General features: G+C 43.1%; 11 protein-coding genes, 2 non-coding genes and 2 pseudogenes across 30 annotated transcripts; 8 read left to right on the forward strand and 7 right to left on the reverse strand.

Moving 5' to 3' along the window:
• Positions 1–18,069: 18,069 nt before the first annotated feature.
• On the forward strand, positions 18,070–37,537 carry LOC139387795 (uncharacterized). Its single transcript, XM_071134028.1, has 6 exons — positions 18,070–18,278; positions 35,026–35,411; positions 35,507–35,567; positions 35,848–36,165; positions 36,416–37,383; positions 37,481–37,537. The coding sequence occupies exons 2-6, from the start codon at positions 35,034–35,036 to the stop codon at positions 37,535–37,537; spliced, it is 1,782 nt and encodes a 593-aa protein (XP_070990129.1). The 5' UTR covers positions 18,070–18,278; positions 35,026–35,033.
• LOC139388704 (protein PRR14L-like) lies at positions 37,378–44,486 on the forward strand. The gene is made up of 5 exons (XM_071135555.1): positions 37,378–38,375; positions 41,294–41,501; positions 41,959–42,092; positions 42,305–42,376; positions 42,922–44,486. Exons 1-5 carry the CDS (start codon positions 37,546–37,548, stop codon positions 43,190–43,192), a joined length of 1,515 nt encoding a protein of 504 aa, XP_070991656.1. The 5' UTR covers positions 37,378–37,545; the 3' UTR covers positions 43,193–44,486.
• A 7,320-nt stretch (positions 44,487–51,806) lies between these two features.
• LOC139388052 (phosphatidylserine decarboxylase proenzyme, mitochondrial-like) lies at positions 51,807–96,704 on the forward strand. 10 transcript variants are annotated; one of them, XM_071134560.1, is made up of 9 exons: positions 51,818–51,892; positions 54,166–54,236; positions 56,661–56,836; positions 78,482–78,647; positions 82,098–82,334; positions 90,560–90,707; positions 90,964–91,113; positions 92,909–93,069; positions 94,389–96,704. In XM_071134560.1, exons 3-9 carry the CDS (start codon positions 56,826–56,828, stop codon positions 94,611–94,613), a joined length of 1,098 nt encoding a protein of 365 aa, XP_070990661.1. In that variant the 5' UTR covers positions 51,818–51,892; positions 54,166–54,236; positions 56,661–56,825; the 3' UTR covers positions 94,614–96,704. The 10 variants fall into 10 exon arrangements, with proteins under 10 accessions (XP_070990655.1, XP_070990661.1, XP_070990653.1 ...); XM_071134559.1 differs by lacking the exon at positions 51,818–51,892 and adding an exon at positions 52,191–52,344; XM_071134558.1 differs by lacking the exon at positions 51,818–51,892 and adding an exon at positions 53,318–53,398.
• Positions 96,705–106,156: 9,452 nt separating this feature from the next.
• LOC139388398 (uncharacterized) lies at positions 106,157–108,615 on the forward strand. The gene is made up of 2 exons (XM_071135036.1): positions 106,157–106,380; positions 106,761–108,615. Exon 2 carries the CDS (start codon positions 106,932–106,934, stop codon positions 107,250–107,252), a length of 321 nt encoding a protein of 106 aa, XP_070991137.1. The 5' UTR covers positions 106,157–106,380; positions 106,761–106,931; the 3' UTR covers positions 107,253–108,615.
• An 8,777-nt stretch (positions 108,616–117,392) lies between these two features.
• LOC139387940 (ring finger protein 224) lies at positions 117,393–121,815 on the forward strand. 2 transcript variants are annotated; one of them, XM_071134338.1, is made up of 3 exons: positions 117,393–117,906; positions 118,644–118,920; positions 120,978–121,815. In XM_071134338.1, the coding sequence occupies exons 2-3, from the start codon at positions 118,645–118,647 to the stop codon at positions 121,275–121,277; spliced, it is 576 nt and encodes a 191-aa protein (XP_070990439.1). In that variant the 5' UTR covers positions 117,393–117,906; position 118,644; the 3' UTR covers positions 121,278–121,815. The 2 variants fall into 2 exon arrangements, with proteins under 2 accessions (XP_070990439.1, XP_070990438.1); XM_071134337.1 differs by having other exon boundaries at positions 117,602–117,906; positions 120,975–121,815.
• Positions 121,816–127,637, reverse strand: LOC139387939 (pre-mRNA splicing tri-snRNP complex factor PRPF4). 3 transcript variants are annotated; one of them, XM_071134336.1, is made up of 14 exons: positions 127,578–127,637; positions 126,969–127,175; positions 126,696–126,882; positions 126,340–126,427; positions 126,152–126,231; positions 125,946–126,039; positions 125,766–125,860; positions 125,297–125,355; positions 125,040–125,163; positions 124,686–124,775; positions 124,363–124,485; positions 123,359–123,466; positions 123,052–123,170; positions 121,816–122,400 (listed from the first exon to the last, which is right to left on the reverse strand). In XM_071134336.1, the coding sequence occupies exons 2-14, from the start codon at positions 127,126–127,128 to the stop codon at positions 122,207–122,209; spliced, it is 1,521 nt and encodes a 506-aa protein (XP_070990437.1). In that variant the 5' UTR covers positions 127,129–127,175; positions 127,578–127,637; the 3' UTR covers positions 121,816–122,206. The 3 variants fall into 3 exon arrangements, with proteins under 3 accessions (XP_070990437.1, XP_070990436.1, XP_070990435.1); XM_071134335.1 differs by having other exon boundaries at positions 127,502–127,637; XM_071134334.1 differs by having other exon boundaries at positions 127,275–127,637.
• Positions 122,527–122,660, reverse strand: LOC139388824 (small nucleolar RNA SNORA47). The gene has a single exon (XR_011629349.1). It is a non-coding gene; the product is annotated as a small nucleolar RNA SNORA47 (small nucleolar RNA).
• On the reverse strand, positions 123,627–123,762 carry LOC139388825 (small nucleolar RNA SNORA47). The gene has a single exon (XR_011629350.1). It is a non-coding gene; the product is annotated as a small nucleolar RNA SNORA47 (small nucleolar RNA).
• Positions 127,638–133,535: 5,898 nt separating the features above from the next.
• Positions 133,536–135,020, forward strand: LOC139388645 (cell division cycle 26 homolog). The gene is made up of 3 exons (XM_071135432.1): positions 133,536–133,632; positions 134,112–134,212; positions 134,380–135,020. Exons 2-3 carry the CDS (start codon positions 134,132–134,134, stop codon positions 134,563–134,565), a joined length of 267 nt encoding a protein of 88 aa, XP_070991533.1. The 5' UTR covers positions 133,536–133,632; positions 134,112–134,131; the 3' UTR covers positions 134,566–135,020.
• On the reverse strand, positions 134,920–148,373 carry LOC139388644 (solute carrier family 31 member 1). 5 transcript variants are annotated; one of them, XM_071135428.1, is made up of 6 exons: positions 148,110–148,373; positions 146,784–146,876; positions 138,161–138,287; positions 137,821–137,893; positions 137,498–137,666; positions 134,927–137,040 (listed from the first exon to the last, which is right to left on the reverse strand). In XM_071135428.1, the coding sequence occupies exons 3-6, from the start codon at positions 138,272–138,274 to the stop codon at positions 136,839–136,841; spliced, it is 558 nt and encodes a 185-aa protein (XP_070991529.1). In that variant the 5' UTR covers positions 138,275–138,287; positions 146,784–146,876; positions 148,110–148,373; the 3' UTR covers positions 134,927–136,838. The 5 variants fall into 5 exon arrangements, with proteins under 5 accessions (XP_070991531.1, XP_070991532.1, XP_070991528.1 ...); XM_071135430.1 differs by lacking the exons at positions 146,784–146,876; positions 148,110–148,373 and adding an exon at positions 145,219–145,355 and having other exon boundaries at positions 134,920–137,040; XM_071135431.1 differs by lacking the exons at positions 146,784–146,876; positions 148,110–148,373 and adding an exon at positions 143,998–144,180 and having other exon boundaries at positions 134,920–137,040.
• Positions 148,374–152,179: 3,806 nt separating this feature from the next.
• LOC139388095 (ATPase H+ transporting V1 subunit G1) lies at positions 152,180–162,585 on the reverse strand. Its single transcript, XM_071134658.1, has 3 exons — positions 162,421–162,585; positions 154,931–155,031; positions 152,180–154,067 (listed from the first exon to the last, which is right to left on the reverse strand). Exons 1-3 carry the CDS (start codon positions 162,500–162,502, stop codon positions 153,894–153,896), a joined length of 357 nt encoding a protein of 118 aa, XP_070990759.1. The 5' UTR covers positions 162,503–162,585; the 3' UTR covers positions 152,180–153,893.
• A 3,207-nt stretch (positions 162,586–165,792) lies between these two features.
• On the reverse strand, positions 165,793–203,204 carry LOC139388096 (ceramide transfer protein-like). Of its 2 annotated transcripts, XM_071134659.1 has the most exons (16): positions 202,540–203,204; positions 199,581–199,715; positions 180,182–180,298; positions 177,502–177,579; positions 173,026–173,133; positions 172,815–172,950; positions 171,830–171,913; positions 171,348–171,598; positions 171,124–171,210; positions 170,909–171,001; positions 170,330–170,425; positions 170,030–170,162; positions 169,842–169,912; positions 169,582–169,710; positions 169,216–169,345; positions 165,793–168,766 (listed from the first exon to the last, which is right to left on the reverse strand). In XM_071134659.1, the coding sequence occupies exons 1-16, from the start codon at positions 202,654–202,656 to the stop codon at positions 168,639–168,641; spliced, it is 1,893 nt and encodes a 630-aa protein (XP_070990760.1). In that variant the 5' UTR covers positions 202,657–203,204; the 3' UTR covers positions 165,793–168,638. The 2 variants fall into 2 exon arrangements, with proteins under 2 accessions (XP_070990760.1, XP_070990761.1); XM_071134660.1 differs by lacking the exon at positions 177,502–177,579 and having other exon boundaries at positions 166,620–168,766; positions 202,540–202,917.
• Positions 203,205–222,614: 19,410 nt separating this feature from the next.
• LOC139388592 (complement C1q-like protein 3) lies at positions 222,615–223,976 on the reverse strand. Its single transcript, XM_071135345.1, has 4 exons — positions 223,771–223,976; positions 223,403–223,447; positions 223,171–223,305; positions 222,615–222,964 (listed from the first exon to the last, which is right to left on the reverse strand). The coding sequence occupies exons 1-4, from the start codon at positions 223,913–223,915 to the stop codon at positions 222,675–222,677; spliced, it is 615 nt and encodes a 204-aa protein (XP_070991446.1). The 5' UTR covers positions 223,916–223,976; the 3' UTR covers positions 222,615–222,674.
• Positions 223,977–228,068: 4,092 nt separating this feature from the next.
• Positions 228,069–232,187, forward strand: LOC139387938 (E3 ubiquitin-protein ligase TRIM39-like; annotated as a pseudogene).
• A 10,392-nt stretch (positions 232,188–242,579) lies between these two features.
• LOC139387896 (zinc-binding protein A33-like) lies at positions 242,580–243,116 on the forward strand (annotated as a pseudogene).
• The last annotated feature ends 45,242 nt before the right edge of the window (positions 243,117–288,358 follow it).

Here is a 288,358-nt window from a genome sequence, read left to right on the forward strand (position 1 = left end):
GCGTTCCAAAAACAAATCTCCGTAAAATGTAGTACTTGATTATCTGAGGTGGAAGTTGGCTACAGTAGCTACCTAATAACAGGGCTATATGGAGAAACTGTTTTGCAATTTGCTTGCTAATGTTGCTTGCTAACGTTAGTTGCTGGGGAGTGTTGCATGAGACACTTCCGACGCAATTAGCTAGTTACCTTCAACTAGAGTTGCAACAAAGTTGTCCAGTGTCTAACGCTAGCCTAGTCAACAAGAGTCATGACTCAGATAACAGCGCGATCTGCGTCACAAATGGAACTGACTTCTATTTAACACGGAACCCAAACCGGCTGCGCCATCGTACATAAATTAATTTTGTCCCCGCACACCAAACGCAACAACACGCAGGGTAAAATATCAAAACAAACTCTGAACCAATTACATTAATTTGGGGACAGGTCGAAAAGCATTAAACCTTTAAGGCAATTTAGATAGCTAGCTTGCACTTGCTAGCTAATTCGTCCTATTTCGCTAGCTTGCTGTTGCTAGCTAATTTGTCCTGGGTTATAAACATTGAGTTGTTATTTTACCTGAAATGCACAAGGTCCTCTAGTCCGCCAATTAATCCACATATAAAACGGTCAACCGAATCGTTTCTATTCATCTCTCCTCCCATGCTTTTTCTTCTCTTTATATTGCGATTGGCAACTTTCATAAATTAGGTGCATTACCGCCACCGACCTCATTCGTCTTTCAGTCACCCAGGTGGGTATAACCAATGAGGAGATGGGAGAGGCAGGACTTGCAGCGCGATCTGCATCAGAAAAAGAACTGACTTCTATTTTAGCCCTTGGCAAAGCAGACGCTCGTTGGCATGCGCGAGCAGTGTGGGTGCAATAATTGAATAATACAGATTTCTAAATTTATTTTGCAATGCTCGCATGTAGTCAGCCTGTCAGCCTCCTCCGTTCAATTCGGCTTTGGCTTGACTCCGAAGTCAGTGATGTTGATGATGGTCGGTCAGTAACCCTTACACCCTAACCCTCGACATTGAAAATGGAGGGGCAAGCAGAGGGCTTTAAGGTAGTGTTGCCACATCGAAAGTGCCCTTCATCGCAAAGTCTTCCTCCGCAAAGTGCTGGCTGCAGATCCTGCTAGCTTTTACTTTTTTTTAGCTTTTTATTAAGGGATTTTTTTGGAGACAATTCGTACAGTCTGGCACTATACAGTTCGTTTGAATAACTACTTGTTGTTGTTCGCACCTAACTCCACCCTCTTCGATTCACTCTCAGTGCGAAACTCAATACCACAGAATCTGCTGATTCCTGCCAGTGAAACACAGGGTTCACATCAGTGGTTACTATGGCAATTTAAAAAGGCGCTGACCATAGCTCAAATACACCTTGTCAACGATCAAAATACTAAATATAGAGATGTTATGTTAAATGCACATGTTTGGTATTAGTGAATTGAATATATCTATTTTCTAAGATTTACTTCCTAAAGTGTTTCTATTCTCCTTTAAAGCATAAACTTTGTTAGTAACTTTCTCACACTGGCTTTAGCCATGGAGGGATCAGGCCTGCCAAGACAGTTGCCTAGCAACAACTGTCACCATTCACTGGCTTCATATTTCACCTGTTCACTTCTCATTGCACTTCTTTCAGTTTTCACAAGCAGCAACTGTAGTTTAGACAATAACCACAACCCCACAACTACAGACCACAACCACACAACTAGTAACCACAAAACTGACCAAAACAACACAACTACATACCACAACTACTGACCACAACTACTAAACACAACTCCTGACCACAAGTATTATTTTCTGTTGTCACTATGACAATGAACACACCCTGAAGCACTGAATGGTCTGTATTACCACCTTATTAATAGGCATGCAGTAGGATGCTTTGATCAGTTGACTGACAGGTATAGGCTACTGTAGAAGGGGGAACTTTCCTTTAGTGTGGATGCCTTCCAACGTGTTACAGTTATGTATAATGTATTGTTATAGTTATCGTCCTTGGTGTGGACAGCCCTCAGCGCTTAAATTGATAAATGTCACCCTCTAACATGAATGTGGTATGAATAAAGCTGTGGTTTTCAACCACTGTTTGATTTGACAGAAATAAGGACTGCAACATTGACACCCTACTAAAAAGGATTTAATATTACCTACTATTTAGTTAAAATTAACATTTTGTAGGGGGGTGGTTGCATGTTTTTTTTGTCACTCAGGTTGGCGCAGTGAACGTCTGTGCCTCGAATACTCCCTATACAGTACCACTATTTTGGGAGTTTTTCTCACGAGTTCCCGAATGCCCAGGGAGGCTGTGTTGCCCTTTTTGACAGCAGTTACAGGCCTTATGAAACATTTAGTTTTAGTTTTGTGTGTTATAGCCGTCAGGCCTTACGACATTGAGTAATGTAATGGTTATCATACGCGTTCTATTCGCCTTACCAAAATAACTGTGTTTTGCTGTGAATTTATGGTTGCAGTAGTAGGATGGTTATTCAGTCCTTCCTCTCTGGTGACAACTTAATTTTGGCATAGTCGGCAGGATCCCCGATACACACAGCCAACATGGATGATCCACAGCCCCAGGCTGAGGTCAATGAAGATGGGCATAATGATAATGTAGTGGCACAGCATCCTCATGCTAGGGCAAATTCTGTGAATTCAGCAGTGATGCCTTGGTCCATGGGGGCACATGGGTCCCTATGTTTGACAGTAAGGAAGGAGAAGTACATTTTTTACATTTGTTTATTTAACCTTTATTTAACTAGGCATAATGATGATGTGGTGCTGAATGCTTTAGATGGAGAAGCCAATAGAGAGGTCATGCTGCTCCCAACATGTGAACGAGACACAAGACGTGTCTGAATACCCATACTAGCATACTACATACTATACTTATACTTCATATGACTACTAATCGTCGCATACTATTTAGCATGTAATGTTTAGTAAAAGGTATGCTGTATGCCATGGCTGCAATGCAGTCGCAGCTCCTGATTGTCTGAGTAGGTGGGGCGGGGCCGAGTGTGGGTGAATTTGTCCAAATTCAACAGACATGCATCTCATTAGCCAGCTTGATAATAGCTCATTTCTAATTGTATTAATTTCTCTAAACTCTGAATGTGAGTGGAGTTATAGGCCTACCTACACCACAGTAGACCTATACAGTAGTAGACCATATAGACAATCTACCCTATTTAAAAACAGACTGAAGACAGAAACAGATCATTTGGTTCCATTTCAACATATTTATTAGTTAAATGAAAGTGCTGTAGCATATCGATTAAATCAAATAGCTTAGTTCACGGACAAAACGTTTTTTCAAGTGTTCAAATCAAAAGGCTATTGCACAGAAAAACTTGGGCAGTCGGCTGCATCGCAAATTCAGAACAGCTGGACAGCAACATAAAAAAACGAAAGCGCTGATCATTGGGAACGAGATCAGAATGACTGCAAAGGCCTGATCCATAAATTAAATAATTCAATAGGTAGCCTAGCCTACAAAACTAAAACAAAAGGCCTGATTCACATGACATCAATACCACAGCAACATCCCCAGTCCCCGGTGTCGACACATTCAGAAATCAAAAGATAATTTAAAAACTCTGACGAAGACCAAGAGATCAAGAAACACTTTTCAGAGAGGAAACAAAAATCCACTTTGGGTAAGAATAAAATAAAAAATACTTCTGTTTTCAAAGATGCAACCTACAATGCAATACTCGTGATCATTCTAAGAAGAACAAAAACTACTTAGCCTACATTTGAACACCACTGCAGAAGCTTTGGGCATCTTCCCAATTAAGTAGCCTAGTTTTGTTGTTGAAGACTCGCAGTCCACCTCTTCCAATGCATTGTGGAAAAGTGTGCAACGGAATCTACTAGATGAAGAGACAAAATTAGTATAACATCCTGGTATTTAAACCATGCTGGATTTTCAAAATGTTGCATACTATTAAACATACTATTTTCGCATACTGAGAATGTGTCATGCATGATTGCATTTTTTCCTGCTATTCATTGATTTCGGTTGTGCTTCTTCCCCAGGCAATTAGGAGTCACAGCCGCCTCTCCCCCTCCATGGATGAGGCAGCCAGCTGACAAGGCTGCTGTGGTTCCCGCCAATGGCGGAAGTTGGACTATGGCTGGCAAAAGAAGCATCCAGATTCAGTCTTACGGGGTTCCATGGCCAAGTTAGAAGGCTGATCTTGTCGGGGTACCATGCCGGAGCAGACAGCTGCAGCTGCAGACACGATTTTTAATTGCATGTAGAGTGCCCAGTGGGTGGATGCTGTGTTTCCCTTTTAACATTGAGTAACTTTGTGTGTTATAGCCGTCAGGCCTTACTATACATTGAATAATCTAATGGTGTGTTATCATAGTTGCTCTGGCAGTTTTGTGTGTACTATTCATCTTACCAAAATAACTTTATTTGTTATTGTACACCCTTTTTCTCCCCAATTTCGTGATATCCAATTGCAGTCCAACTATGATCTTGTGTCATCGCTGCAACTCCCCAACGGGCTCAGGAGAGGCAAATGTCAAGTCATGCATCCTCTGAAAAATGACACACCAAACCGCACTTCTTAACACCTGCCTGCTTAACCCGGAAGCAAGCTGCACCAACGTGTCAGAGGTTCAACTGACGGCCCGAAGTTAGCCTGCAGGCGCCTGGCTCACCACAAGGAGCCGCTAGAGCGCAATGAGCCAAGTGAACCCCCCTGGCCAAACCCTCCCCTAACCTGGACGATGCTGGGCCAATTGTTTGCCGTCCCATGGGACTCCCGGTCATGGCTGGTTGTGACACAGCCTGGGATAGAACCCGGGTCTGTAGTGATGCCTCAAGCACTGTGATACAGTGCATTAGACCGTTGCACCACTCGGAAGGCCCCCAAAATAACTGTGTTTTCCTGTGAATTATGGTTGCATGCTAGCCAGTAATGAGGAGGGAGGTGATAGCAGGCTCTGTGTACCACAGTCTTTCATATGTGAAGCAGTTTGTTACGTGATATTGCTTAGTTTATCATTTGTGTCAAGCCACAGATGGTTAACTCCTTAATTTTGTACTCGGCCTTTATAGACAAAGACCCGAAGACATTCAAGCAGCACTTTGAGAGTAAGCATCCCAGTACTGGTTGATGTGCTGGCCTAAGTGGACCAAATGGACCTACTGCTGGGGTAAGATTATTCCATCATTCACACACAGTAGACAGTGTAAACCACCATGCAGTAAACAAAATGCTGTCCTCAATGCTTAAGTTGTATTGAGTTTGGCTCAATCTGTGGAAATGCTGTGATAAATCATCGTCTTAAATGTTGTGATTTTAAGACAGACGATGACCACGATTTGAAATCTGCAACTGAGATGGAATAACATTGAGGGACACACGCTGACACCGAGTATGACTGGACATGGGCCGGATATTTGGGACAACAACCTGAAAGGGGTGCATAAGCACACCAGCACCCCAATTTATGTTATTCCATGGCCAACCATCCCACTAGCTACCCCTTATTCCACACTATGCCGTGTATGCCCCCTCAACTCCAGACACTTTGGAACTATCCACCTTCCCAACCTACCTTCACTGATTTTTGCTATGCTGCTTCCTTCACTTGTTCTTCTAATAGCATCTAGAATCAGTAACACCTTTAAATGTGGTCCTGCTTTAAATGACGTTCTGCTTATAAAGCCTTCATAATGCTGTCATAAGCACAACACAAGTGTTGCAAAGCATCTATAACCGTATGTCATGCTTTATAAAGGGTTCATAAATGTGGCATAACTGTGTTACATAATCACCAATGTAAAATGCAACATAACAACACTTATGTTGAGCTAATAGCTAACCAAGATAACAACAGAGAGGGAGCCTACCGTGTGGAAGGCATAATGAGAGGAACAGTAACCAAAGTTACCGAATCAATGGGGTCCGAAACACTCCGTCGGTCCTCCAGAATTGCTGATAGAAGAGAGCGAGAGCAGGAGATGGCAGGACAGTACCCCCTGCGACCGACACCAGGTGATGCACACACTGTGGAGTACCAGCCCTGGAAAATGACTGATTTAACAACACTGATGGGACAGATGCCTAGCCTACATGGAGGAGCTTCAGCGTGGCTACTTCAACTGCAGACACTTACGTCAGGCCTGCAACTCTGCCTAGGAGACATGAAAGCACTTCTAGCAAGAGCCACCGACCACGGAACCATGGAGGCCCTCATGACAGCAGCTGACCTTGGATGGCGGGCCCCAACACTGCCCATAGACCACTTCCGTACCAGATTATGGGAAGTTCTACGGAGAGCATACCCTACAGAAAGAAACCATGCCACCTTATCCTCCTTTACAATCAACCCAGGTGAGCAACCTGCAGCATACCTGGACAGGGCTAAGACCACATGGAGATCGGTCCACGAAGAACCATTAGATCACACTGATACCACACTCAGCATGTGGAAGGAAATGGTGGTCAACGGGTGTCCCGGAGATGTTAAAACCAAACTCAGAGGAACGGTAGGGTTGATTGCACTTCCTCTGACCCAATTCAACACTCATGTGCACCACCATGTGACCCAGCACAACAAGGAAAGAGGGGGTGCTGAGAGCCAGGTGCAGTCCCTCCAGGTACAACTCCTGAAACTCCAATTGAAGCAAGCACAACAAGGAGAAAAACCTAAGAAACAGATGGTGGCGGAAGAAACGAAGGAGACAGGCACCAAAACAGACATCTCTCAAATAGTGGCCCAGACTATCTCCCAGATGATTCAACAGCAGGCCGGTCCTCAACCAGCCAACCCGGGGCCTTGGTATCCCCCGCAACCACAATTTGCATACCAGCCGCAATGGATACCAGGCCATCCAAAAAGAGGGGTTTGTTTCAACTGTAGAACTCCAGGGCACTACTCACGAGTGTCCATACCCACTCACACCACAACAACGCCAGTGGAACTCTACGAGAGGTCCATATGGGAAGGAAAGGGGTGGAAATAGACCTCAACAGTACGAACATCAGCAACCAGGACCCACACCCATGCATCAGCAACCCGCATACAACCAACCGCAGTTCCAGGGAATGACTGGGAAAACCATCCCCTGGCCATAAAAATGCCCACCACCCACGGCAGAAGAAGGAAACAGCAACTCCCAGACGGTTCACATGTCACCCTTCAATCAGCCATCAACCCTCAACCAGCATCGGCCAAATTAGCTGAAATCATCGGATTGACGCAGGTCCTCATCAGAGGAAAAGGAAAGACTGAATATCTATACAGACTCAGCCCATGCCCATGAAGCAGGCCACACTGATGGACCCAGAACTTTTATGAGAAACACATGGCCCCACACACGAAGGCAAACTAAAGACCCTCCAAAAAGGCCTCGCACATCTGGTGGCACCCTCACCTAAAAAATATGACTGACTTATTTTATGACGATGATTTATTTTGTGACGAATGCAATGGTTGTGACAGACACAACCCAAAGACACCATATCAAACACCAATGGGCTCATACGTAATACCTAATGCATGTTTTCAGGATATTAGTATAGACTACACCGACATGGGCCCCGAAAATTTATCTAAAGGCAAACTCTATCTCCTAGTCATAGTAGATAGGTTCTCCAAATGGGTAGATGCAATAATAACAAAAGGGGAGGATGCTAGGTCAGTCTTTAAGTGGCTACAAACCAAACTAATACCCAGGTATGGCATCCCAAGACAAATCAAATTTGACAAATGGCTCACATTTAACAAACACCTGAGACAGGTGGAAGAAAGATTTGGCATAACCCACAGATTTGGATCTAAGTACAGGCCCCAATCCCAAAATCTGGTGGAACGTCAAACCAAAAGCAAAAGCTAAGATAGCTAAAGTATGTGCCTCATGGGATAATGACTGGTAGAGTCATGCATGGTCCACCAAGGGAGGGAGGTCATATGCCCGCCCTTGATGTACAACAAATTGTAATGTCTAATTATGTGAAAAAACTGACGGTTCTCTCTGCAGCACTCTCTACCCAGGTTCACAAGGTCCAGGAGGGGGAGCTGCCGGGGGACACGCCACTACTGAAGGTAAAGGTTGGTGACGGGGTGTGGGTTACAGTCCACAAGAGAAAGTGGCTGGAACCCAGGTGGACTGGACCGTACGAAGTGAAGGAGGTTACTTCACACTCAGTCCAGGTCAAAGGTAAATCAGGCACACCTTGGCACCGCCTTACACATTGCACCCCAGCCCCAATTCCTTCTAGAACACTGACTGAAGTCAGAGCTGATTTGAGCGGCCTAAATTCGATTCCAAATGAAGACACTCCTTCCTCAGGTGATGCGGCATCAAACTCCGCCTCCCCTGAGAAGGGAACCTCGCCCAGTTAGAGGGAAATTTCTCCCTCTCTGGGTGAGGCTGGGGATATCTGGTCCCTTATTTGTGATATTCCTACTGATATTTGGAGTAACCCTAGGACTTTCACATGGTTAATTGAACAACTATTTCACCCTGCCACATCACATACACCAACCCCTACACATGTCCCTAACTCCTTTCCTGATATCACTCCCTCCAATCACTCCCGTCCCAAACGTAGCACTACACCTACAGACCCACCATGCAAACCAGACAAGGTTAGGAGCACCACCTTATGTATACCCACGATTGCAACCGCCACTTTTCTGCTATAGTTTTCACGTCTAATAGATGTGAAGAGGGGGATTTGTTATATAAATATTCATACACATAGCTCATATAAACAAAGACATTCCGTCATAAGAACACATACACCCAGCCATAAGACTGACCCCCTCTTCCTTATATAAACACACATCTCATCTCCCTCTAAAATATGATACAATCAAGTGCTTTATAATGGGTGACATGTTGTGCTGAAGGATGGCACATGCGCTAAAGTGAAGTCATGTTAGTCACATTACACCTAATCTCGATCCCAGACACTTCTGCCCCAAATGCGCAGAAGGTCTAGTGGACCAATGCATGAAACTTGGCCTTCATTAGTTAGGGTTAGGTTTCAAATTAAATTTGAATCAGATAGATTGAGGAAATGGGCAGTGATTAGCCATAATTATGACTCTGTGGCTGTACTTCATAAATCATCAGAACCTTAATGACCTATTTAAGGACACTTTATCTGGTGTCCTGTAATACTTTGTTTGAAGTGATACAACTTCGGTCATTCATAACACATCCATAAAGACTCTATATCCCATGGAGCTGTACTTTAAAGTCAGACCCCTTTGGTCATTTCTAAACACACATAAATGCCTTGTATCATATGACACTGTACTTGCTATAAAGTTAGACACCTTTGGTCATAATCATAACTCATACATGAAAGATTAATGATGTAAACACAAATGTATTAATGCTTAGGGAATTATCACTAACAGCTAAAACAAAAACATTTAAGACAAGTTTAAACCATATAGTTCCTTTTATTTGTATAGATTTTTATAAACAATACAAATATATTAAGTTTCAAAAAGCCCAGCAATGCAATAACATTGACCATTATACAGGGCAGCGATTCGTATGATCATTCATTTACAAATCTCATGACGTGACTATTAGACGTGGCTGTTTCTAGGGGGACTTTTATTTAGCCGAGCCTGCTAAAGTAGCTAGCTAAATTTAGTTAGCTAGCTAGCAATTGTTTTGATGTCATTGAAATTATTTAAAATAACGATTGAGGAAGCGATGTAATCTAACTCAACACTTAACCAGTACAAACTAATTTCAATTACAATAAAAGGTTAGGCTACTTGTTTTTGCTACTCACAATTGACACCAGCAACATGGACCTGTTAAATTGATAAGAAGGGTGTTGATGTAGATGCGTTTAGGCACGGCTTCCTTGTTTTGAGCCTGTTAAGTGTTTCTTATTCTGCTGGAGGTTACCTAATGTTTTATATTAAACATGCCTTAAGCATCCAGTTCTTTCTCCATTAAGAACTCACCCACAACAAATCACAAAATGCTGGTTTTACATTTTGTGTTATTTGAGCTGGCCTAATTTCTAAAAATGGAAAAGCTAAAGAATCTGTGTTCTCTCTGATAAATAATCGTTAATATGGTGCATGCCTCTTTAATGTCCAAGATTTGTGGCATTGATGAATAAATAATGTAATCTTTACTTCAAGTCAGATGTTTATATGTATAAAAGGCAGTGATTGACATGGACTGTAATAGGTGCCTGTACTGTTTATACAGTATTTAGGTGCAGGAGCTCCAGAATACTATTGAGCAAATATTCTAAGAGGAACAGCAGCTCAAACAATAGAAAATATGAGGTGCGGGTAATCAGCTCCGTTGAGCTCCTACCCAATCATGCACTGATAAAAGGCATTGTTACCTACTATGATTTGTTTAAAATAATAATTGTTGGATTGCAGGTGTTTTACATGATTGATGGGTGACTAGGTACATTCTTGTCAAATAAATGCTTATTCATTCATGATTATGGATACATTCTGCAATGAGTTAATCTGGCTTTGAATCTGCAACAGAACTATACGCGTATGTTGCTAATATCATCTAGATAGCTAGTTAGCTTGTTTGCAAAAAAATAGCCTAGTTGTCACGCCCTGGCCTTAGTTATGTTTGTTTTCTTTATTATTTTGGTTAGGCCAGGGTGTGACATGGGTGATTTATTGTGTTTCGTCTTGTCTAGGGGTTTTATTAGATTAATGGGGTTGTGTTCAGTTTAGTTGTCTAGGTAAGTCTATGGTTGCCTAGAGTGGTTCTCAATCAGAGGCAGGTGTTTATCGTTGTCTCTGATTGGGAACCATATTTAGGCAGCCATATTCTTTGGGTATTTTGTGGGTGATTGTTTCCTGCCTTTGTGTTTTATGCACCAGTTAGGACTGTTACGGTTTTCACGTTTATTGTTTTGTAGTTTGTTCATGTTTGAGTTTTCTTATTAAAGAACCATGAACTATAACCACGCTGTGTTTTGGTCCGCCTCTCCTTCCCAGGAAGAAAACCGTGACAGAATCACCCACCACAACAGGACCAAGCGGCGTGGTGACAGGCAGCGGCAGGAGGAGCAGCGATGTCAGGATTATTGGATTTGGGAGCAAAATCTGGACTATACGACTTGGGAAGAGATAGACAGGTGGGCGGTCGACCCAGGGAGAGTGCCGGAGCCCGCCTTGGATTCACTGGAGCAGTGTAAGGAAGGTTACAGGAGAATGGAGTTGGAGAAACGAGCACGGCGGCGCGGTAGGAAGCCCGAGAGTCAGCCCCTAAAATGTCTTGGGGGGTGGCACACAGGAAGTATGGCGAAGCCAGGTAGGAGACCTGCGCCAACTTCCTGTGCTTACCGGAGAGCGAGTGAGACCTGGCAGGCACCGTGTTATGCTGTGGAGCGCACGGTGTCCCCAGTGTGGGTGCATAGCCCGGTGCGGTACATACCAGCTCCTCGCATCGGCCGGGCTAGAGTGGGCATCGAGCCAAGTGCCATGAAGCCGGCTCTCCGCATATGGTCTCCAGTGCGTCTCCTTGGGCCGGCGTACATGGCACCAGCCTTACGCATGGTGTCCCCGGTTCACCTGCACAGCCCAGTGCGGGCTATTCCACCTCGCCGCAATGGCAGGGCGACCGGGAGCATTCAATCAAGTAAGGTTGGGCAGGCTCGGTGCTCAAGAGCTACAGTGCGCCTGCACGGTCCAGTCTATCCAGTGCCACCTCCACGCACCAGCCCTCCGGTGGCAGCCCCCCGCACCAGGCTTCCTGTGCATGTCCAGAGCCCAGTACTCCCTGTTCCTCCTCCCCGCACTCGCCCTGAGGTGCGTGTCCTTAGCCCAGTACCACCAGCGCCGGCACCACGCACCAGGCCTACAGTGCGCCTCGTCTGTCCGGAGCCGCCAGAGTCTCCCGTCTGTCCGGAGCCGCCAGAGTCTCCCGTGATCTTCCGGAGCCGCCAGAGTCTCCCGTGATCTTCCGGAGCCGCCAGAGTCTCCCGTGATCTTCCGGAGCCGCCAGAGTCTCCCGTGATCTTCCGGAGCCGCCAGAGTCTCCCGTGATCTTCCGGAGCCGCCAGAGTCTCCCGTGATCTTCCGGAGCCGCCAGAGTCTCCCGTGATCTTCCGGAGCCGCCAGAGTCTCCCGTGATCTTCCGGAGCCGCCAGAGTCTCCCGTCATCTTCCGGAGCCGCCAGAGTCTCCCGTGATCTTCCGGAGCCGCCAGTCTGCCAGGATCTTCCGGAGCCGCCAGTCTGCCAGGATCTTCCAGAGCCGCCAGTCTGCCAGGATCTTCCAGAGCCGCCAGTCAGCCAGGATCTGCCAGAGTCGCCATTCAGCCAGGATCTGCCAGAGCCGCCATTCAACCAGAAGCTGCCAGAGCCGTCAACCAGCCTGAGCTACCTCTCAGTCCGAGCTACCCCTCAGTCCTGTGCTACCCCTCAGTCCTGTGCTGCCCCTCAGTCCTGTGCTGCCCCTCAGTCCTGAGCTGCCCCTCAGTCCAGTGGGGCCATTTAGCAGGGTTGCCAATCCTAGGTCGGCGACGAGGGTCGCCGTTCCTAGGATATTATAAAAACGGACTAAGACTATGGTGGAGTGGGGTCCACGTCCCGCGCCAGAGCCGCCTCCGTGGACAGATGCCCACCCAGACCCTCCCCTATGGGTTTCGGTGTGCGGACGGAAGTCCGCACCTTTGGGGGGGGTGGGCATCGTATGTTGCTAATATCATCTAGGTAGCTAGCTAGCTTGTTTGCAAAATAATAGCCTAGTTGTCATGCCCTGGCCTTAGTTATCTTTGTTTTCTTTATTATTTTGGTTAGGCCAGGGTGTGGCATGGGTGATTTATTGTGTTTCGTCTTGTCTAGGGGTTTTATTAGATTAATGGGGTAAGTGTTCAGTTTAGTTGTCTAGGTAAGTCTATGGTTGCCTAGAGTGGTTCTCAATCAGAGGCAGGTGTTTATCGTTGTCTCTGATTGGGAACCATATTTAGGCAGCCACATTCTTTGGGTATTTTGTGGGTGATTGTTTCCTGTCTTTGTGTTTTATGCACCAGTTAGGACTGTTACGGTTTTCACGTTTATTGTTTTGTAGTTTGTTCATGTTTGAGTTTTCTTATTAAAGAACCATGAACTATAACCATGCTGTGTTTTGGTCCGCCTCTCTTTCCCAGGAAGAAAACCGTGACACTAGTATTCATAGCACATCGTAAATATCTGACTGCAACTAGGATAGTATTCTGTACAAGCCAAGAACAAACGTATAAATAAGCCAACAAATATTAGTTAAATAAAATATGGAACCGTAAATTCAAATGTTCAATTTATCTTTAGTTTTGAATCAAGGTAGCTAGAAGCTAGCTATCTAACAGCAAATGTGTCAGCTAGAGATGATGTGCAGGAGCTTGCAGGGATTTGTAGTCTTGCATGATAATTAGCATTTTCAAATCAGAGTAAATAGAGCCGAATACAATAATGAGTCACCTAATCTGAGAGAGATTTCCATGGTTATCGAAACGTCACGCTAGGGAAAGCCTACAGGAAACACAGACCTTGTTTGACGTGGTTCTAAAAGCCCCTATGGGAAAAATGTATGGTGAAAAAAAACGATTGGAACCATTTGTTTGACCGCTAGGTTTTATGGGTATTATGATACATCCACTATTGTGCTCTATAAAGACCTTCACTTGAAAATACTGTAATATGGCAATATTACTGTGTGTCTCTCTTGATGTGCCATAGCAACAACATAGCCAGTAACACTTCCTCAAAATACTCTGAATTATTCTAAGATAAATCAACGTTTTTGCCAAGGTCTTACAATTTGACATGTTTGGAGCAGTATTTCTCAAGTGACAAAATGTGCATTAAAACTAGTCCTCTAGTTGAATGACAAACACTTAATAGAAGAAGCCCATCCATAGTTCCAACTCCTACTAGGAGTAATACTGTTGACCAATCACCAACAAAGGGGTGTAGACTTTGGGCGTGTTTGAGTGGTAAAGCTAAAGCAACTGACTGTAGACGAAAGTCGGGGGAGGTGCATCAGCGATAGTCGAAAGTCAGAGACTAACTGATGTGGTTTCCAACTGCAAGGCTCAGATCAACATGGCAGTGTTGCCATTGTTTATAAAAGGTCTCCAATTAAGATGTAGCATTGTATTTGGTCAAACATCAGCTTGCTGCCAGCTCTTAGCAAACTGTTGGAAGAAATTGTGTTTTGACCAAATACAATGCTATTTCCATGTAAACAAGGTAACAACATACTTTCAGCATGCTTATAGAGAAGGGCACTCAACATGCACTGCACTGACAAAATAACTGATGGTTGGTTGAAAGAAATTGATAAGAAGATTGTGGGAGCTGTACTGTTAGATTTCAGTGCAGCCTTTGATATTATTGACCATAACCTGTTGTTGAGAACCTGTGTTATGGCTTTTTAATCTCTGCCATATCATGGATTCAGAGCTACAGTATATCTAATTGAACTCTGAGGGTTTTCTTTAATGGAAAACCCCTTGGGAGGCCTGTCCAGAACAAATTCAAGGAAATGTACAGGATTATACAGTGCATGACAATGACAAAGCAAAAAAAAATCATAAATGAAGTATCACATTTATATAAGTATTCAAACCCTTTCCTCAGTACTTTGTTGAAGCATCTTTGGTAGCGATTACAGCCTTGAGGCTTCTTGAGTGCATGGAACTCTCTTACATCTTATATAACACAAGTGAACGGCAAACCTGGTTTCAAAATACAATAAAGCAACACCTAACGGCACTACGCCTATTCCCCTATGTGATCTACTTGTTGTGTATATGTTTATTTTATTTAGCCATTATTTAACTAGGAAGGTCGGTTAAGAACACATTTTTATTTACAATAAGAAGAAGACAGTGTCCTCCATCATTCTTAAATGGAAGAAGTTTGGAACCACCAAGACTCCGAGAGCTGGCCACCTGGCCAAACTGAGCAATCAGGGGAGAAGGGCCTGGGTCAGGGAGGTGACCAAGAACCCGATGGTCTCTCTGACAGAGCTCCAGAGTTCCTCTGTGGAGATGGTTGTCCTTCTGGAAGGTTCTTGCATCTCTGCTGTACTCCACCAATCAGGCCTTTATGGTAGAGTGACCAGACAGAAGCCACTCCTCAGTAAAAGGCACATGACATCCCGCTTGGAGTTTGCCAAAAGGCACCTAAGGGAGACTCAGACTATAAAAAACAAGATTCTCTGGTCTGATGAAACCAACATTGAACTCTTTGGCTGGAATGCCAAGCGTCACTCACGTCTGGAGTAAACCATCCCTACGGTGAAGCATGGTGGTGGCAGCATCATGCTGTGGGGATGTTTTTCAGCGGCATGGACTGGAAGACTAGTCAGGATCGAGGGAAAAAAGAACGGAGCAAAGTATAGAGATACTTGATAATAACCTGCTCCAGATTTCCCAGGACCTCAGCCTGGGGGCGAAGGTTCACCTTCCAACAGGACAACAATCCTAAGCACACAGCCAAGACAACGCAGGGGTGGCTTTGGGACCAGTATCTGAATGTCCTTGAGTGGCCTAGCCAGAGCTCGGACTTGAACCCGATCGAACATCTCTGGAGACCTGAAAATAGCTGTGCAGCGACGCTCCCCATCCAACCTGGCAGAGCTTGAGAGGATCTGCAGAAAAGAAGGTGTGTGAAGCTTGTATTGTTATACTCAAGAAGCCTCAAGGCTGTAATCGCTACCAAAGATGCTTCAACAAAGTACTGAGGAAAGGGTTTGAATACTTATATAAATGTGATACTTCATTTATGATTTTTTTTTGCTTTGTCATTATGGGGTATTGTGTGTAGATTGATTATGGGAAAAACAAACAATTGAATCCATTTTAGAATGAGGCTGTAACAAAATGTGGAAAAAGTAAAGGTGGCTGAATACTTTCCGAATGTACTGTATGTGTAACTGATGCACGCACACACACGCGCCTTAATGTTTTTAAATGTATGAAAATTGTAGTCTTTTTTTAGTCTGGCTTTTTCGTTATGTGTCAGACCCCAAAAAGACAGGCTGCGGCCATTGGCGTTGTGTAACGGGATCGTAATAAATACAATTTTTATCCAAAACATATAAAAAAAACTCACAAACTGAAATCCTATGTGTACATTATACAATCAATTAGTGAGAGAGCCTCAAAAATCACATGTATTTTTATATACAGTATTTACTGTACACATGGTTGACAGTTGAGCCTCCCACAATGCAGGTGATGGCTGCAAGATTAAGTTGGTGAAGAGCAACTGCAAAACCTTAGTCGACTAGTCAAAACTCCATGACCTTTGAACACATGATTTTTGTACAGGTAATGCAGTCGACATGTAAATCTGACCATTTTTGCCCCAGAATGCAACCCACTTTGAAAGGTGGTGACCAATGACGGTCAACAATTTGACCGAAATGTTGACTTATTTTATTCTAATAAAAGTTTTGCAATGGTTAGGTTTTTATGAATGCATTGATATAAGTGTGTAACCTGTACAAGTGTGTTGTGAAAATGGAAATGTGTTTTTTGCAAATCCCTCTCTGCCTGAGACACCCTCAGAGAGTGGGGTCATGGCCAAGGATATAGACGAGTCCTCTATCTATCTGTTGTTCTCATTCTTTTCTGCCCTCTCATTGGCTAGAATGGTCCCACCTGATCTCTCCTCCTCCGCCTGCATTCCATCTTTGAGGACATGCATTTCCATTGTGAGAGCGGTCACTTGACTACCTTGTCAATATAATAGACAATCAAGAAAAAAAGTTCCATTCCCTGCTCTGACGTTGCATGCATCAAACAATGTTTGCGTGCACGTTGTCGTCCTCAACTGACAGATTGCTATAACATAATGTGATTAGCTGATACATAAAATACATATCCAGGCATTGTAAGATCTGACAGGCGTCAGCAACACATGGTCAACGCACGGGCAAAGAAACGCGCCCAATATGCTGTGTGCAGTGAACAGCCAAACAATAAAAATGTTCCGAACACCAAATCAAACAAAAACGTCACACAATTCTGGCACAATATTTGCGTGAACAGTTTCGAAAAGGAAGCATGCGATAGGCCTACCACTGGCCAATTAGATAGCTCAGATAATCGTGTCTGCGATTTAAGTATCCCCATCAGCTGGAAGACGGTGTCCCTTTTCGTTCAGTCAGCGGAGGGAGGAAGAGCTGAGAGAGAAATTAACCCGTCGGTTCAGTAAAAATAAAAACGCAAATGATTTCAATTTATGCCTCACAAGTAATACAACAAATTATATATTAACAGCGCAATCATATACCTCACGTTTTTAAATATTATGTAATAATGGTCTCAGAACAACATTGGCAGGGCAATTCAATAATAGCCAATATGCAGTGATAATGTATTGAGCCTATAGCCTACTGAACAAACCTAGATCATTGCTACATAACTGTTTTTAATAGGTTAACGTTGCATAGGCTTATGCTTTTTAAGACGTTTAAAAAAAAATCTGAGCTGTAGATCTTGGCCTGCATTTTGACTCGCGGCTCAGAAATGGTTAGTGACCACTGGGCCACATTATATAGGCAAACTGCCTATGTCTACTGTATATTTACGTGAATATCTTGGTAACCCATAATGCAATGTCTCATCGATGCACCAATAGGAGAAGAGTACTCGAGCCCGTTGTTCTCCGCCAATGGCTGAGTCGTTCGTAAGGAAGTTAGAATCCAATCCTGTCAATTGTCTCGCCCTGAACCGAGACTAATTTAGTTATTTTTTTGTAAACAAATATGTATTTTTTGCAACAAACATTGCCAAATACCGGTATAAGGTCATCTAGATATATTAAACAGACGTCTTGAACTGGCTTATAAGGGGGTCGGTTCTGAAATGTAATAACCTGCCTTTCTCCTGTCCGACAAGAGCCGCTTTCCACCGTATGCGCAGCGGTTAGCGAACTAATGAAGTAAAGGCGGAACAGCAAACTGGACTTTTATCTATGAATTTGTAGGGAACGCTTGATAAAGCCAAATATTCACAGCGGGCGCAGAGCTCCGCCCCTGGTAGGGTAAGTTATAATTAAAATTTTCTAAACCTGCCGGCTAAAAGGCTTGGAACAGAGAGAGAGAGACGTGTAGCACGTGCCATTCGACATCGTTTTGATCGCATTGTGAACCAGAATCTGTGTTTACAGGAGACATTGAATATGGCGATTCTCCATTTTTCGGTTGCATGTAACTTTTTATCTACACCTTTTTTAGAAGCACATACTGGCCGTGGTGGCAATAATAACGATAGTTGCGCAGAAAAACTCCATTCTTTGGTAAGTACAAAATGTAATGTGACATTATTCAACTTGAAAGCTGGTGAATGCCAAGTTGAATGGCTGCTTCCTGGGTTTGAAGGATAATCGCCATATTCAACGTCTCATGTAAACCCAGATGCTGGTTAAACTAATTTGTAGCTATAATATACAAAGTGTAGCCAGTCGTACTATTGTAGAGTGTATTCAGTGTTTCCACAATTGTATATTTTCAATAGACTAGCTATTATGTGCGTAACCCACATTTAGACACCTTTTGATTCATTATTAAATGTATAAATAAACCGGGTCTATCGGTACCTCTTCACTGAACACGATAGAGGGGGGCGAGGGTACATGAACAGGGTGGGCTCATAGAGAATGATAGAGGCCCAAAGGCTGTTTTAGCAAGGGCAGTGCCATTGATGGCTTCCACCATTTTAATGTAGTCAACTGGGTGGGACTTTATGGGTTGACCCCTCCTGATCACCCTGTTGGAGTCATGTGCAACTGGATCATCAGGATGGGTCAGCCAATCGTGAAGATTATTGACTACTTAAAAGTGGATCTGCCAGTGTGCTCAGAGATGGCATAAAAGGAACTATATAGGGATGCTTTCACTATCATTCTCTATGGGTCGAACCAAAGTTGGGTAAAGCTGAACTTTATGCAAATACTCCATGACATCACAGCGCGATTGACTAATCAAAGTTATAGCTTCCAGGCCTTACTGAATTTACTGTTGATACATAGCACTACCTATTATGCTTGCTAACTTGTTAGAACCCACATGAGGGCAGTGCTAGCATGGTTATCCACATTTTTGCTAATAGTTAACATGAAATGTACCAGCCAAGATTCGTAGAGCACGTTTGGGGAGATGAAACAACATAGTCCCATTTATTTATTTCAATGAGCGAATTGGGCCGGGGGATCGTTGGGCAACACAAGCATAGCCCCTCACGGAGTGGCGGTCACGTGGGCCGTACTGGGATGCGGATTCAAAAGCCCCTCAATCGGCCATTGGTGCCCATACATTGCCCCATGGTTGCCTTGTTCATTCTCTTAAATTAAATACCATGACTGTTTTCTCATTAGCTGGGAATGTTTGAAATGTCTGATAAAACATACTTTGGTGATGTCATTATCAAACTAGGGAAAGGGGATAGCTAGTCAGTTGTACAACCTGAATGCATTCAACTGAAATGTGTCTTCTGCATTTAACCCAACCCCTCTGAATCAGAGAGGTGCGGGGGGCTGTCTTAATCAACATCCACGTCTTTGGCGCCCGGGGAACAGTGGGGTTACGGTCTTGCTCAGATGCAGAACGACAGATTTTTACCTTGTCAGCTTGGGGATTCAATCCAGCAAACCACTACATTCCCCTTCCCCTTTTTGTGTGCTATTAGGTTTACTATTAGCATGCTAACACTCATTAAGACCGACAGGTAGAATAGCTAGCCATCGCTAGTATCCACTGGTTGAAGTAACTTGTGAGTGTAATGGAGTTGGCTGGTGACTATACAGGAATATGTATCATTCACAACATTGGGTGGGTGGGGGACAATCTTTATGTGAATATACCACATTCATTGCGGCACGCTTGACCAATTGAAGCTCACTACAGCCCCTTCTGGATTGGCAGTTGATACCTAGCACTAAATAGTTTGGTTGCTAGAGGGCAGCTACGGGCTGCAGTCAACTTGTGCTTAGGGGATAAAAGAAGATTGTGTTCTTATTTCACCTGTCACATTTTACATTATGAATCTTACGTAGTTCCCCAGCACAGTTGAGCCAGTCATGTGTTTGTATAAAATAGCACGAGAAAGCGGGAGCAGGTGAGTCCAGCTGTGTATTTATATGGGTCGCATTTTATATTGAAAGTCAAGTGTTTTGCTTCAATTGAGTGATCAGGGAAGTACAACTATAGTTTTCCGTCACAGAAAATACATGAGTGCAACACATTCGGCAGAAAATAGCTTCATTTTCATCACATGACAGAAGTGCAACACAATTTTGCTGGCAGCCTCACAAGTAAATTAACTCAAAATGAAAAAGCAAGGTATTTTTTGCAAAAATGATTCATGGCCATCATTATTTCTAATGTTTAGGCCTGTCATAGAAATAATGTAGCCAGCTACATTTCCTAATGTTTTGCTTAAAGTTAATCTAGCATTTTAGCGGAGACAAATAGTTTGGCTACACAAGAAAAGTACTGCAGATAATAAACCACACCGGTCGGAGAACTGTGTGCTGATAGAATGGCCATTAGTGAATTTATCTGAGTGGGAAAGTGCAACTGAAGCACAAAATTGGTCTGACGCCCAGCAGAAATGATAAAAATAACTATTTTAGATCTGCATTTACAAAATGCAGCAAGATATTTCTTGTGTGTTATCTTTTTTCCTGTGTGAAAAAACACGGAATTATGCGTTAACACGACCCCTAGTTTAACTTGTTATCTAAGTAAGTGGCTGCATTAATAAGGTGATGGGGCATCATATTGTGTTAGCTTTCTGCCATGTTTGAGAACTCAAAGCCCTTTGGATTAGTTATTTGTACAGCTGCCACTGTTATCTTGATTTCCTTGTATTTCTCTTTACATTTTTTATTTTATTTAACTAGGCAATTCTCTCCTCCCATCTAGTTCTCAGCCCATGTGCTCCCTCCCCCCTCCTCCCCCCTCCTCTCCTAGCAGGCAGGTCCATTGCCCTAGTGACTCCAGACTCCACACAGACACAGCATGTAGACATGCTGCTGAAGAGACAGTACTGCAAAACTTTGTTCATTTGCACAATGTCTCTCATTCACATTCGCTTGTGAAAGTGTCCAAACTCACCAAAAACGACATTCGGTAACACCTACCTAAATGTATAACTTTATGAGCTGGATTGCCTGTCTTTGCAAATTGTTTATTTTCCTTTGCACTCGCATATTTAGCTAGCAGCCTCAGGAAATTAGCTATTACTTGTACTAATCTTGTTAGCATTCAGGTAATTAGCTTTTTTGCATTTTTTGGCGCATGTGTACTAAGCCAGTAATACCGTAAATCCCAGGTTGAGAGAAGGACTGTATGACTATGAAAATCTGGATACTGCCCAACCCTAAGAATGACCATCCTACTCAGTTTTTTTATATATATATATTTCTGTAGTGAAACATTACATTTAACCTTTTGAGCTAAAACTATACTAAATATATTCACGTCACCAAATAACTGATTAAAACACCCTGTTTTGCAATGAAGGTCTACAGTAGCCTCAACAGCACTCTCTGGAGTAGCACCACCATTGTCTGTCCTCCTTTGGGAACATTGACTTCAATACAAGACCTAGGAGGCTAATGGTTCTCACCCCCTTCCATAGACCGACACTGTAATTATGACGACTTCCGGAGGACGTCCTTCAACCTGTCAGAGCTCTTGCAGTAGTAACTGACATGTTGTCCACCTAATCAAAGGATCAGATAATTTATCTAGTACTGAAAGCATAAGTTACAGCTAGCTTAACACTGCAGTGCAAAACATATGTTGAGTAGTTCACTCAGGGAGAGAGTGGTGAGTAGTTCACTCAGGGAGAGAGAGACAATAGTTGAACACTTTTAAACAAATTAATTTCTTTACAATTAAGGGGAAGCAGCAGAGGGAGAGAGCTATATTTAATTGTATTTTTTTTTCACTTAGCCATCCAATGCAGCTAGCTTATTTAGCCTACTCAAACACCTGGGTCAAACAGAGAGGAATGCTATTTATGTTAGCTAGCTGGCTTAGGTTGTCCAACACGGGAACTCTTCCAAGTCTCTGTAAGCTTTCAGTTTTATCAATTTATTGCCATTGGGGCCCGGTGGTGTAACAGCTTGCTGTACATTGTACTCTGATTGCAGCGGGTTTGGGTTTATTAACGTGTTAGTTCTAGCAGCTATGTTTACTATGATGTTAGCTAATATGGTGACAACGGTGTAGGCTGTGTGTAGCGGTTAATGCTGTCCCCGACTTAAACAAATATATAATAATCTTGGCCAACCGAGAGTTGTCTGTTCTTTCGACTAGGGTTGCACATTTTGGGGAATATTCAGAGGTGGAAACTTTCCATGGGAATATATGGGAATTAACACAAATATATGCAAATTAATATTAATACCATTTAAATGTACAGTTGAAGTCGGAAGTTTACATACACTTATGTTGGAGTCATTAAAACTTGTTTTTCAACCACTCCGCACATTTCTTCTTGTTAACAAACTATAGATTTAGCAATTCGGTTAGGACATCTACTGTGTGCATGACACAAGTCATTTTTCCAACAATTGTTTACAGACAGATTATTTCACTTATAATTCACTGTATCACAATTCCAGTGGGTCAGAAGTTTGCATACACTAAGTTGACTGTGCATTTAAACAGCTTGGAAGATTCCAGAAAAGGATGACATGGCTTTAGAATTTTCTGATAGGCTAATTGACCTCATTTGAGTGAATTGGGGGTGTACCTGTGGATGTTTTTCAAGGCCTACCTTCAAACACAGTGCCTCTTTGCTTGACATCATGGGAAAATCAAAAGAAATCAGCCAATATCTCAAACAATAGTACGCAGTATAAACACCATGGGACCACGCAGCCGTAATACCGCTCAGGAAGGAGACGCTTTCTGTCTCCGAGAGATGAATGTAATTTGGTGCGAAAAGTGTAAATCAATCCCAGAACAACAGCAAAGGACTTGTGAAGATGCTGGAGAAAACAGGTACAAAAGTATCTACATCCACAGTAAAACGAGTCCTATATCGACATAACCTGAAAGACCGCTCAGCAAGGAAGAAGCCACTGCTCCAAAACCAACCATCAAAAAGCCAGACTACAGTTTGCACCTGCACATGGGGACAAAGATGGTACTTTTTGAAGAAATGTCCTCTGGTCTGATGAAACAAAAATAGAACTGGTTGTCCATAATGACCATCGTTATGTTTGGAGGAGAAAGGGGGAGGCTTGCAAACCGAAGAACACCATCCCAACCATGAAGTACGTGGGTGGCAGCATCATGTTGTGGGGGTGCTTTGCTGCAGGAGGGACTGGTGCACTTCACAAAATAGATGGCATCATGAGGTGGAAAATTGTGGATATTTTGAAGCAACATCTCAAGACATCAGTCAGGAAGTTAAAGCTTGGTCGCAAATGGGTCTTCCAAATGGACAATGACCCCAAGCATACTTCCAAACTTGTATTGGAGTGGCCATCACAAAGCCCTGAGCTCAATCCTGAAGAAAATTTGTGGGCAGAACTGAAAAAGCGTGCGTGAGTGAGGAGGCCTACAAACCTGACTCCGTTACACCAGCTCTGTCAGGAGGAATGGGCCAAAATTCACCCAATTTATTGTGGGAAGCTTGTGGAAGGCTACACACGTTTGACCCAAGTTGAACAATTTAAAGGCAATGCTACCAATTACTAAATTAGTGTATGTAACCTTCTGACCCACTGGGAATGTGATGAAAGAAATAAAAGCTGAAATAAATAATTATCTCCTAATATTCTGACATTTCACATTCTTAAAATAAAGTGGTGATCCTAACTGACCTAAAACAGGGAATATTTACTTGGATTAATGCCAGGAATTGTGAAAAACTGAGTTTAAATGTATTTGGCTAAGGTGTATGTGATCTTCTGACTTCAACTGTATGTCCACATTACCTCCAGACCATTTTATTGGTGAACTACACGGTAATGTACGTTTTTATTTTTTAGTAATCCACTGTGTGATATAGTACGCTTTTATCATTGTAATCCAGAGAGGTTAAAAACATAACTATCTATCTACATCCTCTGAGGCTTAAAAGAACCTGAATCCTCAGCGTACAATGACACCTTTTTTGTTTTTAAACCCTGGATTTCTTGCCCCTTTATTGTTGGATCTGATTTTTTTTTTTTTAAATAGCTAATATTTCAATTGCCATTCTAATAGATATGCCGATAGTGGACAACCTTGTTTTACTCCTCTTTGCAATTTTAATACTTCCTGAGAAGTAGCCATTATTTTATATTTTACACCTAGGATTACTATGTAACTTTCACCCATTGTGATTCAGGCATTTATATATAAATTCCAATTGTACTTTATCAAAAGCCTTTTTCAAAGTCAGCTATGAATACTAGGCCTGGTTTCCCAGATTTTTCATTAGTGTTCTATTGTTTCCAGTACTTGTCTTTTTTTTTATCTCCAATGTATCGTCCAAGTGAATCCAGGTGAAAGCTATGATCCCTTGATGTCACGTGTTAAATCCACTTCAATCAGTGTAGATGAATGTGAGACAGACCGGTTAAAGAAGGATTTTTAAGCCTTAAGACATGGATTGTGTGTGTGTGCAATTCAGAGGGTGACTTGGCAAGACAAAAGATTTAAGGCGGCTAATCCTTAAGAGATGACGTGCCTTTGAACTCTATGGTAGAAGGTGCCAGGCGCACCGGTTTGTGTGTCAAGAACTGCATCGCTGATATGTTTTTCACACTCAACAGTTTCCTGTGTGTATCAAGAATGGTCCACCACCCAAAGGACATCCAGCCAATTTGACACAATTGTGGGAAGTAGAGGTCAACCGAAAAATGATTTTTCAACACCGATACCGATTATTGGAGGACCAAAAAAGCCGATTTAATCAGACTTTTGTGTGTAATAATGACAATTACAACAATACTGAATGAACACTTTTGTTTAACTTAATATAAATACATAAAATCTACTTAGTCTCAAATAATAATGAAACATACTCAATTTGGTTTAAATAATGCAAAAACAGTGTTGGAGAAGAAATTAAAAGTGCAATATGTGCCAAAGCTAATGTTTAAGTTCCTTGCTCAGAACATATGAAAAAGCTGGAGGTTCAATATTCCCAGTTCTTCAATTTTCCCAGTTAAGAAGTTTTAGGTTGTAGTTATTATAGGACTATTTCTCTCTATTAAAGTCGACCGATTAATCGGAATGGCCGATTTAATTAGGGCCAATTTTAAATCGTTATTTTTGGACACCGATTTGGCCGAATTATTATTATTATTATTATTATTATTATTATTATTATTATTATTATTATTATTTTATTTTTTTAAATGTATTATTATTTATTTATTTATTAATTATTATTTTTTACCTTTATTTAACTAGGCAAGTCAGTTAAGAACACATTCTTATTTTCAATGACTGCCTAGGAACGGTGGGTTAACTGCCTCGTTCAGGGGCAGAACGACAGATTTTTACCTTGTCAGCTCGGGGGATTCAATCTTGCAACCTTACAGTTAACTAGTCCAACGCTCTAACCACCTGCCTCTCATTGCACTCCAGGAGGAGACTGCCTGTTACGCGAATGCATCAATCAATCATAATCACTACACATGGTTGATATTACTAGTTTATCTAGCGTGTCCTGCGTTGCATATAATCGATGCGGTGTGTATCGTTGCTCCAATGTGTACCTAACCATAAACATCAATGCCTTTCTTAAAATCAATGCACAGAAGTATATATTTTTAAACCTGCATATTTAGCTAAAAGAAATCCAGGTTAGCAGGCAATATTAACCCGTTGAAATTGTCACTTCTCTTGCGTTCATTGCACGCAGAGTCAGTGTATATGCAACAGTTTGGGCTGCCTAATATGCCAGAATTTTACGTAATTATGACATAACATTGAAGGTTGTGCAATGTAACATGAATATTTAGACTTATGGATGCCACCCGTTAGATAAAATACGGAACGGTTCCGTATTTCACTGAAAGAATAAACTCATTTTCGAGATGATGTTTCTGGATTCGACCATATTAATGACGTAAGGCTCTTATTTCTGTGTGTTATCATGATTTGATAGAGCAGTCTGACTGAGCAATGGTAGGCACCAGCAGGCTCGTAAGCATTCATTCAAACAGCACGTTCGTGCGTTTGCCAGCAGCTGTTTATGACTTCAAGCCTATCAACTCCCGAGATTAGGCTTGTGTAACCGTTGTGAAATGGCTAGCTAGTTAGCGGGGTGCGCGCTAATAGCGTTTCAAACGTCACTCGCTCTGAGACTTGGAGTGGTTGTTCCCCTTGCTCTGCTTTTGTGGAGCGATGGGTAACGCTGCTTCGAGGGTGGCTGTTGTCGTTGTGTTCCTGGTTCGAGCCCAGATAGGAGCGAGGAGAGGGACGGAAGCTATACTGTTACACTGGCAATACTAAAGTGCCTATAAGAACATCCAATAGTCAAAGGTTAATGAAATACAAATGGTATAGAGAGAGAGTCCCATAATAACTACAACCTAAAACTTCTTACCTGGGAATATTGAAGACTCGTGTTAAAAGGAACCACCAGCTTTCATATGTTCCCATGTTCTGAGCAAGGAACCACCAGCTTTCATATGTTCCCATGTTCTGAGCAAGGAACCACCAGCTTTCATATGTTCCCATGTTCTGAGCAAGGAACTTTAGCTTTCTTACTTTTTGTTTTTGCATTATTTAAACCAAATTGAACATGTTTATTTATTTGAGGCTAAATTTATTTTATTGATGTATTATATTAAGTTAAAATAAGTTCATTCGGTATTGTTGTAATTGTCATTATTACAAATACATTTTAAAAAAAATCGACCGATTTAATCGGTATCAGCTTTTTTTGGTCCTCCAATAGTCTGTATCGGCGTCAAAAAATCTGAATCGGTCGACCTCTACTCGCTATACCATTTGTATTTCATAGAGCTTTGACTATTGGATGTTCTAGTAGGCAGTTTAGTATCGAGGTCGGCCGATTTTCAAGTTTTCATAACAATCGGTAATCAACATTTTTGGACACTGATTGTGGCCGATTACATTGCACTCCACCAGGAGACTGCGTGGCAGGCTGACTACCTGTTACGGGAGTGCAGTAAGATAAGTTTAATGCTAGCTTGCAACTGATTGTTAAAAAAAAAATCTTCACATAATCACTAGTTAACTACACATGGTAGATGATATTACTAGTTTATCTAGCTTGTCCTGCGTTGCATATAATCGATGCAGTGTCTGTTAATTTCTCATCAAATCATAGCCTACTTCGCCAATGATTTAACAAGCGCAGTCACGAAAAAAGCACTCGTTGCACCAATGTGTACCTAACCATAAACATCAATGCCTTTCTTTAAAATCAATACACCGTCAATGCCTTTCTTTAAAATCAATACACAAGTATATATTTGTAAACCTGCATATTTAGTTAACCTGTCTAGGACTGGGCCTTAGGTCATTAATATGGTCAAATCCGGAAACTATAATTTCGAAAAACAAAACGTTTATTCTTTCAGTGAAATACAGAACCCTTCCGTATTTTATCAAACGGTGGTAACCTTAAGTCTAAATATTGCTGTTACATTGCACAACCAATGGTATGTCATAATTATGTAAAATTCTGGCAAATTAGTTTGCAACGAGCCAGGCGGCCCAAACTGTTGCATTTACCCTGACTCTGCGTGCCAGATATTAATATTGCCTGCTAACATGAAATTATTTAACTAAATATGCAGGTTTAAAAATATATACTTCTGTGTATTGACTTTAAGAAAGGCATTGATGTTTTTGGCTAGGTACATTCATGCAATTAAATAATCACCCGTTTGGTTAAGTAGGCTGTGATTCGATGATAATCAATGCGGTGCCTGCTAACTAGCTTGTCCTGCGTTGCACATAAATTAACTACACATGGTTGATGATATTACTAGGTTAACTAGTGATTATGTGAAGATTTTTTCTTTTATAAGATAAGTTTAATAGCTAGCAACTTACCTTGGCTCCTTGCTGCACAGGTGGTCAGCCTGCCATGCAATGTAATCAGCCATAATCGGCGTCCAAAAATGCCGATAACCGATTGTTATGAAAACTTGAAATCGGCCAAACTCTAGTGGGAAGCATTGGAGTTAACATGGGCCAGCATCCCTGTGGATTACTTTCGACACCTTGTAGAGTTCATTACCTGATAAATTTGAGGCTGTTCTGACGGCAAAAGGCAATGCAACTCAATATTACGAAGCTAATGTTTGTACACTCAGTGTACACGTTGTAGCCCTAAACTGGCACACCTGATTCAATTAGTCAACTATCACCAAGACCTTGACTAATTGAAACGTGCCAATTCAGGGCTACAACAAGCATGTGAAACGCCTAATGTTCCCGGAGGAGAGGGTTGGGAAGTACTGGTCTAAAGGCGACATTGTGCAAAGCGAGTGCACAGTTGGGGACTCCATCTTTGAATTAGATTGGATCCATCTTTGAATTAGGTGAGGGTAGCGTCAAACAATTGGATTTAGTACTTTCTTAGGCACCGCTCGGCGTCTGAAACTTCAAGCTTTCTCCCAGAACCTTCTAATTGACTGATTATGGATACCCTCCAATATGGGACACGTGCTACTAAAATAGGTGCAGTCATTGGCCGAGTACTAGGGATGCACCGATATGACATTTGTGGCCGATACCGATATCCGATATTTTCCTTTACAAAAAAAACGATGCCAATATATTTCATATTTTAGCAGCCTTTTAAGCGTTCTAGTACAGTTACATAGTTGACACACACACTGAATTTTTTTTTTTGCATTTACATATGTCCCCATTACCAGTAAAACATAATCAAAACCTATTTATTTCACTTGCTGTGCTGTTTTGTTCATTAGTTCAGTCTCAACCAGGATTTCATCATACATGTCAAGCAGTTAAGTTTGACATGTATGAGTTAAGTCTGTCTGTCCGTCGCGCCTCTTCCTCGGTGCGCACTGTCACTGTTTATTTCCATCTTGTCCAGCTGTGTCTAACATTTCACGTGAACCCTGTTTCTTGTCTGCATCGAAGTAGTGGCCCTTGTACTTAGTATCGGGCATGGTGGCGACACAGTGGCTCAAAGAGTGCCACCGAATCGCTTGTTCACAGCCTCTAGTCGTGTACTATTCCAAGTTAACCCGACGGTCTATGTAGGCATTTTTGTTTCAATGCCATGACGGTTGCAGACGCAGTTGCGCTTATTGCTCGAGTCAGTTGTTCAAATGGAGCTAGGAGTTAGCCGAATAGCCACGGCGATATGCAACTTTTCAGGGAAGTTATGAACCAATATACACAGGCAGTTAGGAAAGCAGGGGCTAGCTATTTCAGCACAAACTCAAAAGTTCTGGGACACTGTATAGTCCATGGAGAATAAGAGCACCTCCTCCCAGCTGCCCACTGCGCTGAGGCCAGGAAACACTGTCACCACCGATAAATCCACAATAATTGAGAATTTCAATTAACATTCTACGGCTGGCCATGCTTTCCACCTGGCTACCCCTACCCCCGGTCAACAGCTCTGCACCCCCCACAGCAACTTGCCTAAGCCTCCCCATTTCTCCACCCAAATCCAGATAGCTGATGTTCTGAAAGAGCTGCAAAATCTGGACCCCTACACATCAGCTGGGCTAGACAATCTGGACCCTCTCTTTCTTAAATTATCTGCCGCAATTTTTGCAACCCCTATTACTGGGCTGTTCAAGCTCTCTTTTGTATTGTCTGAGATCCCTCAAGACTGAAAAGCTGCCGTAGTCATCCACCTCTTCAAAGGAGGAGACACTCTAGACCCAAACTGTTAGTGACCAATATCCATCCTGCCCTGCCTTTCTAAAGTCTTAGAAAGCCAAGTTAACAAACGGATCACCGACCATTTTGAATCCCACCGTACCTTCTCCACTATTTAATCTGGTTTCCGAGCTGCTCATGGGTGCACCTCAGCCATGCTCAAGGTCCTAAACGATATCATAACTGCCATCGATTAAAGACAATACTGTGCAGCCATCTTCATCGACCTGGCCAAGGCTTTCGACTCTGTCGATCACCGCCGCCTTATCGGCAGACTCAACAGCCTTGGTTTCTCAAATGACTGCCTCGCCTGGTTCATCACCTACTTCTCAGATGGAGTTCGGTGTGTCAAATTGGAGGGCCTGTTGTACGGACCTTTGGCAGCCTCTATGGGGGTGCCACAGTGTTCAATTCTCGGGCAGACTCTCTTCTCTGTATATAGCAATGTCGTCTCTTGCTGCTGGTGATTCTCTGATCCACCTCTACGCAGATGACACCATTCTGTATACTTCTGGCCATTCTTTGGACACTGTGTTAACAAACCTCCAGACGAGCTTCAATGCCATACAACACTCCTTCCGTGGCCTCCAACGGCTCTTAAATGCAAGTAAAACTAAATGCATGCTCTTCAACCGATTGCTGCCCGCCCGTCTAGCATCACTACTCTGGACGGTTCTGACTTAGAATATGTGGACAACTACAAATATCTAGGTGTCTGGTTAGACTGTGAACTCTCCTTCCAGACTCGCATTAAGCATCTCCAATCCAAAATTAAATCTAGAATCGGCTTCCTTTTTCGTAACAAAGCATCCTTCACTCATGCTGCCAAACATACCCTCGTAAAACTGACTATCCTACCGTTCCTTGACTTCGGCGATTTACAAAATAGCTTCCAACACTCTACTCAGCAAATTGGATGTAGTCTATCTGTTTTGTCACCAAAGCCCCATATACTACCCACCACTGCGACCTGTATGCTCTCATTGGCTGGCCCTCGCTTCATATTCGTCGCCAAACCCACTGGCTCCAAGTCATCTAAGAGTCTTTGCTAGGTAAAGCCCCGCCTTATCTCAGCTCATTGGTCACCATAGCAACACCCACCCATAGCACGCGCTCCAGCAGGTATAGTTCACTGGTCATCCCCAAAGTCAACTCTTCCTTTGGCCGCCATTCCTTCCAGTTCTCTGCTGCCAATGACTGGAACGAATTGCAAAAATCACTGGGGTCTTATCTTTTTTGCTCCTTTGCACCCCAGTATCTCTACTTGCACACTCATCTTCTGCACATCTATTACTCCAGTGTTTTAATTGCTAAATTGTAATTATTTCGCCACTATGGCCTATTTCTTGCGTTACCTCCCTAGTCTTACTACATTTGCACACACTGTATAACCTTTTCTGTTGTGTAATTGACTGTACGTTTGTTTATCCCATGTGTAACTTATCTTGGCCAGGTCGCAGTTGTAAATGAGAACTTGTTCTCAACTGGCCTATCTGGTTAAATAACAGTGAAATGAACAAATTTAATAAAAAGTAGTGCTCATGTTTCAAAAATGTTCTCATATGCCATTGAAATGGCTGCAGCAGTATGAGAACTAGCAGATTCTTGAGCATGCAATAAATCTTTCCTCATTCGGGAATTCTCGTGGACCCACTGTGCTGTCAGACTCCTAATGCTCATGGGGCTGACATCGCTGGTCCAAATGTTAGTCGTGAAGCTAATAGCGGTGACGCCCATAGCAAGTAACGTTAGCTCATGGATGTGAGTTTCAACAATACTGTGTAACTCCGGTAGGAAAAATAGCACCGGTGTGTTTTGGTGTTCGACCAGTCGGCGAAAGCCAACATGATCCAGAACAGTTGATTTGTCAAGGGCAATGAATTCTGTTATCTTGGCATTAATGGTTTTGGCCTTCGCGTTGTCTCGCTGAAATGTTCTTACTCTTTCAAATCACTGCTCGACTTCACTGCTCAAGCCACGTTGTGGGCTAGGTTAGGGATGCTGTGTTGCGCGTGTACCGCTATATTTTTCGTGGTGTCTACCTACGTTATATATAGGTACGCACATCAACTTTGACATCGGTTTTGCACATCGACGTTAAACTAGACATCATGCCGATTTTGGCATTTTTAGCTAATATCGTCCGATTACGATTTTCAATATTGTGCATCCCTACTGAGTACTAATCTTGCACACTTCTTCTATGCAATACCCTAAGACGGAGCATTACTGTTAAAATAACTGTCCTTAATGTAGGGCTGACCCCATTTAGTCGATTGTTTGGCGATAGGCTGTTGGTCAACCAATATGTTTTTTTTTTCGCGCAGTGGCTAATATATATACAAATTAATTTTGGCACACAAGATACTTGTCTGATTCATGCCTGACTGAGTAGACAAATCCATTGCAGAGGCTGCGGGGATGGCACATCAGTAGTACATTTACCATTTAATTACCATAATTTCTAATCTACAATGTTTGTTTGGTTACGGTAACTTCTGTTAACGCATTCAATATATTATTTGTCTTACCGTTGTAGAAGTGGGCATGTTTTCAGATCGCACAACCTAGGCTACACTTGTGAGAAAAAATATTTGGTTCACTTCATTCCGTTTACAAGTTGTCAATTTATTAATTGTCTTTTGTTTGGAGCGATCGTGTCGATCTTGAGTATGGACACGCACCTGATTACGCAAAGAAGTATGCCTAGGCTTCCTGGCAGCATGGATATGTAGGCCTATAAAATGGGCCCATTTGGGGATCTGATACTATTTCTGATTGTCTTAACTCAACATCACTGTGGAGCTTTTTAAAGCACATGTTTTCTTTGCCTAAAACAGCAAGTAAATAAAGTATGTTTTTACATTAATTGAAAACAACAATAGTTCATCAACTTAGCCCATTTGAAAAATGTCCAGCTCTCCCCCTTTCAATAATGCTCTGACCCAGTGGAAACGTCATAAAATAGGCCTACCTGATTACTTCTTATCTCTTGCGCAAATAGCTTACAGCTGTGTCTGTCTGTCTGGAGCTCACTGGCACAGGAAACTCTTGAGGGCACAGAATATTTTATACAATGTTGCAAGTTTTCTAGCAGGCCAGACCAAGTTTATAGTTCCTTGCAGACAGGCCATGCATAACCCATGTGATTTTATAGGATATTTATTTTTATCAGGATATTTTCTGGGCTGTAATGTTTTTATTTTTTGGCTTTATGTAGGTTATTTGTGCATATTGGCAATGGTAATAGAAGTTACCTTTTAGATTTGTATCATTTTCATTCAGATAAAATTTGGTTAACCACAACATTGATTTTGAGATATGAAGACATTATGAAAACTGACAGTAGAAATGGTACAATAACTTGGCACTCCAAATGGAAAAGGTTGCCGGCCGCTGATGTTGCCTGTATCCTATTACCGGCAACTTCACGAGGCCAGCAGCAGCGGGAGGAGGGGGTGTCGGTCTGCAACATTTTTTCGTATTCTTCTGGTTAGGTTATATTAATCTCTGGCTCCCTTCTAGTCATTTGTGTCTTAATTTTGAATGGCAGTGCTTAAAGCATCAGAAAAGTATTCAGACCACTTTACTTTTTCAACATTTTGTTACGTTACAGCCTTATTCTAAAATTGATTAAATAAAAAATGTTACTCATAAATCTACACACAATACCCCATAATAACAAAGCAAAAACAGTTTTTTTTTTTTTTTTTTTTTACGGAAATATCACATTAGGGAAGTATTCAGTCTTCTTGGGTATGACACTACAAGCATGGCACACCTGGATGGGGAGCGTTTCTGCACAGCTATTTTCAGGTGTCTCCAGACAGGTGTCCAGACACAGAGCAAACTGGCACTAACCAGAATGGAAAGAGTCCTCAATTGGCAGAGTTGCAAAGAAAAAGCCATATCTCAGACTGGCCAATAAAAAGAAAAGATTAAGATGGGCAAAAGAACACAGACGCTGGACAGAGGAACTCTGCCTAGAAGGCCAGCATCCCTGAATCACCTCTTCACTGTTGACGTTGAGACGGGTGTTTTGCGGGTACTTATGAAGCTGCCAGTTGAGGACTTGTGAGGCGTCTTTTTCTTAAACTAGACACTCTAATGTACTTGTCCTCTTGCTCAGTTGTGCACCGGGGCCTCCCACTCTTTCTATTCTGGTTAGAGCCAGTTTGCGCTGTTCTGTGAAGGTATTAGTACACAGCATTGTACAAGTTCTTCAGTTTCTTGGCAATTTCTCGAATGGAATAGCCTTTATTTCTCAGAACAAGAATAGACTGACAAGTTTCAGAAGAAAGTTATTTGTTCGGGCCATTTTAAGCCTGTAATCGAACCCACATGCTGATACTCCAGATACTAAACTAGTCTAAAGAAGGCCAGTTTTATTGCTGCTTTAATTAGCACAACAATTTTCAGCTGTGCTAACATAAATGCAAAAGGGTTTTCTAATGATCAATTATCCTTTTAAAATGTTAAACTTGGATTAGCTGACGACGTGCCTTTGGAATACAGGAGTGATGGTTGCTGATAATGTGCCTCTGTACGCCTATGTAGATATTCCATAAAAAAAATCTGTCGTTTCCACAATAGTCATTTACATCTATTTTTCCACTATATATGGAAAAATACATGTTTAAAAATGTTGACCGATTGGTTGAAAGAACTGATGACTCTCGGTCGACCAAGATTCGGGGACAGCCCTAACTTAATAAGCTAATAAGTCTATACGTGACGGCGAGCTTCGTAGAGCTATTTATGTTTGGTGTCTGTTTTGGTCATGCTTGTATATTCGATCTGTCAAACCACAAAACATAGCTTGTGCGTGCAACGAGTCAGTTTACTTGCTGCAGCAATCAAGGATCATTTGTGGGGTAAGGTAACGATGGCTATATAAAGAGAATGTATCACACTGCTTTGGGCAATAATACTGAATGTATTTGGTATTGGCCACTATGTTCCCTGCAAGAATAAGATTTAAATCTGATCTTATTTTAGACATTTTAAAATGTAGATTTATGACATTTTGGATTACATGAAGTTGACTATCCAGCTATCATGTCTTAGATTCAATCACTGGGCATATCTTGGTTAATCAGCCATGCTGTGTTGGCCATACAATTGTCTGAACTGGAATTTGACCCAGGTACCACTCTTGTTCCCTTTCTGCTCCCTGTACTGGTCCCTCAGCCCATGTGATGATGTTGTCATCTGTTCCGGCTGTTCCAAGAGGTGGTCAGCAGATACCCGGCACCATATCGGTGGGTCTGGTGGATCCATTACCCCCTCTTTCCCAGTTGTACCATGAAAAACTGGCCACAGGGTGCAGAGAGACTAGCAAGGACCAGAAGACTGCTGCTGCTTGTGTAGGACCTCTGATGACCATGTCTCTCAGACCAGCAGAGAGCAAAGCTAGAGATGGTAATCTTGGGATGAGCTCTGGTGGGAGACCGCAACAGATCCCGGTGGAGCACAGGCAGAACGCTTTGGGCTCAGTCTCCAGTCTAAGAGGTCATGTCTATGGGACTGCTGGCTCTGCCGACTTCAGAAGAGCAGAGAGACCAGTGTCAGACCAGGTTTGGAATGTGTGTCTTGTTCTTAGTGTATGCTTATGTTTCTGCATGTGTGTTCCATGTGTGTCTTGTGTAAACTTGTGTGTTGTCATTTTCAGGTTCAAGGCTTTCAAAGACCTGGCAACAATGGCAATGTCTTGGTTAATCCAAAACAACTAGGTAATGTACCATTGTTGATCTCAGTCTGTTGCATAGAAACAGCAGTAATGACACTACATAGTACAGACATCAAATGAGTCAAGGAGGCGAATCAGTGAATCTAAGAATTTCATATGAGCACTGCAAAGGTTTTAGAGATGCAGTTCCCATTTGGTCATTAGCCACCATGTGAAATCTCAAACGGTGCAACCAAATCCTTCAGCTACCCAAACCAAACAGCCTACCTCCCCAGTCCCCACGCAGCCTCTCACCTATCTGTGACTGTGTGTTCTGTACACAGAGCCTACCTCCAGGGCCTCGCCTCCGCTTCAAGGCTGCCCCCCTGGCCCTGCTCCCCCGGCCAGCCCCACAGGTGAGCAGCTGGGCATCCTGGAGAGCTGCCTGGCACCCCACCAGGCAGAGATGAAGCGGCTGCTGACAGGTGCCCTGGGCACCCTGTGCCAGCGGCTAGAGGTGGTGGAGAGGAGGATGGAGGAGCTCTACGAGCAGGGAACCAAACACGGCAACAGCCTGGCCCTGCTCAACACCCAGGTGGGCCAGCTAGTGAGAAGGATGACCGCCACCACCAAACAGGACTTGTCACCTCTCCATGGTCTGGGTGAGTTGAGGTTGACGCGCTAAAGATTAGAAGGCACCACACTAAAAAGTGTATGCTTGCTCCCCTGTTATAAAGTCATTTTTAAGTGTTTTTAAGATGTGTGGATTATATCGTTCGTTAAGTCATACTGACACACATAGGGTATGAAAGGCTAGGTTGTTGTCTGTGTGCTAGATGCTGCTGTGTTTAAGTAATTGATTGAATATTATTTTGTTGGTGAGTAATGTTTTGGTTTCTTGTGTCGGTACAGGAACAGAACCAAGAGCGCTGAAAGAAGAAAAGTTGGACTTCACCAAGCTGTTACCACATGGTCCAAACCCTTCATGCCATATGGGCTGCTCTGGAACAGACAACGGGATCCTCACTGGATGTCAATGGAGGATGGCGAAAACATTTTCACCTAGCCGCAGTCCGGCCCAGCGCTGTGAACACAATGAGGGATTTGGTGGGGAAATGAAAAGGACAGAGTTGGGGCACTTCTTATCCTCTGTTGGAAAAGAGATGGTCACAGAAGGGTGCATACAGGGAAACTACTCCCCCATGTCAGACTCTGAGGATCTGGACATGGAGCTGGCTGGCGAGAAGGGGCAGGACGCTCCCACCTGGTTGGTCAATTCTGCCCTGATGGACACAGAGTCTAGTGACAGCCAGGAAGTGACCCTTCTATCTCCTTCTTTGAAGGCACAATCTGGGGACACTCAAGTGAACAGGAGAGGGAGTATGGAGACACATCCACACCCTCCTCATATACACGTCCCCACTCAATCACAAGGCCAATCCAAAAGCACTGAGATCCCAACGTGTCCAATTCCAAGTAAGGGTCGGACTATGGCTGCATTTTCTGAGGTGGTCCAGTTGAGCCCTATAGGAGCTTGCTCTCTGTTGGCACATTCCGTTAAAGCCGTAGGCTCATCTAGGTCCGAGCACACAGGTAGAATAACTCCAACTTATTTCCAGCGAAGGATCACCAGCCCACCTCGCACTGACCACACGGCCTACACGCAGTCCTCCAAAGAGGCAGAGAAAGACTGGAAGCCTGAGAGTAAGAGGCGGAACAAGTGGGAAGCGAAGGCACACCCGGTTGGCGAGTTCGTCTCCACTGCCGCCATGTCCATCAAGGGTAGCTTCTCCGCCCAGGTACAGGACCAACCGCAGGCTGGTGTGGGCAGGGAGACAGCCGATGAGAGGCAGTGGAGTCAACAACACGAGAGTATAAGGGTGTCAAACGGAGGACAAGAAAATCAGACCCTTAGATTAACAGTACCTACTAATCAGCAACACTCTCCATTGTGCCATGCCCAATTTAAATCTCCAGACCGACTATCACCATCGGGTTCAGTCTCTGTGCCGTATTCCCGGTCTCCACCATTGACTGGCTACATGGACCCTCAGAAGGACAAACAAGCCCTCCTGCCCTTCCATTCTATCAGCCCCTCTCTGGACACCTCCGTGGCCTCCAAGTTCCCCTCTCCCCGAAATGGCTCTTGTAAATCTCTCATCATTGGTGTTCAATCCACCCACCACGAGTGCCAGGCCCTCCTGCTCCAGCTGTCGGACACAGCCAACCACCTCATAGCTGCCAGCCCCTCTCCGGAGCTCCCCTCATCCCCGGATGGTGGTCAAAGCAGACGAGGGAACCTCCCGCACTTCTTCAACTCCAAGCTCAAGCGCCACTGGGATAAGGACCGGCCCTCCTGTAAGAAGCGGCAGCTAAAAGGCATTAGCAGCACTGGTGGCGCTCTAGCCATGACTCTCCTGGAGCTGCAGGAGGAGACGTTGCAGCACCACTGGCAGCCACTGGTGATTCTGGGCAGCCCAGTCTTGCTTCTTTCCCCCCTGCAGCTGGCGTCCCTAGCCCAGAACTTCTCCCGCTGCTGCAGCAAACTCCTGAACGGAGACACCTCTACCCTGCAGCGGGGTCTCTCCCGCCTACTCCGCGCACCTGGTCAGTTCCCCATGTCCCTCTTCAGCCAGATGGGCTTCTCTAAGATCTCCAAGGGGGGTTTGAGCACTGTGCTGGCCGCCTCCTCCCCAACCTCCTTCCGCCACTGGTTCAGACACAAGTGCCCTGCTACCCTCATGAGACTGTCGGCCACAGAAGTGAAGACTGTGGTGTGTCAGATCATGGAGTCACGGAAGAAGTACATGCATCTTCCCCTGCTGCCCCTCAAGGACTACACTGGCCCGTCTGGCCTGTGCAATGACCACAGGTCAGTCTATAACGTGATATTGACTTGTGAAAATGGCTTGATGCTCTGAGATAATGAGGGATTTTAGAGGTAGCGTTTGAAGAAACTCATCTGATTTCTTGTTTGTATTTGTAGTTATGCTCTGCCTTGTTGTCAGGATACTTCCTCTAGCAGGAATTATAAACTGGGTGGTTCGATCCCTGAATGCTAATTGGCTGATACCCATGGTATACAGTCTGATATACCACGGCTATGACAAAACATTTATTTTTACTGCTCTAATAACGTTGGTAACCAGTTTTATAATCGCAATAAGGCACCTTAGCCATCAGTGGAGGCTGGTGACTTGAATAATTGAATAGGATGGGAGACCCATGGTTTAGGCGCCGGAGGTGACAAAATGTGTCAAAATCGGCAGACTAATTATGTTAACCTAAATCATTTAATAAAGAAGTTTATAGTACAATATTATGGGGAATGAGAGCAGTGCTTGAATGAGGCATGAGTTGAGGTGTTCAGAGGCTTGACCAGTGCAGGACAGGATTTGACTGAGAAGACAAAAAACAATAACACAAGACACTAAACAGACAAAAGAGCTAAGAATGAGTTAGTCTAAGCAAGGTAACATCATTGATGTGTAATGTGTTTTGTCTATGTGATTGACTCAACATACAGTAATGAGAGAACATTGATAGAGGTACTCAGTGCTTGGAGAGGAAACATTCAATGTGCCAGTGGATGAGCGAGCACATGAGACGTGGCTTCTGTTAATGTCAGGAAAAGTTGACAATGGGAGTGGAGTGGTCATCACCTCTTAATCAGGGAACGGGAGGTGACATAGCTGTAAATACAAATAGCAGATACATTATTTTACAGTTGCACCGTCGACGAGTTGCTCGGAAGTTAAACTCAGGCGACTCAAAATTCATAAAGTCAAACACAGGTTGCGCATCTTGACAAATCAAAGTTTCCCTGAATAAAGCCCTGATCGTCCACATACCTGACAATAACTGACCACTGCAAGCAGACTGGTGGCACCATAGGTCCCAGAGCGGTGGGGCAATTTTTACCCCCTGGGACCTGGAGTTTTTCCCTTATGTTTTAACCGAAGTAGGAAAACTCTGGACCCTGATAAGGTATGACGGTGATTAATCAGTTGTAAAAAGGTTTTATATGGGCTATGATGGGACCAGTTTTTCCTAATCCGGTCACATGGTTTAAAAAAAACTCCTGAACAAATGTCATGGCTCTGAGGGGAATGAAAACCTAGTCCAACTGCAGCTACCTTACATTTGTTCATATACATTACATTTAGACTAGATTAGGATGGGGATTTCCTCTACCCAGACACAGACAACAACTGATAGACAATAGAACTCACAGGGCTGAGCTTTATGTGTGTTTGCATCATGCAGGCCTAAGCAACTGTCATTAATATGTTGATTGATTAATTCTAGTTAATCATTTTGGATTCAAAACGTATAGGCAGCCTAGCCAGCCCAATCACATTTTCTCCCAACACACAAATGGTCTATAAATACATAATGTTACTCTGACCAGATGGACACCATGGTGCCCAGACAGTGATGTTGAAGTTACTTTAGACCCTCGGGGCTCCCGAGTGGCGCAGCGGTCTAAGGCACTGCATCTCAATGTCCCTGGTTTGAATCCAGGCTGTATCACATACGGCCGTGATTGGGAGTCCCATAGGGCGGCACACAATTGGCCCAGCGTCGTCCGGGTTTGGCCGGGTAGGCCGTCATTGTAAATAAGAATTTGTTCTTAACTGACTTGTCTTGTTAAACAACGGTTACATTTAAAAACAAAAAATTATAATTGCAAAACAGTGTATTTTAATAAATTATTTGGGGACATATAAAATACTATACTAATATATTCATGTCTCACAATTTTTTCACAGCAAGGTGATCAGCACATGCAACAAGCCACTCAGTATGATGAATGCCTGTTTTGTCTAGATGTGGGACAGTATCGAATCTCCATAAAATGCAGATCTACCACACAATGTAATAACGGATTAACTATCAATGTGGCCAGACTACACTGTGTGCCCAGGGCACCCGAGTGTACAAAACATTAGGAATTGCCTGCTCTTTCCATGACATCGACTGACCAGGCGAAAGCTATGATCCTTTATTGATGTCACCTAAATCCACTTCAATCAGTGTAGACAAGGGGATTTTTAAGCCTTGACACAATTGTGACATGGATTGTGTATGTGTGCCATTCAGAGGGTGAATGGGCAAGACGAAAGATTTGTGTCTTTGAATGGGGTATGGTAGTAGATGCCAGGTGCACCGGTTTGTGTCAAGAACTGCAACACTGCTGAGTTTTTTTAATGCTCAACAGTTTCCCGCGTGTATCAAGAATTGTCCACCACCCAAGGGACATCCAGCCAACTTGACACAACTGCATTGGAGTCAACATGGGCCAGCATCTCTATGGAACGCTTTCAGCACCTTGTATAGTCCATGCCCTGGCGAATTGAGGCTGTTGAAAAGGGAAAAGGGGGGGTCAATATTAAGGTGTTTTTAATGTTTTGTACACTCTGTACATTGCATCCTTTACTGCTTTTGTCAGTGGCATCTCAAATATAAACATAATGTTGTAATCATAGCAGCGGGAAGATTTTTGGGTGTGGGGGTGTGGCGACTCTTTCGCTGACGGGGGGGGCAGATGTTTTATTTATTTTTTCCACCCACACTACAGGCTATATCATTATTTAAATTAAATAAATTTAATTTTTGGATTTATTTTGTGATGAAGATTTTTTTGTTAATTCCGATTTTTGAGCAGGTCCTTCAGCACACCTACTTCCCGTGACTATGATTGTAACGGTGCACAACCTATGAATTTGATCAAAAATACTTTTTTCTAACAGTTTAAATTTTTTTCTCCTTCCTGTCCTGCCCGAGCAGCACATCTCTCACCTCTCCGCCCACACAGCGATGTAGGGTCAGACTTACCCCAGAGCGGGCCCTTTCCCAATCCAGAACCAGCCATGGGCACAGCCCCAAGACCATGCATCTGGATAACCAGCCTGAGCCTGTACCCAGTCTTGCCATCGCTACAGCCAACGTCAAATACCCAGGTCTGCATGGGCATGGCTGCAGCCCATCCAGAGAGGTGAGCCTGCCATATACAGGAACTGTACACATCCTACACTATACTCTTAGCCTGGGCTTTGTTTGGTTGTACTATACAAAGCCTTCTACTCATTATAGGTGTAGCTCTGATGCTCTGTATTATCCTTACAATTTATTGGGGCCATGCTCAGCAGATTTTAGCCAAATCTGCAGTCTAGCCCTGTTCCTAAGGGGCCTGATGAATGTTGTGTGACAACGGGAACACCATTTCGGTGTTGACTAATGAGGATGCTCATTTTCTCCACGGAGAGAGATACCATGTCTTTTATTCCCTTTGAGCATCATTATTTTTCAAAGAAGCACCTCTTCCCTTGTTTTCATACAAACTCTTTTACAATCCAGCTAGTTGTACCATGTCTTCTTTGACATTATTAAAATACAAAATATTTTCTGGTTCTGTGACCTTGTTCACTTTCTTTCTTTCTGTGGCTCTGCAGGGAGGTCTGTATGAGGCGACTGTGGGGGCCCCGCCAGGCCAGCGCTCCAAGAGGGTATCCCAGATCCGCATCCGGAAGACTGTTCCCAAACCAGACAATAACCTCACGCCCATGGGCCTGCCCAAACCAAAGAGGTGAGGGGAAAAACCAGTAACTAACAAAACAATTGGATTGTTGATTTTATAGGGGCTTGTGTGATCACACAGATTGCCAATAGTAAATTCTTAAGTCAAGCTAGAAGACACGTCTGAACCGGGCCGTTGTGTTGAACTAGTAGTTTGATCAACTATCCTCCTGTGTCTCAACTGTGTTTCACATGTTTTTATTTGTGTGTACATTGCATCAGACTGAAGAAGAAGGAGTTCAGCTTGGAGGAGATTTACACCAACAAGAATTATAGATCGCCCACTCCCAACAGGTCAGTCATCATTTTTATTATTCAAACTGTACCTTAAGTTGAACATGACAACGCACAGTTTATTAAAACACTTTGTTGTCAGTCAGTAGGCTGGTTTTAAATGGGTATATCTACTGTAGTCTATACTTCTTATCGCTGCCCAGAGATCTCCTCTTGCAGCCACCTTGGCTCATGATATTAGACCTGATGCTTGGCTTACTTTATACATACTTTATATGTACACGGTGGCCACATACACTGAGTGTAAGAAACATTAGGAATACCTGTTTCAATTAGTCAAGGGCTTGGTGATTAGTTGACAAATTGAATCAGGTGTGCCATTTTAGGGCCACAACACGTACACTGAGTGTACAAAACATTAGGTGCAGCTTCTTAATATTGAGTTTCACCCCTGCCAGTGCATTCACCCCTCTCTAAGGCACTGAAGAATCTCTTTGTCTTTCTATCATTATGCTCAAAATGCAAATTTTACCCTTGATTTTCCTTTATCATATGGTTCATATTTTCTTTAGTATATGGTTTATCATATTGTTTTCCCATACCAGGAGCCTAGAGACAATCTTCGAGGAGCCCAAGGAGAAGAACGGATTGCTGGTCTGCATCGGCCACCAGAAGAGGAAGCGCGTGCTGGACTTCCCAGACTTCACACTGCCGCGCAAACGAAAAGCAAGAGCCAACCTGCTGCCCCTGCGCGTGAAGGGCCCCAGGGGCCGGGGCCGGAGGGGGAGGCCCGACGATTCCGACCTGGACATTATGCTCATCGAGAGGCTGAGCGAGCTGGAGGACTTCTTCACCTGCCAAGGCCTGGAGGACTGAGCAGTCCCTCAATACCCCCTCCTTCACATCTAAATGCACAGGCTGTGTCCCAAATGGCACCCTGTTCAGCATATAGGGCTCTACTTTTGACCGAAGCCCACTGGGTCAAAAGTAGTCTCATTTGTGACATGCTACACATGCATTGCACGCAGTTCCTCATTCTCAGTTTTTGTTTGGAGCACTTGAAATAACCAGCCAGTCACATTATTGTTTTATAACTGCAAGCATTTGAAGAGCTAGAAAAGAGCAAAGGCAAACTGTGCCACTGGCCAGCCCAGGCGCATTTGTTATTGTTTTTGTTTTGAGGAAATGAGCATTCGGCATCGTTAAAAATAAATATATTTGAACATATGTTCATGTTCTACTGCGCATGCAGTGTTCGTTGTTTGAAGTAAAGTCTTTGTTGTAATGTCGCAAACGGACGTTGCCGCTTCACCGCTATGGATTCCAACTTTAATGCATGCCTTAGTGGAAGTTTAAAGTCAATCCAGCAAAGATATGATTTTGTTGATATACAATGAATAGTGGTTGAACAATAACTGTCTTCTTAGGAACTAATAATTGAAACTGAGAATTTGGAACACTGATACCTAAATGTGTGCGTTCGTTCACACACATGCACACACATTAAGCTTTTGCGTATGAACACTGTAGACTACACAAGCACATGGGTGGCAAGTTCACCAACCCATACCCGAGCACTTTCCTTCTTACCTTATTCAGACCATGTGACCTGTACTGGGAAAAACTCTGGGTTGTAGTTAAGGCCCAGAATCTTTGTTAGGCAGGTGGTCACATGGTCAGGAAAAACTCTTGCCCCTAACCGTTTTCCATTGGATAGGGGTGTTTGAGGAGGTCATGTGCACTGAGTGGTCTGTGCTTTTAGTACAGTGAGAGTGTGGGCTATGTTCCTGTAGTTATTTTCCTAATTCCTATTGCTGCTATACCCCCTACCTAGTATATTGCTAAATTATATTATAGATGTTATCTCAAAGTTCAGAACATCAGTTTTATTTTTAAACCACGTGATCCATAGTCATATTCGGTGCATTGGGAAAGTATTCAGACCCCTTCCCTTGTTCAATATTTTGTTACGTTAAAGCCATCTACACATTATACCCCATAATGACACAGGTGAAAAAAATGGGTTTTATACATTTTTGACAAAATTATAAAATAGACTGCCTTAGATTGGAAGACCTAACCTGGTTGCCAGATCTATTTATACTTATTGCATTATCATACCAAACAGTCTGGCCTTAGTGCAATCTCACATTGCATAATGACTGTCAAGATACATTTATGCTTTAGCAATATCCTTATCTGGGAACCAGGCTATAACCATTTGTTGTAGTCTTTGCTTACCACTGCGCATTTTGTTATGACAGCATTTGTTATGAAACACTAATTTCAGGTGAATAATTCGTTTTTGAACTGTGGTCAGTCATCATTACATATCAGACAGGTCTTGGTGTGGATTGAAGTGGAAACGTTCAGCTCCGCAGCCACACACATTGACACAATCCTCTCTTGAATTGCTCAGCACAAAATGAAAGTGTCATTATCTGACAGTGATCTAATGGGGTTTGTATTTAACGCCCAAATAATACACTTCATACTTAAGTTTGTTATTTAAGTTTTTTTTATTCATTTTCTTTTGTATGGTTACTTTCTAAGAGAGACCTGATGTGGTTTGCAATCATTGTTTGTATACTTCTCTGCTGCCCTGGACCTATTTTCCAGTAGCTTTGCCAGTAGCTTTGCCAGTAGCTTTTTGTGGCAGAAGTCTTCACTTATTGACCCCCCCCCCACCCCGTGAAGTGTTCTATTGCACCTTCTCTCCCGTCCTCTGACATCTGCTCTTTAGGCCAGAGATTGAATTGTAGAAACAAGTTATTTTAATTTAGCTGTAGCAGAGGATTATTTGTGTTTACACTGGTGTGCAGTGTAAGAAGTGACACACTTTGGAATCCCATATGTCAGTGAAAATATGAATTTTATATTGTTTTTCATTAAATCCCTCCTATTCTTTATTTCATCCTCTGACAAAAGTGATGGGTGCTTACTGCATCTCAGACTGAAGGTTAGTACTGTCAATTATTGTAATATATTTTTATGAATAAAATGGTATTGAAATGTGTCGTTTCTTAATACGTTTAAGGTGCTTAGAACTGATGTATTTGGCTGAAACCATTTTGCTCCGTTTGAGAAATCTAGAAGTGAGACCATTTCATGTATTGTAAGCATTCTATGGACAAGGTATGACAGCAATCCGTGCTTTACCTGGCTGCTGTTGTGGTACAAATCCAATGAAAATCAGTGGTACCTATATTAGAATTTTCACACGTCATGTCCAAAACATTCTAAAGTATGTTAAATTGATTGTAAGATTTGGACATGTATGTATTAAATTGTTTTTTTACTCATCAATTTACACACCATACCCCATAATGACAAAGTGAAAAATAAATGTTTTTAAATGTTAGCTAATTTATGAATTTTTTTAAACAAAACATCACATTTACATAAGTATTCAGACCCAGTACTTTGTTGGAGCACCTTTGACAGCAATTATGGGTCAGGTCTTCTTGGGTATGATGCTACAAGCTTTGCACCTGTATTTGGGGAGTTTCTCCCATTCTCTGTAGATCCTCTCAAGCTCTGTCAGGTTGGATGGGGAGTGTTCCTGCACAGCTATTTTCATCTCTCCAGAGATGTTCGATCGGGTTCAAGTCCGGGCTCTGGCTGAGCCGATCAAGAACATTCAGAGACTTGTCCCAAAGCCACTCCTGCGTTGTCTTGGTTTTTTTTTAATCAAGGATCTCTGTACTTTGCTCCGTTCATCTTTGCCTCGATCCTGACTAGTCTCCCAGTTCCTGCCGCTGAAAAACACCCCCACAGCATGATGCTGCCACCACCATGCTTCACTGCAAGAATGGTGCCAGATTTAATCCAGACGTGACGCTTGGCATTGAGTTGAACCTTGGTTTCATCAGACCAGAGAATCTAGCCTTTTGACAAACTCGCTGACCAAGACCCTTCTCCCCTGATTGCACAGTTTGGCCGGGTGGCCAGTTCTAGGAAGAGGCTTTATGGTCCCCGGCTCTGTGCCTCGACACAATCCTGTCTCGGAGCTCTACGGACAATTCCTTTGACCCTGTTGGGGTTCGTCCCTTGTTCCTTGTCAATCATTGGCTCAGTTGTGAAATTATCATTATGACAATGTCTCTAAGTCATTCAAAACCTTTATTAATGCAATTGCAGACAGAAGTTGACAACAGGAACACAACGCATGTTTCCGAGTAAGTTCTGCAAAATAGAAAAGGTCCCAAGTTTCTTAAACCCGAAGTCCAGCTGTAGTGATGTCACTGTCTATGTCATTACCTTTTACTCATGAGACCAAATCCATGCCTACACAGATATATAAACAAGGCTTTTAGTGTTATCTAAAAGCTTAGCAGTAAATGTCCAAGTTGATTTATAGTGGAATGTCTGACTAGTCCTATCTCTTACGCTCCCCTGCAGAGTTCTGTCTTCACAGTCACACATTTCTCAGACAGTTTCTTCATAGTTTCTTCAAGTGCGTGATGTTCTTAGGGGCCAAGCCGAATATCTTCAGCCTTCTAAGGTTGAAGAGGCGCTATTGCGCCTTCACCACACTGTCTATGTATGGACCATTTCAGGTTGTCAGTGATGTGTACGTCGAGGAACGTGAAGATTTTCACACTCTCCATTGCGGCCCGTCAATGTGGATGGGGTCGTGCTCCATCTGCTGTCTCCTGAAGTTACCGATCAGCTCCTTCGGTTTGTTGAGGGAGAGGTTATTTTCCTGGCACCTCTCTGCCAAGTCCTTTACCTTCTCCCTGTAGGACAGGGGTTCCCATTTTGAAACATTTGAGTGACCTCGACCATGTGAAAAAATTATGTAATTAACAGACAGTTTACTTTTTTATTTGGGATTATGACAGTCAATTGGAAATGACTCTTACATACGATACATTATCTCACCACTACTAATGAGATGGGTGTGCTTGATGCGTGTCAAGTCAGAGCTTCTCAAAGTCGGGGCGTGGTAAACAGTGCACGCACACCTCATCTTTGCTGTCACATCCAGCCAGAATCAATATTTGGTTTTAATGCTGACGAGAGCACTGAAGCCAGCTTCACACAGATATGAGCTCGTACCACAAGTTTTATGGTGCTTTCAAGACAACTGGGAACTGAAAAATACAAGGTCAAATCATGACATCAGTGGTCTTCGGGTCAGAATGTTGGCGCTCAAGAAAGACCGAGTTCCAGAGTTGGAATTCCAAGTTGGATGACCGTTCAAAATGAATTTTCAGAGTTGTCTTGAATGCACTGATGTCAGAAGTCGAAGAGTTCCCAGTTGTTTTGAACGCGGCATTAATGCTCAGAGGCAGGTATTTATTCCCTTTGAGTCAGGAACAAAAAATGCATTTGGTCACATGACAGCATGATCAGCTGTTCGATTTCACTTACAGACATGTCAACTGAGCTAGGATCACAGTCAAACGGATTGGGAAGTGGGTCCCAAGTGCTCTTCCAATTCGGTCACTCATCTGTAGAATGTTTTTTTATTTCCCCTGCATGCTTGTGTTCGTCCAAATATGTCTGTTACAAAGGAGACACATTTTATTTTCATTACACAGAAAGTCAACCAAGTCCATTTTTTTGGTTTTACATCCATTGTGAACGACAACAGTTAAAAAAATCTTTCCAACACTCCCCCTCGATAACCACCAAGCCTTGGTATAAAATAGAACATTGTCATGCTCTGATCCCATGTCTCCACATAGTTTTGCGAACAGGCACAGTTGATGTGGTTTTATGTAGTTTACAATCAAAGTTACCTGCTGCAGTATATCTCAGAGTTCTGTGCTCAGCTCTTTTGCCGCCAATTGCTCTCCATGTATCATACAATGCTTCCATATGGCAGAGGGAGACACATTCATAACTAGAGTACAGAGGCTGTTTATGTATGACCTGTTAGAATAAAGAATAACGACAGACACAAATGTCAAGACCAATAGCCATGTTCAAGCATTGTACAAGTCCCTACATACGGGATCTGGGGAACAGCCCAGATAGTCGATTACCTATCAACTAGACTCCGTAACAGAGGCCTGTGCGTTGTCCCGCCATATATGGAGGCCTATCTGTGCAAAAGCCCATCATTCGATCCCATGGAATCTGTTTTTCGTTAATATAGCAATGCTATATGCCATGCTCGGGGAATCGTGAGACAGAACAATATGTCTTTGTGAATAGCATCCCCCGACATGTATAGCGAACAAAAGTCAATACATGGGCATCTCGGCCCTCACAGCTAACATCCATTTAAGAGCATAACCCGGGGAGTTTTTGAGTCGTTCAGTCAGTTTCCTCTTCATTGCTAGCAATAGCATACATTTTTTTGTTTAACAGTGTTATCTGACAAAGGTATTGATGTGAGTTTCTGTGCATCTGCCTCCCCACACCTTGTTTTCACCATATACATTTTGGACAGTAATATCAAAGTCTCTGCAATAGTGTGTTATTTCACAGCGTAGCGTGCCTGGCCATTCACTGTGGGAATTATTCAAGTGCAACGGTTAAGTGCGGCCTTTTCCCATTATCTAAGGATGCTCTCTAGTTGAATTTGAGCTTTTAGATTTGAATCATTTTCATTTCGATTTTTAAGGTTAACCACATTGCAATGATTTTGAGATACGAAGACGGTATATCTTTTTTTGTAGGTATGTTTTTTTCTTCAGGATTTTGGATATTCTCCCGTGACCCAATTTTCATATCAGGAAAACCCACATGGGGCCGCACCCCTAGTTTGGGAACTGCTGCTGTAGGCTGTCTCATAGTTGTTGGTAATCAGGCCTACGACTGTTGTGTTATCTGCAAATTGGTGATTGAGTTTGAGAAATGGGTGGCCAATCAGTCGTGGGTGAACAGGGAGTACAATACAGGGTGAGCACACACCCTTGTGGGACCCCCATGTTGATGATCAGCATAGCGGAGGTGTTGTTGCCTACCTTCACCACCTGGAAGGGACAATGGCATCAGTTTAAGGTGCTGAGTGAGCAGGTGATGGCTCGGGTGGATATGAGAGGGGATGTGGATAGTCTGAATAACTGGGTGAGAACAGCGTTAGTGGGGGCATCTACTGAGGATATACCTAACAATTCAGGGAGGAGGAAAGCAGTCCAATGATGGACGGAAGAGTGTGGGGCAATGGTGAAGAGTAGGAACAGGGCATTTAAAGTACTGAAAGGGAGGCATAACTTCCAACATCTGATTCAGTATATGCAGGCCCAGGCCCTGGTGTGGAGAACTATCCGTCAGGCAAAGAGGTCATGTTGGTGGCATCAGTTCTGTGACACCATTGGAAGGGCAACACCTGTGGAAGAAGTGTGGGGGATAATTAAGAGGATGAGTGGGTCAGAAGGGAGTGGGATTATCCAGTGTTGACGAGTGGGAAGGATGTGGCAGTGACAGATGAGAGAAGGCAGAGATGATGGCCAAAGCATTTGTCCAAGTGCATAACTTGGCAGATGGGGAGAGAGAGAACGAGAGAGGAGCATCCTGGAGTGCTGGATAGGAGGGAGGATGTAAATGATACATTGAATGCACCATTTACCATGGCAGAGGTAAAAAGGGCAATAGGTAAGGCTGGGTTAACTTCACCTGGGAAAGATGAGGTGTGCTATGTTATGTTGGCCAGTTTTAGTGATGAGGTACTGGATGGAAGGAGACAGTTGTGGTACCAATCCGGAAGCCAGGGAAGGACCCAACGGGGCCAACAAGCTATCGGCCAATAGCTTTAACATCGCACGAATGTAAGATTATGGAACGTATGATTACGGAGAGGCTAACTTACTTCTTGAAGAGCAGGGGCCTAGTATCGCCACATCAGAGTGCGTTCAGGAATGGTAGGGGAACTATGGACCCAGTGCTCTGCTTAGAAGCAGAGGTCAGGAAGGCTCAGGTGAACCAGGAAACTGTTGCAGCTGTCTTTTTTTGATGTGGAGAAGGTCTATGATATGATGTGGAATGAGGGGTTGTTATTCATGCTGATATAATGAGGGTAGGAGGAAGATCAATCATGATCAATGATGTTTACTCTCAGGTACGGCCGGATATTGGGAGGTCGTTATTTACAGAAGATGGGGCCTTATGGAAGAGGGGAAGAAATGTGCCATACATAGTCAGGAAGGTACAGGAAGCAATTGATGAGGTAGAGCGATGGGCATTAATGTGGGGATTCAGGTTCTCTGTAGAGAAAACTCAGACAGTGTTCTTTACCAGGAAGAAGGTGGGAGATGAGGTTATATGGGAGAAACTTGGAGAGGGTCCGGGGCCTTCAGGTTCCTTGGGGTGTACTTTGACACTAGGCTGACCTGAGCAGAACACATTGAGAGATGGCTGAGAAAGTGTAAGAAGGTACTAAATGTGATGCACTGTCTGACGGGGAAGGAGTGGGGAGCTGGGTGTTCCTCATTGAGGACCATGTATGTTGCATTGATCTGATCTGTAATAGACTATAGCAGTATAGAGTATGGTTCGGCAGCCCAGACCTCATCTGTAATAGACTATGGCAGTATAGCGTATGGTTCAGCAGCCCGGACATCATTGGAAAGGCTAAAAGGACTTAGAATATGTAGTGGGGCGTTTCGGACGTCCCCAGTGGCGGCACGATTGGTGGAGATGGGGGATATGCCATTACAGATTAGGAGACAGTAGCTGGAAATTAATTATTGGGTCAACCTACAGGGACATGGGTGTGTCATCCGGCAAAAGGTATTCTACAGGCATGCTGGTTAACATGAGCGAAGACAGAACACAAGCTTTTGGTGGGTGGGTAATACCCAGGCGAAGGAGATGGGACTGTATGAAAGGGAGTTTAGTCCAACAGTAGCTGTTCCTGTGAATCCACCATGGCTACTCTCACCTCCAGTAGTTGATCTAGAAGTGTTGGAGAGACTACAAAAATATAGGGATGGTGTTGATCCATCTGACTTGTTTAATAGACGTCTGGATAATGTGTATCAGGATTTTGTGGCCATTTACACAGATGGTTCAAAAGATCCAAGGACAGGATGTACTGGGTCAGCATTTGTAGTGCAAGAATGTGGAGTGGCAGTCAGGAAACGTATTACAGATCGTCTGGCTGTATATACGGTGGAGCTGATAGCCATACTATTGGCCTTGCAGTGGGTGGAGGAAGTCAAGCCAGACAGAGTAGTTATTTGCTCTGATTCATGTACAATGTTGAGTCTCCAGTCCTTTAGCTCACATAGCAGCCACAACCTGCTTTGAGGTGCAACAAATCCATGGCAGGATTAGACATGGGTATACAGAGAAGATTTACTTGGGTCCTACCCCATGTGGAGATGATAAGCAAGGCAGAGGCAAAAAGCCTGATATGGACAGTGATGGTGCAGAGATGGCAGGAGCAGTGGAATAGAGATACTAAGGGCAGGCATTTCTTTCAAGTACAGAGGAATGTCAGGGAGGGGAGGACAGCAGGAAGGGACAGAAGAGAAGAGGATATTTTTACAAGATTAGGGGTGGGACACAGCATCCAACAGCAAAGTCTGACTACTGCCAGGAAACAGAGACCATGGAGCATGTATTACTACAGTGTGGAGGGCATTATCAGAGGGAAAGAGAGAGGCTGATATTTAGTATGTGAGTATACTGAGTAGAACGCCATTAGATATAGTCTCAAATATGTTATCTTTGTTTAAGAGCAATGGGGCTGGTAGGTAGGATTTAGTTTCTCCCGGTCTCTGGCCCACACTCCAGTACAGTATGTCTCGGTAAAGCACCATACGTGGATGCCAACCGCCGATAAACCCCGAAGAAGAAGCAGCAGCGTACCTCAAAACCGAGTTGTGATTGGTTGTTAACGCTAGCCTTCTAGGCGTCGCGTTGGATATGGAGGCCTCGTGGTTTATAAGGAGCATACCAGTAGTTGAAGCACGCTGGAATTGTGAAGTGGATTTGAAGAAATTATTAAGCCCGTCGGTATTATTGATGTTTGACGAAGAGTATCCACATTCACATGTGAAGATGGGATGTGTTAGATATGCGGCGAGAGCTTTTGTGTCCAATCCGTTGTTTTGCCGGAATTGTAAAAGGTATGGACATGTATCAAGTGTGTGCCGGAGGAATGTTGAAGAATCTGAGGGTGTTCGATGGTGTAATTGTGACGGAAAACACATTCCCAATTCCCCGGAGTGCCCGTTTAGGGTTAACGCGTGTAAAGTGGCCAGGGCTACACAGCAGGGCTCCTACACTGATGCACGTGAAATAGTTGAAGGAGCGAAGGGAGCTGGAAATGTGGTGGTGGATGCGCCGTAGACCGTAGATTCAGTGTTCAACAGTTAGGACCCAAGTAAATCTTCTCTGTATACCATCTGTCTAGACCGTAGATTCAGTGTTGTTCAACAGTTGAGGGGAGCTGACATGCTGATGGCGAAGGTGTTTTTTTTAATGGTGTTTATTGCACATATGATAAATTGTACTGAACAAAAAGTCAAAGAAACTGGACATTGTAACGATACAGTATCTGCGGCTGAAAAATTGGAGATTCCAGGACTTCACTTTTTTTTTCTCCCGTTTTTTTAACAACAAATCAATACAGGAAGTACATGTGGGAACACAAGTGTGTGTGTGTATGTATATATATATATATATATATATATATATATATATATATATATATATATATATATATATATATATATATATATATATATATATTACTTAGGACAATTGGGCTAGGGGTATAGGGGGGTACATTACACAAGGACCAGGACTTCACTGTTGAAACATTGCAAAGCATGTCCGAAGATGCTCTTCCTGTAGGGATGGGCGTCCACAGTTGAATCTGAATAAAGGAGTACATTGAGTTTATTTTGTTTAGTTTTATATTCATTATTTGGGCTGATATACAACAAAAACAGTAGGTGGCAGCATGCACATATAGCGTTCGTTCGGGGAGTAATATTTAAAAAAATAATAACATTTAAAGACTCCGTACAGTAGGTGGCGGCAATACACCATAATGTCTGCCTTAACACTTTAAAGAAGAACTCTAGCGTTCTACACACTCACAAGATGGCAGCGTCCTTAGGAAAGGTGCGCTCTTATCAGCTGCCACTGAATGCAGGGAGATTTGGCAGGTAATAGGTAAATTGCTATTTCAATGTGTGCTAGCTACACACTATTGGAAGAGTCGCAAAGACACCGTAGCTGTCTTGGTGGGAGAAAATGAATTCTGGTTTGCTAATTTCATAAATTATTGCAGTTAACATTAGCTAGCCAGCTAGTGTAAGCTAACTAGCAAGCGCTTACCGTATGATGCCAATATCTTGTTACTCGTGTCAACGAATCTACTTTTCAGCAATATAGTATATTATAGACTTTTATATAAACTCGGTGGTTCGAGTCCTGAATGCTGATTGGCTAAAATGTGTCGTATACCACTGGTATGACAAACATTAAAACAAATGTTATAATTACGTTGGTAACCCGTTTTATAACACCAATGGGACACCTCAGAGGTTTGTAGAATATAGCCAGTATACCACAGCTAAGGGCTGTATCCGGGCACACCCCCTCGTGCCTTTATTGCTTAAGTATACCACACCGATCTACTTTATGATTCTGCATTGTCTGTCAAATTGTCAGTGACAGTTTCTGGAACATGCCTTAGTATTAATAGCCTTGCAGACATGTCCAACCCGAACAGGAGGGTTGTTGTTTTTGTGAGTTCCTTTTTGACTTCATCTGACTGTCAAACAGCCACTCCTCAGTTATTGGTATAGTTTGCAATGGTTTGTGTATTGTATCATAATGCCAATAAGTTTGATGCAGACAAGTAGGAAAAACTACATTTGAGTCCGTCTCATTGGGTACATTTACAATTTGTGCTGCTTCTCTGTCTGTCTGTGCAGTGACTGGCTCCTCCTCAGAGCACAAAGAGCCCGGCAGTTTCAGCAGTGGCCATGGTGTTCATTATCCAGTGGTGAGTTTCACAATGACATCCTCAGTCCCAGACCAGACCCAGGTTTTTACAACCCACATATTGATGACTGAGGCTGTTGACACACTCTTAGGCTACCTTCGCATTAGTCTCTGTGCTAATAAGATGAGCACACTCGGTGAACACACTAGCACACAAACGTTCTTTTAACCTGTTTGGGAATCAGTGTACTGCTGGCGGTACAATTTCCTGTCAAATTGGAGGGTGCGTAATTCAAAAATTCTAATAGTTATTATAGTGGTTAAACATTTAGGTACATATGTCTTATATTGGCTGAAAGCTTAAAATCTTGTTAACTTCTTATGGCTGGGGGGCAGTATTGAGTAGCTTGGATGAATAAGGTGCTCAGAGTAAACTGCCTGCTACTCAGGCCCAGAAGCTAAGATATGCATATTATAGTAGATTTGGATAGAAAACACTCTGAAGTTTCTAAAACTGTTTGAAATATATCTGTGAGTATAACAGAACTCATATGGCAAAAACCTGAGAAATAAATCCAACCAGAAAGTGGGAAATCGGAGGTTTGTAGTTTAAGTCTTTGCCTATCCAATATACAGTGTAAGATTTGGTCCGATTGCACTTCCTAAGGCTTCCATTAGATGTCAACAGTCTTTAGAACCTTGTTTCAGGCTTCTACTGTGAAGGGGGAGAGAATAAGTGCTGTTTGAGTCAGGTGTCTGGCAGAATGCCATGAGCTCAGTCTCACGCGCACCTGTGAGTTAGCTGCGTTCCTTTTCCTTTCTAAAGACAAAGGAATTGTCCGGTTGGAATATTATTGAAGATTTAGGATAAAAACATCCTAAAGATTGATTCTATACATCGTTTGACATGTTTCTACGAACTGTAATGGAACTGTCATCTGAAATAAGTGCCTGTGCCTCATGAATTTGGATTTGTGAACTAAACGTGTGAACAAAAGGAGGTATTGGGACATAAATGGTGGTCTTTATCGAACAAAACAAACATTTATTGTGGAACTGGGATTCCTGGGAGTGCATTCCGATGAAGATCATCAAAGGTAAGTTAATATTTATAATGCTATTTCTGAATTCTGTTGACTCCAACATGGCGGGTATCTGTATGGCTTGTTTTGAGTGCTGTACTCAGATTACTGCATGCTGTTCTTTTTCCGTAAAGCTTTTTTGAAATCTGACACAGCAGTTGCATTAAGGAAAAGTATGTCTTTAATTCCATGTATAGCACTTGTATTTTCATTAACATTTATGATGAGTATTTCTGTAAATTGATGTGGCTCTCTGCAAAATCACCGGATGTTTTGGAAGCAAAACACTACTGAACATAACGTGCCAATGTAAACTGAGATTTGTGGATATAAATAGGAACTTTATAGAACAAAACATACATGTATTGTGTAACATGAAGTCCTATGAGTGTCATCTGATGAAGAACATCAAAGGTTAGTGATTCATTTTTATCTCTTTCTGCATTTTGTGACTCCTCTCTTTGGCTGGAAAAATGGCTGTGTTTTTCTGTGACTAGGTGCAGAAAGTCAAAAGTTCTATTACAGTTCATAGAAACATGTCAAACGATGTATAGAATCAATCTTTAGGATGTTTTTATCTTAAATCTTCAATAATATTTCAACTGGACAATTCCTTTGTCTTTAGAAATGAAAAGGAACGGAGCTCGCGCTCATGGCCGCGTGCATGACTAAACTCGAGGCTTTCTGCTAGACCCCTGATTCAAACAGCTCTTATTTGTTCCCCCTTCACAGTAGAAGCCTGAAACAACGTTCTAAAGAATGTTAACATCTCGTGGAAGCCTTAGGAAGTGCAATCAAACCAAATGTACACTGTATATTGGATAGGCAATCACTTGAAATACTACAAACCTCAGATTTCCCACTTCCTGGTTGGATTTTTTCTCAGGTTTTTGCCTGCCATGTGAGTTCTGTTATATTCAGACATCATTCAAACAGTTTTAGAAACTTCAGAGTGTTTTCGATCCAAATCTACTAATGATAGGCATATCTTAGCTTCTGGGCCTGAGTAGCAGGCAGTTTACTTTGGGCACACTTTTCATCCGGACATGACAATAGCGCCCCCAAGCCATAAGAAGTTCATTGAAATGTATGCCACCTCATGAAGCTGGTTGAGAGAATGCCAAGAGTGTGCGAAGCTTTCATCAAGGCAAAGGGTGGCTACTTTGAAGAATCTTTAATATACAATATATTTTGTATTTGTTTACCACTTTTTTGGCTACTACATGATTCTATATGTGTTATTTCATAGTTTTGATGTCTTCTATTATTCTACAGTGTGCAAAATAGTAAAAATAATGAACCTGTAATGAGTAGGTGCACAAACTTTTGACTGGTACTTTATATGCGATACTTGTTATGGGAAATGCTTAAACTGTTCATAATATAAACCTCTGTATATTCAGGGCGAGGGCAGTTCAATGCAGCCTCTCTAGGCCTTCAGGCTCGCGTCAGGCCCTTTCCCCTCCTCATCGCCACCGGCGGAGGCTACATGGGATACGACCAGTACGGTCGCTACAAGGACCGCCAGTTAACGAAGATTGGAGTGGAGGTGCCTCCACGCATCGCCAATGACACCCAGGTAGGGTAAATTCAAGTGTCAATCTATTGTACTGTATCTTTGGACCGGCTCATGGTCCCAGGTACCAGGATGGGTATTGTGCAGAAAAATATCACTTGTCTTATGCTTGCTGTCAACACTAATTCAGCGCACTGTTTACTGGTTGGAATTGAGTAGCTCACTTGAATTACAACTCGCCAGCCAGGAAAATCCACACCCGGGATGATTGAGCACCGAGGTTTTTCAGTTTCAGTCCCTCCGTGTAAGACCAACGCTCAACCTCAAGTTGACACCTCTGGATGCTGAGAAGTGTGTACATTGCTAAGACTCAAAGGATGTGTGCGTTATGTGTGATTTGAGCTCCTACGTGTTTGTCTGTCGGATGCTGTCCATTTGTGTTCTTCCTGCTTGCTGGCATTGTCTGTGTTCTGTTTTGCGTTGTCTGTGTTTTGTGGATCCACAGGGAATATGTTTGTGTTGCCATAACGCTGTTCCTTTCCCAATAGTTGGAAAGTACCTACCCTCATGTTCAAGATGAGCAGCTGTTGCGAAATGAATTGCTTTCACATGAAGACATTTTCAGTTCTGTTGCACCTATGCTCTAGCCTATGTAGGCAAAATGTTGTTTGCTGAGATCACAACATTGCTTTGAATTATGCCAGGTATGTTGGCTTCATCAGTTTAAGTTCTGTGTTAGTTCTGTTTTTCTGGGTGCAGAACTAGGCCTATTTGTTCCTCACTTTGGGCCTCTAATGCCCTACACGTTTTTGACTTAATCAAGTTGGTTTGGAACAGCTGGATTAGCGAACCTGATCCAGAAGTGATACTGAGGCTCATTCTGTGAGATTTTACTGTTAGATTAGTGACGAGTGAGGAGGGTCACCGTTTTCTTAGTGTCCATAGTGTTGGTGTCATATAGGAGTAATCAAAACAGGCCCTTTGTCTGTGTGCCATAGGAATAATCACAACAGGCTTCACAAAGCTTATTGTTTGTTTGCTTAGGCTATTTAACATGGGAGAGCGCCAAGTGGCACCATAGGTGATGTCATTGCAGATAACTTCCGTAACATCGGATGGGCTAATCATAGGTTATAAGCCTGTTTTTTATGCCGTTTCATGGACTTTTTCCCTCTCTTTCTGTAGTGTTATCATCTTACCATGAGTGAGTTAGATATTGTACAAGTCAGACTTGAAAATCACCTATCTATTTCTATAATGGTCCATTTTAAAGCCTTCAGGGCATTTACCAACATGAATGTCAAGAGGATCACAGCGCTGTAGAGACAAGATGCAGCAATAATGTAGCCTATACATGAAGCAATATAGATCTCACTTCTTGCACAAATTATCATGGGTAAAGCCCAGGTTGCAGTATTGTATTTGCAAGTGTGTGTGTGTAGGGATAAAGCAATGTGTACAGTTGAGGTCAAGTGATAGCCTGAAAGGTAGTTTTGGGAATTGCCAGGAACCTCACGATATTATCACAATACTTGGGTGCCGATACGTATTGCGATTTGTCACGATTCCACACAATGTATTCAGACCCCTTGACTTTTTCCACGTTGTTACGTTACAGCCTTTTCTAACATGCATTACTTTTTTTTTCTCTCATCAATCTACACACATTACCCCATAATGACAAAGCATAAACAACAGGTTTTTAGACTTTAAAAAAAATATATATATAGAAAAATGTATCACATTTCCGTAAGTATTCAGACCCTTTACTCTGTACTTTGTTGAAGCACCTTTGGCAGCGATTACAGCCTCAAGTCTTCTTGGGTTTGACGCTACAAGCTTGACACACCTGTATTTGGGGAGTTTTTCCCCCCTTTTTTTTCTCTGCAGATCCTCTCAAGCTCTGTCAGATTTGGTATTTTATTAGGATCCCCATTAGCTGTTGCAAAAGCTGCAGCTACTCTTCCTGGGGTCCACACACAAATATCATACCCCCCAAGACGTGCTAAATACACCAAATAAAATGCTATTTCTTTAGTATGAGGACATTTTCTATTCTCTTTCCCACTCTGTAGATTCAGTGCCTTTGTTCACACTATTTATGGACTTAAGTCTCTTATACTTTCCTACTACTGTACTGTTAAGTGAGAGACTTGCTTTTGACAGAATTCAACCCAACAAAACATCCCGTTTTTAAAAGTGATATGTAAACTGACAGTTTGGTGGTCTTATTTGTTGTAGCCACAAAAGGGTGATTATTTATTCACCAAAACTGTAATACATTTTTGCTTATTGTGAAATGTACTCTTTGGGGGGCCTGGCCAGCAGACTTGCTCAATAGGAATTTGCAATAAATAGAGTGTGGGGTGAGGTTCCCAGTGGACATGCAAGCTCATTGACTGGTATGGGGGATTGTTTTGGGGATTTTCCTTGACTGCAAATGAAGTTCTCGCTATATTGTAAATAAACATGGAACAGCAAACATGATGGACTTTCGGTTCCACCCCCTGTGAACTGTTCAGTACAACATGCCACGAGGGAATTCCAGGGGTCTCTATTTGGCAAGCGTACCTTCCTGAAGTTGTTGACTTGTTGTGCTGGCAAGTTTGCTAGCAGGCCTTAGCTGTTGGCAGTTTCATACTGTATTTGTATTTTGAAATGTGTATTTAAATTACTTTAGTATTTTAATGCACGGCCTGAACTACAATCCAATGTATTTTGTAACAAGATATTTCTGAGAACTGTAATTTGTTTTCAAAATAGTTTTCTATATACATTTTTTTTGTTGTTGTGCGATTCACAATTTTCTGGCCCCATTTCACCCTGCATTCGTATCAGAAGTTTGATGGCACTATGGTGTGATAAGTGTCTGCTAAATGAACACTTGCAAAGCACGCTGGGTATTATTTGAATGAGCTCCACCCCTGAAACAAGGCCTAAAATAAATAATAACCAGTGTGCTTTGGAATTGGTTACGTTTTGGTCATTTTATCAGACACACTTAACCAGAGCGACTGAGTCAGTGCATTCAACTAAGGTAGATAAACAATCACCGACATAGCAAGTGAAATGTTTTTTTGTTACTGTTGATGTTGCAAATGTATTTCGAAATAACTGACTACCTCCAATATATCTGTATTTAATCGTAATACAATACTTTGAAAAAGTGTTTTGGTTTGATATGTTGGTCTTTAGTGTCTTGTGTTTTTAACAAGATACATTTTGATGTATCTTTTGCCCAGCTCTGAAATATTTAATGTGACAAATAAAACATAAAAATACTGTTTTATGTATTTCATGTAAAAATTCAAACTGGTCCGTGAATGAATACCGTTGTAGTTTTTACAGTTTATCGCTCAGCCCTAGTCAACACACACAACCCATTGGAACAAATACATAGTTTGGCCCACGCTTCTCAAAGAACCAAATGGACATGCCCTCCTAACAATGGCCTGAGTTTTTCTCCGGGTGAATTTGGGCTGGGACGTGACTGGAATGGTAATGAGCAGACTGGACAAGCCAAAGACGCATGCACAATTCAGAGCCAGCTACAGGGATAGGAGCATTCACTGTTTGTCTCACTCTCTAGTCTCTACCCAAATAGGAACTGCTAAATCTGTCTGCAAAGAGTGCCACTGAGGTATTGTGTATTGGTGCAACATATTTTACATTTGTGTGGATGGATACGTTTAAATATTTCATAACACCTTATTTTGACACTGAGTCTGTAGAGCATCTACAGATGGACTAAGATTTCAACTATATCTACTAACCGTAGCTCTAACTAGTGATGCACCAATACGACATTTTTGGTCGTTACCGATATTTATTTTACATTTTTGTTGCCTTTTAAGCGTTCTTGTACTGTTAAATAGTTACACACATGAACGCAGTGGTCTAAGGCACTGCATCTCCGTGCAAGAGGTGTCACTAAACTCCCTGGTTTGAATCCAGGCTGTATCACATCCGGCTGTGATTGCGAGTCCATCTATGTGAATCTAGCCACAATAAGGATTAGCCACAATAGTGGACTTTGCGGTTAGCCTTCAAAATAAAAGTACCTCATTGACAGTGATGCAAATGAATACAAATAGTAGAATTATGCCATAATTGAATAGATCATGCTAAACGAGGTTGGAATGTTATAAAATCAATAAGACAATAATTTGACGACAATCTGCAACCACACTATGGGGCGGCAGGGTAGCCTAGTGGTTAGAGCGTTGGACTAGAGCGTGAATCCCCGAGCTGACAAGGTACAAATCTGTGGTTCTGCCCCTGAACAGGCAGTTAACCTACTGTTCCTAGGCCGTCATTGAAAATAAGAATTTGTTCTTAACTGACTTGCCTAGTAAAATAAAGGTAAAATAAACACTGGATGTATTATACTTTTGAATTGCATTTGGGGCATACTTATTTCACTATACATCCTTACCTATGATTGTGGATCAATGACATGGGGTATCAGTCTATTCGGTGACACCCAGAGAATATTAGCATCGTAGCTCTTATTGCTGGACTCTGAAACAACTGAGTTGAGCCACATGTATTGTCAACCTTTGTGTATTGAACACTTCTAGAGGGAAAACAATACTGCATGGATGTTTTGGAGTCTGATAACTCTGAGGATGACTTTGGGAGAAAATATCTTGGGGATTGAGTAGATTGATAACCCATTGCATTGATCCCCAATCGTTAGGTAAAGCTGTACAGTGCAATATGAATGTCAATACACACAATAGGCTGACTGAGGGGACTTCACAGTCCCGCAATAGCTACAATGCTAATATTTGTGTAAACTCTTCAGTTGTGTTCTGTGCATGTTACCAAGTAGACTAATACCCCATTTCATTGCTTCACATTCCAACCTTGTTTAACATTATCTAGTCTAAATATGGCATGATTCCACCAATTCTAACCTTCATCGCTTTCAAAGAGGTACTTTTATTTTGAGGGCCAACTGCAAATTCCACTATTGTGCCTAATCCTTATTGTGACTAGCTTCACAACACAACCCGGTCCGGCCGAGCCTCACTAGCCAGCTGAAGCTAGCTGGCTGCTTATAACGATAGCTTTGGGCAACAGCGTTAAGTAGTTGGCTAGCTATTTATTTTCATGAACTGAAGTTCAATTTCAATAGGCGAACAACAAGTGGCTAACTAGCTAATACTTACAAGGATTCCTAGTTCATAGCTAAAAATAATGAAATTACTGCCGATTCTACTGGTCATTGATTTCAGGCTATTGGTGCTAGCTAGGTACCAAGCTAAAGCTGGAACAGAAGTTGCGGTCGAACAAATAATGAGTTATTTCCAAGGCCGTATTGTAAACACATTGTTCATGGCTGGTGTTTGCTTGTTTGCAGACTTTTTTTTGTACAGCTTTGATCGTGCTACTGATAGAAGTGGTGGTGCTTGGCTTGCACGTGCAAATTCAGAACACACAACATTCTATAATAGAACTCTTATTTGACATGTATCTTTTGACACGTAAAGACCCAAACGGCGTTTCATAGTATGTCGTGATGCTATTACTGTGTAACTCTGGTAGGGCAACGTGTACCGGTGCTCGACCAGTCGGCAAAAGCCAACATCACCCACAACAGAGAACGGTTTATTGTCAAGGGCATTGAATTCTGTTGTCTTGGCGTTGAGTTGGCTTGCTGAAATGTTGTTACTCTTTCAAATGACTGCTCGACTTGTTGGTTGCTCGATGCACACAGCAGACATTGTGGGCTAGGTTAGAAATGCTGTGTTGCATGCTGTGAACCGCAACATTTTACATGGCGTCATTACGTCACGTACCTACCAGATATAGGTGTGCACTAGAGGTCGACCGTATATGATTTTTCAACGCCGATACCGATTATTGGAGGACCAAAAAAGCCGATACCGATTAATCGGCCGATTTTATTTTACAAATATATTATTTTTTTAAATAAAAAATGTAATTGTCATTATTACAATTACAACAATACTGAATTAACACTTATTTTAACTTAATATAATACATCAATAAAATCAATTTAGCCTCAAGTAGATAATGAAACATGTTCAATTTGGTTTAAATAATGCATAAACCAAGTGTTGGAGAAGAACGTAAAAGTGCGATATGTGCTATGTAAGAAAGCTAACGTTTCAGTTCCTTGCTCAGAACATAAGAACATATGAAAGCTGGTGGTTCCTTTTAACATGAGTCTTCAATATTCCCAGGTAAGAAGTTTTAGGTTGTAGTTATTATAGGACTATTTCCCTCTACCATTTGTATTTCATTAACCTTTGGACTATTGGATGTTCTTATAGGCACTTTAGTATTGCCAGTGTAACAGTATAGCTTCCGTCCCTCTCCTCGCTCCTCCCTGGGCTCGAACCAGGAACACAACGACAACAGCCACCACATCGAAGCAGCGTTACCCATGCAGAGCAAGGGAAACAACCACCCCAAGGCTCAGAGCGAGTGAAGTTTGAAAAGCTATTAGCGCGCGCTAACTAGCCAGTCATTTCACTTCGGTCACACCAGCCTCATCTCGGGAGTTGATAGATTTGAAGTCATAAACAGCGCAATGCTTGATGCACAATGAAGAGCTGCTGGCAAAACGCACGAAAGTGCTGTTTGAATGAATGTTTACGCGCCTGCTTCTGCCTACCACCGCTCAGTCAGATGCTTAGATACTTGTATGCTTGTATGCTCAGTCAGATTATATGCAACACAGGACACGCTAGATAATATCTAGTAATATCATCAACCATGTGTAGTTAACTAGTGATTATGATTTATTGTTTTTTATAAGATAAGTTTAATGCTAGCTAGCAACTTACCTTGGCTTACTGCATTTGCGTAACAGGCAGTCTCCTTGTGGAGTGCAACGACAGAGAGGCAGGTCGTTATTGCGTTGGACTAGTTAACTGTAAGGTTGCAAGATTGGATCCCCCGAGCTGACAATGTGAAAATCTGTCTTTCTGCCCCTGAACGAGGCAGTTAACCCACCGTTCCTAGGTCGTCATTGAAAATAAGAATGTGTTCTTAACTGACTTGCCTAGTTAAATAAAGATTAAATTAAGGTGTGTAAAAAAATAAAAAATAAACGTTTAAATCGGTGTCCAAAAAAACTGATTTTCCGATTTGTTATGAAAACTTGAAATCGGCCCTAATTAATCGGCCATTCCGATTAATCGGTCAACCTCTAGTATGCACGTCAGCTTTGACATCGGCGTTAAACTAGACATTGGGTAGATACCGATGTTGTCATTCTAGCTAATATCGTCCGATTCCAGATATTTTCTTTGTTTATATCGTGCATCCCTAGCAACATCGGTAACCTTTACCGTAACCTTAGCAAGCAGTTGCTTATCAACAGATGGTCGTAGTTTGTTAGTACTATCTGTAAGTCATCTACCGGTGGAAAGTCCAGACTACTCCAAATAAAATGACCAAATATTTAAATAGGCTAATTGTGGCGCTTTCTATCTCTGCTCATGGATGCATGTCGGCCTAGTTGAATACAGTTCATCACCACAAAACGCTAAAGAATCCTTAGTTGCTACATTTTTTTACTTATAAACTTAACGATATACCCATTGATTCTAGAAGAATAAACTTTTATAAATGCTTCATGAGCTTAGTTCAACTGTCATACCCCATCAGAACTCAAACTATAAGCTTGTTTTAGGTCAATGTTTGGAAACAACATATGTTAACAAACATGGTTTAAACCTATACATTTGATATCATGGATGGTCTGTCCTTGTACCCATAGCAGAACACTTTATTGTATCAATTAAGGATTATAGCTTTTAAGTTAGCTCTGCTGTAAACTTGATGAATGATGAGATATTGTACAGCTACAGTAGATTTGTGTGTCTGGCCCATCGGGCTACTTTTTCTGATGACATCACCCACCAATGACAGTCTCTTGAATGTGATATCTGCCCACCCACCCTCTAGTCTCTTAAAGGGCTTGTCTAGTCAGCATGCAGCACTTTGTTGTGAGAGTAGAACCTTCACTTTTAACTAGCACGCAGAGAGTAGAACCTTCACTTTTAACTAGCACGCAGTGAGAGACCTAACTTCGCCTTTGTCAATTTTATTCACGTTTCAGACAAAACACCAAGAGAAGGTAAGGTTCTGAGTTTCTTCTTTTTTAAATAAGCTCAATACTGTTTGATGAACTTGGTATAATGCATTAGCTGAAATACGTAACTGTTTATGGAAATTGTTCAATGTAATTCTAGTTAAACCGAACAGTGTTTTAATATGGAACGGTTACTGTAAAGTGGTCAAAAACCTAAGTGGATTTAGGGATAAACAATCTGTACTGAAGTTTTTATCTGCACAGTTCCTGTGTTTACGGTAACTGTTTTAGATGAGTCATCTCACAGGGTACGTTGTCTGTAGCATCAGTGTTTCAGATAAGGAAGTGGGTCCTGTTTCCTGCTTTTTGTGGCTTTTAGGGACCGCCTTCCTGTTTGGCCGAGACAGGTTTGTTGAGAGACTAATAGAGTAGGAACTCGACCCTTAAAGTCCAACATCAGACTGCTAGATAAACGATAGTGAGAAAATAGTTGCACACTGTTGGGAGTATAATAGGCCTATAGTGTGCGACTACTAGCGTTAGCGCAATGACATGCTAGCTGCTCCCATAGACTTCCTGTCATTGAGCCAATGACTATCCATTTAAAGGCGTGTCTTGGAAGAATACATACAGTGCCTTGCGAAAGTATTCGGCCCCCTTGAACTTTGCGACCTTTCGCCACATTTCAGGCTTCAAACATAAAGATATAAAACTGTATTTTTTTGTGAAGAATCAACAACAAGTGGGACACAATCATGAAGTGGAACGACATTTATTGGATATTTCAAACTTTTTTAACAAATCAAAAACTGAAAAATTGGGCGTGCAAAATTATTCAGCCCCCTTAAGTTAATACTTTGTAGCGCCACCTTTTGCTGCGATTACAGCTGTAAGTCGCTTGGGGTATGTCTCTATCAGTTTTGCACATGGAGAGACTGACATTTTTTACCATTCCTCCTTGCAAAACAGCTCGAGCTCAGTGAGGTTGGATGGAGAGCATTTGTGAACAGCAGTTTTCAGTTCTTTCCACAGATTCTCGATTGGATTCAGGTCTGGACTTTGACTTGGCCATTCTAACACCTGGATATGTTTATTTTTGAACCATTCCATTGTAGATTTTGCTTTATGTTTTGGATCATTGTCTTGTTGGAAGACAAATCTCCGTCCCACTCTCAGGTCTTTTGCAGACTCCATCAGGTTTTCTTCCAGAATGGTCCTGTATTTGGCTCCATCCATCTTCCCATCAATTTTAACCATCTTCCCTGTCCCTGCTGAAGAAAAGCAGGCCCAAACCATGAAGCTGCCACCACCATGTTTAACAGTGGGGATGGTGTGTTCAGCTGTGTTGCTTTTACGCCAAACATAACGTTTTGCATTGTTGCCAAAAAGTTCAATTTTGGTTTCATCTGACCAGAGCACCTTCTTCCACATGTTTGGTGTGTCTCCCAGGTGGCTTGTGACAAACTTTAAACGATACTTTTTATGGATATCTTTAAGAAATGGCTTTCTTCTTGCCACTCTTCCATAAAGGCCAGATTTGTGCAATATACGACTGATTGTTGTCCTATGGACAGAGTCTCCCACCTCAGCTGTAGATCTCTGCATTTCATCCAGAGTGATCATGGGCCTCTTGGCTGCATCTCTGATCAGTCTTCTACTTGTATGAGCTGAAAGTTTAGAGGGACGGCCAGGTCTTGGTAGATTTGCAGTGGTCTGATACTCCTTCCATTTCAATATTATCGCTTGCACAGTGCTCCTTGGGATGTTTAAAGCTTGGGAAATCTTTTTGTATCCAGATCCGGCTTTAAACTTCTTCACAACAGTATCTCGGACCTGCCTGGTGTGTTCCTTGTTCTTCATGATGCTCTCTGCGCTTTTAACGGACCTCTGAGACTATCACAGTGCAGGTGCATTTATACGGCGACTTGATTACACACAGGTGGATTGTACTTATCATCATTAGTCATTTAGGTCAACATTGGATCATTCAGAGATCCTCACTGAACTTCTGGAGAGAGTTTGCTGCACTGAAAGTAAAGGGGCTGAATAATTTTGCACGCCCAATTTTTCAGTTTTTGATTTGTTAAAAAAGTTTGAAATATCCAATAAATGTCGTTCCACTTCATGATTGTGTCCCACTTGTTGTTGATTCTTCACAAAAAAATACAGTTTTATATCTTTATGTTTGAAGCCTGAAATGTGGCAAAAGGTCGCAAAGTTCAACGGGGCCGAATACTTTCGCAAGGCACTGTACATACATACATACATACATACAGTTGAAGTCAGAAGTTTACATACGTTTAAACTTTTCACAATTCCTGACATTTAATCCTAGTAAAAATTCCCTGTCTTAGGTCAGTTTGGATCACCACTTTATTTTTAGAATGTGAAATGTCAGAATAATAGTGATTTTTATTTCAGCTTTTATTTCTTTCATATTCCCAGAAGTTTACATGCACTCAATTAGTGTTTGGTAGCATTGCCTTTAAATGGTTTAACTTGGGTCAAACATTTTGGGTAGCCTTCCACAAGCTTCCCACAATAAGTTGGGTGAATTTTGGCCCATTCCTCCTGTCAGAGCTGGTGTAACTGAGTCAGGTTTGTAGGCCTCCTTGCTCGCACACGCTTTTTCTGTTCTGCCCACAAATTTTCTATAGGATTGAGGTCAGGGCTTTGTGATGGCCACTCCAATACCTTGACTTTGTTGTCCTTAAGACATTTTGCCACAACTTTGGAAGTATGCTTGGGGTCATTGACCATTTGGAAGACCCATTTGCGACCAATCTTTAACTGATGTCTTGAGATGTTGCTTCAATATATTCACAATTTTCCTACCTCATGATGCCATCTATTTTGTGAAGTACACCAGTCCCTCCTGCAGCAAAGCACCCCCACAACATGATGCTGCCACCCCGTGCTTCACGGTTGGGATGTTCTTCGGCTTGCAAGGCTCCCCCTTTTTCCTCCAAACATAAAGATGGTCATTATGGCCAAACAGTTCTATTTTTGTTTCATCAGACCAGAGGACATTTCTCCAGAAAGTATCATCTTTGTCCCCATGTGCAGTTCAAACCGTAGTTGGGCTTTTTTATGGTGGTTTTGAAGCAGTGGCTTCTTCCTTGCTGAGCGGCCTTTCAGGTTATGTCGATATAGGACTTATTTTACTGTGGATAGGGATACTTTTGTACCTGTTTTCTCCAGCATCTTCACAAGGTCCTTTGCTGCTGTTCTGGGATTGGTTTGCACTTTTCGCACAAGTACGTTCATCTCTAGGAGATAGAACACATCTCCTTCCTGAGCAGTATGATGGCTGCTTGGTCCCGTGGTGTTTATACTTGTTTGTACAGATGAATGCGGTACCCTTTGCTCCCAAGGATGAACCAGACTTGTGGAGGTCTCCAATTTTTTGGCTGATTTTGGGGAGATTTTCCCATGATGTCAAGCAAAGAGGCACTGAATTTGAAGGTAGGCCTTGAAATACATCCACAGGTACACCTCCAATTGACTCATGTCAATTAGTCTATCAGAAGCTTCTAAAGCCATGACACAATTTTCTGGATTTTTCCTAATCCTAATAGTACCGGTAAAGTTCGTTGAAACATGTCAAACAATGTTTATAATTAATCCTCAGGTTGTCAATTGTCTAAATAATCGATAATATTTCAACCGGACAATAGCGTATTCAAAAGAAAGGAAAAACAATGAAGGGCGTGCAATCGGTCATGCGTGCAAATCAGCTCTGCGTTCTTCCTCAGTCCACTGAGAGAAAGGTCTCATTCTTCTTCAGTTTTCAGAAAACAAGCCTGTAATGATGTCTAAAGTTTTACATCTAGTGGATTCCATAGGAACTGCAATCTGGGTCCTAACCCATTAGAAACTCTATAGGCATTCAATTGAAAAGTACCCACATCAAAAGAATCCCACTTCCTGGATGGATTTTCCTCATATCAGTTCTGTTATAGTCAGACATTATTTTAACAGTTTTGGAAACTTTAGTTTTCTATCCAAATCTATCAATTATATGCATATCCTAGCTTCTGGGCCTGAGTAACAGGCAGTTTACTTTGGGCAAGCTTCTCATCCAGATGTTGAAATACTGTTAACTGAAATGCATTCCAGGTGACTACCTCGTGAAGCTGGTTTAGAGAATGCCAAGAGTGTGCAAAGCTGTCATCAAGGCAAAGGGTGGCTACTTTGAAGAATGTAAAATAGATTTTGATTTAACACTTTGTTGGTTACTACATGATTCTATGTGTTATTCCATAGTTTTGATGTCTTCACTTTCATTCTACAATGTAGAAAATGGTAAATAAATTAACCCTGGAATGAGTAGCTGTCAACTTTTGACTGGTACTGAATCTTATTTAAATTACAGCAGTAATTGCAGCAGTGGCAACAATTTAGCAGCGGTGGGCTACCGCTGCTAAAGGAATATAGGGGAAACACTGTAACTGCATCTTGAGTAGTCTTTTAAAATCTTACTTGAAAAATGACCAGTCAGGCAACAATGTCTAATTATGACTCTTAACTTTCTGAAATGATTAACTGACAAAACAGCAGATAGTGAATAGATTAACCCCCCCCCACACACTGAGCTTTGCTGAGCTAATGGTAGGATAAGGTAGGAAGCAGTGGACTCCAGGCTCCCTAAATCAGGCCAAATACCATATAGATCAGCAGTATAGGGGAGCTGCCAGAAGTCTATAACGGGGTCCGTGAACACTATAGCTGATGGGGTTGTTTGTATTTATTATGGAACCCATTAGCTGCTGCCAAGGCCACAGCTTGTTGCTGTGGTCCAGCAAAATTAATTCAGTTATGAATGTATTGTAATGTTTGTTTTTTTAATTGTATAACAGATTTCACAACACACTGTGTGCCCTCAGGCCCCTAATCTACTACCACTTATTCACAACACAAAATCCATGTGTACTAGTGTGTGTGTGTGTGTATAGTACGCATGTTATTGTGTTTTTATGCATGTGTCTGTGTTGCTTCACATTCTCCGCTGTTCCATAAGGTGGAATTATTTTTTTTAAATCTAATTTTACTGCTTGTGTGATTTACTTGATGTGGAACAGAGTTCCACGTAGTCATGGCTCTATGTAGTGCTGTGTGCCTTTCATAGTCTGTTCTGGACTTGGGGACTGTGAAGAGACCTCTGGTGGCATGTCTTGTGGGGTATGCATGGGTGTCTGTGTGCCAGGAGTTCAAACAGGCAGCTCTGTGCATTCAACATGTCAATACCTCACACAAATACAAGTAGTGATGAAGTCAATCTCTCCTCCACTTTGAGCCAGGAGAGATTGACATGAATATTAATGCTCGCTATCAGTGTACATCCAAGGGCCAGCCGTGCTGCCCTGTTCTGAGCCAATGGCAAAGTCCCTCTTTGTGGCACCTGACCAAACGACTGAACAGTAGTCCAGGTGCGTTGAAACTAGAGCCTGTAGGACCTGCCCTGTTCATAATGTTGTTCAGAAGTTGGAGTAGCACTTTATGGACAGACTTCTCTCCATCCTAGCTACGGTTTTATCAATGTTTTGACCATGACAGTTTACAATCCAGGGTTACTTCAAGCAATTTAGTCTCCTCAACTTGCTCAATTTCCACCTTATTCATTACAAGATTTAGTTGTAGTTTAGCGTTTAGTGAAGGATTTGTCCCAAATACACATTTTGTGTTTTTGAAATATTTAGGACTAACTTATTCCTTGTCACCCACTCTGAAACTAACTGCAGCTCTTTGTTGGGTGTTACAGTCATTTCAGTTGCTGTGGTAGCTGACGTGTATAGTGTTGAGCCATCCGCATACATAGACACTCTGGCTTTACTCAAAGCCAGTGGCAGGTCATTAGTAAAGATTGAAAAAAGTAAAGGACCTAAACAGCTACCCTGGGAAATTCCTGATTCTACCTGGATTATGTTGGAGAGGCTTCCATTAAAGAACATCCTCTGTGTTCTGTTAGACAGGTAACTCTTTATACACAATATAGCTGGGGGTGTAAAGCCATAACTAACGTTTTTCCAGCCGCAGACTATGATCGATAATGTCAAAAGCCACACTGAAGTCTAACAAAACAGTCCCCACAATCTTTTTATCAATTTCTCTCAGCCAGTCATCAGTCATTTGTGTAAGTGCTGTGCTTGTTGAATGTCCGTCCCTATAAGCGTTCTGAAAGTCTGTCAGTTTGTTTACTGTAAAATAGCATTGTATCTGGTCAAACACTATTTTTTTCCCAAAATTTACTAAGGGTTGGTAACCGGCTGATTGGTCGGCTATTTGAGCCAGTGAAGGGGACTTTACTATCCTTTACTAGGTAAGTTAATGACTTTTGCTTCCTTCCAGGCCTGAGGACGCACACTTTCCAGTAGGCTTAAATTGAAGATATGGCAAATAGGAGTGGCAATATTGTCCGCTTATATTCTCACTAATTTTCCATCCAAGTTGTCAGACCCCGGTGGCTTGTCATTGTTGATAGACAATGTTTTTTGGGGGGTTGCTCCAAATCTTTTTACTATTGTTCTTAGGCATGCATCTGTCTTTCATAGTGTATGAACTACTTTTTTTAAATTCAGTTTAGTCACATGATTTCTCAATTTGCAGTACGTTTGCCAATCGGTTGTACAGCCAGACCTATTTGCCATCTCTTTTTCCACATTCCTCTCAACTAGAGGTCGACCGATTATGATTTTTCCATGCCGATTATTGGAGGACCAAAAAAAGCCGATACCGATTTAATTGGCCGATTTTTTTATTTATTTGTAATAATGACAATTACAACAATGCTGAATGAACACTTATTTTAACTTAATATAATACATCAATAAAATTCATTTAGCCTCAAATAAATAACGAAACATGTTCAATTTGGTTTAAATAATGCAAAAACAAAGTGTTGGAGAAGAAAGTAAAAGTGCAATATGTGCCATGTAAGAGTTCCTTGCTCAGAACATGAGAACATATGAAAGCTGGTGGTTCCTTTTAACATGAGTCTTCAATATTCCAAGGTAAAAAGTTTTAGGTTGTTGTTATTATAGGAATTATAGGACTACTTATCTCTATACCATTTGTATTTCATTAACCTTTGACTTTTGGATGTTCTTATAGGCACATTCGTATTGCCAGTGTAACAGTGTAGCTTCCGTCCCTCTCCTCGCTCCTACCTGGGCTCGAACCAGGAACACAACGACAACTGCCTGCCTCGAAGCAGCGTTACCCATCGTGCAAATGAATACAAATAGTAGAATTATGCCATAATTGAATAGATCATGCTAAACGAGGTTGGAATGTTACATAAAATCAATAAGACAATAATTTGACGACAATCTGCAATCACACTACGGGGCGGCAGGGTAGCCTAGTGGTTAAAGCTTTGGACTAGTTAACTGTAAAGTTTGCAAGATTGAATCCCCCGAGCTGACAATGTAAAAGTCTGTCGTTCTGCCCCTGAACGAGGCAGTTAACCCACCGTTCCTAGGCCGTCATTGAAAATAAGAATATGTCCTTAACTGAATTACCTAGTTAAATAAAGATTAAATAAAGGTGTAAAAAAATACATTTAAAAATACATATATTTTTTTTAAATCGGCCAAATCGGTGTCCAAAAATACCGATTTCCAATTTGTTATGAAAACTTGAAATCGGCCCTAATTAATCGGCCATTCCGATTAATCGATCGACCTTTACTCTCAACCATAGTTTTCAATTCCTTATCAATCCTTGGGGATTTAACAGTTTCTAGTCATTTTCTTAAAGGTTGCATGCCTATTTGTAACTGGGATAAGCAATGTCATGAATGTGTCAAGTGCAGAGTCTGGTTGCTCCTCATTACACACCATGGACCAGCAAATATTCTTTACATCAACAACCATAGGAATTGCAAACCAAACTTGTCGCATTTCCCTCCTATCATCAAGCTGCCCCTCCCCCAGGCAGACCAGTCCTCCTCCAGTCTCCCACCGTCACCAGTCTGCTACAGTTCCTCTCAGGTCAGCCGTGAAAGTCAGCCCACCCAGAAGATGTCCATTCTCTAGTACAAAATCACTTCTCTCAGGATCCCTGAGAGAGAAGAGGAGCGAACGGATTACCCTCCACCACGTCACATCCGTCCTACCAGAGAAGGGGGCTGGGCTTGAGAGTAGCAGAGCGAGAGAACGAGCTCCAGCAAGAGAACAGAAGTGCGCACACCAAGCTAAAGTGGCAGCCCCAGTGAGCGCGAGAGAGAAGCGTCTGTAATCCACCCCCCACGCCTTCAGTGATCATGTGTCAGAACAGGAGCCTTCAGCGGGCGGCAGCGCAAAGCTCAGGGAAATGGTGAGATGCTGCAGGTCTTTGCATAGCCCTCCATCTTGCTACAATCTCCACAGAGTTAGGGTTGATGTGCGCCGGCTCCGGACGATCAGCTCCACAGGAGCTGCCGGGGAGCAGAGGGGAAGCAACGACGGCAACGTCTCAGGCCGCGGGGCCCAAGCACTCAGCCACAGGAACCGATTCAGGTATGCTGAGAGCGGGAGAGAATGAGAGCGAGAACAAGAGATGAATGACCACAGGATGCCTTAGCATGTGTATAACATGCTTGTTAGACATGACATGACAGACAGGACTGACGGGAAGAGGGAACGAATGGTTTTCAGCCTATAAAGTGATTGTTTACAGTATGTGAGAGATGGATTAAAGGCGAGTGAGAGGGATGACCAGAGCGAGCATAGAGGGGATGATTAATGTAATGTTCTGCTGTGAGATTGAAGCTCTAGCAGTTATGGTTTGTGAGTGGGGGGTTGTGTGCACTTTGCGTGTTGAGCTGCTACATGAGGAGAGCGACGATCATGAGCCGAGGGCCTGAATATTGAGTGGCCACAGTCGGTCCGCTCTCCCAAAGCCCCGTCTTTCTCGATCTTTCTCTCGCTCTCCTTCTCTCTCGCTCTCTTTCTCTCTCTCTCTCTCGCTCTCTCTCTCTCTCTGTTCCAGGCAGCACAAAGCCTCTGTTTGGCCTAATTGCAGCGTAATGCCCTTAAGCCCCATCCAGGCAGGCCAGTCTAAGGAGGAACAATGTATCTGGTGCCAGGCCAAGGCCAGCCTTACCCAGCCAACCTCTGAAGTGGGTCTGAAAGAAGTGAGGGATAGATGGAGTTTTAGAGATCTGTGTGGCGGCTGAGAGACTCTGTTGATGTAGATAGAGCGAAGCAGGAGAGAGAGAATGCTATGCAGCCAGTGATTGGCTAATATGTGCCTGCATTGAAGAGGGGGGGTGCTGTTGGAGCCTGCGTTTTGTGTGGTGGAGGGAGACTGGATAGCCGGGAAATAAAACAATTACAGAAGAGTATTCTTTACATATTGGCCTTTTGTTGCGTTTATGTGGTTGGCTGGGATATTTAAGCTATACTTTGCGATTGCTGAAACCAAGGTGCATGACAGGCTACGGTAAATAATAATGAAATGATACTGCACTGGTTGACTTGTATGAGAATTGAGATTAAATTACATCAAATTAGGGACTTTCAGGGTAATTTCCATGTAAAAGGACCCACGAGTACCAATTTAAAGGTCATAGGGGCATGTCAGATTAGGTGTCAAATGTAAGATTTTTTGAGTTATTATTATTATTATTATTATTATTTATTATTATTATTATTATTTTTTTTTTTATTTTATTTTTTTTTTATTTTAAAACTATTTTCCATCATAAATATTAGGATTAAGTAAAGGCTTTGATTTCTGGTTAAACAGATGCAAAAGTGTCTTTAGAAACCTTAAGACTTTTTAGTAGATGTTATTAGAAATACATAATTTTGAAGTAAAGGCCCCTGCCAATTAATATCAACACATTTAGTTTAGGAGTAATCTTTCTCCCTTCAGTAAGTTTTTAAGAAACATTTCATAGTGCCTTGAAATTCCATTACCAAAAACCCACACACACTACATGACCAAAAGTATGTGGACACCTGCTTGTCGAACATCTCATTCCAAAATCATGGGCATTAATATGGAGTCGGTCCCCCCTTTGCTCCTAGAACAGCCTCCACTCTTCTGGGAAGGTTTTCCACTAGATGTTGGAGCACTGTTGCAGGGACTTGCTTCCATTCAGCCACAAGCATTAGTGGGGTCAGGCACTGATGTTGGGCGATTAGGCCTGGCTCGCAGTCGGCGTTCCAATTCATCCCAAAGGTGTTCAATGGGATTGAGGTAAGGGCTTTGTGCAGGCCAGTCTAGTTCTTCCACACCGATCTCATCAAACCATTTTATATTTTTGTCCTCACTTTGTTCACAGGGGCATTGTCATGCTGAAACAGGAAAGGCCTTCCCCAAACTGTTGCCACAAAGTTGGAAGCACAAAATTGTCCAGAATGTCATTGTATGCTGTAGCATTAAGATTTCCCTTCACTGGAACTAAGGGCCCTAACCCCAATTGTGGAAAAACAGCCCCAGACCATTATTCCTCCTCCACCAAACTTTACAGTTGGCACTGTGCATTCGGGCAGGTAGCGTTCACCTGACATTCGCCAAACCCAGATTCGTCTGTCTGACAGCCAGATGGTGAAGCGTGATTCATAACTCCAGAGAACGTGTTTCCACTGTTCGAGAGTTCAATGGTGGCGAGCTTTACACCACTGCAGCCGACACTTGGCATTGCGCATGGGGATCTTAGGCTTTTGTTCGGCTGCTCGGCCATGGAAACCCATTTCATGAAGCTCCCGACGAACAGGGCTTCCAGAGGCAGTTTGGAATTCGGTAGTGTCTTGCAACCGAGGACAGACTATTTCTACACGCTTCAGCATTCGGCAGCCCCGTTCTGTGAACTTGTGTGGCCTACCACCTTGTTGCTGAGCCGTTGTTACTCCTAGACATTTCCACTTCACAATAACAACAGTTACAGTTGTTAACAGTTACGCTTTAATGTCAGTGAGCTTTTCAGTAAGGCTGTTCTACTGACAATGTTTGTTTATGGAGATTGCATGGCGGTGTGCTCAATTTTTATACACCTGTCAGCAACGGGTGTGGCTGAAGTAGCTGAATCCACAAATTTTAAGGGGTGTCCACATACGTTTGTGTGTGTAGTGTGTCTTTTAAGATATTTTCTAATTTCTCTTCCTCATGTGGGAGGATAATGAACGTTTCCAGAAGTAACAAGTGAAGGAAGTTCTGTCAATTACTTGGTGTTTTTACTGATATCAATTTTGTTGATGAATTAAGTGAACTCTAAATTCCGTTAAAGAGTTAGAGTTAAATTCATATCCATAATTATGCATTTCTGTGTAGTACAGATCAGGGAGCCATGATGCAATTCCGTTACCGGGTGTTAATCCACTTCACTTACTGTAGTTCAAAATAAGAATTTGTTCTTAACTGACTTGCCTAGTTGAATAAAGGTAAAATAAACTGTAGTTCATTAAATTCAATGTGTCATGTCATAGCTGATAGTCTTGTCATTTTATCTTTTGAATGTTAATTTGGAAGTTATTGGAAACCATGGACATATTTTTTTAATCCAACTTTGCATCTGCAGAGTTATTCTGTTTTTATTTTTATTTATTTTTATGTTTTTGTAAAATGTTGTATAAATTGTTAAAAGTAGTCCTTGTGCATAGAGTTGTATGGTTTTGTGAAACTTTTTTAAATCAATGGTATTTGTTTGGCATACATTTTTTTTTAAAGTGAGAAATCTGAGTCTCAGTGCCATTCCGTTATCGTGGAATTGCCCTAAATCTATATTAGCGCCATTAGCTGGAATCTAATTATAGGCTGTGTACCCGGCCAGGCTCTGTAGTAAACCTTGCTTTCCTGTTTTTAGAGCTTAGAGAGGATGAGTGGCCCAGTCTAACGCTCTGCAGTCCAAACTAGGCCAGCCAGCGGTGACTATGAGGAGAGCAGTCGCTATCTCCAGTACACTAGGCACCATACAGCAGTGTGCCTCAGTGGAAGTAATCCCGTACCCAGCTACCATGGAGCCAAAGTAATCAGAGATGAGATTTTCCCTGATGAATCAGGAATTTCATTCCAGTTTTCCAGAATGGGGCGATCTTAAATCGCTGTGGATCATTCAGATGTGTTTAACGATAGCCTTTTTCTTTCATGACTGCCGTGCTGTGGTCATCAAACCCTTGAGAAATTACACAGTAAAATGTGGTGGGGTGTGCGGCTCTCTGTGCGGACCCACTGAACCTCCGGATCTATAGGCCATCCTCCGATACATGTGTATTCAGATGGTGGAACAATATGGGCAGTGTTCTGTCTGAACGGCTGTGCTGGGAGACGATCACTCAGCACTGGCAGCAGTTTCACAAAGGGGGCATCAACACCAGCCTGTGAAGCACCATTCAATTGATCCGATTCAACGCAGAGGCCAAACGGGTCTATAATAACACAGGGATTTATATAGACGCCACAGGAGATGACCCATGCAACCTACTGTATGCCAGTGATTGTGGCGTTAAGGTGCTGCTGACTGACTGACTGCTGTTCGTTAGGGTGTCAGTGGCTAAACCATGCATGGCATGGCCTCACACTTTGCCTTTATCCTGATTAGTGGAGACTGGTCCTCTTTTAGGCCTATAGATAGCCCCACAGAGGCTATACAGCTAGTCTGTGTTATACCACCTCTTCTCTCAAGTCTGGACTCTCTCTCACTCGCTCACTTTCTTTTCACAAGTCTGGATTTTGCAGCGCTAAGGCTGCAGCACCTCCATGTGTCACTTGGCTGAGAACTAGCTATACCCCCACCCAATATCCCATCTAAAAGCCTTTGGTGTTGTACATTTTGTGTGTGTTGGATGTCCCTTGTTGAGAACATTGGTCTCCCCCTTAGAGTCCAGTTCACCGCTGCATCACTGCTGCCCCAGTTGTTCCTATTGTACAGAGTCAGGACAACACGAGCACCACTGAAGCCCATTTTAATAGACGTATGCAGTGCGGCCAGGCATAGTCATGGACAGATTATGGATTTGACTGTTGGGTGGATATGCTGTTTTCTATGCATTTTTAGCTGTGTGTTTACCACCCACACACTTCGAGAGCACAGAGTTTGTCATTTAAAATCCCTCTCCGCGTTTATCGCCTAAGGCTAAGCGAATAAAGTGCTGCATATTTTTACATGGCATATTGAGAGATCTGGATGGATGGGAGTTAGAATGAGGATATTTTAAGGAGAGACAGTTGACTTGACTAAAAGCAGCCTGAAGAGTAGAGTGGATTCTGTATGAAATATACATTTTTAGGAAACTAACCACGTGCGGGTTTAGATGAGATACTGTGGAAGACTATCATCTGCGTGGTTGAGGAGATTTTGGGGTAGGTTGTGCAGTCAGAACGTGTGACGGCTCAGTAGCCTATTTCCCGATAGGAATGTGCTGTGTTTGAACAGTGTAACGTAAGAGGGCATCATCTGTCAACTATTTCTGTTTGTGCTTTGTTGTCGTGTCATTTTAGTTTCCGTTATACGTGTATTTATCCACGTCTTTGTGGGTGTGCGTGTGCATTCTGTCATTTTTCATGTGCTTTGTGGGTGTGCGTGGGTGAGAGACTTTGTGGGTGTCTGTGAATGTGAGTCTCTGCCCTGCCTGTGTTTTGTGAGTCGGAGACTCTGTTTGTGTGTACACTGCCATACCTGTGCCAACCCAGGGCTTTGTATGGTTGCGCAGGTTGCAGTTCCCTCAGTTGGCCTTGCGGCGTCGTCTTGGCCAGTTGAGCTGCATGTCCCGGCCCGTCTTGCGGCTGCGCTCATGGCCGCTCAGCTTCCTCTACTACTTCCTGACCTTCGGCGCACTCAAGCCCCTGGCCAAGGTTGGCTGGAGACCAACAAGCAGGGTGAGTCCTTCCCTACTAACGCGCTACTACAGCGTTTTTCTCGTGTGTGTGTGAGAGAGAATGAATGACTGAATGTCAATCTCAGCATCCAGAGGTACCTAGTCCTATAATACTAGCTGAGTTAGGACACCAGTTCCTCCCAAACAAAGTAAATAGCAGCTGGAACACTTGAAAAAGCACTTTAAATCCACTTTAATAAACCCCTATGTTCATTACAGTTCCTACCAAACAGTTTGTTTCCCCTGCATCGTGGCACCAGGTTTTCTTGGCTAGAAGTGCTCTGTTAGAGAGCCACTGATGTGTGAGGTGCGCCCCCCCCCCCCCCCCCCGTCACAGATGGCCGGACCCATATGGACCTGCAGAGCTCTGATCTCGGCCCAGGCTCTATCGTAACGCCTATCAAAGGCCCTTTGTGTGATCCACACAATAACGGGAGGAATGCTTTGTTTTCTTCTCCTGCTGTGCTCGCTCACACTGTCGCGGCAAAGAGGCGAGTGAGTGGCCTAAGTTTCAATGGATGCTGTTTCCCACCTTACCATCAGCCAATAAGCATTTAATGTTATTAATGAAATGTTGATCTATTCCACCTCCCTTGACCTATTAATCAAAGTGGATACTTAATCATGGGGAGAGAACTTATCTGCCACCCATATCCTCAGCTGATCTATTTCCTGCAGTTTGGACAAGATCTGTGATCATCTCTGGAGCTACAGGACCTTACTGCCTAGTGAGTTATGTGGGCGGGTCCAGACTCCGCATGCAGCACCGGTTTGGCTTAAATTCAGGAGGGTGCGCAAAGTTCCAGAGAATTTGCATTGAAATGTTGTAGACAGACATGCTTCTCTCTATTGTGCACATTGAATCGGTTTGTCAGTTTGATCCATACATTGTTTCTATTGGCAATGTTAAGCACCAAAATAAGCTCCAGTATTTCTCCACTGTATTTCTGTTTTACAGTCTGAACTCTGATCAGCTTTAAGGTTTTTAATCCTGGGGTCACATGGCTTTTTGAGACCCTCCTACCTACCTGTTAAACTCCTATTCTATTGCAGGTCTATTTTAAATCTGATTTCTATGTGTATTACCCTGACCTCACATCTGAGACCACGTAAAGAAATGGCTATTTCAATATATTTTTTTACTGTGCCGGCGGTCCATTCGTAGCCGCGTTGGATTTGAGATGGAATATCATTAAGGGCTTCAGCTGTTCGGCAGGGATAAGGGGTGGGGAAGATCCCCAGGCGGCTGATCCCTAAAGTGCACAGTTAACCAATTAGAATTCAATAATTTATTTATGAAGCCCTTTTTACATCAGCTGATGTCACAAAGCGCTGTACAGAAACCTAGCCTAAAACCCCAAACAGCAAGCAATGCAGGATGTAGAAGCACGGTGGTTAGGAAAAACTCCCTAGAAAGGCCAGAACCTAGGAAGAAACCTTAGAGGAACCAGGCTATGGGGGGTGGCCAGTCCTCTTCTGCCTGTGCCGGGTGGAGATTATAACAGAACATGGCCAAGATGTTCAAACCTTCATAGATGACCATCAGGGTCAGATAATAATGGTAATCACAGTGGTTGTAGAGGGTGCAACAGGTGTAAATGTCAGTTGGCTTTTCATAGCCGATCATTCAGAGTTAGAGACAGCAGGTGTGGTAGAGAGTCCAAAACAAGCAGGTCCAGGACAAGGTAGCACTGGACGTGAGTAGGTCAGGGTTCCATAGCCACAGGCAGAACAGTTGAAACTGGAGCAGAAGCATGACCAGGTGGACTGGGGACAGCAAGGAGTCATTAGGCCAGTTAGTCCTGAGGTGTGGTCCTAGGGCTCAGGTCCTCTGAGAAGGAGGAAAGAGAGTGATAGAGAGGAAAGAGAGTGAGAGGGAGCATACTTAAATTCACGAAGGTCACAGGATAAATCATGAGAAATACTCCAGATAGAACAGACTGACTATAGCCCCCTGACACACAAACTATTGCAGCATAAATAGGCTGAGACAGGAGGGGTCGGGAGACACTGTGTCCCTGTCCGACGATACCCCTGGACAGGGCCAAAGAGGCAGGATATAACCCCACCCACTTTGCCAAGGCACAGCCCCACACCACCAGAGGGATATCTTCAACCACCAACCTAATACCCTGAGACAAGGCTGAGTAAGCCCACAAAGACCACGGCACGAACCCGAGGGGGGCGCCAACCCGGACAGGAAGATCACATCAGTGACTCAACCCACTCAAGTGACGCACCACTCCTAGGGACGGCATGGGAGGGCACCAGTAAGCCAGTGACTCAGCCCCCTTAATAGGGTTAGAACCAGAGAATCACAGTGGAGAGGGGAACCGGCCAGGCAGACGGCATGGGCGGTTCGTCGCTCCAGTGCCTTTCCGTTCACCTTCACACCCCTGGGCCAGACAACCCTCAATCATAGGCCCTACTGAAGAGATGAGTCTTCAATAAAGACTTAAAGGTTGAGACCGAGTCTGCGTCTCTCACATGGATAGGTAAAACAATTAGCTCTATAGGAGAAAGCCCTGCCTCCAGCTGTTTGCTTAGAAATTCTAGGGACAGTAAGGAGGCCTGCGTCTTGTGACCGTAGCGTACGTGTAGGTGACTACAGGACCCAATCGGAAAGATTGGTAGGAGCAAGCCCATGTAATGCTTTGTAGGTTAGCAGTAAAACCTTAATCAGCCCTAGCCTTAACAGGAAGCCAGTGTGGAGAGACTAGCACTGGAGTAATATGATCAAATTTTGTTGGTTCTTGTCAAGATTCTAGCAACTGTGTTTAGCACAAACTGAAGTTAATTTAGTGCTTTAGCCGGAAAGTAGAGCATTGCAGTAGTCTAATCTAGAAGTGACAAAAGCATAGATGCAGAAAAATGTATCATTTTTGGACAGAAAGTTTCTGATTTTTGCAATGTTATGAAGATGGAAAAAAGCTGTCCTTTTAAAGTATTCTTCTTAAAGTTGAAGTTTTAATTTGGAAATGTACATGATCTGTGCGACTTCTGATGGTTCACGTTTGGCTTCTACAATGCACCTGTAATCGAAGACCGTACTTCAGGAGTGCAAAAGTTCAATCTATTCAGGCGTGTTAAAACACGGTCAACTCTCACTTGCTACCTATCCTGCATATGGCCTTGATGCAGTTGACTTTAAATGCTCTTTTCAGAGTTGAGATGGCGCCTTGCCTTAAGCTTAGTGATCTAGTCAACTTTATAGCCTCGTCTGCCATGGTTCTAGCTTCTCCTGCTACAGTTCACCCAGTAGAGAAGTAGTAGCCCTGTCTCATCTGTTTGTGTAGTCTTGCCAACTCCTATGGTTGTTTGGTGTAACAATGAGCATAGGGAGTTCGCCAGACAGCACAAACCAATCTGGGATAAGCCAGGATGTAGCCAATGTGAGAACATGCAGTTTAACTATGTGTAGGCTAACCCAATCTCTCCCTCCCTGGCCCAGGTTGCTCTGTACAAGACCATCCCAACACGGCTGCTGTCTCGGGCCTGGGGTCGCCTGAACCAGGTGGAACTACCGACCTGGCTGAGAAAGCCAGTCTACAGTCTGTATATCTGGACGTTTGGTGTCAACATGCAGGAGGCGGCTGTGGAAGACCTAATTCAGTACAGGAACCTGGGAGAGTTCTTTAGACGGAAACTCAAACCGGCTGTCCGGCCCGTGTGCAACTCGCACTGCGTGGTGAGTGTGTGTGTGTGTGTGTGTGTGTATGCGTGCGCGTGTGTACTGTGCCTTCAAAGTATTCATACCTCTTGACTTATTCCACATTTTGTGTTACAGCCTGAATTCAAAATGGATTAAATATATTTTCTCTCACTCATCTACACACACTACCCCATAATGACAGTGTGAAAACATGTTAGCAAATGTATTGAAAATTAAATGCAGAGATGTCTAATTTACATAAGTATTCAACCCCTGAGTAAGTACTTTGTAGAAGCACCTTTGGCAGCGACTACAGCTGCACGTCTTTCTGGGTAAGTCTGTACAGCCTATGGATTGTGGATCAATGGTACGGGGTATCAGTGTGCTCCGTGACATCCTCAGAACATTAGCATCGTAGCTCTTATTGCGTGACTCTAAAACCACTGAAATAAGCAACGTTTATTATACCAGTCAACCTGCTATTTGGTTTGAACACTATTCCAGAGGAAAAACAATACAACATGGATGTTTTGGAGTCTGATAACTCCGTGAAGGACTTGGGTACTGAGCAGACTGATACCCCATTTCATTTCCCACAGTCAAACTCCCGCAATAGATGCTAATATTTGTGTGAACTCTTCAGTTATGTTCTGTGGGTGCTCTACACTCCAACGTTGTTTAACATTATCTAGTCTAAATATGGCATGAATTCACTAATTGTAACCATTTGCATCACTTTCATAGAGGGACTTTTTTGCGGATTGTTTGAAGGCGAACCACGAATTCCACTATTGTGGCTAATCCTTATTGTGGCTAGCTCCACAATACATAACCCGGTCCGGTCAAGCCACACTAGCCAGATGAAGCTAGCTAGCTGCTTATAAGGTTAGCCTGGGGTTTGTTATCTAGCTTTATTTCTATGAACTGAAGTTAATTAGAGAACAAGTGGCTACCTAGATTCCAAGAACACAGGATGAGATGTTACTATCCTTTGTGCAAGCACTTCCAAGAGTTCATGAATGAGCCTGGTGAAATTTGGGGAGCGCATCGTCAGTAGTGTACCTTTGGTTCCTAGGGTGTTTCGGCCATTCACACTATACACCCTCCCCAAAGGCGGCCAGTGACAGGGTGATCAATCCTACGCTTGCGTCCCATTCCCAATTAGTCATAGGAGTTGCCTTGTTGTTGATAGCCAACATCCCATGGGACTATGCATGGCAGGGGCGTCCTCCTCCCTGAGTCAAGCATTGTTGACCGCATACCTCCTGGCCCTCTCACTTCGGGGCCCAGCTTGGGTCTTTCCTCTTCATCCAGAGCCACTGACTGCTGCCTTCTGCCGCCTCCGATACAGCTTTGATTGCCAGGTCTCTAAGCAGTCTGGTTGTAGATGTTGCCACAAAACCTCTGCAGCCCACCTCCACTGGTTGGACTTCTGTGTTCCAGCCATGATGCCGTGCTTCGGCAGCTAGATCGGCATAGCGCAGATGTTTTCGCTCATAAGCCTCATCTACTGACTCCTCCCAGGGTACTGAGAGCTCAATGATGAAGACTATCTTGAGCGAACGGGACCAGAGCACCATGTCAGGTCTTAGGGTGGTGGTTGCAATCTCCGGAGGAAACACAAGTTGCCGGCCAATGTCAGCTAGCATTTTCCAGTCGCGGGCCAAGCGCAGCCTGTCTCGTTCTAATGGTGTAGAGCCGCTCTTCTGTGGTTTAGCCCCTTCGCGGACAAAGGTCGTCCGTAAGGGATGTGATGCTGCTGGGGGTAGTAGGGAGTCGGTGGCAGCTCGCTTGTCCTCCAGGGCGGACGCAAGGTTTTTAAGGACTTGGTTGTGACGCCAAGTGTAGCGTCCTTGGGTGAGGCTTGTTTTACAACCTGTGAGAATGTGCCTGAGGTTGGCTGGCATGGAACAGAGGGCACAGTCCGGATCTTCACCATACCATTGGTGAAGATTAACTGGTGTTGGAAGGACGTCATATGTTGCTCTGATGGAAAAGCTCAACCGCCTCACTTCCATGGCCCACAGATCCTTCCAGCTGATCTTCCTCTTCTCCACACTGTCCCATCGAGTCCACTGTCCCTGTTTGGCAAGAGAGACTACCTTGGCTCACCTTGCAGCCTCCTCCTGATGGCGTACTTCCTGCACTTCCATCTTCCGCTGCTCTGGTGCAGTGGCCTTACTCCAAGTAGCACGGCTAGTTAGCCCAAGTCCTCCTCTCCCTTGCTGAACATGACCCACAATGTCAGCATGTCTGAGGGCTGCTGTTGCCTCCTGGACTGCTTTTCCTGGCCTCCATTTGCGCCCAGTTGCTAAGGTCGGCGCGTTGTTGCTCACCACTGGGTCTCGAGATTCATTCAGTGTAATCTGGAGCCTGGTTTTTGCACACTTGAATTCCTCTGTTAGACTGGTGAGGGACAGCTTGAGGACACCATCTCCATAGAGGCCTATGGTGGTAAGGCATCATGGAACTCTGAGCCACTTCTTTAAGTAGCCTGTGACTCCTCTTTCCATCTTCTCCACTGTTGAGATTGGAACCTCATACTGCTAGGGGCCACAACACCCGGGGTAGGAGACCAATCTGCAGACACCAGGCCTTTAACTTTCCAGGTAGCTGGGTGTTGTCGATGGACTGTAGGCTACTACTGATGTCTTTGCGCAGCTGTTGCACCTGGTCTTTGTCTTTCAGGCTTGCATCATACCACCTTCCAAGGCTTTTTACCAGCTGCTCAGACACTGTTGGAATTTGGTCATCTCCAATGAAAAATTTCAGGTCAGAGAGTACTCCCTTCACAATCGAGATGCTGCGTGACTTGGATGGTTTAATCTTCACACGGGCCCAGCTGATGTTCTCCTCAAGTTTTCTGAGCAGTCTCCTGGTGCATGGGACAGTGGTGGTCAATGTTGTAATGTCGTCCATGTAGGCTCTGACTGGAGGGAGGCGGAAACAAGAGTTGACTCGCTGTCCACCAGCAACCCATTTTGAGGATCTGATGATAACCTCCATTGCCATTATGAATGCCAACGGAGAAATGGTACATCCCGCCATTATACCTGCATTCAGGCACTGCCATGAGGTGGTGAAGCAGAACTGCAGATCCTGAAAGTACGACTTCACCAGGGTGGTGATGGTGTCCGGTATGTGGAAAAATCTGAAGGCAGACCACAGGAGTTCATGGGGCACAGAGCCAAATGCATTGGCGAAGTCGAGGAAGACTACATGGAGGTCCCTTTTCTCCACCTTGGCCATTTGGATCTGGTGCCAGATCATGCTGTAATGTTCCAAGCAGCCAGAGAACCCTGATATTCCTGCCTTCTGTACAGATGTATCGACGTACGCATTCCTTTGCAGGTACTCGGCCATCCTCTAGGCAATGACCCTAACGAAGATTTTACCCTCGACATTCAGTAAGGAGATTGGGCGGAATTGGCTGATGTTCACTGCATCCTTCTCCTTAGGGATCAGGACCCCGCCTGCCCTACGCTACACTTTGGGTATTATCTTCTTTTGCCAAGCTGTTCTCATAAGCCTCAGAGGAACCTCAGGACGTCTGGTGCGTTCTTATACACTTTGTACGGGACTGCATTTGGACCCGGGGCTGATGCTGTTCTTGCCCGTCGAACTGTGTTTTCCACCTCTTTCCATGTCGGAGGGCTGGTCTCAATATGGTGTTCCGGGGGTTCAATGGGTGGGATATCTGATGGGATGGCCAGATGTTCATGTCGCTTTGAGTCAAAGTTTGTTGTTCTCAGGTGCTCCTCTAGGTCTTTCTTTGTTGTTTTTAGAGCTCCACTTTTTTCCTTCGTGAAGAGACCTTTAAGGAACTTGAAGGGATCTTCATAGAATCGAGTTCTTTCTTCCTTCTGCGTTTCCGTAGGTTTTCTGCTCTACAGAGGGATGCCAACCGGGTTTTGATGTCAGCCTGAAGTGCCTCTATGCCCTCCTTTTCCACTTCAGAGGCCTTCTTCCTCTGTTTCTTAAGCTGTCTCCTTTCTTGAACGAGGCGCTTGATTTCTTGTTGCCTCCTGGAAACTGGTGGGGTTAGAACCTTTCTCCCGCCTTTTGTCTCTTGCACTCCAAAGCTTTCTGCCCCGCACTCATAGATGATGTCCCCCATCCTCTCCAACTTCTTCTCCACTGTGCCTCCAAGTTTCTCTAGCTAATACTTACATGGATTTCTAAATCATTGCTAAGAATATTGATAATGAATGCAGTTTCTACTGGTCATTGTTTTCAGGCTGGTTGCATTGGTGCTACTTAGGTACCAAGCTAAAGCTAGCTACCCCAGAAGTTGCTAGTAACATCTGTATCAAACATATAAAAAAAATGTTTATCCTTCTCGTTTGAGCTTGATCTTATTTCAAATGCTCCCATTCTGTGGAACAAATAATGCCTTATTAGCGACGCAGTATTGTAAACACATCGTGTAGACAGGCATTTTTCGGAAGTCTGAATCTCAGTCTTAGGGTTAAATATTAATAGCCACTTTGATAGTAAGGCATGGCTACACACAAAAACAACAATGATGAAAATATAAAAATGGTCGTACTTTAGAGGAAAATTGACCTTTATGGATGTACAAAATTAGTGTTTATATACAACCCTTAGCCGTGTCGTATTGGCCATATACCACAAACCCCGAGGTGCTTTATTGCTGTTATAAACTGGTTACCAATGTAATTAGAGCAGTAAAAATTTGTTTCGTCATACCTGTGGTATACGGTCTGATATACCACGGCTGTCAGCCAATCAGCATTCAGGGCTCAAACCACCCAGTTTATAGTTGTAAATAATGATTTGTAATTTATTTTTACGGTGAATAAAAAGTTGGCTACACACTCAACTCATTGTCAGATGTTCTGGTAATTATGAGGTGGATAGACAAATCTAGAAATGTGTTTATGCAGGTCCTAAGACGAGATGAATAAAAATTTTAGTTTCAATAGAATAGCATATTTTGAGTGTAATGTTAGGCTACTGGTCTGTTCAACCCATAGCTGTGCAAGGCAAATTAAATCAATAGTTATTTTGTTAATTAAACAGACAAGACACACTTTTCCTACTTTCCCCTGCCCTGATCAGTCAACACACAGGGCCTATAGTTTATAGTAAGATTTAATATAATGGAATATAACAGAATAAAATAGAAAATATTTAGAATGTTTGGAACCGCTGTCATAACATTTTATTTCACATTTATTTTTTACTATAGAAGCATTATCTGCTCTATCCAGGTTAGAAAATGTTCTGCCCTGGATGAACCTCTGTAGGATGATATCAGAGTTTCTTTATTGATCCACGTTGGACGTGATCACACCTTCTCGCACTTTCTTTTTCAAACTCCCAACAGGACTTTTAAATACACTACCGCAATCGTGACCAGGTCGGTTGGTGGAAGTAAAAGTACAGGCTTTGTTACCGGCAGATATATAAAGAAAATGCGGAAACATTTGGCGGTAAAGTTGACTGACAAACGTCTTGGTGTGAAAGGTGGCGTAAAGGTGGCGTAAAGGTGCCGTATTCACACCCCCTGACTTTCTCCCCAAAAAAATGGTATTACAGCCTGAATTTAAAATGGATTTAATTTTTATTTTGTGTTACTGGCCTACACACAATACCCCATAATGTGAAAGTGGAATTAGGTTTTTAGAAATGTTAACAAATTAATAAAAAATGAAACGCTGAATGGTCTTGTCAGTAATATTCAACTCCTTTTGTTATGGAAAGTCTAAGTTCAGGAGTAAAAAATGTGCTTAAGTCACAAGTTGCATGGACTCCGTATGTGCAATAAGTATATATTTTTTTTATGATAACCGATATGTGGGGTACAGAGATGAGGTAATCTGTAAGGTCCCTCAGTTGAGCAGTACATTTCACACAGATTTGTCTACATGGAGTTTTACAGGGAGTTTTTCCAATGAGGAGGACACCTATTTTGTAGATGGGTAAAAAAATCAGCAGACATTCAATATCCCTTTGAGTATGGTGAAGTTATTCATTACACTTTGGATAGTGTATCAATACAACCGGTCACTACAAAGATACAGGCGTCCTTCCTAACTCAGTTGCCGGAGAGGAAGGAAACTGTTTAGGGATTTCACCATGAGGCCAATGGTGGTTTTAAAACAGTTAGTTTAATGGCTATGATAGAAAACTGATGGCTCAACAACGTTGTGGTTACTCCACAATACTAACCTAAATGACCGAGTGTAAACATGCATCCTTTTTGCAATAAGGTACTAAAGTAAAACTGCAAACAATGTAGTAAAGAAATTAACTTCATGTCCTGAATACAAAGCTTTATGTTTGGGGCAAATCCAACACATCACTGAGTACCGCTCTTCATATTTTCAAGTATGGTGGTGGCTGCATCATGTTGGTATGCTTGTCATCGGCAAGGACAAAGCTGTTTGTATTTTTATAAAAATAAATGGAATAGAGCTAAGCTCAGGCACAATCCTAGAGGAAAACCTGGTTGTCTGTTTTCCAACAGACACTGGTAGACCCATTCACCTTTCAGCAGGATTATAACCTAAAACACAAGGCCAAATATACAGCTGACGAGCTTATCAAGATGACGTTGAATGTTCCTGAGTGGCCTAGTTACAGTTTTGACTTAAATCGGCTTGAGAATCTATGCCAAGACTTAAATGGCTGTCTCGCAATAATCAACAACCAACTTGACAGAGGTTGAAGAATTTAAAATGTGCTAATATTGTACACTCCATTTGTGCAATGTTTTTAGAGACTTACCCAGAAAGATGCACAGCTTTAATTAATTGCTGCCAAAGGTGATTCTAATATGTATTGGCACCAGGGTGTGAATACTTATGTAAATGAGATCTCTGTATTTCATTTTCAATACATTTGCGAACATTTCTCAAAACATGTTTCCACTTTGTCATTATAGGGTAGTTGTGTGTGTGTGTGTGTGTAGATGAGTGAGAAGCGATATTTAATCCATTTTGAATTCAAGCGGTTATTCAACAAAATGTGAAATAAGTCCAGGGGTATGAGTACTTTCTGAAGGTACTGTATATTCTAGACATAGAGGAAGGTACTGTATATTCTAGACATAGAGGAAGGTACTGTATATTCTAGACATAGAGGAAGGTACTGTATATTCTAGACATAGAGGAAGGTACTGTATATTCTAGACACAGAGGAAGGTACTGTATATTCTAGACACAGAGGAAGGTACTGTATATTCTAGACATAGAGGAAGGTACTGTATATTCTAGACATAGAGGAAGGTACTGTATATTCTAGACATAGAGGAAGGTACTGTATATTCTAGACATAGAGGAAGGTACTGTATATTCTAGACATAGAGGAAGGTACTGTATATTCTAGACATAGAGGAAGGTACTGTATATTCTAGACATAGAGGAAGGTACTGTATATTCTAGACATAGAGGAAGGTACTGTATATTCTAGACACAGAGGAAGGTACTGTATATTCTAGACACAGAGGAAGGTACTGTATATTCTAGACACAGAGGAAGGTACTGTATATTCTAGACACAGAGGAAGGTACTGTATATTCTAGACACAGAGGAAGGTACTGTATATTCTAGACATAGAGGAAGGTACTGTATATTCTAGACAGAGGAAGGTACTGTATATTCTAGACATAGAGGAAGGTACTGTATATTCTAGACAGAGGAAGGTACTGTATATTCTAGACAGAGGAAGGTACTGTATATTCTAGACAGAGGAAGGTACTGTATATTCTAGACAGAGGAAGGTACTGTATATTCTAGACAGAGGAAGGTACTGTATATTCTAGACAGAGGAAGGTACTGTATATTCTAGACAGAGGAAGGTACTGTATATTCTAGACATAGAGGAAGGTACTGTATATTCTAGACAGAGGAAGGTACTGTATATTCTAGACATAGAGGAAGGTACTGTATATTCTAGACATAGAGGAAGGTACTGTATATTCTAGACATAGAGGAAGGTACTGTATATTCTAGACATAGAGGAAGGTACTGTATATTCTAGACATAGAGGAAGGTACTGTATATTCTAGACATAGAGGAAGGTACTGTATATTCTAGACAGAGGAAGGTACTGTATATTCTAGACAGAGGAAGGTACTGTATATTCTAGACATAGAGGAAGGTACTGTATATTCTAGACAGAGGAAGGTACTGTATATTCTAGACAGAGGAAGGTACTGTATATTCTAGACATAGAGGAGTAGATCCCTGGCTTAAGCCATAAATGTCGGTCTTTTTTTCATTATTTTTTTCCAGATCAGCCCAGCAGACGGGAAGATCCTGCACTTTGGGCGGGTGCGGAACTGTGAGGTGGAGCAAGTCAAAGGTGTCACCTACTCTTTGGAGACCTTCCTGGGACCCCACACCTGGGCTGAGGCCATCAACTGCACCATCAAGCCATCAAGTGAGTACCTCTTCCCTTCACCCCCACCCTGGTCTAATGGGATCTAATACCTAATCCTAATTTAAACCTTCATCCCCTTGAGACTTGTTGATCTCAAAGGGTTGGGTGGGTAAATACAGTATAACTGATGTTGTGGACCTGATATACCCACTAATCATTTTTATACATCCTATCAGAATTAGATACATCTAATCCTGTTTTGTTTAGAGGCTAGGGATTTAGGATTGGTTTGTATAATTATGTGCGGGTTCCCCAGATGAAGAGGACCCCAGCTCATTCCAGGACCTGCTGGTGACTAAAGAGGGGAATGAGCTGTTCCACTGTGTGGTGTACTTGGCTCCAGGAGACTACCACTGCTTCCACTCCCCCACAGACTGGAGGGTGGCCCACAGAAGACACTTCCCTGGTCAGTGCGCTGTTAGGACTGTCCTGCTCATACAGTTGACATTGAAATTCCCCTATATAAACACCAGAATTACTCCGCTATGCTAGGACAATCCCAGGACGTTCTGAACACACACATCATAATCAGCGGCGTCATACACCCCAAAACATGTGGAGGCACAAAGTATGTGAGGATGGTTGGGGCTGGTTAATTGGATTATTATTTTTATTTTTTGAAAACCCGAAACGGCTTCCTGCAATCTAGAGCAATAATCATTATGCTTCATTCTATGTTTAAAAAATATATATATGTAGGTTTTTCTGCATATCTAATCATACCTCTTGAGCGGTCTGTATCCTCCTGATTGGTGGTTATTTTTTAAACTCTTCTCCTACAATTTCCATGGCCACGCATAAATCTAATTGACATAATAATAAAAAAACATAAAATCTGTTTATTTAAAACCTCTAAGGATCTGCCCCTTTTCTTTTTTTTTTGCCTTAAATGACACCCAAATCTAACTGCCTGTAGCTCAGGACTTGAAGCAAGGATATGCATATCCTGATACCATTTGAAAGGAAACACTTTGAAGTTTGTGGAAAAGTGAAATGAATGTTGGAGAATATAACACATTAGATCTGGTAAAAGATTTTTGTATTTTTTTTTTGTACCATCTTTGAAATGCAAGAGAGGCCATAATGTATTATTATTCCAGCCCAGGCGCAGTTAGACTTTGGCCACTAAATGACAGCTTTGTATGTGCAAAGTGTAAGACTGATCCAATGAACCATTGCGTATCCGTTCAAAATGTTCTATCAAGACTACATTTTCAAGTTCATAATTGTGCACTCTCCTCAAACAATAGCACTATTATTTCACTGTAATAGCTACTGTAAATTGGACAGTGTAGTTAGCTTAAATTCTTGTTAATCTTTCTGTCCTGGGGAATTATTTTTTGTTTCTTACAACCTCATGCATTAGCCTACGTTAGCTCAACCGTCCCGTGGGGGGGACACCGATCCTGTAGAGGTTTTAAGTAGTTTTTTGCATGGGCTGTGTCTCAATCCGCCAATATCGCCCTTCTGCAGATGCGAGCTAGAGTGGTGTTTTGTCAGATCATGAGGCATCCTGAAAATCGGTCTTCTCTAAAAACTTCTGTAGCATCCAAATGGTTTGCCTCATGTGGAAAGATGCGACTCTCATGAGTTGTTTTGTCCTAGGACGCCTCACAAGACCAGGCAATGTTTTTCCACTCCTCCAGTGTTTGTGATGGCGTGCCCACTGGTGCCGCTTCTTTTTGTTTTTAGCTGATAGGAGTGGAACCCGGTGTGGTCATCTACTGGAATAAGAGATGCCATTCTGCAAACAACTGTTGGCCTTCTCCTTCGACCTCTCATCAACGAGCCGTTTTCGCCCACAGGACTGCCGCTGACTGGATGTTTTGTTTGTCTCACCATTCTCGGTAAACCCTAAACACTGTGTTGCGTGAAAAGCCCAGGAGGCTGGCCATTTCCGAGATACTGGAACCGGTGCGCCTGACACCAACAACCATACCGCCCTGAGTCGCTTAGGTCACTAATTTTGCCCGTTTTATAATGTTCAATCGAACAGTAACTGAATGCCTCGATGCCTGACTGCCTGCTTTATATAGCAAGCCACAGCTACGTGACTCACGGCCTGTAGGCGCGAACCATTTTCGTAAACAGGGTGTACCTACTAAACTGGTGTATAGTGCTGCTTGCAGTGTTTGTATTAGGTTTTGTATCTGTCGGTGTACCTGTGTATGTACTTCCTGCTCCCTCTGTGTCCCTCCCAGGCTCTCTGATGTCAGTGAACCCTGGCGTGGCTCGCTGGATCAAAGAACTGTTCTGCCATAATGAGAGAGTTGTGCTGAGCGGAGAGTGGACGCACGGCTTCTTCTCCCTCACTGCTGTAGGAGCCACCAATGTGGGCTCCATACGCATCTACTTTGACAAGGTTGGTTGGAGAAAAAACCCACTTAAGTTGGATGTTTCACCAGTCTGAACCTGTTCTGGTGCTGTCATAGTATATAACCACTCATTCATCCATTTTGTTCTGGCTGGTGCATAGTGCAGCATCAATGTCTCTCCACGTCATAGTATTTAGGGGCCGTGGCATTGTCCATACATGGAGGAGGTTCTGAATGGGAGGATCAAAGTTAGTGTTCCCACTATTGTTCCTTAAACATGTATTTACACTGCAATTCTATACTGTTGACAAGCTGTTCAATTATAGTGTACGTACACATTTTTAAACTGGCGTTCGATGTGTTACTGATGGCGATCTCTTTCTCTGATATTGTGAGGACAGACCAGGGTCACCTGCTTAACCTATTAGGACATAACAGTACATGCAGTACAAAGTCAGCGTGACGAAGCTGAGAGTGGACCAGCCTGACTCTGGGTTTCTGACCCCTTGTCTCTCTGAGCCATGTTACACTTCTTATCACTCCATTAAGCTCCCTCTGCTTCCTGTCTCACTTACCTGTACGTCAGGCCATTTCCCTAAGCTGCTGACACACACACACACACACTGGTAGGCCTATTTAATCTCCACACTCACTGTGTTCAAACTGACTGATCTCCCATTGATTAGAGAAGAGGCTTAGGATGACGTGGACGTTTTAAAAGCCCACCATCTCTCACTTCCTTACTGTAGGTCAATAGGATCTCGGCTTCGGGGGCAGACAGGCTAATGCGTTTGGTCCTCTGGATCAACGCTCGGCACTGGGCTGCCTCCCTGGGTCAGTCAACAGAGAGCAGACCAATAAGGGGACGTTCTGCTCGCTGGCGCAGCCTGCTGTCTCCTGTTTTCATCTGAAGTAGATGGATACAGGAGTTTCTCCTCACCATGTGACATTGTGACCTGACCAGGAAATACTCCTTTGTTTTTGGGTCCCAGTCATAGGATTCCAGATTCAGTTGTCATGAGATTAGGCCCTACAGTTTTCCTTGTCAATTCAACAGGTGGGAAGGGAGGAAAAAGGAGGCGAGAAAGACGATGGGTAGATGAGTGAGGGGGCCAGCGATACAAGCTATTTCCACCTGGGCGTAGTCAACACAACGGGAGGATATGACCTCATTCAGCTGCGCTGCTTATCGTCTAATGGGAATTAGTCCAATTCAGCTATTGTCCTCCAATTCCCCATTTTTTGTTTTTTGTCCACATCACATGGATGGACACTGAGTTTATGGGGGGGTATAAAGCTATGCTCTATAACCAATATGTGATCATTATTATATATTTACTAAACTGGCCCCACTTTTCCCCCCCAGGAGCTTCGGACCAACAGCCCGCGCTACAGCAAAGGCTCATACAACGACTTCAGCTACTTGTCTAACAACAACCAGGAGGGCGTGAGCATGAGGAAAGGGGAGCACCTGGGAGAGTTCAACCTGGGCTCCACCATCGTCCTGCTCTTCGAGGCTCCGCACGACTTCACCTTCAACCTGAAGGCCGGCCAGAAGATCCGCTACGGAGAACCCCTGGGGACTATGTGAGCCAAGATGGCTGACCCGAGAGACGCTTTCTGGGGGAAACGGACTAAACTATAAGAAACTGATGGACACGCTAACGTGCTTGTACAGATCCAAGTGGACTTGCGTGCGCACACACTCATTCATACACTGACATTCAGTACATGTACTGTACATTGAAATTGAGAGATGCACTGACTGACTCACAGCAAAAACTCATAAGCCACCACTCTTGCTTTACTAACAAGGGGGTCTGTTCCATCGACTAGTTTCAAATAACTATTTACTTATTTTGACAATTGATTACGACCAGCAAAAGCAAGATAGTTTACAGCAATTAGTTACTTTTTAGTTCCATAAGAATAACATAGCTTTTAAATTTTATTAGCATATTTTATTTTGATACATTTTACCCATATTGCCTTTTGTCAGGGATCTCCTCGTCAATGGGGAGTTCCTCTGAGGTTTCAGACACGAGCAGCACTAGCCTGATTTTAAACATCTGCTTAGTGCCGTGTAGCCCAACTCCCTTTGTCTGTTGGCCATACGTCACAAACAGATCTGGGACTAGGCTAGCGAGCAGCAAGACACATCCACACACACACAGGTAACCCCTGTCACACTAAGCCACTATCATGTGGGCAGGCTTCCCTATATAGTATACACACCACGAAGAAGGAATGTACCAGAGACTATATACAGAGCTACCCTCCTTCTCTTTCCCTCCCTCCTTCACTCTGATACTGAACGCCTTCCTCCTCTCCTTCTGTCTCTCATACACTCTCCGTCCGCGCTGCTGGCTCTCCCTCTTCTGTCATCCCCAGAGAAGGTGCTTGTGTTGGGGTGATTATGTGGACTCATCCCCCTTCCTGTCATGTAGGTAAAGACTGGCACGATTCCTCCCAGTCAAATATCTGGGTTGTATTAATTAGGCACCTGCAGGAAGTAAACTGTCTGAAACCAGCCAGGAGTACCTGGACTTGGTCCAATAGGAACCTCTTATTTTCAGTGTGATGAAGAGAAAAAAATGTTTGCTATGGTGTGCCCTAATGAAAACTTCCCTGTTGTATTAAGCCCATGGTGTACGATCTCTGCCATCACAGCCATGCATTATTCATCATCATTAGAGGTAGCTAGTAGCGCTGCCTGCTGCCAATTATTTCTCCTGTAACCCTAACCGTAAATGACTGCTAAAAAGGGGTATGTCACATTTTAGAGTAGACATTAACATGTGATGGTGATGTCTGTGAAGATTTACGATGACGTGTGTTAATCTAACCCAATTCATCAATGGACTAAATCCTGATGTATTCCTCTGAATGGAGCCATTTTAACTCTATGCTGATATACAGCCTTCTGACCATCATTACAAAACAAGCCCATGCCGAAGTGCAGCACTGGTGGTAGGATCATGGGAGAGAATGTGCAAGCTGGTACTAGTAACTATTACTTTTTGTCTTCTGTTCAGTTGAATTGGAATAAGTTGTTAAACTGGAAGTTATCTGCCAGTGATTAATATTCAAATAAGTTGGGCTAAACCTTTTTTTAAGACTAAAACTTATGCTGATGTCGATACTAACGATTGTGACACCCTTCAGATACCCAGGGCTGAGCTATTTAAAGCTATCTTTTTCCTGTGTTTGTTTTAGATTTTCTAGTAGTGCCAAAAATACTAAGTTTTTTGGGGGTTGTTTTTCGATGTATTCACACACACAAAAAATTGCTTTGAACAAATTTAGACTTCGTGGTGCTTTTTGTGTTTCTGCTGCTGAACTATTACTCTGTTTTAAGGGGGGTCGCGGCCTCTTCTGACTCTGACCCTTCGGTCAAGGAATTCTGACATCTAGCGTACGCCGAGCGGTGGTCACAGACGTGATGGACCGGGGAGATGCCGGTGACAAACCCCTTGGCTACGTCGTCGTTCCACACATAGTGTTGCATACAGAAACCAAACGCCAGGGTCACTGCCTGCTGCACACTTGTTTTTATATGTACATTGTAATCTACTTGAATCATGTGACTCATTCAACACTGCATAGACTTTAATCTCACATTGTTTTTTTTAGATGCAGGAAAACATGTCTAATAAATTTTGCCGTATTCTTAAAAAAAAAATGTTTGTGTGAGAAGAAAATATGTACTTCACACATTATAGGATTGGTGTTGATCTCTGGAGCTAACCCCTGCTCAATTGTAATGTTAGAGGAGTGATTTGATTGGAGCACAAGGGAAAATGTCCCAAAGGACATATTGGTTCATGGGAGCAATGGTCTGCTATGTAAATTACCTTGAGATAGAAGTTACCCTAAACCACAGATTTAGGATCAAATTCGCCTATCCTAATGTTGATGGATATTTTTCCAATATTCACTCAATGCACTCTGGGTTTTTACAAAGTGCAAGATGAGCCATTCCGTCAGATTGCGTTATTGGACTACTTGATACTTACAGTTTGGAAGCTAATTGATTGCATTTACCTAAAATGTGAGACACATAATAATTGTAATAAGATACTGTTAACATGTAAATAATATTGGTAAAATAATAAATAGCAGAGTAACTGCAGATTAAGTGATTTAATTGAGTTGTACACCCCAGTGTAGGCTACTTCCCCGTTAAGGCTACAAAGTCAATTCTAGCGCTACGATATGATTCTTACCCAATGTTTTCTTCTCACACTATTCAAACCCCACAATTGAATAAACTGCCTAGGACACTCTTAGCCCATAGATCACATATTGCAAACAAATAATCTGAATTAAAAACACTTTAATTTCTGTGCGTCAATTTACTAATCAATATCCCAAAACGGCACACGTTTTTTTCCGAGATCCTGCATATCTTCTCTCTTGTGGCACCAATTTGAGGGTTAGTGTCAGGGGGAACGGTGTTGCAGTAGTCTAGTGTATGGTGCGGGAATAAGGACGAGAACATTGGGCGCTTTGTTCACATTGCGCTAATAAAGGGAACCAGACTCCCGATCACCTCAAGATGGTCTCAGTTCGATTCACTTCGGGTGCTCTTTTGAAGGGGTCCGAGTTCCTTTGGAGTGGTCACACACACTGCACGAAAAAGTTCACAAACGTGCCAAAAGTAACCAAGTGTAAAAACACCCGGTTCAAGTCCTTCAAATGAGTGGCTTCGTCTATTTTCAGCCACACATAATCGAGCACACAGCCATGCAATTTCCATAGACAAACATTGGCAGTAGAATGGCCTTACTGAATGGCTCCAGTGACTTTCAACATTGCACCGTCATAGGATCGCACCTTTCCAACAAGTCTGTTCTTCAAATTTCTGCCCTGCTAGAGCTGCCCCGGTCAACTGCAAGGACTGTTATTGTGAAGTGGAAACATCTAGGAGCAACAACTGCTCAGCTGTGAAGTGGTAGGCCACACAAGCTCACAGGACAGGAACGCAAAGTGCTGTAGCACGTAAATCAAATGTATTTATATAGCCCTTCGTACATCAGCTGATATCTCAAAGTGCTGTACAGAAACCCAGCCTAAAACCCCAAACAGCAAGCAATGCAGGTGTAGAAGCACGGTGGCTAGGAAAAACTCCCTAGAAAGGCCAAAACCTAGGAAGAAACCTAGAGAGGAACCAGGCTATGTGGGGTGGCCAGTCCTCTTCTGGCTGTGCCGGGTGGAGATTATAACAGAACATGGCCGAGATGTTCAAATGTTCATAAATGACCAGCTTGGTCAAATAATAATAATCACAGGCAGAACAGTTGAAACTGGAGCAGCAGCACGGCCAGGTGGACTGGGGACAGCAAGGAGTCATCATGTAAGATGGTCCTAGGGCTCAGGTCCTCCGAGAGAATTAGAGAGAGCATACTTAAATTCACACAGGACACCGGCTAGGACAGGAGAAGTACTCCAGATATACAGTGCCTTGCGAAAGTATTCGGCCCCCTTGAACTTTGCGACCTTTTGCCACATTTCAGGCTTCAAACATAAAGATATAAAACTGTATTTTTTTGTGAAGAATCAACAACAAGTGGGACACAATCATGAAGTGGAACGACATTTATTGGATATTTCAAACTTTTTTAACAAATCAAAAACTGAAAAATTGGGCGTGCAAAATTATTCAGCCCCTTTACTTTCAGTGCAGCAAACTCTCTCCAGAAGTTCAGTGAGGATCTCTGAATGATCCAATGTTGACCTAAATGACTAATGATGATAAGTACAATCCACCTGTGTGTAATCAAGTCTCCGTATAAATGCACCTGCACTGTGATAGTCTCAGAGGTCCGTTAAAAGCGCAGAGAGCATCATGAAGAACAAGGAACACACCAGGCAGGTCCGAGATACTGTTGTGAAGAAGTTTAAAGCCGGATTTGGATACAAAAAGACTTCCCAAGCTTTAAACATCCCAAGGAGCACTGTGCAAGCGATAATATTGAAATGGAAGGAGTATCAGACCACTGCAAATCTACCAAGACCTGGCCGTCCCTCTAAACTTTCAGCTCATACAAGTAGAAGACTGATCAGAGATGCAGCCAAGAGGCCCATGATCACTCTGGATGAACTGCAGAGATCTACAGCTGAGGTGGGAGACTCTGTCCATAGGACAACAATCAGTCGTATATTGCACAAATCTGGCCTTTATGGAAGACTGGCAAGAAGAAAGCCATTTCTTAAAGATATCCATAAAAAGTATCGTTTAAAGTTTGTCACAAGCCACCTGGGAGACACACCAAACATGTGGAAGAAGGTGCTCTGGTCAGATGAAACCAAAATTGAACTTTTTGGCAACAATGCAAAACGTTATGTTTGGCGTAAAAGCAACACAGCTGAACACACCATCCCCACTGTCAAACATGGTGGTGGCAGCATCATGGTTTGGGCCTGCTTTTCTTCAGCAGGGACAGGGAAGATGGTTAAAATTGATGGGAAGATGGATGGAGCCAAATACAGGACCATTCTGGAAGAAAATCTGATGGAGTCTGCAAAAGACCTGAGACTGGGACGGAGATTTGTCTTCCAACAAGACAATGATCCAAAACATAAAGAAAAATCTACAATGGAATGGTTCAAAAATAAACATATCCAGGTGTTAGAATGGCCAAGTCAAAGTCCAGACCTGAATCCAATCGAGAATCTGTGGAAAGAACTGAAAACTGCTGTTCACAAATGCTCTCCATCCAACCTCACTGAGCTCGAGCTGTTTTGCAAGGAGGAATGGGGAAAAAATGTCAGTCTCTCGATGTGCAAAACTGATAGAGACATACCCCAAGCGACTTACAGCTGTAATCGCAGCAAAAGGTGGCGCTACAAAGTATTAACTTAAGGGGGCTGAATAATTTTGCACGCCCAATTTTTCAGTTTTTGATTTGTTAAAAAAGTTTGAAATATCCAATAAATGTCGTTCCACTTCATGATTGTGTCCCACTTGTTGTTGATTCTTCACAAAAAAATACAGTTTTATATCTTTATGTTTGAAGCCTGAAATGTGGCAAAAGGTCGCAAAGTTCAAGGGGGCCGAATACTTTCGCAAGGCACTGTAACAAACTGACCCTAGCCCCCCGACATGTAAACTACTGCAGCATAAATACTGGAGGCTGAGACAGGAGGGGTCAGGAGACACTGTGGCCCCATCCGATGACACCCCCGGACAGGGCCAAAACAGGAAGGATATAACCCCACCCACTTTGCCAAAGCACAGCGCCCACACCACTAGAGGGATATCTTCAACCACCAACTAACCATCCTGAGACAAGGCCGAGTATAGCCCACAAAGATCTCCGCCACGGCACAACCCAAGGGGGGGCGCCAACCCAGACAGGAAGATCACATCAGTGATTCAACCCACTCAAGTGACGCACCCCTCCTAGGGACGGTATGAAAGAGCCCCAGTAAGCCAGTGACTCAGCTCCTGTAATAGGGTTAAAGGCAGAGAATCCCAGTGGAAAGGGGAACCGGCCAGGCAGAGACAGCAAGGGCGGTTCCTTGCTCCGGAGCCTTTCCGTTCACCTTCACACTCCTGGGCCAGACTACACTCAATCATATGACCCACTGAAGAGATGAGTCTTCAGTAAAGACTTAAAGGTTGAGACCGAGTTTGCGTCTCTCACATGGGTAGGCAGACCATTCCATAAAAATGGAGCTCTATAGGAGAAAGCCCTGCCTCCAGCTGTTTGCTTAGAAATTCTAGGGACAATTAGGAGGCCTGCGTCTTGTGACCGTAGTGTACGTGTAGGTATGTACGGCAGGACCAAATCAGAGAGAGAGGTAGGAGCAAGCCCATGTAATGCTTTGTAGGTTAGCAGTAAAACCTTGAAATCAGCCCTTGCCTTGCTTGACAGGAAGCCAGTGTAGGGAGGCTAGCACTGGAGTAATATGATACATTTTTTTGGTTCTAGTCAGGATTCTAGCAGCCGTATTTAGCACTAACTGAAGTTTATTTAGTGCTTTATCCAGGTAGCCGGAAAGTAGAGCATTGCAGTAGTCTAACCTAGAAGTGACAAAAGCATGGATTAATTTTTCTGCTTAATTTTTGGACAGAAAGTTTCTGATTTTTGCAGTGTTACGTAGATGGAAAAAAGCTGTCCTTGAAACAGTCTTGATATGTTCTTCAAAAGAGAGATCAGGGTCCAGAGTAACGCCAAGGTCCTTCAGTTTTATTTGAGACGACTGTACAACCATTAAGATTAATTGTTAGATTCAACATAAGATCTCTTTGTTTCTTGGGACCTAGAACAAGCATCTCTGTTTTGTCCGAGTTTAAAAGTAGAAAGTTTGCAGCCATCCACTTCCTTATGTCTGAAACACATGCTTCTAGCGAGGGCAATTTTGGGGCTTCACCATGTTTCATTGAAATGTACAGCTGTGTGTCATCCGCATAGCAGTGAAAGTTAACATTATGTTTTCGAATGACATCCCCAAGAGGTAAAATATATAGTGAAAACAATAGTGGTCCTAAAACGGAACCTTGAGGAACACCAAAATGTACAGTTGATTTGTCAGAGGACAAACCATTCACAGAGACAAACTGATATCTTTCCGACAGATAAGATTTAAACCAGGCCAGAACTTGTCCGTGTAGACCAATTTGGGTTTCCAATCTCTCCAAAAGAATGTGGTGATCGATGGTATCAAAAGCAGCACTAAGGTCTAGGAGCACGAGGACAGATGCAGAGCCTCGGTCTGATGCCATTAAAAGGTTGTTTACCACCTTCACAAGTGCAGTCTCAGTGCTATGATGGGGTCTAAAACCAGACTGAAGCATTTCGTATACATTGTTTGTCTTCAGGAAGGCAATGAGTTGCTGCCTTTTCTAAATTTTTTGAGAGGAATGGAAGATTCGATATAGGCCGATAGTTTTTTATATTTTCTGGGTCAAGGTTTGGCTTTTTCAAGAGAGGCTTTATTACTGCCACTTTTAGTGAGTTTGGTACACATCCGGTGGATAGAGAGCCATTTATTATGTTCAACATAGGAGGGCCAAGCACAGGAAGCAGCTCTTTCAGTAGTTTAGTTGGAATAGGGTCCAGTATGCAGCTTGAAGGTTTAGAGGCCATGATTATTTTCATCATTGTGTCAAGAGATATAGTACTAAAACACTTAAGCGTCTCTCTTGATCCTAGGTCCTGGCAGAGTTGTGCAGACTCAGGACAACTGAGCTTTGAAGGAATATCTAGATTTAAAGAGGAGTCCGTAATTTGCTTTCTAATAATCATGATCTTTTCCTCAAAGAAGTTCATGAATTTATTAAAGCCATCCTCTCTTGGGGAATGCTGCTTTTTAGTTAGCTTTGCGACAGTATCAAAAAGGAATTTCGGATTGTTCTTATTTTCCTCAATTAAGTTGGAAAAATAGGATGATCGAGCAGCAGTAAGGGCTCTTCGATACTGCACGGTACTGTCTTTCCAAGCTAGTCGGAAGACTTCCAGTTTGGTGTGGCACCATTTCCGTTCCAATTTTCAGGAATTTTCAGAGCTTGGGTATTTTCTGTATACCAGGGAGCTAGTTTCTTATGAGAAATGTTTTTAGGGGTGCAACTGCATCTAGGGTATTGTGCAAGGTTAAATTGAGTTCCTCAGTTAGGTGGTTAACTGATTTTTGTCCTCTGGCGTCCTTGGGTAGACAGAGGGAGTCTGGGAGGACATCAAGGAATCTTTGTGTTGTCTGTAGAGAAACTGTTTGTCAGGATCTTCATGAAATGGGTTTCCATGGCCGAGCATAAGCCTAAGATCAAGTGTCGCCTGGAGTGGTGTAAAGCTCGCCACCACTGGATCAGTGGAAACGCGTTCTCTGGAGTGATCAATCACGCTTCACCATCTGGCAGTCCGACAGACGAATCTGGGTTTTGGCGGATTCCAGGAGAACGCTACCTGCACAAATTCATAGGGCCAACTGTAAAGTTTGGTGGAGGAGGAATAATGGTCTGGGGCAGGTTTTTCATCTTTCGGGTTAGGCCCCTTAGTTCCAGTGAAGGGAAATCTTAATGCTACAGCATACAATTTACATTCTATACGATTCTGTGCTTCCAACTTTGTGGAAACAGTTTGGGGAAGGCCATTTCCTGTTTCAGCATGACTTTGCCCCTGTGCACAAAGCGAGGTTCTTACACAAATGGTTTGTCAAGATTGGTGTGGAAAAACTTGACTGGCCTGCACAGATCCCTGACCTCAACCCCATTGAACACCTTTTGGATGAATTGGAACGCCTACTGCGAGCCAAGCCTAATCGGCCAACATCAGTGCCCAACCTCACTAATGCTCTTGTGGCTGAATGGAAGCAAGTCCCCGCAGCCATGTTCCAACATCTACTGGAAAGCCGTCCAAGAAAATTGGAGACTGTTATAGCAGCAAAGGGGGAGACCAACTCCATATTAATGCCCATGATTTTGGAATGAGATGTTCAACGAGCAGGTGTCCACATATTTGTAGTGTAACTCCCAGAGTTGAGGCTAATTCTGAAAGTGAAAAACTGAAATATAGAGTTGAAGTCAGAAGTTTACATACACCTTAACCAAAAACATCTCAACTCAGTTTTTCAGTTAATCCTAGTAAAAATTCCCTGTCTTAGGTCAGTTAGGATCACCACTTTATTTTAAGAATGTGAAATGTCAGAATAATAGTAGAGATTTCTTTCAGCTTTTATTTCTTTCATCACATTCCCAGTGGGTCAGAAGTTTACATGCACTCAATTAGTATTTGGTAGCATTGCCTTTAAATGGTTCAACTTGGGTCAAATGGGTAGCCTTCCACAAGCTTCCCACAATAAGTTGGGTGAAATTTGGCCCGTTCCTCCTGACAGAGCTGGTGTAACTGAGTCAGGTTTGTAGACCTTGCTCACACACACTTTTTCAGTTCAGTTCTCACAAATCTTCTATAGGATTGAGATCTGGGCTTTGTGGTGGCCACTCCAATACCTTGACTGTTGTCCTTAAGCCATTTTGCCACAACTTCGGAAGTATGCAAGGGGTCATTGTGCATTTTGAAGACCCATTTGCGACCAAGCTTTAGCTTCCTGTCTGATGTCTTGAGATATTGCTGCAATATATCCACAATTTTCCTCATGATGCCATATATTTTGTGAAATGCACCAGTCCCTCTTGCAGCAAAGCACCCCCACATGATACCGCCACCCCCGTGCTTCACGGTTGGGACGATGTTCTTCGGTTTGTAAGCCTCCCCCTTTTTCCTCCAAACATAACGATGGTCGTTATGGCCAAACAGTTATATTTTTGTTTCATCAGACCAGAGGGCATTTCTCCAAAAAGTATGATATTTGTCCCCATGTGCAGTTGCAAACCATAGTCTGGCTTTTTTTTATGGTGGTTTTGGAGCAGTGGCTTCTTCCTTGCTGATCGGCCTTTCAGGTTATGACAATGTAGGACTCGTTTTACTGTGGATATAGATACTTTTGTACCTGTTTCCTCCAGCATCTTCCCAAGGTCCTTTGCTGTTCTGGGATTGATTTACACTTTTCGCACCAAAGTATGTTCATTTCTAGGAGACAGAACGCGTCTCCTTCCTGAGCGGTATGACGGCTGCGTGGTCCCATGGTGTTTATACTTGCGTACTATTGTACAGATGAACGTGCTACCTTCAAGTGTTTGGAAATAGCTCCCAAGGATGAACCAGACTTGTTGAGGTCTGCAATGTTTTTTCTGGGGTCTTGGCTGATTTCTTTAGATTTTCCCATGATGTCAAGCAAAGAGTCACTGAATTTGAAGGTAGGACTTGAAAGACATCCACAGGTACACCTCCAATTGACTCAAATGATGTCTATTAGCCTATCAGAAGCTTCTAAAGCCGTGACATCATGTTCTAGAATTTTCCAAGTTGTTTAAAAGCACAGTCAATTCAGTGTATGTAAACTTCTGACCCACTGGAACAATCTTGTCTGTAAACAATTGTTGGAAAAAATTACTTGTCATGCACAAAGTAGATGTCCTAACTGACTTGCCAAAACTATGGTTTGATAACAATACATTTGTGGAGTGGTTGAAAAACGAGTTTTAATGACTCCAACCGAAGTGTATGTAAACTTCTGACTTCAACTGTATGTAGAATAATATACTCAATAGCATAAATGTACAAAAAAAGTACCAAACCTTAGTTTCTGTAAAGTGAAACGCATTGACCAGTAAAACCACTTGAGGGAAACAAAGGGCCATAGAATTGTTATCTTACAAAATCATGACGTGTGTGTGCATGCTTGTACGTATGTGTGTGAGAGTGACTGCGGTTGTGTTTAACTATACTTGTGGGAACCATAAGTCCCCACAGAACTAGTAAATGAAAAACATTTGTTTGACCAACTGGGGACATTTTGTCAGTCCGCACAAGGTCAAATACTATTTCTAGGGGATTTATGGTTAACGTTAAAATTAGGGTCAGGAGCTAGGGTTAGGGGTAAATAGGATTTTGAATGGGACTGAATTGTGTGTCCCCACAAGGTTAGTTATACAAGACTGTGTGTGCGTGCATGTGTTTGTTTGCATTTGTGTGTCCATTTGTCTGCATGCGCTTGTTCACTTTGACTCATTTCACAAACATGCTGAGCATACAAATGTAAAGTTTCTGGGTGAAAGCAGAATAAATAGCCACTTGAATTGTGTTTCATATGGAACCAGGTAAATGTAACACTGGATTGAACCTAAATTCAACAAAACTCATACAGGTACTGTAGCTATGTCAGTAATCCTGTAGTATCATGGTTTAAACTTGAGTGGTCTCTGTACACCACTCTCTGCAACTCGAAAAGTATCAAATACAACAAACAAGACAGTCATGTCAATATGACACACTGTACCTGTGTGATTATAGCTTTGAGTGGTCACACTTCATTTACCAGTTACATTATATTTCAATGGGCGGTGTAACTTAGCAGCAGGCTACAGATACTGTGAGAGACAAAGGGAGAGGAGTGACCTGGTCACCGTGACAAATGCACCTGTGTTGAGCAGCGAGAGGAGTGACATTCCAGGACTGAGGCTTGCCAGTCGTCACCACACCCTCTCAGGGTTTCGGGCGTCTGCTCTGTTCTCATAGGGGTGGGGTCAGGTGGTTCCCAGGTACACCAACAGCACTCTACCTCACCGGAGCATGTGTGTGGGCCATCTCAGTCTTTACTCTGACACACACTGCTACAGGTGTGGCTCCCTTTTCCTGTAAAGAGACACAGAGGAAGTGCACCTAGAAGGGTCTTCAAGAGACAACCATTAAACCTTTAAGTGCTCACTGGATTGTATGACCCATCTAAAGACCTGGGGAATTGACATTGGATGTCATACAACACTTGACTGCTGCGGAACTACACAAGTTGAAGAGGTAAGCGTGAACAATCGGTGCTTGTTACTGGTGAAGTGTTTAGTGGTTTTAAAAGTTACGTATAAAAGACGTTTCAGTGTCAACGTGACATAGGATCATTAAAATGATTTGGAAAGGGAATGGGATAGAACAATTCTAGCAGTAAGATGAGTTAATGGATAAACCCTCACGTGAGAAAGATCCTACAGTGAGCTTTGTTTGGATCAGGAATATGCAGGAACATTATGAAGCAGAGGGACTGAAAATGATTTTTATTTTATTCTGTGATACTCCTTTTCCCCAAATTTCTCAAATGTCAAGCAGAACAAAACCAGAGCTTTTGTAGTTTCAGAATTCTCTTTATAACTATACAGTTGTTTTTTCAATCTGTTTTTTTACAGAACTATTCTTGGAAGGCCAGTTCGAGTCACCAGAGGAAACCAGAACAACTGGTGACAGCAAAGCTTAATGTTCAGAAAAGAGCCTCAATACCGTGTCTGAGATCTGACATTGACAGTCACAGACCCTATCTACCTGTGTTTCGTCCTCTCAGCTGCCTTTAACCAGCCATCATGAATCTGTCTCTGGGCAGCTCTTATGGAGAAGTGACCATCCCTCGGGCCAAGCTACGTTCTGCAGAGGACAGCACGATCATCATCAACCCCATGGCCCTGGAAAGTACCTACAGCAACCGCAACTCTTCCCTCAACCCGTACGGTGCCTTCAAACCCAATGGGGAGTCGCAAGCCCCCTCAGACGTTACCAAGGGTGGGGATGGTGACGCCTCAAACCCCTCGCACTACAACGGCCAGTCCTCCTACACAGTGCAGGAAGACAAGGAAGAGGAGGTGGGTCGCTCTCGGGCCTGCTGCCTGCGCTGCCGAAGGAAGTGAACTGGCAAATTCCACCCAGATCAGGAAACCGTCAAACAACACCCGGCTACAAAGGTTCAGGGTATATGAACTAAGACAATCAAGGAACACTGTCGGAAGACACTGTCGAACCTGGTGTTACCAGCTGGATTAAAAGCCAAAGCCATTACTGGTGAAACGTATAGTTTGAAGGATTCATCAGTGGTATCATAAAAATGTTATGCAATTTCCAAAGGGATTCTTTTTGAGATTGGATGCAAGATGCACTCACACACTATGGCAGAATCTGCCTTTGAAACAGAAGTGTTTTATATAAGCCTTTCACTTACGACTTTGTATGCTTGCTTTTTTTCCTTCTAGTCGACAAGACTGTGCTATATTTAGCTATGGGTTTTTTTGTTAAATATTTATACCCTAATGTCTTCATGCCTTATTAGATTTTTTTATCTGTCAGTGTTTGAATGACGTCAAAAAAGGCCACTTGGGTGGGTGATGCAACTAGCCAGTGTTCAGGGAGTGGTAGAGAGTAAGACAAATGCTACAGTACACATGTCAAGGAATTAATATGCAACAACCTTTTAATTCCTCTGTCAAACCAACCCGTCACAAAAGATGACATGCTAGGCCTTTTTTGATTTGTCATGGACAGACCTGACCGAACCAGAGAGGTGGATCTAGAGGAGGGGCAGCTAGCTCAGAGGCTGGGTTCGTTTCTATGGGCCTTACTGAGTCCAGTCTTCCCAACCCATACCACACCATAACACACCACTCCGTCCTGCTGATCCATCTGCTGGGCTGGTCGCTCTGCTGCTGCTGGTTTACAATGCTGCCTTTGTGCAACTGGGTCCCAGGAAACCAGGCCACAGGCCCCCGCAGCCCCAGCTCAAACCCCAGTAATTCTGCTCTGTGTGTGGTAAACAGTACCTCACTGTCCCCCCTGACCATAAAGAGTTGAAAGCGAGGCCTGACTGGATGAGAATTGAAATGCGATATGGCCATGCTCATGCTGTCTTGTTTGTATGAGTCACACAACCACTGTACGTCCCATAGTTTAGCCTTGTGAAACTATTACTGAAACTCTACTCTGCATTGTTCGTTTTTAGAAATTTGATAGAATTTTTTGGGGGGTGAACTTGTAAAGCTTATTAGGGTCACCTCATGAACTGGTCTCATGTATAAAAGCCCCTCTTAGTTCAAGCCCCTAATCCCCCAACAGGATTACATGACGTGTGTAGGAGTTAGAACTTCAATGCGTGAACTGTTTATTTTATTTTTATCCAGTCAGCAGTGGACTACAACTACTCAGCAAAGCTCCGCAGGTTACAAGGACCCAGAGCTAAAGGAATGTATAGCAAATGTCGACACTATGTATGATTGAGTTTGTATAACGATAACGTGGAATAAAATGTTTGAAATTATAATGATAATGATAAATAAATAAAATTATAATGATAATGATAATTGGGACTGTGGTATAAACTACACTGAACAGAAATATAAACACAACATGTAAAGTGTTGGTCCCATGTTCCATGAGCTGAAATAAAAGATCCCAGACATGTTCCATATGCACAAAAAGCTCTTCATTGCTCTAAAATGTGCACAAATATGTTTACATCCCTGTTAGTGAGCATTTCTCCTTGCCAAGATAATGCATCCACTTGACAGGTGTGGCATATCAAGAAGCTGATTTTAAACAACATGATCATTACACAGGTGCACCTTGTGCTGGGAACAGTAAACAGTCACTCTAAAATGTGCAGTTTTGTCACACAACATAGATGCCACAGATATCTCACATTTTGATAGAGCATGCAATTGGCATGCTGACTGCAGGAATATCCACCAGAGCTGTTGCCATGTTAATTTCTCTACCATAAGTAGTTTTAGAGAATTTGGCAGTACATCCACCCGGCCTCGCAACCGCAGACCACATGTAACCACTCCAGCTCAGGACCTCCACATCCGGCTTGTTCACCTGCGGGATGGTCTGAGACCAGCCAACCGGACAGCTGATGAAACTATGACGATATCCTGAGGCCCATTGTCGTGCCAATCATCTACCGCCATCACCTCATGTTTCAGCATGATAATGCACGGCCCCATGTCGCAAGGACCTGTACACAATTCCAGGAAGCTGAAAATGTCCTCATTCTTCCATGGCCTGTCACCCATTTGAAAATGTTTGGGATGCTCTGAATCGGTGTGTTCGACAGCGTGGTCCAGTTTCCGCCAATATCCAGCAGCTTCGCAGCCGTTGAGGAGTGGGACAACATTCCACAGGCCACAGTCAACAGTCTGATCAACTTTATGCGAAGGAGGTGTGTCCTGCAGCATAAGGCAAATGGTGGTCACACCAGATACGGACTGGTTTTCTGATCCAAGCCCCTATCTTTTTTTTAAAGGTATCTGTGACCAACGGATGTATGTATATCTGTATTCCCAGTCATGTGAAATCCATAGATTAGGGCCTAATTAATGAATTTAATTTGACTGATTTCCTCATATGAACTGTAACTCAGGAACATCTTTGGAATGAATGGTGTGTTTCTATATTTGTTCAGTGTACATAACTGCATTAGTGTTGTTGTTAATAGGAGTTTTTAGAGCTTTTCCTGGTCAGGTGACCCAATAGAATTATTGTTTGACCCAAATATTGGCCTTTTTCATGCCGGTGTGTGATGCAGTCAAACACCGACAGGTTAAAGGTTACCCCGGTCTTCTTTCTACCCATGACGAGGTTGAGGTGTAACAGTCACAGGATGGTGACGGCAGCGACAGAACCAGTCTAGGTTGAACTTGCTGTGCTTCTCAGAGCAGGAAGTTGAGGCTTCATGTTTTCAAAATAGTAGGTAGACATTGTGCAGGTAGACACTTGTAAATAAAGGCAGTGGGTAAACGTTGAATTTTTTTCAGCTCCTCAGACAAAATGAGCTACAGATGAATCTAGCACTTCCACTGCCATTCATTCACACTATTGGTGATTATAATTATGATCATTATGTCATGCTGCACTCATGAGGATACTGAAATACACGACTTGTTGAATTCATGAAGTTACTACCCCATTTTCGTTCACCCAGTAACTATGCCACTTGTTAGCCACAGACCATTTTACTACTGTGTCTGTGGGAGAACAAGAATGCATTCCTGTCCTTAATGGTCCTCAACTCATTTCAGTGAGCTGTCAGAGTACCAGTAACAGGTTTGAGTGCATTGCTCGGAAGCTTGTGTCATAGAACAATTAATGCACCTGATCCGGCTCACACATTCCATCAGAGGTTGTGATTCCTGAGTAATATGTAAGTGTTCTGGAGTAGGATGTACTATATATGGCTGTATCTACATCCCGGTCCCCGGCTAGTGGAACCGGATAGGCCACTGGTGTGTCTGTTTTCTATGACATGCATGCCTTACAAGTCTCTCCACCAAGATACTTACTGGAATAACTGGCCCTACCTGCTCTTTGCCCATAGGCCCCTGCCCTCAGTCTGGTCAACATTGAATGTTCTGTTCTCTATCAGTGGCGTAGCACGGTTTCGCAAGGCGAAACCTATTTTGCCATTCATCTGAGAGAAAATGTTGCTGTTTTAGAGCTCATTTCTTGCAAATCTAACTACACATTTTGCCATGAGGCTGAGAGAAAATGTTGCAGCTGCAACGAGCTAGCTACGCCAGTGTTGTGAGAGAAATTACAAGATGATGTTACAATGCTGTTATTGCATCAAATGGTTGTTTTATGCAACGGAATAAGGGGTTGTTAAAACGCTCATCTGTGTGTGTTCTACTGAGGATGGGCCTCTGGAAGATTTATGATGTCTTTGGGTGATACCGCATTCCAGAGCATGAGTTAATGTTTATTTTCTATAAGGTACCAGGGAGAGATGACCCCAGGGTCAGACCCTGGTCTCTACACAATGAGATACTTATAATTCACAGCAGACAGTATCTTTCATACTAATCTTAACCTTGTGACCCACTTCATACATCTGTTGTTTGTCATGTAGCCTGAAGGGGGTGCATCTTGGCTATAAAAGACCTTTGTACTTTTGTCTTGGGCCTCTCAATTCGTCGACCAGCCATCATTAACGTAGAGAGCTCAATCGATTCACTTTATGTGTTGTATTGACCTGCTCCCTTATTAACAAGTGAAATTTTTTTTAGTTTAAGTATAACTGACTTGTGTGATAAGTTTGTCTCTCCTCATTTGATAATAAAGAAATTAACCACCACATTTGGCGACTCGGATATCGGTACCGGTGCTCCCTGTATATAGCCTCGTTATTCTTATTGAGTTACTTTTTATTATAACTTTTTTATTTTAATTTATTTTTAAAATTAATTTTTACTTTTTATTATAACTTATTTATTTTAATCTACTTGGTAAATAGTTTCTTCTTCTTGAACTGCACTGTTGGTTAAGGGCTTGTAAGTAAGCATTTCAAGGTAAAGTCTAGACTTGTTGGCAAATAAAGGTTGATTTAATTTGATGTGAATCTTCACTTGGTGAACGCTCCTGATGACCTGGGTAAATCGTAGACGAGGGATCCTTCAAACTTGGGATCACAGGGAGACCACACTTTGGGAACGGAGCAGATGGACCCACCCATGTTCTGAGAGGCAGAGAGGCGAGTGGATGCCACATCTCAAACTTTCTTTTTCTTTTTCAAAGAAAGAGGTGAGTGAAACACGCAAAGTGGAGTTTTTAAGAAAAGCCTCTGTTACGTAGGCTCTGAGTGTGTATTCCTGTGTGAGGGAGCACCTTGGAGGCGTAAAACAGGGCCCAGTGAAGGATGATCTGAGAGTTAGTTGACTCAAAGACACCAATCATTGGTCGGTTGCGGGCCACCTAGAGCTGTCCTGACAATGTGTAAATAAGATATAGACATTTGCATAATAAGATGTAATTTCTCTCACAGTGTCCTCTATGTTTATGTGTACATGCCGTTAGATCAGGCACTGTAGCTATCAGTGGCACCAAGATTAATAGGTTCTTTAAGTGCTAGTGAAAACCATTTGTATCCATGGCAACACAGAGAGAGAGAGAGAGAGAAAAAAGGGTTAGGCAAGTGTATTTGTTCTACTTCCCACAGATGGTTGACAGTATAAACAGAGTTCGGTCATAGCTAGAAAATAATAACACACCAGAAAACATCCACCAAATGCTATGTACTTCTCATGACTTGCACAACCTCATACATTATAGATCTCTTCATTTCACAGTAATCATACAACAAGACAATCATATACAATGTTATTGTCCCTGTAAGGGAAGTCTGTTTTACTTGTACACATACAACAACCCAGAAAGATAACATTTACCAACATGTAATGCAAAAGTGCAGAGGATATGTCCGTCAATGTAACTGGGTCGTTCCTCGAAATGAGTGCCTTTTGCGTCCCTTTGATATTTAAAGTAGAAATTGTGCACCAATATTGAATTTTTGAAATCTGTTATATTAAGTGTAGTGCCCTTTAATATAGGTCACATGGAGAATTCAATAAATCTGATTTTCAATCTGAATAAAGACTGGCTAAAGTGCCAAAATTCAGCATTTAGACATGTCTCTCCGTGCTCCATCTGTGACTTCTAGGAAGATTTTAACCCACTTAACCCCCAAATGTTTTACATTTCAACATCACTGTAAAACTCGAGTTATTTTGTTGCTTTGACAAAGTCATTTCTGAAGAGTATTATTTGTGATTAGTGTTTCATTTATGTCTCCCTCATTTTAAAGTCAACCCAGTTACACAAACTGAACTCTCATTTTAATATGGTGAAACTATTCATTTTTAAATATTATTTTCAAAACAAACATTGAAAATCTAATAGTCAACTGGTGTAAAAGCAGGTGAGCTGATTCTACTCTTTTTTGGGGTGGGCTATTTTCTGTTGTTTTGTGGTAGAAAACCAACCGGGTCCAGCATAACATGTCAACCCTCTTACCCATAGATAGACAGACTAGAAATGCTGTAAAGATCCAATGGTATCTTCACAAGGTCAATATCAAATCATTTCTGGGTAACCATTAAATACTTTTCTGTGTGCGTTTTCAATTAAAATGGTTAAAAAAAAAAATGTTTAGCTTCTTAGCAAAGGACAATTTCTCAAGCAAAAATTTTGCTAGGACTGTCAGGGAAAGGTCTAGGTAAGCAAAAAAAAAATGAAGATTTGCTGTTATTGGCAGAGAGGTTTCGACATATAATTGTATTGGGTCTCTATGGGTTTGGAACTCTATTTCTTATTGGTCTATTAACTATTTTACCACATTATGATGTCACCATGGACTTAAAAGGGCATTAGCAGCATTTTACAATTTCACAGTATTATTCCAACCTCATATTGTGGAAATAAAGTTTTGACTGCACTGGACCTTTAACAATAAAATAAAAACAATTAAAGCTTGCATTCAATTGCCCCTCCTTGTTGCACACAAGACGCTTCCATTTCCTCTGTCACAAGAGGATTCATGGCTAATTTAAGATGAAATCGCAACCCTGTTATGGGCAACCTGTTACTTTATTTGGCACTTATTCAAGTCATTTTTAAAACGTAACCTCTTGAAATGGGAAAACTAGTTTTTTTATGAAGTTGACCATGTGCTCTTTATGACAGAGGGTTTAAATTAGGTGACATCAAACTTTTCATTTTTTTTATTTTTTTTATACCAAGTTACACTTCTCAAAAGGCACCAAATTGGTAGAGCAACCCACATAGGATATGTTATGAATCTCTGTGATGCAAAAGCTAATCGGCAGTGGCTTGATTGCACAGTCAAATTCTGTGGCAGGAGTAAGACTCAAGATGACGTCACGATTAACATTTGCATTCGATACAACGTAGGTCACCCTGATCAGTTAAGACTTCTGATGCTTTAAATCTGCATTTTAAATCTGCCTCGTTTCCTATTTGAAAGAAGTGGTGGTCATACTGGTCTTGGCCAGTCAGTTGCCTGTTCTTCCCACATACGGCCTCCAGTAACCTCACGTGAAAGGGGAAATGGTAGTCAGGGTTTTTATTTTTGGCAATTCACAGAAACAGAAGCTCTTGCTGCCTTATTAGCTATTGAGACCAAGAAGTCACTTACTTGCGTATGTTTTTTGTTTTGTTTTGTGGAACCCAGGAAGAGTAGCTGCTGCTTCTGCAAAAGCTAACGGGGATCCAAATAAGCAAATAAATAAATTGGGAGGTCTGTAAGGGTAAATGATTAACAAATGAGATATTTGAACATTTCCTCTTTGCTGACCCAATGTTGGTATAAATCTCTCAGTATAGGGATTTTTTTTATTTATACATGAACGTGTTTTACATTAGGGAATCAGCACTAGCTCACATTTTGACCTTTGTGTTCTCATGTAAAGCCTGTTTAAATGTTGGTATCTACACGAGTTTCAATATACAATACACCAGCTACTGAAACACTCCTCCCCATGACACTAGCACACATTCTGCACTGGAAGTACCCGTGGTCGGTTCTTTCCTAATAACGTTTGTGAGGAGTGTTTGCCGTTCATTCCCTCAGCTGTGCAGTACAGGAGATCGTGACGGGTAAGGTTTGACGTGGACCGAGGGAGAAGTTGTGCCCAACCAACCACTGATCTGGGATCAGATTAACGATGGAGCAATGGGCCAAACGATGGCGCAATGGACTACAACACTGCATCATCTGCATATAAATGAATATAGATATTTTTTTACAGCATTACCAATGTTATTTATATAGATTGCAAACAGTAGTTGGCCAAGTATCGAACCTTGGGGAAGCCCTTTATGTAACTCAATGACCTCAGATTTGACCACAGCTACCTTGACGGCCTGATTTCTGTCATTGACATAATTATGAAACCATTGGCAAGCAACAGTACCCAACCCTGTCGAGGACAGTTTATTCAGCAGAATAACATGGTGTACAGTTTCAGAAGCGTTTGACAAGTCTACAAACATGGCAGCACAATTATTTAAATCGTCTAAGGCACGTGTCAAACTCATTCCATGGAGGGCCTAGTGTCTGCTGGTTTTAGTTTTTCCTTTCAATTAAGACCTAGATGACCAGGTGAGGGTAGTTCCTTACTAATTAGTGACCTTAATTAGTAAATTAAGCGAAAACCCGCCCACTCGACCCTCAGTGGAATGAGTTTGACGCGTGATTTACAACAAGCACCGTAGCCGTACTATGTTAAGGTCTGAATCCGGATGGATTAACAGTAAATCTACAATTTACAGATAGAAAATAACGTAGCTGTTTGTTTACCAATGATTATAGTATTTGCGCAAGACAAGGGAGCCTGGAAATGCGTCAATAATTATCAAGATCACTACTATCCCCACCCTCATGGAATGGTAGCACAAAAGCTGCTTTGCACACATTTATAATATTTCCTGAAACTAAAAGAGGCTGAAACTTGGCCCAAGTGGCTCTTTCAGCAAGACAATAACCCCAAACACACATCAAAATCCACAAATAAATGGTTAATTGACCACAAACTCAACATTTTGCAACGCTATCTCACAAACAACAGTAACACGATGAAAACCAGTGGTTTGAATTGAAGAGGGCAGTCCATGAACGCAGACTGAAGGATATCAAGATTCTGTACGAACGACTTGATTAAGATCCCTCTCCAATCTAGAAAAAAAAAACAGTTTAGAAAATTGCCTTTATCCTTGAAAGGGGAGGATGCTAGAGTATTGAAAACAGGGGTGCCAATACTTTTTACACCTATCAATTGTATTAGTATAAAATAAAATTCAGCACAAAATATAGCTCAGTTTTTGTATTATTTATACAGTCTTTTTTGCTCATCTTTATCAAGGGTGCCAATCATTTTGGAGGTGACCGTCTATCAAACATTAACAGTGCTATCAGGCTATTACTTTGTAGGCTGGAACAGAGGCTTAATTGAACATATCTATTAAAAATCAAGTACAATGTATTTCCATCACATAGGAGACAGTGGTTTGTGGACATGAATCATATCTCTGTTGTATGAAGGGCTGTTCCGCTATATATAAAAAAAAATCCCAATTTAATCTACTACAATAACCTACAGTAAACGACCTACAATTTACTCTCTGGGATAACTTGGTGAGAACTAAAACTTTACAGAAGTTCAGAGGGACAGGGGAATCTTCTGAAGGTTATTAAGATAAGAATCAGCTGACTTCATCCTTTACTCATCCTTCATAGACCTGTTTTACGGTCACAAGCAAGGAACGCACTCGACAACAAACAACAGTAACTTCCCTCAATCATATGTTGCAGTGGTCAGTCTTTGTGTAGGCAGCCGACAACCCCGAACATGCTGTGGAGTTGGCTTGAAATGTATATCTCTGGCTGTCTAGCTAATCTTTGCTACCATCTAGTGTCTGAACACCAACATATCAAGCACAGTTATCTTTTCTTCATGACAGTCCGTTTAAAACGTTCCTCAAGCCTGCAATTAAACAATGCTTTGTACTAGCATACATGTCTATATTGTACATTGTTTATGAACAAACCTAGAGTTTACAACATAGACAAAAAGGGAGTTTACAGCATAGACAAGAGAGTAACCTACGGAAGGGTAACCTTGTTCCTGACACTGGTGTTTTCAGATCCCTAGGAACTGGATAGGTGTAAGTTCTATGAAGCCCATCGCCATATAATTGCTTTCGCTTATCCAGTCTCTTCAGAACTGAATGTGGCTTGCTGAGAGAATAGGCTAATGGGGGCTAGGGTCATTTTCATCCTGGACAAGGTAATGTCACATTGTAAAGGTTACTTTAGGATACCTGCAGTATTTTTTGCTTTATGGCCCTGGGTGACTGGTTCTTATGGACTCAGCTGACCAACCCACTGTGCTGGCAACTGGCTCCTGTGAGTGCTGGTGGATTGAGAGTGTAGGGTTCCTGCTGGTCTATTGTTGCCAGTGTAAGCTGATCTGCTGCCTGCTCCCTCCATACAGGAATGTGAGCCTGGCTCGCCTGTCAGCTGGTCAGAGTGTTGGGATACTCACAACAAGAAGTAGGAGGTGGAAAAGGGGGGAATGGACTTGTGACACAACCATCTCAGTGTGTGTGTGCGTGCGTGCGCACGTGTTAGCGCATGCACATTTACGCCTGTTTGCTCGCAGTGCAGTATGTGTTGTTAGCACACACGTGTTCTCATGCTCACCTGTGCCAATGTGCGCTTGATTGCATACATGCTAGGGCAGAGAAGCAGAGGGGCCATCCCATCGGAGCCGCTTTCCCCCTGGAGAACCCCATTGTTCTCTGTGGCCTCTATAATATGTAACACGCTCCATTGACAGGCCTACGAGTGGGTGTTCACATGGAAGGGCGGCCTGAAATATTAAAGGGCCTGATGACCTGCTGCAGGCTCACATTGTTTGCCCTTCATTAGAGAGGAGAGCAGTTTCTGTGGAAGAGCAGAGCAGCAGAGGGAGATGAAGGGAGAACGTACCCTCCAGCGGGCTGTGCTCGGGATCCACGGGGACTAGGTAATAAAGGTTCTCTCTCTACTATCTGATCCGATAATGTACATCCGTAGTGCAGCATTAGTTTGTCATAGTGGGAAAGAGTAAAGGAATACTACACTGGACTAGTCCTGGGAAGGTTGCTTTGAAAACAGAAGCCATGGCAGGACTCCAGAGAACTACCAAGGACCTTCAGGGGGTTTGGAGGACAAACTAGAAGGTATGTAATGTTTTGTTATGGTTTTTTCCCCCAGTTCTGTTACCCATGCTTTTGGGTTGAGGCCAGTTTTCTAGTGAAGAAGATCTGAGTGAGACTGACACATTCGATGTTCCTGACACATTTTTTCCCCTCACCGAGTCGATGTCCAAATGTATTGAATACATTTCTAACAGATTGTTAGCTAAAAAATACTTAAAATAGTATGGACCGTTTCAATGGAGTATTCAATGAGTATTCAATGAGTATTCAATGGAGTATTCAATGGAGTATTCGATGCAGACACGGCAGAAAGGGAGAACCACCGAGCACATCAGGATAACCATCTCCCCTATTCGGTGACATAGTTTCAGCCAGTGAATAGATATCTGTGTCTCTGCTTACAACCAGCCTGTTGTGTTGTATCGTCCCACAACTGACTGAACGGACAGAGAATGTCCATGTAATGGGAAGTTCACAGCTAACAGCAAACATCTGGGTCTCAAATCCTTTCCTTGAGTCGAAATTTAACAAGCAATTCAATTCCTCTATTTTTGTATTGATCAACTGTAACCGTTTACTTCAGTAATTTGGTTGTGTGTGTGTTTGATTATCTGAAATGTTAACTGTAAAGTAGTAGTAGTAGTAGTAGTAGTAATGTCACTAAAGGGCCCTGAGTTTTTCTTGAGAATCCAACCTAACCAGGAAAAACTCTGGGCCATAGCAATAAGCACCCATTCATAATCTGTTCTCCTGTACAGGATGGATGAGGAGGAAGCCCCAGTTCCTGATGCCCCAGACTTTCCTGTCCCAGAGGACCCAGCAGAGGCCCCTGACCTAGGGGCCCCAGAAGATCCCCCAGTAGAGGGTGGTGTGGAGGCCAGAGGAGTTCAGCCATCCAGAGACAGCCGTAAACTGGACTGTATCATCTGCTACTGTGCCTTCAACCTGACTGAGAGGCTGCCACGCAAGCTCTACTGCAGCCACACCTTCTGCCAGGCCTGCCTGAGACGCCTCGACACCATCCTCAATGAACAGGTGGGTCTGACTGACTGTCACGACACCGGTCCCACCATAGACTCAGACACAGAGGCAGGATCTATCTCAATGGACTAGGCTACGCTAGTTAAACTGTAAAAGATGTTTGATAGATATTCTATATTTTTGGACCAGTTCCAGACTAGTTCAAACAGACTGGGCCTTTTCCCAAAAACGTGCAGTAATTTGTCAAACTATAGCTCACCTGTTCTCTTCGTGAAAAGGAACACTAATTTGTTGAAGATCAGCCAATACGCATCATCTCAAACTAATTTGAAGATGACCAAAGCTGCAGAGCAATGGATTGCATCAAGATACAGTTGAAGTCGGAAGTTTACATACACTTAGGTTGATGTCATTAAAACTAATTTTTCAACCACTCCACAAAGTTCTTGTTAACAAACTATAGTTTTGGCAAGTCGGTTAGGACATCTACTTTGTGCATGACACAAGTAATTTTTCCAAAGCGATCGGTTTACAGACAGATTATTTCACTTATCACAATTCCAGTGGGTCTAAAGTTTACATACACTAAGTTGACTGTGCCTTAAACAGCGTGGAAAATTCCAGAAAATGATGTCACGGCTTTAGAAGCTTCTGATAGGCTAATTGACATAATTTGAGTCAATTGGAGGTGTACCTGTGGATGTATTTCAAGGCCTACCTTCAAACTCAGTGCCTCTTTGCTTGACATCATGGGAAAATCTAAAGAAATCAGCCAAGACCCCAGAAAAAACATTGCAGACCTCATCAAGTCTGGTTCATCCTTGGGAGCAATTTCCAAACACCTGAAGGTACCACGTTCATCTGTACAAACAATAGTACGCAAGTATAAACACCATGGGACCACACAGCCGTCATACATCTTAGGAAGGAGATGCGTTCTGTCTCCTTGAGATGAACGTACTTTGGTGCGAAAAGTGCAAATCAATCCCAGAGCAAAGGAGCTTGTGAAGATGCTGGAGGTAAGAGGTACAAAAGTATCTATATCCACAGTAAAACAAGTCCTATATTAACACAACCTGAAAGGCTGCTCAGCAAGGAAGAAGCCACTGCTCCAAAACCGTCATAAAAAGGCCAGACTACGGTTTGCAACTGCACATGGGGACAAAGATTGTACTTTTTGGAGAAATGTTCTCTGGTCTGATAAAACAAAAATATAACTGTTTGGCCATAATGACCATTATGTTTGGAGGAAAAAGGGGGAGGCTTGCAAACTGAAGAACACCATCCCAATCGTGAAGCACGGGGGTGCCAGTATCATGTTGTGGGGGTTCTTTGCTGCAGGAGGGACTGGCGCACTTCACAAAATAGATGGCATCATAAGGCAGGAAAATTGTGATATAGAAGCAACATCTCAAGACAGTCAGGAAGTTAAAGCTTGGTTTCAAATGGGTCTTCCAAATGGACAATGACCCCAAGCATACTTCAAAGTTGTGGCAAAATAGCTTAAGGACAACAAAGTCAAGCTATTGGAGTGGCCATCACAAAGCCCTGACCTCAATCCTATAGAAAATGTGTGGGCAGAACTGAAAAAGCGCGTGCGAGCAAGGAGGCCTACAAACCTGACTCCGTTACACCAGCTCTGTCAGGAGGAATGGGCCAAAATTCACCCAACTTATTGTGGGAAGCTTGTGGAAGGCTACCTGAAACATTTGACCCGAGTTAAACAATATAAAGGCAATGCTTCCAAATACTAATTGAGTGTATGTAAACTTCTGACCCCCTTGGAATGTGATGAAAGAAATAAAAGATGAACTCACTCTCTACTATTATTCTGATATTTCACATTCTTAAAATAAAGTGGTGATCCTAACTGACCTAAGACAGGGTTTCTTTTTTACTAGGATTAAATGTCAGGATTTGTGAAAAACTGAGTTTAAATATATTTGGCTAAGGTGTATGTAAACTTCCGACTACAACTGTACTTTTCTAAGGAGAGACTGTATTGAGCACAACAGTCAGACCACTTAGAAAACCAAAGAGTTATGTTCAGTTTGACACTGACATATCCCAAGTAACAACCCTTACCCTGCTCTCTCTTCTACTCCCAGCAGATGTGGATCCCCTGTCCACAGTGTCGGCAGAACACCCCCCTCCCACGCGGGGGCGCTACAGCCCTGGACCTGGACCTAGTAGCCTTCTTGGGGGTCAAGGCAGAGATGGAAAACCAGAGGTCTTGCTCACGGCAGGAAAGAAGAGAGCTAGGCACCCAGCTGGAGCACAAGCCCTCTTTTGGGAAGCAGTCCATCATAGAGCAGCCTCAGGCCACCTGGAACCATGGAGGATTGGCTGAACCTCGCTTCCATAGGAGCCCCTGCTGCAGGTGCTTCTTCTGCTGCTGGTGGTGCTGCTAGGCTGCTCAGGCATGTATGAATGACAGGAGTTGCTTAAAGCATCTGGCCAAGATTTCCCATTACAGTACCTCCTGCAGCTGATTATAGACACCTGGGCTTCCAAGGCTACAAAGTGGAAAATACCTAACGCCTGTCCGCCTTGACCTGACCAGGACAGGCACCAGGCCCTAGTTGTGTATGTGATTACACTACTGAGAAGAACAGTGGTCAGGAGACAAAGTTGTGCGGGGGACAACATCGAGTCTATCGTTTTACAAAGATACTTTGATTTGAAGACTCATAGAAAAATGTTTCAGCGCTCAAAAAGGGATGCTTGATAAGGACCTCAGTTTTGAGCTTGCCTACAACCCCCAAAAATCCTCTGCTGCCTCTTTTCAAATAGGCAACAGGACATATGGGCTATTGGTACCTTGTGGGACAGTCAACTGTTTAATCATTATATGCACACCTTGTTGAGTTATAGTACCATTTGTAAGTGTGTTTAATGAATATATATATAACCATTTTGTCATGTGCAAGTGTAAAATAATGAAAGATATTACGGAGTTTGTTTTTATTTAACAAAAAAAAAGCAATTGGATCAACTTCTGACACAATGACTCGTGTTTAAAATCACCTAAAACAATGTTATTAACAGACAAAAATATCTGGGAGAAAGGACAGAAAGTATACCCACAGCTTCAAAGTTGTAGACATTAATAGCCTCAAATGTTGTTCAATAATAAATCGAACAATCTACTAAATGTCAATAAGACAAATTCAGAATATTTAGGATGTTCAGATTAATCCATCAATCGAGAAGTTGACATTTTGCAGATCTTGGTTCCACATTCTTCTACTTGAATGGAATGACAGTCAGGTATTGCCATAGAAATAGAATGTAACATAGAATGTCATTCTATTTCTACGGGTTGTCCTCCCTCCCCTCCTCATTCTGACATCCAGAGCTTGAAGGTGCGGTCGTAAGAGCAGGTGGCGATGAGCTGTCCGTCAGGGGACATGTCCACGCCCATCACCTTTCCCTCGTGGCCCGCCAGGGTCTTCAGGGGGGACCAGCCCGGGTGGGTCCACACCTTGGCTGTGTTGTCATAGGCCCCAGTCAGGAGGAAGTGACCGTTATTGGCTAAGAGAGGAAGATTGATGGAGGGAAATGTAAGCACAGAAATATTGTAACAAACCTTTTATTTTTATAAATCCAGTTAGACTTTTTTTTTTAAAAGGTTCAAAACAGTGGTATTACTAGTCCAAAATTATGTTCACAAACACAACATCAGTTCTTAAGTGTCTCAGAGCCGGTTGTTGCATTCGCCTTATTTTCCATTTAGGAGGTTATAACCAGTTATAACAGCACAGAACAAGCTGCTAAACCTTCTCAGTCCTCCAAAAGTGTATAAGATAGACTGAGCTGATTACAGGGGTTAACCCAACCCCCCCCAAAAAAATCCCATGACAAACTAAAGTCCATTTCAAAAGTTTTTGGCTTGAGGACCACATTTGGGATTTCACGATTCAACATAGGGCAGCACAGATGTTTTCATGTCCGATTTATTGGACAAAATTGGATTTGCGGGCCAGAAAAACGGCAGCTATTTGAAAATATTTAGGTCCATTCTCATTTCCTCATACTTTCTAACCAGTTGTAGGAGTTTTAAACCTGACGTGTCATCCACATGGCAGAAATCTGTCACAGTGACTGACAACTGTGAACCCTGTGATTACTCAATTGCTTGATTAAATATTAAAAAGGAGGTCTCTGGGGCCTGGAGAAACTCACGCTGGAATTTGACAGAGGACACCAGGTTCTGATGGGAGGGGATGGTGTAGATGCACTTCCTGCGACGCAGGTCCCACACCTTACAGGTGTTATCCCCACTTCCTGTTGCTGCGTGGTAGCTAAACGGAGAAGATGGTTTCATTAGTGGACCTATAAACACACTCCGGCTTATCATCATCAATAAGTAGGGCCAGGAGTTTTTCCTGACCATTGTATAACTCCAGGCTGTAGTTCTAGATCATACGTTGAGGAATATCTGGCCCTATCCATAAGATATGAATAACACAGTATCTTCCATGTCATTTACCCGTTGGGAGAGAAGTCGATGCTGTAGATCTCTTTGAGGTGGCCCTCCAGGAACATCACACAGCGCCCGGTCCGAAGATCCCAAATACGGCCAAATGAATCCAGACCCCTGAGAAAGAGATGAATACTGTGTACTGAGGCAAACTAGGATTCAGCACTGCTGCACTGCTGCACTGCTGATGAGGGGTAAGTAGGGATATGTAATTATTTCTACTGTAAATGATTCTGTGCTGAATTGCACCAGTCAAGATGCTTTACAACAAACAATGGATCTGTACACAAACACAACGCCAGCTCTAATGTGTCACATGTAGCCGGTTTGTCGCATCTGACTTCTGTTCATTTAGGAGGTTATAACCAGTTATAACAGCACAGAACAAGCTGCTAAACCTTCTCAGTCCTCCAAATTGTTCAGAAAAAATATGCACTGAAAGAGTAGTGTGTGTGTGGGTGTAAGGAAGCATGTTATCATTAGGGGACATGAAGGGAACATCCCTGTATGTTTCAGACCAAGCCAGCCGCAGAGGCTCTTGTTCTGCCAAACCTCTAATTGAGATAACTGGGTGGACATCTACTGGCCTTCATTAAAACAGACTACTGAATCCAACCATTGTTTTACTATAGCAACCACCCCCTTCAATAGGCTAATCTAGATATGCTCTTTGACATGACAGCACTTAAATTACGGGGTTGATCTTTCTATTGGCAGTTTTCTAGATAGTATTTTCGTTTCGGGGAGGACACTGAGATCCTGGTTATCTGAAGCCAAGATTTGTTGTAGAAATAACAGGGTAATACTCTACAAAAGTGCTAGATTTACTGGAAACATACATTGCAACAGAATGTTTAGAGACAAGCAAAAGAGAACACAGAAATGAATGCGATTAAAAAAAATATATAGATATGTTTCAGAGATATCTTCAACGGTCTCTCCAATAATGATGTAGTGTGAACAAATATTGACAACCGACATTGACATTCATAGCATATCCAGTGAGATCTTACCCAGTAGCTGCCAGAGATCCATCAGGGTGGAATTGCATGTCATGGACTCCTTTACTGTGTCCCTCTTGGTGCAGGATCTCCTCCTGGGCTTCCAGGTCCCACAGCCTCCACGAATTATCATAGCTGCCAGGGAGAGAGGATTAAGCCTCACTTTAGATTCAATTTGAACAATGCCAGTCTGGCCAGAGTACAATTTATCTATGGTGGAGGCAAGTGACCATGTTTGTTTTTATTGTATTGCCTGGATGGGCCGTTCTAAAAACGATAGAAGTTCTCAACTGGCGTTGCCGGGTTAAATAATGCTAGGGATTAAATTCACCCACCAGGTGGTGCCCAGGAACCTTCCAGAGGGATGCCAGGCTACTCTCGCCACCCTCATGGAGTGGCCCTCGATGTCAGCGACAGGCACGTCGCTGTAAAGAGAGGGGTTACCACGGTTACAACACATCAACATGCTTTTCCCCCTTCTTTTTTAAAAATGGCCACATTTCAGCAGCGGAGTGCCCACAACCTCAGCTACTGTTTATGATGATACCCGAGGAACATTTGGGAAAAAAGCTACACTGCTCTTGGTCGACCCCTCACCCTTTTTTGCCTGAATAATATTTGGTAGCCTCCCTCATTTGACAGACGGCAATAAAGACAGAAACACAGCAACGACAGCAATCGGAGCAGACCTGTCCAGACTCCAGAGTTTGACGGAGCCGTCGGCAGCACAGGAGGCCATGTTAACATCAGAGTCCTCCAGAGTCAGAGTGGCCTGAGGATGAAAACAGATGGCCCCCACGTGGGTGTTGTGGCCTGTGAGAAGGGAAAGAGAATGATAAGGAAGTATTGGGGTTGGAAATACTTACAATTATTATGGACAACAGTAGCCCAAGCAAAGAGTAATTGCAAAGGGATAAGAAAGAGGAAAATAAGAGATTGTTCTTACCTCGAAGGGTACGGACAAGGGTACAGTCAGGAACATTCCACAGTTTACACAGGCCACTCCTAGAGAAAAGAACAAGTCAGGAGAGATGAGGAAGTGTCACAAATACCTTTAATGAAGGCAACATTTTAAATACAAAAAACACCCAACGTCAAACAGTACGTTTACATGCACACTCATACTTTGATATTAAACGGTTTTCTGAACTATCTTTAGAATTATTAGGACATGTACACAGCTTTGATAAAATCAGAGGTCCAACGGAGTATCTGATCTGTGCATGTGCCTGCACCGGTAGCGCAAGCCTCCATCTTGTGCGCAAGTTACAGTGAGTTTGGAGAAGTACGTAAAATTTTAAACAAACGGTTATATTAATCTGACTATCCACAATAATCGTATTATTGTGTGCATGTAATCATGCTCACTGCTGCCTGTGCGGTGCACTGAGAGAGGAGTGAGAGAAGGGACTCACCAAGATGCAGTCACCAGCATTTTGGAGTTGGGGCTGAACTGGCAAAAGGATATAGGCCTGTCGTCACCAATCTGACTGCAAAAGTTATTCAGGTTCTGGATAGACAGAGAAAATCATGTCATTCTACAACTGTTTTTCACAAACAAGACAAATGCTTTTGGAGACTGATGGAGGACGTACCCTGAGCGTCTTGTGAAGTTCTTGCGTCCTGACTGTCCGTGTAGATTCTGGGATCTCCCTGTGAGCTCTGGCATCTTCTAACCTTTTCACAGCCCTGTTGAGACATCGCGCACGTTTTTTATTAATATGATTTTGCTGCAAAACAACCTTTGAAACTATCATTGTCATCATGGTAACTATGGTCCAACATTAGAATCAAGCTGTACCTGGGCAGAGAGTATCTGGCCAACCAAAGCCTTGCCTCCTTAAGAGTGGTCGGCCCTTCATGGTACCATGTCTGCTGACACTGAAAAAGGGGAACAGGAGAAGACATCAAACGCGTGTCTCCATATTGAATGAATATGGACTGTAGTAGTGAGAGAAAGATAAAGGAGAGTCAAGCCACATATCACACCTCCTCTTGGGAGCGTTTGGATTTCTCATCGTCCTTCTTCGATTTTTTCAATGCATCTGGACCCACTACAGAGAGGATATTCCTTAGCCTGGAAAAGAGAGCAAGTAAAAAATTGAGCGGGAGAGGGGAAGAGAGATTATGAGCAAAGATTAAAAAGGTGGACATAAAGCAAGTGAAATATAACTAGCGATACAGTGTGTTAAAGCATTAAGGCAATTCCTCAAAACGGCTGTTTTAATTGGCGAGTTAACATGTTGTAAAAGCATCAAAGGGTCACAGACTGATTGTTATATAATTGTTGATTCACACATTCAAATATTAGAAGGGGTTGACAGAGCCATGCTTGTGTCCCTCACCTCTCTCGTCTCTCAGCAGGCCCCTCCCCAAACAGTGTGATTGGTTCCCTAAGGGCCCGTAAGCAGGCTTTGACCTCTGCATCGTCTGTGGATACTGTGATTTGTCTCGCTCTCTTTCTGCGTTCAAAGTCAGCCAATACCTCAGACTGGCGCTCAGTCACACGTTCCTCAAGCTCAAGGGACTCGCCTTAAGGGGAGAGGAGAACTTAGATGATACCTCAACAAACTCTTCATAACTCTTTTCAAATACAGATTTGTGTTTGGTATACTAACCACTGGAGATGTTAATGTTGCCAGCCTCGATTCCTGCTTTGACAGAATCTTTGCCTGACCCAGAAGCCTCTCGTCCCAGCCTCTCCCTCTCCTTCTCCTCCAAACTGCCATAGAAGATCCTGGTCTTCTTCACCAGCGGAGCTTCTTCATCGTCGGACATCTCTGGTCCTTATGTATAGTTCCACTGTTTACCACAAAGATACTGGCCTGGAATAGACAAGACATGCGCAGATTAATGAATGAGAACTTGATCGCCAACCACCTCAATCGCTATAATTAACGAGGCAAAGTGTAAAACTATTATACCTAGCAATTTGCTGACCAACAATAGCCAAGTCCCTAATCAGTAAATCAAATGGATAAGATGCATTGACAAAATATTGGGAGTTCGCGCTGCCTTCCTAGACAAGAGCACGTTAACATAGCCTAGCTAGCTACTCTGGCTAGCTAACGTTAGCAAACAGTACTCAAGAGTTTGCCAACAGCAAAAGCATCCCCCAACCAAACAAAATGCTCAACATTACGGGGATTACTTTAGCTGTATTTCATTCTTGGGTTTGAAATAACAAAGCAACTACAAAAGAAAAGTATCTAGCAAAATCAAATTACAAAAGTGGTCGCCGCGTTGTATCTCGGTCTGGGAACAGGAAGTTGTTTATCGAAAAGGTTGGTTAGAAATTTCACAGCGACATCTAGTGTAAAGGAGTCAAACCAAATTTCTTCCTCTGGGTCAAATCAATGGGCGTGTTCGAGAGCATCCAAACCGTGACATTAAATTCTGTCAATTCTGACTGACTGATCTAGAAATAATATTGGGCGCGTTCGAGCAGATCACGTTTGTCAAGACGTTGACCAACGTTGGTCACCGCCTTTCAAAGTGTGTTGCATTATGGGTATAGGTCAGATTTGCGATGACATGTCGACTGCATGACCTTTACAACAACCATGTGATCAAAGGTAATTAACGCTTGACTGCAGTCAACTGGAAATTTCTGCATTTGCCCCTCACCAACTGCAACATGAACTAAATCATTGTGGGAGACAGGCTTCTGTTTTTTGGAAGGATAGGGCACTACATGCTCATAAATGGTTGATGTCACATTCTATCATTGGTTATTATCAGTGAATGTTTACTGTTTTGGATGGATGATTATTTAGAGCTTAAATACATCTTTATCCTTACAATCAATTTTTTAAACATTTGATTTATTTCACCTTTATTTAACCAGGTAGGCCAGTTCTCATTTACAACTGCAACCTGGCCAAGATAAAGCAAAGCAGTGCGACAAAAACAACAACACAGAGTTACACATCAACAAACATACAGCCAATAACACAATAGAAACATCTATTCTATGTACAGTGTGTGCAAATGTAGAAGAGTAGGGAGGTAAGGCAATAAATAGGCCATAGTGGTGAAATAATTACAATTTAGCATTAACACTGGAGGGATGGATGTGCAGATGATGATGTGCAAGTAGAGATACTGGGGTGCAAAAGAGCAAGAGGATAAATAACAATATGGGGATGAGGTAGTTGGGTGTGCTATTTACAGATGGGCTGTGTACCGGTACAGTGATCGGTAAGCTGCTCTGACAGATGATGCTTAAAGTTAATGAGGGAGATATGTCTCCAGCTTCAGTGATTTTTGCAATTCGTTCCAGTCATTGGCAGCAGAGAACTGGAAGGAAAGGAGGCCAGAGGAGATGGCTTTGGGAATGACAAGTGAAATATACCTGCTGGAACGCGTGCTACAGGTGGGTGTTGCTATGGAGACCAGTGAGCTGAGATAAGGCGGGGATTTACCTAGCAAAGACTTATAGATGACCAGGAGCCAGTGGGTTTGGCGATGAATATGTAGTGAGGGTCAGCCAACGAGAGCATGCAGGTCGCGGTGGTGGGTAGTATATGGGGCTTTAGTGACAAAACGGATGGAACTGTGATAGACTACATCCAATTTGCTGAGTAGAGTGTTGGAGGCTATTTTGTAAATGACATTGCCGAAGGCAAGGATCGGTAGGATAGTCAGTTTTACGAGGGCATGTTTGGCATCATGAGTGAAGGATGCTTTGATGCGAAATAGGATGCCAATTCTATATTTAATTTTGGATTGGAGATGCTTAATGTGAGCCTAGAAGGAGAGTTTATAGTCTAACCAGACACCTAGGTATTTGTAGTTGTCCACATATTCTAAGTCAGAACCGTCCAGAGTAGTGATGCTAGGCGGGTGGGCAGGTGCATGCAGCAATCGGTTGAAGAGAATGCATTTAGTTTTACTAGCATTTAAGAGCAGTTGGAGGCCACGGAAGGAGTATTGTATGGCATTGAAGCTCATTTGGTGATTTGTTAACACAGTGTCCAAGAAAGGGCCAAATGTATACAGAATGGTGTCATCTGCATAGAGGTGGATCAAATCAAATGTATTTATATAGCCCTTCGTGCATCCGCTGATATCTCAAAGTGCTGTACAGAAACCCAGCCTAAAACCCCAAACAGCAAGGAATGCAGGTGTAGAAGCACGGTGGCTAGGAAAAACTCCCTAGAAAGGCCAAAACCTAGGAAGAAACCTAGAGAGGAACCAGGCTATGTGGGGTGGCCAGTCCTCTTCTGGCTGTGCCGGGTGGAGATTATAACAGAACATGGCCAAGATGTTCAAATGTTCATAAATGACCAGCATGGTCCAATAATAAGGCAAAACAGTTGAAACTGGAGCAGCAGCACGGCCAGGTGGACTGGGGACAGCAAGGAGTCATCATGTCAGGTAGTCCTGGGGCATGCTCCTAGGGCTCAGGTCCTCCGAGAGAAAGAAAGAGAGAAAGAGAGAATTAGAGAGAGCACACTTAAATTCACACAGGACACCGAATAGGACAGGAGAAGTACTCCAGATATAACAAACTGACCCTAGCCCCCCAACACAAACTAATGCAGCATAAATAATGGAGGCTGAGACAGGAGGGGTCAGGAGACACTGTGGCCCCATCCGAGGACACCCCCGGTCAGAGAATCACCAGCAGCAAGAGCGACATAATTTATATATTCAGAGAAAAGAGTAGGCCCGAGAATTGAACCCATAGAGACTGCTAGAGGTCCGGAGAACAGGCACTCCGATTTGACACACTGAACTCTATCTGAGAAGTAGTTGGTAAACCAGGCGAGGCAGTCATTTGAGAAACCAAGGCTATTGAGTCTGCCGAAAAGAATGCAGTAATTGACAGAGTCGAAAGCCTTGGCCAGGTCGATGAAAACGGCTGCACAGTACTGTCTTTTATCTATGGCGGTTATGATATCGTTTAGGACCTTGAGTGTAGCTGAGGTGGACCCATGAGCAGCTCGTAAACCAGATTGCATAGTGAAGAAGGTACGGTGGGATTCGAAATGGTCGGTGATCTGTTTGTTAACTTGGCTTTCGAAGACTTTAGAAAGGCAGGGCAGGATGGATATAGGTCTGTAACAGTTTGGGTCTAGAGTGTCTCCACCTTTTAAGAGGGGGATGACAGTGGAAGCTTTCCAATCTTTGGGGATCTCAGAAGATACGAAAGACAGGTTGAAAAGGCTAGTAATAGGGGCTGCAACAATTTCAGCGGGTCATTTTTGAAAGATAGGGTTCATATTGTCTAGCCCAGCTGATTTGTAGGGATCCAGATTTTGAAGCTCTTTCAGAACATCAGCTATCTGGATTTGGGTGAAGGAGAAGCAGGGGGGTGGGTTGGGAAAGTTGCTGCGGGGGGTGCAGAGCTGTTGGCCTGGGTAAGGGTAGCCAGGTGGAAAGCATGGCCAGCCATAGAAAAATGCTTATTGAAATTCTCGATTATCGTAGATTTATCGGTGGTGACAGTATTTCTTAGCCTCAGTGCAGTGGGCAGCTGGGAGGAGGTGCTCTTATTCTCCATGGACTTTACTGTGTCCCAAAACTTTTTGGAATTAGTGCTACAGGATGCAAATTTCTATTTGAACTGACTATGTATATTTGTGCCTGACTTCCCTGAAAAGTTGCATATCGTGGGAGCTATTCGATGCTAATGCAGTACGCCACAGGATGTTTTTGTGCTGGTCAAGGGCAGTCAAGTCTGGAGTGAACCAAGGGCTATATCTGTTCTTAGTTCTACATTTAAAAAAAATTGGGCATGATGGTGAGGAAAGCACTTTTAAAGAACAACCAGGCATCCTCTACTGACGGGATGTGGTCAATATCCTTCCAGGATACCCGGGCCAGGTCGATTAGAAAGGCCTGCTCGCTGAAGTGTTTTAGGGAGCATTTGACAGTGATGAGGGGTGGTCGTTTGACTGCGGGCCCCTTAAGGACGCAGGCAATGAGGGAGTGATTGCTGAGATCCTGGTTGAAAACAGCAGTGGTGTATTTAGAGGGCAAATTTGTCAGGATGATATCTATGAGGGTGCCCATGTTTACTGATTTAGGGTTGTACCTGGTAGGTTCCTTGATAATTTGTGTGAAATTGAGGGCATCTAGCTTAGATTGTAGGACGGCTGGGGTGCTAAACATATCCCAGTTTAGGTCACCTAACAGTACGAACTCTGAAGATAGATGGGGGGCAATCAATTCACATATGGTGTCCAGGGCACATTGGATGGGGCGGGTTGCAAGGAAGTATATTTAGCTACTAGGTGGAAAGTGAGTTTAAAATAGAAAAAATATATACGAAGAAAAAAAACAATGAGACCGACTATTTACATGGGGCAAGATCAACACGCATGTCCGACTGCTACGCCATCTTGGATTCACTAATTACATAGGCCTACATGTGATCCACATTTCTAACATAAATAAATGAAATATCTTACTTGTGACAATTTAGCTAATGTATTTATCTAGATGTTACTTTAATGTTGTGTCCAATCTTACAGCCTACAATTGTCGTCTGTAATATTGTTGTCACCAAACAAATTCTAATTGGTTGATTGTCTATTAAGTGTGAATAAAATTGAATATATATTGTAGGCTACACATGGGTTATTGTCAAACATTTCTACACTGGGCAAGTACCCCAGACACCAGTTGTGGGGTCAATACCAAGTGCATTTGACTGCTTGGCATATTGTTTACTCAGTAACTTATATGAACTGATCATATTCGTATTGTTTACCCAGTATGTGAACTGTTGTACATTAATAGTCTAATACTTTTCTCTACAGTGAGTGTTTTGTCTTTCATGTGATTTAATCAAATTATGTTCTTTACACGCTTACTGACAAAAACAACATAAAGGTTGAGTATTAAAGAAATACACTGCATGCTGTAGTGATGCTGACGTGCAACAATTACCAAACAGTAAGAATCTTGATGTTGCACAATCACAAATAATAATGAGAAAGGTACAAGGGCATGAAGTAATGGCAAACAACAGAGCATATGCTGCAAAAACACCTCTCATTCTAGTAGCCTATGGACTCACTACCTGGTCTTGTAAATGTTAGAAAGAGCTTGGGCTGGAATCTAATTTCTTTATCATCAGGATATTCATTCCTTGGACCATGTTGATTATGTTAAGCTTTGTGTAGGAGAAGTGGAATTTTGACAGCATCCACTTCATCGGCAATAACAAAGGCGAATGCCATGTCTGCCATTGTCGGGTTTCCTAGAAACAGTTGAAGTTGTCAGACTTGCAGTTGGTTCATTCATAGACTTCTGTCTACAGTCATCTACTTTCGCGCGCCCATTGAGTAGTTTATAAGCAGTGGTGGAAAAAGTACCCAATTGTCATACTTGAGGAAAAGTAAAGATACCTTAATAGAAAATGACTCAAGTAAAAGTCAGCCACTTAAATACTACTTGAGTAGGTCTAAACGTTTTTGGTTTTAAATATACTTAAACATTGAAAGTAAAAGTATAAATAATTTCAAATTCCTTATATTAAGCAAACCAGACGGCACAATGTTCTTGTTTTTTTAAATTTACGGATAGCCAGAGGCATACTCCAACACAAAGCATTTGTGTTTAGTGAGTCCATCAGATCAGAGGCAGTAGAGGTGCCAGGGATGTTCTCTTGAGAACAGCGTGAATTGGACCATCTTCCTGTGCTGCTAAGCATTCAACATGTAACTAGTACTTTTGGGTGTCAGGGAAAATGTATGGAGTAAAAAGTACACTATTTCCTTTAGGCATGTAGTGAAGTAAAAGTCACAGTTGTCAAAAATATGAATAGTAAAGTACTACTTAAGTACTTCACACCACTGGTTATAAGGTGATTTGTAAACCAGTCAGTCTTGACTCACCTTTAAAGTCGGCTGCAATAGAGCTCGCCAGTTTGTAATCCTAAAATCCTAAAATGAGTTACATCTGGTTCGTTCAGCCATTCAAATGACAAAAATGTATGGGGAAAGAGTTCATAAAAAGGTCATGTTAACTGACTTATATTAAGCCTGTGTTAACCGCAGACATTATTTTCGGCATTTATCCCAAAACCCTATTCTTTCCTATTCATTTTCGCCATATGAATGGCTGAACGAACCAGAGGTAACTCATTTCTGGGTTTTAGGAACACAAGATGGCGTTCTCTATGTCGAACAAGCCGATTGACTAAATAAGGGTCAAGCACGCCGAAGCAAAGCACTGCTGAAAAACTACTTTACCCAGAAGCTCTTTGTCAATTTATGGCGGAATCTACAGAGCGTGGCTAGATACTATCCAAATAAACAACAACAAAATGTAAGTAAATATGAACGATTTGCCTGTTTCATTGGGTCTCAGAGACAAAGTATTTACGTGGGAAACTCGCTATTTTGGTCTCCTTTGCCAAATTTGGTCCGTCACTGTAGTCTTAGCTCTAGTTAGCCAGCTTGCTGTTTAGCTAGCTAGGAGTAGGACGTTGCAGAGATATGGGCGCAATTAATTAATTTGGCAGCCTAAATCAAATCAAATGTTATTTGTCACAGGCTTCGTAATCAACAGGTCTAGACTAACAGTGACATTCATACTTACGTGTCCTTTTTCAACCATGCAGAGTTAACAATTACTCATTGTGTCATTTCATATACAGTACTATAAGTGATTTAATGCTAACGTTACCTAATTGCACTCAGCACTTGACTTATCACCTTTATCTTTAGCCAGCTATAATAGTACAACAGATTCCTATGGCTCTTGTGTGAATAAGTAGTCATTGATACAGCACATCTGCTTCCCAGCTAACGTTAGTGGGTAGAAGATGCTGCGCAGAAAGCCCACCCGTCTGGAGCTGAAGTTGGATGACACGGAGGAGTTTGAGAGTGTCAAGAAAGAGCTTGAGGTGAGTAACCGCAACATCATGAATAATCTCTATAGTATTTGCAGGTATAAAATACTATCTTATTAGTGTATGAACAATGCATTCCCTATTATCTTTGCAAGAAAAGCTTGATGATTAGCAGAACTTTCATGTGTCTAACTACCACCCACACTGGTTTCCTCTTTCAGAGTCGGAAGAAACAGCGAGATGAGGTGGATGTTGTTGGCGTGGCGATGTCGAGTGACATGGTGGGGGCCGGTAGTGGAACAGGGGATGGGAAGACACGGGAACAGATGATCAATGAGAGAATAGGCTACAAGCCCCATCCTAAACCCAACACCTTGCCATCGCTCTTTGGAAACCTGCAATTTTAGGTTCCTAACGGACAGAGACCACTAAAATGGTTGGCCCCTCCAGCATTGGTGTGTGGTTGGCACCGTGATTGTGCTCTTGACATGGTCAGGGGTATTTGTTTACCTGAGAAGTGTATCTCTACAAAGACATGTGTACTTTGAGGATCATATTGCATTCATAAGTCTAAAGTAATGTTGCTGCATTTACCTGAAAAGTTAGGACTTGCGATGCAAAGGGTGGCCTTTTGTACAATGTAATGTTTGATGGGAGGGGTCGTGTACAGTGGTTGCCCTCCTTCATTACAAACATCCAGACCTGGTAGCATCTGTGCAAAGATCGATTAACTGAATGGACTTGAACTAAATCAGTCATTACTTACAATGGTATGCTTGTACTTTTATTTGCCTTCGATGCCGCATTATGTCAAGGACAGGAGACTGCAACAGAATCTAACAAATACAGTTCTTGAATGATACAATTTATTACTTGTTTTCTCTAAAAAGATTACAGCACTATAAATATGTAAAACTATACAGACATGTTCACACCGATGCTGGGGTGGTGGTCAGATTCCCACTTGTTTTTGGCCAATTTACTTCATCACTCCATTTGTACAGTAGACTAATATATCCTCTTTATACATGATCCCACATGGTAAAGCAGAAACAGTTATGTTCAAGTATATACTAATGTCCCTGGCTTTATTGTAATGTAATGAGAACACGTGGCTGTTAAATCCAGTTATAGCAACTAGGAATTTGATCCCCAAACCAGGCACAACACAATGTCACTCAGGCAACTGATAAACATTTACTACAGTCATTTATCTCAAATGAAAAAGAAAAAAAAAGTAAACCATTAACAAACTAAAAAGACATACCTAAAAAGGGAAATATTTTCTCTTTTAGGTTCTACTTCATAGAAATCACCCTTCGGTCAAAGTATGTACTGTCTGTAGTGTGTGGCCTAAGCACCGATGGGTCACAGAGTAGTGCAGAAATCATGTGTTACTAGGCCAGTCTGAGAAAGCACTGGATCCAGCCTCCTACTTTCCCAGAGTTATCTGCTTGTCCTTGGGACCTGAGCACTTGCTCCAATAAGGACACTAGTATCCATGTTGTGTTGACATGTGCTACTTTAAGCCTATTGAATAAACACACCAAAAGTTACTCCCAAATTATAGTGGGGAATCCCACTTCATGAAGTAATAAAGTTAACCCTTTTTAGGGACCTCCTTATGTGCTCAGATTAGACCCAGTAATCTGTTCAACAGTAATTCGTTTCTTGAAACAAGCAAATGAAAGATTTGGCCAGCAACAATTTATGGTAGTGAAGATTTAGAAATGCAGACACTTGAATTTAGATTCTTCGTTGGAGGTGATACTAGCAGTAGGTTTGTTTGACATTTACATATATTTCTATTTACACTGGCTTCTTAATGTGCAAGAGCCAATTGTTATTGTACATGTATGGGTCAGATCAAGCCTACTCTTAAGTGAAGAGTTATTTGTAAATACTGAGTTTTAAAAAAAAAAAATACTCTATCCAAAATTGAACATTGTATAGCAGTGTGTATCACGATGGTTTTAAGGGTTGTCATATAATCACGTGACCAATACAAGGACAAACTTCTTTAAAATGGTGCTGGCACTTATCAGTAGACTATGGGTCCTGTCTACAGTTGGCCTAGGCTGTCACATGGTTTCCTCCTTCAAGGCAAAGGGTTTACTAAGGCTCAGTTATACAGCCAATCTCAAGTATGACCTTGGACTCCCGTTGTGAGACACTGATTATGTATGACCCCCCCATCGGACAGTCAGATGAAATGCAGAGGACTTGGCTTCAGAATGCTTCAACTAGGGCCCAGCATTGTTCCCTGGTCAGGAGATACTATAGGCCCTATTCATATAACTACTCCCTGCTTGTACCAGCACACTGTTCTTCAAGGAGAAAGTGGTTGTAAATGTCGCAAATGCCCTGTATGAGCAGAAAACCCTAGGTCCGATGCTGTAAGGATGAACGTTCACCGATTGTTGCGCAATAATAAAAATACTGATTGAGAATGGCACGACTGGGGGAAGAGTGAACGTTCAGCTCTTTTGACAGAGACGTGGAGATTGAGACAGGAAGCTCATGGTCATAATTCAGATTTACCATCAAGCTTTAGTGTGACAAAGGGAACTGTCCAAATGTGATACATGCAAAAACAAAACGATGCATGATGATTGAAAGGAGAATGCCTATATGTGTGTGTTTTACGTGTGTGGTAGGATGAATAGACCAGATGGGGGTGTCAGTGACAGTGTTCGGTGATGTCAACAACCACAGCCTTTTTCCAGCTGAATAAGAAGTATCCCACCCCGGCCCCCGCTGCCACGGCGATACACAGGTAAGCGTTGTAGGTCATGAAGACCAACATAAGGAAGTAGCTGACCATCACTTGGATGATGTGTAACACCGTCTGCAGCAAGTGGGACAGACTCAGCATCCGCTGGCTACAGGGGAGAGAGAGAAGGAAACAGGAATATTAAGAGAGTCATGTTTTCAATCAATTCATTCACAGCACTCTGCAAGTCGGGTGTTAGTGGCTACTTAGGCATTTTTAAATTCCTGTTATGGCTACAACGTTCCCCACAAACAGTAAGGCAGGGCAGCAGGTAGCCTAGTGGTTCGAGCATTGAGCCAGTCAACAAGTGTGTCTCGGGGAGAGTTGGGATATGCAAAAAAAAACACATTTACAATTCACACATGCGTATTAATACACACGTGTACATGTGTGAAATGGGACAAATAAGCTTCAAAATGTCCTACTACAAGTTAATGTGGAGCCAGTAGCCCTTTTTGGCTGCCACGTCTAGAAGTCTCACATTTGGGGTATAAATCGGAACACTTCACTGCAATACTGTGTGTCCGTTTAGTGAGGAGGCCTGTTGCATATTTGGTCTCACTCACCCTACAGTCTTGTGGGTCTCCATTAACATGGTACCATCTGCTCCTGGGACAGGCATGGAGTTATAGCGCACGTTGACCTGGTTCCTTCTCAACAGGAACTCCCTGCCGATCTTCAGCCCCTCGTAGAGCACAGCCAGCAGGAAACAACCAATGCAGGCCCCTGCCATCTCTGAGAGGAGACATGATTGAGATGTTAATGTTGGTTAGATATTAAACTTATTTTTGGGGATAATAATGAACTGATAATGGCCACGGTCATAAAATACTTTTTGCACTACATTTCAAGTCTACAAATGCATCCTGGAAAACACACACACTCTTACCTCCAGGTGTGTTGATGACAAGACCGGCAAACAGCAGCTCCACGTTTGTGTAGCCAAAGTAGAAGGTCATTTGCTTCAGAAGAGGAATAGAAAACAAATTGTGTCACACACCTACAGAGCCAAGGGGTTTACAGTGATTCAGCTCACACACAGCAGAGAGAAATGTCAAGCAGGCCGTTTGAATTAAGAGAGTTTAAAACCATTCATCTTAAATCAGATTTGCAGATTTGCAACTTTGGTGGTAGAAAGTGCAGTGACAGGGTGCCAAGCCTAAGTAAATCCCACACTGTAACAGAGAAATTAGTGTGTGATATCTTTTTTGAGTGCCAGGCCCACTCACCATCATCATCATTCCTCCTGCACTGTGTACTGCTGCATCCCCATGGGAGTCTGTCCCCGTGGGAGGAGCCATGGTGCCGTGGTCGTGGTGATCATGGTGCATGTCCATGTTCATCTGTACTGTAGGACTGCAAGAACCAGGAAATACAGAGACAAAATACACATCAGTCACATACATACACTAATTTGTCCACGACAGGTGGCTTTTGTGGTAGGTATTTGGCAGTGCCAAAGGTGTTCAGAAAATTATTGTGAAGCCAAGACGGAAACAGACATCAAGCCAAAAATAAACAAATCCCACCCCAAAATGTTCACTAAAAATAAATTAGGCACTGAGCATATTTAAGGTCTGCTGAGCCCAAACTTGAACGTAGTGAAAATTCTGTGCAACTTCCAACACACGTATACTGTGAACACTGAGGCTGTACCTGCTTTAAGTTACAGTTTTAACAAGTGGCCAAGTAGGCTACTGTGGCTATTTGATCATAATGTAGTGCTACCAGTGGCCTACCATCAAAATAATGGAGAAAATGCATCCCATAACATTTTAACATGGAAATAGCTGTTCTATCATCCAGCCTACAGTAGCAGTCAATGTGTGTTCAATGTAAGCCTATATTCCTTGAGATGTATGTAAAAAAAAACATGCAAGGCTTGACATTAACCTGTTTATCCACTTGTCCTTCAGACAAGGAGGTGACTGAAAATGTGTTGTTTGACACAAGAAACCACTTTACAAAATAAAATGCATTATTATGCCCATTCCATTATTACAGAGAATCAGACAAATTATGCTACCTGCTGCCTATAGAGTACCAGAGTAGAAGTCATAATACCCATAAAACCGTGCAATCAAACAAGGAAATGGGTCTAATCTTTTTTCCAACATTCATTTTTCCTATAGGGGATTTTAGAAACACTTAAAATAAGGGCTGCGTTTCGTGTAGGCTTACCCTAGCATGATGTTTTGATAACCATGTAAATCTCTCTAGGACAAGGTGATTTATATCAACATAGTTCCCTGTATTTATCCCCCAAAATTGAAATGCTAATAACCTGCTAATGTGGCTATAATAAAGAACTACAAATGCCATGATCTGGATGCGACAGCCTGATTCGAGGCAAAGGTAAGAATCTCTGGATTAACTATGTGAAGTTAGCTACATTTTGCAATTAATACATTGGCTACATTTCTTTAACAGTACAATTCTGTGAACTGTCCTGTGCAAGTTTTAAATTGACACAATACCTGTTAGCAAAGGTGTCAGCTAGAGATGACGTGCAGGAGCTTGTAGGGATTTGTAGTCTTGCATGATGTCTACTTTGATGCCAATTAGCATTTTCGGAAGTAAATATAGACAAATATATTGATAAAAGTCCACCATGTCCGAGGGAGATTTACATGGTTATCAAAACATCATGCCAGGGTAAGCCTACAGGAAACACAGCCCTTATTTCAAGTCAAGTTCAATCTCGTGCTTCTCTCTGTGGGCTGATATTTCTTCTGCACAGCAGTCCCGGGGAGCTGTGCAGCACCCACGCACACACACAGCTTAGAGGGAACACTGCCCCACCCTTATCAGCACAGTGTAGGACTCATGCTTATTATCGTCCAGGAAAAATGCAGGTGTAGGCCTGCACGTCGAATTTAGGTCCTCTCAAACCAAATGTTCCAGATTTGTAAGGACACCGGTCCGTGTTTGACTCTGTGAGCTTAAAGAGGGATGAAGTGGGTAATCACTCAGAATTGGAGTAGCCTGGTTCTTGGCTTGGTACCATATCACTAGCCCGAGGACAAGCCCCAGATCCTCTCTAATGCTCCTTGGTTAGCACCGATTAACAAGTTAGGACCATAATTAAAACGAGTCAGTCAAAGTCGCCAGTGTACCCAGTGTTATTGCTATGGAGAGACGGTGATGGTGTGACTCAGCTGAGAGGTGTTTTAACCATGAACCTCAAACTACTGTACTGAACCCACTGGTGGCCCGGGGTCTATTGTAAACGCTGATTGAAACGGTTTTCTTGGACATCAAGTACGTGCAAAAGGAAGCACAGTACCCAGACCATAAACGTTTATAGGTCAAGAGGACGATTACAGCGTTGCCATTTTGTAATCGAGTTATTGATAATGCAATTACAATAGTTAGGCTAATTATAGTTGCGTTTGTTGGATCTGAAGAGTGCCTAAATTGAGGAAAGAACAGACACATATTAGGCTACAGATAGAACAACATGGTCCCAAGAACTGTGAAGCCAGTTCGGACCAGTGTGTGCCAAGGCTATTTCATACACGGCTTCAGGTTAAATCTAAATCTAGTAGACAGGTCACCTTGAAAATCCCCTTCACTCCCTACTTAAGAAAGAGGGCAATCATTCGAAGAGGAAGAATTAGCCACTTGAGTCGAGAGCGCCATCAGGACCCTTACTAATCTAATGTCTAAACAACCCAAGGCCACATCCGTAAAAACTGCCTTTATAACACAATAAATGCCCACTTAAAATGGACAATGTCAATTAATTAGAGAAACACAAGACATATGAAAAAGGTCTGGAACACCCAGCGGGGGAAACCAATGACATCAGCGGACAAGGAAAAACAGACATCGAGAATCTAAATGAAGACAAAAACCACATCTTTTAAACTGCTGGTTTCCAGTCAAAACATCTGTTGCCTCATATTGTTCTGCTCTGCTAGACTCAGTTACTACCACAGCGAGAAGTTAGCCATTACACAAACATACAGTGCCTTCGGAAAGTATTCAGACCCCCTGACTTTTCCAGATTTTGTTACGTTACAGCCTTATTCTAAAATGTATTTAAAAAGAAAATGATTCTCAGCAATCTACACACAATACCCCATAATGACAAAGCGTAGAAATCTTTGCAGAAATGTTTGCAAATTCATTAAAAAAAAACAGAAATACCTTATTTACATACACTACCGTTCAAAAGTTTGGGGGTCACTTAGAAATACCTTTGATTTTGAAAGAAAAGCATTTTTTTTTGTCCATTAAAATAACAAAATTGATCAGAAATACAGTATAGACAATGTTGTAAATGACTATTGTAACTGGGAACGGCTGATTTTTAATGGAATATCTACATAGGCGTACAGAGGCTCATTATCAGCAACCATCAGTCCTGTGTTCCATTGGCATGTTGTGTTAGCTTAACCAAGTTGATCATTTTAAAAGGCTAATTGATCCTTAGAAAACCCTTTTGCAATTATGTTAGCACAGCTGAAAACTGTTGTGCTAATTAAAGAAGCAATAAAACTGGCCTTCTTTAGACTAGTTGAGTATCTGGAGCATCAGCATTTGTGGGTTCGATTACAGGCTCAAAATGGCTTTCTTCTGAAACTCGTCAGTCTATTCTTGTTCTGAGAAATGAAGGCTATTCCATGCGAGAAATTGCCAAGAAACTGAAGATCTTATACAACGCGGTGTACTACTCCCTTCACAGAACAGGGCAAACTTTCTTTAACAAGAACAGAAAGAGTGGGAGGCCCCGGTGCACAACTGACCACGAGGACAAGTACATTACAGTGTCTAGTTTGAGAAACAGACGCCTCACAAGTCCTCAACTGGAAGCTTCATTAAATAGACACCAGAGTTCCTCTGTCCAGTGTGTGTTCTTTTGCCCATCTTTTCTTTTTATTGGCCAGTTTGAGATATGGCTTTTTCTTTGCAACTCTGCTTCTCAAACTAGACACTAATGTACTTGTCCTCGTGCTCAGTTGTGCACCGGGACCTCCCACTCCTAGGCAATTAAGGTCACAGTTATGAAAACCTAGGACCCTATAAAGAGGCCTTTCAACTGACTCTGGAAAAACACCAAAAGAAAGATGCCCAGGGTCCCTGCTCATTTGCGTGAACGTGCCGGGGGCATGAGGACTGCAGATGTGGCAGACCACGTAACAACACCTGCACAGGATCGGTACATCTGAACATCACATCTGCGGGACAGGTACAGGATAGCAACAATAACTGCCCGAGTTACACCAGGCACGCACAATCTCTCCATCAGTGCTCAGACTGTCCGTAATAGGCTGAGAGAGGCTGGATTGAGGGTTTGTAGGCCTGTTGTAAGGCAGGTTCTCACCGGCAACAACGTTGCCTATGGGCACAAACCCACCGTCGTTAGACCCAAGACAAGACTGGCAAAAAGTTATCTTCACTGACGAGTCGCGGTTTTGTCTCACCAGGGGTGACTGTCGGATTTGAGTTTATCGCCAAAGGAATGAGCGTTACACCGAGGCCTGTAATCTGGAGCGCGATCGATTTTGAGTTGGAGGGTCCGTCATGGTCTGGAGCGGTGTGTCACAGCATCATCGCACTGGGCTTGTCATTGCAGGCAATCTCAATGCTATGCGTTACAGGGAAGACATCCTCCTCCCTCATGTGGTACCCTTCCTGCAGGCTCATCCTGACATGACCCTCCAGCATGACAATGCCACCAGCCATACTGCTCGTTCTGTGCATGATTTCCTGCAAAACAGGAATGTCAGTGTTCTGCCATGGCCAGCGAAGAGCCAGGATCTCAATCCCATTGAGCACATCTGGGAACTTGCAGGTGCCTTGGTGGAAGACTGGGGTAACATCTCACAGAAAAAAATGGCAAATCTGGTGCAGTCCATGAGGAGATGCACTGCAGTACTTAATGCAGCTGGTGGCCACACCTGAAAGTTACTGTTACTTTTGATTTTGACCCCCCCTTTGTTAATTAAGGGACACATTATTCCATTTATGTTTGTCACATGTCTGTGGAACTTGTTCAGTTTATGTCTCAGTTGTTAAATCTTATGTTCATTCAAACATTTACACATGTTAAGTTTGCTGAAAATAAACGCAGTTGACAGTGAGAGGACATTTCTTTTTTTGCTGAGTTTATATGGAGGATACAACCATCCCAGCTCTGCAGATTTTGCTGCAAAGAGAATCATTAGATCATTTATTTTGGTACTGCCCATATGTAGCTTGTTTTTGGTTGCTGGTTCAGGAATGTCTGAAGAATAAAAAAAATCACAACATTTACTTAAATCTATCTTTGCAAATAGCACTGCTGGGTGACTTGAAAAGCCATGGTCAGTCGATCAATAATATAATAGTGCTTTTAGTAAAGGTGTTCATCTTTCATTTAGAATCTGTGGAAATTTGAGAATAGAAAGGTTCAGAACTTTTGTGAAACAGCACAGCAGAAATAAGTCAAGACTGGATCGTTTTTAGGGGTTGAGGGTGGCTGAAGGATGGAAAAAAATGAAGTGACCCAATATAAAATGTACCGTGTCCGTAAAATGGATTTAGTATGTATAAACTGGAAGTAGATGCCTAAGTATGGTTGTCCTTGGATTACTCCAATTGGGGGAGGGGAGGGTTAGGTCAAATATATAAATGTTACAAAAATATTTTTGGGGGATTGGAAATTATGCCAAAAATGACATTGATAGAACCCAGCAAAATTAAAGCTGATCTAGCCCCTTCAATAAAAAACAACGGTGATCACCATATAGATGTGACTCACATTAGAAACGACTGCTCTCAAAGTACTGTGGACAAAAGCCTAAACCCCGCATATATTCGCTTACTCGGGTTGAGCTATACATAAAAACAGGAAACATATAATTAACAGAGTCCATGCTTTTCCCCCCAGAACAGTCAGACTGTTTGGAGCGTGCAGAAGTAAAACAGCTGAGATACATTTCATTCAAGGAACATGTATATTATTAAATGGTAGCCTAAACATTCTTGATTCGACCATTTATATGAAATAGTTTCATTCCAGATAAAATTGGGTGAGATTATAAAACTTACCCAAATGTCTCACCACATTACAACTTACCCAAATGTCTCTGTTACAGCCAAATCAATGACAAGATACTTGTCAATATGTGTGTGTTCATGCAACCTATCAATGCGTACAGGTGTGTAGTCTGATCCTGTGTGTGCTCTCCTGCTTGAGTCTGGGAAAGTGACTGCTTGTTGTGCAATAAGCTGCTCTCTCTCATGACTGCCCTCCTCATGTGACTGTTCATCTGCCTCTCATTTCCTCTGATCCAGCCAATCACATGGGTTTGCACCCCCCCAAATGAGGAAAAGAGACATTTCAAAAGCAAATACTTTAAACACATCCAAAACATACCCTACAAGTGCTGGACAAAACATACATTAGCTGACGAAATAATGGGATGTCCACTCACTTACTTGTTTGCTGCTCAATCTTTTATACTTCATAAAACTGTCCTTTGACCAGACAAACAGTCAGGACCAAACAGTGTAGGCTTGTGTTCATCCGTGTTTGGTAAAACCCACATAAGCTAGCCGATACAGTAAGACAAGAACACTTTCCTGATCAAAATAATTGATCATAAACTGAATGCTGATACATAGAACACAACTAATGATGCCATTTCCTGTGCCTGGGTCCATGTACAGGGAATTGTTAATCATTAGACTTTATGGCAACCAATCGGAGACAAAGATAAAGGAAAATGGATACACTGCAGCGAAGAAGACAATGCCTTTAGAAAGTATACACACCCCTTGACTTTTTCCAGATTTTGTTGTTTTACAAAGTGGGAATAAAATGTATTTAATTGAAATTTTTGGTCAACGATCTACATAAAATACTCTAATGTCAAAGTGGAAGAAAAATGTGAGGCATTGGAAAAACCTCCATGGTCTTTGTGGTTGAATCTGTGCTAGAAATTCACTACTCGATTGCGGGGCCTTACAGATAATTGTATGTGGGACAGATGGGGTATCGTTCAAAAATCACATTAACCACTATTATTGAACACCGAATGAGTCCATGCAACTTATGTGATTTGTTAACCAAATGTTTTACTCCTGAACTCCTGACAATATGGGGTATTGTGTGTAGATCAGTAACACAACACCTCAACTTTAAGCAATGTAACAACAAAATGTGGGAAAAGTATGTTTTTCTATTTGACCTTTATTTAACAAGGCAAGTCAGTTAAGAATAAATTCTTATTTTCAAAGACGCCCTAGGAATAGTGGGTTAACTGCCATGTTCAGGGGCAGAATGACAGATTTTTACCTTGTCAGCTCGGAGATTTGATCTTGCAACCTTTCGCTTACTAGTCCAACGCTCTAACCACTAGGCTACCTGCAGCCAAATTGTTTCTGAAGGCACTGTGCATGTAATGTACTTGCACCTTTAGTCTAAAAGGAGTTAGTGTGACTGTGATAGAACAGTCCGACCTCCAGCTTTGTGGAACATGACGTAAAAGTGCATGTCAAGTCAAGGCCGATGTAGGCCTATTATATGAAAGCCAAAGGCGCTGATAAAACGTACTCATAATAATCATCACCAACGATTAAAGTGACTGAAGCAATGATGAAATATTCAGTAAATAGCACAATGTACAAAATTACAGATCGGAAAATAGCATCAACAACCACTGACCAACAAAACATTCCATGATTGTGCAACTCAAACATTGTGATTAGAGGTCAGAGGTGGTGATTACTCAGTGAAGCCTACTATTTACTCAACAGTTTGTGTGTGTACTGTAGCTTTGTTCAGAGAGCGAGATTAACTTTCTTCAGCTCTTGCCTTTAGTAAAAGCTGCATCCTCAAGTTCAGCATCTTGATGGAACAAAGACAAGCTGAGTAGAGAAGACAATGTTCAAAACCATTCTGTGCCTGCATCTGTCAATGTGGCAACATGCCATTTGGAAAGGCCTGCCTAACTCACTAATCACTTCAGTGGACAGTAAAGATAACCCTTGACCTGCAATTTTAAAGTGTACAATTAATCAGTCTTATCTAAATAAATACTGTACCATATCACCACCAATGACCCTAACTGGCCTCACATGATCATATAGACCTAAGCCTAATCCGTTCACATTTAAAAGTACACCACCGACCTAATTTGCTACATAATTGCCAGACTTCAAACACATTCCCAATGAATGCACAAGACCCACTACCTGATGCAAATACAGTACAATAAAGGGTACACAGGCTAGCTAAGAGTGTACAATGGCAAAGTTAGCCTACTTTCCGCCTTTTAAAACAAGATGGTACAGAACAATACAGGTTGAGGTACAATAACCAAAAGGTTTTCAATTCAAACTTCAAACTTGAATTTCTCCATTAGATTCAGATCACACTCTCATCAATCCATCTTTGATTTACAGGTGTTGTTTAAGCCTTGTTTTATTTTACCTGTCATGTCCGTGTTATCAATCCACTGCTTTCCATTCATGGAATGTTGTATGTGACTAGGGTTGGGCGGTCACCAGATTTGCATACCGTTCCTGTAGCATCCCGGGGTATACTGTATTACTGGCAGTGGACACAAGGGGCACTATTACTTTTCAAATGTAAAAAAAAAACACATTTAGGCTGCAGGGATCTTGATCCAGGAGGGGATTGATTTTCTCTACTGTAACTATGACGCCATTTCAATCAATAACCAAGATCAAAACAATTACTAACAATCCACTTCAACTTTTAAAGTGGTCAGTTAAGCTTGGCAGAGGTCAGACAAGTTGTATTCAAATACACTTGGTCCCTGCTGCCTCCATCATCAACTAGCCTAAGTATAAGTCTGTCTGTAAAGTAAACCGGTTGTTGAGAATGAAAACCCTTACCAGGCAAACAAGGTTCAGTCATGTAGGAGTGATGCCAACTACAGCAGCATAGCTGGAGGACAGCCTGGCCCATTGGATACTGTCACTGTCCTCCTGATACATAAAGACAATTGGGCACTGTTTCACTCAGACCTACTCATAAACATTCCTCCCATTCACATATCTGAGAGTAAATGAAAATATAACAAAGTCAGATAACTATGAGTGACCCTGTTATTCCCAGAGCAGTCGAATTGAAAGCGAAATCCAAAATATGGGTAAAGCAGATCTTTAAAACAGCATCTAAGCCACATAGATTTTTGTGCATTGGGGTTCAAGTCTTGTGGCAGAGTTTGCCGTGGCTGTTGAGTGTCACTCAATAGCAGACTTTCCACACTAAGATCAGTGAGCACCGACCATTTCAGAGACAAAAGTTCCATACATTTCTAGTGGTTGACCGGCCTCCACCATTTTTTTTAATGTACTTTTGGATCGACATAAATAATGACCACCAGGTCATGGAACTTTCTGTCTCTAGAGGCTCACTTTTTAAAAATCTGTTATAAAGGGGATAACTGTGACAGGTAATGTGTTCAAAGCTATAATTGGCTGTGAAAATAGTCTATAAAAGGACCGAGGTACAATTGGTTCTGTTTCAGCATCATCATCAATGCTCAACACAATGCTCTGAAAAGGCTGCAATTGAAATAGCTTGAAAAAAAAACGATTATTTTGCATAATTTGTAGCTTAATTTCTAGTTGTGGAATAGGTATGACATTGGAATAGGGAATATTGCATGTTTGTGCTTTATGACAAGTTAATGAGCATGACAATGTGATAGATATTGATAGCTTACTTGTTTCGCAATATGAGAGTACGACGCAAAAGAGCAAAGTAAAACCTTGAGGTAGTGGAGAGAGACTAAGATCATTGAGTCTTTGGCAACAAAGTAGAATTGTGTGTACTGTAGCAAATACAAAAGCCAAGTGTTTCTCGACAATAACTGACCGTCTGAATAGTAGAATTATAGTCAAAGGCTAGAAATATATTTTGTTGGCAGCTAACTAGCTGTATGGGGTTGTCTTTAAAAAAAAGTATATATATATATATATATATATATATATATATATATATAAATAAAAATGGGATCTCGAACATATGCACATTTGTTTGAAATTGTGAGATGGCTCAAGTTGCATAATACCAAAAAACGACTTTGCTAACTAATGAACTAGATAGTCGAGGTACTTGCTAGCCAACTAGCTTATCTAGTAGCTACAGAGGTCAAACAAGTCCAAAAGAACGATACAGTTTAACTTAGTCTAGGAAACCACGCACACGCTTACCTCACAATATAGATAACACGGTGGCAGCAACGTCGACAGTACAGTACGTTTAGAAACGCTGTGGTTCTAGCGTGATTTTCTTGGGCCAAGATAACTCACAACCTAATCATTAACCACGAGCTTTCAAATGAACTTTCAGACTCCCGTTTATTCTACTGGCAAAACGCCGAAAGCACAGCAAGCCTGACATTTGACAATGCAGGAAAATGTTGACGTAGCACGGATGTTTTCATGTAGTAGTTTAGCAGGCGACCCGTTCAGGGTAGGCACTTCCGCCGCCACATGGCAGCCCGTAAGCCTACATGACGCCTTATAACATCCCCTGTGTGTATTTTACATTTACTGTTGCCCTCAAAATACCATCGAATGTAATTTTTTATTCACAGATATTCTCAGAAAATGTATGTATTTTCGTGGTGGTCTCTTCACTGGCTGGGTTGGATGGCAACCTGGTCTCAGAGTATTTCGTATTATTCTGTATGTAAATCCGAGACACTCCATTTAGTATGATATGTTACGTTTCATATGACATGTATTAATTTGTAGAAGTCCATCACTAATTTCGTATGATTATATTACGAATTTGCTAAACGTACAACATTTTCGAATTTGCTTAACATAATATGTTACGAATTTGCAAAACATGTAATATGTTACAAATTCTAGCTGTCTGGCTAACGTTAGGGGAAGGGTTAGCTAACATAATACGTAGTTGCAAAGTAGGTAAGTGGTTGAAAATCTGCTAATTAGCTAACAAGCTTAAGTTGTCCAGAAAGAGATACGAATTTACAATCGTTGGGTTGCCGTAACCATCTGTTTTATGAAACGCAACATATTATATTATTTTACAATTCCGGATTTACTTTTACTATGTTACGTCTAGTCTAGAGACCAGGCTGCCACACTCCACATTTTAAATTACCTCATTTTAACAAATATATATGATGAGAATAATTTCAAGTACTAATATTAGTACCGCTGGCCTACTGTTTGATGAAACAAGCGTTCTTAAACCAGAGACATAACATTGTGAGACTTCCGGGAATGCCTGTCAAACTGGGATTGAGAAGTAAATGTGCGCGTTTGAGTGATAAACCGACTGTAGACGTAAATCAACGAGTAAAGTCAGGGAGGTACATATTTATGCACTGACAGTTTGCTATCTGACAACTTCTGTTTTTTTCTTATAGGAAACGTTAAATGTCAGACATGGAATTCGCCTTTGTTATTGCCGATGAAGTGGATGCCATCGAAATTCCACTTCTCCTACACGAAGCTGAACATGAACAACCATGTCCAAGGCATGAATATCTTAACAAGGAAATTAGATACCAGTCCAAACTCTAACATTCACACGAGTTGTTTTGTATGTTTGTGATGAGAGGTGTTTTTGCAGGATATGGGATTGTTTGCCATTACCTCATGCCCTTGTACCTTCCTCATTATTTGTGATTGTGCAACATGGAATTGTAACTGTCCACAAATATTCTTACTGTAGGTAATTGATCGCATTTCAGCATCACTACAGCCGGCAGTAATTTTTTACCTTTATCTAGCTTTTGTCAGTAACCATGTAAAGAACAGAATTAGATTAAATCAGAAGTACAAAACACTCACTGTACAGAAAAGGATTAGACTATACATGTACATTTGGTCACATAAATTACTGGTTAAACAATATGAAAAGGATTAGACTAGATGTATTATATGTCAGTTCATATAATTTACGGTGTAAACAATATGCCAAGCAGTCAAATGCACTTGGTATTGACCCCACGACTGGTGTCTGGGGTACTTGCTTATTAAGGGCCGGTTTCCCAGACACAGATTAAGCCCCTAAAATTAAGCCTTTAAAATATTGTGCAGTGGTACAAACGGAAGTACACAGAGACTCCAATTAGCTAGGGTTTAGCTAGTTGAAAAGCGAAGCACATGTGCGTCAAGTATGAAAAATGCAGGCTAAACATCCGGCAAAACGCATATGCATCAACCCCGATGACGTTTCTGTGGCTTAGCTAGCCAACTCTGCCATGACATCACCTACAAGCATTATTGGAGATTTCTATTGAAGCAGTTTCTTTGATTCAATTTTTATTCAATTTCAATTTCTATCCACATCGATGGAACAGTAGTGGAGAGGGTAGTAAGTTTTATTAAGTTCCTCTGCGTACACATCAAAGACAAACTGAATTGGTCCACCCACACAGACAGCATCGTGAAGAAGGCGCAGCAGCGCCTCTTCAACCTCAGGAGGCTGAAGAAATTTGGCTTGTCACCAAAAGCACTCACAAACTTCTACAGATGCACAATCGAGAGCATCCTGTCGGGCTGTATCACCGCCTGGTACGGCAACTGTTCCGCCCACAACCGTAAGGCTCTCCAGAGGGTAGTGAGGTCTGCACAATGCATCACCGGGGGCAAACTACCTGCCCTCCAGGACACCTGCACCACCCTGTGTCACAGGAAGGCCATAAAGATCATCAAGGACAACAACCACCCAAGCCACTGCCTGTTCACCCCGCTATCATCCAGAAGGCGAGGTCAGTACAGGTGCATCAAAGCTGGGACCGAGAGACTGAAAAACAGCTTCTATCTCAAGGCCATCAGACTGTTAAACAGCCACCACTAACATTGAGTGTCTGCTGCCAACACACTGACTCAACTCCAGCCACTTTAATGATGGGAATTGATGTAAAATATATCACTAGCAACTTGAAACAATGCTACTTAATATAATGTTTACATACCCTACATTATTTATCTCATATATATATACGTATATACTGTACTCTATATCATCTACTGCATCTTTATGTAATACATGTATCACTAGCCACTTTAAACTATGCCACTTTGTTTACATACTCATCTCAAATGTATATACTGTACTCGATACCATCTACTGCATCTTGCCTATGCTGCTCTGTACCATCACTCATTCATATATCTTTGTGTACATATTCTTTATCCCTTTACACTTGTGTGTATAAGGTAGTAGTTTGGAATTGTTAGCTAGATTACTCGTTGGTTATTACTGCATTGTCGGAACTGGAAGCACAAGCATTTCGCTACACTCGCATTAACATCTGCTAACCATGTGTATGTGACAAATACAATTTTTATTTGATTTATTTGATTTCTGCCTGTCTTCATCCTGTACTGTCTTTGTTAGAACTACATATTGGGCCAAACTCTACGCCACAACCACAGACGTTAGATTCTTCTCCGCAGTTGAGTCTGGATCGGAGTACCTCCCCAAGAATGCAAACACATTCTAACCGTTCTGATTGGTCCCTGAAACCAATGGTTTTGTCCAGAACACATGTGGGTAAAGCAGAGTTTTGAAAATGTGTCATTGGCTTTGATACTCTGATTGATTAGAGATGATCCAATCGCTGATGACTTTGTTTTGTACAACACCCCCCTTTTTTGACATCACCACAAATGACTTAAATAATGGCAGTCTCACGGACATGTGTAACAAACAGAGCAGTAGAATAATTTAGTTTGAGTCGTCAGGCAAGTTGTAGTGACCTCTGGAGGAACAATTTGGGTACTTGAATAGTTGAGAACAACAGTGACATGTTAACCTCAGCAGGGGCAGATATTGAGTTTGCCTAGATGTACATAACACATTGTCTTATCTATAAGAAGTCACAGACATGGCTGCAGTTGTTCTGCTTTCTTTGGTCCGTTCCAGTATTGGGCTGCTGAACAATAGCCTGGAGGAAGCAGCCTTATCACTGCATTCACCATTCTATTTCAGTGAACACAGCAATCAGAGGGGTATCGTACGAAGCAAGCTAGATCTACTCAGGGTTTTCTAAAGCTAACCAGCTTCAGATTCCACCTCAGGCTTCCTTCGTACTACGACGGTTGATATTGCTAATCCACCTGCCGCTAACTCTACCAGGCTTGTAACTGCACGTCACGTGCCTAGTCGAAAGCCAAGGCATTTTCATTGAGACAATGGTGAAACATCAATCCATGGGCGATGAAGCACCACATTTTAATTTGTGCCCAAATAAATATTTAAGCTTTTTCAAATGAAATGAGGCCATGGTGTGAAATAGGCTTTTACAAGTGCTGTCTTTATTTTATTGTTAATGCCGCCTTTGCACAAGCACATTTCCCAATCCTATAGATTTAAATTTAATCATACAAGTGTTACATTGCGTGAAGTTTAAGATGCATTGTCATTACTATTTAACAACCAAAAAAACATTTGATTAATAAAATGTTTAAATCTGTAGTCCTCAAATGAAGGGGATGAAGAAAATCTTTGCAAGAGGCAGGGAAAAGTCAAACTTGTGGCTTGGCTCAGTCATTTAATTCAAGGTAAGTGGATTTGGTATATACCTGATTGAAGTTGACATTTCAAATGGTTAAGGATTAAGGTAAGGATGTCCCAAGGATTCTGGATAACACTGACCAAGCGGAGCAGGTTGCATCCGAGCAGGTTTGTTATGAAATTTACCTGGCTAAAAAAAGGTGAGTCACTTTCGTATTACCGGCTATCCCGAGTTGACGAAAATGACCTCGCTAAACGCCTCATACAAGCTTCATAGGCGACCCCTCTGGCTGGTTCCACAACAAGGAACTTGGGAGGGAGAAATCTCACAACATTTAGCTAATTCTACATTAGCTGTAACCTAGGAAACAAATAGCCCGTAAGGTACGTGAGGAAATATACTGAACAAAAATATAAATGCAACATGGAAAGTGTTGGTCCCATGTTTCAGGAGCTGAAATAAGATGTATGCCTGCTGAAGACCTAGGGGTGGAAACGTTATCACCTGGGAGCATCAGCAGCATTTTCTTTTCCATGAAATAAAAGATCCCAGAAATGTGCCATATGTACAAAAAGCTTATTTCTCTCAAATGGTGTGCACAAATAAAATCTGTTTACATCCAGTAGTGAGCATCTCCTTGCCAAGATAATCCATCCACCTGACAGGTGGCATATGAAGCTGAAACAGCATAATCATTACACAGGTGCACCTTGTGCTGGGTACAAAAGGCCACTAAAATCTGCAGTTGTCACAAGTTGGCAAGCATACAATTGGCATGCTGACTGCAGGAATGTCCACCAGAGCTATTGCCTGAGAATTTAATGTTCATTTCGTCATTTTAGAGAATTTGGTTGTTGAAATTGTTGCGTTTATATTTTTGTTGAGTATAAATTAAGAAAACCACATATGGACATTTTAGCAATTGAGAACACTTTATTAAAGTTTCATAATGTCACGATGTCTAAACAGAAGAATGTCCACTATACACACACAATCTTATTTTCATAGCAGGAAAACATTTAAAACAAAACAGATCGATTTTCAAAAAAGATTATTTTGGGGCTAAAATTCTATTAATTGGAATAAGTACTTTATTGGTCTCCACAAATAAGTCCATATAAATAAATATCACACTGCGACACATATACACTAACCATCACAGAAACACATTGATACAGGACGCCAATAAGACAGAACCCACAGAGACATTGCACTGCATCAGACCAAAACAACCTCTGCCTGTTTCGATTAATCAATTGAGTCAATATGCTTTATATTTGACTAGATAAATGTATAGCCTACCTATGTGAATCTTATACCCATCTGATGATTCAATTTCTGGAGAAAATAGACTTATGAATAGAGCATTCAAGTGAGCTGGTAGAGAAAGGAGATGGCTCCATGGGTGTAGCAGATGTATCAATGAAGCATGTAAACTGATGGCAGTGCAATGGGAGGGTGTCACTGCTTCCTTAGTTTAAGGGATGGGGGTCTAACCAGCAAAACGGTAATTGGCATGGATCTCTGGCTTGATGTCACACACCATCTTCAGCAGATTGCCCAGCACCCCTTCGCGGTTCCGCTGGTAGCTAGTCTGGATGCTGCCCATCTTGCCCACCGTCTCTTTGTCCACCTCCACAGCAGAGTTACCATGAGATCCAAGAGCCTAATGGAGGAATGAGAGTGATTAAGGCCACCTTACAAGACAAACCACTTCACAAACATACAGTGAGTATAAAGTAGGGCTGTGGCGGTCATGAAAGTTAACAGGTAACTCAGGCAAATGACTGCCAGTATAATGTTAATTGACCATACATTTACACACATTTAGCATCTCCAGGCTTCTATACATACAAGCTGCTGGTGCACACATTTGGAACATATCCATTTAATATATATGATCACAATAAAAAAAATAAAAAAATAGAATTTGAAACAGGTCTTATAGGCTACACTTAAATCAGAGTTAATTGGTAACTTTAGTTGTGATTGAAGAATGTTTTAGAAATCAAAACATATGGGCTGCATGATTGCTACTCAATATTAATGATTTGGAAGAAGTTGCAAAAGGGCATGTGCTCTGATCCTGGCTCTTCCCACAGAGAATTGCATGGCTGCTATGCTTGTGTAGCAAGCAAGTCAGGAGATTTCTAATCAATGGAAAATGAGAACGAAAGTACCTGTCAAGACAGGTATTATGTAATCGCATGGGATTATAAATAACTTGCAAGAAGTTTGTCTATTAGCAAAAGTTAATTGGTTGCTTTCCCTCCTCCTCCGTGCAGGCTCCGGTGATCTGAACCTCCTGCATCTTACACATTCAAACCTCTTCCCCTGCTCCCTAGTAGACACAACTGTTCACTCTGTGCCTTCTCTTTCTCCGTAACTCTGGTTAATAAAGTAGCAAAAACAATTAGCTTATCTGCTACTTCCCCTCACTCTGATCGCTACCAACTACTGTTCCTTGACTAGGAAAGCATATGCCTCGTTTCTCCTTTACCAATTCAAACAGTCTCCCCAGTGACTCACCGCAGCCTCCTTGGTCTTAAACTCCTTCTCCCTCTGCATACGGTACTGCTCAATCTCTGCCTGGGCTTCCTCCTTGGCCTGCTTCAGCCGACGGTTCTTACCTGATCAAAACAAAAAAATCTGCACTTAGTCTTAGTAAGTCAAATGCATTGGAGCAGACACTGAATTGCCAGTCCCATTAAGTCAACCATAACTATGCAGTTGGTTGTGTGCTTCCTGGCAATAGAGGAAGTGGGAAACGAGACCTAAACTGTGGTCGAATACCCATACTACAAGTTAATGTTAGTATACTGTAAACAAACTGTCCTTTCAGTTGAGCATACAAACGCTTCGCCTGTCTACCGGAAGTTGATGCTGTTGCTATGCAATATCTTGCTAGCATAACAAATGACTAGATAGACATTTTACAACTTTGCGTGTGCCAGAGTGCGCTCTGGGTGTTTATAAATTCAGAGCATTGTCAGATTGGCCGTTTGCAAATGTAAGGCGTTTCACTCTCGGAGCGCACACTGGATGCTCTGGCTGAGGAGTAGGGTTGATTTGAGCGTTCTGTCCTAACAGAACTACTTCCAGACACAAATGAGAGAACACCTCACTGACTATTTTACTTGCCCTAGCAGAGCTGGTTAAGCTGTTATGTCATCCAGAGGGTTGGTGACCAACTGTGCTGCTGGCAACAATTTAATTACTCATTTTTTTTGCCGACACTGGCCATATTCAGCAGGTGTTGAGCGTTTGTAAATTCAGTTATTCTGCGCTCTGGTACAGTCAGACAAGATTGCTTTGACATCAGAGCAGATAGCCAGAGCGAATTTACGAAAGCACCCAAATGTCCACTGAGAACACAACAACTTTGCTAAACTAAGAACGACATGAATTATCAAGTCAAACGTTGGGTAGTTAGATCGCATATAGTTCATATACTGGCAAGTTTGTATTAGTAGCCAACTAACGTTAGGTAGCGAGCTAACCTACCGCCACATACAGCTGTAATGATATGCTATGTGGTTCGTACGGATAGCGGAGCTAACAAATTGTCAGCCAACACAATGTGTAAGGTAACTTATTAGAAAAGTCATTACATTTCTCAACATTTGTCATTACATTGCTCAACATTTGTCATAATTAGTTAAAGCAATGAATTGGTATCCGCTCTCGGACATCGGCTGCATATTTTCCGCCATCTTTTTTCAAATCTGAAAATAATGCGAAGCCATGCCCATTTTCTGCATTAAGGACCCTAAGAGCACAGAAAGTGTCCACTGCTTGTACACTTCGTATTTTGGCGAATGTAGTACAACATCCGGGAAATTTTGGCATCTTTTTCTTATTAAAAACAAATCAATACAAAAAGTGCATGGAAAACATAATATATAAAAGAATATACAAAGGACATTTGGGCTAGGGGGTACAATATCACATTACACAAGGACCATACACAGAATTGATTATTTTTCTTAAAATAGTTTGATTTCTTTTTGCAAGGTAATAAAATGTGTTCGGTTTGTACATTTATATTTGTGAATATGACATTTGGCCTAAAGAATAGTGAAATTAGAAATTAAGTTGGAACAATTTGATGTATCATAAGTGTTTTTTAAAATCCAAGCAGCACATCTCTCCATAATAATGTAAAATCTTCATAAATGTGTTCAATTGTAAATCTACTGATGTCTAGCCACAGATTCCTTACAATGTACAAAAATAAAAAAAGATACAACATTGTTTCTGGGTGGTCATTGCACAAAGGTACAATTTGAATTCATGTTATTTTTACTACTTCATATAGTGGTTGGCAGGATAATATTTATGAATAACTTTAAAAAGAAACTTCTTTAATTTTGTTAAGTAGGTATGTGTGTGGCAATATCCAATTCCCCCCCAACAGATATCAATAAAACCATTCCAATAAGGCATGACATAAGGTATAAATACAACATCCTGCTGAAATGAGGCTAGTATAGCTCTGTTGATTGGACTAAAATAAAAACAAAATCTGACGAGTCAACAGGGTTAATTGATGTCCTAAGGGTCAGGTCTTGACACGTCCCTGAGGGAATGGCATCCAAATCAATTGCAAGATTTGTGGATCTTGTAAAATAATAAGAATTCCTTATAATTAAGTAAAAGACACCACTATTCTAAAAACAAAGTATTTAAAACAACATGTCCAGCGTATTCCATATAAACTCAGCAAAAAAGGAAACATCCTCTCACTGTCAACGGCATTTATTTTCAGCAAACTTAGCATGTGTAAATATTTGTATGAACATAAACAAGATTCAACAGACATAAATTGAACAAGTTCCACAGACATGTGACTAACATAAATGGAATAATGTGTCCCTGAACAAAAGGAGGGAACAAAATCAAAAGTCAGTATCTAATGTGGCCACCAGCTGCATTATGTACTACAGTGCATCTCCTCATGCATTGCACCAGATTTGCCAGTTCTTGCTGTGAGATGTTACCCCACTCTTCCACAAGGCACCTGCAAGTTCCCCGAGATTTCTGGGGTGGGGGGGGCCCTATCCCTCACCCTCCAATCTAACAGGTCCCAGACGTGCTCAATTGGATTGAGATCCGGGCCCTTCGCTGGCCATGGCAGAACACTGACATTCCTGTCTTGCAGGAAATCACGCACAGAACGAGGCTGGCTGGTGGCATTGTCATGCTGGAGGGTCATGTTAGGATGAGCCTGCAGGTATGGTACCACATGAGGGAGGTGGTCTTCCCTGTAACGCACAGCATTGAGATTTCCTGCAATGGCAACAAGCTCAGTGCGATGATGCTGTGACACACCACCCCAGACCATGATGGACCCTCCATCTCCAAATTGATCCCACTCCAGAGTACAGGCCTCATTCCTTCGACGATAAACGCATATCTGACCATCACCCCTGGTGAGACAAAACCGCGACTCGTCAGTGAAGAGCAATTTTTGCTAGTCCTGCGACGGTGGGTTTGTGCCCATAGGCAACATTGTTGCCGGTGAGGACCTGCATTACAACAGGCCTACAAGCCCTCAATCCAGCCTCTCTCAGCCTATTGCGGACAGTCTGAGCACTGATGGAGGGATTGTGCGTTCCTGGTGTAACTCGGGCAGTTTTTGCCATCCTGTACCTGTCCCACAGGTGTGATGTTCGGATGTACCGATTGTGTGCAGGGGTTGTTACGTGGTCTGCCACTGCGAGAACGATCAGCTGTCCATCCTGTCTCCCTGTAGCGCCGTCTTAGGTGTCTCAAAGTACGGACATTGCAATTTATTGCCCTGGCCACATCTGCAGTCCTCATGCCTCCTTGCAGCATGCCTAATACCCTGACTACACCGCTTGCTGGCGCGAGCGTTGCAAAATAATTTTTGAAATCTATGTTATTCAATTATTGCACGCGTCTGCATTGCCAAGGGCTAAAATAGAAGTCCTTTCTATTTCTGACGCAGATCGCACTGCAAGTCCTGCCTCTCCCATCTCCTCATTGGTTTTCAGAAAGGCCTCTTCAGTGTCCTAAGTTTTCATAACTGTGACCTTAATTGCCTAAGATCTGTAAGCTGTTTGTGTCTTAACAACCGTTCCACAGGTGCATGTTCATTAACTGTTTATGGTTCATGTGTCTAGTGTTACAATACATAGTTTCAGGCTTTTATTTTGAAAAAAATTGCCTGAACGTCAACATTGCGTCAGTGGTCAGCTGGAGTCTGAGTTTTGTGCGTAAGGGACAAATGCGGCCATTGTTTCTCTCTTTCCTACTAAGAAGCCATCTGTCCCGGTTGATATATTATCGAATAGATATTTGAAAAACACCTTCAGGATTGATTATAAACGTTTGCCATGTTTCTGTCGATATTATGGAGCTAATTTGGAATATTTTTCGGCGTTGTCGTGACCGCAATTTCCGGTCGTTTTCTCAGCCAAATGTGAACTATGTGAGCTATGTGAGCTACTTGTTCAGAAAATAAATTGTACAATTCTGCCGTAATTCCATCAATATCTGGGGATTTACTGTTCTTTAGATGTTTGATAGACTAGATAATCTCTTCAACTATGATGGGTTAATCTCACAGTTTAGATTCTATATCACTGAGAGTTAACATTATTCAGGGAGACAAAACATCTGGATTCCTGACAGTACATAGAGCTATACAATTTTCAGTAAAAATTGCTACAGTAGTTAACGATTAATTTTTGGTCATCTGTAATAAATGCTTAAATTATGGATAGTGTTATTTGTAGAGTGACATTTCTCAAGTCTAAAGAAATAGGATGAATTCTGTTCTCCCTCAAGCCATTTTTCCCTAGATCTAATAAAAGGCTTCTTCTGCTTTTAATATATAAATAAAATCCAGTTTATTTTGTAACTCAGTTCCATGTCCTCTTCCCGACAGGCTGGCTGGGGACCTCTGAGAAAAGGGAAGTTAAATGAGCACCTTTTCCCTTCTCAGCTCTTCTGGTCTTAGAAAATATGGTAGTAATCTTGCTAAGGTATTTGGCCATTTCAAATTTAAAGAGCTCCCAGTTCTTGCAAGATCTCGCCACAAGCTCTTTCCCAAAAGTGTGAGAGCAGATCTTTAACCTCAAACTTAACTATATCATTATTTAATAAGAAGCTATTTAGCTTCCAGTAGGATGCTCTACCAAGTGTAGTATCAGGGGTAAATATTTTGACATCAATATAAAATGTCCCTATGGTCTGTGAGGGGAGTAGTACAAATATGTGTAGCAAAACACTCACGATCAATCTATTTCGACAGAAGACAAATCTATTCTGGACTGTGTGGAACCTGTTTTGTTACTCCAAGTGAATGATCTGTCTGCCGGAAACCTCTCTCCATATATCAGTAAGATTAAACTTTCCCATAAAAAGTATTAAACCCAAATTCTGATTGTTTGGCCTACCAGGGGGCCATCTATCAGTTGAATTATCTATAGTAATATTAAAAGTCCTCTCCTATCAACGATAACAAATTGGGAAATTTAGATAAACCAATTCAGTTTGTTTCTCTAAAAAGATTCAAAGAACTCATCATTCGCATGTTTGGTGTTGTACCCGTAGAAGTTGACAGTAATGAGCATAATGTCATTGTAACTGATCACAAGACAAATAGTGACCAAAGGGGTCACAATCCAAGTGTAGAATATAACCCCAGTGGAGCGTTCAGAACCACGAGAAAGCCAAATATCGTTGCCCCAATGTGACTTCCATAAGTTGACATCAGCCGAAATTGAGTGAGACTCTTGGGGAAAAAAATACATAAAATCTGTTCGAAGTTGTTTAGCATTGTTTCGTAACCCCCTAGCATTAAGAGAAACTATAGACAATGACAAAAAAGTATAAACTTCAGGATGAGTCAAAAACGTAGAAGCAGTGAACATAAGCTTTAATTAACAGAGATCTGCACCATTTTAGTCAACTTAATGTGAAAATAGCTTATACCATAAACTGAGCTAGTTTTTAATCCAGCTCTTGAAATGCAACTCAACAGAAAAGACAGAACAAAGTGTTTTCTGCAGTAAGAGAATAAAAACCCTCTTTAGTGTAATCACAGACAATTCTGATAAATAAAAATGTACACCGTTCAAAAGTTTGGGGACATTTAGAAAAGTATTTTTTTGGGAAAGCAAATTTGTCCATTAAAATAACAAATTGATCAGAAATACCGTGTAGACGTTAATGTAGTAAATGACTATTGTAGCTGGAAACGGCTGTTTTTTTTTTTTCATCATGGAATGTCTACACAGGCCCATTATCAGCAACCATCACTCCTGTGTTCCAATGGCACGTTGTGTTAGTTTATCATTTTAAAAGGCTAATTGATCATTAGAAAACCCTTTTGCATAGCTGAAAACGGTTGTTCTGATTAAAGAAGCAATACAACTGGCCTTCTTTAGATTAGTTGAGGAACTGGAGCATCAGCATTTGTGGGTTCAATTACAGGCTCAAAATGGCCAGAAACAAAGAACTTGCTTCTGAAACTTGTCAGTCTATTCTTGTTCTGAGAAATTATGGCTATTCCATGCGAGAAATTGCCAAAAAACTGAAGATCTTATACAACGCTGTGTACTACTTCCGCCACAGAACAGTGTAGACGGGCTCTAACCAGAATAGAAAGAGTGTGAGGCCCCGGTGCACAACTGAGCAAGAGGACAAGTACATTAGTGTCTAGTTTGACAAACAAGTCCTCAACTGGCAGCTTCATAGTACCTGCAAAACACCAGTCTCAACGTCAACAGTAAAGAGGCGACTCCAGGATGCTGGCCTTCTGGGGACCCATGCCAAATCTTTTCAGTCTCCTGAGGGGGAAAAGGTTTTGTCGTGCCTTCACGACGGTCTTGGTTTGTTTGGACCATTATAGTTCTTTGGTGATGTGGACACCAAGGAACTTGAAGCTCTCAACCTGCTCCACTACAGCCCTGTCGATGTTAATGGTTAACTTGCACATCTATTACTCCTGTGTTTAATTGCTAAATTATAATTATTTCAACACTATGGCCTATTTATCGCCTTACCTCCCTAATCTTACCTCATTTGCACACACAGTTTATAGACTGTTCTATTATGTTATTGACTGTATGTTTGTTTATTCCATGTGTAACTCGGTGTTGTTTGTGTCGCACTGCTTTTCTTCATAGTGGCCAGGTCGCAGTTGTAAATTAGAACTTGTTCTCAACTGGCCTACCCGGTTAAATAAACGTGAAAAAATGGGGGTCTGTTCACCCCGCCTTTTCCTATAGTCAACGATCCGGTATACCAAAATGCAATGACGATGTCGGTGTGATCGAAGCGTTAGGTCTGACAGGCCTCTTGCCGGGTTCTTGAGAGCTAGGCCTATGGTAAGTGTGAGATCAGATGATATCTACGAATCTGTGTCTTTCCCAAGATAATTTACTAAGGGGACAGTATAGGTGAATTACCCTTACACACCGATTGCTGTCGCTTAATTGTCACCACTATGGAACACTTCACATCTTACTAGCTCAGTTGTGTATGATATGGAACAACCAACCAATACCAATTGTAAAAAAAACAACAACTCAGCAGTAGGCCAATTTGGTTGGCATCCATCATGTGCACGACACCCTTGAGTATAGACATTTACTAGAAATAACAGTAGCTAACAGTTACTACAGGTGGCAATAATTAGCTAAAAAAAAATACAGAGACCTTGACAATAAGCCAGTTAGTATGTTTTTTGTTGTTTTTACCTGCTGGTAGCTAACTTAGCCATCAGATGTTGCTAGCTAGTTAGCTTGGATTGAATAAGGCTTTGTATGCCTGGCCATCTCCACATTCTGCCGTTACCCAATCAATGAATGTATTCCTATCTGGGGTATATTCAAGTAGCTATCGATTGATCAAATGTTTGTTGTGCCATTAGCTAGTTAACGTTACCTTCCAGCAAAATGTTAGCCAATCAAGCTAAAGTCAGATAGTTAACTGCTATCTAGCTAGTTTAACTTACATAAACCGTTGAATATCAGATTTTAACTTACGTTTACGGGCTTCTGCTACCTTTTCTGCAGCTCGTTTTTCAGCTTGCAGTAGCTGCTGGATACCTTGGGACTGGCTAGCCATTATTCGGTTAGGAGAGAGAGGTCTAGATGGAAAAGAAGATGGTGTTTCAGCTGCTGGTCTGTGTTTGCAGAGGTCGGTGAATTTACTGCAGTCAGCTGACAACGCATCATACCTTTGTCATGCTCAAACCACGCGGCATATCCGAGATGCACCCCGCAGCAGCCTGTGACTAAATCTAGCCTTGTCACTAAAACCAATACTATAACCATATACTGAACGTGGTTAAACCCTACCACATACATGTGAACACTACCTTTTCTTTCCTAGATTCCTTTCCATCTTTCCTTTCCTCACATAGCTTCCTTTCAGCGCTCCCTTTCCTTTCCTAGCTTCCTTTCCTCTCTCCTGGCTGTGGTTAATCCCTACAACATACATGTGAACTCTTTTACTTTACTCCTTTCCTAACTCCCTTTATTTTCCTTCTTTCTAGCTTAATTTCTTAACTTCCTTTCCTTCTTACTTTCCTCTCTACTACCTGTGGTTAATCCTAGGAAAGGAGGAAAAGGAGCAAGTAAAGGGAGCTAGGAAAGGAGATAAAAGATAGGAGGCGTGAAAGGGAGGTAGGGAAGGAAAGGAAGATGGGGAAGGAGAGGAAATTGAGGTAGGGAAGGAAGCTATGAAAGGAGGAAAGAAAAGGAAGAGTTCAAATGTATGTGGTCTTTACCATGGCCAGTAAAGAGGAATGTAAAGGATGAAGGAAAGGAAGTTAGTGTAGGAGGAAAGGAAGCTAGGAAAGGAGGAAAAGGGAGTGAGGAAAGGAGTAAAGTAATCTAGGAAAGGGGCTGCAGCTGGATACTATTGACATCCCTTCAGTGGGTGCAGGTGCCATATTACATCAGTTAAAAAATGTAGCCTGACACATTGTTCCAACAATATTTCCCTTGACTTTCTTTAGCATAAAATGTTTGTTTATGTTCACATTTTCTTCAGGGAGGGTGAAGAACTAAGCCTGAAGCAGGCAATGTGATGCTGAAATATTTTTATAGCCTACAGTTTACGTTCAGTTAGTCAGCTCATGACTTTTACAAGCCTGAAAAAACAGACCAATGGTGATCAAGCCTGGAAACGAAGGGATATATTCCCATTGGTAGAGACAGGATTAACTTAATTATTTCATATTTGACATCATTTCAATTTCTTTGATTAATAACAATTTTAGCTGTGTAATGGAACTAACGGAATAGTCCCAAAAGTGCAAACTCCAATGTATATCAAGCACACTTAAAATACTTTAAAGTATAGACATATTATCTGACCTAGAGTCCCTTCGTAAAGTATTCAGACCCCTTGCATTTTTCCACATTTTGTTAGGTTACAGCCTTATTCTAACATTGATTAAATTGGGTTTTTTCTCCCCATCAATCTACACACAATACCCCATAATGACAAAGCAAAAACAGGTTAAGAAACGTTTGCTAATTTATAAAAAATAAAAAACAGAAATATCACATTTACATAAGTATTCAGACCCTTTACTCAGTACTTTGTTGAAGCACCTTTGGCAGCAATTACAGCCTCGAGTCTTCTTAGGTATGATGCTACAAGCTTAGCACACCTGTATTTGGGGAGTTTCTCCCATTCTTCTCTGCAGATCCTCTCAAGCTCTGGGGAGCGTTACTACACAGCTATTATCAGGTCTCTCCAGAGATGTTCGATCGGGTTCAAATCCGGGATCTGGCTGGGCCACTCAAGGACATTCAGCGACTTGTCCCGAAGCTACTCCTGCATTGTCTTGGCTGTGTGCTTAGGATCATTGTCCTGTTGGAAGGTGAGCGCTCTGGAGCAGGTTTTCAAGGATCTCTCTGCACTTTGCTCTGTTCATCTTTGCCTCGATCCTGACAAGTCTCCTAGTCCCTGCCGCTGAAAAACATCCCCACTGCATGATGGTGCCACCACCATGCTTCACTGTAGGGATGGTGCCAGGTTTCCTCCAGACATGACGCTTGGCATTCAGGCCAAAGTGTTGAATCTTGGTTTCATCAGACTAGAAAATCTTGTTTCTCATGGTCTGAGAGTCTTTAGGTGCCTTTTGGAAAACTCCAAGCGGGCTGTCATGTGCCTTTTACTGATGAGTGGCTTCCTTCTGACCACTCTATCATAAAGGCCTAATTGTTGGAGTGCTGCAGAGATGGTTGTCCTTCTGGAAGGTTCTCCCATCTCCACAGAAGTACTCTAGAGCTCTGTCAGAGTGACCATCAGGTCCTTGGTTACCTCCCTGACAGTTTGGCCGGGCGGCCAGCTCTAGGAAGAGTCTTGGTGGTTCCAAACTTCTTCCATTTAAGAATAATGGAGGCCACTGTGTTCTTGGGGATCTTCAATGCTGCAGAAATGTTTTGGTACCCTTCCCCAGATCTGTGCCTCGACACAATCCTGTCTCGGAGCTCTACGGACAATTCCTTTAGTCATGGCTTGGTTTTTGCTCTGACATGCATTGTTAACTGTGGGATCTTATATAGGACAGGCATGTACCTTTCCAAATCATGTCCAATCAATTGAATTTACCGAAGGTGGACTCCAATCAAGTTGTAGAAACAGCTCAAGGATGATCAATGGCTCAATTTCGAGTCTCATAGCAAAGGGTCTGAATACTTATGTAAATAAGGGATTTTTGTTTTTTAGAAATTATACATTTGCAAACATTTCTAAAAACCAGTTTTTGCTTTGTCATTATAGCATATTATGTGTAGATTGATGAGGAAAACAATTCATTTTAGAATGTTGTAACATAAAATGTGGAAAAAGGGGTCTGAATACTTTCCGAATGCACTGTACATGGGCAGAGAATCACGGGACAGTCATCTTTCCAAGGAAAAGTCCTTCCTAAATAGGCTTATGATTAGGCTATAGTTTACTACATTGCCTAGAAATAGGCCTAAATATTGGTCACCCATATTTCTGTCTGCAAATCTTCCACTCCTAAAAGGTAGGTTATAAACATATCTCAAGAGAAAGTGCAAGTCTCTCCAACTCTGCTCTCTTCAAACTACATCTAGCATATTGGCTGATATTGCCCAGTAATACAATGTAAGGGCCATGTGAGAATCTCTGGTAATCAAACCTATAAGTTATTTTTTAACATTTGATATTGCTTATAGGGCACAACATTGATGGGACCATGGCTGGCAATTGAGCTGTGTCAAATACGCCTAAAATAACATTGCTGGACAACAGTTGGGACCAGTTCTTGCAGAAGTGAGTGGGAGTTGGACAGAAAGCTAGCGGGTGCGGGCAGGATGAAGAAATCTTCCCGCACAGACTTTTACTGTGCACCATGACAGTGAAGCCTGTAATGTTAGAGCTGTTTATTACTGTGTCACTGTGAAAAGTAGGGAATTAGCTAGGGAAACTGACAGATCAGTAACGTTACATTGGCATACTGAGTAACAACTCACACTGCACTGAAAAAACATCAGAATATCAAATCTTCAATCGAATGGCTGATGGTTTCATCGTTTGATTCAGGTCTAGTTTGATTGAGGCAAAAATAATAGCAAATGTAAGCCAACTTTTGGCCAGCTTTCTCTAACAATACATCAACTGGCGAAAGCTTGCCAAGTTTATTTACTTCTGAAACGTGACAACAAAAAAGCTACAAAACGTCCCCAGTGAGTTGCCACCCTGGCTGTAAAAACCATGAGCTCACACACACACACACACGTCACCTGATGTGTGTTTACCACCACCATTTATTTGCACCTAGTTGTCTGTAGTGTAATTGCCTGAATATTACCAGACTATAAGATACACCCAAATTGGCTCCAACAATAGACATTTACTTTATTGGAAAATGACAAGGTTTCATGTTTGCAATAAAATAAATTACTAAGTAGCTCGCTAGTGGCCTATCGATTGTTGGGACGCTTGGCCTTACGGCTTGTGTTGGAATCCATGTCACTGTCAACTGGTTTTCTACTCAAATGTATTTAGTCACAAAAACAAACACTAATGCAATATGTTTCCAATCAAAACATTGACTGTTTGGCGTTCTGCATAATTAGTGACATCCTGAGTTGAGAACCTGAGAAGAGGAAAAACAATGATTCAAAGCATAGCAGACTGGAGAAAATGTCAAACTTTTCTTTCTAAATTTCACAGTAGTTAAGTCAATCCCAACAGCTTTAGTGTGAACACTTTTATTTACACGATTTTCCAAACATTTTACATTCAGTGCAAATGTATATTCATTCGTAGGAGAGGGACAACTTATTGGGACAGTTTGCGAGACCCACATTATGCTGATTCCAGGACTAAATTGTATGTAGAACATGCTTTTAGTCCAGAAGTCGGCTCAATCTGAGTCTGGGAAACCAGCCATTAAAATGTCTTTCTAACCAGGTATTTCTCCACGTGGCTTTATACATTAGTCTAGAAATAATTTATTGGACTTCTTCACAAAGGGGTGAACATAATTTAAAATCACTTGACCAAATCAAGGATCAGTTGGAATGAAAGCCAGCATACAGGCCACACCATCATCCTCTAAGGATTTGAACCAATCTCTCCATTGGACAGAAAAGTTGATTGGCATATAGCTCCTGCAATGACCTAGCCTTTCGGTGAACATCAGTTTCTGCTGATTTCAATATCACAATGTTTGAACTAAAAGGAGGTATGAAATGAATTAGTCATCGTATTAACCCCTTAGTTTCATATAAATAGGTAGTCTATCTGAAATTAAAGACAAGTCTTCACTATGTGGAGGCCATCATTGTTTTCACTGAAGTACCCAGCAGGCGACAAAGCATCAGTCTGCTGTAAAATGTAGAAACTGTCTAAACAGAGGGCAGAGTGTCTGGGGTTTTTCCGCTCCTCCCTTGATTGATTAATTAAGGTCACTAATAAGTAAAGAACTCCTCACCTGGTCCTCTAGGTCTTATTTGAAAGGAAAAAACAAAAACCTGCAGACACTAGGCCCTCCATGGAATGAGTTTGCTACCCATGCCTTGCTTAAAAAGGACCTCCTTACTTCCTCCCTCCCTACCAATAACTGCCCTGACATCATCCTGATTGGATAAGGGTCAAGTTTAAGTTTCCCACTCAGTCATATCAGGGATCGTCAGGAGAGAAAGGGACGATAATCAGGTATTGGAACTAGGCCCTTGGCACGTCTCTAGTGATTTCATATGGGTGTACTGTCTATCAGCACCCTCTCCCCTACCCAAAACGTATTGTATTATCTCCCCCAGTCTAAGGCATAGAGTCAATTCAGTCACAAAAAGCATTTGCAAACATTTTTACAGATGGCTGTGAAGCAGAAATGGTTGTTGACATTATATACAGTTATAATCCAGATATCTAAAATCCCAAATCAAAATTGTGCTATAGTATAACATTGAAACCCAAGTACAACCCCAAAATAAAGAAATGTGAAGATTTAATACATTTTCAACATTTGAAAATAAAATACGTTTTAGCCTCGTCCCTCCATCAGCACCAGCAAAGTAGTGTTTTCACCAGAGAGACAGAAGAAAATGTCATAGGGGTCATAGTTCAATGACAGCCCTCTGGAATTTTGTCGTTTTTTTGTTTCTTACAAACAAGACTATCATTCTGGAAAAAAGGCGATCTGATTTAGTTGTACTAAGAAAATTAGCAGCATGAGAATAAGCTGTAACACCACTGATTATTATAAAAAGCTAAATCAACAGAAAATATGAACAAACTCCATCTCTTAAAAAAGGACTACAAAAAGCAGGACTAAAATAGAGTAATATTTTGTCTTCCAGTCTTAAACTGCTTTCTTATAAATTTCTTATAACACATACATACATTTATATATTATATTAATATATCTCACAATTGACATTTTCTTATAAGTCTTTCTGCATTAGCTAATGAAACTAGCATGGGAGCTAGCATAAGAACTAGCATGAGAATTAGCAAAGGACCTAGCATAAGACCTGGCATAGGAAACTAGCATGAGAGCTAGTATAGGAAGCTAGCATGAGGTATAGAATGGGAAACTAGCATTGAAGCTAGCTAAAAAACCTAGCAGAGAGCTCGCATGGAAGCTAGTCTGAAAAGGCCTAGCTGTACCCTAGCACTTAGCATGACGGCTAGCTAGAGTTGGGTTGAAATGGTACACAATGTTCGGAACAGTCTTGTGTGGACAGGGGTGCTGCGAGTCCTGTGAAACTTAGAAGAGGATAGGTTTCCCGGCTGTCTTCTCCTGGACATAGCTGGTGAAGCGTTTGAGGAACTTGGGGTACTCCCTCTTGGCCACAGCCCTCAGAACTGAGGCAGGAGCCCAGCCTCCTGGGTTCACTGTGACAGACAGAAAGAGAAAATGCACGTTACACAGGATATCACAGAGAACAGTTTAATTCACAACACCTTCATATTTAATTAGGGCTGTCAAACGATACAGAATCGAGTTAGTCACATGATTTTCTGTGGTTAACTACTTGCCGCAGTACAAATATCTCCTACTCCTGGTGGAGTGGGTGCGTACACCGCCACCGCGGGGAGGCAGGAATAGCTAGTAGTAGGCTAGTTTGCCTCTGCACTTGTTGGCTTGCCTAACATTCACTAACCCTATAACATGAACCCGGACCCTAACCTTATTATTCCGAAAAGGAAGTCACTCAAATCCTAATTGAAGAATACGTAGTTACTGGCAATGTACTACATGGCCATGGTAATACTGCTTATTTTGTCCCTTCTAGCATGGCCATCTCTAGTGCCTATTAGAGCGGTTAAAGAGATGAGCTCACCATTGGCGACGTAGGTGATTTTACAGGTAAGGTTGTCTCTGCTGATCTCTCGGTCGCCCTCTGGTGGGCTAACCAGGGTCTGGCATATCATGGCAATGTTGATTTTGGCACGAACACACCTGTTGGTGGGCTGCAGGGCGACAATGACATGGAGGAAGATCAATTACAAGCATAGGAGATTCTTACCAAGTTGAATATTTTAATTAACCATCATTTTGTTATTATTATTTGGGTTGTCTCACCGAGACACAAATATTTATTGCCAGAGAGACCTGGTCAAAGACGGACCTGAATAAGTGTTTAACTAATCAATACAACACCCCAAAAATCTTGAAGCTCATAAATGGTAGGATGGGGTCAAATGACCTGGGCGTTGTCGTGGTCCACAGAGAAGTTGCAGACCAGCCAGGTGTCTGGGTCGTTCTCGTTGTTAGCCAGGATCTTCCTCATAGCAGACAAGTACAGCACGTCTCTCTGGGATGCTGGCCACACCCTCTGCAATACAGTTCACATGTATGCTGCTTTACATCACAAGTCTTCAGGTTTTGGCTTTGTCTCCTTCCTTTAAAAACCCAATCTTTTCTCAGAGCCCATAGATTGTGTGTGTTTTACACGTTCCCTCTTACCTTGTGTGTCTGATAGACGATTACAGCGTTGTCTGATAACATCTCCACAACGTTGAAGTTCTCAATGGTGGCTGAAGGAATGAAAAGAGAGACGGACAGAGAAACAGATTAGAACATGTCCACTAAAAATAAGGAACATAGCAAGAAATGACAGAACTTAATGTTTACAATGTTCAGATGAGACTTACTCTCCCAGTCGTTGCGTACGTTCGTGTCCCAGAAGAAGTGACACAACTCATGTCCCGTGACTCCCTTCACAGAATGGGTGGCCTTCAGGGGGTCCAGGACAATACCATTCTCCTCTACCTCCCTCCTGTACACCTACACAAAACAGAGAGGGGTACCGTGGTTACTACTTTACTTCAACTATGGGATTGAAGATAGAATTACTTAGTTGAAGTACTGGCAACAAAGGTTCTTTCTTGCTTTCTTTCACATAAGGCACATGCATAAATCAAATCACTCCTCTCTCTCTCCTTTCCCCCTACTTTCATTTCCCCCTCCTCCACCACCAGCTGCCAGTTGGCGTCCCCGCCCATATCCTGCAGCGAGTAGGTCATGTGATTCTGCACCATCTCCTCCACCTATTAAAAGCAACCAGGAAGAGGAACATGAGGGACATATGGGGTTAAATGTCAGATGGAAAACAGCTCACTGACAAAACACAAATGTGTTAAAGGAAAGACAAACCACTGATTGTACTGTGGTGAGGTAACAGCTATGACATGCAAACTGCAAAGGCCAGTCAATCTCTGTACTAGCAGACAAAGACAAAAGCATGCTAGCTAAATATAGTGTAGTGACTCAGGGTGGCAACCAATAATATAATGCAGGGGTGGGCAATTCCAGTCCTCGAGGATTGGTGTCACTGATTTGGGGGGGGGCAGTGACTATGGGGCTACAGGGAGGATGAGAAGAGAGGGATGAGGAAGGAAAACAAGAGAACACGACCAAACAAAGAGAACGAGGTAACGGGAAGAGTGAGAGAGAGAGAGAGAGAGAGAGCGAGCATAGCGTGAGGGTGACTGTTAAAGTGACGTGTTCATGGACTAAATGAGGCGAATGACCTTGTCAGCGAATCTGTGTGATCCTATGGTGGAGTAGACATCTCCCGGGGGAACTGGACTGGATCTCTGTATCCGCGACTTCTCGGTGTGAGACTAGAGACACACGCGGCCAGGATGAAACACTCAATTTAATATGAAGATTGATCATTATCATCATAGAATTGGATTTCATCTCTATCAATAGAGGCGGAGGGGTTTTGCCCTGGCTCCTGTACCTGTTCCTCCATCTTGTCTTGTCTGTCAAGAGCTGCTTCAACGGCATCGAAAAACTCATCCTCATTGATCAGGCTGTTAGGCCCCTCCTGGAGGAAGAGGAGAGGGAGGAGGAAAAGAAGGATAAGAAAAGGGAAGAGCAACACGGCGCTCATTACCTACTGAGAACGACGGGTGTCTTTTCCCACCTGACTCAAAACCATCAGAACCGACCCAGTCGTCTCACCTCGTAATCAGGCCCTCCAAAGTGAGACTTCTTCTTGAGCTCAGAGAGAGCGGAATGGTAGCCCTCCTCTATCCTCCTCCTCTTTTCCGTCTCCTTGTCCAGTCGCTTCTGCCAGCTGTCCTCTCTCTTCACCATCAGGTCGATGCAGTGGGACAGGGTGGACAAAATCCCGGCTGTGGTGGCCTTAAACGTGATCGCCTCGCCCTTAAAGTCTATTCCATTGATGCCCTTAGGGCTCAGAGATCGGAACACTGAACAGAGAAGAATGTGCGTGTAAAAACACGTTTAAACATAGCTAGGTGTTTTGAAACATTTATTTCAGGACACTAATCATATTTCATGTTTACTACATGCATACACACATGGACTACAAATAGTTTTTCATTTTCAAAAAATAGTTTTCAAAAGCACAAATAGCCTCAAAAAAGGTTGAACCTGCAAGCTATGTAACCTTTCTATAGAAGTGAATCTGCTGTACTCACGCTTCTCCTTGCTGCCGTTGTTGTTGTGGATGAACTCTCCGTCTGACCGAGTGTTGGGGAAATCATCCTCATCATCCTCAACAACTAGAGAGAGAAGGAGGGAGAGAAAAAGAGGGAACGAGAGCGCAAAAGAGAGAGAGATCAGCAATCGTCAAACAGTAGTACACCAGTCCCTATAAAGCCCCTGCAAAGAGTCATCAATAGAGCCAGAGTAGTGCCAAGAGTTGCCTATGCAGCCACCCAGCACGGCACGCTAACAGAACTCTACTGTCCTCAGAACAACAATGGCCTGGCCTCTTATTCAGGAGTAAGGGATGGATGGACTGAGGGGGCATGAGAGGAGGGAACGAGGAAGGGATTTGATGGGTAACAAAGGAACGGTTTGATTGTTCGTGGTCATTCAGAGCCATCGTTCGGCACGGTGACAAAGCGCAAACTCCACCATGAGCAAATGTTCTGGCTGCAGACAGAGAGGGGGAGAGAGAGGGGGTGGAGGAAGATAATGAGAGGGAGGGTGAGAGACAGAAAGAGAGAGTGAGAAAGGGAAAGAGAGGGACAGAGAAATGACTGCATCTCAATGAGGGGGTTGACGGAACACATTCCGTTGAAGATTCTGCAAATGTTTCCCCAAAGCTCTGAATATTTTCATGATCGATACACACACACACACACACACACACACACACACACACACACACACACACACACACACACACACACACACACACACACACACACACACAGCATTTCTGCTGGGAACACCAAATAACATTTTTGTGGCACTTTGCCATTGTTTTTTGGAGGTAGCTGTTGCGGTGTTTTCTGTTCATTTGCAGGAACGTATTGGTTTTGCTGTCTCAGAGTGCATGTGGAAGTATCTTCCTCCACAGTTACACAAAGGATCGTAGACCTGTGGCTGTCCAGCACTTAAGAATTTGTCTGACATAAGCATCTGATTGATTGACAGATTCATTCATCGTCTTACCTTTGTCTCTCTGCAGCTCATCCTTGGAGACAGCGTCGGAGCAGCCGTCAAAGTACTTCTGCAGCGTGTCCACCTGTCTGCACAGGATGTCTCTGAACGTCTCCATTTCCGCCAGCTTCTCTCTCAGGCTGTGACCCTTTCGGGTCCAAACAGAGGAGCGGCACGGTCAGCAAACACTCTGTGTGTGTGTGTGTGTGTGTTTAGGTCTCACCTTGAAGGAGGATGTGGATGTGGCAGAGTAGCCGCTGGTAGCAGACGTGAGAGACAGCATGGAGCCATGTCTCCTCAGACTGGGTTCTGACCCATACCCAGACTCCGCCTAGACACAGGGAGGGAAGAGAGTGACGATAACGTTAAGTATATATCCACATCGCTATCAACTTAACACATTAGCCAAAACATGAAGTGTCCTAAGCGCTTCGTCAGCAGCAGCAAGGGGAGGTGACATACAAGTCACCGTATCACGCCACATGTAACGCATCTCAACTCACCCTGTCACACAGTCACAGACAGACCCACGGTGTATTCAGTCAAACACTCAACAGTAAACTTCCTGATCCCCAAGCACCTTCACCGCTACTTGTCACACTGGGACAGAGGATGAGGTGAACGTTAAACACTCTCCGACCCCATTTCTTTTCTCTGTGTGTCCCATCTCTAGCTCTGTCCTCCCCTCCCAATCACTACCTGTGTTTCTGACAAGTCATGCTGACACATTTTCACTTGACTCTTTCCTCTGTGTACATGTTATTCACGTGTCTTTTCATATGACCACGGTTCTACGGGTGTGGTAAACAAGGTTTAGCCAGTACATCTTGTATGAGAGGATGGGTTATAACGCATATTTTTTTGACTTAAAAACAACGTCTTAACTTAAATGAGAATCACATCCTCTCTCACCATTACACAAGCACCCCTGTATGTTTCAGGAGTGTGTGCAACATCACCCTGACCACACAGTTCTCTATGAGCCTGACACAGCAACACAGTGGGACCGTAGCAACAGTGACCACGGTGACCATGGAACACTGTCACAGAATGAAGTATTGGGTGACTTCCTCTAACAGAGGATAGAATCCCTGACTTCTTACCGAACCGTGACACTTAAGAGAGAGCGAGCGAGGTGGGAAAAGGAAGATCTGTCTGGAGAGGACATAGTGATTCACCCGGTGTGAATTAGCACTCAGAAAAGAGTACAGACACTGTGTGGGGCCATAACACAGGGTTAAGGGTTCAAGTGGAACCGAGCGTGTAGCCTAGTTAAGCATTTCCAAACGAAGATGAAGACGGCGTGTGCTTCCAATCCTCACCACCAGGTGGCAGACTGTTCCCATGGCCGCTGCCTGGCCCTGCATCACCCACCCAGAGCTTACTATCGGTCAATGACCACGAGTAACCATTTTCCTGCCTCCACCAGGGCTTTCAATACTACTGTCGCCCTCTCAGCTATACCCATTTCAACAATGACCATTCAATACAGCCGCTATCTGCCAAATCACAGAGCTGCTAATGAATATAATGCACTTTTATCTGGCTGATTGATAAAGACAAAATCGGCCACAAGATCAAAGAAGCAGTGTGTTTGCTATCAGTTTATACAAACACATTCACCAGAAATTGTATTTTCATTTTTTTATTTAACTAGACAAGTCAGGTGTTATTTTACAATGACCGCCTACCCCGGCCAAACCTTCCCCTAACCTGGACGATGCTGGGCCAATTGTGCGCCACCCTACGGGACTCCCGATCACAGCCAGTTGTGATACAGCCCGGGATCGAACCCGGGTCTGTAGTGACGCCTCTAGCAGTGCCTTAGACCGCTGCGCCACTCAAGGACCAAGAAAGATGGGGAAGGGAGAGATGAAGAGGAGAGAGAGAAAGAGTAAATATGCAATGCCCCAGTCTGAATATAACTTAAACACACACATAGCTACAGTACTAAAACGTCTGTCAGAGTGAGTGAGAGACGGAGATGGACTCATTATGTGAAACCAGCTGTCTATCTAGGTGTACTAACAGATAAGAATATTTTACCAGACAGACGTGGAACTTTCCATACAGTCACACACAGACCATGTTTACTCAAGTAGCAAAGAGCAACACAAAATATTATTTACTATATAAAAGAATTTAAGAACATTTTAGCCCTGACCAGATTGTTTTTCTCTAGTGAAAGTTGACACTGCTGTGAGTCTGAAGAGCGATCAGAGGGAGACAAGAGACTACGAGGGGGAGGGAAGGGCCTCCTCACAGGCTGAGAGTTTCTGACTGGTGACTCACTGTGGGGAGAAGGCGTAGTGTGTGTGTGTGTGTGTGTGACTCATTCCTTCCTGCTCTGGCTGAATCAGAGGGTCACCCTGGGGCTGGGAGGAACAAGAGGAAGGGGGAAGAGTGTGACACGGAGGGGTTTCCCAAAACCCACTGCCAGGAATGACTAACATGTGTCAGGAGAGAGCGAGGAAAGGAGGGAGGGAGAGGAGAAAGCCTTCCGCATGCGTTGGTTCAGCTGGCGTCCATCCTAGGCGAACCCAACGTGTGTGCTCGCATACTCCCTTCAGACCTTCGCTTGAAAAATGAGAAGAAAAGCTGAAAAAAAGTTTTGTTTTTCCATCTTGAGATGTTGTAGCCAGTATACACTTCCTTAAAATAGTCTGAATTAATCGAAGATAACCCAAGAAATCTGTCATACATTTTTGCGCAATTTTACATGCAGATGTTTGGTGCAGTATTTCTCAAGGGGAAAAATGTGCATGAAAGCATTTGTCTCTAATTGAATTAAACACTTAATTGAAGAATCCCTACGGTTGACGAAGGGGCATAGACTTCAGCTACAGACTTGCCTCGAGACAAAATGTGTGCACGAAAAAAAAAACCCATTGAAGACCAAAACTTCACAAAATGTCATAATACACACACAACCTGTTTCGGGTGGGAAGCATGGGGATGCCTTAAAGGGATACTCCGGGATTTTGCCCTTTTTTCTTCTTCCCCAGTCAGACGAACTTGGCGGATACCATTTGTATATCTCTGCGTGCAGCTGGAAAGAAGTTGCTAGCCAGCACTAGTGCAACCGATATACTACCTCCAACTTCCTTTATACTGGACTCATTGTCAAAATCCCCAAGTATCCCTTGAAGGGTGGGGCGGTTACTCTGCCTTCAAGGACAAATTCATCATTATGTTCTGAAGCGTTAGTGTCTGACACCACATACAAACACAATGTTCACTATTTAAATATGTTAGTTACATGCTCATAGGACAAGGTCTACTATTTGTTCTGCTGTGTTCTGGGCTCTGACACCCTTTCCTTCACACCACCTGCAACCTCACAACTAGGCTTGGGCGGTATACCGCATATCGGGGTATTTAGGAAAAGCCACGGGATGGTTTTTCAAAACCGTTCAAACGGATGTTTTTCCAATAAAATGTGAATATATGTATCATAAAAAAAATAGTTAACACCTGCAGTCAACAATAAGTTAGGAAATAAAAACCCATTGCTTTCTTCATGTCGCTGGCCACATTATGAAGCCTGCCGTAGTTCCCCAGAACAGTTGAGCCAGTCACGTGTTTGTTTGTAAATAGCACAACGGGAGACTGCGGGAGCTGGTGAGTCCGTAGTGTTCTATCTAATCGGCGAGTCTCTGTTGAGCGGTGCACATGAGGTGAAGTTACGCTTGTATGCATTTCACTAGTAAAATGTTTGCCATCAGATATCTTAGAATGGCTTTTTGCCAAAGAGCTCTGAATGAGTTGTCTGTACAGTTGCCATTTTCCCCTGTGCTTCCTACTAGCGTTTTTTCCCCTCCTTTGTTCTTCTCACCCTCTGCTTCATGTACACATGCTGCTCGTCCTTCAGAAAAGCATCACAACTTTGTTCACTAGCACAATCTCATGTTCACTTCCACTTGTAAATGTCCACACTCGCCGAAAATGACATTTGGTAGCTACTAGCTAAGCTTGTATAACTTTATGAGCTGAATTTACCTGTCTTCGGAATTTGTTTTCACTTGTTAGCATTTAGCTAACAGTGTATGTGATTTCACTATTAGTTTGTGCTCATTTTGTTAGCATTCTGGTAATCGAGGTCCAATGGGCTTTTATTGCATTTTTAGCACCCCCTTCCCTGTGTGCTATGCCAGTAATACCGTAAATCCCACCAAAGCCTTCTCACAACCCATTACCATTGCGTAAGCATATCCCTCCCTAGAAAATAGCCTCAGACTGTCAGAGTGAAGAATCCCTTCTGTCTATTATGGTCCTCCCACTCGTACACTCCTCCTCCCTCCACATCTTGCCTCTCCCCCACCCCTCCATCCTAAACTCTACGCTAATCCATCCACAACTCCCTCTTCCGCCCTCCCTCTCTCCCCCCCTCTGATGAGTAACAGGACCTAATTCCAGAAGGATCAGAGCGTCTGGAAACAATTATAAACTGGATCAGTGATGCAGAGCCCTGTACAACCTATTACTGCGTGTGTGTCAGTGAGAACCCCTCCCTGGGAACTTTATCCTTTAACACCGGAGTGTAAACAATAGGTGCCACTCATTATCTGACCTGCTTTCAATGGTGAGAACAGAAAATGACAAGTCTGGGTAAAGCGCGCACACACACACACTGGATTAAGGGCACTGTGCTAAATGGTAGTAGAACACACAGTAGCTGGTTTAGTATAGGTAGACTTGCCATTAAACACACTGCTGCTGGAGGGACTAGTGATGTCCTCTGGATGACTCCACTGTCTATCCTCCCCTCTCTTAGACTCTGATAGAAACACACACACACACACACACGTAAAACGGAGTGAGTGCCTGGTTGATACGAAATGAATAAAACAACTCAACCATCTACACTGAACCAAAATATAAATGCAACATGTAAAGTGTTGGTCTCATGTTTCATGAGCTGAAATAAAAAGTTCTCCATATGCACAAAAAGCTTCTCATTGCTCTAAAATGTGCACAAATTTGTTTACATCCCTGTTAGTGAGCATTTCTCCCTTGCCAAGATAATCCATCCACCTGACAGGTGTGACATATCAAGATGCAGATTAAATAGCATGATCATTACACAGGTGCATTTTGTGCTGGGGACAATAAAGGGCCACAAAAATGTTCCATTTTGCCACACAACATTGCCAAAGATGTCTCATGTTTTGAAGGGGCATGCAATTGGCATGCTGAATGCAGGGATGTCCACCAGAGCGGTTGCCAGATAATTGAATGTTAATTTCTCTACCATAAGCCGACTCCAACGTCGTTTTAGAGAATTTGGCAGTACTTCCAACCGGCCTCACATCCGCAGACTACGTATATGGAGACGTGTGGGTGAGCGGTCTGCTGATGTCAACGTTGTGAACATAGTGCCCATGGTGGCAGTGGGGTTATGGTGTAGGCAGGCATAAGTTACGGACAACGAACACAATTGCATTTTATCGATGGCAATTTGAATGCACAGAAATACCGTGACGAGATCCTGAGGCCCATTGTCGTGCCATTCATCTGCTGCCATCTCATGTTTTAGCACGACAATGCACAGCCCCAGACCTGCCAACACTGTCCAACTTTTTAGAATACCAGACGTGTGTGGCAAATTTGAGATTCATGTGCTTAGACAAACATTATGGATCACACGTGGTTCAGTTCAGTCCTCTGAAAAAGGTATTTACAAAACAGAAATAAAAGATTCATACTGCTAAGTACAGAACATATAAAATAAATATATGTTTTGTGGAATTAGCACAGATTGTCTGTATGTTTGTTCCATTACATGTACAGTGTAGAATGGAGATAATTATCTATAACGTTTTTCTTAGCATATGCCCCCAAGTTTAGTCTCTATAGTTTAGTCTCTATAGTAGAGGAATACAGCTCACAAGTATTGGCTTTTTAGACACGGTTCCTAATCAACACTAAGAGCAAATCATTTTGAAAACATAAAAACAAATTATCGCAAACTGGCTACACAAAGCTTAAGTAGGCTACCGCAAAGGGAATCTGAACGCTGTTTGCTAGAAAAGTCTGCTGCTTCAGCCTATGTAAAAAGGTGCCTATTGGATTTCTTTGCAGCGCAGACATAATTTCAGATAGTCGAAATTGGAAAAATATCAAATCTGGTGTAAAGGCATTTTTAGAAGCATTGCCGCTATAGCTAATAGCGGACATTCATTCAATCTTCATCGTGCACTCTTTTAAACTCCCAAATTCCATTTAATGCCAAGATGTTTAGATTATGCTTTTTGTGACATGGATCATAATTAGTTAGTCTATCAGGTTGCGTGATCCTCGTAATGTTACGTGGAAAATACAACTAATGGGACGCAGAATTAAATATATCACGCGCACAAATGCGACCAGTTCATTTTCGTATTTGCATTTCATTTCTTTCACTAGCAAATGTGAGTGAACTGCTGTCACTTTAGAGCCCACTGAATGTCCATCTTATGTTCTCTAACGTTAGCTTCTCTAACGTTGACCTTTCCACAACACACGGAGCCGATAAGGGATTTGTCCATGTGTTTATGTACAGATGACAGTCGGCAAACTCAGCAACACAACAAACAGGAGGAAAAGCAGACACGGGGTAGCTACGTCCAATAATGATGTATTCATCTCCATGTCGGGTTGGCACAAACTCCGTACATCTGCATGTGGCAGCTCGAGAATTAGATGTCAGATTTACTCAGTGGATTTATTTTTCATTCAAATGTTTAAAATAAAAAAATCAGGCCCTATTCATTTCTGCGTACTTTTAACTCGGACATGAACAGAGAATTGCGTAGTGGTTAAGCAAAATGCGTGCATGTTGGCAGGTCTGCAGCCCCATGACAAGGATCTGTACACAACTCATGGAAGCTGAAAATATCCCAGTTCTTCCATAGCCTGCATAGTCACCACCAGACCATGTCACCCATTAATCATGTTTGGGATGCTCTGGATCGACGTGTACGGCAGCGTATTTCAGTTTCCGCAAATATCCAGCTACTTCGCACAGCCATTGAAGAGGAGTGGGTCAACATTCCACAATCAACAGCCTGATCAACTCTATGCGAAGGAGATGTGTCGCGCTGCATGAGGTAAATGGTGGTCACACCAGATACTGACCAGTGGGGGATCTGGACATTGACTGATTTCCTTATATGAACTGTAACTCAGTAAAATCAATGAAATATTGTTGCGGTTATATTTTTGGTTCAGTATATGTACCACATCCCTGATCGGACTGTGTGCAACCATGACCTACATGATATCTTATTACCTGGCACTCGTAGGTAGACATTAGATGTGACGATAAGAAACATGCAGCCAAGGTAAAAGAAAGACATATTGAACACTCCAGTGTGTGTGTGTATTATTGTAAGTCTTACCTTGTGTAGTTCGATGGAGTTGATCCATTGGTGTCTGTGTTCTGGGTCTGTGGCCCTCAGGTACCACACGCTGTCGTTAACACTGACATCCAGCCTGCACTCGTCAAACTCATGGGGCTGAGGGAGTGAGAGCGAGACGAAGCGAGGAAAGAGAAAGGGAGGGAAAAACTGTCAAATGTACAGCAACAAAACACTTAAATATTGCACAAGCCATAGTACTGGGAATAACATAAGACAGCAAGAATACTTCTTTGCGATTCACATGGGACAGTGAAGCAGTACGGGTTTGTAGCTTATATAGCAGGCCATTGTAAGAAAGAGGAAAAAGGCAGAGAGAAATCAGAGTTCAAAATCAGAACATCCTCCATTTTATGAGGCAGGCGAGAGACAAATGGGCTTTTGAAGTAGCCAATCAGCAGAAGTGAACAGACTAGAGGTCGACCGATTAAATCAGAGCCGATTTCAAGCTTTCATAACAATCGGAAATTGGTCTTTTTGGGCGCCGATTTTTTAAAATTATATACCTTTATTTAAAATAGGCAAGTCAGTTAAGAACACATTCTTATTTTCAATGACGGCTTAGGAACGGTGGGTTAACTGCCTTGTTCAGGGGCAGAACGACAGATTTTTACCTTGTCAGCTCAGGGATTCAATCTTGCAACCTTACAGTTAACTAGTCCAATGCTCTAACCACCTGCTTCTCGTTGCACTCCAGGAGGAACCTGCCTGTTACGCAAATGCAGTAGAAGCCAAGGTAAATTGCTAGCTAGCATTAAACTTCTTATTAAAAAAACATTTTGCCAACAGCATTTTGCCAGCAGCTCTTCACAAGCACAGTGCTGTTTATGACTTCAAGCCTATCAGCCTAATGGCTGGTGTAACTGATGTGAAATGGCTAGCTAGTTAGCTGGGTGCGCGCTAATAGCGTTTCAAACGTCACTCGCTCTGAGATTTGGAGTAGTTATTCCACTTGCTCTGCAAGTGCGATGGGTAGCGCTGCGAGGGTGGCTGTTGACGATGTGTTCCTGCTTCGAGCCCAGGTAGGAGCGAGGAGAGGGACGGAAGCTATACTGTTACACTGACAATACTATAGTGCCTATAAGAACATCCAATAGTCAAAGGTATATGAAATACAAATGGTAGAGAGAAATAGTCCTATAAATACTATATTAACTACAACCTAGGAATATTGAAGTCTTATGTTAAAAGGAACCACCAACTTTCATATGTTCTGAGCAAGGAACTCAAACGTTTGCTTTTTTTACATGGCACATATTGCACTTTCACTTCTCCAACACACTGTTTTTGCATTATTTAAACCAAATTGAACATGTTTCATTATTTATTTGAGGCTAAATTGATTTTTATTGATGAGAGAGAGAGAGACAGAGAGAGAGACAGAGAGAGAGACAGAGAGAGAGGGAGAGAGAGAGACTAGGCGCCAAGTCACAAACCAGGGCTAATCACAGCCAGAGGACTGGGTGTGTGGTTTGGTCAAGGGCAGTTTAGGACAGCGAGCGATAGAGACTAAGGTAAATGTCCAGATCCCCAAGCTACAACATGATGGCTACTTCATTTACCACCAAAACCTGTCCAAATTCTGAACGTCAGACATTAGGCTAATTAAGTGGTTTTATAATCCTGTTCTGGAATTCATTCATTAGTAGAAATCTACATGCCTCAATCCCACATAAATTGTAAAGACTGACAGTAGGCTCAGACCTTCTTGGAGAGCTATGGCAAAAAAAACATTTATTTGGGGGTGAACTAATGTTAAGCCCCTCCAGACTAGTACCTCGTAAGATGGTCAATTTATTTTTACAACACCCCACTTCCAATACCAAACCTCACACTGGCAGATCTAATGGAATGAGAGAGTGTGTGTGCATCACAGCAGAACGGGACTATTTTAGTGAGTTGGCAGAGTCATTCTAGCCCAGCCAGCCAGCCAGCCAGCATCAGCTCTATAGAATGGGGGGCTCAGTGGAAGAGTCTAATTTAGCTGTGCTGAAACCTTGACGGGAGAGAGGACAGGACCAGATGCTCAGTTTGGGTGAGAAATAACATAATAGTAAATGGCATACAAAACACACGTTCAAACGTTGCTGTCCATTACTGAAGTTAACTTCTGCAGAACGTCAATCTCCAGTCTTCGTGTTGCTCAGTAGCCTCAGCCCCACGTCGCACACCAACTGACACTCAGTGACTGATTGACTGACTATTAGCCAAAACCTTGTCTGTGAGCAATTTCAGACTTTCAGCATGCTTATAGAGAAGGGCACTCAACGTGTACTGCACTGACAAATGACTGATGATTGGCTGAAAGAAATTGATAAGATTGTGGGAGCTGTAATGGTAGCCTTTGATATTATTGACCGTAGTCTGTTATTGGAAAAACTTAAGTGTTATGGCCTTACATCCTCTACCATATCATGGGTTGAGAGCCATCTATCCAATAGAACAGGGTCTTCTTTAATGGAAGCTTCTCTAATGTAAAACATGTAAAGTGTGGTATTCTGCAAGGCAGCAGTCTTGGTCCTTTATTGTTCTCTATTTTTACTAATAATCTACCACTAGCCTTAAAGAAAGCCTGTGTGTTTGAGGGGAGAGAAGGGGTCTCAAGGCTAGGGCGGTATCCAGATTTTCATATCATAATACCGTCTTTCTCTCATCCCGGGATTTATGGTATTACCATGTGTTTAGCACACATGAGGCCTCAAAAGACAAAAAAACCCATTGGCCATCTATTAGCAGAATGCTAACAAAATTAGCACAAGTAATAATGAATTTCCACGGAGGCTGCTAGCTAAATATGCTAACGAGCGCAAATGAAAATAAACAAATTGCAAAGACCGGCAATCCAGCTCATAAAATTATACATCAGTGTATTTGTACCTACAGGCTCTAACCAATAGCGCAAAAAAAAGGTATTAGGTGAACAAGACGCAAGTAAAGAAATAAAACAGTAAAAAGACATGCTATATACAGTGGCGAGGCTATATACAGACAACGGTTTGTCAGGCTGAGGCAGTATGTACATGTGGTTAAAGTGACCACACACACACACACACACACACACACACACACACACACACACACACACACACACACACACACACACACACACACACACACACACACACACACACACACACACACACACACACACGTTATTTTTTGTGAGTTTGGACATTTACAAGTGAATGTGAACGAGAGGTATTGTGTTAATCTGAAGGGAAAAGAGTACTGGACTCGCTAGGGCAACCTTTATTTAGCTAGGCAAGTCAGTTAAGAACAAATTCTTATTTTACAATGACGGCCTACACCGGCCAAACCCTAACCAGGACAACCCTGGGCGCAATTGTGCGCCGCCCTATGGGACTCCCGATCACAGCCAGGATGTGATCAAGCCCGGGATCGAACCAGGGTCTGTAGTGACGCTTCTAGGAGCGCGATGCAGTGCCTTAGACCGCTGCGCCACTCGGGAGCCCGCCTGCTGCTCGGGGAAGACGGGGGAGGAGCGTAAGGAAATCAAAAATATAGCAGAGCAGCTGTACAGATGACTCATCCAAAAGGGCTTTGACTTCTCAAACATGGCAGAAAGCTAACACATTATGATGCCCCGTCCCCTTTATTAACTCAGATACTTACTTAGATAACGCGACCCCTAAGATTAAACTTGCTAGTTAACGCAGAATTCGTTTTTCCACACAGGGGAAAAAAAAGGTTAAAAAAAGCATAAGAAATATCTTGCTGCGTTCTGTAAACAAAGATCTATAATGCTTCTTATTGTAATTTCTGCTCGGCATCAGACTTATTTTGTGCCTCAGTTACACTTCTCCACTCGGATGAGAATTCACGAACGGGCATATCAGCAGACAGCGCTTTGACTTATGTTTTTCCTAAAGTTAATCTTGCATTAGGAAATGTATATTGGTCTCATTATTTTTACGATAAACATTAGAAATATGATGGCCATTCATCGTTAAAAATTAAAAAAAATGCACCCTACCTTTTCAATTGTAAGCTCATTTACTTGTGTGGCTGCCAGCCAAATGTGTTGCACTAATGTATTTTCTGTGAAGGAAAACTATAGTTGTACTTCCCTGATCACTCTATTGAAGAAAAACACTTTACTGTCAATATAAAACACAACCCCTGTAAATACACAAATGGACTCTGATCCAGCTTCCTCCCGTTGTGCTATTTACAAACAAACACGACTGGCTCAACTGTTCTGGGGAACTACGGTAAGCTTCATAATGTGAACTAATGCGACATGAAGAACGCAATCTCCTTACATATTGCACAAGTTGACTGCAAGTATTTACTTAAAAAGTAGCTACAAACATGAAAATGTACTGAAAAACATAAACGAAATAGTTAACAGTATTGACGGTATTAAAAAAAAAAAAAACATCCCATGGCTATTTTCAAATATCCCGAAAGACGATATTCCGCCCAAGTCTACTCTAGGGTGCTAGGAATGGGAGACGATGGTGAGAGGGCTCCTTGGAATGGGCTGCCGGGCGTGGGTAAACTGGGAGGGTATACTGGGAAGCAGGGTTAAAATAAAACGTATTCCTCCTGCCCTGGATCTCTCAGCTGACGGACATATACACACGAGTGAATACTTAGGTACCCTCTCCTCCAACGTTCTCTTTAAAGTTCTGTCTGAAGCATGCAGGGAGGAGTCCTGAAACTTCTAAAGGACAGGTTTAAGGCTGAGGCCTCTTTCACGCCTCTCTTTCCAAAGACAAACTCCCCATTGTGCTGTTGAAGCGGCCGGCCCAACCTGTTTTTAACATGCGATTGCATTTAGAATTGTTGCACAATGACTGGGCTTCGAATAAGAACACTTTTCACTCCAGCAGCATCCAGCTGTTTGAGAGCTGCACTGTCCGACAAGTGATATTATTCAGCTACTAGGTTCTGTAACACATGCTGTGCGAATGTCATAAATAATTTACACGATTAACTAACAAAAGACGCATCAATTTAATTCCACTCAATTATGCAAATTATCCTATAGACCAATAAGCATGACGCTCAAATGTATTTTCGGCATCTAACCAATTAACAGTAAACCGTTAACATCCCTAAGAGAAACCAATCTAAACAATTGCAGCCCACCACATATCTACATATATAAACAAGACTTCCAGCATTTCACAGACAGTATTACTGCGGTGTATACAACACTGAGCATAAATCTGTGTTCTGGTACAAAAACTCAAACCCTAAAAGGGTAGATGGGTGGGGTCACTGGGGAAAAGAAGACTAACGAGAGAGGGCAGGACAGGTTAGGGACGAGAGAGGGCAGGATAGGGCGGGACGAGAGAGGGCAGGATTGGGCGGGACGAGAGAGGGCAGGATTGGGCGGGACGAGAGAGGGCAGGATTGGGCGGGACGAGAGAGGGCAGGATTGGGCGGGACGAGAGAGGGCAGGATTGGGCGGGACGAGAGAGGGCAGGATAGGGCGGGACAAGAGAGGGCAGGATAGGGCGGGACAAGAGAGGGCAGGATAGGGCGGGACTAGAGAGGGCAGGATAGGGCGGGACTGTCTATATACAGTGCATACCTTTGATTGTATTATTGACTGCATGTTTGTTTATTCCATGTGTAAATCTGTTGTTGTTTATGTCGCACTGCTTGATTTATCTTGGCCAGGTTTCAGTTGTAAATGAGAACTTGTTCTCAACTAGCCTACCTGGTTAAATAAAGGTGAAATACATTTTTAAAAATAGGACAGCGGGCCTGTGATATCAGCCCACAGGATGTCATCAGGATGTCATGAGAACCAGACCGGAGGAAGAGACCCATTTCCTGTTTCAACTAACACTTTCTAACACTTTCAACACCCCCCTAGCCCGTCTTTCGTTCCGGCTCTCTGTTGGTCTCTGTCTCGCCCTCTTTTCTTCCATACTACCCTCCAATCTCTCTTAGTAAACCCTTGAAAATCAACCCTGATTGCCCCTGCCCCTTCTATTCCTCCCCAATCACCCTAAAACTACAATATTACTGAATAAAACAGATTCAGCCAATCATTGGACAGATTTCGGTTACTGGCCCAACGCGCCTACAAGCAAGGCTAGTGTCCTTTTGTTGTCATCTTATGCAAACTAACTCCTAAAAACACATTTTATTCCCCATTGTCCTGGGAAAAAAACAAATGGACCACTCAAATACACTGCTCAAAAAAATAAAGGGAACACTTAAACAACACAATGTAACTCCAAGTCAATCACACTTCTGTGAAATCAAACTGTCCACTTAGGAAGCAACACTGATTGACAATAAATTGCACATGCTGTTGTGCAATTGGAATAGACAACAGGTGGAAATTATAGGCAATTAGCAAGACACCCCCAATAAAGGAGTGGTTCTGCAGGTGGTGACCACAGACCACTTCTCAGTTCCTATGCTTCCTAGCTGATGTTTTGGTCACTTTTGAATGCTGGCGGTGCTTTCATGAGACGGAGTCTACAACCCACACAAGTGGCTCAGGTAGTGCAGCTCATCCAGGATGACACATTAATGCGAGCTGTGGCAAGAAGGTTTGCTGTGTCTGTCAGCGTAGTGTCCAGAGCATGGAGGCGCTACCAGGAGACAGGCCAGTACATCAGGAGACGTGGAGGCCGTAGGAGGGCAACAACCCAGCAGCAGGACCGCTACCGCTGCCTTTGTGCAAGGAGGAGCAGGAGGAGCACTGCCAGAGCCCTGCAAAATGACCCCCAGCAGGCCACAAATGTGCATGTGTCTGCTCAAACGGTCAGAAACAGACTCCATGAGGGTGGTATGAGGGCCCAACGTCCACAGGTGGGGGTTGTGCTTACAGCCCAACACCGTGCAGGACGTTTGGCATTTGCCAGAGAACACCAAGATTGGCAAATTCGCCACTGGCGCCCTGTGCTCTTCAGAGATGAAAGCAGGTTCACACTGAGCACATGTGACAGACGTGACAGTCTGGAGACGCCGTGGGCCAGGTGTGTCCCAGGATAAATAGACCTCTTCCACATTCATGGAGGAGACTCTCCATGCAGACACCTTTGTAGATTGTGTTGTGGTTCTTGGTGGCCTTTTGTTTGTTTGTTTTGGCACCTGTCAATGGTGTATGTAATCAGTAGTGTATATTTTCCTTAGTTGCTTTAGTTAATAAATATATATTTTGTTACTCCTTATCTCCACGTTGTCTCCCTTTGTTACGGGCTTTGAGCCGGTTCGTGACAACATTCAACTATGTAAAGAAAAAAGTGTTTAATAAGAATATTTAATTCATTCAGATCTAGGAAGTGTTATTTTAGTGTTCCCTTATATATATATATATATACAGTGCCTTGCGAAAGTATTCGGCCCCCTTGAACTTTGCGACCTTTTGCCACATTTCAGGCTTCAAACAAAGATATAAAACTATTTTTTTGTGAATAATCAACAACAAGTGGGACACAATCATGAAGTGGAACGACATTTATTGGATATTTCAAACTTTTTTAACAAATCAAAAACTGAAAAATTGGGCGTGCAAAATTATTCAGCCCCCTTAAGTTAATACTTTGTAGCGCCACCTTTTGCTGCGATTACAGCTGTAAGTCGCTTGGGGTATGTCTCTATCAGTTTTGCACATCGAGAGACTGACATTTTTTCCCATTCCTCCTTGCAAAACAGCTCGAGCTCAGTGAGGTTGGATGGAGAGCATTTGTGAACAGCAGTTTTCAGTTCTTTCCACAGATTCTCGATTGGATTCAGGTCTGGACTTTGACTTGGCCATTCTAACACCTGGATATGTTTATTTTTGAACCATTCCATTGTAGATTTTGCTTTATGTTTTGGATCATTGTCTTGTTGGAAGACAAATCTCCGTCCCAGTCTCAGGTCTTTTGCAGACTCCATCAGGTTTTCTTCCAGAATGGTCCTGTATTTGGCTCCATCCATCTTCCCATCAATTTTAACCATCTTCCCTGTCCCTGCTGAAGAAAAGCAGGCCCAAACCATGATGCTGCCACCACCATGTTTGACAGTGGGGATGGTATGTTCAGCTGTGTTGCTTTTACACCAAACATAACGTTTTGCATTGTTGCCAAAAAGTTCAATTTTGGTTTCATCTGGCCAGAGCACCTTCTTCCACATGTTTGATGTATCTCCCAGGTGGCTTGTGGCAAACTTTAAACGACACTTTTTATGGATATCTTTAAGAAATGGCTTTCTTCTTGCCACTCTTCCATAAAGGCCAGATTTGTGCAATATACGACTGATTGTTGTCCTATGGACAGAGTCTCCCACCTCAGCTGTAGATCTCTGCAGTTCATCCAGAGTGATCATGGGCCTCTTGGCTGCATCTCTGATCAGTCTTCTCCTTGTATGAGCTGAAAGTTTAGAGGGACGGCCAGGTCTTGGTAGATTTGCAGTGGTCTGATACTCCTTCCATTTCAATATTATCGCTTGCACAGTGCTCCTTGGGATGTTTAAAGCTTGGGAAATCTTTTTGTATCCAAATCCGGCTTTAAACTTCTTCACAACAGTATCTCGGACCTGCCTGGTGTGTTCCTTGTTCTTCATGATGCTCTCTGCGCTTTTAACGGACCTCTGAGACTATCACAGTGCAGGTGCATTTATACGGAGACTTGATTACACACAGGTGGATTGTATTTATCATCATTAGTCATTTAGGTCAACATTGGATCATTCAGAGATCCTCACTGAACTTCTGGAGAGTTTGCTGCACTGAAAGTAAAGGGGCTGAATAATTTTGCACGCCCAATTTTTCAGTTTTTGATTTGTTAAAAAAGTTTGAAATATCCAATGAATGTCGTTCAACTTCATGATTGTGTCCCACTTGTTGATTCTTCACAAAAAAAATACAGTTTTATATCTTTATGTTTGAAGCCTGAAATGTGGCAAAAGGTCGCAAAGTTCAAGGGGGCCGAATACTTTCGCAAGGCACTGTACATGAGGTGAGTATGTAAACAAAGTGGCATAGTTAAAGTGGCTAGTGATACATGTATTACATAAGGATGCAGTCGATGATATAGAGTACAGTATATACGTATGCATATGAGATGAATAATGTAGGGTAAGTAACATTATATAAGGTAGCATTGTTTAAAGTGGCTAGTGATATATTTACATCATTTCCCATCAATTCCCATTATTAAAGTGGCTGGAGTTGAGTCAGTGTCAGTGTCAGTGTGTTGGCAGCAGCCACTCAATGTTAGTGGTGGCTGTTTAACAGTCTGATGGCCTTGAGATAGAAGCTGTTTTTCAGTCTCTCAGTCCCAGCTTTGATGCACCTGTACTGACCTCGCCTTCTGGATGATAGCGGGGTGAACAGGCAGTGGCTCGGGTGGTTGATGTCCTTGATGATCTTTATGGCCTTCCTGTAACATCGGGTGGTGTAGGTGTCCTGGAGGGCAGGTAGTTTGCCCCCGGTGATGCGTTGTGCAGACCTCACTACCCTCTGGAGAGCCTTACGGTTGTGGGCGGAGCAGTTGCCGTACCAGGCGGTGATACAGCCCGCCAGGATGCTCTCGATTGTGCATCTGTAGAAGTTTGTGAGTGCTTTTGGTGACAAACCGAATTTCTTCAGCCTCCTGAGGTTGAAGAGGCGCTGCTGCGCCTTCTTCACGATGCTGTCTGTGTGAGTGGACCAATTCAGTTTGTCTGTGATGTGTATGCCGAGGAACTTAAAACTTGCTACCCTCTCCACTACTGTTCCATCGATGTGGATAGGGGGGTGTTCCCTCTGCTGTTTCCTGAAGTCCACAATCATCTCCTTAGTTTTGTTGACGTTGAGTGTGAGGTTATTTTCCTGACACCACACTCCGAGGGCCCTCACCTCCTCCCTGTAGGCCGTCTCGTCGTTGTTGGTAATCAAGCCTACCACTGTTGTGTCGTCCGCAAACTTGATGATTGAGTTGGAGGCGTGCGTGGCCACGCAGTCGTGGGTGAACAGGGAGTACAGGAGAGGGCTCAGAACGCACCCTTGTGGGGCCCCAGTGTTGAGGATCAGCAGGGTGGAGATGTTGTTGCCTACCCTCACCACCTGGGGGCGGCCCGTCAGGAAGTCCAGTACCCAGTTGCACAGGGCGGGGTCGAGACCCAGGGTCTCGAGCTTGATAACGAGCTTGGAGGGTACTATGGTGTTGAATGCCGAGCTGTAGTCGATGAACAGCATTCTCACATAGGTATTCCTCTTGTCCAGATGGGTTAGGGCAGTGTGCAGTGTGGTTGAGATTGCATCGTCTGTGGACCTATTTGGGCGGTAAGCAAATTGGAGTGGGTCTAGGGTGTCAGGTAGGGTGGAGGTGATATGGTCCTTGACTAGTCTCTCAAAGCACTTCATGATGACGGAAGTGAGTGCTACGGGGCGGTAGTCGTTTAGCTCAGTTACCTTAGCTTTCTTGGGAACATGAACAATGGTGGCCCTCTTGAAGCACGTGGGAACAGCAGACTGGTATAGGGATTGATTGAATATGTCCGTAAACACACCGGCCAGCTGGTCTGCGCACGCTCTGAGGACGCGGCTGGGGATGCCGTCTGGGCCTGCAGCCTTGTGAGGGTTAACACGTTTAAAAGTTTTACTCACCTCGGCTGCAGTGAAGGAGAGTCCGCATGTTTTCGTTGCAGGCCGTGTCAGTGGCACTGTATTGTCCTCAAAGCGGGCAAAAAAGTTAGTCAGTCTGCCTGGGAGCAGGACATCCTGGTCCGTGACTGGGCTGGATTTCTTCTTGTAGTCTGTGATTGACTGTAGACCCTGCCACATGCCTCTTGTGTCTGAGCCGTTGAATTGAGATTCTACTTTGTCTCTGTACTGACGCTTAGCTTGTTTGATAGCCTTGCGGAGGGAATAGCTGCACTGTTTGTATTCGGTCATGTTACCAGTCACCTTGCCCTGATTAAAAGCAGTGGTTCGCGCTTTCAGTTTCACGCGAATGCTGCCATCAATCCACGGTTTCTGGTTAGGGAATGTTTTAATCGTTGCTATGGGAACGACATCTTCAACGCACGTTCTAATGAACTCGCACACAGAATCAGCGTATTTGTCAATATTGTTATCTGACGCAATACGAAACATGTCCCAGTCCACGTGATGGAAGCAGTCTTGGAGTGTGGAGTCAGCTTGGTCGGACCAGCGTTGGACAGACCTCAGCGTGGGAGCCTCTTGTTTTAGTTTCTGTCTGTAGGCAGGGATCAACAAAATGGAGTCGTGGTCAGCTTTTCCGAAAGGAGGGCGGGGCGGGGCAGGGCCTTATATGCGTCGCGGAAGTTAGAGTAACAATGATCCAAGGTTTCCACTCCTGGTTGCGCAATCGATATGCTGATAAAATTTAGGGAGTCTTGTTTTCAGATTAGCTTTGTTAAAATCCCCAGCTACAATGAATGCAGCCTCCGGATAAATGGATTCCAGTTTGCAAAGAGTCAAATAAAGTTCGTTCAGAGCCATCGATGTGTCTGCTTGGGGGGGGGATATATACGGCTGTGATTATAATCAAAGAGAATTCTCTTGGTAGATAATGCGGAATTCTAAATCAGCTGAACAGAAGGATTTGAGTTCCTGTATGTTTCTTTCATCACACCATGTCTCGTTAGCCATAAGGCATACGCCCCAGCCCCTCTTCTTACCAGAAAGATGCTTGTTTCTGTCGGCGCGATGCGTGGAGAAACCCGCTGGCTGCACCGCCTCCGATAGCGTCTCTCCAGTGAGCCATGTTTCCGTGAAGCAAAGAACGTTACAGTCTCTGATGTCCCTCTGGAATGCTACCCTTGCTCGGATTTCATCAACCTTGTTGTCAAGAGACTGGACATTGGCGAGAAGAATGCTAGGGAGTGGTGCACGATGTGCCCGTCTCCGGAGTCTGACCAGAAGACCGCCTCGTTTCCCTCTTTTTCGGAGTCGTTTTTTTGGGTCGCTGCATGGGATCCATTCCGTTGTCCTGGGTGAAAGGCAGAACACAGGATCCGCGTCGCGAAAAACATATTCTTGGTCGTACTGATGGTGAGTTGACGCTGATCTTATATTCAGTAGTTCTTCTCGACTGTATGTAATGAAACCTAAGATGACCTGGGGTACTAATGTAAGAAATAACACGTAAAAAAAAACACTGCATAGTTTCCTAGGAATGCGAAGCGAGGCGGCCATCTCTGTCGGCGCCGGAAGTAGTTGCTATGCGATCAAGTGTGCTTGCATACTCCCTTAAAAGACATTCGCTTCAAAAACTTGAAAAAAAAAAGTGGCAATAGTACGGTTTGTCTATTGAGAGACGCCATAGCCAGTACAAACGTCCTCAAAATAGTCAGACAAATTTCAGATTTTTTGACGTTTTTCAACGTTTTGACGTTGTTTTGCGAGATCTTAGTTGGACAATTTTACAAGATTTTTGGTGTAGTATTTCTAAATGAAAAAAAAATGTGCACGAAAATGAACGACAAAGACTTTACTGAAGAATCCTTACTGTTGACCAATCACAGACGAATGGGCGTAGAGTTCGTCTACCGACTTCAGCCTGCCTCAAGAAGAAATGCCATGATGCATGCAGACACCTTCAGCAGTGGCCTGACAATGAGCAGTCACGTTTTAATAGTATTCAACTGAACATTGAAACCCCCACTGAATGAGAGAGAGGAATATAGGAGAGAGGGAACGGGAGGGAAAATAATGAGTGAGAGAGAGCGAGAGAAAAAATGACGAGAGTGAGAATTAGACAACTGGCCATGCTGCAGATCCACAAGGATCTGTGCTGCTTGACCACTCAACCGATATACTGGCTCAAATCTCTGATTTACCACACACACCAGAGAGGGGGGATAAAAAAAAGCTAGGCCTACACGGCTCATTGAATCGGTGCAGAGCAGCAGCGGAGACAGCAGACAGACCCATTGTCAGCCCCCTCTATGAGTTTCTCCCTCTTTCCCTGGGGTTTTTTCTTTCATCTTTGTTTTCTCTGCTTCCCTCGGGGGGAACACACTGCACGATGCGATTTCATCTGAAGCGGAACCCTGTGGCCTCTCACACACACACCTCAGTGTCTTTCTGTGACATGATGACATGTCTATTAACACTGACAGGGAAGTAAAGCCACATTTCTGCATGTCCTAACCTCACGAGTGACAATCACTGAGCACTGGAGAATGACTGTGTGTGTGTGTGTGTGTGTGTGTGTGTGTGTGTGTGTGTGTGTGTGTGTGTGTGTGTGTGTGTGTGTATGTATGTGTATGTGTATGTATGTATGTATGTATATATATATACACACACACACACACACTCATATTTTGCCTGCCGAACCAGCCTCAGGCAAGCAGCAGACATCTTCCACTTCAGTGAGTGTGACAGAGACACAGACACACTTTGTAACAGGGGAGTGTGAACCTTCTTTGGAAGTCACTCAGTGATTTCAAGGCAAGGGGAGTACGCCAGAGCCACATGCAGAGTAGCAAGGGCAGATATTTTATACACATAAAGGAGAGACGTATATAGAAAGGGACATATATAGAGGGAGACCGAGCGAGAAAAAGCTGGCGTATTCCAGACTAAATGGAATCAGTTCAATTGAATAGAGCTGAGAGCAGTAGATTGTATTCGATCCTGGTCACAATAACGGGGAACCCAATTGTCCTGACTGCCAACCGTCCTCCACTGCCTAGCTGGAGAGTAGGGCTGAGCCCATTTGGTCGACTGGTTCATTGCACCCCCAATGCTCGCAAGCGTCCGTGTAGCCAGGCGCTAAAATAGAACTGGTTTCGATTTGTGAAGCTTGAGGCTCTGAAAGTCCCGCTTCTCCCATAGGTTTTTAGGAGCATATACCCACGTGGGGGATTGAAAGATGAACTGAGGTCCACACTCCAGTCGAGTTGGTGGTGGTAATGCATCTTAAAGTTGGTGGCCAACCCCCATATAAAGTCCAAAGAAGAAGCCTGAAGGAGGAGAGATTACTAGAAAACAAACTTGGTTTCCCGTTTTATCTGTGGATTAACTTCTTTGGGGTAGGGGGCAGTATTTTCAAGTCCGGATGAAAAGCATGCCCAGAGTAAATGGCCTGCTACAAAGCCATAAAAGCTAGAATATGCATATTATTAGTAGATTTGGATAGAAAACACTCTGAAGTTTCATTTTTTTTTTAAATGATGTCTGTGAGTATAACAAAACTCATCAGGCAGGCAAAAACCTGAGAAAAAAAATCCAACCAGGAAGTGGGAAATCCGAGGTTGGTCGATTTTCAACTCAGCTCCTATTGAAGACACAGTGGGATATTGGTCATGTTGCACTTCCTAAGGCTTCCACAAGATGTCAACAGTCGGTAGCACCTTGTCTGATGCCTCTACTGTGAGGTGGGGCAAAAGGAGAGAGGAATGAGTAAGGTCTATCATGACCTGAACATGCGCATTCACGTGAGAGCGAGCTCTGTTCCATTGCACTTCTGAAGACACAGGAATACTCCGGTTGGAACATTATTGAAGAATTATGTTAAAAACATTCTTAAGATTGATTCAATACTTCGCTTGTCATGTTGTTTTTACGGACTGTAATATAACTTTTTTAACTTTCCGTCAGTACTTTCAACTGGACCTGCCGGCGCGTCGTGAGTTTGGAAAGTGTGCTGAACGCTAGAACAAGGAGGAATTTGGACATAAATGGACATTATCGGGAAAAAAAAAACATTATTGTGGAACTGGGATTCCTGGGAGTGCATTCTGATGAAGATCAAAGGTAAGTGAATGTTTATAATGTTACTTCTGACTTCTGTTGCCTGCATAATATGGCGGCTATATTTGTGTCTTGATTGGGCTCTGAGCGCCGACTCGGATTATTGCATGGGCTGCTTTTTTCGTAAAGTTAAAAAAAAAAAATCTGACACAGCGGTTGCATTAAGGAGAAGTGCATCTAAAATTCCATGCATAACAGTTGTATCTTTTAGCAATGTTTATTATGAATATTCCTGTAAATTGGATGTGGCTCTCTGCAAAATCAAAGGATGTTTTGTGACTTCTTAACGTAAGGCGCCAATGTAAACTCAGATTTTTGGATATAAATATGAACTTTACCGAACAAAACATACATGTATTGTGTAACATGAAGTCCTATGAGTGTCATCTGATGAAGATCAAAGGTTAGTGATTAATTTGATCAATATTTCTGCTTTTTGTGAATCCTCTCTTTGGCTGGAAAAATGGCTGTGTTATTCTGTGAATAGGCACTCACCTAACAATCGTTTGGTTTGCTTTCGTCGTAAAGCCTTTTTGAAATCGGACACTGTGGCTGGATTTACAACAGGTGTGTCTTTAAAATGGTGTAAAATACATGTATGTTTGAGGAATTTTAATTATGGGATTTCTGTTGTTTTGAACTTGGTGCCCTGCAGTTTCACTGGCTGTTGAAGAGGTGGGACGCTACAGTCTCACGTTCCCTAGAGAGGTTAATTTTCAGAGTAGAGGACCTTGTGCATTTCAGGTAAAATAACAACCCAATGTTTATATCCCAAGACAAATTAGCTAGCAACAGCAAGCTAGCTAGATAAATTGCCATACATGTTTAATGCTTTTCAATCTGTCCCCAAATGAATATTGTTGGTTCAGAGTTCATTTTGATATTTCAACCTGCATGTCCTGATCACGTCTGGTGGGGGTGGACAAAATCAACATGCTCGCGATGATGCGCGAGTCGTCTGGTCAGCATGTAAGATGTGATACTGAAATTATCTAACATTTTATAACTAAAATGATTTCTCCTGCTTTTTAAAAAATGTATTTAACCTTTAACAAGGCAAGTCAGTTAATAAGAAATTCTTATTTACAATGACAGCCTACACCGGTCAAACCCGGATGACGCTGGGCCAATTGTGTGCCGTCCTATGGGTCTCCCAATCACGGCCGGTTGTGAAACAGCCTGGATTCGAACCAAGGTGTCTGTAGTGACGCCTCTAGCACTGAGATGCAGTGCCTTAGACCTCTGCGTCCATGTGTTAACTATTTAACTGTACTAAAATGCTTAAAAGGCTGCAAAAAAGGGCCTCCCGGGTGGCGCAGTGGTCTAGGGCACTGCAGTGCTAGTGCCACCAGACTCTGGGTTCACGCCCAGGTTCTGGGTTCGCGCCCAGGCGCCCAGGCTCTTTCACACATCACACATCCCCTTTCCCTCCTAAGCAACCAGTAAACATTTGCCTGCTTTGAGTTTCTTTTTCACGTCCTCTACATCCATTTTGCTGTCACTTGTTACTGTGTTCGGAGTTTGGTTATAATCAATTTATTGATGTGATTATGATAGGCTATCAAGGCCCAATTGGTCACATGCATGCAATGCATGAAGAGAGCAAGGGTTGAGGGAATGGTTTTCCTAAACAAATGACAGATTTTGGTAACATAACCTTTCAGTCAGAAACAAGTCAGAAACTAAATGACTGAAATGCTTCAGCACAAACACTTGCTGTGGTGCTTTTTCAAAGCAGTAGGGAGGAGAGCGAGACAACGTGCGCCAGCCACACAGGCACTCGCTGTCTTTTTTTTTTTTAACAGTGTGACTATCGGGCTGGTTCTGGAGTCATTTGTGCACCTTAGTTATTTAATATATCAGTATGCTTAAAGCATCAGACAAGCTCAGTGCATACATATGTAGTTGATTTTATTCAAACACATTGGGTGTGTCTGTCTATATGGGAAAAATAAGGTTAAACATTTTTTTGGGGCAGGGACAGCCCTACTGGCGAGTGTCTCTCACACACCAACATTTTAGTTTTGTTTGTTTCCATTGTTGATTTCTTATGATCAAATGGAAGCTTCCGTTATGGAAAGTTTGCTCCCCAGGTCTGGAACATAGACTAAATTACACACACAGTGGAAGTTAATATTTACAGTGGTAGAGAATGGATGAAGCTGAATAAATACAGACTGAATGGATTGACCACTCTGACCAGTCCGGGAACAGTCACTCATTCATCCTGCTGTGTGTGTGTGTGTGTGTGTACACACGGTGGTGGGATATGATAATGTGCTTGGCAAACCACTGAGCTGCCAGTTACAGGACAGTGACGGTTCACAGGGTTCAAAGCCCTGAGGAATCAGTATTCAACGTTCAAGGGTTACCATGACAACCTGACCTTTGAACACATTCTCTTTTTATTTTTTTCCATTTGTGTCATCATCATGCTATGGTCAGTGGATGACATGACTAGATTGGTAAAAGCTATGATAAGTTTTCCCCCTTGCCTTGATCAAATAGTGTTAGGCTTAGATCTACGCTAGACGACACCCGCAGAGTGGTTGTTTTGGCGGTGTCGGAACTGCGTTAGAGCTGTCAAATCCACAAGTGGCTCCCGGTGTTATACCTAAAATGGACATTGCAATTGGCTGCACGGGGTTGCATTAAGAGAAATCCCATTTCTCCTCGTTTACGAGATCCCAACACGGGAATGTGAGATGTAATCTACACCTCAATTAGGCTGATAGAAATCCTCATTATTTCGCTTAACGATTTTCCATTTTCACATCATTATTTCTATAGGCCTATAGTTGTCACTTTCTCATTCTTAACTGGTGGGACGGGTGTAGCTTCATGACAATCACAAGAGCAGCTGCTCATCAATTTGACAGCGCCAACACAGTTAAACCACCAACACTGCCAAAACATCAGCTATGCTTGTGTTGGCTATCGCCGGTTAACGCTCGATCTGATTGAATCTAGGCCTTAGATCAGTGATTACTTCAAGGAAAGGAGGAAGGAAGGAAGCATTGTGAAAGGATCTGAGTAGGTCTCAGTAGGGCTTAAGTTTATCCCAGCTCAGAGTGGTATGTTGAAACCAGCAGTCACCTGATGAGCTACTAACCCTCCAGCACTAAGTCGCAATCAGGAGTTGTGTTGTTTTTGTTTTTAAATGAAAACAGTTTCTTCTGCTCAGTCATACACTCAGCTTTAGCTCTGGGCCCAGTTCCCCAAGGGCATCTTAAGTTGAAGTTAATCTTTAGAACCATATGATTCTAATGATTAACTTGAGCCATAAGATGCTTTTGGTAGCTAGTTTTTCCTCAGTTGATCAAGAGGGCACATTTTGGATCCAATGCAATGAGTGCGTGTAAAATGTATGTCGTTGTCAATAGCTGATCCCTCACTAGCTTGTTACGCTGTCCATAAAATACCACTTCCAGATCATTCACATACCCACTAATTCAACTGGAGTCAGAAATAAACAAGAGCTCAGAAGTATGTGCTGAATTGTGATCTTGGCACAGCCAATGTCATGTCATGTCATTCTCTGACCCAAACGCACTTCCACACGCTGCGCTGTGCCCTGCTGTGTGTGTTGACTTGGCAGGCAGCTTGAGTCAGGAGATACCACTGTGCCCCTAATCTTTGCTCGGCTGGCTCCATCTCTACTAGAGGTCGACCGATTAATCGGAATGGCCGATTAATTAGGGCCGATTTCAAGTTTGCATAACAATCAGAAATCGGTATTTTTGGGCGCCGATTTGCCGTTTAATTTTTATACCTTTATTTAAACTAGGCAAGTCAATTAAGAACACATTCTTATTTTCAATGACGGCCTAGGAACGGTGGGTTTAACTGCCTCGTTCAGGGGCAGAACGACAGATTTTCACCTTGTCAGCTTGGGGGATCCAATCTTGCAACCTTACAGTTAACTAGTCCAACGCAATAACGACCTGCCTCTCTCGTTGCACTCTACAAGGAGACTGCCTGTTACGCGAATGCAGTAAGCCAAGGTAAGTTGCTAGCTAGCATTAAACTTATCTTATAAAAAACAAATCGATCATAATCACGAGTTAACTACACATGGTTGATGATATTACTAAATATTATCTAGCGTGTCCTGCGTTGCATATAATCCGACTGAGCATACAAGCATCTAAGTATCTGACTGAGCCAGACCCCCCTCCATCATTGGGGAACACACATTTTCACACATTTTGGAATTTCTTGGGTGTGTTCATGTGACTCAAACATTACAACAGCAGCAATGGGCTAAAAACCCTAGGTTAAAAACATTAGCTGACATGGGCTAATTGATCTGGACATTTATACAAGTTATAAATAACTCTGTAAGGTCTGCAATGACTGACATGACAAGAGGAAAGCTGCTGATGCACTACCATTTCCCCCCCGCCTACCCCCCCACACACAGTACGACCATTTTATTAGCATATGCGCCTAAATATTTTGCTGTGTGACCTGGAATTTTTATTTAGGCACAACCAATTACCTAAAATATTTTTCATTGTGCTCCTAAATTTCTTTACGCTCGCCTACATTTTTCAACTTAAATGCACACGTGCGCCTTGTAGTAAAAATGTTCCTTTTTTCCCCTCCCCCTTCTTTTTTTAAAGGTCAGGGTAGAACCCTGCTAGGGGGCCCGCCTCAGTTTGGGAACCACTGGTCTATAGAACAGGGTAGCATACTCACAGTGATGACAGCCTTGCTGAGACACAGGGACCCTCTGCAGCCGAACTCTCTCTCGTCCTGAGACTTGTAGTAGCTCAGAGTGTTGTTCTTCAGGACCACCCAGCGATCCTGCCAGCCGTGGATGTAGTTAGTCCACTGAAGGGAGAGAAAGTAAAATTTCAAAAAAAAGTTACCTCACTATGAGGAAGGAATTTACAAAGTGATAATGTTATAATGAGGATGCGCACGATAGTCTGGGACACATTAGTTGGCTACAACAGAAACACTTACAATTCAAGCAATATGAGAAAACCCCCCCATTAAATGAGACATTTGAATTGGATGAAAACAACCATTTCAAATCACACAACGGGTAGTAGGTGATGAAACACTAGGAAGGGAGAGTCGTGATTAGGATAGCCAGTGGAACACACAAACCATAAACTTACTGTGCTTTGAGCTCATTGGCTAAGTCTAACATCCACATTCATATCCGATTCTTAACTAAATGTTTTGATGCAATCTTCTACTGTGGCAACAATCTGAGGTTACAATCTGCGGCAAGCACTCACACAATCTCTTTCTCTCACACACACACACACACACACACAGCTGTATAAAAACAAGAGAATATAAGGAATGTAATGTTCATCCATCTAAAACTCATGTATCATGTGTAAGGGGCTCACTATGACCGTGCAAGCGAGTTTAGAATGACGATGTGCAATAATCTCCCAAGCCATAGAAATAGAATGGTTATCCCCATTCAACTCAATGATGGCATAATGGGAAGACTGACGGCCATTGTTATGTGCACCCATACTAGGCTAGGTCTAAAATATACGGGTTAAGACAACGTAATAATGCCATTTTGCAGCGTTAGAAAATACATTTATTGGACCTTTATTGATAACTACTAGCAACGCTGCTAACTAGCAACGCTGGTACCAGTTTTGCAGAGTTATGGTATATTAGAATCCCATTGTCATCTTTCAACTAGCCCATAGGAACAAAGCAGGAAGTAAAAGCAGAAAGTGCACCCATCAATCTGTGCTGTGATTTGTTGAAGCAACACAAATGACATAAAATGCAATATACAAAAATACAACTGCAAAGATTTTACAGTTCATAAGGAGAAGAAATAAATAAAAATAAATCAGTCAATTGTATTTCAGACTGGGAATACAGATATGCATCTGTTGGTCATACATACACCTTAAAAAAAATAAAAATGGGTGTCGATCATTAAACCAGTCAGTATCTAGTGACCACCATTTGCCTCATGCTGTGAGACACATCGCCTTCGCATAGAGTTGATCAGACTGTTGATTGTGGCCTGCGGAATGTTGTCCCTCTCCTCTTCAATGGATATTGGCGGGAACTGGAACACGCTGTCGTACATGTCGATCCAGAGCATCCCAAACATGCTCCATGGGTGACATGTCTGGTGAGTGTGCAGGCTATGGAAGAACCGTGGCGATTTTCAGCTTCCAGGAATTGTGTACAGATCCTTGCGACATGGGCCGTGCATTATCACGCTGAAACATGAGGTGATGGTAGCGGATTAATGGGCCTCAGGATCTCGTCACAGTATCTCTGTGCATTCAAATTGCAATTGTTTTCCTTGTGCGTAGCTTATGCCTGTCCATACCATAACCCCAGCATGGGGCACTCTGTTCACAATGTTGACATCAGCAAACCGCTCGCCCACACGACGCCATACACGCTGTCTGCCATCTGCCTGGTACAGTTGAAACTGGGATTCATCAGTGAAGAGCACACTTCTCCAGCGGCCAACGAAGGTGAGCATTTACCCTCTGAAGTCAGTTACGACGCCGAACTGCAGTCAGGTCAAGACCCTGGTGAGGACGACGAGAACCAGATGAACTTCCCTGAGACTGTGTCTGACAGTTTGTGCATTAATTCTGTGTTTGTGCAAACCCACAGATATATTAGCTGTCTGGGTGGCTGGTCTCAGACGATCCCGCAGGTGAAGCCGGATGTGGAGGTCTTGGGCTGGCTACGTTATACATGGCCTGTAGTTGTGAGGCCGGTTGAACGTACTGCCAAATTCTCTAAAATGACACTGGAGGCAGCTTATGGTTGAGAAATTAACATTCAATTCTCTGGCAACAGATCTGGTGGACATTCCTGGAGTCAGCATACCAATTGTACACTCCCTGAAAACATGAGACATATTGTGGCATTGTGTTGTGACAAAACTGTACATTTTAGAGTGGCCTTTTGTCCCCAGCACAAGGTGCACCTGTGTATTGATCATGCCATTAAATCAGCTTATTGCCATACCACACCTGTCAGGTGAATGGATTATCTTGGCAAAGGAGAAATGCTCACTAACAGGGATATAAACACATTTGTGCTAAACATTTCAGAGAAATATGCTTTTGTGCTTATGGAACATTTCTGGGATCTTTTATTTCAACTCATGAAACATGGGACCAACACTTTACATGCTACGTTTATATTTTGGTTCAGTATACATTCCATTGCATGAGCCACATTAGTTAGCATAATTTGAATGAACATTCTACATTACCATGGAAATACCAGGCAGCCATTGCAAGTGTACCCATGAGTTTACCAGTCAAATTGTCAGGGTTAGAGATTCCAAACCCGTTGTATTAATTACATGTTTCTGCTCTTAACATGCTTGGGTTAGCAGGTCAGGCATACAATCTATTTAGAATGACAACCCCACACAGTTTTAAATTAGATCAATCAGGCAATAACTGATTCTATAAGGCTTAGTTAGCGATTGAAAACATTTCATGTGACGCCTTTCAGCGGTTACATTCGACCACAGTTGGCTCTGTGCGAGCAGAGGGGGAAACCAACACTGCTTCGTGGAACTAGCCCACATCCGTACTGGCGAAGTACCCTCAAATCATCAACCTGTTTAATTGTTGTATCTTATGAAGAGGGGGAGTGAGCCTAAAACCAGCTTAGACGTTAAAGTTACCTTGCTGATGATTCCACCGAGCTCGGCAACACCAACAACTGGCTGCCCGACTCCCGATTCCGACGTCTCCACGTCTTCATCGGAACCCGAAGAATTCCAGCTCTGGTTATCCGACATTGTTGTTTAACTAGCTATCTTGCTAACAAGCTAATGTTATCCAACAACCAATGGAATAAATACAGATATAAAAAATAAAAAAATGAAAGTCAAATAATGACAGCGCAATATCACCCGCGTGACACCTCGGCGTTAGGAAAGACACATATAGCTATAAAAATGCCCTAAATAATTATTTCATCGCTAGTGTTCGTCCAAATTGGCTCTTCACCTGGCAGGCTCAGTGACAGTATGTCTCACCAGACTGTAACGTCAGATTAGCTGAGGTGTTGCACAGGACTGGAGCCAGTAATGAATCGCACCCGCCCCTTTTATGTTGCTTCTTCTAGCGGCAAACGGACCCGTTTGAAATACTCAAAACACGAGTAGCTCGTTTAAATAAAGAATGTCGATCTTCGAACTGATTTGGTAATGTAATCCCTACTTTACTGCGACAAAAAAAAACGCTCTATACCAGTAGATATGTATTTCTATTGCGGCTGACAGCTCTACCAAGCACCATGTACACGCCTGTAGAACCCGAGTGGAGAGCGTGTTAGGGCTTGGGTGGAAGGGGCGCTGGCTGCTGGGGTGACGTCACTTAAACTATTCCCGAAAAATAAAGCAAGCCCCTCCTTCGTGTACTACATACAGTAATTATTATTATTATTATTATTATTATAATTTGTTTTATTTATTCACATTTACTTAACCAGGAACAAGTTCTCATTTACAACTGCGACCTGGCCAAGATAAAGCAAAGCAGTGCGACAAAAAAACCAACAACACAGAGTTACACATGGAATAAACAAAAGTACAGTCAATAACACTATAGGAAAATCTATATACAGTGTGTGCAAATGGAGTAAGGAGGTAAGGCAATAAATAGGCCATAGTAGCGAAGTAATTACAATTTAGCTAATTAACACCGGAGTGCTAGATGTGCAGATGATGATGTGCAAGTAGAAATACTGGTGTGCAAAAGAGCAACAAAGTAAATAAAAACAATATGGGGATGAGGTAGGTTGTTGGAAGGGCGATTTACAAATAAATCAAATTGTATTTGTCACATACACATGGTTGGTAGATGTTAATGCGAGTTTCGCGAAATGCTTGTGCTTCTAGTTCCGACCATGCAGTAATATCTAACAAGTAATCTAACCTAACAATTTCACAACAACTACCTCATACACACAAGTGTAAATTAATGAATAAGAATATGTACATAAAAATATATGAATGAGTGATGGCCGAACGGCATAGGCAAGATGCAGTAGATGGCATAGAGTACAGTATATATATATGAGATGAGTAATGTAGGGTATGTAAACATTATATAGTGGCATTGTTTAAAGTGGCTTGTGAAACATTTATTACATCAATTTTTCCATTATTAAAGTGGCTAGAGTTGAGTCAGTATGTTGGCAGCAGACACTCAATGGGCTATGTACAGCTGCAGCGATCAATAGATATGGCCTAAATAGCATGGCATATCATGTCAATGACTATATACGCATTATTTCTCATTCACATGCCATGTTCCTTTGATCTTATGTGTCTATTATAGGGCAGACAAACAAACATATCTGCCAAGAGGTCTGGATTTTCATGGCACAGGTGGGAGTGACTATCCCAGAGGGTCACCTGGTCAAGGGTCAAGCTCTAGTTAGCTATTTGCTACAATCCCAATGAACAAACAGGTTTTGTAAATTAAAATGTCACTTGAGATCAGTATGATCCAGTATGAATGGAACAGTACACCACTATTTGTTGATGACAGTAGATTAGTGTGTATGTGTTTCAGTAACAACCCAATTAGAACAGACACACTGAGGAAACCTTCACCTACCTGTATAATACCTGTGTTGTCATATAAGTGAGAAAATAGTGATTTATGTGGGCCTAGTAATCAATCAACCAGTCACATTTATTTGTAAAGCTTTTTTTACATCAGCAGATGTCACAAAGTGCTTATGCAGAAACCCAGCCTAAAACCCCAAACAGCAAGCAATGCAGATGTAGAAGCACACACACACACACAAATAGCCTACCCAACGACAACATCCCTTACTCAATTCTTAAAGCTCTCCCTCTAACAGTCAATGACATCCCCAAAGCCCCAACTTCATTCATCTTCTTGTCGCACCCCCTCCCTCTCTGTCCCTCTCTGTCCCTCCCTCACTCTACCAGTCATATTGGTAAGAACACATGAGCTGACTCAAAGGAGAGTTTTATTATAAGTCACAGTCATGTGACAATCCATGCTCGCTCGGGCTGGGCTGCTCTCCCTGTCACACACACATAGTGATATACCTATCCTTATTCTCTCCTCCAGTCTGAGATGAGATGGCCTATGCTATGCTATGCTATGCTATGCTATGCTATGCTATGCTATGATTTCCAGAATGGCTCAGCTAGATGGGTCCCTCTGATTCTATTCTACATAGAACAATATGTATATCACAGTGGTATAGCACAGTGGTATGCAGCCAAGTGTGTGTACGTGTTTGTGTTTAAATTACCCAGGAACACTGATCTAGGGTCAGTTTTGTGGACTTCAAACGGACATCATTTAGAGAGGATAAACTGATCCATGTTCTGAGCCTGAGGGCATTCTCCTCTACTAGCAGGTCACCATGTAACTGTGTCATGGGTTCCATGGCTCTGACTTGGAGCTCAGTGCGATCATGAGACCCGTGAAAGGAAACCACAAGACCTCCATTAGCTGAACACACACACACACACACACACACACACACACACACACACACACACACACACACACACACACACACACACACACACACACACACACACACACACACACACACACACACACACACACACACACACACACACACACACACACCTCTGTTATCCAAACAACAATACCATCCCTCTTCACAGGAAGCAGCAGATTACCTCCAGTTCTGTGGATTCCAGGCAAACCTCAGCATAAATTAGCAACGTTAGTGTTATTATGCTTATATGTATAACTCACGTCAGAGAGTTTGATAAAATGCAAGCATAATCCCAGTGGTAGTAAAAGTACCCAATTGTCATACTTGAGTAAAAGTAAAGATATGTTACAGTTTTTTAAATTGCTAAGATGCATTGGTCAAAACTGAAGTCACATTGTCAAAACTCTTTACACAGTCAGTGAAACAGTAGTGTATGTGGACCAAACTTTGAATAATTTTTCATTGCTTTCACACAAAATGCATCCAATGACCACATTCTCCGAAATCCATGAACTCTGTTCTCATTCATACTTCACCACCTGCAAAACTATATATTTGCAGCACATGTTTTCAAATGCTAACACACTGTTTCCAAAACTGTTAAAAACACATTCAAAACAGAATGATGGGAAATGTCGTGCATTTCTGCAGTAACTAGATTGAAAAATATAGAAAATCTCAGCGGAATATGGAATCATTCCGAACACAGCTGATTTCAGCTGAAAGCCGACCCATGTGTCCTGTTTTTAGTCTCGTTACCAAACATACAAAAGAGGACGGCTTCGGAATGATTTAGCTTGGAAACATGGATCAAGGAAGACAGGTTTGTGGGAAAAGAAGAGTGGTAGGGAGAGGGAGACAAACAACAGGTGAGATGTGCATCCTTCAATGATAATTGAACTACATATTACAGTACAATACAGTATGTTCACATTTTTACATGTACTGACATTTTGAAATATATTGATTGTTTTGTGTTTTTCAGTAGGATCCAAAGGTTGCCTCCCACAGGAGGGAGAGGCAGAATATTATCAGATGCGCAGGAAATTGCCATTGTTGACATGGTAATTGGCAACAATAAAATAAAACTGTGGGAAATTCGGGACAGAGTGCTGGCAGGCAGACAATATCACTGTTGGGAATGTGAATACGGTCAGCACAACGAGAAGAGTCCTAGAGAAACATACAATAAGGATGAAGCAGTTGTACACTGCACCCTTTGAGAGAAACAGTGAACATGTGAAAGAACTCTGGTATCAATATGTCCAGGTAAGATGTCTGTTCAATAACCAAACAGGGCACATACCCAGCTATGCATAATGTAAAGTACTGTAAATCTGTGTATTTACTGTATTTTAGAGAGTAATGGAGATGACAGTATGTGCAGTTTTCCTGGCTTTCATCTTTGTGGATGAAGCTGGATTCAACCTGGCAAAAACACGCCGCAGGGTAAGAAATGTGATTGGACAGAGAGCAACCGTGGATGTCCCAGGTCAGAGAGGCGCTAACATCACCATGTGTGCAGCACTCTCTTTCAACCTCTCTTTCGTGTCATCTGAGATTCCCAAAGATTGGAAAGCAGCTGCGGTCATCGCCCTCTTCAAAGGGGGGGACACTCTTGACCCAAACTGCTACAGACCTATATCTATCCTACCCTGCCTTTCTAAGGTCTTCGAAAGCCAAGTCAACAAACAGATTACCGACCATTTCGAATCTCACCATACCTTCTCTGCTATACAATCTGGTTTCAGAGCTGGTCATGGGTGCACCTCAGCCACGCTCAAGGTCCTAAACGATATCTTAACCGCCATCGATAAGAAACATTACTGTGCAGCCGTATTCATTGATCTGGCCAAGGCTTTCGACTCTGTCAATCACCACATCCTCATCGGCAGACTTGACAGCCTTGGTTTCTCAAATGATTGCCTCGCCTGGTTCACCAACTACTTCTCTGATAGAGTTCAGTGTGTCAAATCGGAGGGTCTGCTGTCCGGACCTCTGGCAGTCTCTATGGGGGTGCCACAGGGTTCAATTCTTGGACCGACTCTCTTCTCTGTATACATCAATAATGTCGCTCTTGCTGCTGGTGAGTCTCTGATCCACCTCTACACAGACGACACCATTCTGTATACTTCTGGCCCTTCTTTGGACACTGTGTTAACAACCCTCCAGGTAAGCTTCAATGCCATACAACTCTCCTTCCGTGGCCTCCAATTGCTCCTAAATACAAGTAAAACTAAATGCATGCTCTTCAACCGATCTCTGCCTGCACCTGCCCGCCTGTCCAACATCACTACTCTGGACGACTCTGACTTAGAATATGCGGACAACTACAAATAGCTAGGTGTCTGGTTAGACTGTAAACTCTCCTATCCAGACCCACATCAAACATCTCCAATCCAAAGTTAAATCTATAATTTACTTCCTATTTTGCAACAAAGCATCCTTCACTCATGCTGCCAAACATACCCTTGTAAAACTGACCATCCTACCAATCCTCGACTTCGGCGATGTCATTTACAAAATAGCCTCCAATACCCTACTCAAACAAATTGGATGCAGTCTATCACAGTATAATCCGTTTTCTCACCAAAGCCCCATATACTACCCACCATTGCGACCTGTACGCTCTCGTTGGCTGACCCTCACTTCATACTCGTCGCCAAACCCCATGTCATCTACAAGACCCTGCTAGGTAAAGTCCCCCCTTATCTCAGCTCGCTGGTCACCATAGCATCACCCACCTGTAGCACGCGCTCCAGCAGGTATATCTCTCTGGTCACCCCCAAAACCAATTATTTATTTGGCCGCCTCTCCTTCCAGTTCTCTGCTGCCAATGACTGGAACGAACTACAAAAATCTCTGAAACTGGAAACACTTATCTCCCTCACTAGCTTTTAGCACCAACTGTCAGAGCAGCTCACAGATTACTGCACCTGTACATAGCCCACTATTAATTTAGCCCACCTATAATTTAGCCCAAACAACTACCTCTTTCCCTACTGTATTTATTTATTTATTTATTTTGCTCCTTTGCACCCCATTATTTTTATTTCTACTTTGCACATTCTCCCACTGCAAATCCACCATTCTAGTGTTTCACTTGCTATATTGTATTTACTTTGCCACCATTTGCCTTTACCTCCCTTATCTCACCTCATTTGCTCACATCGTATATAGACTTGTTTCTACTGTATTATTGACTGTATGTTTGTTTTACTCCATGTGTAACTCTGTGTCGTTGTATGTGTCGAACTGCTTTGCTTTATCTTGGCCAGGTCGCAATTGTAAATGAGAACTTGTTCTCAACTTGCCTACCTGGTTAAATAAAGGTGAAATAAATAAATACAAATAAAATCAACTGTCCAATGATTGTTTGCTGTTACAGAAACATACAGACAGGCTCTTTTCTTTTCTGGATGACCTGCATAATCAAATCAAATCAAATGCCTAAAACCCCAAACAGCAAGCAATGCAGGCGTAGAAGCAACTCATCGACTTGTGCCAGCTGAAGAGAGAGGGGCAAGAAACTCCCCTACCTTCGTTGTTGTGTGGGATAATGTGGCATTCCACCACTGCAGTCAGACTGGCTTGCTGCACATCCCAGGACGTCAGTACTATTCCTGCCTCCACACTCCCCCCTTCCTAAACCACATAGAGGAGTTTTTCTCTGCGTGGAGGTGGAAGGTTTATGACCACCATCCACATGACCAGATGTCCTCACTGGACTTGAATGCGGGGTGTGGAGACATTCCAGAAGATACTTTCCAAGATGCATCTCCAGAGACGACAAAAGATGTGATGTTGATGTGAACTTGTGGCCAAATGCAGGAGAGGGAGAACTAGAACCCTCACAGTACTGTACAGTATGAGTGATTATATTATACATGTTGATGAGAACTAGAACCCTCCCAGTACTGTACAGTATGAGTGATTATACTATACATGTTGATGAGAACTAGAACCCTCACAGTACTGTACAGTATGAGTGATTATATTATACGTGTTGATGAGAACTAGAAACCTCACAGTACTGTACAGTATGAGTGATTATACTATACGTGTTGATGAGAACTAGAAACCTCACAGTACTGTACAGTATGAGTGATTATACTATACAAGTTTATGTTTTTTTTTGTTTATTATTATTGCAGCCCTGTAATTTCAGGATTTTTTTATTTTTCACAAGTAAATTACTATTTGCAAAGATATAGAACAAATAAAGGCTATTGAAGCAAATTGCTGCATTCCTGATTGTCACGAATACCACCGAAGGTGGCTCCCCTTCCTGTTCGGGTGGCGCTCAGCGATCGTCGTCGCCGGTCTACTAGCTGCCACCGATCCCTTATTCCTTTTCATTTGTTTTTGTCTAATTGTTTTCACCTATTCCTTGTTGGTGTTTTTGGGATGGGTGTTATTTTAGTTTGTTTTGGTCTAATTGTTTTCACCTGTTCCTTGTTGGTGTTTTTGGGATGGGTGTTATTTAAGTTTGTTTTGGTCTAATTGTTTTCACCTGTTCCTTGTTGGGGTTTTGGGATGGGTGTTATTTAAGTTTGTTTTGCCCGCTGGTGTTTGTGCGGGCTTGTTGTTGTTTTTGTTAAGTTTGTGGTTATTTGCGTTTTCGCTGTCCGGGTTTTGTAACTAAGGTTCTGGGTTTGTTTGCACCTGTGTTTAGAGCTTCACCCATGTTTGGACCTGTTACTTTGTAGAGGACATTAAAGCTTTTTCTCCCCGTTTACTTTTGCTCTCTGCGTCTGACCCCACACCCATCACTCACCCACCGTTACACCGATTCATTCTTGTTACATATACTTTAGTACAGTCAATAAAGTGAAATACTGATTTATGTGAAACATCATTCAAACTTCAAAGAGAAGTTAGTGTTTTTTTAGGTTAGTGTGTTATGAGTGTTGCATGCTTTGTGAGAATTGTTGTCAGTGTTATGGTTGAACAAGCTTATTTTGAAACTTATATCAAGAGTTTTGGTGGTTTGAGGGAGTTTTGAAAAGTGGATTCAGTATTGACAGATGTTTGTTAGCAATTGAAAAAAACTGTAATAGAAAATAACTAACAGAAAATGACTCAAGTGAAAGTCACCCAGTAAAATACTACTTGAGTAAACGTCTAAAAGTATTTTGTTTTAAATATACTTAATTATCAAAAGTAAAAGTATAATCATTTCAAATTCCTTAAATTAAGCAAACCAGACGGCACCATTTTCTTGTTTATTAAATAATGGATTGCCAGGGGCACACCAACACTCAGACATAATTGACAAACAAAGCATTTGTGTAGTGAGTCTGCCAGATTAGGGGCAGAGGGATGACCAGGGATGTTCTCTTAATACGTGCTTGAATTGGACCATTTTCCTGTCCTGCTAAGCATTCAAAATGTAACGAGTACTTTTAGGGGTCAGGGAAAATGTATGGAGTAAGGAGGTTATTATTTTCGTTAGGAATGTAGTAAAGTAAAAAAATAAAAATAGTAAAGTACAGATACCCAACAAAATTACTTTTTAAAGTAGTACTTTAAATATTTTTACTTAAGTACTTTATACTACTGCCTAATCCTTTACTCAGGTATTACATGTTACAGGTCACAACATCCTAATCAGACACTCAAAATGCACCTGTTTACATATTTTAGATAGGTGCCCCACTGGCGCCATCTCGGGGTTGGCATTATGCCTATTTATCTTAACATTTTCCTTTTCATGTATAATTAGCTCGAGCACGTCATACCATTTTAATACCACAGTGAAAATACCTATTTACATTATCTACACTTAATTAATAAAACCAAAACATAAGACGTTTTTTTTTTATTGTTGGGCACCTCTGGGATGTTGGGAACCTCTGGGATGTTGGGAACCTCTGGGATGGACTGGGATGTTGGGCACCTCTGGGCTGTTGGGCACCTCTGGGATGTTGGGCACCTCTGGGATGTTGGGCACCTCTGGGATGTTGTGCACCTCTGGGATGTTGGGCACCTCTGGGATGTTGGGCACCTCTGGGATGTTGGGCACCTCTGGGATGTTGGACACCTCTGGGATGTTGGGCACCTCTGGGATGTCGGGCACCTCTGGGAGCCTTAGGGCCTCTCCTTCCTCTTCCACAGCCTCTTGAAATTGTGGAGGCACGGTCGGCAGAGAACTGCTCTGCCCTCATTATGTGTCCTGCCCACAGCGGAGCACTCTGATAGCTTGGCCTTGTTTTATTACAGGCAGATGTTTTGCATGCTGGCCATAAAAATGTTTTGACTTGGCCTGATGTGCACGTTTGTGGGCCTGACCATCCCTAATGACCTTTGGTGCGAGGAGCTTGGGAGTTGTTGGCGACAGAGAGCGAGTGCATCTATAAGCGCTGTACTGGACACAGGCCAAAATGGCTTACCACACATCTGTGCCTTCCTGCATAGCCTTTGTGATGAGAGTTTTGCCACTGCTGCTGTCCCGTCAATGTGGACTCCCAGGCTTTTGCAAACAAAGCAAAGTCTTGACTTGTGCTGGGGCCCATTATGTCACTATACCACTGTGTATGCCATATCTGCTGCTAAACTGTCCACGATCATCTCTTTTAGTGTCCACCATAATCAGAAAAGGAACGCTGAACAGATCCATTCCCCACGTTGACTGTACGTCAGAGCTGCTTTTGTAGCATTACATATGCTGCACACAGCCACAAAACACTCCGAGGGCTTTCCTGAGACCTTCGACCCCTGAGTGCCCTGCATGGATACGAGACAGAATCATTGGGCGTGGAGTTTCTGGCACTACCAATGTGTCGCCTTTGTAGACGACCTCTTCCTGCGTTGTGAGTTCGTCTTAGTCCCTCACCAGGATGGGCGTAATCTTTCTTGTGTCCGGCCAGCCTCTTAGGATAAAAGACTGTAGGCCATGGTCAAACTCAGCTTGTACAGCATATATTACGGTATTGCGGGTGACTTGTTGGTAGTGCTGCTCTAGACAATACATCTGCAATGTGAAGCTCTATTCCTTTTTTGCATACTACCTGTGGTCAATAATTCTGAAGCTTTTGCATCATCCTTTGAAGTCGCTTTAGGGTAGACAGAAGAGTTCTTTTTAAGATAACCTAAAGTGGCTTGTGATCAGTGTGCACTGTGATAAAGTCCCTACCATGAAGGTATTGATCAAAACGCTCACAGGTTAACACTATGACTGGGCACTCCTTTTCAATTAGTGCATATCCTTAAAGTGGCCAATGATATCAAGTCCGTAGGTAGGCAGCCGCCTCTGTGCTAGTGGTGGCTGTTTAACAATCTGATTGCCTTTAGATAGAGATTGAAAAACAGCTTCTCTGTACCAGCTTTGATGCACCTGTACTGACATCGCCTTCTGGATGGAAGCGGGGTGATCAGGCAGTGGCTCGGGTGGTTGCTGTCCTTGATTATCTTTTTTTGCCTTCCTGTGACAGGTGTGATCAGGTATTGTAGGTGTCCTGGAGGGCAGGTAGTTTTCCCCCGGTGATGCGTTGTGCTGATTGCAACACCCTCTGGAGAGCCCTGCAGTTGTGGGCAGTGCAGTTGCCGTACCAGGTGGTGATACAGCCCGACAGGATGCTCTCGATTGGGCACCTGTAAAAGTTATTTTTTAAGCCCCACTGTCTGTGTGCGTGGACCATTTCAGTTTGTCGGTGATATGTACACACAGGAACTTAAAACTTTCCACCTTTTCCACTGCTGTCCCGTCAATGTGGATAGAGGGGTGCTCCCTTTGCTGTTTCCTGAAGTCCACGATCATCTCTTTTGTTTTGCTGACATTGATTGCGAGGTTGTTTACCTGACACCACACTCCGAGGGCCCTCACCTCCTCCCTGTAGGCCGTCTCATCGTTGTTGGTAATCAAGCCTACCACTGTTGTAGATTCATCTCCCTTTCTCTTTGTAAGAGCTGAGTCAGGTCGTGGTCATGTTCCTGCCCTGCTTCTTCCATTGTAGCACCACAGCCGTATACCAGGATGTCATCAGCTATGGCGCTTATTCCTGGCAGTCCCTGAAGTGCATCATGTTGCCTTCGCTGATTTTCCTCTGCAGCTGGTTTCACTCCAAAAGGTAACCTCGTCTACTGTTATCTACCATTGGGGATCCAAAATGTGGTGAGATAAATACTCTCTTCATCCAAACGTACCTGCCAGTACCCATTTTTTGCATCTATAACCGAAAAGATTTTTGCTTTAGCCATGCTTGATAGGCATTTGGTAATGTGCCCTACATAAGGCTTTGTTCAGGGCACTTGGATCAAGGCAGACTCTTATTTTGCCAGGCTTTTCCACCACAACCACGCTGCTTATCCATTTAGTAGGTTTGGTGGAGCTCACCTGGCGCTAGGCATGTCCATGGCTCTAGGCACCGGAATTTGACTGAGACATTGCATGCTCTTCGTCCTCGCTCATTTGTTCCACTTGTTTGCGTTTATCCGACAGCAACTACATTATCCACATCAATCAATCAAATTTATTTATAAAGCCCTTCTTACATCAGCTGATGTCACAAAGTGCTGTACAGAAACCAAGCATAAAACCCCAAACAGCAAGCAATGCAGGTGTAGAAGCACGGTGGCTAGGAAAAACTCCTTAGAAAGGCCAGAACCTAGGAAGAAACCTAGAGAGGAACCAGGCTATGAGGAGTGGCCAGTCCTCTTCTGGCTGTGCCGGGTGGAGATTATAACAGAACATGGCCAAGATGTTCAAATGTTCATAGATGACCAACAGGGTCAAATAATAATAATCACAGTGGTTGTCAAGGGTGCAACAGGTCAGCACCTCAGGAATAAATGTCAGTTTGCTTTTCATAGCCGATCATTCAGAGTATCTCTACCGCTCCTGCTGTCTCTAGAGAGTTGAAAACAGCAGGTCTGGGACAGGTAGCACGTCCAGTGAACAGGTCAGGGTTCCATAGCCGTAGGCAGAACTAGATCGAATCGTACTACACCGGCTCTGACTCTCGTCGGATGTGGCAGGGCTTGCAAACCATTACAGACTACAAAGGGAAGCCCAGCCGAGAGCTGCCCAGTGACACGAGCCTACCAGACGAGATAAACTACTTCTATGCTCGCTTCGAGGCAAATAACACTGGAACATGCATGAGAGCATCAGCTGTTCCAGAAGACTGTGTGATCACGCTCTCCGCAGCCGATGTGAGTAAGACCTTTAAACAGGTCAACATTCAAAGGCTGCAGGGCCAGACGGATTACCAGGAAGTGTACTCTAAGCATGCGCTGACCAGCTGGCAAGTGTCTTCACTGACATTTTCAACCTCTCCCTGTCCGAGTCTGTAATACCAACATCTTTCAAGCAGAGCACCATAGTCCCTGTGCCCAAAAACACTAAGGTAACCTGCCTAAATGACTACCGACCTGTAGCACTCACGTCTGTAGCCATGAAGTGCTTTGAAAGGCTGGTCGTGGCTCACATCAACACCATTATCCCAGAAACCCTAGACCCACTCCAATTTGAATACCGCCCCAACAGATCCACAGATGACGCAATCTCTATTGCTCTCCACACTGCCCTTTCCCACCTGGACAATAGGAACACCTATGTGAGAATGCTATTCATTGACTACAGTTCAGCGTTCAACACCGTAGTGCCCACGAAGCTCATCAATAAGCTAAGGACCCTGGGACTAAACACCGTCCTTTGCAACTGGATCCTGGACTTCCCGACGGGCCACCCCTAGGTGGTAAGCGTAGGTAACAACACATCCGCCACGCTGATCCTCAACACAGGGGCTCAGTCCCCTCCTGTAATCCCTGTTCACTCATGACTGCATGGCTAGGCACAACTCCAACACCATCATTAAGTTTGCTGATGACACAGCAATGGTAGGCCTGATCAGCGACAATGATGAGACAGCCTATTGGGAAGAGGTCAGAGACCTGGCCATGTGGTGCCAGGACATCAACCTCTCCCTCAACATGATCAAGACAAAGGAGATGATTGCGGACTACAGGAAAAAGAGGACCGAGCACTCCACCATTCTCATCGACGGGGCTGTAGTGGAGCAGGTTGAGAGCTTCAAGTTCCTTGGTGTCCACATCACCAATAAACTAACATGGTCCAAGCACACCAAGACAGTCATGAAGAGGGCATGACAAAACCTATTCCCCCTCAGGAGATTTGGCATGGGTCCTCAGATACTCAAAAGGTTCTACAGCTGCACCATCGAGAGCATCCTGACTGGTTGCATCACTGTCTGGTTTGGCAACTGCTTGGCCTCCGACTGCAAGGTACTACAGAGGGTAGTGCGTATGGCCCAGTACATCACTGGGGCAAAGCTTCCTGCCATCCAGGACCTCTATACCAGGCGGTGTCAGAGGAAGGCCCTAAAAATGGTCAAAGACTCCAGCCACCCTAGTCATAGACCGTTCTCTCTGCTACCGCACGGCAAGCGATACCGGAGCACCAAGAGGCTTCTAAACAGCTTCTACCCCCAAGCTGTAAGACTCCTGAACATCTAATCAAATGGTTACCCAGACTATTTGCAGTGCAGTGCCCCCCCCCACCCCCGACTTTTACACCACTAATAAGGAGGGCCTACAGCAGCACCGAGATCTTCTGCACAGATTCTGTCAGACCTGGGCCCTGACAGTAAATCTCAGTAAGACAAAGCTAATGCTGTTCCAAAAAAGGTCCAGTTGCCAGGACAACAAATACAAATTCCATCTAGACACTGTTGCCCTAGAGCATACATACTGTACCTCGGCCTAAACATCAGCGCCACAGGTAACTTCCACAAAGCTGTGAACGATCTGAGAGACAAGGTAAGAAGGTCCTTCTACGCCATCAAAAGGAACATAAAATTCATCCTGCCGATTAGGATCTGGCTAAAAATTATTGAATCAGTTATAGAACCTATTGCCCTTCATGGTTGTGAGGTCTGGGATCCAAATTGAGACTCTGCATGCAGAATTTTGCAAAAATACAATCTGTGTACAACGTAAAATACCAATTAATGCATGCAGAGCAGAATTAGGACGATACCTGCTAATTATCAAAATCCAGAAAAGAGCCGTTAAATTCTACAAACACCTAAAAGGAAGTGATCCCCAAACCTTCCATAACAAAGCCATCACCTACAGAGAGATGAACCTGGAGAAGAGTCCTCAAAACAAGATGGTGCTGGGGCTCTATTCACAAACACAAAATGATCCCACAAAGCCCCAGGACAGCAACACAATTAGACCCAACCAAATAATGACAAAACCACAATATAATTATTTGACACATTGGAAAGAATTAACAAAAACTAGAATGCTATTTGGCCTAAACAGAGAGTATACAGTGGCAGAATACCTGACCACTGTGACTGACCCAAACTTAAGGAAAGCTTTGACTATGTACAGACTCAGTGAGCATAGCCTTGCTATTGAGAGAGGCCGCCGTAGGCAGACTTAGCTCTCAAGAGAATACAGGCTATGTGCACACTGCCCACAAAATGAGGTGGAAACTGAGCTGCACTTCCTAACCTCCTGCTAAATGTATGACCATATTAGAGACACATATTTCCCTCAGATTACACAGACCCAAAAAGAATTTGAAACCAAATCAAAATGTTAGAAAACTCATATCTATTTGGTGAAATACCACAGTGTGCCGTCACAGCAGCAAGATGTGTGACCCGTTGCCACAAGAAAAGAGCAACCAGTGAAGAACAAACACCATTGTAAATACAACCCATATTTATGTTTATTTATTTTCCCTTTTGTACTTCAAATCAAATTGAAATGAAAACTATTGGCACATCATTACAACACTGTATATAGATAGCCATAATATGACATTTGAAATGTCTCTATTCCTTTGGAACTTTTGTGAGAATAATGTTTACTGTGCATTTTTTTAATTGTTTATTTCACTTTTGTTTATCTATTTCACTTGCTTCGGCAATGTAAACATAATGTATGTTTCCCATGCCAATAAAGCCCTTTGAATTGAATTGAGAGGGGGGAAGACAGAGAGAGCGAGAGCGAGACAGAAAGAAAGGAGCAGTGCAAGCCAGGGGGAGTTTCTGCAATCCAAAAACGATTTTCAGACCAGAGTTCATGGTAGAAGAGCGAGACACATCACCTCTCCAAATTCTGAAGGTCAGCTCTAGTTTTTGTGAGACTAAAAATCCTCCCAAAATCTAATAATACTGATAGTACTGATACTGTTAGTATAGCCAACGGGAGCGCTCGTAAATGACCTGCTGTGTAGAAGTAGAGTGGATGAGAGTAAGAATCTAAATCAATCACCATGAGTTGCAAATCAACCTGGACTCCCTGGCATTGTTATTCAGTTATGGGCTGTGAGTCAAGAGCTGGAAGCCAAGAGGCAGCAGGTTGATTCAATCACACCCCCACTCTTATTGCATATTCCTCATTTGCTGGCTGTTGGTCCCAGTGTGTGTGTGTGTGTGTTCACACACTCCTCCTGCTCAATGACTCACACCCAGCGGGTGTTAAAGGTTCTTTAACCCTCCCTAAACAATCACAGCATGGAGGAGAACCTCACACCAACCCTCCTCAGGCACTTCTTATGCCCCTTACTCCGAAGAGATATTATTTAGTTCTCACACTGGTGGGATGGTGCTGTTTTGTTGTTGATGTAATCATTGATAGTGAGTGAGTCTATATACCTTGAGCAGGAACGTGAGCGATACTGTCCATCTCCTCCATCGGTGTGAGATGTGTGCATTTGGTTATCAGTGCTTCGTTTTTCCTGTAGCCTATGACTAGTCGAAAGGGTGTGTGTTTGTTTGTGTGTGTATTTTTGGATCTCAGCAAGTTACAACAGCTGTGGCAGTAATCCTGCATAGGCACACTGACATCACTGAGCTGACTGACTTGGCAAGACGGAGGGATGGAATAAAACCTTGTTGCATTGTGTGTGTGTGTGTGTGTGTGTGTGTGTGTGTGTGTGTGTGTGTGTGTGTGTGTGTGCGCGCGTTGTGTGCACGTGGCCTCATTGCCCAATATGAAGACACCAAATGTTACCCAGTCAGAATCACAGGGATAATCTATGTCTGCATAGCACACCACGGTGAATCAGAGCACTTCAAAACGTTGCTCTCATTGTAATTTACAGCCAGCCATCCTCATCATTATGTGATAATGCAACTGGATTAACATAATCCATTTGAGAGCAGCTGGGTTAGATTTATTTTCTAGAGCCACAGCATCTGCCTAATTTCTAGAAAAATGTTGTGGAATCTCCCTTTCCGTTGTACCTCCTGTGATGTATTATGTGTATTGTATACGACACAGCAGTAGAGACAGGAAATACAGCCATCTATAATATCCTTATCTTCAGCAACATACCCCCCCCCCCCCTTCCCCCCATTTTCTGTCTTTCTCCAGCACTTTTCATCCCTACGTTTATCACTCTCTCCCTCTCTCTCTCTGTTTACTGACGATGGCAAGGCTGTCTGTCGGCCTCATTCATCCCACACACACACACACTTTATTTATCCTCTGCTGCCATTGGCAACGGGGAGGCCGTTGCTAGTGCGACCAGCCAAACGGAGCGGCCGGTCGGTCAGACAGGGACAAGTATAGAATTTCCCGAGGGAGGGAGGTGAGCATGTAGGGACAGGTGTGCGTTTGTGTATGTCTGTGTGAGGAGAGGGGCAGAGGCTGGGGATGGCTGCTACGGTGGCATAGGAAAGCCAATTCTGAACCCCAATTCTGAACAAACCATAATTTGCCTTCTGTCCACTCAGACTAGCCAATCAGATCCATTTCTGTGGACTCGTACATTATGGATCCTTGATAGTAATTTCCACATCTCCATCATTGTTGAGAGGAATGTTTGGCCAATATTACTCCAATGTCTGACCAGGGCCAGTCTGGGCAGGGGACGCAAAGGACCCTAATTTTCTCTTCATCTCTTTTGTGTTGTTTGGAGATGGCCTTAGATTGCTGCTCCATGGGGGCCAGAGAGAGAAAGAACGAGATACATGGTTTCAATCTCCACTGTTGGAGGGCCTCTCTTTCTCTGCTGACTGGTGGAGGGCCTCTCTTTCTCTGCTGACTGGTGGAGGGCCTCTCTTTCTCTGCTGACTGGTGGAGGGCCTCTCTTTCTCTGCTGACTGGTGAAGGGCCTCTCTTTCTCTGCTGACTGGTGGAGGGCCTCTCTTTCTCTGCTGACTGGTGAAGGGCCTCTCTTTCTCTGCTGACTGGTGAAGGGCCTCTCTTTCTCTGCTGACTGGTGGAGGGCCTCTCTTTCTCTGCTGACTGGTGAAGGGCCTCTCTTTCTCTGCTGACTGGTGAAGGGCCTCTCTTTCTCTGCTGACTGTTTGAGGGCCTCTCTTTCTCTGCTGACTGGTGGAGGGCCTCTCTTTCTCTGCTGACTGGTGAAGGGCCTCTCTTTCTCTGCTGACTGGTGGAGGGCCTCTCTTTCTCTGCTGACTGGTGGAGGGCCTCTCTTTCTCTGCTGACTGGTGGAGGGCCTCTCTTTCTCTGCTGACTGGTGAAGGGCCTCTCTTTCTCTGCTGACTGGTGGAAGGGCCTCTCTTTCTCTGCTGACTGGTGGAGGGCCTCTCTTTCTGGTGAAGGGCCTCTCTTTCTCTGCTGACTGGTGAAGGGCCTCTCTTTCTCTCTCTGGTGGAGGGCCTCTCTTTCTCTGCTGACTGGTGAAGGGCCTCTCTTTCTCTGCTGACTGGTGGAGGGCCTCTCTTTCTCTGCTGACTGGTGGAGGGCCTCTCTTTCTCTGCTGACTGGTGAAGGGCCTCTCTTTCTCTGCTGACTGGTGGAGGGCCTCTCTTTCTCTGCTGACTGGTGAAGGGCTCTCTCTGCTTCTGGTGAAGGGCCTGCTGACTGGTGAAGGGCCTCTCTTTCTCTGCTGCTGACTGGTGAAGGGCCTCTCTTTCTCTGCTGACTGGACTGGTGAAGGGCCTCTCTTTCTCTGCTGACTGGTGAAGGGCCTCTCTTTCTCTGCTGACTGGTGGAGGGCCTCTCTTTCTCTGCTGACTGGTGAAGGGCCTCTCTTTCTCTGCTGACTGGTGGAGGGCCTCTCTTTCTCTGCTGACTGGTGGAGGGCCTCTCTTTCCTCTCTGGTGAAGGGCCTCTCTTTCTCTGCTGACTGGTGAAGGGCCTCTCTTTCTCTGCTGACTGGTGAAGGGCCTCTCTTTCTCTGCTGACTGGTGAAGGGCCTCTCTTTCTCTGCTGACTGGTGGTGAAGGGCCTCTCTTTCTGCTGACTGGTGAACTGCTGACTGGGAGGGCCTCTCTTTCTCTGCTGACTGGTGGAGGGCCTCTCTTTCTCTGCTGACTGGTGGAGGGCCTCTCTTTCTCTGCTGACTGGTGGAGGGCCTCTCTTTCTCTGCTGACTGGTGAAGGGCCTCTCTTTCTCTGCTGACTGGTGAAGGGCCTCTCTTTCTCTGCTGACTGGTGAAGGGCCTCTCTTTCTCTGCTGACTGGTGGAGGGCCTCTCTTTCTCTGCTGACTGGTGGAGGGCCTCTCTTTCTCTGCTGACTGTTTGAGGGCCTCTCTTTCTCTGCTGACTGGTGGAGGGCCTCTCTTTCTCTGCTGACTGGTGAAGGGCCTCTCTTTCTCTGCTGACTGGTGAAGGGCCTCTCTTTCTCTGCTGACTGGTGGAGGGCCTCTCTTTCTCTGCTGACTGGTGGAATCAATCCCTTTTTGTCCACCAGTCTGCCTGCCTTGAGTATTACAGGCCTAAACCTGTCGTTTTTCATTTAGGCCAAAAATGTCATTTCTTTGCTGTGTTGTCTTGCAGTATTACTTAACGTCCTCGATGCAAACATCATTTATTATTTGGAGTGGATTTCATTAACACAGGCCTCCTTTTCACTTTGTCATACAGGCCAGTAGTGAGGAGTGAATGCAATGTTGTTGATCGTCTGTATTTTCAAATATTGGTCGTGGCAGCATCATTTTATGGGTATTCTTATCACCTGCAGACACCGGGGAGTTTGTCAGGATCAAAATAAAGATGAGGAGCAAAGCCCAGGTAAAAAATTTGACGAAAACCCGCCGTCGTCGTCTGAAAACCCTGGGATAGAATTACAATTTTCAGCAGGACAATTGCGCAAATTTGAGTGCCAAAGACACACCAGAATACTTTCCAATTGTCGTCTGGTGTACCTGAATGTGCCCGTCACAGTCCTGACTTAAATCTGCTTGAAAATCAGAAACAAGGTTTGAATATCGCTGTCCATCAATGATTCCCAACCAAATTGAATAAATATGAGACATTTTGACAAAGACAATGGATATAAACGTCCCTTTTTCAGGACATAATTCGTAAAAATCCAAATAACTTCACAGATCTTCATTGTAAAGGGTTTAAACACTGTTTTCCATGCTTGTTCAATGAACCATAAACAATTAATTTGGACTGAGGGCTTGTAGGCCTGTTGTAAGGCAGGTCCTCACCAGACATCACCGGAAACAACGTCGCCTATGGGCACAAACCCACCGTCGCTGGACGAGACAGGACTGGCAAAAAGTGCTCTTCACTGACGAGTCGCAGTTTTGTCTCAAGGCAGGGGTGATGGTCGGATTTGACAATGCCACAAGCCATACTGCTCGTTCTGTGCGTGATTTCCTGCAAGACAGGAATATCAGTGTTCTGCCATGGCCAGCGAAGAGCCCAGATCTCAATCCTATTGAGGGGGGGGGGGGGGGTTTCTATAATTTCTCTTCCACTTTGATAATGTGGAGTAGGTTGTGTATATTAGTAGGAAAAAAAATCTAATTGAATCCCAAATGTGAAATGTGAAGACTGCGTAAGAGGTGTGTAGACTTTCACCAGCGACTATACGCATTCAGTGTTCCTGCAGTTTGTCATTATGGCTCCTCTGTGGTGATATATGACGTGTGTACGCACATCCACAGGACACACACACACAACGTCAGTACAAAGGTAAGACAATGGCCTTGGCCGCAGTGGGTCTGTTGTTCAGACGTCTTGTCGTTGATCCAGCATCTCTGGCAGCAGCAGCGAGCAGCTCAGCCCACAGGATTTCCATGGTGTCAACTGACTGTCACAGCACAGGGACCAGCAGCACATTAATACCCTGGCATAACATTACATTAGGTAATGACCTAGCTAGTGGCCTCAGGAGACATTTACAGATCCAAATAGGTCCGTTTAACACATTAGTCAGGAGGGGGCCAGAAAACCACCAGATAAAACACAGTAAGACAATTCACTTTTATTTTGTTTCACTCATACAGATATGATGTATTTGTTTTTGAAAACCTATACTGTGTGGCCAAATTAATATCTTGTCAATCAATTCACATTTTTACAAAACCTCAGTTAAATCAACTGGTCTTGTTACACAGTGAACAGTAGGAACCCAGTAAAGGTGTTGTAGTTATTACGGTCGTCATAGAGGACCCGGTTAGCCCAGAGCTGGATGTACACACCGTCTCCCACCTCCAGTTGCACTACCGCTGCGTTGCTAGCGCTTTCGTGGACATTCATACTGTCATCAGTGTTCCACGTAGTAACCAGCATCTCACTGTTCTTCATCAGAGACACGACAGAGTTGGGACGGCCAGAGTTGTTGCTGTACATGGAGTAGCGGAAGCAGTACATCCCTCTGACCATGGCTGTGAAGATGCCTATGAAGGAAGATAAATAACACTACCTGATTGACCACACACACACACACACACACACACACACACACACACACACACACACACACACACACACACACACACACACACACACACACACACACACACACCACACACACATATACACACACACACACACACACACACACACACACACACACACACACACACACACACACACACAGTACCTGTAGCAGGATTGTAGCTACTCCCGGTGTTGGAGAAGACTCTTTTGTACTGTAAAGGGGTATTGGTTGTGAAGGGTCCAATATGCCCACCGCCAGAGTCTCTGAGAGCTGCAGAGAAGGCCACCTTTGGCTGGGCTGGGGAATGAATGAATGAACAAACAATCAAGTAGATATCAAGAAGGACATAACTAGATAGATGCCACTTTGAGGAAGAGTGGAACCTTGCTCTTACCAGTTGATAAGCTCTTCTTCAAGGCTTTCAGTTCTTCCTCTTGAGCTGTAATAACAGAAAATATTTTGTAATAAAACCTCAACATTACAGTGTAGTAAAGGCTCAACAAATTATTATTATTGTCATTATTATTATTTTTTTTACCTTTATTTCACTAGGCAAGTCCGTTAAGAACAAATTCTTATTTACCATGACGGCCTACACCGGCCAAACCCGGACAACGCTGGGCCAATTGTGCGTCGCCCTATGGGAATCGTATTCAAGATAGTCATCCATAAGATGAATAAATAAATGAAATAAGAATACGTGTGTGACGCTGTGTAACACGTCACAGAATGCTTTGCTTGTTACATCTCTGTGCTACTTACCTGTATTCACTTTCTTCAGCTCCTCCACCTGACTCTCACTGCCCTGTAGCTTGGTCTCCACAGCTCCCAGTTTCTGTCCCATGGCCCCAAAACTTTCCTTCAGGGCAGCCTGCGTCTGGTCCATGGTTCCTAGTCTCTCTTTCATGGCTGCAAGTTCCCTGAACAAGGCACAGGTGTCGGGCAGACAGACAGCTAGACTAGCCCCAGTCCCCAGGTACCCCTCACTGTCCCGATTACCGCCCAGTCCCCTGGACAGGCCGCAGCACAGAGACAGCAGTAGTAAGGCTAGAACTTCATTCATTCTTATTATATATTCTGAAAAAGACTAGAATGTTCTGAGTAGTCTTAAAGAACGGACTGTTCTGCGTAGCTCGAGTGCTCCTCTTTATACTGTCCCCACACCCAGGGTTATAAAGGGGGCTGGCGACAGAGAGGACTATGTCACTCAAAGTTCTGTTGATAACTCTGTTGATGACATTGTATGTGTGTGCAGGGTTAAGAAACTCTAGTTTACATTACTGTAATTAAGTGTAATTCCTGAACATATGAGGCAGGAACAAAAACTCCCACATTTCCAAGCACACTTCTTGTGTTTATATATTGCCAACTTGTCAGGTTTGTGTCTGTGGAGGGTTGTGAAATTCCGGAAACTTTTACAACCCTTTTCGTGGAAATTCACATTTATTGTAGAACATTAGAAATATATATGTTTTACATTGTTTATATGTGCGATCATGGTATCCACAAGATACTAGTAACGTTATTGGACCAAATGATTCCTGCACACAACATTTTTGCTGTGCATGTTTCATTTGTCTGGAAAAAAAGGTATATTCATCTGAAATGTCAACAAAACAAGTGTTATAACTGTAGTTTTGTTTGTGTGTGCGATGTGTGATGTGCAGAGTGTACATAACGGGTGTACAGAGGTATACACAAGTTATGTGCATGTGCTGTGTGTGTGTTTGCTTCACTACTTTGATGGCGTGTATTTTTGCGGCAGAGGGGTGTGTCCTGTTGGGGGGGGGGCTCTGAATTGGAGGTGCTGATTAGCCAAACCTACCCACCACCACTTGACTGACAGCCAGTTGATTCAGAGAGAGCAAAGTCGATTCACAGATTCACTCCAGTTTATGCGTTCCTCATTTGCTGTCTGCAAGTAATGTACCACCACAGCCAGAACATACAATACAGTAATGTAAGACTTGTCGTGAGCACATATGACCTCCTCATGTCATAGTATGATTTCACGGTAATCCTAAATTATCATCAACTATTTTTTTCACCCTTTGGGGAATAACAGGGTGTCATGTAATTTGTGAGGCAGCCAGTGGCCGTGCCCGAATACCCGTACGCTGCTGGAGTTCTAAATGGCTTTTTGTGTAGACGAAAATAGAACGTGTTATAATAGGCTGCGTGAAATTTCGAAAAATGGATTATTCTTCAAATGCCAGGATGTCATTCCGGCTTTTCATCAAGTAGAACTCGCTGCACTCCTTCGAGGAAGAGGATCGTCTTTTCACACTCACGGGTTTGACAAAAATACAATTGCGGGGAACAAGCGGGATTGTGCATGAGATGACACCTTCTCAGTATGAATGAGAAGTTGTTGCTTAACGTTTTTAGTAAACAGTACGTTCTAAATAGTGTGTGGTAAGATTAGTACACGGTGTGTCATTTTAGTAAGTAGTGGCAAGACAGATTTCGGACACAACCACTGACTCTTACCGGTCTGACAGTGGATGTGGTGCCACCTAGTGGGCAAGAGTCAGTAAAGCCAGTGTGTGAGGAGAAGATCTGTGTGCCAGTCGTAGTACACTTGCTGGAAGTGCCTTCCTCTCCTCATTCTCCCCCGCCTCAGAGCCGGTGGACATCACTATATGAGAGATGCAGGGCAGAAAGCAAAGGATTAAACAGTTATTAATAACATACCAATAATCACAATCAATGATATGTTTTCTAGGTTGTAGCAATAATCAGTTTTGTCCTCAGTCTGACGACAGAGTGGGCGCATCAGGGCGCATCTCCCACCCTATAACTCTGCTCTTCATCCCACGTCTTTAGCACCTTTCTAGCCAGGTTCTCTCTCTCGAAAAATCGTTTTTCAACCTCAAGAGATTCTTGTGGTTTAAAATAAAAGGTGAAATCTGTACAATTAATCAGTAGAGGGCTGAAATCACTGGTGCCCATGGTGAGTGTCTGTGGTGAGTGTCTGTGTGTGACGGAGTCAGAGGAGAGCGCAAGATTCAGAGAAAGGAGGCCACAGATATAACCAACCTTTTAATGGACAACTGACGACGACAAAAAAAAAAAAGGAAAATCAAACTGTAATGATAGAGAATAAGAGAGTGCTGAGTGGGTGATTAATGAGGAGTTAATTAGAAGTAACGAGGAGCTGTCCAGCTAGATGAACCACAACCACATGGACTGTCCCCTCATGCTGCAGGGCTCCGCTGTCTGGGAGACGAGTGTGTACAGGAGTGTGTGTGTGTGTGTGTGTGTGTGTGTGTGTGTGTGTGTGTTTGTGAGAGAGAGAAATAATTTTAGTATGAGAGAATCTGTGCGTGTGACAGTGTGAGAGTGTATGCGTGTGGGCATGTGCATGACAGTGCAAGTCTGCGTGGGTGAGTATGAGTGTGTGAGTATAAGAGTGTGTGTGTCTCCATTCTGTTCAGGCACAGTGGAGTGTTAGGCCAGTGAGTGGGTGTTGGTGGGGAGTACAGAGGGGTGGTCACTGACAGGGAGCGCTGTGACCTTTCCCAACCAGGCCCAACCCACTCAGCACTTTGCCTCTCCCACTGAATTACACTCCCCATCCGCATGAGTGAGAACAGAACCCATAACACACACACACCACTTAACCAGACCGCCTGTCTACATGCAAGCACACAGAGAGAGAGGGGGCCAATATGGTTTCACGTCCAACCATGAAAGAGAGTTGCTTAGCGACCATCAGAACAGTGGAAGGTGGAATGGAGCATAATGACTAAATGATAAGAGCTTGATTATCTTCCCTATATCTGTCACTCCCATTGGTTCTTTCCTCAGGTGTTATTGACTCTGTTTCACGTCAGTACGTTGTTGTTGGTTTGTGAGTATTGTTTTGTTTATTTATTAAAACACTCACTGACCCTGTACTTGCTTCCCGACTCTCAGCGCACTCGTTACAACACTACAGCACACAATGACATTCTAGACGATTCTGTGCTTCCATCTTTGTGGCAACAGTTTGAGGAAGGCCCTTTGCTGTTTCAGCATGACAATGCCGCCATGCACAAAGCAAGGTCCATACAGAAATGTTTTGTTGAGATTGGTGTGTAAGAACTTGCCTGTACAGAGCCCTGGGATGTCCCTCCGACCATTTCATTCGCTCTTCCGACTGTCCATCAACTCCTGGCTGAACCCTAGGTCCCAGCCACTGACAAAGCACATGCCTGCAATCGTTACACCGTAGCTTAGCAGGGGAGAGTGGTTTCATCACGGTCGGACATTCAGAGATCGATGTATAGCCATTAATCTAAAGTAATTTATAGATATTAAACAAAAAAACACTTTGGTTGTCATAAACAGACAATATTAATATAAGATGAAAGGTGAGTTCCTAACGAGTTCAGGAAGCCAAGCTAGAGCTCTGTGACGTTCACAGCGATGGGGGCAGACGTTATCAAAAGGGACATTTAGAAAATATGCAAATCTTCTAACACTAAACATACAAACAATATGTATTTTACAGTTATAAGGAAGGTGAAATATTATAGTAGTTTTATCATTTGATTATGCTATATTTATAAAGCATGTCATGTCAAGCCTTATTCATACATTATTTTTATTTACATGTTTTGGGGTGTTTTGTTGCATAGAAAATACATAATTCAAAACATGTAATATTTTCACCATATTCGTACTGTGCACTTGAGCTTGTGTCCTCAAAAGTGACGACGCTTCAGCGATTTTATAACTGTTTACACTAGAAACCTGACGTTTGAACCTTTCTTTGAGTTACTAGTTACTAGCATTACTAGTTCATATTTATGGTCTTCTCATGATGAATAACTACTTTGGAGATGACTTGGATTACATTTGATGACATTTAGTTACATTTAACTGGTTAAACTAGCTTGTCAAAGAGAGTCTAGACATGTAAAGGGTTAAGTCTACCAGGAAGTGCAGAAAAACTGCTTGACAGTATCAGATGGGGAGGAGCGTGTTGGTTTCACTGTGCTGAAGTGAAACTTAAGAGACGTAAGCACAGTCTTGCATTCTCTTCACTAATCTTTTTTTGAATAACTGCATACAATCTCCAGGCCTTATTTGATACTACAAACAGAAAGAGCTGAGAAAGCAGCCCCAGTTAAAGAAAGGTAAGTATTGCATGGACAGATGCAGAACTGGTTAACTAGTGTTTTATGTCTTCACCTGTTTTCTTTGAGACGATTTCAGCATTTTTCCTTGTGCAATATGGTAAAATATCTATTAGAATTGGGAAGTTAGTGTATCATAATGCCACCCTTGATGACTATAGAGTTGAAGCTACATTGTATTTGTTTGTGCCTTTCAAAAGACACTTTACATACACTTATGCACTATGACCGACATAATGTCTTGTGAGTGGACTCATTCTATTAAATGTCCCATGATTTCTCATTTGGTCTCTGTCTAGATATGGCATCCTCCAGCAGTCTCCTGTCCGAAGAGAAGTTCCTGTGCTCTATCTGTCTGGATGTGTTCACTGATCCTGTAGCCATTCCATGTGGACACAACTTCTGCAAGGCCTGTATCAGAAAGTACTGGGATACCACTGACCTGTGCCAGTGTCCAATGTGTAAAAAATAATTTGATAGGAGACCAGATCTCTTTGTCAATACTTTCATTTCTGAGATGGCTGCTCAGTTCAGGAAGTCTGTTCAAGTGAAAGCTACCAGCGGCCCAGACCATTGCCCTACTGAGCTTAGAGGAGTGGCCTGTGACGTCTGCACTGGGACGAAGCACAAGGCCCTGAAGTCTTGCCTGGTGTGTCTGGCCTCTTACTGTGAGACTCACCTGGAGGCTCATCAGATCTCCCCAGCCCTGAAGAAACACAAGCTGATCGACCCTGTGGAGAACCTGGAAGACAGGGTGTGTAAGGAGCATGACAAACTCCTGGAGATGTTCTGTAGGACTGACCAGACGTGTGTTTGTGTCTTGTGTATAAAAACAGACCACAAGACTCACTACACCGTCCCTCTAAAAGAAGAGTATGGAAAGAAGAAAGCCAAGCTGGGGAAGATGGAGGTAGAAGTGCAGCAGATGATCCAGAAGCAACTGCAGAAGGTTAAGGACATCAAATACTCAATAGCGCAAGTGAGACGCAGAGAGCGAGATAGCAGGCAGCGTGCAGGTCTTCACTGCCCTGGTGCGCTCCATTGAGAGAAGCCAGGTTGATTTCATTGAGGTGGTCGAGGACAAGCTGAAAGCAGCAGAGAGGCAGGCTGAAGGCCTCATTAAAGAGCTGGAGCAGGAAATCACTGAGCTACAGAGGAGACGCACTGAGCTGGAGCAGCTGTCACACACTGAGGACCACCTCCACCTCCTCCAGAGCTCCGCATCCCTCTGCAGCCTTCCTCCCACCAAGGACTGGTCTAAGATAAGTGTTCACAGTGATCAGGGTGTGGGCACTCTGAGGAGAGCAGTGTCTCAGCTGGAGGAGACACTCATTAGTGAAGTGAAGAAGTTGTGTGATGCTGAGCTGAAAATGCTTCAGCAGTATGCAGTGGATGTGACTCTGGACCCTGATACAGCAAGCAGGTATCTCATCTTGTCTAAGGACAGGAAACAAGTGAGACAGTCCAACACACCAAACAATCACCGTGACAACCCAAATAGGTTTTCCCAGTGTTCCAGTGTGCTGGGAAAGGAGGGCTTCTCCTCGGGGAGATTCTACTATGAGGTACAAGTGAAAGGGGATAGCTGGGATTTAGGAATGGCCGGAGAGTCCAGCAACAGGAAGGGGGACATTTTTCTGAGCCCTCTTGATTTATACTGGGCTGTTGTGCTGAGGAATGGGAACGAGTACAACGCTAATGAAGACTCTGCTGTCCACCTCTTCCTGAGAGAGAAGCCCCAGAAGGTGAAGGTGTTTGTGGATTATGAGGAGGGTCAGGTCTCTTTTTATGATGTGGAGGCCCGGTCTCATATCTACTCTTTCACTGGCTGCACCTTCACTGAGAAACTCTATCCATACTTCAGTCCTTATTTTTCCAAACGTGGTCAAAACTCTATCCCTCTGATCATATGTCCTGTCGAATACACAGACTGAGTTGCAACCTCCAAGTCTAACTTGGGGAATCCGATCTGTTGTCACAAAGGGACAACCAATATGTTTACCAATACTGTCACTGTGATATTTGATTTGTTTCCAACTTATTGTGCAAACAATGGCCTTACGATGTACGGTAGACATTTTAAAACATGCTGGAGCAGCTCTCACGTAGTGAGGTCCCCACCCACCTCCTCCAGAGCTCCCCATCCCTCTGCAGTCTTTCTCCCGTCAAGGACTGGTCTGAGATCAGGGTTCCCAGCAGTCTGGGTGTGGGGCACCTGCAGAGAGCTGCGTCTCAGCTGGAGGAGACACTGTGGAGTGGAGTGAAGTGAAGAAGTTGTGTGATGCTGAGCTGAAGAGGATACAGCAGTATGCTGTGGATGTGACTCTGGACCCTGATACTGCTCACTTCTGTCTCACACGGTCTAAGAACAAGAAACAAGTGAGACCGGGAAACCCGTGTTGTAGTCTCCCTGACAAAGAGGTTTGACCCAGCTGCCTGTGTCCTGGGAAATAAGGACTTCTCCTCTGGGAGATTCTACTATGAGGTGCAGGTGAATGGGCTTAACTGGGATTTAGGAGTGGTCAGAGAGTCCACAAACAGGAAGGGATACCTAACAACGAGTCCTAAGGATGGATATTGGACCATGTGGTGGAAGACTGGAAATACGTATCAAGCTAATGAGGACTATGTTGTCCTCAAATCAAATCAAATTTATTTATATAGCCCTTCGTACATCAGCTGATATCTCAAAGTGCTGTATAGAAACCCAGCCTAAAACCCCAAACAGCAAGAAATGCAGATGTAGAAGCACGGTGGCTAGGAAAAACTCCCTAGAAAGGCCAAAACCTAGGAAGAAACCTAGAGATGAACCAGGCTATGAGGGGTGGCCAGTCCTCTTCTGGCTGTGCCGGGTGGAGATTATAATAGAACATGGCCAAGATGTTCAAATGTTCATAAATTACCAGCATGGTCAAATAATAATGATCACAGGCAGAACAGTTGAAACTGGAGCAGCAGCACGGCCAGGTGGACTGGGGACAGCAAGGAGTCATCATGCCAGGTAGTCCTGAGGCATGGTCCTAGGGCTCAGATCCTCCGAGAGAGAGAAAGAAAGAGAGAGAGAGCATACTTAAGTTCACACAGGACACCGGATAGACAGGAGAAGTAATCCAGATATAACAAACAGACCCTAGCCCCCCGACACATAAACTACTGCAGCATAAATACTGGAGGCTGAGACAGGAGGGGTCAGGAGACACTATGGCCCCATCCGATGATACCCCCGGACAGGGCCAAACAGGAAGGATATAACCCCACCCACTTTGCCAAAGCACAGCCCCCACACCACTAGAAGGATATCTTCAACCACCAACTTACCATCCTGAGACAAGGCCGAGTATAGCCCACAAAGATCTCCGCCACGGCACAACCCAAGGGGTGGCGCCAACCCAGACAGGAAGATCACATCAGTGACTCAACCCACTCAAGTGACGCACCCCTCCTAGGGACGGCATGAAAGAGCACCAGTAAGGATTATGAGGAGGGTCAGGTCTTTATTTATGATGTGGAGGCCCGGTCTCATATCTACTCTTTCACTGGTTGCACCTTCACTGAGAAACTCGATCCATTATTTAGCTCTTCCATTACGAGTCGTGGTAAAAAAAAAACTGTACCTCTGATAATTTCTCCTGTCAATCACACAGACTGAGTTTCAACCTTAAATTCTAACTCGTGATATAAGCCAATGCTATCTGCTGTTGTCGCATGGAAAACCAATATGCTCACCATTACTGTCGCTGTCACAATTATTTGTTTTTTCACCTGGTTCAAACACCATTGTTTCCACCATTGTGCAACCAGTGGCCTTATACAATATGAAACATTAGATAGGCATTTTTCAAAACATGACATGTTCACATAACAGGTAGAATGTATCCTATGTCTAGGCAGGCTGTGTATTGTGACCTCCTGTGAAGAATACTACTTACTGTTTAAAACATCTAAATAGTGATCATCTATCGGTCTATGTGCTTACTGAAGTGTATACAGTATACTATGTTCATGCAGCCACCCACTACGAGTGTTGGATATTAAAGTCAATTGTCGTCCCTTGAATGTGTTTCTCTGTCAGTGACAGTATCACAGTAAGACTTGTATCTCTACACCATACAGCAGGGACAGAGGTGAGAATACAAGCATCAAATTTGTTTATATATACCCTGCAGTATATCGGTGACAGTGACATATATTCCTAGTAACTTACAGCAGAGGTGCAAATGAATGAACAACCAGTAGGCTACACTGCTACACTGTCAACTCTCTCTCTTTTTCTTATCCCTCTCTCGCTCACTCATTTTCTCCCTCTCTGTTAAAACTCTGCTGGTATTTCCAGGTTTTCTTCTAGTTTCTAACCTCTGACTGACAACAGAAAAACAGTTCAGCCATGTAAAGTGTTAAGTCTTACTGCAAGTGGAGAAAATTGCATGACAGCATTAGATGGGGAGGAGTTTCACTTTGCTTGAAGTGAAACCTAAGTCGAGAGACTTTATGCATATTGTGCTCAGAAAGAAAACATATGTATGTTTTTGAACAACTACACAGTCCCTACACAGGAAGGGGCCAGAAAGCCAACAGATACAATACAGTAAGCCAATTAACTGTTATTTAGTTTCACTCTTATACAGTTCTGATATATTTACAGTATGGCCAAAATAATGTATTGTAAATAAATTATAATCTTTACAAAATCTCAGTTAAATGAACTGGCCTTGTTACATGGTGAACAGTAGAAACCCAGTTAGTGTTATAGTTATTACTGTCAAGACTTCCAGCGAAGTATGTCCCTCTCCTTGTTCGGGCGGTGTTCGGAGGTTGATGTCACAGGCCTTCTAGCCATCACTGATCCATTTTTCATTTTCCACTGGTTTTGTCTTGTCTTCCTTCACACCTGGTTCCAATCCCATCAATTACATGTTGTGTATTTAACCCTCTGTTTCCCCTCAAGTCCTTGTCGGAGAATGTTTGATTGTATGTGATGTTTTTGTACCCACTTTTGTTATTTTGTACATTTTGGTTTTTGGAGTTTTATCAGCATTTATTAAACATCTCAGTTTTTACCAAGTTCGTTCTCCTGCGCCTGACTTCCCTGCCACCAACACGCACCCCAATCTCCGACCACAAGTATGGAGTCAGCAGGAGAAGATACCCCGGCCATTGAGGTGGAGGAGCGCGTCCAGGAGCTTGCAGCTTTGCTTCACCATCTTGGCGTCACCATGGATCGCGTTGTCCAGACAATGGACCTCTGGGAGAGACAGGGAGTTTTTCCAGCGCCTCCACCAGCACAACTGGGGTTTCCCCTGAGCGCCCCTTTCCCGCCTGAACCCAGTGGGATCCGTCTCTCCTTGCCACAGGAGTACGACAGGAGTGCTACCAACTGCCAGGGTTTCCTCCTCCAACTAAACCTCTATCTGGCCACGGTCCACCCAGCTCCATCAGACCATGAGAGGGTGTCCGCCCTCGTCTCGTGCCTCACCAGGAAAACCCTGGAGTGGGCCAACGCCGTATGGAGAGAGGGAGATGCGGCGTTGGACCAGTTTGGGGAGTTCACCCGCCGTTTCCGGGCAGTCTTCGACCACCCACCCGAGGGTAGAGTGGCGGGTGAGCGCCTCTACCATTTGAGGCAGGAGACGAGGAGAACCCAGGAGTTCGCCCTGGAGTTTAGGACCCTGGCAGCCAGCGTGGGATGGAACAACAGGGCCCTGATTGATCATTACCGCTGCAGTCTACGCGAGGACGTCTGTCGGGAGCTGGCCTGCAGAGACATCACCCTCTTGTTTGACCAGCTGGTGGACCTGTCCATCCGGCTGGACAACCTGCAGGCTACTCGCGGATGTTCAGATTGGGGTCTGGTGGTTCCATCCTCCCGCACCCCCTCTCCGATACCCATGGAGCTGGGAGGAGCGGTGTGCAGGGAGACCTGAGGGGGTTCCCGCTCGTGCAGAGGTCACACTGCCGGTCGGGGCCGGGTGGGTTCCTCTGGGAATCGAGACAGCAGGCAGGGCGCTCTGGCGTCACCCCAGGTGAGCTGGCACCATCCTCACCCATAGTCCTCTGTTGCTCATATGTTTGTGTCTGTCACTTTTCCTGAGGTTTCCACGCATTCTCAGCATAAGGCGCTCGTCGATTCAGGCGCAGCTGGGAATCTCATTGACAGATAAAGCTTTAGCCCATAGTTTAGGGATCCCCATTTTTCCTGTGGATGTGCCTTTCTCCGTTCACTCCTTAGATAGTCGACCATTAGGGTCAGGGTTCATTAGGGAGGTCACCGCTCCTTTGGGCATGGTGGCGCAGGGGGGTTATACGGCAAGAATTAGCCTCTTCCTTATTGACTCTCCTACTTTTCCAGTGGTGCTGAGCTTACCCTGGTTAGCTTGTCATAACCCCACTGTTTCTTCGCCACGGAGGGCTCTCACGGGGTGGTCGCAAGAGTGCTCAGGTAGGTGTTTAGGGATTTCCGTTGGTGCTACTACGGTGGAGAGTCCAGACCAGGTCTCCACCTTGCGCATTCCCCCTGAATATGCCGATTTGGCTCTCGCCTTCTCCAAAAATAACTCAATTACCACCTCATCGATGGGGCGATTGTGCGATAGATCTCCTGGTAGACTCTGCACTTCCCAGGAGTCACGTGGATCCCCTCTCACAGGTGGAGACGGAGGCTATGGAAACATATGTCTCCGAATCCCTGAGTCAGGGGTACATCCGGTCCTCCACTTCACCCGTCTCCTCAAGTTTCTTTTTTGTGAAGGAGGGAGGTCTGCGTCAGTGTATTGACTACCGGGGTCTAAATCAGATCACGGTGAGGTATAGTTACCCGCTGCAGATCATAGCCACAGCGATAGAGTCAATGCACGGGGCACGCTTCTTTACCAAACTAGATCTCAGGAGCGCTTACAACATGGTGCATATCCAAGAGGGAGACGAGTGGAAGACGGTTTTCAGTACCACCTCATCATGCCGCACAGGTTGATGAATGCGCCATCAGTCTTTGTAGACTAGATTTTCAGGGACCTGCACAGGCAGGGTGTAGTGGTGTATATTGCTGACATTTTGATATACTCCGCTACACGCGCCGAGGTGCGCATAGTGCTTGGTCGCCTGTTGGAACATGACCTATACATCAAGGCTGAGAAATGCCTGTTCTTCCAACAGTCCATCTCCTTCCTAGGGTATCGCATTTCCAAGTCAAGGGTGGAGATGGAGAGTGACCGCATTGCAGCCATGCGTAATTGGCCGACTCCCACCACGGTAAAGGAGGTGCAGCGATTCTTAGGGTTTGCCAACTACTACCGGAAGTTTATCTGGGGTTTTGGTCAGGTAGCAGCTCCCGTTACCTCACGGCTGAAGGGGTGCCCGGTGCGCTTGCAGTGGACAGCTGAGGCGGACAGGGATTTTAGTCACCTGAGGGCTTTGTTTACCTCTGCTCCCGTGCTGGCCAATCTGGATCCCTCTTTGGCATTCATAGTGGAGGTGGACGCATCTGAGGCTGGGATAGGAGCTGTGCTCTCTCAGCGCTCGGGTATGCCACCGACGCTCCGCCCTTGTGCCTTCTCGAAGAAACTTAGTCCGGCGGAGCGAAACTATGACGTGGGGGATCGGGAGTTGTTGGCTGTCGGCTTGAGTGGGCTAGACACCCTTTTCTCATCTGGACTGACCACCGCAATCTGGAGTACATCCGGGTGGCGAGGAGACTGAACCCTCGCCAGGCAAGGTGGGCCATGTTTTGTGTTTGCCCTTTCCTACAGACCAGGCTCCCAGAACGTTAAGGCAGACGCATTGTCTCAGCTGTATGACACAGAGGAGCGGCCCATGGATCCCACACCCATACTCCCCGCCTCTTGCTTGGTGGCGCCTGTAGTGTGGGAGCTGGAAGCGGACATTGAGCAGGCGTTGCATACAGAGCCCTCTCCCCTTCAGTGTCTGGCTGGACGCCTGTACGTTCCGCATGTTGTCCGCGACCGGCTGATCTATTGGGCCCATACGTCACGCTCCTCTGGTCATCCTGGTATCGGTCGGACGGTGGGCTGTCTTAGTGGGAAGTACTGGTGGCCCACTTTAGCTAAGGACGTGAAGGTTTATGTTCCCTCCTGCTCGGTGTGCAAGGCTCCTAGACACCTGCCCAGAGGTAAGTTACAACCCCTACCCGTTCCACAACGGCCATGGTCGCACCTGTCGGTGGATTTCCTGACTGATCTTCCTCCTTCACAGGGTAACACCACGATCCTGGTTGTTGTGGATCGTGTTTCTAAGTCCTGTCATCTCCTCCCGTTGCCCGGTCTCCCTACGGCCCTACAGACTGCGGAGGGTCTATTTACACAAGTTTTCCGGGACTACGTGGTGCCTGAGGATATAGTGTCTGATCGGGGGCCCCGGTTCACGTCGAGGGTCTGGAAGGCGTTCATGGAACGTCTGGGGGTCTCGGTCGGCCTTACCTCAGGTTTTCACCCTAAGAGTAACGGGCAGGTGGAGAGAGTTAACCAGGATGTGGGTAGGTCTTATTGACAGGACCGGCCGGGGGAGTGGGCAGCGTTCGTGCCCTGGGCAGAGATGGCCCAGAACCCGCTCCGCCACTCCTCCACTAACCTTTCTCCCTTCCAGTGTGTACTTGGGTATCAGCCGGTTTAGGCTCCGTGGCATCAGAGTCAGACGAGGCTCCTGCGGTGGATGACTGGTTCCGGCGTGTGGAGGATACATGGAAGGCCACCCATGTCCACCTTCAGCACGCCGTACTGCGCCAGAAAGTGGGCGCAGACCGTCACCGCAGTGAGGATCGAAACCAGCCCCTCCTCCTGCCCTGCCGGAAGCTGGGTCCGTGGTTTGTGGGGCCATTTAAAGTCCTGAGGAGAGTGAACAAGGTATGTTACAGGTTACAGCTTCCCCCAGATTAACCCCTCGTTCCATGTGTCTCTCCTCAGGCTGGTGGCGGCTGCCCACTCCAGGAGTCTGAGGTACGGGAGGTTCTTCCGCCCCCTCTGGACATCGAGGGGGCCCCGGTGTACTTTGTTCGTTCCATACTGGATTCGGGACGTCGGGCGAGGGGCCTTCAGTACCTCGTGGACTGGGAGGGGTACGGTCCGGAGGAGAGATGCTGGGTTCCGGTGGAGGACGTGTTGGATCCTTCTATGCTGCGAGATTTCCACCGTCTCCATCCGTATCGCCCTGCGCCTTGCCCTCCGGGTTGTCCCCGAGGTCGGTGCCGACGAGCTGGAGCCGCGCATTGGGGGGGAGACTGTCACAACTTCCGCCGAAGTCGGCCCCTCTCCTTGTTCGGGCGGTGTTCGGCGGTCGACGTCACCGGCCTTCTAGCCATCACTGATCCATTTTCCAATGGTTTTGTCTTGTCTTCACACCTGATTACAATCCCATCAATTACATGTGTATTTAACCCTCTGTTTCCCCTCATGTCCTTGTCGGAGATTGTTTGATTGTATGTGATGTGCATGTATTGTGTTGGTGTGCGATGGGTTTTGTACTCACTTTTGTTATTTTGTATGTTTTTTTATTTTTTTATCAGCATTTATTAAACAACTCCATTTATACCAAGTTTGTTCTCCTGCGCCTGACTTCCTTGCCACCAACACGCACCCCTTACAATTACTGTCATCATAGACGACCCTGTTAGCCCAGAACTGGATGGCAACTTCTAGGTTCATACGTAGCTTTAGCTAAGTTGTAGAAATTGTGCATGTTTTTGTCTGCATAAATTTGGATTTCCTGTGCCTTATTTGTCCACAATTCGTTCTGTTAGATTACTTGTTAGATATTACTGCATGGTCGGAACTAGAAGCACAAGCATTTTGAGACAATCGAATGAACATCTGCTAACCATGTGTGACAAATAAAATTTGATTTGCAGAGCACGCAATTTTGTTTGCACTTCCTTGCTTGATGCACACCATTGCTGGCGGAGGGTAGTAGATGTGGGGTTGTTGAGAGTAGCCCTATGCGCTTTGTGCATCTTGTCCAGTAAGGTTGTGCTGGTGTCCGCGTTCTCTTCAAACCAGTCCAGATGTTTCCTGTCTCTCTAGGCAATGGAGTAGCCAATGGAGTATACAAGAGAATACACACACACACACACAACCTGTAGCAGGATTGTAGCTGGTGCTCTTCAGCAATGTATATTTGACATAAACCCCCCTGAACACTTGAAAAAAATGTGACCCTCCCCTATACCCAGAATAATAATTAAAACACAGTGGATAGCTGACAACATATCTACCGTTTACCACAGCCTGGTCTCAGACTCAACGCAACAGGACACACAATCGTTTGATATGTTATGTTTGGTATGGTTACATAAGACAGATTGTTACTTAAGGCAAAAAATAAAATAGGGTGTTGGTCAGGGTGGATGTAAACGTGAGGTTATGATTTTAAATCTCATCGCGGACAACTATAGCATTTTTAGCAACTTTTCAACTACTTTTTATCTACTTTGCAACTCCTTAGGATGTTAGCTAACCGTTCCCCTAACCTTAACCCTTTTAGCTAACCCTTCCCCTACTCCTAACCCTTTAACCTAACCCCTAAACTTAACCCTAATCTTAACCCTAACCCTTAGCCAGCTAGCTAACGTTAGCCACCTAAACAGAATTCGTAACATATCATACAAATTGTAATTCATAACATATCATACTAAAATGGGTGATGGACATCCACAAATGAACACATACCGTACAAAATGTGAGATATCATACTAAATTTAGTGTCTCATATTTCTGTACAGAATAATATCAAATGCTCTGAGACCAGGTTGTTACCCTCACTTCTTGAACAGACCAGAGCCTTAGACATGCCGTTTTAAAATATGTTATTCGTCCTATATGCATTACATGGCCACACAGTAGTCTTGATAGCGCACAGGGCTGCAGGCCAGAAGGTTGTGTGTTTGCAGACCACTGTGAACAAGAGTAGGGGTGGAAAGATCACCTTTGTAGTAAAAGCATTGGAAGAATCTACCATCGTACTTGAAGGACCGAGTAAAAATAGCCTTTGGTTATCCACTGCCATCGACTATTAATATAAAAATGTTACTTTAAATTTCATTCCCCCAAAAATCTCAAAATAACAAAGTCATCTAATTTTGAGTGTTAATTGAATGTTGAAAGCAGCCTGAATACACCTGACCTGTGGATTTTATTTTTTACATTTTACACCCTGGTCATACGACTAAGTGTAATCAAAATAAGTAGAATTGCAGGAAATTAGCTTTAAAACAGTATTGTTTTTCGTCTAGGGGTTGTGCCAGGGGACAATGAAATTCACATAGCAAATCTCACTCCAAGCTTTCTTCAAAAGTTGGCAGCCCTGGCTATGTGAAATTTGACGATCTAGAAGAAAAAGAAACGCACACCTATTAAGACGAGGTGCTGGCTAGCGGAGTAGACACTTGAAAATAAAAGAGAGCCGCACACTAGGAGCTCAGATGCAAAAATGTAATACCAACGTTTCGACAGCCAAGCTGTCTTCATCAGGGTATAATCACAAACACTGCGGGATGACTCGTTTATATAGTGTCAAAAGACACAGGTGTCTGTAATCATGGCCAGGAGTGGCCTAATATCATTGGTTAATAATCAAATATTAAAATGTCATACAAAGAACAGCATACAAACAAATGGATAGCATACGATCATAGATTAATTTGACTATACAAGTTTACAAACAATTACAATGGCAAAGTCACAATAATCACAAGAATGGCTTCAGATCAAAGTCTACTTTGAGACCGAAGGGTGCAAGGGTCTTTAAATTAAAGATCCAGGCAGCCTTTCGTTTTAACAATAAATTATCAAGGTCACCCTGTGAAATTTGACAACATGTTTTTGACAACAGTTGATAATCTGAATAGGGGATACGCTCCACAAAAATGAATGCATGATGGGGAAGAAGCGGGATTATGCATTAGATGACGCCTTCTCAGTATGAATGAGAAGTATGTTTTGTTGCTTAATGCATACGTTTTTACTAATGCATACGTTTTTACTAAACAGTACACAGTATGTTGTTTTAGTAAGTACACAACAAGACTCTTACATGTCTGACAGTGGATGTGGTGCCACCAAGTGGGCGAGAGCTGGTAAAGCCAGTGTTTGTGGAAAAGATCGGAAGTAGTACATAATAATGTCTGGAACGGAGCAAATGGAATGGCCTCAAACACACGGAAACCATGTGTTTGATGTATTTTACAACATTCCACTAATTCCGCTCCAGCCATTACCACGAGCCCGTCCTCCCCAATTAAGGTGCCACCAACCTCCTGTGTAGTACACCTGCAAATCAATTAATAAACAAACATGGTCTCTTTTTTGTTTTCCTGAGTAAGGCAGCTCCAAAATGCAGGTTTTTCAGCCCAGCTCAGTGCTTTCTGTGGTGGTGAGGCAGCCAACAGAAAATACGGAGTGTCGGGGTTGGTAATGTTCTCTACGTCACCAACCAAATCTACAGGTAGAGCTCGAAAATTCTATCTGCCATAGATTAGAAGTGCCCATCTAAGAAGGCTTAAGGTCATTGGCCACAGATAAAATGAGGTCAAATTACATTATGTCTACAGTAGCTTTGATTGGACTGACCAGTTCAACATCATAACAAAAAAAATCTTAGCTAACAATCTAGCAGTCATCGTCATGAATCAAGTTGACAATCTACTGGCCAAACCTTTTCAATCGTTGTCATATGAAGATAAATAAGGAAAATAAATTATAGATCAAATGTATCGGTGCTCATCAGCCATTGGGCATGAACATTACACAACAAGTAGGAAATCGCAAATTCAACAATGAGTGGCTTGGAAGGAATCAGTGGCTAACTGCAAGCACTGAAAAGCAATCACTAGCCTGCTATTCAGTGGAGTGTGTTCCAAGTCTGGGTTTAAGGGTCTCTTTTCCAAGCTTTAAAGGATAACATTCAACATTGGCCATGCTGTCAATCCAGCAAGTCTTTTTCCACATTCAAAACAGCTGGAAACGTAGAACTGGGAAATCACAGACTTCAGTGAGTTCAAGAGAACTGGGAACTCGGACAAAGACGAGCTCTGACTGGGAAGATACGTTTTGAGCGGTCATCCAACTCGAAATTGCAAGTCGGGAAATCGGGCCTCTTTCTAGAGTAGGCTACGCTGCTGCACTGTCATCTCGCTCTCTTCTTTTTCATTACATTTGCCCCTCTCTCTCTGTGTCATAAGATGATTGAAAATGATGGGTAAGAAGAACTAATCTATTATACCAGATTATCAAAGTGGGTTCACCCATGTAGAGGATTCCGTCTCCCAGGAAGAACAGTCAAACTGTATGTTAACGTTAAGAGACGGAGTGTGTATTGTTCATAGGAGAACGGTCTCGCAACCTCCTTTGATAATACAGACAGACAGACCCCCTCCCCCACCACCACGTCTATTCCACTTTGGTTCAATGTAATTTCATTAAAATGACATGGAGACAAACTGGATTGAACCAGTGTGGGCCCAGTGGGACAGAAACGAGAGAACAGTCACACACACAGGTGTCTAGATTTGGCTTCCGCCAGCAGTCTGTCTGAATAGCAGTTCCTGTGCTCTGTCTGGACGCGTTCACTGAACCTGTAGCCATTCCATGTGGACACAACTTCTGCAAGATCTGTATTAGAAAGTACTGGGATACCACTGACCTGTGCCAGTGTCCAATGTGTAAACAATCATTTGATAGGAGACCAGATCTCAGTTCAGGAAGTCAGTTCAAGTGAAAGTTACCAGCAGCCCAGACCATTGCCCTACTGAGCTTAGAGGAGTGACCTGTGATGTCTGCACGGGAACGAAGCTCCAGGCCCTGCAGTCCGGCCTGGAATATCTAAACTCTTACTTAGAGACTCATCTGCAGCCTCACATAGTCCCAGCCCTGAAGAGACACAAGCTGATCGACCCTGTGCAGAACCTGGAAGACAGGGTGTGTAAGGAGCATGACAAACTCCTGGAGCTGTTCTGTAGGACTGACCAGACGTGGTTGTGTCTCGTGCATGAAAACAGATCACAAGACTCACTACACTGTCCCTCTACACCAGCGTTCCCCAAACTCGGTGCACTTTTTGTTTTTTTGCCCTAACACTACACAGCTGATTCAAATGACCAAAGCTTGACGATGAGTAGATTATTTGAATCCGCTGGGTAGGGCTAGGGCAACAACCAAAACGTGCACCGAGTTTGGGGAGCCCTGCTGTACTTGGAACAGTGTGGCGAGAGGAAGGCTCAGCCAAGGGAAGACAGAGGCAGAAGTGTAGCAGATGTTCCAGGAACGACTGCAGAATGTTCAGTAGATCACACACTCAATAGACCTCAGCAAGAGAGAAGCAGAGCGAGAGATACGAGATGGCGTGCAGGTCTGGGTGTGGGGAACCTGAGGAGAGTTGTCTAAGCTGGAGCAGACACTCCGGAGTGGAGTGGAGTGGAGTGGAGTGAAGAATTTGACTTGTGATACTGAAATGAAGAGGATTCAGCTGTATGCAGAGGATGTGACTCTGATACAGCAAATTCTGGCCTCATCTGGTCTGAGTATAGGAAACAAGTGAGGCATGTAGACAGAAGACAGACTCTCCCTAACAACCCAAAGACATTTTCCTCACATACCGGGAATCCTAGGAAAGAAGGGCTTCTCCTCAGGGAGATTCTACTATGATGTGACAGTCTAGGGGTAGACTGACTGGGATTTCCTTGTGACCAGAGAGTCCAGCAACAGGAAGGGGCAGATTCCACTGACCCCTCAGAATGGATACTGGAGTGTGTGGCTGAGGAATGGAGTCAGTGCCACGCCAATAACTCCTCTCCTGTTTTCTCCCTGAGAGAAAAGCCCCAGAAGGTGGGTGTATTTGTGGATTATGGTCTCCTTTTATGATGTGGAGGCCCGGTCTCATATCTACTCTTTCACTGGCTGCACCTTCACTGAGAAACTCTATGCATGCTTCCGCCCTGATAATAATAGTGGTGGTAAAAACTCAGCCCCTCCTATCATCTCACCCTGAGTTTTAAAGCCTCACTCCTCAGTGAGCCATAACCATTTGTGTTTGTAAACCTTTGTATTTGAATTTGGATGCGGTTATATGCAAATTCTATGCGGTCATAGAATTCAAATAACTCCGTGGCAGTTACATTTGCAGAGACCCTACTTTATCGAAATGTGAAGTATATAGACATTTTGTATAACGTGTGTGTATTCTTACACGACCATAGCTTTGTGTCTGGTGTAGAGGTCGACCGATTATGATTTTTCAATGCCGATACCGATACCGATTATTGGAGGACCAAAAAAGCGGATGCCGATTAATCGGCCGTTTTTTAAAATGTATTTGTAATAATGACAACTACAACAATACTGAATGAAGACTTATTTTAACTTAATATAATACATCAATAAAATTAATTTAGCCTCAAATAAATAATGAAACATGTTCAATTTGGTTTAAATAATGCAAAAACAAAGTGTTGGAGAAGAAAGTAAAAGTGCAATATGTGCCATGTAAGAAAGCTAACGTTTAAGTTCCTTGCTCAGAACATGAGAACATATGAAAGCTGGTGGTTCCTTTTAACATGAGTCTTCAATATTCACAGGTATGAAGTTTTAGGTTGTAGTTATTATCGGAATTATAGGACTATTTTTCTCTATGCCATTTGTATTTCATATACCTTTGACTATTGGATGTTCTTATAGGCACTTTAGTATTGCCAGTGTAACAGTCCCTCTCCTCGCTCCTACCTGGGCTTGAACCAGGAACACAACGACAACAGCCACCCTCAAAGCAGCGTTACCTACGCAGAGCAAGGGGAACAACCACTCCAAGTCTCGAGTGACGTTTGAAACGGTATTAGCACGCACCCCGCTAACTAGCTAGCCATTTCACATCACAACGTTATACCAGCCTAATCTCGGGAGTTGATAGGCTTGAAGTCATAAATAGCAGCGCTGCTGGCAAAACGCACAAAAGTGCTGTTTGAATGAATGCTTATGAGTCTGCTGGTGCCTACCATCGCTCAGTCAGACTTCTCTATCAAATCATAGACTTAATTATAACATAATAACACACAGAAATACGAGCCTTAGGTCATTAATATGGTCGAATGCGGAAACTATCATTTACAAAACAATACCTTTATTCTTTCAGTGAAATACATCTTGTTTTCTAACTGGTGGCGTCCATCAGTCTAAATATTCCTGTTACATTGCACAACCTTCAATGTTATATCATAATTACGTAAAATTCTGGCAAATTAGTTCGCAATGAGCCAGGCGGCCCAAACTGTTGCATATACCCTGACTCTGCGTGCAATGAACGCAAGAGAAATGACACAATTTCACCTGGTTAATATTGCCTGCTAACCTGGATTTATTTTAGCTAAATATGCACGTTTAAAAAAATTTACTTCTGTGTATTGATTTTAAGAAAGGCATTGGTGTTTATGGTTAGGTACACGTTGGAGCAACGACTTTTTCGTGAATGCACATCGATTATATGCAACGCAGGACACGCTAGATAAACAAGTAATATCATCAACCATGTGTAGTTATAACTAGTGATTATATTGATTAAGTTTAATGATAGCTAGCAACTTACCTTGGTGTCTTACTGCATTCGCGTAACAGGCTGGCTCCTCGTAAGGCAGGTGGTTAGAGCGTTGGACTAGTTAACCGAAATGTTGCAAGATTGAATCCCTGAGCTGACGCCGTAAAAATCTGTCGTTCTGCCCCTGAACGAGGCAGTTAACCCACCGTTCCTAGACCGTCATTGAAAATAACAATGTGTTCTTAACTGACTTGCCTAGTTAAATAAAGGTGTAATAAATAAATAAATAAAATACATCTGCAAAATCGGCGTTCAAAATTACCGATTTCCGATTGTTATGAAATCGGCCATTCCGATTAATTGGTCGACCTCTAGTCTGGTGAAAGGTTAGGGTTAGGGTTAGGGTTAGGGTTAGGGTTAGGGTTACTGCTTTGTTTACTGCGACATGCTGTGTAGAATTTATGCTTTTTAAGTTATCTGAATGTACAGTACCAGTCAAAAGTTTGGACACGCCTACTCATTCAAGGGTTTTTCTTTATTTGTACTATTTTCGACATTATAGAATAAGAGCGAAGACATCAACTATGAGGTAAACACATATGGAATTATGTAGTAACCAAAAAAGTGTTAAATCAAATCAAATCAAATCAAATTTATTTATATAGCCCTTCGTACATCAGCTGATATCTCAAAGTGCTGTACAGAAACACAGCCTAAAACCCCAAACAGCAAGGTGTAGAAGCACGGTGGCTAGGAAAAACTCCCTAGAAAGGCCAAAATCTAGGAAAAAACCTAGAGAGGAACCAGGCTATGTGGGGTGGCCAGTCCTCTTCTGGCTGTGCCGGGTGGAGATTATAACAGAACATGGCCAAGATGTTCAAATGTTCATAGAGGACCAGCATGGTCAAATAATAATCACAGGCAGAACAGTTGAAACTGGAGCAGCAGCACGGCCAGGTGGACTGGGGACAGCAAGGAGTCATCATGTCAGGTAGTCCTGAGGCATGGTCCTAGGGCTCAGGTCCTTCGAGAGAGAGAAAGAAAGAGAGAAAGAGAGAATTAGAGAGAGCACACTTACATTCACACAGGACACCGAATAGGACAGGAGAAGTATTCCAGATATAACAAACTGACCCTAGCTCCCCGACACATAAACTACTGCAGCATAAATACTGGAGGCTGAGACAGGAGGGGTCAGGAGACACTGTGGCCGCATCCAAAGGTCACCCCCGGACAGGGCCAAACAGGAAGGATATAACCCCACCCAAAACAAATCAAAACAAATCAAAATATATTTTATATTTGAGATTCTTCAAAGCAGCCACCTTTTGCCTTGATGACAGCTTGCACACGCTTGGCAATCTCTCAACCAGCTTCATGAGGTAGTCACCTGAAATGCATTTCAATTAACAGGTGTGCCTTGTTAAAAGTTAATTTGTGGAATTTCTTTCCTTCTTAATGTGTTTAAGCCAATCAGTTGTGTTGTGATAAGGTAGGGGTGGTATACAGAAGACTGCTCTATTTGGTAAAAGACCAAGTCTATATTATGGCAAGAACAGCTCAAATAAACAAAGAGAAATGACAGTCCATAGTTACTTGAAGACGTGAAGGTCAGTCAATACATGAGGACCGCCACAGGAAAGGAAGAACCAGAGTTACCTCTGCTGCAGAGGATAAGCTCATTAGCGTTACCAGCCACAGAAATTGTAGCCCAAATAAATGCTTCACAGAGTTCAAATAATAGACACATTTCAACATCAACTGTTCAGAGGAGACTGCGTGAATCAGGGCTCCACTACTAAAGGACACCAATAAGAAGAAGAGGCTTGCTTGGGCCAAGAAACAAGAGCAATGGCCATTAGACCGGTAGAAATCTGTTCTTTGGTTTGATGAGTCCAAAATTTTCGATTTTTGGTTCCAACCGCCGTGTCTTTGTGAGATGTAGAGTAGGTGAATGGATGATCTCTGCATGTGTGGTTCCGACTGTGAAGCATGGAGGAGGAGGTGTGATGGTGTGTGGGTGCTTTGCTGGTGACACTGTCTGTGATTTATTTAGAATTCAAGGCACACTTAACCAGCATGACAACCACAGCATTCTGCAGCGATGTGCCATCCTGTCTGGTTTGCACTTATTAAGACTATCATTTGTTTTTCAACAGGACAATGACCCAACACACCTCCAGGCTGTGTAAGGGCTATATGACCAAGAAGGAGAGTGATGGAGTGCTGTATCAGATGACCTGGCCTCCACAATCACCTGACCTCAACCCAGTTGAGATGGTTTGGGATGAGTTGGACCGAAGAGTGAAGGAAAAGCAGCCAACAAGTGCTCAGCATATGTGGGAACTCCTCCAAGACTGTTGGAAAAGCATTCCAGTTGAAGCTGGTTTAGAGAAAGCCAAAGAGGGTGCAAAGCTGTCATCAAGGTAAAGGGTGGCTACTTTGAAGAATCAAAAATATAAAATTGTTTACTACATGATTCCAAATGTGTTGTTTCATAGTTTTGATGTCTTCACTTTTATTCTACAATGTAGAAAATAGTAAAAATAAAAACTTGAATGAGTAGGTGTGTCCAAACTTTTGACTGGTAGTGTAGTGAAGTGTTTGAATCTACAGTTACTATCTAATGCCTGTGTGCTTACTGACGTGTGTATATTATGCTCATGCACCTATACCTGTATGATGCCACCCACTGAGAGTGTTGGATATTAAAGTCAATGGTCTTCCCCTGGCTGAGTTTCTCTGTAGGTGACAGCATCACATTAACACTACTATTTGTACATCATACGACAGCGCATGCGCAGAGGCGAGTAAGTCTGGGTACCAGTCTCTGGGACATGCCACTCCTTATGCCAAAGACAGTAGTGGTGCGCATTAACGAACAACCACTAGGCTACACTGCTGCACTGTCCTCTCTCTCTCTGCACCCTCCCCTCACGTTTTATCTCTGTCTCTCTCTTTCTCCCTCTCCGCAAAAGCACTGCAGGTACTTGCAGGTTCCCCTCTCGTTTCTAGTTTTTATAGCTTAGAGTTTATTCGCCGTTAGTCAGCACCTCTACACTGAATAATTGTCTCTGGGTGTGCGCCAGCTCATGCTTTAAAAAAACCACTGAATGAGAAAATAAAATAAGTCATTTTAAATTCACCGAGGTTGCTGATGAACCTGTCTACATCGCGGCCTTCTTGCACTCTTTTTTCATCACTGTCTCGTCCTCTTCTTTTCTCTGGGCCTTTCAGCCATTCATCATAGGACACATAGATGAGTGCCGTGTTCTGGGGATTCACTCACGCGGGTAACGTGTTCGTGTCTAACACACTACATATACACACACACACACAACTGAAGGCAAAAACACATACTGTACACACAACGTACACACACCAATATAAATAAGACTCCCTACCTCTTCCATCCCGGTGTTGTGGTCCTCAGCCAAGCTGTCAACAGATCTGTTCTGATCTGTCGTGGTTCTCCCTCTCCACCTTCTGCCTCCACCGGGCCCTGACTAGGCCCTGCCACCCGACCCACACACACACCTCTCTAAACCCAGCTTGTAGTGCCGTTCCGCCAGTCTGCCACCCTGGGCCTGGGCAGGAGGATACAAACAGACCAGGACACAGAGAGAGAGCCAAGATTCAGAATGAAAACAGTTGTATAGTCAAAGTTGTATACTGTTCCATATGATTTCGATCACTTTTTTTTTTTGCAATACTAAACATACACTCACAAATGACAACATACAGACAATCACAAGTATGTCTACCTTCACATTAATCTTATGCCAATCTACCATTCCAGTGTTTAATTGCTATATTGTAATTTCTTCGCCACCATGGCCTATTTATTTCCTTATCTTACCTCATTTGCACTCACTGTATATAGACCTTTTGTTTTCTTTTGTTCTACTGTATTATTGACTATGTTTTGTTTATTCCATGTGTAACTCTGTGTTGTTGTATGTGTCGAATTGCTACGCTTTATCTTGGCCAGGTCGCAGTTGCAAATGAGAACTTGTTCTCAACTAGCCTACCTGGTTAAATAAAGATGAAATGATTATATATTTTTTTTAAATCCACATCATCATCCCTGCCCAGACCCACCCGCTCACACCCCCATCTCCGGTGTCCGCATCGCTCTCCGCCACATGCCCTCAAACTGCACTATTTTGTTTCTCTCTGTCGCCCACGCACTTTCCACGTGTTAACGATGGAGGACATGTTTGGAAGATTTTGTTCAGCTCTAAAGGGGTGCAGTTGGAAAGATATTGAATTCATATGGAACGACTCTGTAGTCAATTATTCTATAATATATGATATATTTTACAAGAATAACATATTTCATTGTCTACTTTAAGAATAAAGTGAGTTGATTTTACAGGGGAAAAGAAGCAATTGTATTATTAAAGGTGCCCATATATGGTTTGCTCCTATCAGAACTCGGCTAGGCGAAGGGGCCTTGCATACTGTATCCCTTAAATGAAAAACGAGAAAAAAAGCGCCAATATTACTGTTTGTCCCTCTTGAGACGCCGTAGCAACAACACATCCAGTATACACTTCCTTAAAATAGTCAGAATGAATCTAAGATCAATCAAGAAATCTGTAATACATGTTCACGTTTTGCCAAGGAAGTCTTAGTCACGCCATTTTACATTAGCTAAGACGTTTGGTGCAGTGTTTCTCAAGTTAAAAAATGAGCATGAAAACGAATCTTCTCTCATTGAATGACAACAAACAGTTCATTGAAGAATCCAGTCCACTGTTCCCTATACTACTAGGAGTAGTACTGCTGACCAATCACTGACGAAGGGGCGTAGACGAAGGGGCGTAGGCTCGTGGCCTCTCCTCTCCTCTGCAGATTGTCTAATACTGACCCAATCTTAATTAAATGACCAAGCAGAGGACACAAGATTAATGACCAAAAGACCAGGGGAAGACGGCTTGACGACATCCCACCAGATCGTTACGGACAAGGCATTAAATCCAGGCTCTGTATACAAGCAGGACAGGCTCAAAGGTTAACTGTTTACCACCAGAGGGACTTTTTACATTTCTAAGAAATCACCAGCCGCACATTTGTCTGGAAGTCTGGTCAGGTTATGGATACCACTGATCACTGCTTTAGCTAAAGAAACTAGACCCATGTTCTAGCCAAAACCTTTAGACTTGAGAGATGTTCTTCTCCAAGTCGAAACAATGCTAAGCCATAATGTAGGCACCGCGGAGCCGGCACGGGATACACACTACCGTTCAAAAGTTTGGGGTCCTTTAGAAATGTCCTTCTTTTTTAAAGAAAGCACATTTGTCCATTAAAATAACATCAAATTGGTCAGAAATACAGTGTAGACATTGTTAATGTTGTAAATGACTATTGTAGCTGGAAACGGCTGATTTTTTATGGAATATCTACATAGGCGTACGGAGGTCCATTATCAGTAACCATCACTCATGTGTTCCAATGGCACGTTGTGTTAGCTAATCCAAGTTGATCATTTTAAAACGCTAATTGATCATTAGAAAACCCTTTTGCAATTATGTTAGCACAGCTGAAAACTGTTGTTCTGATTAAAGAAGCAACAAAACAGGCCATCTTTAGACTAGTTGAGTATCTGGAGCGTCAGCATTTGTAGGTTCGATTACAGGCTCAAAATGGCAGAAATAAAGAACTTTCTTCTGAAACTCAGTCTATTCTTGTTCTGAGAAATGGCCAAGAAACTGAGTTCTGGTACAACGCTGTGTACTAAGAAGACCTAGCCATACTAAAATAACTAGGCCCAGGTTCCGTCTTCTGCTGCTGCAGTTACCTGGCTGATAATAGATAAGGATCGGAAACTCTGTATTGTGTGCGTGTCTGTGTTATTGTGTGTGTGTGTGCGTGTTTGTGTTATTGTGTGTGTGTGTGTGTGTGTGTGTCTGTGTTGTGTGTGTGTGTGTGTGTGTGTGTGTGTGTGTCTGTGTTATTATGTGTGTGTGTGTGTGTGTGTGTGTGTGTGTGTGTGTGTGTGGGTGCAGCATTTGGTAACGCGCCATATTTTCCAGCAGCGTCCTGTACACATTAGTCAACTCAGCCAGAGATGACAGCCATTGATTTCAGCTTACAATAACTCAGCATCCACATAACAACGAGGGACATCTAGGCATGACCTGTGGCTGCTTGTGTGTTTATGTGTGTGTGTGTCTGTTGTACCATACCATTACTATTGTCCCCACAGTAACACCAGAAGAAGAAAAAATGCTTCAACAACTCCCATTGCCATGGAAATACACTGTCCCTGCATTTCCCCTCTTCCACTCTGAAACAGAAAAGCACTTGAAGCAGTTAGAATGTTTTACTTTGACCATCAACAATAATCTAACCTCTTTACTTCCTTATCTGGCATCTTCTGTTATAGATGAACACCTCAACATTCTACTTCTCTCTTCTCTCTTCTCTCAGAGCTGAAGTGACCTGAAGAGGCCATGTCACCCCTGTAGAACGTCTATGTTAAGATTGCTCCTGGGGACAGATTTATCTTTTGGAGACTCTGACAACGTTCGGCTGAATTGGTTTGGTTTGTGTTTGTAGTATATTGCCATCGTAAACAGATCAATGTTTGCATGAATGAAACACTCTGCATAAGCAGCCAGCATCCATATCTCTGGATTACAATGCCATCGATCGCTGAGTCTCTCTCGCCCGTTCAGCCCCTCGGCTAAAGCCAAGTAGGTCAGAGGAGAGGGAGCTTAGGCCAGACTGGGGACACATCCAAGTATGTAGGTGTCATTCCGTTCAACTAGGCCTGCTGATTTCCGTTTGATTGATTTGACTGTCTTTTGACCGTTTCCGATGGTTTCATTGCAAACTACAAGAAATGAATCCCCTCCATTACATCCCTCTCTCTGAGGGCCAAAAACACCTCTGAGTGTGAGCAGCAGTGTGTGTGTGTGGACGTGTGAAGTCCCCACAAGAATAGTCAAAGAGGTCAAATGCTATTTCTATGAGGTTTAGGATTAGAATTAGGTTTGGGAGCTAGGGTCAGTTTTAGGGTTAGGGTTAGGGTTAATGTTAGGTTTTGGGTTAAGGTTAGGGTTAGGGTAAGTGTACAGGTTAGGGTTAGGGTTAGGGGTTAGGGAAAATAGGATTTTTAATGGGACTGGATTGTGTGTCCCCACAAGGTTAGCTGTATAAGACTGTGTGTGTGTGTGTGTGTGTGTGTGTGTGTGTGTGTGTGTGTGTGTGTGTGTGTGTGTGTGTGTGTGTGTGTGTGTGTGTGTGTGTGTGTGTGTGTGTGTGTGTGTGTGTGTGTGTGTGTGTGTGTGGAAATAGAGTGATTAAGTAATGCAGAGACAATATTTCACTAAGCTGCTGAGTGGATATGTCATGCTAGCGTTTAGCAGTGTTGGTAGTTTGACCATATTCTCCAATATCCCTTCTCATTCCTAGCAAGACCACCCTTATTCATCAGAGCAGGAATCTCTTTCAAAATAGATGAAACAGTATCTAAATGAATATAGCCTCATTGAAAAAGAGATGTGCTGTACTCTTACAACTAAGTTCAAAAGAAACACACTGTTTATTCTGTTTTGAACATGGACTATTTTAAAGCAGACCATATGAAGCACAACTGAAAGTAACTACAAGTGCACAGACTAACACAACGGACAGACAGAGGGTGGATGACTAAAACAACTGGTTAAATAACAGTGACTCAGACAGAGAGAAGAGAGGTCTTGATACACCCTCACAGATGCCCCGTACACACACACACACACACACACACACACACACACACACACACACACACACACACACACACACACACACACACACACACACACACACACACACACACACACACACACAAAAAAGCTTACTTTCCCACACATCCCTGTAATTCACTTATCTGTAGCAGACACTGTGACAGATGTAACTAGCTGAGATCTTTAGTTTTTCTCCTTATTGCACACTTTTATTCAAGGCATATGACTTCAACAGTTAGTACCTGTTACCCTATCACTGCTCTCAGTAGCAAAAAGACAAGGATGCAGGGTACTCACAATTCAGTCACACATGGTTGTAGATAAATGCGGGAAATCCTTATGAATTACGAATAGCACAGCGGGAAAGATGAATGGAGTTTCTGAGAGGGAGAGAGAGATGGGAAACGGGGGTGGGGAATTGACAGAAAGAGAGTGATATTCTCTCATTGGACTATGATAATAAAAAGCCCATTTCTCTGTGGAAAGAGAGTGAGCTTGATAAAATGTTAAAGAGATGATTCTCTGTGAGAGGGTGTCAGAGAGAGAAAGGAAGGGTAGGATTCTCTGTGAGAGGATGTCAGAGAGAGAAAGGAAGGGTAGGATTCTCTGTGAGAGTGTGTCAGAGAGAGAAAGGAAGGGGAGGATTCTCTGTAAGAGTGTGTCAGAGAGAGAAAGGAAGGGGACGATTCTCTGTGAGAGTGTGTCAGAGAGAGAAAGGAAGGGGAGTATTCGCTGTGAGAGTGTCAGAGAGAGAATGGAAGGGGAGGATTCTCTGTGAGAGTGTGTCAGGAAAAAGGAAGGGGAGTATTCTCTGTGAGAGTGTGTCAGAGAGAGAAAGGAAGGGGAGTATTCGCTGTGAGAGTGTCAGGAAAAAGGAAGGGGAGTATTCTCTGTGAGAGTGTCAGAGAGAGAAAGGGAAGGGGAGTATTCTCTGTGAGAGTGTGTCAGAGAGAGAAAGGAAGGGGAGGATTCTCTGTAAGAGTGTGTCAGAGAGAGAAAGGAAGGGGACGATTCTCTGTGAGAGTGTGTCAGAGAGAGAAAGGAAGGGGAGTATTCGCTGTGAGAGTGTCAGAGAGAGAATGGAAGGGGAGGATTCTCTGTGAGAGTGTGTCAGGAAAAAGGAAGGGGAGTATTCTCTGTGAGAGTGTGTCAGAGAGAGAAAGGAAGGGGAGTATTCGCTGTGAGAGTGTCAGGAAAAAGGAAGGGGAGTATTCTCTGTGAGAGTGTCAGAGAGAGAAAGGGAAGGGGAGTATTCTCTGTGAGAGTGTGTCAGAGAGAGAAAGGGAAGGGGAGTATTCTCTGTGAGAGGATGTCAGAGAGAAAAAGGGAAGGGGAGTATTCTCTGTGAGAGTGTCAGAGAGAGAAAGGAAGGGGAGTATTCATTCTCTGTGAGAGGGGACTTCCTCTTTTTCTCTGTCTCTCCCACTCTCTCTCTTTCTCCATCTCACTTTCTCTCCCTCTATCCCTCCGGGCCGCCATTACTCAGCATGGTGGTGAATGGGGCTGATTTAGATGTCACAGGATTTCTTCTCTGAGCGACACAGAGAGGGATGAGGGAGAGGAGAGTGTGTGGAGGTGGGACACATAACAGTCACAGGCAGTAGAAAATGAAACGCACTCAGCGTTTCCCGGGTCGTGTTTAGCGCAGGGCGGATTCTCCCGCCCACTCCAGTCACGATGCACAGGAATCATGCTGGGTCACGTCTCACCACAGGAGACACACACACACACGTCCCCAACTTGTCCCTAAGGAGGGAATCTCACTATTCTAATGTGGCTTCTTCTTACCTCCTGACATCACATAGAACATCTGACATGACCACTTTTGGCAGCGATTCCAGTTGTGAGTCTTTCTGGGAAAGTCTTTAAGATTGAAAGCACAGATTCATGAAAAGCAGTCTTTAATGATTGAAAAGAGTGGTACTCAGTGATGTGCTGCGTTGGATTTGCCCCAAACATAACTCTTTGTATTCAGGACATAAAGTTACATTTATTTTGCCACATTTTTTGCAATTTTGCTTTAGTTCTTTATTGCAAACAGGAACATTTGTATTCTGTACAGGCTTCCTTCCTTTCACTCTGTCGTTTAGGTTAGCATTGTGGCGTTACTATAATGGTGTTGATCCATCCACAGTTTTCTCCTATCACATCCACACTAACTGTTTTAACATCACCATTGGTCTCATAGTGAAATCCCTGAGCCGTGTCCTTGCTCTCCGGCAACTGAGTTAGGAAGGACACCTGTATATTTGTAAAACCTCCCTGGTCTTTGTCGTTGAATCTGTGCTTGAAATTCACTGCTTGACTGAGAAACCTTATAGATATGTGTGGTGTAGAAATATTGGGTAGTCATTCAAAAAAACATGTTAAACACCATTATTGCACACAATAAGTTAGTCCATTCAACTTATTATCTGACTTGTTAAGCAAATGTTTACTCCTGAAATTATTTAGGCTTGCCATAACAAAGGGGTTTAATACTTATTGACTCAAGACATTTTAGCTTTTCGTTTTTTATTAATTTGTAAAAATGTCTAAAAACATAATTCCATGTCGACATTATGGGGTATTGTGTGTAGATCAGTGACACAAAATCTAAATGTAATCCATTTTAAATTCAGGCTGTAACACAACAACATGTGGAATACCTTCTGATTTCACTGTATGGTCATAGTAACGCATGCACACTCTCTGCTCTTCAATCTGATTGGGAACACACACAGTTCCTGAGCGGGAGGTAGTTGACAGGGAAACGGAGCTAATGGATGACCAGAGCCATAGCTCTCGCCTCTCCGTCTTTTCTCTTTGTTTCTCCTCTTCCTTTCTCTCTGAAGATAAATATTCTACATCACTACGGTAGCTCGCTACTGTTTACTCCCTATCTAACATCACCCACACTCCGTCTCACCCCACCTTCTCCTCATTCAGTCCCCCCACCACTCTCCTTGCCCTATACTCTCCATGTCTCCCCCCCACCGTCCGCCTAAGTGTGTAAATCAGGTGCAAGTCTCAGTGAGGACTGAGGAGTGGTCAATACCTCATACAGCTGCTGTCATTTTGCTGCTAGTCATATATCAACTCTGGACTCGCAGTGTTCGTAACCTCTCTCCTTCTCTCTCTGGGCAGTGTACTACTGCATAGGCCTAACACCCAGCTAATGTGTTGCTGTACATCTGTATTCCATTTTTTGGGGGCTTTAATAAATCACATGGACAAGGTGTTGTTTTTGAATAGTCTTAAGGAAAAAGAACAGGCTATCTGAAAATAGCCCTTTGATTAATGGTGATGTTAAGATGGCGCCGACGGAGATGGCAACATCGCGACTAGCTCTTAGAAAACTTTGCAGGATTTTTTTTTTATGTATTATTTTTTACATGATTAGCTCAGGAAATGTTTTGTGTCATTACATACAGCCAGGAAGAACTATTGGATATTAGAGCTGTGGTAACTCACCAGAACTACCAGCATTACAACCAGGAATATGACTTCTATGGAGCAGATCCTTTGTTCACTCACCCCAGAGCAATTGAACTTATTCCAGAGGCCAACCCAAAACATCGCAGGCGGGGGAGAGGCACTCAAGGCGACCTGCTGGTTTGACTTAGGAGGCGCGCACACCACCCACCGCTTCCGAGTATATTACTCGCTAATGTTCAGTCTTTGGATAACAAAGTTGATGAGCTTAGAGCAAGGATTTCTTTCCAGAGAGACATCGGGGCCTGTAACATACTTTGTTTCACGGAAACATGGCTCTCTCGGGATACTCTGTCGGAGTCAGTAAAGCCAGCAGGATTCTCAGTACATCGCGCAGACAGGAATAAATATCTCTCAAGGAATCAGAATGGCAGGGGGTGTGTTTCATGATTAACAACTCATGGTGTAATTCTAGGAACATACGGGAACTCAAGTCATTCTGTTCACCAGACCTAGAATACCTCACAATTAAATGCTGATCATATTATCTCCCAAGAGAATTCTCCTCTGTCATCGCCACGGCCGTTTACTTCCCACCTCAATCCGAAACCTCGATGGCCCTCAAAGAACTTCACTGGACTTTATGCAAACTGGAAACCACATATCCTGAGGCTGAATTTAGTTTAGCGGCGGATTTTAACAAAGCAAATCGGAGGACTAGGCTGCCGAAATTCTATCAACATATTGAATGTCCTACTCGCGCTACTAAGACTCTCGACCAATGTTATTCAAACTGCCCGGAATGCTTACAAGGCCCTCCCCCGCCCTCCTTTTGGCAAATCTGACCACAACTCCATCTTGCTCCTCTCGTCCTATAGGCAGAAACTCAATCAGGAAGTGCCCGTGCTTCGTACTATTCAATGCTGGTCTGACCAATCAGAATCCACGCTTCAGGATTGTTTTGATCATATGGAATATGTTCTGGGTAGCGTTTGAAAAATAAACCAGATGCATACACAGATACGGTGACTGAGTTCATAAGGAAGTGTGTAGGAGATGTAGTACCCACTGTGACTATTAAAACCTACCCTAACCAGAAACCGTGTATAGATGGTGCTGTAGCATTCGTGCAAAACTGAAAACAGGAACCATGGCAGAATATAAACAGTGTAGTTATTCACTCTGCAAGGCAATCAAACAAGCTAAACGTCAGTATAGAGATAAAGTGGAGTCGCAATTCAACAGTTAAGACATGAGACATATGTGGCAGGGTCTACAGACAGTCACGGACTACAAAAGGAAAATCAGCCACGTCACCGAGACCGACGTCTTGCTTCCAGACAGGCAAAACAACTTCTTCGCACACTTTGAGGATAACACAGTGCCACCGACACGGCCCGCTACTAAGGACTGTGGGCTCTCCTTCTCCGTGGCCGACGTGAGTAAACCATTTAAACGTGTTAACCCTTGCAAGGCTGCTGGCCCGGATGGCATCACTAGCCGCGTCCTCAGAGCATGCGCAGACCAGCTGGCTGGTGTGTTTACAGGCATATTCAATCTCTCCCTATCCCAGTCTGCTGTCCCCACATGCTTCAAGATGCCCACCCTTGTTCCTGTACCCAAGAAGGCATAGGTAACTGAACTTAATGACTATCTCCCTGTAGCACTCACTTCTGTCATCATGAAATGCTTTGAGAGACTAGTCAAGGATCATATCACCTCTACCTTACCTGCCACCCTAGACCCACTTCAATTTGCTTACCGCCCCAATATCTCTACAGACAATGCAATCGCCATCACTCTGCACACTGCCCTAACCCATCTGGACAAGAGGAATACCTATGTAAGAATGCTGTTTATTGACTATAGCCCAGTATTCAACACCATAGTACCCTCCAAGCTCATCATTAAGCATCGAGACCCTGGGTCTGAACCCAGCCCTGTGCAACTGGGTCCTGGACTTCCTGACGGGCCGCCCCCAGGTGGTGAAGGTAGGACACATCACCTCCACTCCGCTGATCCTCTACACCAGTCTCAACGTCAACAGTGAAGAGGCGACTCCAGGATGCTGGCCTTCTAGGGGTTCCTTCTAGAGTTCTTCAGCTGTTCTTACAGGATAACACTTTGAGAACCCTTTTGGGTTACGGGTAGAATCTTTTTTCTTCCAGGTATAACCCTTTTAAGTTTAATCTAGAACTCTTTACACAGAGGGTTCTACATGGAACCTGAAAGAGTTCTATCTGGAACCAAAAAGGGTTCTCCTATGGGGACAGCCTAGAACCCTTTTGGAACCTTTTTTTCTTAGAGTGTTCTTGGCTGTTCATTAACCACAGCTCAGTCAAAGAGACAGGCAGAGCCACTGAGAGATAGGCGCAGCTGCCACTGGGTCCATTACGACTCAAAAAGGCTGTAGTGCTCAATTACATTTGGAGCTGTGTCCTATTAAGGACAACAGCGGGGAGATTCATTGTGCTCTGCCATGTTGCAGAGCAGCTTCACTGACTGTGTGGAAGAGGGAGCGACTGAGAGATTGGAGTGGTCGTCCATTATGGCTCAAACCGCTGCAGCGTTGGTTTAGGTGCTGTTTAGAGCAGACAGCGTGACTGTGCAGTTTCAAAGTCACATTCACCATACGCAATGACCCAATAACAGGGCTCCTCTTTGTATTTTTCAACAGGCCCAGACAGACAGGGGCACTGTTCTGCAGACACCGCTAATGTTCTTCACCAACTAAAGCCAACCACTCTTCCTCTTCCATTGAGAAAAACCCAACCCCAAGACCCCAGCAGTCATTCAGTCATGCTGGATGATTTCTCTGCGTGCATCAGTAAGCTAAACTGCTCAAGGCTTCTCTCCGGTACCTTTTTATAAACCCAGGTGACTCACCTTCAGTCTCCGAGTCAACTAAACTCTCTCCCACGACAACAACGCAGTGAAGTCTCATTCTGTTGCCATGGTAACCCAACCCCGCAAAGCGCAACAACAGCACATAAGGTAATTGCTGAAAAAAAGGTAATGTGGTCTGGGTTGCTGATCCTGGATCTGCCTCTTAGGCGCACACACACACACACACACACACGCGCACACGCACACGCACACGCACGCACACGCACACGCACACGCACACGCACACACACACACACACACACACACACACACACACACACACACACACACACACACACACACACAAGATTAGAGAGATGCAGGATCACATATTACATTACTCAACTGGTTACACACGGAGAAAGAGAGGGAGGGAGATTGGGAGGAAGGGTGGGGGGGTTAAATGGTGGTAGAGAGAGAACAATAGTGAGGGGAGAAAGAGAGGGAGGGAGATTGGGAGGAAGGGTGGGGGGGTTAAATGGTGGTAGAGAGAGAACAATAGTGAGGGTAGAGAGAAAGAGAGGGAGGGAGATTGGGAGGAAGGGTGGGGGGGTTAAATGGTGGTAGAGAGAGAACAATAGTGAGGGTAGAGAGAAAGAGAGGGAGGGAGATTGGGAGGAAGGGTGGGGGGGTTAAATGGTGGTAGAGAGAGAACAATAGTGAGGGTAGAGAGAAAGAGAGGATCAAGGGAGGTGGAAAGAGACAGCACGGAAGTTAGAACGAGAAAGAGAATGGCAAAGTAACCTCCAACTGAGAGACTGAAGATGCTCATATTCAGAGAGACAAAGGGAGAGATGTCTGAGAGATGAGAGATTGGGGGGGATCTGTGAAGTGTCTTACTCTCCAGCTGCACAGAGAGACCAATGGCTTCTGTCATCTACCCCCTCTCCTTTTATCTATCTATCTATCTATCTATCTATCTATCTATCTATCTATCTATCTATCTATCTATCTATCTATCTATCTATCTATCTATCTATCTATCTATCTATCTATCTATCTATCTATCTATCTATCTATCTATCTATCTATCTATCTATCTATCTATCTATCTATCTATCTATCTATCTATCTATCTATCTATCTATCTATCTCTCTCTCTCTCTCTCTCTCTCTCTCTCTCTCTCTCTCTCTCTCTCTCTCACTCTCTCTCACACTCATTCTCTCTCCAACCACTAGCTCACAGAAAAAGGCAATTATAGTCAGTGTCACTATCTATTAACCAACACCTTAATGGAAGATGACAAATTATGGAGTGCATTGGACATCACAGCCCTCCACCCACTCGGCGTGTGTGTGTGTGTGTCTGTGTCCATCTGGACAATAACAACTAATATACTGAAAAACACCATTACAGAGGAACAATACTTTCCTTGTGTAGTTTTGTTAACACAATTGATTAGCCAATATTACTGTCATACAGAATATGAACCTTCAACTTCACATTAGCCCATGGCAACCTTTGTAACATTTTGCTTAAGGTAACCTGCGCACGGACCAATTGATTCTCTACCCTATTAAGGCTGTACTGTTCCATCCCTTCTCATCTTTCCTTTCTGGGCACATAGCTACTCAGTAGCACTTCTGAAGACATTTCCCTTGGCGTGGAACCCTGCATGTTTGATTCAGCCAACAGATGGTACATGCAGTAAACATAAGGCTATGTGCTTCAAGGCTACTTGAAAATAAACTACAAAAGAGAGGATAAGAGGAGGTTAGAGAGGCACTGTGGGAAGAGTGATTCAAAACAACACATCTGTGCTTTCAACACATAGCATGGAACATGTCAAGTCCTCTTTGGGTTGTTCAAGTCATCTTTTGTGGTAGATTAGACATGGACAAATGTCCAAACACCTAGTTGAAAGTGTGTTCGCGCGTGCGACTATGTCGGCTTCAGTGTAAGGTTGAGTGACAGGATCTTTCCACATCAAAGTCAAGTGGACACTCTTGGAAGCACATTTGATGTGCTTTTAGAAACAGCTAAAACTGTCACATCAACCACCACCTTATTGTAGATGCACAAATCCCCAGCTGAATCTATAGTAGGAATTGTGTGTTCATTGGATGGTGGTATGTTTTGGTGGTATGTTGGTGGTATGTTTTGTGTATGAATACGTAATAGTTTTTTTTTAAAGTACGAAGCCCAAAACAAACAGTATACAACAACACAGGGATGTAACCCACACAAAATAGCGAGGTCAAACGTCGAATAAATACATGGGACGAGACCCGTAATAACAATACACGGGACAAGTGCACATCAATACACGCAGCACGAAAGCCGAAACAACAAAGCACAAGACCAACGGACATGGAAACAATAACCGACCAAGACAATTGTGAACAAAGTGCACAATTATACAATTACTAATCAGAGGAAATGGGAACCAGGTCTGGGTTATGAAACAGTTCAGTAACGCTTAGAGGCCAGTGGCGTAGACCTCCGGAACTGAGACATGGAATGAGCAACAGTACCGGAGGGATCCGTGACACTCCCATTGACTATGTCCCAAATGGCCAAATGACCTGACCATGTGGTGCCAGGACAACAGCCTGTCCCTATATGTGATCAAGACAAAGGAGATGATTGTGGACTATAGGAAAAAGAGGACCGAGCACGCCCCCAATCTCATCGACGGGGCTGCAGTGGAGCATGTTGAGAGCTCAAGTTCCTTGGTGTCCACATCACCAACAAACTAACATGGTCCAAGCACACCAAGACAGTCGTGAAGAGGGCACGACAAAACCTATTCCCCCTCAGGAGACTGAAAGATTTGACATGGGTCCTCAGATCCTCAAACGTTTCTACAGCTGCACCATCGAGAGCAACCTGACTGGTTGTATCACTGCCTGGTATGGCAACTGAACGGCCCAGTACATCACTGGGGCAAAGCTTCCTGCTATCCAGGACCTCTATACTAGGTGGTGTCAGAGGAAAGCCCTAAAAATTGTCAAAGACTCCAGTCACCCTTGTTGGAATTGGCTAAACTTTGAACATTGAGATATTAAATAAAGGATAGAGACGAAGCCTTGAATAGAAAGAATCTGTAGCAACCCAGAAGGCTTTGGAATGTGTTTGCTGGAGGAGAGGAGAGCGATGTGTTGATATAGGGAAGACAGATGGATATCTGTGGATTAGGTGAAGGAGGGGTTGAGGTCAGGAGGTGAGGGGTGAAGTCAATTCCCCTTAAGGGAGTAATCAGGGTTAGTATCTGGTTACCTTCTTTCTCTTGGGCATAAACTAAGGATGGCGAGAGGGAGTGTCTTAAGTAGGATGTATATAACTGTAACTGTGACTGTGATGTCTGAAATGTTTCTAATTAAACTTGGTTAAAGCTTCTCTAGTGTCCATGAGTCGTTTACTCTGAAAAATAAGAACCTAACAGTTGGCGTTGTCGGCAGGATTCATCAGATCAGTGGAACAGGAGCCAGCACAGCAAATAAGGTAGGCAAGTTCCTACACCTGTTACCACTCATTTTGACATCTTGCGGAGATGAGAATCGTAGGCTGAATAATGATAGATTACGGATTTAGGAAGCCTGAGTTTATTCAAAAGGCCCATTTGCGTAATGACCGGTCGTAGCTTTATAGTAAATGGTAAGGCCCGGAAGGTAAACTCATACAGGCTACCTGTAGGGTAAGTCCTAGGGGGTAACTCCCTAGTAGGTTGGTTCCTGCTAGTACTATAAAGTCAATAGTAAATCCCAGTGGATTGATCCCTGCATAGCTATAACGGGGTGAGAGCCTAGTTGTATTGGCCATAAAAGTGCGAATGGAAGGTTAGTTGTGTGCCCTGTTACGGTGGTGAAACATGGCAGATTGTGTGGAAATAGGAAGACAAGTGTGAATCATTTTGGTGATGTGTTATCAATAATACGGATATTGGAGGAGATACGGCACAAAGACATTAAGAAATCCATATTCTCCAGTAATAGATTCGCAGACGTTTATGGCATCAGTTTTAATACAAGCTATTAAGTGCCGTGTCCAATTAATTATTATCCGGGGGAGTGTGTCGTGCTATCTTAGATAATAGTTAATAGAAGGTGTGTATAATCAACGGGAGTTAAGGAATCTAAGATACCAACAACTAATCGTTTTGAGGTTAGCAAGAATGGAACTTTCACCTAGCGGTGTATAGTTTCTGTTCGATCGATAAGAGGTTCATAGAGATTACAGTTTCTATGTGATGGAAGACGTATTAGATCACGTTTTACCTAACTTTTAGTAGAGTACCGATGGGATTTACAAATAGTCCCACGTGGTATCATTTAGCATTGAAACAATCGTTAAAAGGGTGTCAAGGCCGCAACCGGGAGGTCCGTGGGGCGACGCAAAATTGGCCTAGTGTCGTCCGGCTTACAGAGGGCTTGGCCAGTAGGGATATCCTTGTCTCACCGCGCACCAGCGACTCCTGTGGCGGGCCGGGCGCAGTGCGCGCTAACCAAGGTTGCCAGGTGCACGGTGTTTCCTCCGACACATTGGTGCGGCTGGCTTCCGGGTTGTATGGGCGCTGTGTTAAGAAGCGGCTTGGTTGGGTTGTGTATCGGAGGACGCATGACTTTCAACCTTCGTCTCTCCCGAGCCCGTACGGGAGTTGTAGCGATGAGACAAGATAGTAGCTACTAAAACAATTGGATACCACGAAATTTGGGGAGAAAAAGGGGTAAAAAATATATATATTTTTTTTATTAAAAAAAAACAGGTGTCAATTGTAGGTTCTGTGTTGGTACAATATGTGGATGATTTGTTATTAGCGTCAAAAGACGAAGAAACTCATATGCGAGACCGCACCACATTGGTAGACAATTTGGCGGAACGGGGTCACAAAGCATAGTATGACAAAGCACAACTAGCAAAGCAAAAGGTAACATATTTTGGGGTTTTTAATCTTTAAGGGCAAGATACACATTACCCGGGAACGGGTAGAAAACCATGCGTTCTTTGGCACGGACAAACACTCCTCGCACGCTCAGGAAAAATGTAGGAGTTTTCAATTTTGTTAAATATTTGATTCCGTATATTCTCTGAAATTGCTGAGCCGCTTACAGAGTTGACGTGAGGGGGGAAGGGTTCACATGAGGAGATAGAGTGTGAGGAAGTGTTTGTCGAGTTGAAGAAACAATTGAGTCAAGTGCCAGTGTTGGGATTTCTAAACCTAAAATTACATTTTAAAAATGAGTTACAGATACACAGAATAATGTCAGTTAACCAGTAAATTAGCAGTGGTGAAATGTGAAGCTCATACAAGTCATACAGATAAAATTGCCGTAGGTAATTGTAAAGCAGACGAAATGGCTAAGGTGGTTGCCTTGGTGAGAGAAAGTGTTATGGCACCACATATGTATATATTTCGGATTCCTTACGATGAGACATTGGCTAAATTGGCCACAGGAAAATGTATTTAGAGTATTCTGGAATGGGATTCTAGAATGGACGAAAGGGTGGAGGGGTCACGAGGAATTAGCGGGGAATTAGCATTGGAGTACCAAACCTAAAATGTACTTAACATTTTTTTTTATATGGTATGATGGTTATGGAGAATGATGAGGAAAAGGAAACCAGTGAATCGGTAGACTCGGTGGAGAGATACTATATTATTATTATTTCTGTAGGGAGTTATAAAGAGTTGTAATTCTAAATGGTTTATTTTTTATTTAACATGTTTTTTTTTTAATCACGTGTTTGAAAGGGGTAAATGACCAGTTCCCTGAGGTAATGGTATTTGGGGTACTTAGTGGTACTGTGTTCAGGCTGCATATAGAGGTCGCCAGTAGAATAAGGGAGTATTGACTCATTTAGATATTATTATTTTTTTTAGCAGTAACATTATGTTATGCTTTTTGACATTTGTCTTAGAGATGGTATAAAGGAAAATGTTAATGTCATAATTCGTCATGTAATCAATGTTTGTCTAATTTACTGAAACAAAAATGTGATGAACTTAACTGTTGTGATCTGTGCTTTTTTGTTTGTTGAGGTTATCATGGAAGGTGACATCAGATCGTGTTTCAATGCATGGTAGAAATACTTTGACCATACGTGGGAGAAACGGAAGTATCTACCTGGATATTACAATCGGGACATTATCAAGGGCCATGAAATGTGACAGGCAAAAGTTACATGTGCCGTTGGGAAAATTAACTGTAAACGATATCTGAAGAAGACACACTAGATTGAGTGCCGGGTGAAGGACAGGGGGAAGGACAGGGGGGTATACGCCCGGAGCCAGTAAGTAAGCATTTAAGCATTAGAGCCTGTAAGTAAGCATTTCCCTGTAAGGTCTACTACACCTGGTGTATTCGGCGCACAAATAAACTTTGATTTGATTTGAGATACTGATCTTTCTTTTCCAGGCCACTCATGACAGGAAAAAAGGGACCGAGGGGGGCTGCAATGAGAATACCGGCATTAAAAGGTTGTTTATAAATGAATGTACTAACAGGGATGATCGGTGCTAAGTTGGCGAACTGGAATTTGAGCCCTAGACTCAAAGTAAGAACGGAGGTCAGTCCTTCTAAATTCGGTTTGGGTAAGTTATAAAATGTTTTCGTTGTCTTTGGGATACTGAGAGAGAGAATGGCTAAAGCACTATGAGAGGCTGGGGCGCTGCTAATAGTTATGTGGCCCGAGAGAGTTTCAGAAACTCATCTCTAAGTGTCGTCCCGAGGGGAGGTTGTTTGTGTGGGGGAAAATGGATGACAGCTTGGGACAACCATGAAAGATTTTTGTTTTGTTTTACCCTGTATTGAGTTTTTATGTTACATCGCACCACTGAGTGGTGGCAAAGTTATTAAACATGTACTTAGGTTCTCTTTTCTTTTCAAGATGTTTTTAGGTTTCGTGGAACATGAGGGTGTTCATTGTTCCAGAGGAGGAAATGATGTACGTTGACTAACTTGATTAACTGATTTGAGAACGTGTTAGTAGGTTTGTAAATGTAGAAAGTGCATTAGGAGTATAGTGTGTAATGGGTTAGATGTAATGATAGAGGAGTATCATTCCCAGAGACTGTATATTGTTGCAGGAGATAGTTCATAGAAGGAGAGCAGCTAACTGTACACAATATGGGGATTTAATTGAACGTTACACATGCCCAGATAATGGTGAAAGTAGCAGAGATAGTGTTGTCATTTCAGACACTATTGTCAACTTTCAGTAATGAGTTTGTCACAGAAGGCATCACACTTGAAAGAATAGCAACCGATCCCTGGATACAGGAGGCCACATCGCCAGAAGGGAAGTTTGCAGAGTGTGATTAAGAAACATGTGACTCTGAGTTTTGTACGGTTGGATACTCTTCCAACGCCACTAATCTCTCCCCCATTTCTGACAGCTAGTAAACATTTGACATATCTCCGAGTAGATTGGGACCGAACCACGGTAAATGGTAAGTGTCAGAAGGTGGCTGCTTATCAAACGTTGGGGCTCTACACTGTAACGAGGGTGTTTACAAACGGGTGGGGGGTAGATCGGCCTTGGGATGAGAGATTGGCCTTGGGATGAGAGATTGGCCTTGGGATGAGAGATGTGTACCTAACTTGAGCACAGGGATGTATTATCCACAGGTACCAACTGTAGCAGAACACAGTGTTAACGGCCAATGTTTTGCTGTCAATCTCTCTTTCTATCTCTGTCTGTCTGTCTGTCTGTCTGTCTGTCTGTCTGTCTGTCTGTCTGTCTGTCTGTCTGTCTGTCTGTCTGTCTGCCTGCCTGCCTGCCTGCCTGCCTGCCTGCCTGCCTGCCTGCCTGCCTGCCTGCCTGATTGACAGATAGTTGAGGGGCAAAATAGTCAATGTACTTGCTAAGCTAAGTCTAACTTAGTGAAGACCTTAGGTAGTGGTTAATAAATCATGATTTGTCTCTGTCTTTACAGTTCCAGAAACATGTCAATGACCTGACGCATGGCCTCTACAGTAATATTTGGCCACCCACTCAGTTACCAGATCATCTGATCTTAAATGTGTATTGATTCTCACCAACCAGCATGGTAAGATCTACGTTTGTAATAGCTATGCTGATGATCATTCATGTTTTTTCTCTGCATCAGGTCTCAGAGAGTGGATTCCCCAAGAGGCATGCTATTCAGCTGCCCATGATAACCTAATATTAGTGTAAGTATATTGAAATATCACCCCCCCCCCCCCCCCCATCAGGCTACCTGCCACCTCAGAAAATCCAGAAAACTCAGGAGGTTGATGTGTTGCAGGCCCTCTGGAAAGTCCTAAATATGCCTCTTACCACCGTGGTGGAGGAGGACAAAAAAGTATGTTTATGAGCAAGTTGCTCTTTTTCGAAGACATCGCTGAGCTCTAACTGCCACAAACTTCTTCAACTTGTAGTCCTCCATGGAAATACTTTTAACCAGCTGAGTCCACAAAGTTTTTTCAGGAATGTCCTTTTCTTTCAAAATCTCAAGCCTGGCTGAAGTTGTAATGCACTGATTCTGGTCACTGCAGATCTGACCCATCACATGACTCTTGAAGAGGGCCACTTCTGTGCTCAGAGGTCCTTGACGAGGATCTACCCCACCACACCACTCTTATTAATCATTCATCAAATAAAACAATGGGCCTTCATATACTCTGTGTCCCAGTATTTCAATGCATGTAATGTCTGTGGGTGAATTATGAAACAATTACTGCATGCAGATGGGCACGAAATTGCGATGGAGATGAGTTTTTTGCCATTGCTTGATCTAGTTTAAATGTAAGAACATGTTGCAGATTTAAACTTTAATTGGTGCCTATGGAAACAATTAGAAATGTAATGAGCCATTTTTTCAATATCCAACTTTTTCCTCTGCAATACGTTTTACAGTAGGCAATAAGCAGTAGTCAGGTGGTTATTACCAGGTTATGATGAGGTCTTACTTATCACCAATACATAATAGTGTGGTCAGAATTATGACCAGCTGGTCAGATAGAGGTCACAATTAGGACAAACTGGTCATATGGTGGTCAGAAAGGAGGGTGGGAGGGGGACCTGAGTGAAAAAGTTTGGGAACCCCTGATCTAACCAAGTATGTATAAGATATTCCAAGTTTCCATGTGACCTTTGAATAGGAATAGTATTAGTTTAAACAGAGCTACACCCCAAACTGACCCCTGTTCTTGTGAGGAGTGCGCTGAGAGTCCGGAAGCAAGTTCAGGGAGTGAGTGTTTCAAATAAATAAACGGAACTAAGTACAAAACAAGGAAACACGAACGACGCACAGACATGACACTGGAACAGAAACAGTGACGCCTGGGGAAGGAAACCAAAGGGAGTGACATATATAGGGAAGGTAATCAGGGAAGTGGTGGAGTCCAGGTGAGTCTGATGACGCGCAGGTGCGCGTAACGATGGTGACAGGTGTGCGCCATAATGAGCAGCCTGGTTTCATGTTTCATGTTTTAATGTCACCTGCAGTGAAATGCCTTTCTTGCAAGCTCTTAACCCAACAATGCAGTAATCAATAATAATGTAGCACTAAAAATAACATAAGGTAGAACAAAAACACACGAGAAATTTAAGTAGGAAATAAGAAGAACATAAGAAAGTAAGAAGATTCAGTAGATACAGGGTCAGTTCCATAATTACAATGTGCAGGGATACTGGAGTGATGGGGGTAGATGTGTATAGGGGTAAGGTGACTAGGCATCAGGATGTATGATAAACAGAGTAGCGACAGCGCAAATTAAGATTGTGTGTGAGTGTGTGCGCGTGCGTGCGTGTAGAGCAGTGGCGGTCGGCGCTGTTTAAGATTTGTTTTTAATGAACATGGCCTTATTTATATTACAGCATATTGGATGACTGTCATTCATATTCCATTCACCCAGCTCAATGTAACAAAATGTTTCCCCATGTCCATCATGAGGTTGCTACAACCTAGCCTACGAATGAACGTTTACAACGTGACAGACAGTGACAAGGTGACAGACAGTGACACATTCAATACCACCTTGCACACGTTTGCCTGCACCTAGCTGATCTAGGGTGGAATCATTAGTCCAAACAGTTGCAAGCTAGAGTTTCTATTGGACTAATTCAGGTATGTTTATCTCTGTTTCTTTCCATTTTCTTACATTTAAGAAATGTTTTTCAACAGAATCGGCGGAATGAATACACCCCTGATCACCCGCAAACACACTTCACTTTCATAGCAGGCCTTTACAAACAGGATGATCACTTTGCTCGTTGAATAATTCCTTCTCGCATCTCCACCTCTCACCTGTGCCTTTTACTTGTGCACAACACAACAGCTGTCTGTGACCGGGCCAAAAACAACTTTCCAAGCCAAACCTTTATACCATAACCACTAACTGTAACACACAGCCTAAATTGTTGTCACCATATTAGTTAACGTCATAGTCAACATAGCTACTAACAAGTTGGAAAACCCGTTACAATCATGCAGTACAGTGTGCAGCAAGCATTTACACCTGTGGGCCACGGTGGCAATAATTTATTATCTGGGATGATGGAGTTGATGTGTGCCATACCTAGGGCTGTTGTGGTGACCGTATTACGGCCACACCGGCAGTCATGAGTCATGACCGTATGCACTCGGGACATGCGTTAGTCGTGAGTACCCAACTGGCGCAGGATCATCAGGTCTTTATGGCCGGGTACTCAGGGCTCTGTTGTCCCTCTAACCACTCTGACGTCAATGCAAATGCAATGGAAAATCGCATCAAGCACTTATCATCAAAACAGTATGCGCTTTTAAAACAGGTTGAAACAGAGTGGGAAACATGGTCACTGTGGATGTTGTTTCAAAGCCTAACACAATGAAATGGACAGCGCTTTCTAAGGTGACTAATTCAAAACCTTCACTTGCATATTAGAGCTTATGCATAAACATAGGCCTACAGTATATATCAGCCTGAGCCTGAAAAAAATCATCTGAATTAAAATAATGATTGTGCCGTTATACAATACACAGTCTGCCGAATTTCTATTTGATTTTGAATAGCCTAGTAAAAATAATTACAATAATTAATAAATAGGCTAACATTACCTTTAGATACAGAATAAGCTCACAGAGAAGTGGTAGGCCACACAAGCTCACAGAACGGGACCAACGAGTGCTGAAGTACGTAGTGCTGGAAGCAACGTCAGCACAAGAACTCATGGTCGGGAGCTTCATGAAATGGGCTTCCATGGCCGAGCAGCCGCACACAAGCCTATGATCACAATGCGCAATGCCAAGCATTGGCTGGAGTGGTGTAAAACTCTCCGCCATTCAACTCTGGAGCAGTGGAAATGCGTTCCCGGGAGTGATGAATCATGCTTCACCATCTGGCATTCCGACGAACAAATCTGGGTTTGGCAGATTGTGAGGCAGGCCTAATCGCCCAACATCAATGCCTGACCTCACTAATGCTCTTGTGGCTGAATGAAAGCAAGTCCCCGCACTAATGTTCCAACATCTAGTAGAAAGCCTTGACAGAAGAGTGGAGGCTGTTATAGCAGCAAAGCGGGGACCAACTCCATATTAATGTCCATGATTTTGGAATGAGATGTTCGACGTGCAGATTTCCATGTAGTGTTTGTGATAGTCATTGCTAAACAATATGAGTAGTATAGGTAAGGGATGAAGGGAAAACCAATCGGCAGTTAGCTCTCCATGAGGTGGGTTGGGCCTGAAATGACAGCAGACTGTTCAATACTGAGCCATGCTGACTGACAAGTGGTGTGGGTTGGTACAGGGCAATTCCACGATAACAAAATGATGCTGAGACTCCATTAAAATGTATGTCAAACAAACCAAATGATTGCGAATTGTTAAATGTAGACCTTGTGCATAGATTTAGTCCTGTGTTTCACTAGAATCATTGGTTTTTGTTTGACATAATTTTTAAAGTGAAAAATCTGAGCGCCAGCATCACCCTGTTACCGTAGAATTGCCCTACAGCTCGGCTCAGTCCAATTCCACATCGTGTGTTATCACTTATTTGGCTAAATGGTTATCCATAGTTGCCTCTTTTGATACAGGCACAGCAGTCTTAAAATGCACTGTTACCTTGAACCTAGCATTAAGACATTTAAACTTCAATTGAAGTTTGTCTGTTACGTTTCCTGACCTTGAATTTGTTATCAATTCTAGCTAGGTGGCTAGGTGGCTAACGTTAGCTATCTCGCTAACGTTAGCTAGGTTAGGGGTTAGGGTTTAGGGTTAAAATTAGGATTAAGTTTAGGAGTTAGGTAAAAGGGTTAAGGGTTAGGGGAAGGGTTAGCTACAATGGTTAAGGTTAACTCTGTAAGGTCTGCAATGACTGACATGACAAGAGGAAAACTGATGATGCACCACCCAATTTTGAAATTGCACCTTGTGCATTCTACTATTACAGAATGCACAAGGAGCAGTTAAAAGCCGGACTGAGTTCCTTAAAAACAAATATTTTTGTATTACAATTAAAAACAAATTAGCTAAAATCTCTAAAAACATGTAATCACTTTGTCATTGAATTACAAAGCTGGAGAAATGAGAGTTGCATTCTAATGTCTATTAGAACAGAGAAGGAGAGAGATCGAAAAAAGTGAATCTCATTCTAGATCTGTGAGAGAGATACTGGCTCGCTTCTCTCTCTTACGGCTGAGTGAGATCCTTTTAACTTGTAAATTCAGATAGCCACTCTTGCTTTGCCATTATGTTGTTTCTAGCAAGCTAGCAAGTAGGCTAGCTAGTGCTAGGTCCCAACAGCCAATCCAGTAGGGGCTGGAAACTATAACGAGCTTCGATTGGTCAATATCAAAGCAATGTTGTGGAGTATTTGCATTAAGTTCAGCTTTCCACAACTTTAGTCCTGCCTTGTTCAGGTACCTTGCCCATGCACGCCTCGCCCAACGGTTCCCCACCCACTTTGATTCCTTCATTGAAAATGAATGGACTTTCGTTGTTTAGTCTCCCCCAACATGCTATGTGGATCTCTTGTATTAACGCAATGGCTACGCCTGAGGTCTTAAACATGGATAAAATGTTACGCAAACCTAAGCATGGGTGGCCCAAACCAAATCAATTCTTAGATTATCAGGCGCGGGCTATCGCATTACATTTTTTTAGGGGGGGAATTAACGAGGAGGCAACTCAAATTAACTCGCATCCGGCTAAACAGGTTCTGGAACAAAACAGACCAAAACTGAGTGGTGCCGGATGCTGTTCCAGCAGGTTCCGGCTCAAATTAAGCACTGGTAATATATCATACTAAATGGAGTGTCACAGATTTCCGTACAGAATAATAAGAATTTCCCTGAGACCACGTTGCACCTAAAGGTCAAGTGAAGAGATCAAATCTGATCAAACACACAATAGTGATGATTGATGTGTCCCTCATATGACTAGTAGCCACAGCGCCCACTCCTGACTCATTGCATTACATTTCACATTACTACCCTCACTCACTCTCGGCTGTATGGGACACCGGCGGAGAATCCACACCCACATTATATTGTGGTGCTAACTGGGAAACCCTGGCGGAAACACACACACCCGCACACGCACCCACCACACGCACACACACACACACACACGGCAGTAGTTTTCATCCTGCAGGTCGTACATTAAGCTAAGTGCTTCCCGTGGTTGTTGGAGTTTGTAAAGGAAGACCGGACAGCCTGGGGTGGATTCCACTCCTCTTCTCATTTCCTCCCACTTCCTTTTATTTCCTCTTTTCACCCCTTCACCACACTCCCATCCCCCTCTTTCTTCCTCTCCCCTCTACTCCCTTCCTTTCGTCTCGCCTCATCTCCTTTATCCCCTCTCCTCCCACCTTACTGGTGATGGGAGGAAAAAGAGAGAAAACAAGGAGAATGGGGACAAGCGGCAGATGGGGGGAGAGAAGAAGAGAAGGGATGAGAGGGAGGGGGAAGACAGTAGGGACATAGGGAACGGGAGAAGAGAGGGAGAGGGGAAGATAGGAGACAGATAAGGGAAAGAGAGGAAGGGAGAGTGGGGAAAAGAGAGGGCAGGGCGTAAGAGAGGTTATCCCCTGGGGAGATATTTGAGCATCATCATGTTTGTGTTGTAGTGAGAGATGGTCCTTTCACAGCTCACTGTATTGTCCCTTACAGTCTCCCATTGGGATTGCATTAGGAAGGACAGACACACCAGACATTAGTTGAGATACATTATACACTGTGGCTATAAAACCAGTATGTCAAGCCAGCTAATATGTACTTAGCTCACTGCAGTAGTTTAGATACTATTGTTACATGTGATTGTCGAAATACAGTACATGTGTAAAAGGGAGTATGGTTATGGACCACATATGAGTGTAATGTGTTTTGTTCTACTTTAGGCAATGATGGATAATGAATGAAAGAAGATGCTCAGTTCCCTTGGTGAAGAAAATAAAATAGGACAACAAGCAAGAGCCAACATGACCTTAACTCACTGCAGATCGCATGGAAACACACACACGCACACACACACACACACACACACACAAACACACACACACACGCACGCACACACACACACACACACACACACACACACACACACACACACACACACACACACACACACACACACACACACACACACACACACACACACACACACACACACACACACACACACCGTTACTCAGAACTCAGACACAGAGTGAGATCATTGTTGCAAATCTAAAGATACAGAGCACAAGATGACAACAATCCTGAGAGAGAAAGAGAGAAAGAGAAGGGAGAGAGAAAGATATATATATATATATATATATACATATTTTTACAAGTTATGTTTCACTGTATGTATAAAAAAAGACTAATAATAGGCAAATAATCGAAGCTATAAACCAGACCTATAGCTACGTATAGTGGCCATAGGATTAGCCAATTATTGTAAGCAACACACACATTTAGACAGGTAAAAATATCCTTCTGTCTGTTGAATGTATCTTTGTTGTTATTTCTGGACCAGTAGCTGCTGACGTCTGGAGGAAAACCTCTGGGAGCTGCTTGACATTTTGGCATTTGCAGAGCCAGAATGCTCTTGGACAAAAGTATCCTCTCTCCTTAACGTTTCGAAATGCTACAATGCTAAATATCACGTCGTTCAGAGTGAATTGCTTGTTGTCATGGAACTTTCCAGAACGGAGCATGAATAAGCGTTTCTGTTCACAGCTGTTCAATGACAAGTCTATGTATATGTATATGTTTTTATTGCAGCATGTATTTTTTACCCATGTGTATAAAGAACATGTGTCTGACAGACTGCTCGGTGTTGTATAGTGAGGCTGCCTCTTGAGTCTGTTACTGTTCTAAAGAGCTGTGTTCTGTGACTCTCTGTCTGGTTCTTAAAGCAGCAATGTGTCTCTGCCTCTGGAGGAAAATAAAATGAACAGGGGCATCCGCACCACTACGTAACATCTCTGTTCTCTAAGGACTGCTGAAAGGGAGGGAGAAAAAGAGAGACAGGAAGAAATCTATCTACTTCCTTTTGACCCCTTCACCCTTTCTCCTCATCTCTATTCCTCTCTCCCTCCCCCACAGCCCTCCTTCTTTAATCTCCTCTCTTCCTCCACACTCCCCCCTTCCTCTCTCCTCCCCTCCTCAGTGACTCTGGACCTCTGGGTGTTAACAGATGTAGTTAACCTTGCTGTAAACCCCCCCCCCCCCCCCCCAGCTACTATCCTACAGTGCCGCTTGTCTCACAACTTAATGCGATGTATGCATCACTCAGCCTTCAGAGGCTTGTTTATAGGCCCTGGTCTGGGAACTGTGGAGTGAGGAAAGCGATGGATCAAATGCCTGCTAGAGGTGGATAGGAAATGATGGGCTGAAGGAAGATAGGAATTTATGGATGGAAACACCCATCAAGGAGCCTTGGTCGGAACGGGAATGTATATTTTATTAGCTGTGACCCTCTTTGTAATCACTAGTTGACTGTCATCAGAAGTGATTAGCAAGTACATGCTATTTGTTCTTAACTCGTTCACTGTTGGTTTCGGAGTACGGCTAGATTTTGGTTAGCAGTACGGTTAGATTAGATTTAGGGCTAGTGGTTAAAATACTTTTTTTGGAGAGAAGGCTCTATCGTTTTGTCAGCATTGCCAGATAGTGATGACTGTCTGTCAGTTCAGTGCGCACACCACAATATCATGGAGTCAGAGGTGAAGTGCTGGAGGCATAAAGCTTCCTCTTCACATTAAGAGTACAGAAAAATGAATTCACAGATGAACAAACACACTATCGATATCAACATATGGAGAGCTAATATATGGATGTATTAATGAATTGACAGTTTTATCAACAGAGTCGCTTTCATGACAGACATTTTTTTAAACTAGGCAAGTCAGTTAAGGACACATTCATATTTACAATGACAGCCTAGGAACAGTAGGTCAACACCTTGTTCAGGGCAGAATGACAAGTTCTTACCTTGTCAGCTCAGGGATCCGACCTAGCAACCTTTCGGTTACTGTCCCAACGCTCTAACGACTAGGCTACCTGCCTGCCCTATAGAATATGGGATATCTGAACGCAGCAATTATGTTGAAGCTGATGGTATTGATGACCTTAACCTATTTACTTTGACGCATTGAGAGTTGGGTTGAGTTTTTTATCGCCATGAGTTTATTATGTGTGGAGACTGTGTGAGTGCGGTGGGTTGGAAGTAAAGAGAGACACGAAGAGAGTTTTTGGCAAACAAGAGGACCAGCAATATGTAATTATCACCCACTCTTTTTACACCCACAGGTGTTTTTTTTGTGTGTGTGTGTGTGCGTTAGCATCTTTCTAAAACGGCCCCCTACCCCTCATTTCAAGCCTACTCACACACACACACACACACACACACACACACACACACACACACACACACACACACACACACACACACACACACACACACACACACACACACACACACACACACACACAACCTGATTGGGAGGCGAGGACAGAGATGAGAGGAGTGTGTAATTATAGCGAAAAACAAAGCGCTGCACGGTAAAGCAGACCTTAGCAACCTCCTATGTTTTCAGCCTCATCTGCATGGAATTATGTGCCACACTAAGCCGTGTAATTGGTGATCAATTAAACTCTATTTCACACCTCTACCTCCACTGATGGAACAACTTGAAGTCTATCACCTACACATGCTGCCCCTGGGGCCTCCATCAGGAGTTCTGGGAATGATCTCGGAAAATGTCAACATTCTATTGAAGGATTGGGATTTTTGAACTGCTGGAAAATAAAAGATGACTTGTTGTGAAGGAAAAGGGATAGAGTATGAAGGTATTTTGTGTGCGCGTGCATGTTTGTGTGTGTGTGTGTGTGTGTTTGGGGATGGTGCAGCGGTCATACCTCTGCGTGTCAAGGGACGGCTGTGTGAAAAGCTAGCATTGTATGTATTTAAAGCTCAAAGTCAGCGTCTGCGTGTGTGTATAGTGGTGTACCACTGCAGGTCCCCATGGCACCCGTTCAAGTAGCCTATGTAGGCTATGTGCGGCTACAGCGCATCTCGCATAGCCGCGGGTAGTAGGGGTGCTGAGACTGCTGCAGCACACCCTGAAAAACCAAAAACCAAATAATAATAAATACAAAAATATATGTATTTTTGAGAAGAAGAAAAAATCTCACAAAAGTAGTGCACTAGTCCTTTATAAGTAGACCGATATAGCCATCTGTGGGGCCGGCAAAACTACATTTTTGCAACAGAGTCGGCATGGGTTTGAATCCGGTCCACTGCCCTTTAACTTACCCTTCCCCGCCTTTCCAACACTGTTCTATCTCTCCAATAAAAGTTTTTTTTTTAAACTTCTAATGGCTGGGGGCAGTATTGAGTAGCTTGGATGAATAAGGTGCCCAGAGGTGCCCAGAGTAAACTGCCTGCTACTCAGTCCCAGATACTAATATATGCATAGTATTCTAAAACAGTTCGAATGATGTCTGTGAGTATAACAGAACTCATATGGCAGGCAAAAATCTGAGAAAAAATCCAAACAGGAAGTGGGAAATCTGAGGTTTGTAGTTTTTCAACTCATCCCCTATTGAAGATACAGTGGGATATTGGTAATCTTGCACTTCCTACGGCTTCCACTAGATGTCAACAGTCTTTAGAACCTTGTTTGATGCTTCTACTGTGAAGGGGGGCCGAATGAGAGGGGAATGAGTCAGAGGTCTGCCAGGAGCCATGAGCTGACCATGCGCGGTCACGTGAAAGTTAGCTTGCGTTCCATTGCATTTCTACAGACAAAGGAATTCTCCAGTTGGAACATTATTGAAGATTTATGTTAAAAACATCCTAAAGATTGATTACATACTTCGTTTGACATGTTTAAACGGACTGTAATGGAACTTTTTTACTTTTCGTCTGCTCGCGCGTCATGAATATAGATTACAGGGCTAAACGCGTTAACAACAAGGAGGTATTTGGACATAAATTATGAACTTTATCGAACAAATCAAACAGATATTGTGGAACTGGGATTCCTGGGAGTGCATTCTGATGAAGATCATCAAAGGTAAGTGAATATTTATAATGCTATTTCTGACTAATGTTGACTCCACAACATGGCTGATATCTTTTTGGCTGTTTTATTGTCTGAGGGCTGTACTCAGATTATTGCATTTTTCCGTAAAGTTTTTTTGAAATCTGACACAGGGGTTGTATTAAGGAGAAGTTTATCTAAAGTTCCATGTATAATAGTTGTCTCTTTTATCAATGTTTATTACGAGTATTTCTGTAAATTTATGTGGCTCTCTGCAAAATCAACATTACGTGCCAATGTAAAATTAGATTTTTGGATATAAATATGAACTTTATCAAACAAAACATACATGTATTGTGTAACATGAACTCCTATGAGTGTCATCTGACAAAGATCATCAAAGGTTAGTGATTAATTTGATCTCTATTTCTGCTTTTTGTGACTCCTCTCTTTGGCTGGAAAATGGCTGTGTTCTTCTGTGACTTGTCGGTGACCTAACGTAATCGTTTGGTGTGCTTTCGCTGTAAAGCCTTTTTGAAATCAGACACTGTGGTGGGATTAACAACAAGATTACCTTTAAAATGGTATAAATACTTGTATGTTTGAGGAATTTTAATTATGAGATTTCTGTTTTTTTAATTTGGCGCCCTGCACTTTCACTGGCTGTTGTCATATCGATCCCGTTAACGGGATCTCAGCCGAAAGAGGTTTTAAAGTATCAAAAAGAAATTCCATATGCTGAGATTCAGGTCAGAGATTTTGAGGTGGAAATTAAAGACTTCAGAGGACTTTTAAGCCTCCAATACATAGTTAGCCTTTTCACTTTTGATTCACACATTGAGTGAGTGGAGGAGTTTCCCTATTGTATCGTTATTTTTCCATGAATTTAACTAAAAAGTGGGCGAGCATCCACACTAGAGGTAAATTAATCATTTTACAGTAGGCCTCCATCTGTCAATCAACTGATGGCCCAAGTCAGCTCATCAACTCAGCCAGGGAAACACAAACAGTAGCCTATCATTATGTGACAATGGATATAAGCTAACGGGTAGACAACAGAATATATTGGAATCTAATAAAATAACAAGGGGCCTATTGCAACCATCGATTGCACTAGATTATCGCCAGCTGATGTCTTTGTAAATCAATTGCAACCATTTTGGTCACCTCATTACCGCTCCCTAATAGATGATGTCGGTGTTACCTTAGTCTTGCTTGCAACCAAAGTTTTTCAAGATGTGGTTGGTATTATCATTGGGAACAACTTAGTTATTTTTTAACAGACTAAGGGCAATTTATCTATGTGTTTGACAAGCGAACAATAGAAATAAAGTATCTCCTCGTTTACCAAATCTACTGTGGCAATTTACCCGAAAACAACGCTGGTGTAGCTTACTGTTGTTATTTTTTATTTGCTTCCTGTTTCTGTTTTCCATTAAATACAACCGTCTTTAAAATGAAAGTGTCTGGTAGGGTAGTTTCTTATCAATATCACTAGACTGTCCATATTTTAATTGGGTAACTAAGTCAAGTCAGTCAGGGGGATAGAGTTACGATCAAGGACATGGTAGGCGTTGAAGGCAGCAGCCCTAACTAGACCACCCCAGGCCATGATTGAACTACATTTTGACAGTTGATTCATAAATGTAGGGTCCTCAGAAACATTAAGATGTCCTCCTTTACAATAATATATACTGTAGATAAAAAATATATACTTTTTGGGGGGTTTTAGAGTCGCTCTCTTTCATGCCATTGTGTTCCAATCTGAGGGCTACCTCACTATTCTCGATTTCATCTTGTCTTTAAATCTTATATTATAGACCTCTGTGTGCAATTACACTGAAAAAAAATTGTGTTGGTCCCACGTTTCATGAGCTCAAATAAAAATGTCTGTCAAATGTGGTGCACAAATCAAATTTGTCATGTACGCCGCTTTCTTTGTTTTGACATTTATTTAACTAGGCAAGTCAGTTAAGAACAAATTCTTATTTTCAATGACGGCCTGGGAACAGTGGGTTCAGGGGTAGAATAACAGATTTGTACCTTGTCAGCTCTGGGGTTTGAACTTGCAACCTTCTGGTTACTAGTCCAACACTCTAACCACTAGGCTACCCTGCCGACTTTCTTGGTGTGAAGACAACAGGTGTTGGAGTCGTGCTTGGCCACACAGTCTTGGGTGAACAGGGAGTACAGGAGGGGACTAAGAACGCACCCCTCAGGGGCCCCCATGTTGAGGATCAGCGTGGCAAATGTATTGTTGCCTACCCTTACCACCTGGGGGCGGCCTGTCAGGAAGTCCAGGATCCAGTTGCAGAGGGAGGTGTTTAGTCCCAGGGTCCTTAGCTTAGTGATGAGTTTTGTGGGCACTATGGCATTGAACGCTGGCTGACCTGTAGTCAATGAACAGCATGCTCACATAGGTGTTCCTTTTGTCCATCTGAGAAATGGCAGTGTGGAGTGCAACTCATCTATGGATCTGTTGGGGAGGTATGCGAATTGGAGTGGGTCTATGGTTTCTCGGGATGAGGGTGTTGATGTGAGCCATTTCCAGCCTTTCAAAGAAATGTGTCTACATCTCTATTAGTGAGCATTTCTCCTTTGCCATGATAATCCATTAACCTGACAGGTGTGGCATATCAAGAAGCTGATTAAACAGCACAATCACTATACAGGTGCACCTTGTGCTGGAGACAATAAAAGCCACTCTAAAATGTGCAGTTTTGTCACAGAACAGAATGCCACATATGTCTCAAGTGAGGGACCGTGCAATTAGCATGCTGACTGCAGGAATGTCCACCAGAACTGTTGCCAGAGAATGAAATGTACATTTTTCCAACATAAGCCACCTCCAATGACGTTTTAGAAAATGTGGCAGTACATCCAACCAGCCTCACAACCACAGACCACGTTTAAGCATGCCAGAACCTCCACATCCAGCTTTTTAACCTGCGGGATCATCTGATGAAACTGTTGGTTAGCACAACTGAAGAATTTATGCACAAACTGTCAGAAACCATCTCAGGGAAGCTCATCTGTGTGCTCGTCGTCCTCGCCAGGGTCTTGACCTTACTGCAGTTCGGCGTCGTAACCGACTTCAGTGGGCAAATGCTCAACTTCGATGGCCACTGGCACGCTGGAGAAGTGTGCTCTTCATGGATGAATCCTGGTTTGAACTGTACTGTGCAGATGGCAGATAGCGTGTATGGCATTGTGTGGGCGAGCGGTTTACTGATGTCAACTCTGTGAACAGAGTGCCCCATGGTAGAGGGGAGTAATGTTACGGGCAGGCATAAGCTACGGACAATGAACACAATTGCATTTTATCAATGGCAATTTGAATGCACAGAGATATCGTGACGAGATCCTGAGGTCCATTGTCATGCCATTCGTTCACCGCCATCACCTCATGTTTCATCATGATAATGCACAGCCCCTAACTCCTAAAAGCTAAAAATGTCTCAGTTCTTCAATGGCATGTATACTCACCAGACATGTCACCCATTGAGCATGTTTGGGATGCTCTGGATCGACGTGTATGACAGCTTGTTCCAGTTCCCGTAATTATCCAGCCACTTTGCATAGCTTTTGAAGAGGCGTAGGACAACATAGCACAGGCCACAATTAACAGCCTGATCAACTCTATGCAAAGGAGCTGCATTAGGCAAATTGTGGTCACACCAGATACTGACTTGTTTTCTAATCCACATCCCCTACCTTTATCTTTAACCAACTGATGAATATCTGTATTCTCAGTTATGTGAAATCCATATTAGGGCCTAATGAATTTAATTCAATTGACTGATTTCCTTATATGAACTTTAACTCAGTAAAATCTTTGAAATTGTTGCGTTTATATTTTTGTTTGTGTAGTTTTAGTAGTCTAAAGTAGGCTATAGTTTAGGTGCATTTCAGATACACTTGACACTTGTATGTATTGGAAACCAATATTGGTCAAGTGTTATTAAGCTATATAAAATGGTTGTTGATGTGTATGGATGCATTTGAGATACACTTTTGTACGTTTGAATGTTGCAGTAATAGGACCATAGGCCTACAGTACTGTAGCAGTAGGACATTTATTAATATTCTGTCTGGTGTTTTTTGAGCAAGCGACAGGAAGGATGATTTTGATAGCTGGCACTGGTCTGAATGATTTGACTGCCCCCGCATGGAGAGAAAGAGAACTGAGGGTTTTCAGTTGCTCTATCTAAATCACAATTTATTTATTTAACCAGGCAAGTCAGTTAAGAACAAATTCTTATTTACAATGACAGCTTACCCCAGCCAAACCCGGACGACAATGGGCCAATTGTGCGCCACCCTATTGGACTCCCAATCATGTCCGGATGTGATACAGCCTGGATTCGAACCAGGGACTGTGGCGATGCCTTACACTGCGATGTAGTGCCTTAGACCGCTGCGCCACTCACACAAGGCTCATTTGAATTTCCTGATTGATGCCCAGGAAAAAAAGTGCAACAAAAGAGAGAGCAAATTAAGATCCAGCATCTGTAGTAAAGGTGGGGGTGTTGGGGGGTAGATGAGGTAGGACAGTGGGTGGGTTGATCAAATCAAAGGAGCAAGTTGTCTAATAAAGATGCTATGAAACACACCAGATGTCCAGAGCCTGACTTCTAACATGGACACGTTACACAGCTCATATTAATTAAATAATGCTGGAGCAATTAGTAGCTGTGGAGCCAGGAGTGTGTGTTTGTGCATGGTGCACTCGTGTTGGTGTGTGAGAGAGAGAGAGAGAGAGAGAGAGAGAGAGAGAGAGAGAGAGAGGGTGTGTGTGCCAATCTGTGCATGTGAGTGTGTAGATGAAACAGCAGCTGGTGGATATAAATGCACATTTATTAGCATTTTCATTTGAGTTGGAAAAAGGGGAGGCCCTTCCTTGCTTCCTTCCTCTCTACTTGAGATTTCTCTCTCCCTAATTGTTTTTTTTTTTCGAGAAGAGAAGAGTTTAAAAAAGAGAGGCTGGAAAAGGAGAGGAACAGGGGGAGAGGATAGGAGAGAAAAGGAGAGGATAGGACAGAAGAGGAGAGGATAGGACAGAAGAGGAGAGGATAGGAAAGGAGAAGATAGGAGAGGAACTGGGGGAGAGGATAGGAGAGGAAAGGAGAGGATAGGAGAGAAGAGGATAGGACAGAAGAGGAGAGGATAGGACAGAAGAGAAGAGGATAGGAGAGGAAAGGAGAAGATAGGAGAGGAACGGGAGGAGAGGATAGAAGAGGAAAGGAGAGGATAGGAAAGGAATGGAAGGAGAGGATAGGAGAGGAAAGGAGAGGAAAGGAGAGGATAGGAGAGGAACGGGAGGAGAGGATAGGAGAGGAAAGGAGAGGATAGGACAGAAGAGGAGAGGAGGATTCATTCAACAGAGTTGATAATGGCTGTTGTCCAGCCAAGCAGAATAGATGGCGCTTTTTGGGAAGATGGGATTGTCTATCCACAAGTCTCTGGGGTCCTCTTCAGAGCCTAAACAATCAACACACACACACGCACACACGCACACACACACACACACGCACACACAAACCGTTTGTCTGTTCTCATTTGACCCATGGTGAAGGATAAACCTATTAAGTATGCGTCATTAAAAGTACAATTATACTTGTTTCGTTTCTCTATTTGGAAAGTTAATGACACATGTAAAAACCCTACCAGGCCTGCTTGGATGATAAATCATTGTTGAATTCACTGAATAAGTCAACTGTCTATCTCTTGCTTAAGATTGTCCTCAGAATTCCAGGAAACAGTGAGTCATAATCTGACAGAAGTATGTGTTAATGCAAGGGTGAAGTGGATTAGTCTATCAATGCACAATAGTGCAACCGTGTTAGCTAGCCAACTGAACAGTAGTATTTGGGGAATTATAGGGTCAACTCAGACACACTCTCACTATATTCAAATCAAATGTTACTTGTCACCTGCTTCGTAAACAACAGGTGTGGGCTAACAGTCAAATGCAGAGATGCAGAGAAAAAAAAGAGAAATAATAGAAAAATAAAAACATGAGGATTAAATACACAACGAGTAACGATGACTTGGCTATATACACAGGGTACCAGTACCGAGTTCATGTGCAGGGATACAAGGTAATTGAGGTAGATACTGTATGTACAGGTGTTGGTTCCACTTTTCTGGGCTCCGTTATTTACTTAACAAATAAGGAACACTCAAAATGTGCATATATAAAATTCAGATATTTTAATTAGAATACAGCTGTAGACAGAAGTCAAAGATCAAACATCAGACATACAACTGATGTCTCTCCTGAGTTCTGCCTCGAACAAAAGAAAGACAGGATCTTATATACATATCTCCTATGTCCAAAACCTGCATGTGCAGCTCAAAGAACAAGTTATTCTTAACATAGAGTTTCTGAGAACCTGTCTCAGTGGCATGTAAATCTGCCCTTGTTTCAGAGAAAAACAGACACGGTCTCTCTGTGTCTCGCTATCACCCTCAGTCCCTCTCTCACCTTCTCTCACCTTCTCTCACAGACGCGCATCTACAGTCCAGAGCTTCCAGCGACAGTTCCCAGTCCAGAGCTTCCGGCGACAGTTCCCAGTCCAGAGCTTCCGGCGACAGTTCCCAGTCCAGAGCTTCCGGCGACAGTTCCCAGTCCAGAGCTTCCGGCGACAGTTCCCAGTCCAGAGCCTCCTGCGAGGGATCCACGGTTCGGAGCCTCCGGCGACGATCCAGGGTCCGGAGTCCCCGGCGACGAACCACGGTCCGGAGTCCATGGCAACGATCCATGGTCCAGAGCCTCCGGCGGCGATCCACGGTCCGGTTCCTCCGGCGACGATCCATGGTCCTGTACCTCCGGCAACGATCCACGATCCGGTTCCTCCGGCGACGATCCACGGTCCGGTACCTCTGGCTACGATCCACTGTCCGGAGCCTCCGGCGACGATCCACGATCCGGATCCTCCGGCGACAATCCACGATCCGGAGCCCCTGGCGACGATCCACGGTCTGGAGCATCCTATGACGATCCCCGCACCAGAGCCTCAATTGAAGATGAGGTATCCGCGAGTGCGTACTTCGCCCTGCACCGGAGCCGCCACCGATGGTAGATGCCCACCCAGACCCTCCCCTATTGAGTTAGGTTTTGTGGTCGGAGTCCGCACCCTTGGGGGGAGGGGGGGTACTGTCACGCTCTTTATATTCTCTCTGTTGGTTAGGTCAGGGTGTGACTACGGTGGGTCATCTAGGTAATTATATTTCTATGTTGGCCTGGTATGGTTCCAAATCAGAGGCAGCTGTTTATCGTTGTCTCTGATTGGGGATCATATTTAGGCAGCCATTTCCCCTTTGTGCTTTGTGGGATCTTGTCTAGGTATAGTTGCCTGCGAGCACTACATTGAGCGTCACGTTTCGTTTTTTCGCTTATTGTTTTTTCTTTGAGTTTCTCTTTCAAATAAAAAGGATGGAAACATACCACGCTGCATCTTGGTCCACTCCTTATAACGATCGTGACACTAACAGCTGTTGTTTGAATGGAAATGTTTAGTAGCCTTTGTCCCGTTTCAGAAGTAAATGAACTTGGCTAGCTTTCGTCCGTTTATGTACCATTAGAAAGAGAGCTGGCCAAAAGTCGGCTTACATTTGCTATTATTTTTGCTTTAATCACACTAGACCTGAATCAAACGATAAACCATCGGTCAAACGATTTAAGATTGATATTTAGACGTTTTTTTCAGTTCAATGTGAGTTTTATTACTCAGTAGGTCAATGTAACGTTATTGATCTGTCAGTTTCCCTAGCTAATTCCCTACTTTTCACACTAACCCAGTAATAAACCGCTCTAATGTTACAGGCTTCACTGTCATGGTGCACAGTATGGGTGATCAATATTTAGGCCTATTTCTAGGCAATGTAGTAAACTATAGCCTAATCATAGGCCTATTTAGGAAGTACATTTCATTGGAAAGATAACTGGCCCATGCTTCTCCAACCATGCATAGTCTGTATCCTACTCTATTTAATTGAGATAATGCGCAAACCCGATCTCGCAGGTATGGCTACTGAACTGGAAGCAGCAAGAATGATGACAGGGACACTATGTTTCGCATAGTCCTATAGAATATAGGTGACCTTTTAGGAGGACGATTTGCAGTCAGAGACAAATAAATGGGTAATCATTACTTAATGAAAATGAAAAGGCTCACCATAGTAGCCTAACCTATGTACGCGTTGTGCCTTTTCGTTTTCAATTATTGCCTTTTTTGATTGCACTTTGACTCACGTTGGTTGACAACGCCCTTCCCTTCTTTCCATTATCAATGTTTATTTACAGGCACAGTAGTAAACTACAGTCTAATCACATTTAAGGTAATATATTCAACCTCTTGGTGATGTCATTCGGAAAACACAATGTCTGCTATGCGGATGACACACAGCTGTACATTTTGATGAACATTGGTGAAGCCCCAAAATTGACTACCCTGGAAGCCTATGTTTCAGACATAAGGAAGTGGATGACGGCACAGATTTTGCTTTAAAACTTGAACAAAACAGAGATGCTAGTTCTAGGTCTCAAGAAACAAAAGAGATCTACTGTTGGATCTTTGTGATTTTTGTGAAGCCTGTGCTGGTTGAAAAAGTATTTTGATGTGGGGCGCTGTCCTCAGATAATCGCATGGTATGCTTTCGCCGTAAAGCCTTTTTGAAATCTGATTAACAAGAAGTTAAGCTTTTAAATGATATAAGACACTTGTATGTTCATGAATGTTTAATATTACGATTTTGTAATTTGAATTTGGCGCCCTGCAATTTCACCGGATGTGATCCCGCTAGCGGAACACCTAGCCCAAAGAGGTATTTTAAGAATGTGAAATGTCAGAATAATAGTAGAGAATTATTTATTTCAGCTTTTATTTATTTCATCACATTCCCAGTGGGTCAGAAGTTTACATACACTCAATTAGTATTTGGTAGCATTGACTTTAAATTGTTTAACTTGGGTCAAACGTTTCGGGTAGCCTTCCACAAGCTTCCCACAATAAGTTGGGTGAATTCTGGCCCATTCCTCCTGACAGAGCTGGTGTAACTGAGTCAGGTTTGTAGGCCTCCTTGCTCGCACACGCTTTTTCAATTCTGCCCCACAAATGTTCTCTATGATTGAGGTCAGGGCTTTGTGATGGCCACTCCAATACCATGATTTTGTTGTCCTTAAGCCATTTTGCCACAACTTGGGAGGTATGCTTGGAGTCATTGTCCATTTGGAAGACCCATTTGCGATCAAGCTTTAACTTCCTGACTGATGTCTTGAGATGTTGCTTCAATACAGTGCCTTGCGAAAGTATTCGGCCCCCTTGAACTTTGCGACCTTTTGCCACATTTCAGGCTTCAAACATAAAGATATAAAACTGTATTTTTTTGTGAAGAATCAACAACAAGTGGGACACAATCATGAAGTGGAACGACATTTATTGGATATTTCAAACTTTTTTAACAAATCAAAAACTGAAAAATTGGGCGTGCAAAATTATTCAGCCCCTTTACGTTCAGTGCAGTAAACTCTCTCCAGAAGTTCAGTGAGGATCTCTGAATGATCCAATGTTGACCTAAATGACTAATGATGATAAATACAATCCACCTGTGTAATCAAGTCTCCGTATAAATGCACCTGCACTGTGATAGTCTCAGACGTCCGTTAAAAGCGCAGAGAGCATCATGAAGAACAAGGAGCACACCAGGCAGGTCCGAGATACTGTTGTGAAGAAGTTTAAAGCCGGATTTGGATACAAAAAGATTTCCCAAGCTTTAAACATCCCAAGGAGCACTGTGCAAGCGATAATATTGAAATGGAAGGAGTATCAGACCACTGCAAATCTACCAAGACCTGGCCGTCCCTCTAAACTTTCAGCTCATACAAGGAGAAGACTGATCAGAGATGCAGCCAAGAGGCCCATGATCACTCTGGATGAACTGCAGAGATCTACAGCTGAGGTGGGAGACTCTGTCCATAGGACAACAATCAGTTGTATATTGCACAAATCTGGCCTTTATGGAAGAGTGGCAAGAAGAAAGCCATTTCTTAAAGATATCCATAAAAAGTGTTGATTAAAGTTTGCCACAGGCCACCTGGGAGACACGCCAAACATGTGGAAGAAGGTGCTCTGGCCAGATGAAACCAAAATTGAACTTTTTGGCAACAATGCAAAACGTTATGTTTGGCGTAAAAGCAACACAGCTGAACACACCATCCCCACTGTCAAACATGGTGGTGGCAGCATCATGGTTTGGGCCTGCTTTTCTTCAGCAGGGACAGGGAAGATGGTTAAAATTGATGGGAAGATGGATGGAGCCAAATACAGGACCATTCTGGAAGAAAACCTGATGGAGTCTGCAAAAGACCTGAGACTGGGACGGAGATTTGTCTTCCAACAAGACAATGATCCAAAACATAAAGCAAAATCTACAATGGAATGGTTCAAAAATAAACATATCCAGGTGTTAGAATGGCCAAGTCAAAGTCCAGACCTGAATCCAATCGAGAATCTGTGGAAAGAACTGAAAACTGCTGTTCACAAATGCTCTCCATCCAACCTCACTGAGCTCGAGCTGTTTTGCAAGGAGGAATGGGAAAAAATTTCAGTCTCTCCATGTGCAAAACTGATAGAGACATACCCCAAGCGACTTACAGCTGTAATCGCAGCAAAAGGTGGCGCTACAAAGCATTAACTTAAGGGGGCTGAATAATTTTGCACGCCCAATTTTTCAGTTTTTGATTTGTTAAAAAAGTTTGAAATATCCAATAAATGTCGTTCCACTTCATGATTGTGTCCCACTTGTTGTTGATTCTTCACAAAAAAATACAGTTTTATATCTTTATGTTTGAAGCCTGAAATGTGGCAAAAGGTCGCAAAGTTCAAGGGGGCCGAATACTTTCGCAAGGCACTGTATATCCATATAATTGTTCTACTCATGATGCCATCTATTTTGTGAAGTGCACCAGTTCCTCCTGCAGCAATGCACCCCCACAACATGATGCTGCCACCCCCGTGCTTCACAGTTGGGATGGTGTTCTTCGGCTTGCAAACCTCCCACTTTTTCCTACAAACATGACGATGGTCATTATGACCAAACAGTTTTTCTATTTTTGTTTCATCAGACCAGAGGACATTTCTCCAAAAAGTACAATCTTTGTCAACCGTAGTCTGGCTTTTTATTGGCGGTTATGGAGCAGTGGCTTCTTCCTTGCTGAGTGGCCTTTCAGGTTATGCCGATATAGAA

The sequence above is a fragment of the Oncorhynchus clarkii genome, chromosome 29, assembly GCF_045791955.1.
Source record: "Oncorhynchus clarkii lewisi isolate Uvic-CL-2024 chromosome 29, UVic_Ocla_1.0, whole genome shotgun sequence".
Lineage (NCBI taxonomy): Eukaryota > Metazoa > Chordata > Actinopteri > Salmoniformes > Salmonidae > Oncorhynchus > Oncorhynchus clarkii.

What these genes read in the sequence shown, in the direction of transcription:
- LOC139388052 (XM_071134552.1), top strand. Translation starts at nt 52,142, where the DNA reads ATGGAGGCCTCGTGGTTTATAAGGAGCATACCAGTAGTTGAAGCACGC. An exon ending in ATGGTGTTCATTATCCAGTG is followed by an intron (nt 54,237 to 56,660) that starts GTGAGTTTCACA and finishes CTGTATATTCAG; the next exon opens with GGCGAGGGCAGTTCAATGCA. An exon ending in GCATCGCCAATGACACCCAG is followed by an intron (nt 56,837 to 82,097) that starts GTAGGGTAAATT and finishes TCCCTGGCCCAG; the next exon opens with GTTGCTCTGTACAAGACCAT.
- LOC139388592 (XM_071135345.1), bottom strand. Translation starts at nt 223,915, where the DNA reads ATGAAAGAGAGACTAGGAACCATGGACCAGACGCAGGCTGCCCTGAAG. An exon ending in GCTGAAGAAAGTGAATACAG is followed by an intron (nt 223,448 to 223,770) that starts GTAAGTAGCACA and finishes CTGTTATTACAG; the next exon opens with CTCAAGAGGAAGAACTGAAA. An exon ending in TAGCTACAATCCTGCTACAG is followed by an intron (nt 222,965 to 223,170) that starts GTACTGTGTGTG and finishes CTTCCTTCATAG; the next exon opens with GCATCTTCACAGCCATGGTC.
- LOC139388704 (XM_071135555.1), top strand. Translation starts at nt 37,546, where the DNA reads ATGGACCCTCAGAAGGACAAACAAGCCCTCCTGCCCTTCCATTCTATC. An exon ending in GGCCTGTGCAATGACCACAG is followed by an intron (nt 38,376 to 41,293) that starts GTCAGTCTATAA and finishes CTGCCCGAGCAG; the next exon opens with CACATCTCTCACCTCTCCGC. An exon ending in GGCCTGCCCAAACCAAAGAG is followed by an intron (nt 42,093 to 42,304) that starts GTGAGGGGAAAA and finishes ACATTGCATCAG; the next exon opens with ACTGAAGAAGAAGGAGTTCA.
- LOC139387939 (XM_071134336.1), bottom strand. Translation starts at nt 127,128, where the DNA reads ATGTCCGACGATGAAGAAGCTCCGCTGGTGAAGAAGACCAGGATCTTC. An exon ending in CCTGCTGAGAGACGAGAGAG is followed by an intron (nt 126,428 to 126,695) that starts GTGAGGGACACA and finishes TCTCTTTTCCAG; the next exon opens with GCTAAGGAATATCCTCTCTG. An exon ending in ATCGACTTCTCTCCCAACGG is followed by an intron (nt 123,171 to 123,358) that starts GTAAATGACATG and finishes TTCTCCGTTTAG; the next exon opens with CTACCACGCAGCAACAGGAA.
- LOC139387795 (XM_071134028.1), top strand. Translation starts at nt 35,034, where the DNA reads ATGATGTTGTCATCTGTTCCGGCTGTTCCAAGAGGTGGTCAGCAGATA. An exon ending in GTCACCTCTCCATGGTCTGG is followed by an intron (nt 36,166 to 36,415) that starts GTGAGTTGAGGT and finishes GTGTCGGTACAG; the next exon opens with GAACAGAACCAAGAGCGCTG. An exon ending in AACAACACGAGAGTATAAGG is followed by an intron (nt 37,384 to 37,480) that starts GTGTCAAACGGA and finishes TTAAATCTCCAG; the next exon opens with ACCGACTATCACCATCGGGT.
- LOC139388398 (XM_071135036.1), top strand. Translation starts at nt 106,932, where the DNA reads ATGAATCTGTCTCTGGGCAGCTCTTATGGAGAAGTGACCATCCCTCGG.
- LOC139388096 (XM_071134659.1), bottom strand. Translation starts at nt 202,656, where the DNA reads ATGTCGGATAACCAGAGCTGGAATTCTTCGGGTTCCGATGAAGACGTG. An exon ending in CGTACGCAACGACTGGGAGA is followed by an intron (nt 169,913 to 170,029) that starts GTAAGTCTCATC and finishes TCATTCCTTCAG; the next exon opens with CCACCATTGAGAACTTCAAC. An exon ending in TCGTCTATCAGACACACAAG is followed by an intron (nt 169,711 to 169,841) that starts GTAAGAGGGAAC and finishes ACTGTATTGCAG; the next exon opens with AGGGTGTGGCCAGCATCCCA.
- LOC139388645 (XM_071135432.1), top strand. Translation starts at nt 134,132, where the DNA reads ATGCTGCGCAGAAAGCCCACCCGTCTGGAGCTGAAGTTGGATGACACG. An exon ending in GTGTCAAGAAAGAGCTTGAG is followed by an intron (nt 134,213 to 134,379) that starts GTGAGTAACCGC and finishes TTCCTCTTTCAG; the next exon opens with AGTCGGAAGAAACAGCGAGA.
- LOC139388644 (XM_071135430.1), bottom strand. Translation starts at nt 138,274, where the DNA reads ATGAACATGGACATGCACCATGATCACCACGACCACGGCACCATGGCT. An exon ending in CAGGAGGAATGATGATGATG is followed by an intron (nt 137,894 to 138,160) that starts GTGAGTGGGCCT and finishes CCTCTTCTGAAG; the next exon opens with CAAATGACCTTCTACTTTGG. An exon ending in TGTCATCAACACACCTGGAG is followed by an intron (nt 137,667 to 137,820) that starts GTAAGAGTGTGT and finishes GTCTCCTCTCAG; the next exon opens with AGATGGCAGGGGCCTGCATT.
- LOC139387940 (XM_071134337.1), top strand. Translation starts at nt 118,645, where the DNA reads ATGGATGAGGAGGAAGCCCCAGTTCCTGATGCCCCAGACTTTCCTGTC. An exon ending in ACACCATCCTCAATGAACAG is followed by an intron (nt 118,921 to 120,974) that starts GTGGGTCTGACT and finishes TTCTACTCCCAG; the next exon opens with CAGATGTGGATCCCCTGTCC.
- LOC139388095 (XM_071134658.1), bottom strand. Translation starts at nt 162,502, where the DNA reads ATGGCTAGCCAGTCCCAAGGTATCCAGCAGCTACTGCAAGCTGAAAAA. An exon ending in GGTAGCAGAAGCCCGTAAAC is followed by an intron (nt 155,032 to 162,420) that starts GTAAGTTAAAAT and finishes TGTTTTGATCAG; the next exon opens with GTAAGAACCGTCGGCTGAAG. An exon ending in TTAAGACCAAGGAGGCTGCG is followed by an intron (nt 154,068 to 154,930) that starts GTGAGTCACTGG and finishes TTCCTCCATTAG; the next exon opens with GCTCTTGGATCTCATGGTAA.